Source organism: Oryx dammah, unplaced genomic scaffold (genome assembly GCF_014754425.2).
Source record: "Oryx dammah isolate SB20612 unplaced genomic scaffold, SCBI_Odam_1.1 HiC_scaffold_5, whole genome shotgun sequence".
Taxonomy (NCBI): Eukaryota; Metazoa; Chordata; class Mammalia; order Artiodactyla; family Bovidae; genus Oryx; species Oryx dammah.
Genome location: NW_024070189.1, coordinates 55639716 through 55928073, shown reverse-complemented (window position 1 = coordinate 55928073; position 288358 = coordinate 55639716). Strand labels below are relative to the sequence as shown.

General features: G+C 40.3%; 2 protein-coding genes and 1 non-coding gene across 14 annotated transcripts in view; 2 read left to right on the top strand and 1 right to left on the bottom strand.

Annotated features, from left to right (window-relative positions):
* ARHGAP26 (Rho GTPase activating protein 26) overlaps window positions 1–93687 on the top strand; it is a 479720-nt gene extending 386033 nt beyond the window's left edge. The window contains exons 20-24 of one of the 4 annotated variants that reach the window (XM_040239820.1): window positions 15433–15586; window positions 72403–72513; window positions 72649–72678; window positions 78553–78644; window positions 87479–93687. In XM_040239820.1, the coding sequence (XP_040095754.1) occupies window positions 15433–15586; window positions 72403–72513; window positions 72649–72678; window positions 78553–78644; window positions 87479–87567 (476 nt within the window). In that variant the 3' untranslated portion in view covers window positions 87568–93687. Of the gene's footprint in view, window positions 1–15432; window positions 15587–72402; window positions 72679–78552; window positions 78645–87478 lie in introns of all 4 variants that reach the window. The other 3 variants (XM_040239819.1, XM_040239821.1, XM_040239822.1) reach the window with 3 other exon arrangements.
* A 65762-nt stretch (window positions 93688–159449) lies between these two features.
* Window positions 159450–276650, bottom strand: NR3C1 (nuclear receptor subfamily 3 group C member 1). Of its 9 annotated transcripts, none has more exons than XM_040239809.1 (9): window positions 274648–275130; window positions 271083–272294; window positions 193769–193935; window positions 185009–185125; window positions 179510–179788; window positions 178887–179031; window positions 174943–175073; window positions 164157–164314; window positions 159450–163581 (listed from the first exon to the last, which is right to left on the bottom strand). In XM_040239809.1, exons 2-9 carry the CDS (start codon window positions 272279–272281, stop codon window positions 163429–163431), a joined length of 2349 nt encoding a protein of 782 aa, XP_040095743.1. In that variant the 5' UTR covers window positions 272282–272294; window positions 274648–275130; the 3' UTR covers window positions 159450–163428. The 9 variants fall into 9 exon arrangements, with proteins under 9 accessions (XP_040095743.1, XP_040095749.1, XP_040095744.1 ...); XM_040239815.1 differs by lacking the exon at window positions 274648–275130 and adding an exon at window positions 276596–276618 and having other exon boundaries at window positions 159665–163581; XM_040239810.1 differs by lacking the exon at window positions 274648–275130 and adding an exon at window positions 276344–276462 and having other exon boundaries at window positions 159665–163581.
* On the top strand, window positions 225742–225813 carry TRNAC-ACA. The gene has a single exon. It is a non-coding gene; the product is annotated as a tRNA-Cys (tRNA).
* Window positions 276651–288358: the final 11708 nt, after the last annotated feature.

Genomic DNA, 288358 nt, shown 5'->3' with positions numbered 1-288358 from the left:
GCAAGCCTCCTACCTTCTCTCAGCTTCAATTTACTTGTTTGTACAGTAGGGTTCAGTTCAGTCACTCATTCGTGTCCGACTCTTTGCGAACCCATGAATCACAGCACGTGAGGCTTCCCTGTCCATCACCAACTCCCGGAGTTCACTCAAACTCATTTCCATCGAGTTGGTGATGCCATCTAGCCATTTCATCCTCTGCCGTCCCCTTCTCCTCCTGCCCCCAGTCCCTCCCAGCATCGGGGTCTTTGCCGATGAGTCAACTCTCCGCATGAGGTGGCCAAAGTACTGGAGTTTCAGCTTCAGCATCATTCCTTCCAAAGAAATCCCAGGGTTGATCTCCTTCAGAATGGACTGGTTGGATCTCCTTGCAGTCCAAGGGACTCTCAAGAGTCTTCTCCAACACCACAGTTCAAAAGCATCCATTCTTCGGTGCTCAGCTGTCTTCACAGTCCAACTCTCACGTCCATACATGACCACTGGAAAAACCATAACCTTGACTAGACGGACCTTAGTTGGCAAAGTAATGTCTCTACTTTTTAATATGCTATCTAGGTTGGTCATAACTTTTCTTCCAGGGAGTAAGTGTTTTTTAATTTCATGGCTGCAATCACCATCTGCAGTGATTTTGGAGCCCCCCAAAATAAAGTCTGACACTGTTTCCACTGTTTCCCCATCTATTTCCCATGAAGTGGTGGGACCGGATGCCATGACCTAAGTTTTCTGAATGTTGAGCTTGAAGCCAACTTTTTCACTCTCCTCTTTTACTTTCTTCAAGAGGCTTTTTAGTTCCTCTTCACTTTCTGCCATAAGTGTGGTGTCATCTGCATATCTGAGGTGATTGATATTTCTCCTGGCAATCTGGATTCCAGCTTGTGCTTTTTCCAGCCCAGTGTTTCTCATGATGTACTCTGCATACAAGTTAAATAAGCAGGGTGACAATATACAGCCTTGACGTACTCCTTTTCCTATTTGGAACCAGTCTGTTGTTCCATGTCCAGTTCTAACTGTTGCTTCCTGACTTGCATATATGTTTCTCAAGAGGCAGGTCAGGTGGTCTGGTATTCCCATCTCTTTCAGAATTTTCCACAGTTTATTGTGATCCACACAGTCAAAGGCTTTGGCATAGTCAATAAAGCAGAAATAGATGTTTTTCTGGAACTCTCTTGCTTTTTCCATGATCCAGCGGATGTTGGCAATTTGATCTCTGGTTCCTCTGCCTTTTCTAAAACCAGCTTGAACATCTGGAAGTTCACAGTTCACGTATTGCTGAAGCCTGGCTTGGAGAATTTTGAACATTACTTTTCCAGCGTGTGAGATGAGTGCATTTGTGCAGTAGTTTGAGCATTCCTTGGCATTGCCTTTCTTTGGGATTGGAATGAAAACTGACCTTTCCCAGTCCTGTGGCCACTGCTGAGTCTTCCAAATTTGCTGGCATATTGAGTGCAGCACCTTCACAGCATCATCTTTCAGGATTTGAAATAGCTCAACTGGAATTCCATTACCTCCACTAGCATTGTTCGTAGTGATGCTTCCTAAGGCCCACTTGACTTCGCATCCCAGGATGTCTGGCTCTAGGTAAGTGATCACACCATCGTGATTATCTGGGTCATGAAGATCTTTTTTGTACAGTTCTTCTGTGTATTCTTGCCACCTCTTCTTAATATCTTCTGCTTCTGTTAGGTCCATAGCATTTCTGTCCTTTATCAAGCCCATTTTTACATGAAATGTTCCCTTGGTATCTCTGAAACCACTAGACTATTCAGGTATGACCTAAATCAAATCTCTTATGATTATACAGTGGAAGTGAGAAATAGATTTAAGGGACTAGATCTGATAGATAGAATGCTTGATGAACTATGGACAGAGGTTCATGACATTGTATAGGAGACAGGGATCAAGACCATCCCCATGGAAAAGAAATGCAAAAAAGCAAAATGGCTGTCTGGGGAGGCCTTACAGATAGCTGTGAAAAGAAGAGAAGTGAAAAGCAAAGGAGAAAAGGAAGGATATAAGCATCTGAATGCAGAGTTCCAAACAATAGCAAGAAGAGATAAGAAAGCCTTCATCAGCAATCAATGCAAAGAAATAGAGGCAAACAACAGAATGGGAAAGACTAGAGATCTCTTCAAGAAAATTAGAGATACCAAGGGAACATTTCATGCAAAGATGGGCTCAATAAAGGACAGAAATAGGGTTAATAGGACCTAACTCAAAGGAAAGTGATAGGGATTCAGCAGACTTATGCTGTTAAGCAGCTAGCACAGGACCTGGCAAGGGTGATCAGCTGAAAGCTGCTGCTATTATCATTAGTTACTGTTTAATCACACGCAGGAACCAAGGAGGATAAAAATGTGACCTTGCCTGTAAGGAGCTCAGGATCAAGTAACGGAAGTAGACAGGTGAATAGGTGACAGTAAGTCGGCAGATGGCTACTCTCACAGAGCAGTGTGTCTTTGGGGAGGCGGGAGAATGCAGTGGTTGAGTGTCCATGGGCACAGCGGCCTGGGTGAGAACCTGCTCGATGCTCCCTGGCTGTGCCACATGGGCCCACTCTCTGCTACTGCAGGGCCTCAGGCTCCTCTTCTGCAAGACAGGGATAATGGTTTTCTACCTCACAAGTTTGTGGTGAGGATTAAAGCACTTCAGATGGTGCTCTATAAATGCTGCAGGTATGAAAGTGCTATGATTATTATATAATTATTATATATTTTTATTTAATATATTAATATGTAGTCTGTATTATTTTTATATATTTATACAAATATGATATGTCTGTTATGTATTATGTGATAATAACCATATTATCTATGAGTTACAGTAAAATCACAAATCAGAGGAAATGATCCTCTTGGCTTTGAGGAGGGAAGACATTTCATATCCTGATTGGCATCTTTCTCTTTGTTACAGAAAATGTTTTCTATCCCTTTGCCTTCCAGAAGTAATGGCCTTCCTATCAGTATTCCTGAGAACAAATCTTCCCCACCTTGGAGGATCACAGCTTCTAAAGAGATTGCTGTATCCCATAATGTGGCCACACCTTGGTGCATCCACTTGGGTTGTTTCAGATACCTTGCTTTTATGAATAAAGCCACTATATCATCCTTGTAGCTGAATCTGTTCATATTCATGATTATTTCCTTAAGATAAATTCCTGGAAGAATCCCTGGGTCAGCAGATTGGCACAGTTTCAGGGCTTTGACCCCGTACTGCAGTTGGCTTCCCTTCGAACAGTAGCCTGTGTTCCCCTTAAGTATCTGGCTAGGGTCATTCTCACTGTGGTCTTTACCAGAGAATACTTGGAACAGGCCTGGCCTCACCCTCATCTGCCACGAACACAGCATCTGGCTGTGGAGTGAGAAGCTTCTCATGTTTCCAGGACAGCCACGGTCACCTAAGGTTTTGTGCTAAGCAGTGTACATTTGCGGCTCAGGACAGATCAGATGATATTAGTAAATTCCTCTAAGCTTGAAAAAGTGCCAAGTTGATGCTTAGATGGAAACAGAGGCAGCTATGGATCAGGTCTTAAAGCATATTCTAAGAGCATGTAAGAAAGAAGGTGGTGATTAGGAGAAAATCAATTAGATCTCTTCTCAAGATTAATTCTGTCACACGAGGTGCCGAGTGAAAGTTAAGAATGTGTGAAGGCAGACGTGCCTAAGCTGCAGATCAAGCTGTCCCTGTCTGAACACGGTGGACAGGAGGATGCGAGACGGGAAGACAGTGAAGCAGTAGATCTACCCTGGGAGCAGGAGGAAACCCTCCCTGGAAACAGGGCTGACTGCTCTTGTGTGAGGATACTTGCGGGATGCTCAGCTTTCCTCCTTGCCTTGGGAGAAACATTGTTGTTGAAAAGTATATAGGGGTGTATGTATAATATACTTTTTAGAGTTTGTTTTGGAACCCCCAGCTCCCCAGGAAATTAGAACAATACTCAGGCTGGCCTGGAAAGCACCATAGGAGAAGTGGGTGAGGAAGACTGGCCAGGAGGTGTAAGGTTCTGCCAGCACTCACTCCTCCTAGGTTGCAGTGCAGCCGCTCACCACTGTCTCATGAGCAGGTGACGGTACTATTGCCGCACACCAAACCCTCCCTTATATCTGATCTGTGGACAAAGATGGAAGACTATCAAAGCACATCACTGGGTTTACTCTTTGGGATCAAAATACTGGTGAAGACTCTGCAGGTAATCTGTGAAAAAAAAACCTTATATTTCTGTACAGTGATGTTTTTCAGTTTAAGGCCTCTATCCATGCCTAGCTTAGTACTTCCCAAACTTGCATCATTTACATAAGCCTTCATCTAGTCTTTGGGCCACAACCATATAACTTTTCCACAGTTGTTTGTTTGATACATTTCTTAAGTCAGTTTTTAAGAACCTCACTTCTTTACATTGCCTCATCCTATTCAATAAAATTTCTAAAATATCAGTTTTGTAATCTTACTGTATTACTCTCTAATATACATGAAAACATTCAGTTCAGTTCAGTCACTCAGTCGTGTCCAGCTCTTTGTGACCCCATGGACTGCAGCATGCCAGGCCTCCCTGTCCATCACCAACTCCTGGAGTTTACTCAAAACTCATGTCCATTGAGTCATTGATGCCATCCAGCCATCTCATCCTCTATCGTCCCCTTCTCCTCCCACTTTCAATCTTTCCCAGCATCAGGGTCTTTTCCAATGAGTCAGTTCTTCACATCAGGTTGGCAAAGTATTGGAGTTTCAGCTTCAGCTTCAATCCTTCTAATGAATACTCAGGACTGATTTCCTTTAGGATGGACTGGTTGGATCTCCTTGCTGTCCCAGGGACTCTCAAGAGTCTTCTCCAACACCACAATTCAAAAACATCCATTCTTCAGTGCTCGGCTTTCTTTATGGTCCAGCTCTCACATCCAACATGACTACTGGAAAAACCATAGCTTTGACTAGATGGACCTTTGTTGGCAAAGTAATGTCTCTGCTTTTTAATATGCTGTGTAGGTTGGGCATAACTTTTCTTCTAAGGAGCAAGCATCAAGTCTCTCACTGTTTCCATTGTTTCCCCATCTATTTGCCATGAAGTAATGGGACTTGATGCCTTGATCTTAGTTTTCTGAATGTTGAGTTTTAAGGCACCTTTTTCACTTTCCTCTTCCACTTTCATCAAGAGGCACTTTAGTTCTTCTTCTCTTTCTGCCATAAAGGTGGTGTCATCGGCATATCTGAGGTATTGATAATTCTCCCCGCAATCTTGATTCCAGCTTGTGCTTCATCCAGCCCAGCATTTCTCATGATGTATTCTGCAAATAAGTTAAATAAGCAGGTTGACAATATACAGCCTTGGTGTACTTTCCCTATTTGGAACCAGTCTGTTAAATACATGTATTTTAAAATATTAAAACATAAGTAACTGTTAAGCTAACGAATGTTCATCCACATCAAACCTTAGAATTGTCATATGTCCCAACTGTGGAACATGTACCACAGTTTGGAGTCCACAGATCTTGCTCTAAATTTTTGACTGAGATCCTTCCTCTTAACATACACAAACTCAAGATTCTTCTGTCCAGTCGACTGGAATCAGGTTGGTTTTTATATCATTATGGACCCTCACCAATCATCTGTCAGTTTCATGTTGAAAACTTTGGGTGCATTGTGACACCTCTCCAGGTTTGACGTGACCTTTCCTTTCTTCAGATTCTTGTAACAGGGATGACGTCTATGAGGACACACAAACATACCCAACATGGTACCTCCATGTGCCTCCCTTGTGCCTTCCAACTTCATATGATGTTGCCAGAGCTTCATTTCTCTTATGTCTGTGTGCCTGCTCTTGTTGAGTTATGTGTTCTCTCAGTCTCATTGGCACACTTGCAGTTTAATATTTCCTGTGGTTTTGGGTCAGCCTTCTCTCCAGCCCCCAGTTGACATGCTTGATGAGCCCAAAATTCACAGAGTAGGTGCATTCCATTGGCACATGTTTTCCCCTCACCTCACCGCAGTGTCCCCAGCCTGTGCAGAAGTTGGAGCCTGTTTTTTCCTCTTAGATGTGAATCTGTTCCAAACAGTCTGGTCTCAGATTGTCATGAAAGTATCTGACCTGTTGATGTTCACAGATACGTGTCTTATTTTCCAGAAGGAGTTTTTCCTTCCATGAGGGTAGACCAATTGTATGTCTGGGCACCTCTGTAAGATTCCTCTGCTTTAATCTGAGAGTAGTTACTGGAGTCTTCTCCAGGTGGCTTTTTTCTTTTCCCAGTGTTACTTCATTTGATCTTTATAATTGCTCATCCCCCCGTGAGGTAGGTTCTCATCATCCACATTTTACAAACAAGTAAACTGGGGCTCTAGGGCATCGGCAGAAGAGGAATCTGGACCCAGGCCACGTCCCTTCCCCATACCATGTTGTCTCCAGAAGGGTGCCTCTGTCACTTCTCAAGCCACACAAGTGAAAACCTTTCTAGACTGAGTTAAAGAAGCAAGAAAACCTATCTGTCCGGTGCCCAGCATTGCCATGGAGGCAGCTGGACCATTTTGAATGGGTTCCTCACTATGCACAGTGGCAGGCAGCAGCCACACCACGGCCACTCCCCTCTCCCACCCCCATCTCACGGCAACTCTGCAGCGAGCTGTGTACATTTAGCAGTCGCTTAATATGCTGGGCTGAGGCAATCACTTTGTGATCACCTCAGAGGAGATGAAAGGAGGTTTTACATCTGTGCTGCCAGATGAATGGTAGCAAAGGAGATTACTGTTTAATCTCCAAGTTTCCATGCAGTTACATCATACAGCAGAGACTAGACTGGTGTGTCTAGGTGAAAGGTACTGACACACAAGCTGTACTTTTTTCACACAACTGTAGAAGGTAGAGCCAGAGGATTAGAGGGAACCAAGCACACAGGTCTTATACTTTTTAAGATTTCTTCCAAGAGATTGCAAGGTAACATTTATCATTTTGTCCCAGCTTTTTATTACCTACAAAGACATGCCTCTTTTTATTGCACTTCACTTTACTGTGCTTCAAAGATTCTACATTTCCACAGATTAAAGTTTTGTGGCAACCCCGTGGTGTCAGATAATGATTAGCATTTTTTAGCAATAAAGTTTTTTTTTTAATTGAGGTATGTACATTGTTGTTTAAGACATAGTGTTATTATATACTTAATAGACAACAGTGTAGTATGAACGTAACTTTTATATGCACTGAGAAACCAAAATATTCATGTGACTTGCTTTGTTGCGATATTGGCTTTATTGCAGTGGTCTGAAACCACAGCCACAGTGTCTCCAAAGTATAGCTGTCCCAGGTCCTCAAATATGTTTCTTGGAAGTGTGGTTCTTCAGCTTGGGTATACATTAAGATCATGTGAGGAGCTTGTTGAAAATACAGACTCCTGGTCTCCTCCCCAGTACATTTTGAATCAGGTAATGGCTGGAGCTCAGGCCTCTGTCATTTCAAAAGTGCCCTGGTGATGCTAATGCCAGCAAGGATTAGAGAAGCACTGGCTTGAGGAAGGGAGGGATGGTCAAGATTGCCTGTCTTCTGTCATTAGCAGAGTGTCTCTTAGATTTTCTTTCAGGGTTTGGGGCAGCCTGGTGGTGATTGAAAGCAGGGGCTCTGCAGTTGCCACACTTTTCTTCAATGCCATCTCTACCTGCTACCAGCTCTGCAACCTGGAGCTCATTACTTTTCATTTATGAACCTCCATTTGCTCATCTGTAAAATCGATCACTAATAATAACTTCCTTGGAGGGAAATTGCCATGCTTAAGTGAGCCAGTGCATGTAAGATACTTGACAGCAAGCCTAGTACATAGTAAGCACCTAATAAATGTTAGCTCCGATTATGATGATTACCATCAGGAGTCCTACTTTATGTCTGACTAAGAAAATAGCCCCTCTCTGGAGCCTGCAGATTCTGAAGGAGAGGCCCATACGTGAGAGTAATGCAGAGTCGCCCTGGCCCAGAGAGAGCCCGTTATGCTAGAGTGCCAGTGCATCAGCAGCCAGGGGTGGGTTGTGCAGCCTTGGTTGGTCTGGGAATGGATTCTTGGGCTTTGTTTTACGTGGATCTTATTAAATAGCTGCTGAGATGATAGCTTTGATTAATTCTCTTAGTTGTTAATTCATCCTGGACCCTCTCCCAGACAGGCCCAGGGAGAGGTTGAGAGTTCAGCTCATGTGCTTCGGACGTGTGTCTCCCTTGCTGAAAAATAACTGGGACTCTGTACCATTCTGAGGTTTACGTAATGCCTCTCTTGGAGCTGTCGAACCTGCGGCATGTGTCTTTTCTCAGGTAGCCTCTGCAGATCCTGGGCGCTCTGGACATACCTGTTTGTTTTGGCAGACAGCATGTTTATCCACAGGAATTCCTGTTGTCACGCAGACTGTAAAGTGTAATGTGGCTCTTGTCTTAACTGTGTGTGGTTACCATGTGTGACTGAGACCTGCATAGTTGATGTGGCCCTTAGAAAGTGATGCTGTGGAAAGCTAATGGCAGGAAAAAAATTAAAAAAGAACATATTCCAGGCTGCCATCTCTGGCATTATCACTATATGAGCAAAAAAGGTATCATAGCATTAGGCATTATGTTATCCTACTTTGTTAAAAGAAAAAAAAAATTTATATAAGTACCTATTTCTGTGTATAGAAAAACAACTGGACTTTTATGCACCAGAATATATCTGGAGTATTTGTATGCCATTCTGTACTTTTAAACTAAAGAGAAATGCATATTTATTATGTATTAACTAATTTTTAAGTTGTTAAAAACACTCTAATCATACATTTCATTTTACTCTCTCAGCCCATTTTGCAATGAGTTATAGTATAAAAATAAGTAACTGTATCAGTTTCTTCTTTTCCCATAAGTAGTGGGAAAGAAGAAACTGTATTGTCAGCAATACATCAGCAGTCTGTGTGTTGGCTTTCTCAGTTATCGGGGAACCATAGATTAGAGGGAGTGTCCCTCCTCAAAAGTAAGTTCTCAGGGAGGAAAGAAGGCTATGTTGTGAGTAGCAAAGTGTCTCTTTAACTCTGACCATTCAAGTCCCTGTTCAGCCATTAATTAGAGGCGCATTCCTAAAGGGTGGCTTTTGAAATGTTGTTTCAGGAGCAGGCTTCCCTGTTGTACCACGGCATGTCAGTCCTGTGAATCTCTTCGATCTGGGACCAGCCACAATGACTTCCCCATTCTCTCATGAAACCCATTTTCACTGGCATTCTTTCCCTTTGGAAAGCAGAGGGTTATTATGGCACCATGGGGAGAGTATGTCAGCCAGTCTATAGGGAACCAAGATCGGTGGTGCTTTTGCTGAAGACAACTTGTCAGAAGTTGTAATCACATGTCCTGTGTCTGTGGTCCAAGCAACATTGACATTTTTCACTTGTCACCTCCCTGTTTAATACAACATTGCCCAAACTATGTTTTAAGATTATTTTTTCAAACATTGTCCAAATTGTTTTCATGTGCTCAAACATGTTGCCCAAACTGTTTCCTAAGATTATTTTTATCATAGGGATATCACTGGGTCAGCAAACTTGTAATCAAACCAGCTCAGATTTTAGTGGGGCTTGGCATGCCACCCTTATCAGGAGCAAAAGCTACAGGGGAGAAAAACTGCTTCAGAAAGTCTTGATTCCAAGCTTTCTGTGTATTTGGGTGTTTCTCAGAGATGGCAGACTCCAAAATTGCTGTGCACTCATCATTTTTTATTGCAAAATTCATTAAGCTGCCTTGCTATTATCATCCTATCTTGTCAAGATGATACATTACAGGCTTCATTGCAAAACTTTAACAAGTGGGAGAAAGTACACCTCTCGCTCCAACACAGCCCAGGAAAGCCTCTGGGCGTTTGCTTCTGCCTTAGTATTTTTGGTGTAACGCCCTGGGTCTTTGCAGAGCCTCCATCTGGTGACTCCCTTTTTTCCCTGTTTGATCATGTGCAGAGACAGTTCTCTCCTTTGGGCTCTGTGAGGCATCGTGAGCTGCTGTTACAGATCAGTTGTCTTAGCTCTTCTTTTTGACAGCTAGTCCAAGACCTCATGGAAAGCTAAAATACCAGCCTGTATGATGACATACTGTTGTGCATGGTGGAAAGCTCCCTCAAAGTGTTATCAGAGGTCTGTGTTTCCTGTTTACCCTTCAGCTCTGAGTATTCAGTGGGCCAGACATGTTCAGGCCTGCCAAGCCAGGCGAATTTGGCTGGGCTCTGCGTGTGCGTTCCTTGTCTCACCTCTGGGTTCTGTGATCAAAAGAGACCCTGCCTCTTGTATGTGGTGCGCTTGTCATCAGAGCAAGCGGGAGTCACTTGATAAATATGGAAAGTGAAGGAGCTTAGCTCCAAAATTTCCATGGCAACCCCCAAAAGAAGTACAATATCACCAAAATTATTCTGTGGCTTGCTTTTTTTAGTTGCAGTGATTTGCTTGCATACTCATGTTTTTCCACTCCTGATTTGTACAGAAAACAGAGACTCTGCCCACTGTAACCAGTACTTTGGTTTCAAGGACAATAGTGGTCCCTGCCTGAAGCACCTGGAAAATTAAGTCACACAAAGCTGCCTCCTTGTGTGCTAGCAGAACACGTCCTGGTAGTTAGGGTTGCCTTATTTATGTTTATTATTTATGTCATGACCGTTGTAGAGCCTTAGTCTCTACTGTACGGGGCCTGGGCACCAGGAGTGTGTGAACTGACCTTGACCTCACTTGCCGTTGTCATGGCTGCTTGATGTAGTCTTTGTGGACAGACCTGGCCCTGCCCTTGAGCAGCGTGCATTTTAAGGCACAGACCCACACCCAGTTTGTCACTTCTTAGGGAGCACGTGTTAATGAAAGCATCCAACACGTTACCTGTGCACATTTGCAATTGTTTGAGCTTTTATTTTACCATTTCTTTGTCTCTGGGCTCTTCCTTCTTTCCTGTGAGTAATAAGAAAAGAGATTCTTGTTGACAAATAAGCAAGCGTTCTCACTGCCTTTAACCAGGTCAGGAAAATTCCTGCGTTGTGGGGATTCTTTCTGTTTTGGTCATTTGATCTTGTTGATTTGACTCATAACTGGTTGCTGTTTTCCTTTTTTCAGCCCCCTAGCCTGTAATTTTTTTTTTCCAGCAATATAATTGCCATCAGTCCTTCTTATACCTTCTGATGTAGATGCCAGAGCTCGTTTGACTCATAAGTGACTCAAAGAAGTCCAGCTCTGGTACTTGAATGATTTTGTTAATTTTTTTATTTTTAATCGTTTAGGCTGCTTGTTCTCATGTTTTTCTGTCAGAAGCAAGTGTCCATTTGCTGACTTGACAGAAGTCCTCCTGTTTTGAGGGATATTACTGAATCATTTGCTCTTTTTCTTCTTAATTCATTGAAGCTGCAAATTAGAATTTGCTGTGGTATAGTTTTCCTTAACCGCTAAACATTTGATTTGCTGTCGATTTTACTCCTCACTCAGTCTCTGCAATAATCACCTTCCTACTCATCCTCAGAATGGATTGTCAGCATTTCAGCTTAGACGTCTGTTCTCTTAGAAGCTCTCAGGCTTATTATGTGAGGTCTCCTGTCAGAGAAAATTGTAGTGTTCCTGTAGTCAGAGAGTGCCAGGTTCTCCAGGTCTCCATATCTTGTGACCCATGGGGGATGTCAGTAAAGAGTCTGCCTCTTGGGATGCATATTTGTCTATCTTGGCTGCAAACCTGTGAAATATTATGATTAAGGTTTTGGCATTTTCTTCTTGGACAAAGAATCCCTTTCCCTGATTTTTTGCTTTTGTTGTTGTTTTATTATAAGTCCACCACATGTGACAGGTCCTAGATACCTAAATATAAGTCAAAATATAATCTCAAAAAGAATTTATTATTTTAAGAAAGAATTTATGTCCTCCAGTAAATGAATCCCTCCTCAGGCTTAGTTAGGATAGAGCCACCTGTTTTATTCTATTAACTGCTAGTCCGAGGAAGGTTGAGTCCTCGTTATGTATCCATACCCTCGTTCTCTTATGGGTTTATGGGAGTTTGGGATTAACACACAGTGCCATACATAAAATAGATCAACAAAGACCTACTGTATAGTACAGGGAACTCTACTCAGTACTCTGTAATAACCTATATGGGAAAAGAATCTGAAAAAAAGAATAGATATATGTATAACTGAATCACTTTGTCATACACCTGAAACTAACAATGTTGTAAATCAGCTATACCCCAAAATAAAATTTTTAAAAAATAAAAAATCTTTCAAAACCCAAAGTCATCATTGTTCCACATGCTGCAGTCTTCCTCGTTAGCTCATGGGAAAGACCCAGTCTATAATACTGTAGTGGGAGCTAGGTTCTTAAAACTTTTACCTAAATCCATTTTTTAGAAACAAAGCTTTTTTATGAGCATTAGGATTCTGATAAAATACTTTATAAAGCAAAGCATCTTTCTGTGACTTTTTTCAGTTGTGATTTCAAAATGTTGTCTGTCCCATGCCCAATCTTAGGTTGCTTGTAGTCTACTTGAAAGGCAGACATATGAATCAGTCAGTACTCTAATATTCATCTGATTAAACTACCAATGAATTAGTGTCAGAGTCTGCTGTCTGGGGGCTGGGTTAGGTACTCAGGAGGAACTCTAAATATTTATTGAATAAGTGAAAATTAAAAAATGTTTCATTTCAGGTACTCTGTTTTCTGATGAATGGTAAATGTCCTCATAATATTTTAGAAAAGCTAATATTCTTTTAGCAAGGCATTATTTTAATTCATAGAATTATACCCCTCTCATGGACAAGTCGGAGAAGGCAGTGGCACGCCACTCCAGTACTCTTGCCTGGAAAATCCCATGGGCGGAGGAGCCTGGTAGGCTGTAGTCCATGGGTTTGCGAAGAGTTGGACATGACTGAGCAACTTCACTTTCACTTCTCACTTTCATGCATTGAAGAAGGAAATGGCAACTCACTCCAGTGTTCTTGCCTGGAGAATCCCAGGGATGGAGGAGCCTAGTGGGCTGCCGTCTATGGGGTCGCACAGAGTCGGACACGACTGAAGTGACTTAGCAGCAGCAGTAGCAGCATGGACAAGTAAATATAATCACAAAGAAATATGAGCTATAGTTATTCTCTTCTATTTCCTATGAATTCAGATAATTATATCCTACATACTTAGCCTCAAATCAGAGTTAATAAAACTCTTCATCTCTCCTCTCATGAAGCAGAACATATATCCTTTGAGCCCCAGTGAAGTGTCATCCTTACTCCCTGTGGAGTGGAGGTAGTCTTGGGCTCCTCATACTGTTTCAGGAGTCTTGATGCGAGGATTTTTTTGCAAAGGAAAATTTTACTTACTTATGAACTGATTCATACTGATAAATGGCATATCCATTCTCTCAATGATCCCCTAATTATGTAATTTTGGAGTTGTTTTTCTTCCTGGTAGCAAATTCCCATTTGCAGGCCCTATTAGTCCTCCCACATCTTGGCTCAGTGTAACTGTTGATTTCTCTTTCTTTGTTGTTTCTCTTTGGAACTCAAGCTTTTGAAATATGACTCGTTCTAAACCTCAGGAATCAACTTAATAATCTATTTTTTTTTTTCAAAATTTAATTAGAGTTCAAGGATATCCCATAAGCTTCATGGGTTTTTTTGATTCAGAATTCTGAGAGGCTTCAATATGGCCTTGAGAATTTGCCAAGATGCTAGGTATTATTGGTGTGTATGTGTGTGTTTGTATGTTTATGTATTTGTGTAACTAATGTGACTATTACTCTAACATCATTTCATAAGCTTATTTTTATATACATGAATAGTGCAAAGGAAGAGCATTTTTTATCATAACACCCCACCCCCCATTTTGCCTAAAGAGACCTGAGTTCAAATGTTGACCTCTAAACTACCATGTAAGTGAGCCTAGTCTTTCTTCTTAGGGATATGGTATACCTCTGGCTCATTTCAGAAAGATCCAATGAGGATTAACCCAGATATGATATTTCTTGATACATGAATTGATTGCCCAAAACATAAGTTGATTCCAATATGGTGTATCTGTAAGGAATGTGGAACAAGAAAGACATTCCATGTCTCTGATGTTTTGCTCCTACAGTAGCGCCCATGCCATTTGTCTAAATCATCCAAAGTGTTTTCTTCAGCACATGGTTCCAAGTTTTTAAAGATGGGAAGAAACAGAAAGTTCTTTTCTTTGAGCAATGTTCTGAAGTTTACAAAACACATTCTTGCAGATGATCCCACTTGATCCTCATGACAGCTCCCCAAGCTGTGCAAGGCATTTTTCATGCTCCCCATTGTACAGCTGCATTAACCAAGAAACAGAGCCAAATATTGCCTGACTCTACATACCCAGTCAGGAGTGTGGTCTTGAAGGGAACTCAAGGTTTCTCCCCTCTGACTTGGTAATATTCTCCAAGCACTAATGTGACTGCTTGGAACATAGACTCAGATTTGTATATGTAGACTACTCTGTAGTCCTTACAGATCTATTAGTCAAAAAACTAACTGGAAGCTCAGCATCAAATAGTTGGAGCTAGAGGCAACCCAGAAGGATCTGGCTGGGGAGTGATCAGGGGGTTAGATTGCAGAGCCATAAGGAAGTGGATGGCTAAAGAGTAAATATCTTACAGTGTGGTACCATAGGGTCAGAGGTAGGACATGGCTTAGGCAAGTAAGGCAGTGTTAGGGGCAGGAGTTTTAGAATAAAGGGTGAATGTCACAGAAGCCAAAAGGACGTGATTGACTGCAAGGGGGCTTTGAAGGTTCTCTCTCTTCTGACCATCTGCCAGTCCAAGGAAGATACAACTTGTGGTGTGGTGGTTGAGACACTCTTAGGAAAAGGTTTGTCATGTGAAAGAGAAGATATGGCCTGTCAAGCGGAGGAGTGAGTTTTGCTCTAAAGTTTCACATCACCTGTTACTCTCAGGTTCTTCCTTTCCCACTTGTAATTAGTATTTTTTAAATTCATTTATTTATTTATTTTTGGCCGTGCTGGGTCTTTGTTGCTGTTTGTGGCCTTTTTCTGGTTGCAGCGACCCAGGGCTGCTCTCTAGTTGTGGTGTGTAGGCTTCTCATCATGGTGGCTTCTCTTGTTGCAAAACACGGGCTCTAGACACACTGGCTTCAGTGGTTGCAGCATGTGGGCTCAGTAGTTGCAGCTCACAGGCTTTAGAGCACAGGCCCAGCTGCCCCTCAGCATGTAGACTTGTCCTCGTCTAGGGATCTAGACTACACAACCCACGTCCCCTACATTGGCAGGCAGTTTCCCAACCACAGGATCCACGGGGAAGTCCTCCCACTTGTGATTCTTATTTGTCCTGTAATTCTTCCCTATGTCCTTTTCCTAGTTTCATTAGCACCAGAGAGCCCCATGTAACCTCATTATTTATAAACTTTTGGATAGGTAGGAACAGACTATCCCAATGGAATCGAATGGAATAATATTAATATGGGGTTTGTGGGTTTTTGTTCCCCACAGAGGAACAAAGAAACAGCCTCATCAACTCCAGTTTGGAATCTGTCGTCTCTTCAAATGCAAACAGCATCCTCAATTCCAGCAGCAGCTTACAGCCCAACATAAACTCCAGTGACCCAGACCTGGATGTGCTCAAACCCACCCGGCCCAACTCGCTGTAAGTACGACGTCCAGCTGCCGGCCACAGGGGGCCCTTGTCAGCCATTCTACCCAGAATGTGCTCTCTGGCCCCACCTGACTTTGAGTATTGTCCCATGAACCTAATGTAAACCTTCTCCCTCAACTTGGAAGCTTGGCTAAGTTTATTTCACATGTTTTAAGCACCATCATCTCAAAGGGGAATCATGACTCTTAACATACTGCTTCTTGGCCTTGGTGATGTTTGATCTACCATCCTGCTGAGATGGCTTTGGTGATGGCTCCTTGCCTGTGCTGGCTGCTGGGGCATGAAAAACTACTTTTAGTTTTACAAACATCCGGGCACTGTAGTAGCTCAGTAGATCAGCAGCGACATTTGTTTCACTCATTTGTGTTGTCACAGTTTCCCTTCTCCCCAACTTTTGTTGAGTATGTTCAGTGCTATCTGTCTCCACTGCCAGAGAGAATAGCTCCAGGAGCCCTTTGGGTCTTTAGCTCCTCAAAGCTCAGCATGACCATGATCACAGAGCAGATGCTCTAAAGAGAAGAACCTCTGTTGCTTCATTCTTTGGTTTTGAGCACCTACAGCTGAGACTGTCTTGAGGCTGGTTGTCCAATCCTCCACAGAAACTAGATCTACTCTGCTTGAGCCAGAAAGTTCTCTTTTGTGGTTGCATCCCACATTACTTAGCTTGCTTCTTCAGACCACCGCATAAATCTTGTCCACTAGAGCCTTTGCAGAAAGAATGTGAGGCCATGACCAGAACAGCTGGACCCTCTGGCCACAGTTGTGTGAAACTCAGGAAGAGCAGAGTTGACTTTGCCTTTCTCTGATGAAAATAGTTCGAGGTTCAGCCACAAATTGCCTTCAGGGCAGTCGTTTCTCTTGGTGAGACACCAGCATGTCAGAACCATTTCCTACCCTTCTCCTCGCTGTGGCTGCATGATTGCACCCCACCATTCTATCTTGCTAACGTATTTACAGACCCGCAAAATGGGTCTAACATTTCTTTTTTTCCTTAGAAGAGACTAAGGGATACTAAGGGTTGGAATGAAAAATGACTCTAAAATGGGTAAGAGGTGCTTAGAAAATGCAGCCACAGTGTAAGATGAAACTGTACATTGAGAAAATCAGGTCTCTTTTTAATTGTTGACAGCTTTAAATCCTACTTTGATATTCAAGAAGTTTAATTACTTACCTATTATGACGTAGATGATGTGTTTGTATACCAGGAAGTATCCTCAAATGTTCAAACTAATGTGACTTGTTCAGCTTGTGGACAGTGAGTCCTTTCTGGTTCTCCATGGCCAATGGAGCCTTCCTCCCGTAATGGATGGCTCCCTCAGGGACTCCTAATGCTGCTTTCCTAGACTTTAAGGAGATTCTGGTTCCTTCTCTTCCATTCTGTTTAAGCCTCTGTACCTTGCAGTTGCTGAGGTTATTTGTTGCTCAGCATGAGCATGGTTTCATGCAGCCATGAAATTAAAAGACGCTTACTCCTTGGAAGAAAAGTTATGACCAACCTAGATAGCATATTGAAAAGCAGAGACATTACTTTGCCAACAAAGGTCCTTCTAGTCAAGGCTATGGTTTTTCCAGTGGTCATGTATGGATGTGAGAGTTGGACTGTGAAGAAAGCTGAGTGCCGAAGAATTGATGCTTTTGAACTGTGGTGTTGGAGAAGACTCTTGAGAGTCCCTTGGACTGCAAGGAGATCCAACCAGTCCATTCTGAAGGAGATCAACCCTGGGATTTCTTTGGAAGGGATGATGCTAAAGCTGAAACTCCAGTACTTTGGGCAACTCATGAGAAGAGTTGACTCACTGGAAAAGACTCTGATGCTGGGAGGGATTGGGGGCAAGAGGAGAAGGGGACGACAGAGGATGAGATGGCTGGATGGCATCACTGACTCGATGGACGTGAGTCTGAGTGAACTCCGGGAATTGGTGATGGACAGGGAGGCCTGGTGTGCTGCGATTTATGGGGTCTCAAAGAGTCAGACACGACTGAGCAATTGAACTGAACTGATGAGCATGGTTGCTCAACACTCTCTGATTTTCACCAGCAGCACCAACTAGTGGTCTTTAAGCTCTGTTTTCAGCAGCTGGTGTCTGGGAGCCCCTAAGGCTTTGTGGAGTACAGTGTGTCCAAAGAGGCTGCTTCAGCAGTTACATGGAAATGGGGGGTTATGTCTTTTAAACAGGTCATGGATGAGAGGGCTTGTGATTTTTTTATTTTTTGATGTCTAGATGTGATTTTTTTTGAGAACCCAATTATTTGTCATATGCTATGAAATGTACAAAAGTCATACTTTAAGTAAGCTAGATTTGTTTTATGTAAAACACTGGCTATCACTTTACCTGCTTCATGCCATCCATGGGACACATGCCTACCTGCTATAGGTTTGGGGGCTTTCCCAGGGAAGGGAGTATGAGGTCTGAAACAGTCTCCTTGTTTGGTGGAGGATGGGAGGCTAGAATGTGGGTATGTTTCTTGCTGGGCTATTGACTTCCATTCAAGGGAATAGCGAAGTGATGCCTGGGAATCCTGAGCTCTGGGAAGGCTTCTCTTGAGGTAGAAGCAGTGCTGAAAAGGAGTTTGCTCAGCCCTGATGAGGGCCGTGTCAGTGGCTCCACACTGCAACTGGTTCACCACCCATTTCTAACCCCAGGGCTGGGAGAGCTTGTCACCCAGTTTGTGCCTGCCTGGTTTTTTCTGCCTGGGATTGGCCTGGATGGACCACACACAGACAGACTGGAGGTCACCCCGGCAAATGCAAGCTACAGCGTTTCCCTGAGGCTGTGAATTCTGAGAGGTCTGAAGCACCTTCCGCTGTGGTGCTTGGGCTCTGTCACAACCAGTCCAGACCACTTGGGTCTCAGCCCTGGACCCTTTCATTCTTTCCATCCTTGCTAACTTTGAGATGCACCAAACCCCTTGAATGGGAAACACTTAATGATGCAGATGAGGACACAAGACCAAATCAAGGGGTGGGGGATTACCACTCTGTTGAGTATAAATTAGGCATGAGGTGGGGAATCAGTCACCAGAAAACTGTCTGTTTTTTTTTTTTAATTTCATTCGTTTTTCATTGTTTTCATAATGACTGGGATGATCCTTCTGACCACATAACAATCATAATGAAAGAAACATTTGTGACTCGGCATTTTTGGTGCTTCAGAGGTCATATTTTGCTGTCTTATTGGTAAATCTTTCCTAATTCTCCAAGGGGATGAGTGCCCTCTTGTTTGTGTGGACATAATGCTAAAGCTGGCATCAGAATCAGAGATGCTACCATTTCAGCCTTGCTAGGGCAAGACTTCGGGGATCCTGTCTTTGGGAGGTCCTCAGCCATCTCTCCTAAAGATCAAAGAGCACTTTAGATTGTCTAAAATGGTCGGTGGAGATCACTGACCAAATTTGTGCTCAGACCTCTGCTGAGCTTCCTGTGGTAAAGGAGAAGGAGAGAATTCCTGGGCCTCCCCAGAAGTTTATACTCTGGTCGAGGAGGAAAAACCAGTGGTAAACGACAGTGCTAAATGGAACTTAGAGCTCAGAAGTGTATATAGAGTTCAACAACTCTTTACTGGGTATTTTTTAGGTACACAAGCCAGTCTAGTGTTGGGAAAGGTGGAGTAGATGAAATGTGAGGTGGGCACTAGGAAAGATGATACAAATGGATGGAAGAGCATTTCAGATAAGGGGATGAGGGAGGCAGAGGTGATCCAGGGTGGAGAAAAGCATTCTACGGAAATGTGTATTGGAGAAAGAGGAACTTAGTTGTCATCTCAGCATGACCACCAAAAAAAAAAAAAAAAATTGCACCAACCTTTTAAGATCAGGTCACTTCACAACAAAATCCAGATTTCATGCTGGCTGGAACCACTAGACATACACACACACACACACAAATGAATTTAGACATAGACCTTACAACTTTCACAAAAATTAACTCAAAATGGATCATAGACCTAAGTGTAAAATGCAAAACTATAAAATTCTAGAACACAACAAAGGAGAAAAACTAGGTGTCTTTGGGTTTGGCAGTGACTGTTTAAATATTGCACCAAAAGCATAATCCATGAAAGAAAAACTTGGTAAGTTGGACTTCATTTAGGCTAAAAGCTTCTGCTCTGCAAAAGACATTATTAAGAAAATGAAAAGCCAAGCCACAGACTAGGAGAAAACATTTGCAAAATGCATATCTGATAAAGGACCAGTATGCTCAATATTAAAGCAAGGGTATATCATTCCACACCTATTAGAATGGCTAGCCTCCAAATCACTGACATCAAATGCTGATGAGGATAAGGAGCAACAGAAGTCTCGTGCATTGCTGGTGGGAATGCAAACTGAGAAAGCCACTTTAAAAGGCAAGCTGATTGCTTCTTATAAAACTAAACGTAGACTTATCACACAACACAATCAAGCGACCACACTCCTTGGTGTTTACTCAAATAAGTTGAAAACTTATATTCACAACAAAATCCTGCGCACAAATATAAATAGCAGCTTTATTCATAATTGCCAAGTTGGAAGCAACCAAGTCATTCTTCAGTGGGTAAATGGATAACCAAACTATGATACATCCAAACAATGGAATATTATTTGATGTTGAGAGGAAATGAGCTATCAAGTCATGAAAAGACATGGATTAAACCATACATGTGTAAAGCCACTCTGAAAAGACTATAGTATAGTATGATACCAACTACATGACATTTTGGAAAACAGAAAACTACAAAATCAGTAAAAAGATTAGAGGGCAGGAAGGACACAGGGTTTTTTTAGGACAGTAGTAGACATAAGACATAAGCCTTTTCAGAACTCATAAAACTCATAGAACAGAAAGAGTGGATCCTAATGTGAACTGTGGACTTTAGTTGATAGTTAATAACAATGGTAATAATAATGTATCAAAATTGGTTCATCAGTAGCTATAAATATACCACAGTAATGAAAGGTGTTAATAATAGAGGAAACTTCGGGAAAGGGGAGAGTTACGTAAAAATTCTAAGTTATTTTGAGCAGTTTTTTATAAGCTTAAAACTGCTCTAAAAAACAGGCTATTAATAGATTTTTTAAAATCTAGATTCCCAGCTTCTTCTGAAAAGTTAAAAGATTTGGCCACTTTAAATCCATATGTTTTCTGGTAACAGATGAAATTCTGTAGTCCCTAGCTTCTTATGGTCCCAGTTCATTCCCTTCTGTCTTGGAGGCCCATGATAAATATGGCCCAAGAGTCTTTGAAGCTCCTCCCCTTAAGAGGTGGAGCTCTTGAACTTAGGCTGGCCTTTACCCTCTGACTTGATTTGACCATCATATGACTTCCACGCCAGGCCACAAGGCCCTGCAGCTTCCTGTCTCATCCTCTTGGATGCAGTCACCATGTAAAAAAGCCCAGTCCAACCTCCTTGAAGATGAAGGGCTATTGGAAAGCGAAGGCCTACTCTCCCATCTAAGCCCAGAGCCCAGGCCACCAGTCAGCCAGTGCAGGCACAAGAGTGAGTCCAGGAAAGAGCAACAGAAATGCTGCCCAATTAACTCACAGATGCATGAGGAGTAATACCTTGTGGTTGTTTTAAGCTACTGAATTTGGACCAGTTTTTTCAGCAAAGGTTAACTGACAGAAGTCAGAGTCATGAGCAATGGCCTTGGAATGGAGCCGGGCTGCCTAGGTCAGTAGGAGGGGATGGAAGGTTCTCACCCTGCCACAGTGGCATATGAAGATGAGCTTCCCATTTCCAGAATCTTATTTGAAAGAAAATAACTCATAAATGAGATTCTAAGAAGTTAAGAAACAAAACAAAACCCATATCTGATGGCAGAGGCAAAAAGAAAGATAGTTCTGTTACTGATATGGAAAGCAGGAAGACCTAGGTTTTAATCCTGGCGCCAACATCAACTGGCCAATGCCTGTCCTTGGCCCCGAATGTGTCCCTGAATGCACCCATCCCCCTTCTCCCAATGGTGGACATAGTGGGGTGAACTGTCTTAAGAACAGAGGTCATTCGCTGGGTGCTTACAAAGGACAGCAGAAATTCATCTCTTTCCTTCCTAGTGACCAACAGAACTGGCCTCATGCCTCCGCTTTTTTGGAGGATAGTGATTTTTAAGGAGGAAGTAAACAAATGCTAAGAAAGAAGTCAGGGGACATCCCACTAGGGACTGAAGATACTGCAGTAATTCCCCCAAATTAAACTGACCAAGGAAATGCTTTTTTTCAGACCACTGGGGTAGGGATAGAGAGAAGGACAGGGGATGATTCCAGTAATGGAACAACCTAACCTGAGAGTTCTCCCTGCCTAAGTGGTCCCCACCCATGAAAACTAACTCACTGCCCAGTAGCCCCATAAATAAAACTGATTTTTCTTGTCCTTTCCGCTTAACACACACACACATGCATGTCCAAGTTATTTCTGGTGACCTAAAAGATGTGTGCATGCCAAATGCCTTCAATTTCTGCCAGAGTCAACCTCTCCAGTTTTAGTGGCCAGTGAGAGGCAAGAGAACAGTGCCTGGAATTCAGAGGATAAACACGGCCTGCTTCCAGGCCGAGTTGTTTCTCTGAAGCACTGTTGGCTCCTACTGAATTTGCTTCAGCTGCTCTCACATGAAACCTGGGAAAAGCTCACCAAGAGAGATATCTCTAAAAGTTTACTTCTGTTTTACTTATTCAGTCAACAGTCACTCAATAAATATTGTTTGAACACTGACTGTGGGCCAGGTGTTGTTCTGAATCCTAAAGATAGGGTGATAAGAAATTGCATTGTTTCTGCTGTCATGGATTTTATATTCTAGAAAGGTAATATCAGAATCTCAGCAAATGTTGAAAAGTTCTGTGGAGAAAATTAACATAGAGAAAAGCAGGTGTGGATTTGGAGGGGAAGGAGGCAAGTTGCTTTAGTACTTTCTGCCTCAGTTTCTTCATCTGTAAAATAGGGTGATCATACCCTCCATGAAAAGGTTTTGTGATGTTTAAACGAGATCATCTTTTGTGTCATTTACGTGTTCGGCACTATGAATGGCAATTATCAGCAACTCGTCAGGGGTCCTCTTCTCCTCTGTCCTTCCTGTCCCTTTATTCCTCATCTCTGGTGTGTGTTATTCAGGTGCAGAGAGATGTCCCAGGCTGTTCTGCCCATTCTCCACACTGGCCTCCTGTCTAGATGGCCTGGAGCTGTCAGGTCAGTCTTTGAGTTACTAGTGGGAGAAGGAGCTTCTACTGTAGAGGCAGGTACTGCCCCACCTTAAACCTAGACCCACTGGGGTAGACAGGCCTGTTCCTAAAACATAGGAAACCTCCACACCTCACCAGGATAAAGCTGCATGCCTCACTGTTATTTATTGGGTCCAGATAAATCACTAAATGAATAAGAGGCATTAGACAAGTGATAACTAATGGCATATTTTTTAAAGTAATTTTACCATCTAAATGCTATTTTATGCCAAAAGAGTTACACCCAAACAGGCAGCTATGGGTTTGCTCCAGTGATCTTTATTTGTCATTCTTTGGAATGCAGGGATTTGAAAGAGGAAGTTCTCCTCTGTGGTTAAATCAGCTTTCTGTGGGAAGAGGATCTTTCCTGTTAGATTGAGGATATTTTTTCTCACCTGCCTCCAAGCATAAAAGATCTCTTCAGACAGTTTTGCCTGAAAATTTGGCGGTGTTCCCCACCTTGCAAAATAGCTTAAAAGCAAAATGATTTTCACAAGGAATCCTTTTCCTTTTCTTGTTACTCCTCACCGCCCCCATGGTAGTTCCCGCCTGCTCAATCGTGGTCATCTCTTGGACAAGCCCTGAACCATCCCTCTTACATCTCAGGCTCCTGCGGCCACCACGGCCACAGCTTTTCCAAGGCTAGGTTGGATACCTAGCCAGGTTCGGTTTGGTACCAGACTAGGTTCCCTTGGCATTTTCAGAGATTGTCACTGATGTCACCCACATTCTTGTTTTCTGAGAGGCTTCCTGTCAGCTTTTCCCATGGCCCAGCCAAGATCTCACTTGGTCGAGGGTGGTGATCCTGCCTGGTGATCCATCCGGTTTTTATTGGATAAATGCATTTGGTTATTAGCGGTTCTTTTTTTTTCCACAGAAAACAATTGCTCAAGGCAGGCCTCACTCTTCATGACCTGCAGGATTTCTTTCCCAAGCACCAGGGCTGTCTGTGGGCTTGGATATCTCCAGCCGGTCGGCAGAGGGGGTATGGGAGGAGATGGGGACCAAACACCGTTCAGTGCTTAGCTGGCGTCCCTGCCAGAGTGGAAATCAGAAAGGGAACAATGTTTTCCTTCACACGGATTGTTTTCTTCCCCCCTTTACAAGCTAAAATCATGGAAAGGGTCTGCATTTTCTTCTATAAACTAATTAATCTTACTATATAGTCTTAAATAATGCCCCCCATTTGCCATGACATGGTAGATGCTGAAACCTTGGAGTTTAATTAAATATATGAATGAACAAGTTTCATTCTGGAGTTAGCTGTATTTTGTCTATGTAAGTAGGTGTTAAGCATTTTAAATCTCCACTTTTTGGTAGTGCCTTTAGGGAAGGAAGTAAGCTTAAGATTTTGCATGGCTTTCAGCACTATTATGCCTGTAAGTGGACTTGGAAGGAACACTAAGTGGCTGTTTTTCTCGATTTGGATTAGAACTGGGATTGTCTCTCTCCTCCCTATGTATATAATTTGGAGGAATCTTACTGGGAGATCCAGATCCTAAATTAAGTAAATTAAAAGCATGTTGGAGTTCAGGAACTACTTTTAAGTCTTTTCAGTCAGTCTGGAAAGCAGATGCTTACTTAGCTAGGAACACATTTCTGGTTGGAAACAGCCTTGAGGTCTTATTTTTAATGTCTCTCTGAGTTAGGAATCTAGAAAACCTTGTACTGTAGGCTGCTTTGGTCTCTGCATGCTGCTCTTTCTGGGCAGGGTCTTAGCTCAGTATAGTGGTTCCCAGAATGTGGTTCTGGGGCCACCATCATTGGTAGCACCTGGGAGCTTGTTAGAAATACATGTTCTCAGGCCCCACCCAGACTTAGAGGATAGGCAACTCTGGAGGAAGGGCCCAGCAATCGTGGTTTAACAAGCCTGGCAGGTTGTTTTGACAAACATGGTCCTGAAGTCGGAGAACCATAGTCACAGTGCCTTAGACTGATGGACTTCCACAAGAATAAAATCTGGATATACATCAATGTAAAGCTGTCAGGGCCAAGCCTATGTCATCACTGGCACTTTGATTGTCCCTGCAGTGATGACAGTAGTGGAGCTTGAGAGCACCCAGCCCTTGGCCCTCAGGGGAATCCAATTAGCTCACCAGTGCTTTCCTTTAAAGCTCCTCAAGGAAGCCAGCCAGCTGCTTTGCAAATGCTTGCCTTTTGGTCATAAATCGAGACAGGATGGGTTCATCAATTAATCAAGCCAATAGATATTCTTACTGTGCATCTACTGTGTATGTAACCCAAGAAAATCAAGACCCTTGCACTGGGTCTTGACAGAAAAAGAGATCTCAGGGTATGTGATACTGAGTGTTGGGTCAGCATCAGCATATATGAAAGATGTGAGACTTGTAGATCACCATTCACCAGACTGATGCAGGAATGGGAGACAAGTGCAAAGAGGGGAATGGGGCGAAGTTCAACAGATTCTTAACAAGAGGACTTCTGTGCCTTTAATATGTCCATTGTGAATCTCCCAAGGGGCATGTCCTAGGCTGCATTTCCTAAATGTATGTGACCACAGTACTTCTTTTCAGCCTCTTAAAACAGGATTCCATAGTTTAAGGAAATGCTGTTCTGAAACACTATTTTTGAGTGGGGGAAATATGTTTCTCATAATGGATGGTATCATTATGACAGAGATTCTGCAAACGAATAGTGATTTCATTTATATATAGACTGAAATGGGCTCGATCATAACATAAGTGGCTCTGTCATGCACAAAGCATCAGTGAGCCTTGGGATCTGCGTTAAGGAAAAGCCAATGTGGCCTGGGCAGTGAAACCTTAGCTCTGGTATATCCTAGCTGTTACTTGCCCTCTCTGAGTTAGACTTCTTCCTTGAAATGGTAAGTAATAATAGTGAAAGTGACAGTTGCTCAGTTGTGTCCGACTCTTTGCGACCCCATAGACTGTAGTCCATGGAATTCTTCAGGCCAGATACTAGAGTGGATAGCCTTTCCCTTCTCCAGGGGATCTTCCCAACCCAGGGATCAAACCCAGGTCTCCCACACTGCAGGCAGATTCTTTACCAGTTGAGCCACAAGGGAAGCCCAAGAATACTGAATGGGTAGCCTATCCCTTCTCCAGTGGATTTTTCTGACCCAGGGATCAAACGGAGGTCTCCCGCATTGCAGGTGGATTCTTTACCAACTGAGCTATCAGGGAAGCCCCAATTATGAATAATACCTGCATTCAAGATTTGTTGTGAGAGTCAGATGAGATATCACTGTATAATATTTAGTAAACGGCCAGGTTTGTAATAAGTGGTCAATGTAAATCAGTTACTTCTGTAATTTTTAAAATTACCTTATCTTTATTGGCTGTTAAACTGTCTCCCCACCACCAGTGAACAAACCCCTAGTGTTGACTCCTTTCAGGTTTAGCAGCAATGTTTATTTTTGTTTATTTGTTTGATCCTTGTGTAACACAGGGCAGCCCAATTAAAAATACTGAGATAATAATTTTAACATAAAAGAACTAAAGCTAAATGAACTACAAATAATAAAATACATAGAAATCAGCAGAAGCACTCCCTTTACAAGTCAAGCTACAAGTGTTTGCTCACAGTCATCAGGCTTACTCGTTTGCTCTTGAGAGCCTTGTCGGGCATCTGCCCTATTGTTTCTCCCTTGGGTGGGGCCAGTTGGAGCAACACTAATTAGACTGCAACCCAGTTGCAATTCTGAGTTTTCACTGAGTGATAATTTTAGCCTCAGGGATTCCTTTCCAGCCTGTAACTTTTTGTCAATTTGACTGTCATATGGCAAAAAAAAAAAAAAAGATGTTTCTGAAAAGAAAGCATCCTGAAATTCTACATCTTAGTCATCCACTGCCCTTGTTCTTCTGTTTTTCTTCAGTGTCTGTCAGCTTCCTTCCCAAGAAAGCAGTGAGGTTCTCCCTAAGCCATTGCTTCAGAATACTTCCAATACTCCTTGCACATTGAAGAGGTAATGGGGCTGTTCCCTGGCTGTTGTCAAAAATGTTCAGAAAAAGGGATGAAATGGCTGCCTTAAGGTAACCTTATTACCTCTTGTTGCCCTTTGTGAAGAAGCCAGTGCTCTCAGAAGGGACCGGGACAGCATTGTCCACAAAGAAATAAAGGCATAGATGCCATCCAGGGTTGACCTTTTGGAATCCTAAGAAGAAACATCAGTCTGCAATGAAAATAGCATTATTCAAGGAGAATTTATTTATAAAGGGGTGGGAATAGGAGAATCACAAGAGTTATTAGTACAGTAAACCAGAGCTAATAGCAGCCAACTAATTACCATCCTTAGGCCAAAGGGATTTGAGTAGAAAGTGGTTATCAGAACCCAGAAGGAGAGAGACTTCTATCAAGTCAGCACTTTGAAAGGACCTTTGGTCAAGGGATTCGGCCAGGTGGAAGTGACCTCTCAGGGAGACTAGGGAATAATACCTTGGCTCTCTCCTTCCTCTTGCTGATCTCCTGCTGGAGCTCCCCATTGGTGAACCCAACAAGAAATCCATGCTGGTTAGCGCCCAGAGAGGAGGGCAGATGCTCCTCCCAGAGAGGAGTGGATGCTCTCCAGCACGGGGTATAGTGTGGTGCCATTTATAAAAGCCAAACTGTGGGACCAGAAGGAATAACTGTCAGTAAAGGGCTGCTGAAATAAATCATAATGTAAACTGCTACCTACAGCAGAGGAATGAGATTGTTCTGTATGTGCAGGTATGGAGCATGCTAAGAGCAAGGTGTAGGGTGGTGTGCAGCGCTCAGCCCAGCCACACTTTAGCACCTGAGGAAACGAAAATGAAAAATTCCAGCACATAAGCCCCTTCCCTGGAACCTCAGAGTTCATTGATCTGGGTGGGATCTGAATTTTGGTTTGTTTCTTAAACTTCCTTGGTGATTTGATATGCAGCTACTTTTGAAAACCATTAGTATACATACTTATCTATATGAATCCAGGAGTATATACTCAGACAGATATGTGTATGTGTTTGTAGTATTTCTGGAAAGATACAGGAAAATGAATTAGGGTGGTTTCCTATAATGAAGGCAGACCGGACAGTGGCTTGTGCTGGAAGGGACATTGATGTTTCAACACTGCCCTTTTTATCAGTTTAGAATTTTTTTTACAAGCACATGTTTGTATTTTTCTGTTTTGAAAACTCAATTTAAAATAGATATTTACTCAGTTTTGCAATTGTCATTCTTTTATTTATTTGCTTCTTTAAGTTATGCTATACGTCTTTGTGAGGAAGAATTCTCTTTTTTTAAACGTCAGTTATATCCTCAGTAACTAATAATCTGAGTGAGATACCTGCCATTTGATTAAAGAATAAGGGCGGTATAGGAAGGTGTTGCTTTTGGTTTGTTTTAAATGAAATTAGTGGTATTTAAATCATTCATGCAGTGACCAAATGACTTCTCCCAAGGTTGGTCTCTCCATGACTCCAGGTCAGTTTAGTAAATGATAACTCTTTTAGGACAGCAGAGGAAATTTGTCTCAGGCAGCTAAGTAGAGTGGATCCAGTTAGACTTCTAGGTCTGGACTGATTTCAGATTTCTTAATAAATTAGGAAGCCCTAACTTAGGAAACCAGAAAGTCAGCTGGCTATTCATGAATTCCTCTCCCATCCTATCAACCAACACTGAAATTTCAGCAGTTCCATTTTCTTGAGCTGTATTTAGTTCTTTCACCTGATCTTCATCTTTCTCCATCTACCCAATTTCCTTTAAAAGCCCCATTTTAAAACAGAATATATAATGGAAAAACCTTAACTTCTGACCTCTATCGACATACGTTAGAGTTACTCCATCATAATCAGCAGTTGCCCTGGAAACTCAGTCACACAGCATAAGGCACCTGTGTTCCTCACTACCCATCTCTGCCTTCTGGATAGTAAGATCACATGCTTCCTGTAACGAAAAGGAATAATTTAGTACTTTTATCATTCTTTCCAGCTTCTCTTGTAAAAGATAGAAGTGACACTGTTTGTGATTAGACATACTGAAAATAAGTGTTTTATGTAGTTTCTGGTGACTGTAGCAGTGACATAGAGAGAAATCATCTTGGGTTTTGAGAAAACTGGAAAGCCCTGTTCAGTTTATTTTGCTTACCACTGTACTCAAAACCTTTGACGATTTAAGCAGGTGAAACATGCAGGATAGAATTTGAGGACAGTGGCACCCGAAAGATAGAATGGGAGAAGGAGGTTGGCAAGGCTGTTGTCATGGCACATCAGACATCACTGACAGAAATGATTATAGCCCACAGACTTCAGCGTTTAGGCTTGAAGAGTACTGCTTGACGGGTGGGAAATCCAAAGCTGAAGTATGAGAGAGATTTCTGATCTTCGAGTGTGTTGGCTTCAACCTTGTCTTGGAGGAAATCTATACCCTCTCCTCCCCTCCCTTCCACACACTGTGCCTTATAGCATAGACCTCATGATAGGAGTGTCATGCAGCTCTCTGCCTGCTCTGGGGGAGAAGCAGCCTCCGCCTCTCACACACACACCTCCTCTTTACCATTCTTCTCTTGACCCTTTGTGTAAAAGTGGAATTAGGGGTCTTATTCCCTGAGCCATCTGTGGCGGTACTTGTGATGTGCGGTTGTCACAGTGAAAATAAACTGGCAGAAGATCAAGAAGTAGAGTCATAGGCATTCCAAACACAGTAAACCAGTCCACATATTAGTGACCAACACAGACAAGGTCATCATTTCAGACAGCCGTTAGACCCAGCACTATCCCAGCTGAAGACTGCAATTTAAATAATTGTTAGCAGAGGAATACCACTGAAAGCTCTTATTTGAGCTTCTACCCTTTCTTAAATCTCAGTGTAACAGAGACTTTGCTCCAGCTTATGTGTCCATATGGTTCTATGGCACCACCAGTTGAGCATTTGCCGGCGTAGCCTACCTGCACAGTATGAGCCGCCAGAACCACCAGATCTGAGGGACAGTCTCTTCCCCATCAGCCCACAGACACATAATAAATACCTTCTGTTCAGTCAATAGGAAAGAGACTTATCAATACTCTCTGCTCAAATCTCTCAGAGTCCACATGGGGGAAAATCAGAGCTTTGGATATAAGGGGAACATTACTACCAATGAGAGACAGATTCTAAGCAGTAAATAAGTAAGTGATCTGGTCATTCATTTAGGAATATCTGTGGTTGAATGAAGTGCCTTTGCAATTTATGTTGTATGGACAAGGTTTCCAATAATCTCCCTTCTTCATCTTCTAGATCTGCTTTAGATTTGTAATTTCCTTGTCTGCCTTGGTCCAGTTTACTGAGAGTGGAGTAAGGAGGAGTTCTGGTTTAATGATCCAACATTTTTATCCTGTTAACCAGGAGACTTTCTGCTTCTCAGACTCTGCCAATATTCAAGCATTGGGTTTATAAAAGAAAAGATGGTACAGTTCCTAATTCTTTTTTTTACAAAGGTCAATGGATCTAACATCTTAGATGACCTAAAATTAAAAATTTACACCATAAGAGTGATGTATAGAGAAAAAATATTGAAAGAAATGAAAAGTTGGAATTTGATCATTTGAATATGTTGCGGTTAAAATTTTTTTCCCATCCCTAACAAGAGACTTTCTCATTGAAGTGAAGTGAAGTTACTCAGTTGTGCCTGACTCTTTGCAACCCCATGGACTGTAGCCTGCCAGGCTCCTCTGTCCATGGGATTTTCCAGGCAAGAATACTGGAGTGGGTAGCCATTTCCGTCTCCAGGGGATATTCCCAACCCAGGGATCGAACCCAGTTCTCCCGTATTGTAGGCAGATGCTTTTACCGACTTTTTCATTAGGATTATTGTACTTTTTTTCTTGCCAAAAAACTAGGAGTTCAGTAATACTTGTTGCAAAAATCGGTAACAATTTCTTGTGTAAAGTCCTACACCAAATGTCCTATTAAGTTGAAAATTAATTCATACTTTGAAGGTTTATTTTGTGACCTTACATGGAAAAGGAAAGTTCCTGAGAATTAGTAGTACTTTAATCTCTGAATTAGAGTAGCCAGGAAAAATAAGTAAGAAGACCTTGCTGTGGGTCAAGAGAAGTTTTGCTAGTAAAATTTCATGCAACATCCAAATCTCTTTGTAGGGGTGAGGGCTAATTTTTCTGTGTCTATGTCTATTAGGAAATTCTAAGTTAAATTTCCTCTGCTTCACAAGCCAATTATTAATTATGCCTTTAATTTCAGTATGAGTCAATTAGGTAACATGACCAAAAGTAAATACCCAGCTTCATCAATGCAAAGAAGGAAACTCTTCTTAGAGTATTTTTCTTTGCAAACTCAGATGGTTTTTCCAGGCTCATCTGCTACTTCAAGAAATGTCAGCACCTGGAGTTATCCTTTTCAAGGTACAATTTAGTAACCAATTCCAGTGGCAATACAAAGGGAAGCTTAATAGAACTTTAGCTGATATTTTGATATTTTGAGCTGATATTGATATTTTGAATAGGGCTTGCTCAGAATCAGGCCATAGAGAGCTCTGTTAACCATGATCTGAATGCTCCTGGCTGAAACACAGTCCAAGCCAGCTTCCTGCCTTACACTTCACTCTTGGTGTGCCTCATACAAGCAGTTTACCAAGTAACCCACTGAATTTGGCATGGCTCAGGAAGCATTGGACTTCTGTATTAAAAATATTCAGCGGAAACCTAAGACACTCCTCTAGAAAATGAATATGTAATCAGTATGTTCAGTTCAGTCAGTCAGTTGTGTCTGACTCTTTGTAACCCCATGGACTGTAGCACACCAGGCTTTCCTGTCCGTCATCAACTCCTGGAGCCTACTCAAACTCATGTCCATTGCGTCAGTGATGCCATCCAACCATCTCATCCTTTCCCAGCATCAGGGTCTTTTCAGATCAGTCAGTTCTTCACATCAGGTGGCCAAAGTATTGGAGTTTCAGCTTTAGCATTAGTCCTCCCAGTGAATATTTAGGACTGATTTCCTTTAGGATGGACTGATTGGATCTCCTTTCAGTCCAAGGGACTCTCAAGAGTCTTCTCCAACACCACAGTTCAAAAGCATCAATTCTTCGGCACTCATTTTTCTTTATGGTCCAACTCTCACATCCATACATGACCACTGGAAAAACCATAGCCTTGACTAGACGAACCTTATTGGCAAAGTAATGTCTCTGCTTTTTAATATGCTGTCTAGGTTGGTCATAGCTTTTCTTTCAAGGAGCAAGCGTCTTTTAATTTCATGGCTACAGTCACTATCTGCAGTGATTTTTGGAGCCCAAGAAATCAGTATGTCGGGCCCCCCCCACCCCACAAAATAGAAGAGTGGTGTGATTTCCAGCAGAACCTTAGATGTGTGTTGCTATAGCCTCATGCTTAGCTTTACTCCAGGTTCATTGAGAAATAGAAGAATCTATAGTAAAGAAGAGAAAGAACATGTGATCTCTACTTAGGTAAGCTGACCTGTATTTCACCACCTCTCAAGATGTTCCCTTTTCTATGGAGAGCATGTGATTCTTTGAGAACTCCTTCCCGTGCATCACTGTGGGCCTGCCTGTGCTCCACGTGGAAGCTGAGAGACTAGAGTGCACGTTTGCGCACAGCTGGAGGTGGAGTCTGGACTCCTGAGGGCCAGGCTTTGATTTTGTTGAATGGGGCATCTGGATGCAGAGTTCTAGAGGCTGGGGAGAGACAAGAGAGGAGAGATGCGGGTGTTGTCAGTTGGGTGGGGCACTTTGGGGGAGCAGAACTATCTCAAGGGAAATGTTAGGAGTCTCTCATAAGTGGTGTGTGATATGAATCCTCTTCATGTCACTTCACAAAGTCCACAGTACATGTCAGGTTTTCATTATTCAGGCTGTCACAGTGTTAAGAGTGTAGGCTCTCGAATAGATTTATTTGAGTTCATGTCCCAACTTTACTGCTTATCAGCTGTGTTGCCATGAAGTTACTAGACATCTGTAAAAGTTGTCTGTTTAATAGAAATAATACTACTCTCTACCTCCTAAGGTTGTGAGGATTAAATGAATTAGTTCATGTAAAGCACTTAGTATGGCTCTTATCATGTAATAAGTGCTCAGCAGAAGTTACCTGCCCTGCTGAGTGGTGTAGTTGTTACTTTAAACATAACTGAGGACACAGAATGTCTCGGTTGGTTGTACTGAGGTCCTGAGCCCTGCTTCCTGGTAGGCATGGGGTGAAGAGGGATCCCGCTTGTCTGAGTTAGAGAGCAGCACAGCCCCTCCCCCAGACCAGTCGCAGGGCGCATGTGGCAGTGAGCCCCAGAGCGCTCTGAGTAATCCGGAGAGCCCATACCATCACCTGGTTTCTAACCTGGTTGGACACCCTCAGGTCACTTGAGGGGAGTGAAGGAATATGATGGGGAGAAACACAAGCCAGGAACCAAGGCAAGGTTGGAAAGAGCTGGGGCTACAGAGAGCTGAAGCCACCCAGAGGATGGCCAGGACCAAAAGGAAGCTGAGTAGGGTGTTTTACTCCACGGCACCACCTGCAGCTGCCCTCATTGTGTCCAACTGTTTCTGCTTGATGCTCATACCTGGCTTACTCTTCTTGTCATTTTGTGAGAGGTGTCTACTGGTTATAATAAAACATGGGTGCTTAAATAATTAAATTTGATATTTTTATAGAGTTACTTGGTGGGAAATCTTGACATATGACCAAACCAGACTCACCCTAATATTTTTTTTTTGAACTGTCACTTAAAACTTAAAAAATTTTCAGTTAGAGTCTGATTTGCCCACCCCCTCCCCCCCAGAATGGTGAGCAGCATGTTTCCTGCACAAGGAGAAAGTCCAGTTGCTGTCACTCCAATGTGCAGAGAGAAACAGAAGATAGTTGGGCAGCACTACAGAGGTGGCTTCTTGTACCCTTTTCATTCCTCTAGTTCAGCTGTTTCAATCTTCTGCAGCCAAAATATTCCTTAGTCATCCAGCAGTGTTTACTGAATGTCCTCAATATATAAGCACATTACATTAAAGATGAGTTAGTTGGAGATAGTGCCCTTAAAACAAGAGTCTGCAGAACTATAAAATATGTTAATATATATATACATATACATATTTAAAAATGGGTGAAGGTGGTCAACAGGTGCAAACTTATTAAGTCCCAGGGATATAAAGTACAGTATGGTGACTTCTGTAAGAAGAAAATATAAAATATATAAGAAAATATAGTCCTTCTATATAATCATACATATTATTAATATACAAAATATGTGGTACTGTAAACCAAGACCAAAAAGTCTGGATCCTACAGGATGAAGTGCTGCTGAATTCCCCAACAGGATGATCAAGGAAGGGTTTGTGATCAAATTGACATTGAACCTGGGTCTTGAGAGATCGGTCAGGTTTAGGCAGAAAGGACTAGGGTGTTCTGTGCAAGAGGGACAGTAGGGAAAGGCTCAGAGGCAGAAATGTACCAGGCACATGTGGGGAGCAGCTCATAATTGACTCTGTCTGAACATATGCTTTTCATCTACAGTATTACAGTTGTTTTGCTTCTTATGTCAATATGATTTTTTACTTCTTTAGGCGCTAAAGCTGGGAAAGCCTAGTAAATGTTGTCTTCCCATTCCAGAATTCTATGCTAGCTGGATCCCAGTGGAACATCATCTACCGATTAATCTTGTGTAATTGACTTGCCTGAGACGTTCCCTACTTTCATCACAGTTTTGCTTCACAGTCAAATAGACCTCACTATCTGGAAGTCGTCTTTTTTTTAAGGCCAAATTCTCTTTTACAGAGGGCCTATTTTCATTTCTAAGTGTCACATAAAGCCCTACAACGTTCTGCTGCTCCTTCTTTGCTTTGAGTTTTCTGTTGTAAAAAGTAAGCAAAACGGTCTGAAAGTAAGTTATATTCTTCTTGTCTGTGCTATAATCCAGCACCAAACACATCAGACAAACTCTGATACCTTTAGCTTTCAGTGGGGGCTGCTTACCTTGGAGTTAGGCTATAGTTGAAAAAGACAAGTTCTGAGCTCAGAATGGGGAAAGCAGCCTGGAGACAATCGGGACAGGCTAAACTCTTAGTGGGCTTAATAAGGAGAGAGTATAAATAGGGATCACATAGCCTTACAGAAAATTCCTGCTTATTTTTACTCCTTAGGCAGAGCTGCTATGTTTAGCCTTCAGTTACTGTGCTAAACTCACTAAAGTAAGCCTGGTATTTATTTTAATTCCAATCAGTAACATCCATTCTCTTTCTCAAATCCTAAGTGAATGATGGAAACTGCATCCCAGCTGTTCACCTCTAGCTGACACATTGTAACAAGGCACCACCCACTGTAGAAGTTACTGTGCAGCCTTTGCTTTTGGAATCTTTGCTCTTCCATCAATCCAAGGTCTTTCTGAGTCCTCCTTAAGAGGTGACTGTTCCTGTCCTCACATGTTTCTGATACTTGAGCACCAAGATAAACTTCCCTAATTTGACATCTTTTCAGTGAACAGGCATTCATTATATTGAAGACCCTATGTGTCAACTTAGGCAAATCCACCAATCAGAATTCTTGATTCAAGTAAAGAAAACTCGGCCCACCTTCCATAGGCTGACATGGAACTTACTGGTTCACCTACATAATTGATAAGCAAGGAACCTCTGCTTCACACATGCGTGGATCCAGGCACTCAGATGTGGCTGTTGGGACCCAGCTCCTGCCATCTCTCAGCTCAGTTTCCCTCTGTGTTGACTCTTCATAGATAAGCACTTTCTTTTTTATTGTAAGATGGTTGCCACCAGCTGGACTGACTTCCTTAAAAGCCCAACTTCAGGAAAAAAGAGAGAACCTCCCTTCCTTAAAAGTTTGAATGAGGCATTTGAATCAGACATTGAATGGTGCCTGATTTCTCGTGGTCCACACTGCATCGCCTGTCCAATCCCTTATGCAGTATCTGTGACCCGAGTGTGGGATACTCTGCGGGGCTGGGCCTGTGTCTCCTGCTCCTCCTTGCCTGGCTGAAAGGAGAAAGATTGATACTCCAAGCACAAGGACTGTGAGTATTGGGGGTGGGGTGGGGTGCTGTCCCCAGAGGAGAGTTGACCCAGACCATAAGTGTCTACTCTGTAGGCCTTTCTGATATGGATTTGGTGAAGGATTTGGTGTCTTTAGATGCCAGGAGGCAAATCTATACTGCTTTTTGTTGTTGTCCCCAATAGTTCCTCACATGTCCTCTGAAAATGTCACTTTTTGAGTCCAAATGGTTGTTGTAGAATGTCTTATTTTAGTCTTAGTTAACTAGCTCCTTCCAGAAGAACATAGTTTATAGTTTTAAAAAATGAAGAAAATATCGTCTTTTTACTTAGCTGTGGACAAAATTGATTCACTTAAAAAACAAATTTCTGGGAAAAGGTTTCATTATCAGAGCCCATTACAGATCATTAGCAGACATGAAGCAAACACCGGTGTGCCTGGGCCCAGTATCCATTAGTTTTAATGACAGTGTTGGGAGGAGTGCATCTGAGCATGTGAGTAATTGGAGGGAAAAGCACCTCAAAGCACTGGCCCCTTCTCTTCTGTGAGAGCCTTGAACACACGGGGACAGTGTATCCTCGGCTCAGTGGCTCTGGGAGCTCCTCAGGCCAGGCCCCTGGGTGGTGGCATCTTCTGGTGGCTTGCCGGAAATGGCCGGGCAGTCAGCAGCCAACTCACTGAGCTATGCACCAGTCTCCAACGTGTGGTGACGTTGTCCAAAGCCTACAAATGTGGATAAGAACTGAATCTTCTGCCAGGATCACACTGAGCTGCTGGAAAATTCCACCTTAGTTTGATCATCCAGGGCCTGATTCATATTCCTGAGAACAAATTTCGCTCTCAAGAATTGAAAATATAATGATGGGAAGTGAAGTCTCCATAAAATTTAGGATGACGGTGGTGGTGAGGATTGTAGATAACAGTGAACATGGCTGTGCCAGGTTCTTGACGTATATTTACTTATAACATTGTAATACATGAGGGATTGTTATCACCCCGATTTTACATGTAAGGAAAGAGCACAGAGAGATCGCCTAACTTACCTGAGGGTAGAGGTGGAATTCGAACCCAGGCAGTCAGATTCTAGTACCCCCCACCCTCAGTCTCTATGCTTAAAACGCTCCTCCGGAGGTGATTGGGTGAGAACAGGCTTCCAAGGTTGGGCACACAAAGCAGCCCCACCACGCTCTCCCTCTCTCACCTCCATTCCCTGTATGACTGAAGTTCAAGGGCTGGCAAGTTTGCAAGGTTAAGAAGGACGTAAAAGAATAAGTAGCAGTGAGTGAGTGCCTGATAAAAGAGCTCAGGCCAAAGTTTAGGAGAAGGAGGGAGAGAGAGGGGAGAACAGGAAGGAGATGGAGTAAACTGTAACAAAGGACAGAGAATATAAAAGACGAAAATGGGGGATTCCAGGGAGTTCGGAGAATGGGGTAGATGTTTAGTGGCCATCTGCTACTGCCAGGCACTAGTCTTGAGATTTTACATGACGGGGCTTCCCTGGTAGCTCAGAGGTTAAAGCGTCTGCCTGCAATGTGGGAGACCTGGGTTCCATCCCTGGGTTGGGAAGATCCCCTGGAGAAGGAAATGGCAACCCACTCCAGTATTCTTGCCTGGAGAATCCTGGTGGGCTACAGTCCATGGGGTCACAAAGAGTCAGACACGAGTGAGTGACTTCCCTTTCACTTTCGCTTTCAACCTTCCTTTTAACCTAGTGAAGTAAACAACCACTTTTTACAGATGGGGAAACTGAGTTTCAGGTGGATGAAGTGATATCCACAAGGTCATAGAGCTGGCAGGAAGCAGAACCAGGATGTTAAAAAGAGGCCTGTGTGAGCCTCAGGCCAGAAGGTTTTCCGTTGTCTTGAGGATCAGTCAGGGGCACAGGAGAGACACTAATCTTTTTCTGGCGGTGGTTTGTAGCCTGGATGTGAGCCACAGTTTGGATCTGGAGCTCTGACAGATACTGGGAGATAACACTGATACAGCCCATCCTTTGCTGGAAGGCACTGGCTGTTTTCTCCCATTTGCAAGGACGGGAGAGGAAGGGAATGCAATTTCAGAGCACGCCTCCGTTCTCCCAAAGTTTCTAACTTTCTAGGGCGAACTCTTTAGACCGCAAGAATGCCGGCAGAAGTGCTCGTCTCTCCTTAAGCACTCCAGAAACCTCTCATCTCAGGTGAGCAGTGAGGTTTCACAGTCATGAGATTTCCTTACATTTGCTCGTTTCTGCCCTTTAAAGACGACAATAAAAGCTTTCCTTCAGAAGCTGACCATCTGTTGTCATTTACACTTTCTTCCAATTGAAGAGGAGGCAGCAGGGTGTTTGCAGTTCAGTCCATCTCTGGTGTCGACACCATCCTGGAACCTACTGATCTCAGTTCCATTGTGCTCTTAAGTTTGTGATTCAGGGATTGAATTTCCTCTCCAGTTTTTTCCCTTCCCTCCCATTTCTTGCTTGGAAGGTATAACTATGCCCCTAAAGAATGGAGAGATTTCGGTACACTTATCAAAGGAGGGCTTTACGACTTGGGCATCATATCCATTTCAGAAATCTTTGTAGCAACCGTTACATAAGTTGGCTCCTGTTGCCAGCTGAAACCAGCCTTCCGCGACTCGTAAGCCTTCACTAAGTGCAGGCATTGTTTTTTATTTCGGGGCTTTGTGTGCCAACAAGTTCTGTATGGTGTTTGTGCAGTTAGAGCGCAGTCGCGTGACAGTGCAGGCAAGTGTGTTCCATGTGTCAGGTATTTGGCGACACGCATCCTCCAAGCATTGGTGATAAACGAAACAGGAGGCTTATGACTCCTTCTCAAAATACATGCATAGTAGAGTAAACTTAGATTGAAGAACAGCGGCTTAACAAAGGCTGAATGAAGAAGGGGGTTATTCACCATCCGAGTACCCTCCGTTATCTAGCAGCCATGATGAGGAAGGGAAAAATATGACAGAACGTATAATTCAGCTTTCTCTTCAAAGAAAGCATACGTATTCATTGAGTTGCAACTTTTGATATTAATTTGTCATATGAATCTCTGCATTAATGATTTTGAATAGGACGGTAGACTACATCTTCGCTAGCAGTTTTATCCAACGTATAAGTCATGCAGCTGTTTCTCTCACTGGTTCTGACCGACTGTAGAGTAAAAGCTAAGCTGAAGTACTGAAAGGCCCTTTGTATTTTGGTGTTGAGAGGAGAACAGCCTTGACAAAGCATGTGGTTTTTTGGTTGCAGAGATCATGGGAAGGCAGGAGCTCTCTTAGAAGAAGGCTCTCCTGTGTCGCCTCAGCCCTGTTTTGACAGGTGACTCTAAATTAAAGTTTTTAAGAACATAAACACCTGTAGTGCAGATAACCTGTGTTGATGAAAAGAACATACCAGAGGCACAGATTATGTTTTACTGAGGAAATGAAGCAGGCTGATAGAAATCCTTGTCACCATGGGGTTTGTTTGAATTCAGCAAGCCAAGTAGCTATGGTGTGCTAATACTGTGCTGGGTGCCTGGAATTTAGGATCCCATTCCTAAGAAGACCTGCTCCCAGGTCCTTTCCAGGTGGCCTGGCAGTGCTGTGAGGGAGGTAGGCTCAGGACGCCGTGGGATCCAGAGGAATCCTGGGTTCCTGTGGGCTGCATCTTGGGAAGTGAAGTTACCCATGTGAAGACAGGAGACCTTGTAGGCCATCGAAAATGCTCAAACACATAAAAGGAGGCAAAGATACTGAATGTTCAAGAAATGGCAAGCCATTCTGCAGTTTGTACAAGAAACATGGGGCCTGGGAGAAAGAGGAGTCAGAAGACTGCAGCATCACCCCAGGGCCAAAACTCACAGCAGATGTGTTTTTAAGATGGGGCCAAGATGTTTCTCAAAAAAAAGGAAGTGGCTTTGGATTGGTTTGTTAATAGAAATTACCATTTTCTTGATTTTTTATTAACTTAAGGCACTTTGCTTAGTAGTTTACCTATGTGTTATTTTACTTAGTCCTCACAATCAGCCTCTGAGGTAGGTATTGTTTTCCCATTTTATAGAGAGGAAACTGAGCTGTGGAAAAGTTAAATAATTGGCACAGAGTCCAGGCATTTCAGCTCCAGAAACTTCTCACCAACTTGTTGTTTGGGAGTTTGGGGATATATTTTTTTTCTTGTCTAAGGCTTGTATAAGTCCAAAATTAGAGCCCCCATGGAATGAGATTCCTGCAAGACACTGTGTGGAAGGGAGGGAAGACCTTGACCTAGATTCTGCACTGGGCTCCCTAAACTAAGAGGTTTTACCTTACAGAGAATGTTTGTTTGGTGGAGGCGGCTTGGATGCCGAGTCTGTTCTGCCCAACAGGATGAATTGGGTTCTGGCAAAGCTAAATACCTCCTCCTCCCAGGATTCAGCTTCTGCTCAAGGGCAACACCAAAACTTCCTCAGCTTTGGAAACCAGCCGTTAGCTCAAGAAGAGAGGAGAGGGTTCATCTTCCTGTGTGTAGCACCAGGGAGGCTGTCATCCATTTCTTCTGAACATTCTCTCCGTGTTGTTTAGGCATCATTGTGTTTTAAAAGAAACACTGGCAGTAAGTAGGACAAAATGCCAGGATATAAGCAGTGCCTTTCCTGTCCTCTCCCAGCTCTGAGATTCTGTCCCATTAGAAGGCGAAAGATGGGAAACAACCTGTGTGTTCTTTGGTAAATGTGTAGCTGGGTAAGATCCATGTCTGCAGTGAAATATGATAGGGCCACTGAAAAGAAGAAAGGGGCAAGGCTTTAGGGACTGTTGGAGCTAGCAGTCTGCAGGATATATTAAAGAAAACAAGCAGTGTTCAGGACAGTGTAAAAACTTGCTACTGTTTGTTTTTTAAGAGAAGGGGGAGTCGCACACACAGGTGCCCATGCAGGCACATCCACACACACAAGCTTGTATATTCATGTTCATATCTCCAGAAGGAAATACAAGCAACTCATAATGATGGTTGCTTCCGAAGAGGGGGTCAGTGGGAAGACAGACTTACTATTCTCTATTTGTGTTTTAATATTGATACCCTTTTATAAGGTTCAGAAATTTTATCAACTGAGGTAATATCCATTCAGAGCAATAAATCAATATAAAAATTAAAGGGAGAAACCTCCCCATTCTCCAGACAAGTTTTAGGATATTCATATGTTTTATTTATAGATACAGAGGTAGACCTCTAGCCCCTGGCTATGAATTATCCATCATGAGAGTGTTTTAAATCTGTAGTTTATAACCAGGCAACCTTGGAGCAATATAGGATTACCTAGGATCACAGGTAATTGGAGCCTTTATCTAAATACTGGCTGATACACTACATCTGAGTTTCTACACAAGTGAGCAATGAAGTACTATATTGAACTCATAAGCCTCATACCTGTCAGGGAGTGATAAGTGCCCCTGGGCGGGTTCTTTGATATGTGTCCAAGTCCATTATCAGAGATAAGCAAGCTTAAGTGTAAACCTGTGATTTAACTACATTTCACATTTGATACAGAGCTACAGGAAGAATGCCAGAGAACCCATGTGCTCAGAATACATCTGTTGCTCCAACTCTTTAAAAAGATTTTCATTTCCTATGTAAAAGGAGCCCCAGAGTCTCTCTCCTGTTTATGGCTGTTTAGGTGACATAAGAGCTAGCTCTTACTTTCTAGTGCTTCACAAGTGACCTCAGTGGTTGTATTATTTTAACCAGGAAAAGTTCAGGCCTCTAGGGTCGTGCTTACAGCTGGCAGAATTTATAAACAGAGGGATTGATAAACACCATGAGAGGCAACCCAGGGGACGCATTAAGCAAGATGCTTAGGGACTGTGGTGCTCTGGTGACACTAAGGGAAAACCTGTTTGCTGTCATCTTGTCATGAAGAAAGGGTGTCTGCCATACTGTAGCTTTGCACGATAGTTTTCCTTTGAAAATATGTGTTTTCAGAAATGTTTTAGGAGAACAGCTTTTTTTTTTTCCCTTTTACCAATTTTTTAGTGTTTATTAGAAGAGGCTGAAAAAATTATACACTTCCTCTTATGAAGGATTATGGATACCAAAATGTAGAGGATTCCTAGTACATACCTGGTCCTGAAATTCTATATACTTTCTAGTATACTTGATATACTTTGTTTTTTTTGCAAAAACAGGCTTAGGTTTTTTTCTGATTCTTAGGTTTGGGAGAGAACTGGCATAAGGAATTTTTTTTTTTTAACCAACTTTGACTTTTTTTCCCTCTCTTTTTAAATTTCTCATCTGAAATTTGACCTGTAAAAGAAGACAGAATCATCTTTATGAGATATGTGTCATCTCTAAGCCAAAGATTGGCTATGCATTTGTCCCTTAAGAAAGATGAAAAGTCATAGTGAGATGTCTGCTGCTTAGTCAGTTTCAGATAATCTGATTATCAACATATCAGGCCATCAAGTCTACTGGTGTATTTATAAACATAAGCATACTTCTTAAATGGTGGGCTTTCATCCTATGGGACTTTTCCTTTAAAGTGAATTTCACCTGGGAAATTACTTCTGATGGCAAGGGAGCTCTTTAGGCAAGAGAGTGACTTCCAAACCCTGTAACCTGTGGACGTCTCCAACATATGTTTAGTCCTTCCCCCAGTTCGTCTTTCTGGGAATGTCACCTCTATGCTTACATACATTAAAGTAGAAGCCCTTTCACCATTGGATATACAGAGAGTGAGTCTAAAACTGAGAAATTAAATTGAATTAGCCCTAGGGTAACTTGGAGAAGGATTTTAAATGCTAATATTAAAAAGCACTTAGAAAGACTGTTCATTTTGGAGCCTGAGGAGGCTCCAAAGAGCATTTAACATAAAGCTAAATGGCAGGCCATTAGGCGGAAACATAGAAATGGCATGGAAACTTAAAATACCATAATGTAGATTTCTGCCGTTTAAAAAAAAAGGCATCTAAGTATTTTATCATCCTTATGCAATTTTTAGCTCATAATCCTGAAATCCACAAATGCCTTTATGGTCCAATAAGCAAAAGATATAGTATAATACAAGGAAGCATGAAAGGGGGTAACTAGTTCCCTGGAGAGCAAAAATATCAGTTACGTTGAGTCAGGCTACAGTATCAATTTGCTTTGGTTCTGACATTTATCTGCCATTACTTTGAGCAAAAATTGGACCTCTGTATTCTGTCTAAGGACCATATAGCTCAATTCGCGTTCATAGCCCAGGTATAAATTTAGTAGTTTCACCCCTCTTTCATGGTCCTGGTGTAAGTGACAGATGATACTATCACTCTAGTTGGATACAGCATAGCATTAATCATAACACCTCTTCACATTATCACCCAATGTCTTTCTCACTAAAGTGATTGCCTTTGGACCAGGAACCCTCTTACTTGTCTTTGTACCTTCAGCCTATCAGAGCACTGCTTGGCTGACATTTTGCCACAAAGTGGGTGTTGAATGAAAGAATCGGCATATCAGACGGCATCACAAGCCTGCAGGGTTTGGGTCCATGAAATGTATGTGAAATCACCAACCATAATGTTACCCAATGTGGGCAGGCCTTATCAAATGCCAAGGTGCTCTGTTACAGTTGATGACCAGGCTGAGAGCCTGCCCGTGACAGCGTGTAGAGAGTCGACATATACATGTATTTTATGTGCATGTGGACCCATAGCTATCATGAAAACAAGGTGCCATCAGCAGACTACAAGTTTAGAAAACTTCCTAGGAGGTTTAGAATCTGGCTAGTGCTATTAGAGTAGTACTACAAAATATACTGATAGGGTTTCCCGCTTTTCAGAACCTGTTTTATTGATGTTTGCATTGACTCCAATCACAGCACTTCGCACACTGTATTCTACTTGCCCACTTACTCCTCTGACTCTTGCACTAAACTGTACCATACCTCACACCCGTGCCCGTTTCTGGTGGCTGTGTCCCTGGCACTTGGCAGTGCTGTTAGTAGGTATTTGATAAAAAAGGACTGGCTGGCTGAGGAATGAGGGCAGCTAGCACCTACATTTTGTGAATGAGAGGAACTGAGGCTGAGAGGGCTGAGTGGCCTATTCACATGGGTGTGGCAGTCTTCAGCTGGAAGGCTACCCTCCAAGCTTGGACCTTCTGATTCCAAGTTTTGTGCCCTTCCTGTGGAATCAGCACCAGAAAAAAAAAAAAAAAAAACAGCGTCATGCTTATCGTGTGGAGTTAACAACTCTGTGAGTGACGTGGGAAGGCAGGAGGTTGCCGTCCCCCTGCCTGGTGTCCCACCCCACCGACCCCCGCTTGCTGATGTCTGCTGGCCCTCACTGGGTCCACTGTGAGCTCACTGGAGAGCCTTCCCTGACCCCTCTGCCCTCGACTACACAGATTTCCCAAGCTGTCAAAGTAGCCAGGGCCAATGTCTGTCACTAGATTTCTGTCACTGACACAAGAACAGCTGCCACCATCCTTCCAGGGCTCCAGTGGTGCCAGTGAGCTGAGTGAGATGTTCACATTTTCTCACTCTCAGCCCCCTTGCGTCCCTAGTGGCTCAGCAGTAGAGAATCTGCCTGCAGCGCAGGATACTTGGATGTGATCTCTGGGTCGGGAAGATCCCCTGGCGAAGGGAACGGCAGCCCACTCCAGTATTCTGGCCTGGGAAGTCCCATGGACAGAAGAGCCTGGCAGGCTATGGGGTCACAAAAGAGTTGGACCCAATGAGTAAACAAGCCAGGAGGCAGCCTGCTATGCCCTCATTTTTCATATGGGGGAACTGAGGCTCAGAAAGGTTATCTCCCTGCACTAGGTCACACAGTGTGCACAGAGCAGACCAAGAAATGCATCCCATGGCTCCAGGATGCTGAGCCCACCACACCCCGCTTAACTAACTGCAGAATAATTTTCTGTTTAGATGTGAAGTTTCCATACTGGGCTGGACCTTACTGCTTTTCAGCATTCAATCTTTCCCAGCATCATGGAGGTGTTTAGTAAATAGTTGTTGGGTAGATAAGCAGGTGAGGCAGCAAGGAGAGAGCTGTGTGACCCCAAGTGTAAACAGTAGTCATGTCAGCTTCTCGGACCAGACCATGACCACGTGTGATGCTTTTCGTGACCGTGGCTTTCTCATCTTCTGGCGATGCTCCCTCCCCTGCACGCTGCCCTTGCAACTCAGAACAGACAGTGAGCGGTGGTTGGAGTCAGGCTTCCTGGCATCACCTCCCCTCTACCTGGGGCAAAGCTCACAGAAGGGAGGCAGGGTCCTTACCTCCAGGCTGTAAGGTGGCCACTTCAAAAGGATTCAGAGGGAGACATCTTGGGGTTTCTTCAGCTTTTCTTGGGGGCAGATAGCCCTTTTATGTCCCTTTTTTTAAAAAATCTGGAGTTACTTCCAGTGTTTGGAAAATTCACATTTGATTTGTTAATGTGGGGAAAGTTCTGTGCTGAATTTTTTTCATCCCTATTCTTGAGACTAAATATAGGCATCTCTCCTGTTTCCACTTCCTCCCCCGACTCCACCCTCCCCTCTCAGCCTGGGCTTTGTCCCCAGCTACCCTGCTGACACTGCTTCTCACCAGGTCACCAGCATCTGCCCTGTCAAACCTCGAGGATCCTTCTCAGCCCCCGCCTTGCTTCATTGCTGGCAGTATGGGGCATGGCCAGTGGACCCTCTGTTCAAAGTCCTCTCTTGGCTTGGCTTGGGTGGCACCACACTCTCTTGATTTTCTTGCTCGCTCTCTGCCTGTCTCTTCTGAGGATTCCTTTTCTCTTAAAAATTATTTCTTCTTAACTCTTCAGTGAATCACATCATTTTCTGTGGTTCCAGTTGCCAGCAACATGCTGAAGACTCTCTGTATCCTGATCTTCTGCCTGTTCCCATGTGTCTGCCTTAGACCCATGTGTCCAATTGTCTGCTAAGCCCCAGCACCAGCCAACTTCATGCACGAATGCTTCCTCTCATAACCCTGCGTTTCCTGTTTCCATGTATTTTACCACTCTCTATCGGGTGCCTGGAAACCTGGCCAGCTTCCTTTACTTCTTTTACTGACTTCTCATCAATCATCTGTTCTGTGCTTAGTCACTCAGTTGTGTCTGACTCTTTGCGACCCCATGGACTGTAGCCTACCAGGCTCTTCTGTCCATGGGGATTCTTTAGGCAAGAATACTGGAGTGGGCTGCCATGCCCTCCTCCAGGGGTTCTTCCCGACCCAGGGATCAAACCCAGGTCTCGTGTTGCAGGCAGATTCTTTACCGACAGCCATCAAGGAGGCATCAATTATCTAGACCTGTCATTTCTGGCTCTCTCATACCAGCCCGTTTGTCTCTGTCCCTCCTGCTTCCACCCTAGCCCTAGACCTTCTGGTGTTCTTTACCCTTGACTAGTCCCTCCAGCTCATGCTCTATACTGCAACCCATGGGATGTGCACACCTGAACTCCCCTGCTTCTTTACAATCTTGATACCCCTCCCCCACCATTGATACCATAAACTCCAGAATCCTTATTAACGGAGAGGCCCTGGGTGAATACACCCTGCTTGACCCTGTTTAAACCCTGCACTTGGGCCAACTGAACTTGTTTTACTTCCTCATCCTTGCCCTGTGCCTTTTTACCTCTGGAGAATGTTGTGTTATTCTCCTTCAGGGGTCACTTCCTTCGGAAAACCTTCCATGATTCTCCCTGCTCGCCCCTGTTCTCTCTCCTAGACTGTGTAGAGAATCCCTGCGTATTAGGGAAGCACTTACCCAGCTCCACATAGGGTGTAATCACAGTGTGTTGTTATTGCCTGGTTATTTGTCTCATACTCTGTGGGCCAATGATGTTTTCTCCATCATATTTCCTCAGCACCCAGCACGGTGCCTAGAACTTAGTAATACAGATTTGTTTTTTATAGGAATGAGTAAGCACATAAAATACATTGAAAAAGATTTCTGAACAATCAGTTTTGCAGAAAGTAGAACTTGTGCCCCACCCCCGCCCTTCCCTCTACTTGGGAAATGGCACTCACCTTTGCGATTTTTCAGTGGTTTTTTTTTTTTTTTTTAATTCTATAAGCACATCAAATGTTTAGCAATGCTTCAGATTCAGGAAATTGTTTAGAACTCTCCAGTGCCTTCTAGTTGAACACAGAATACAGTCTCAACTGTCTATCCTGGCCTGTGTGACCTGGCTCTGACTGGTTACCTTATCTGACCTCTTCTGCCTCACTTCATATGACCATCTCCCTTGCTTGCCATGCTCCTATGCTTACTCTGTTCCTCATACAAAACACACTTCATTCTTGCCTCAGGACCTTAGCAACACCTGTTCCTGCTGCCTTAGAAGGATCTTCCCTAATCCTCACACACCCTGGCCTGCCCTGACCCTTCCAAACCCCACCCATCACTGTCTACCATCACTGTCTCCTTGTTTTATTTTCTTTATATCACTTTTCCTCTGCAATCTTATCTTGCCTCCTAACTGACTGACTTGTTGTCCATCTCTCCTCAAGACACTCTAAACCCCATGAGAGTAAGCATCTTACTGTATTATATATCACATAGTATCCCCAGCAGTCCTGGCTCACAGTACATGCTTCATAAGTATTTGTTGAATGAAACCATTTTAGTTTTGGGGGGGGGGGGGGAAACAAACTTGTTTGTTCATGAGTTAAGAATTCCTTTATCCAGAGGTGGTCATTAACACAGAAGATGTACAAGATAATTTCTCACCTGCCTGAAGTACTTGACCAAATTATCCACATAGCAACTGAGTTTTTGTAGACTCATCACCAGTTGTATCAGGCCAGAATGTCCTGAAGTTTCCTAGAAATAGAGACAAATTCTTTGCTCTCTGGATGGTGGCCTGGCCATGTCAGTTCTTAAGTAAATAGTCACTCTATCTTTAGCCACTCCATTCTCAAATTCAGATCCTTTGTAAGTAGTTGTTTCTGTAAATCATGTCAAAGAAACTATTTTTGCAAGGTATGGCCCTCAGTTAATCATAGTGCACCCGATCCTTTATAACACAGGTCCTTTGGAAAGTTGATGCTACCACTTGCTGAAAGCATGTTCCTCTAGTTTTGACTCCAGCTAAACACAACATATTGGCAACAGGAAGGCTAGTTTAGAGTTATTCTCCTTACGCCCTGTGCAGTTTAAAAGCGGCGCATGAGCCTGTTTCTTTTCCTGGATATGGCCTATCAGGGAATTTGGGCTATTCCTTGTGGCAACATAACCTCTCAAGTAAACGCCGCACTTAGCCCTGTACTTCTGGAGATGAGGGCAGGAGGTGAGTTGGGGGTAGGCCCAGAGTGAAAAACGTCCTGGAAGATTTTCTGTGATTTTCCAGAACACCAAATTTGTGTATCTGTGCTCCTTATCTGCCGGTGGTTTCTGGTGGGGAATTGAGCTAATGAGTGCAGAGCTGTCTGTGACCTGCCTTGTAATGAGCCCTAAAAAAACATTAACTATTCCTACTTTTCACTCATCTCAGCTGCTATTCTGGAAGGACATATGACCCTAGGCTTTGGGGCGAAACCACCAGGAGTTTGCCCCCCACCCTGAGCAATTGCAAAACACACAATCAGTCTGTCATCTTCTGAGGAGCAGCTTGCAGAATGAGTTGGCTCTAGGCAACTCATTTCTTGAGCTCTTCTCTGCCCACACGTACCACATTTTACCCAGAGAGCAACAGCTATACCCCAGTGGAAATTCCCCCAGGGCGCTCACTGCCTCTGGTAATGGGCAGAGCACACCAGGGGAATGGCTTCCCTCTCCTGCTCCCAGTGTCCAACACAGGCACCCAGATACCAGCGGAAGCCCTGAGGCTCCACAGCAATAACCCTGCCCCTCGCAGACACCAAAACAAGCCTTTCTTTGTGGTCTCTATACGCAGGCAGAGAATTCTGATTGGGGAGATGGTAGAAGGCAGTTGGGGAAAGACTCCATTTTCTTAGTTTCAATAGAATTTTGGATAACTTGTAGTTCTTGAAAACTGTTTGTTCTGTCTCTTTTCCCAAGGGAGCTACATCATTTGAAGTTACCTTTGCCCCTGGTCCAGTAAGGGGATAAGGCATTCAGATTCTGAAAGTTTCACGGAGGGAAAGGGGTTAAGGGAAAACAGCATATGTGTGTACACACTGATGGCCTGAATATTACATTATCTATTTCAACAAATAAACTTTAGACCAGATCAGTCTATCAAATACAGAGACAACATTGATCTTTCACGAGCAATTTGCCAACTCCAAAATGCCAGCTGTCCCTTCTCGCCCGTTGGGAGTAGGAGAATGCTTCTTTTTCACTAGCTGAAATACTCATTATGAATATTTGAGCCTCCAACCCAGATTATCTTTTTTTTAATCACATATCCTTTTATCTCCCCTTTAAAAAAAGAACACAAGGAACATTCCCTCTTAAGGTCATCGTACCTGCCGGAGTATCTCCGGTGTCAGTCGCAGCTGAGGTGTGATGGGGGTGACTGGGCTTGTTTGCTCTCAGTGTGTGTGTCCCTACTATGTATAAGCTCATTCATTCCCTTGCTGTAATTGAGTGTTCGGACTCAGCTTGCTGACTGATGGACTGGAGAAAGCCAGTAATTCTCAATTCAGGCGAAGAGGCTAAGGCAGAACAAACCTCCCCTCCCTTCTCTCACCACCCCCTTATTCTGAAACGGTGCAGTGGTTCAGGGCAGGCTCCTCTTAGAGCTCTCATTTACTTTGGAATAACGATTCGAACCTAGATGCGATCTACCCCGTTTTTGTCTCAGTGGTTTGATGGGCTTGTTTGACAGAAGCAACAAAATTCATATACCCAAGAGAGGAAGAAGGGAAGGGCTGTGTGTGAGGTCAGAATGGCCCTCTGTGGGTGGGATTCTGAAGCAGCATGACCTTTGCTGGGAATAGTATGGAAATAGATGTCAGAAGTCTCCAGATGGACTAGCCTTTTGACTCAGTCATTACACTCCTAGTATTTATCATAAGGAGATAATCACAGGTATTTGCAAAGGTGGAGGAACTTTCATTGCAGTATTACTTATCATAACAAAATAATTTAAATGTCCAACAATGGTGATGATTGGGTAACTATCACACAGCCATGGCCTACAGTGCAGCTATTAAAAATCTTGCTGCTGATAAACTTTATTGGCATGAGAATATTTTTATAATAAACCACTTTGTTAAAAAGAAAGCAGAATAAAAAAGTATGTGGGTTATAGTACTTTTTAATGGGCAAAACAAATACATATGAATGCATATATGTACCTGCAAAGGTTCTGAACCAGTCAACGATATGTGGTACCTCTTGTCAGGTTGGTTTTCTTTCTTTCTTTTTTGGTTGTTTTTTAATCAAAGGATAATTGCCTTAGAGTATTGTGTTGGTTTCTGCCAAACATCAACATGAATCAGCCATAGATATACACATGTGCCCTCCCTCTTGAGTCTTCTTCCTACCTCCCTCCCCATCCCTCCCCTCTAGGTTGTTACAGAGCCTTGGTTTGAGTTCCCCGAGTCATACAGCAGATTCCCCTTGGCTATCTGTTTTACAGTGGTAATGTGAGTTTCCGTATTACTCTCTCCTTACATCCCAGCCTCTCCTCCCTCCTCTCCCTCCATGCCCATGAGTCTCTTCTCTATGTCTTTCTCCACCGCTGTCCTGCAGATAATTTCATCAGTGCCACCTTTCTAGATTCCATATATATACATTATTATGCACTATTTGTTTTTCTTTTTCTGACTTACTTCACTTTGTATAATAGGCTCTAGGTTCATCCACCTCATTATAACTGACTCAGATGTGTTCCTTTTTAGGCTGAGTAGTATTCTATTGTATATATGTACCACAACTTCTTTATCCATTCATCTGTGAATAGACATCTAGGTTGCTTCCATATCCTAGCTATAGTAAATAGTGCTGCAATGAACATTGGGGTACATGTGTCTTTTTCAATTTTGGTTTCCTCAGGGTATATGCCTAGTGGTGGGATTGCTGGATCATATGGTGGTTTTATTCCTAATTTTTTTTAAGGAATCTCCATACTGTCTTCCATAGTGGCTGTATCAATTTACATTTCCACCAACAGTGCAAGAGGGTTCCTTTTTCTCCACACCCTCTCCAACATTTATTGTTTATAGACTTTTTGATGATGGCCATTCTGACTGATGTGAGGTGATACCTCATTGTAGTTCTGATTTGCATTTCTCTAATAATGAGCAAAAATTGTTGAGCATACTTGCTTGTGTTTATTAGTCATCTGTATGTCTTTGGAGAAATGTCTTTTTAGGTTTTTCGCCAGAGAAGGCAATGGCACCCCACTCCAGTACTCTTGCCTGGAAAATCCCATGGATGGAGGAGCCTGGTAGGCTGCAGTCCATGGGGTCGCTGAGGGTTGGACACGACTGAACAACTTCAATTTCACTTTTCACTTTTCACTTTCATGCATTGGAGAAGGAAATGGCAACCCACTCCAGTGTTCTTGCTTGGAGTATTCCAGGGACAGGGGAGCCTGATGGGCTGCCGTCTCTGAGGTCACACTGAGTCAGACACGACTGAAGCGACTTAGCAGCAGCAGCAGCAGCAGCCTCATTTTGATTGGGTTCTTATTTTTCTGGTATTGACTTGTATGACCTGCTTGTATATTTTGGAAATTAATCCTTTGTCAGTTGTTTCATTTGCTAAGTTTTTTGTTTTATTGAAGTATAATTGACTTGTAACATTGTATTGATTTCAAGTGTAAAATATAATGATTTTATATTAATATTGATTGCAAAATAACCACCATAATAAGTCTAGTTAACATATATAGTTACAAATTTTTTTCTTGTGATGAGAATTTTTAGGCTCTATTCTCTTAGTAATTTTCAAATATGCAATAAATTATTTTTAACTGTAGTTTCCATACTGTATATTGTACCCCATGACTTATTTATTTTATAGCTGGCAGTCTGTGCGTTTGGCTGCTCTCACGGCCATTTCCCTCCCCACTTTGCCTCCAACAACCGCCAGTCTGTTCTCTTGGTTTATGAGCTCAGTGGGTTTGTTGTTGTTTTCAGTTTAGATTCTTAGATATAAATGAGATGATGTGGTATTTGTCTTTCTCTGACTTATTTTACTTAGGATAATGCCCTCAAGATCCATCCATGTTGTCACAAATGGCACCACTTCTTTCTTTTTCGTGGCTACATAACGTTTGTGTGTGTGTGTGTGTTTATGTATCACAACTTCATTATTTGTTCATTGGTTGATGGACAGTTGTTTCCATATCTTGGCTGTTATAAATAAGGGTGCAATAGACACAGGGGTCCAGCTATCTTTTCAAGTTAGTGTTTTCATTCTCTTCAGAGTGGAATTCCTGGATCATTTGGGAGTTTTATTTTTAATTTGGGGAGGTTTTGTGTAGTTTGAAGTTTTGCCTATTTATTGTTTCTTTCATTTCTACATTGAGTACAAATTGCTTTTATAGCTAGAAACAGAAATGATGGTTTTCTTTTTATATTTTAAAAATAAATATTTATGTGTTAAAAATATACATTTGGTCCCCGCTTTTTTAAAAACCAAAACAAGAGGGTGGGGAGAAGGAGAGAAAGTGAGCTGGCTTTGGATATTTGAATTAAGCAAAGCCCTGGCATCCTTCTTCCTGGTCCTGGTTAGTTTTAGTTTGGAAAAGGCAGATATAACTGCCCAGAACCTTAGGTCATCTACTCCTCCTTTACTTAATTCTGCTGTTTTGTTAAGCTCAGAAAGTATTAATACTTGCTGTTGTGTCAAGGGCACTTTCCAGGTGCCAGAGATGGCGCCTGGCCCTTTATAGACATAGAGTCATACAGTCCTTACTGAGACCCTTTGCGATAACAAAAGGGTCTGATACTCAAATGAGAGTGATTTTCAAATGGTTTTCAAATGAGAGTAAGGTGGAGTGGTAGGGATTCCCACCCTCACACCACCTGCCCCCACAGCCCTTACTCTTCCCTCTCAGCCTTGCATTTCCTGTGGGAAGTTTCTTGATGATTCTTCCCTAGACCGTTCTTAAAAGACCTTCCCTGTTTAAAGACCCAGCGTTTAGTCGTTGGCAGAGATGAGGACAGGGAGAGGGGAAGTTAGACATTGAGAAGCCCACGGTTTAGAAGGAAAAGATGAAAAGGAAGCTGCTGCAGTGGCCCGCATGCCACCGCCAAGAAACTAAGCCTTTCATTGAGTCCTAACGTCGAGGGTCTGGCTCAGCCTACCTTGGCCACTTAATGGTGGTGACCCTGGCTGCCCAACTTGAAGAAAGATTATAAGAATGAGCAGCACCATCTCCGGGAGCTTTTGTGTGGTGCTGCTCTTTAGAGCTTGTAGTCATCCTTGGGAGAAGGCCTACCCCAAGAAAGAAGTACTGCCCACGACTCTGTCCCTCCACCTGCCCTCTCCATGTTGGGCTCCTCAGGAAGCTGTCAGCTGTGCACGCAGAAACTCAGATTCTCTCCCTGGACACCCCGAGAATGAGTGTAGATAGGTGGACAGTGCTTGTCCTCCTCTCTTCCCCAGGCCCAGTCTCCTCAGCACCATCAGGTCTTCTGTGAGAGTCAGTGGAAAAATAGACACCTCCTGCCACTCTGCCCTGAAAAAGAGCCTGGGGCTTAATTAAGGTTCATGGATGTGCCAGAGCTCGGCATTGACACCTCTTCTTGAACATGAGCTTCTGGGCTTTACGCGTTGGTTATTTGATCCCTGTGGACCGATCTGTCCCTGGTAACACAACCTGAGTGCCTGTGAACTTGTCTCTGTGTGTTTTCCACCGGGGGCTTTGCTGTGCAGACACACGTGACGGGGCTATGCTAAGAGGACAAACGATCCTGGGGTGAAGCCCTAGAACTGGAGGCAGATGACTTCTCGCCTTTTGGTTCAGAACTGGTGCAGTTTGCTCTTCATTTTCCCTTCTGTTTGGATCAATGCCTTCAGATTTATAGGTGGTACAGTGCTGAGTCCTGAAGTCTACTTTTCACTTTGAAATAGAGGAACCACTTTTTCAGGAGAAGTCAAGCATATCCTAATCATCATAATTGTTGTTGCTCAGTCACTAAATCATGTTCGACTCTTTGCAACCCCATGAGCTATAACCCACCAGGCTTCCCTGTACTTCACTATCTCCCGGAGTTTACTCAAACTCATTTCCATTGAGTTGGTGATGCCATCCAACCATCTCATCCTCTGTCTCCTCCTTCTTCTCTGGTCCTCAGTATTTCCCAGCACCAGGGTCTTTTCCAGTGAGTCGGCTCTTCAACATCAGGTGGCCAAAGTATTGGAGCTTCAGCATCAGTCCTTCCAATGAATATTCAGAGTTGATTTTCTTTATGATTGACTGGTTTGCTCGTAGTTACCATTTAGTGTATGTTTACTGTGTACCAAGCTTCAGTATGCTAAGTGTATTAAATGTATAATCCCCTTTAATTCTCACCAATCCTCTCAGATAGAGTTATTAATTATCCACATTTTAAGCAAGAGAGGAAAGTGAGGAGCACAGAGGTTCAATTGCCCACGGTCACACTGTGAATTAAGTGGCAGAACCAGGATTCAAAGCTTATTGGAGCTCTGACTCCAGGCTCTTGCACTTAATGGTTAATTCACCATTCTTAAGAATAGTGTTTTTATTTAGAAGTCCGTTTATCAAACAAAAAACATAAGGAAATATTGAGAAGCTTCCAAACCGTTTTTCTTTTTCTGTGTAATGTTATTTGTAAGATCTTGGAACTGGGATTTACCTGCTTCAACAGGTTCTAGGGCGCCCAGGCAAATTCCCTGTAATTCAGCTCACTGTGTTTGCATCAGCCATCTACCAGGCCTTCTGTGCACCAGGCCCATGTGGGAAGTGTGCTGGGGACTCTGTGAGGAGCTGGGGGATGTTGGAGGAGAGCAGTAGCGGGGGGAGCAGCAGGCACAGGCATTCAGAAGAGGCTGTTCTAGAGCCAGGCTGTCTCACTTCAGTCCCAGCACCACCATTCTCTGGCTCTTAGAAAATAACTCAACCTCTCCAACCTTCCCCGTACCTCTCTGCAAAGTCAGGGCAGCAACCCAGTCTCTTCGGTTATTGGGACAGTCAGGGACCAAAAGTGTTCAGCCTGGAGTCTGGCGGGTTGTAAGCAGTCTACACCAGCGGGAGTTGTTACTTTAGAAGCAAGGCTGTGTATGCTGTTGCTGCATCTTGTTTTAGCAGAGAGTGACAAAGGGGCTTTTTTCGCCCTTGACACTGATTCTCCTTTTCCAGCTTCAAGGCTGACCACATAGCCCCCCTAATTTGAAACCCTGAAATGAAAAATGGAAACACTCCAACTCAAGGGAAACTTTCCCAAACTCGTCCAGCTTAAACTGATCCCTCTCTTTCCAGAACCCTTTTAGTTCTTTTGACCAGATCACAGATTAGCACTGACGTTTTATTAATACCCTGTTTAAGAAGTTTATACTTAACTATACGTGACATGTCAGGAAGCAACAGTTAGAACTGGACATGGAACAACAGACTGGTTCCAAATAGGAAAAGGAGTACGTCAAGGCTGTATATTGTCACCCTGCTTATTTAACTTATATCCAGAGTACATCATGAGAAATGCTGGGCTGGAAGAAGCACAAGCTGGAATCCAGATTGCCGGGAGAAATATCAATAACCTCAGATATGCAGATGACACCACCCTTATGGCAGAAAGTGAAGAGGAACTAAAAAGCCTCTTGATGAAAGTAAAAGAGGAAAGTGAAAAAGTTGGCTTCAAGCTCAACATTCAGAAAACGAAGATCATGGCATCTGGTCCCATCACTTCATGGGAAATAGATGGGGAAACAGTGGAAACAGTGTCAGACTTTATTTTTGGGGGCTCCAAAATCACTGCAGATGGTGATTGCAGCCATGAAATTAAAAGACACTTAACTCCTTGAAAGGAAAGTTATGACTAACCTAGACAGCGTATTGAAAAGCAGAGACATTAGTTTGCCAACAAAGGTCCATCTAGTCAAGGCTATGGTTTTTCCAGTGGCCATGTATGGATGTGAGAGTTGGACTGTGAAGAAAGCTGAGCACCGAAGAATGGATGCTTTTGAACTGTGGTGTTGGAGAAGACTCTTGAGAGTCCCTTGGACTGCAGATCCAACCAGTCCATTCTAAAGGAGACCAGTCCTGGGTGTTCATTGGAAGGACTGATGCTGACGCTGAAACTCCAATACTTTGGCCACCTCATGTAAAGAGTTGACTCATTGGCAAAGACTCTGATGCTGGAAGGGGTTGGGGGCAGAAGGAGAAGGGGACGACAGAAGATGAGATGGCTGGATGGCATCACCGACTCAATGGACATGAGTTTGGGTGAACTCCGGGAGTTGGTGTTGGACAGGGAGGCCTGACGTGCTGTGATTCATGGGGTCGCAAAGAGTTGGACATGACTGAGCAACTGAACTGAACTGAATACATGACATATTTGCCATGTCAAAAATAATAATAAATTCCGTGAGAATAAATCAAAAATTTTATAGGAACAAACTAATTCCTGGGAGGATGAGAAAAAGGATAAGTCTATGCAGAATACCATTTTGTCCCTATAAGCCTTGGTTAACAATAAGGAGGGGAGCTGGCAGAGGTATAATGTGGGCCTTGGGGGATGATGTTATAGAGAGCTTACCAAGAATACCTTTGTAGGTGAATTAACATGAATATAGTGACAAAAAAGTGAGTAGAACTTCAGAGGTGTTATACCTCTCTTTCAGGTAGTGAAAGAGAGATCCAGAAAATGGAGGTATAATAACTAGGGTGTCTAGCTTTGTGCTTGGTCCTGTAGAGGTCTGGGAGATATGGCAGTTCCCACCAGAGAAGACACATCTCCAGGCTGATTGTTGGTTGGTTTGGGATTTATGTCTTCTGAAAAGGAACGAGCAACATACTTTCTTTAAGGTACATAGAGATTTCATTGAAAAGGCACACTTTTTCCCCCAACAGAATGACTTTTTAGCTTTACCAGGAAATAATTTCTTGCAGAAAAACTATGTCTTGCTGTTATTAGTAACTACTGGGAATTCTGTTACTAGCCACTACTGGGCTTCCCTTGTGGTTTGGCTGGTAAAGAATCCACTTGCAATGTGGGAGACCTGGGTTTGATCCCTGGGTTGGGAAGATCCCCTGGAGAAGAGAAAGGCTACCCACTCCAATATTCTGGCCTGGAGAATTCCATGGACTGTATAGTCCATGGGGTCACAAAGAGTCGGACACACCTGAGCAACTTGCACTTTCACTGGGATTTCTGCTACAGCCAAGCCATTAGATTTACTTCTAATCTTCTTTCAGTAGTTCTTCCCTTCAGAATGGGACCCTTCCCATTAAGTTCACACGGTGTTCCAGGGAAAGGCTCTCTGATTAAGCAAAGAGACTGTGAGCGTGCTTAGGAGGGATTGGAATTTGGTTTTTTAAAATCCCAAATGGTTAAAATAAAAAGATGCCCTGATCTTTAAGAGAAGGAGCCTTGAACATTCTCCTGTGTGGATGTCTCAGCGGAGATGTTACTCCTGAAAGAAGCAGCCCCATCCTTGAAATCTGGATCACCCCACCTACTCTTTCCCACTTGGCACTCGTCGTCACACTGTTTGTTATTGTCTTCATAGCTCTTGAAGAAATGATGTGCTGTTTACTTGTTTGTCTGTTAACACACACACACACACACGAGAATTGTGTTCCAAAACAATTTTAATCACTTAAGTGATCAAAATATTGTCATTAAAAAAAATATTTGGGGTAAGTACCTCCAGTATGTATTTGTTGGTTTTATTTATTTATAAAGTATTTACCTATCTTACTAATTGTTTTACACACATCAGAAAGCATATATAAAATAAAAATCTTATAAGGATCAGATGAAGAATGCAAGTGGAAATTTTGATATTTTCCTCCACCTAGCCTGTGCTCTCATAACCTGCCTTGACCTTCTCTGTGAGTGAACATCAGGTGTCTGAGAGCAGAAACCTTTTCCCCCTGTTTTCTGCTGTGTTCCCAGTGCCTGCAAAAGTACCTGCCATGTAGTAAGTGTGGAGGAAGTATTTGTTTAGTAAATATTTATCATTGGATAACAAATAAGATTAAGTCATAATTTACTCTGCCAGGCTTTGAATAGCTGTGGTTTTACTGCATCTGTGCAGGGCAAGGTGGTAAAAACCCTGGGTTTTAGAGTCAGAATGCCCTCCTGATACAATATGTGCTGAATAAGGGATTTACTGTAATGATTCAAATCCTTCACCAAAGAGGTAATTACAACTTCCTTGATAAGAGCAGAGCTCAGGCAGGCAGACAGGTGGTTTCGAGTTTCCCTTATAACAGATGGCACAAATGGACCAGCTTGAGGCTTTTTGAGGAAATTTGCTCATAAACAGCCTTAAATATATATATATTTTTGTGTGTGTTTTCCAACACATGCTTTCTAAATAAAGTGAAAAGGCTGCAGAAGATTGAGGACAAGAGCACCTATTATGAAGGATGCTGTGAGGAACAGGCCTCTTTTGGTTTGCCTGAGTGGCAGGAGCAGGGAGCCTGGCATGCAAGACAGGGACTCTGTGCCCCATGGAGGCTCACTGTGCTGAGAAGGTGCCAGAGTGCCCACTGTGGTGAGCCTCCCCATCCAGGCACCCTTTGTTTGTTTTTTTCCTCTAGCGCCGTGAACTGTATTATTTCCTTCTCCTGTAAGTTGAAATATCTTTTTTTTTCTTTTTAAGGAAAATCTCTGTTGGTTCATCTCAAGATTTTTTTTTTTCTTAAACACCAGGCAGATGGCATAGTGGCCAAGATTTAGGGCTAGTTTCAAATCCCAGCTCATCTACTAATTAGTTAGTTGACTTTAGGCAAAGATCCTTCAGTTTTATGAACTTCTGTTTCATCATCTGAAAAAGCAGAATAATAGTACCTGTCCCTGTGATTGTTTGGAAAAATTAAATAAGGTCATGCCTCCCAAGGCTTGGCAGAATTACTGGTATATACTAAGTATTCAATTAAAGTTCGTATTTGTTACCATCTTCTTTCACCTTCCTTTTGGCTCACTATAAACATCTGCAGGTGAAATAATCCAGACACAAAAGATCACACATTGTAGGACTCAGTTTTTTATATAATGTTGGAAAAGGCAAATGTCTAGCGATTGAAAGTAGATCAGGTTGCCTATGGCTGGTTACAGGAGCAGGGCTTTGCTGCAAATGTCAGGAGGGACCATTGGGGGCTGATAGAAACATTATAAAACCAAATTATGGGTGATTATTACACAACTCTCTCCATGTTGTACATTTACAATGGATAAATTTCATAGTATGTGAATAATCCCTCAATAAAACTACCTTTAAAAATCCTGCTCTCCCAGGAATGCAAAACAGTAAGTAAATGTTGACTTGATGGTGACGATAGTATAGACAAGTAATAATCAAAATTAAGAGAAGAAAAATATTAAATGACCATCACCACCTTGCCTGAAATAGACATACACATTTTGTATTAGCTGATTTTGCTCTTTGGGGTTATTAAGTAGGTCTTGGGAAAATATATGCTGCATTTCTGCAAAAGCAAATGAAAAGATTGGTAACTGAGAACAGAAATGTTCAAAATGTGAGCCTTGTGGCACTGAGGTGCTTGAAAGTTTTAAATGGTGCCTGGACATCTTTTTCGTCTTCATTTTAACAGTGATGAGGCTTAATTATTTAAAGTGGATTGACATAGTTGTTCATGTGTTATTAAAAAGAACAATGTAGAGAAAAATGTTAAAATATTTCATATTTATATTATATTTTGTTCAGTCATTATGTTGTATCTGACTCTTTGCAACCATATGGACTGCAGCATGCCAGGGAAGTCTATGTCCTGGAAAACTATCTCCTGGAGTTTGCTCAAACTCATGTCCATTGAATCAACAGTGCCATCCAGTCGTCTCATCCTCTGTCATCCCCTTCTCCTCATGCCCTCAGTCTTTCCCATATATAATGTATAATATTATGTATGCTACATTATATATTAAAACACATACTATGGTGAAAAGATAGGAGGCTGGGTCACAGATGACTGAGTTTAGGCAGCACTACACAGTAGTCAGAAGGAAAAACACCACAAGTGAGCAACCAGAATTACAGACTGAGACACAGGAATCCTTCAAGTCTAGACCAACATGCCTGTCTCCCTCCCCTCCAGGAACAAAATGTCTGAAATACCCCTTATGTGGTACTTGTTGGGCATAACCACCCTAGACGAGCAAACAAGCAGCTGTACATAGAGCTGTCACGACAACACTGAAGTGAGAGCTGTTCTTTTTTGTGATATTCCGATGTCTGGCTTCCTTGGCTACCAAAAGTCTTACCCTGCACTTCTGGTGGATCCACAAACCTTTACTAGTTGCTTTGATCCTGTGGAGTTTTTTGGGGGTTTTTGTTGCTGTTTTCAGCCTTTTAGATATTATCAATTCCAAAGAAACTGACTAAGCACTCACGGTATACAAGAGCTACCAGAAGAGTAGCATAACTACAGTGCAAAGTGGGGTCAAGACTAAAGAGAAATAGTCCTTAAGGATTCAAAAGAGAAAGACCTTCCTTTGCTATGATAACAGAGAAGCCTCAGGTGGTAGTTCAGACTTATATGGGCTTTGAATGGTAGATGGCAGTAGTTAGTGGCAAGGGAGGAGACCTTCCAGGGGAGAAAAACATCATCAGCAAGAGCATGGCAATAGAAAGCTCACAGCATGCCCACGGCACAAGTAAACCAGTTAGACTGGAACAGGGGTTGGAGAACGATGGCCCGTGGTCCAAATCCAACCAGTTACCTTGTTTTTCTTTGTTTGTTCTTATTTTTACTTTATGGCTCATGAAGTAAGAATGGTTTTTACATTGTCAAACTGCTACATTTAGAACGTTTATGTAACTATGTAATAACCATAATTTTGCCTCTTGTTCCACAAAGTCTAAAAAATATTTACTATATGACCCTTAAGAAAGTTTGCTGACTTGGAGCAAGTAATGACTCCAAAGAAGAGCACTGAGTCTTGTGAAAGACATTCAAATGACAGGAACCCAAGTAGCCTAGGGAAAAAGTGGAAATCATAAGCTTACAAGTTTGGAAAATCTCAGAGTGAATCTAACTTCGAGCACAATTGAATCCAGGAGCCCAAATTATTATTTTAGTTGGCTCCTTTTCCCTCTTGTAAAAAAACAAAACAAAAAACTTCATTTGCAGAAAGATGTTTGCCATGTAATAGAAAAAAAGGGCTCTCTGGTCATCCTTAAGCCAATACATTTAGGTTTTGCATTCATGAAGAAGAGCATTCATATATTAGACCCCATGAATGAACCGTAATCAGTTACCTGTCCATTCTTCACTCACTGTAGCCAGAAGGAAGGGGGTCCTCTGATTGACTAGCCTAAATCACATGCCTGCCCCTGCAGTAGCATTGGTAGGACCCTGAACCCTCCTGTATTGCTTGGGGTCTAGAAGAACTTCTCCAAATGAACCAGAAGAAAAGGAGATGGAAAACTGGTGGACACAAGTCAGTTGTAATTACACATTCCACTCTAGTAGGGCAAGCAGTGTATTCTACATGCAGTAGGTATTGGAGAGTTAATGAGTGGGAAACAATGTTCATTGAACAACATTCAACGAGTTGTTATTAAGCTATGTGTTTAGGAGGTTTGTGTGGTTAGGATAGATTAGATAGGGTAGATTGAAATGGTAAAAGATAAATAAACCAGGCTAGGGATTTTATAATAGTCAAGGTGGGAAGGCTTTGACCCTAGAAGCAGTGGGGAATCATTGAGTGTTTTATGTAAAGAAATGATATGATCAAACTTGCATTTTGAAATGATCACTAGAAATGGTTCTTTTGGATTAAACATCTATATTGAAAATCTTGTTGACATTGTTAGTTGGCTTAGTCACTCATAAACTGTTCAGGGTAAATTTGGATCTACCTCAGATCTGAAAAAATAGAAATTTCAATTTTGTGAGATTAGAACTAATGGTATTTTGCTGTGTCTGTTCTCATTGACTTCTCAGTGGGTGTTTGGTTTTGGAGTATAAGAACTAGAGAATATAAAAATCATTTTCCCTCAGTTTGTTTTTGTTCACAGATGTTAAACCTCTTTTTTACCACTGGAAAGGGTGACTTTGCTGGAAAATCATTTAAAGTTTTTTCCAGTCAAGTCAATAAGCTCCCCAGAAGCAAACGAACAAGGGGTGAAAATCACCGTGAACCTGGTGAGATTGCATTTCTTCATTGCAGCCCGAGCCAGCCATTGTGGAAAGTGAGCGTGGTCAAAGGGAGAAAGTGGGTTTTGTGCATGGTCACATCTGTGAAGCAGGGCCAGGGCTGGAAAATACAAATGGAGTAGGAAGACATTTGAGGAGGTTAAAGTCAGCTCAGAGACAATTTTCCACATGTTTAGACTAAAGAATAAACACTAGAATTTTAGGGAAGCCAGCTATTTGCTTGGGGGGGACAAGTAATGTCCAGTGGCCTTCACATTAAAGTCCACGCCTCCTTATCTCTCTGTTTCATGCGCCTTTCACGGTGTCCGGACCAAGCATTGTACTGTGTAGTGTAATTTAATTGTCCTGGATATTATCTTCAACAGAAGTGCTTTTTCTATTGCTGAGAATTGTGAACATAGCAAAATATTTTAGACTCCTTTTTCAAGGAATCCTCTTTCCCCAGGGTTACTGTTAAGCTGAAGTACCTTGGGCCACCTCTGCTAATTTTAGATATTCCTTTGTTTTCATCGGTGGACATTTAGATTCTTATTAAGTCCTTTTACCTCCTTTTCCTCTCCCTAGTCCAAACAGGAAATATTCCCTGAAAGCAGACTGCATAGAAAGGGATGCCAGATGGCCAATGACTTGAGGCAGTGTTGTTAACTTGCTGTCCAGCCAACTCAGAATGCGACACTGGAGATGTCCCCCTCCTGGAGGGAAGGAACACACCGTTGATTTACTGTAATAACTTTACCTTTTAAAAAAAAAAGGTCTCTAGAGCAGTCAACACAATTTTTCAGTGAGGACAGAGGATGGAAAATTTAGTCCTTGCATATGGAGGGGTACTCAGTAAATATTTGTTGCTTGTATTTGACCGAAAAAGAAGAGAAACAGTAAAAACAGTTGGGAACTGCCAACTGTATTATGCAACCTAAACCACGGATTGGTGTAACAAAGACAAAATTGTCATTTTGCCCTTTTTAAGCATCCCTCCTCTAAAGAATAAAAGTAGCCATTTGTATGATTAGGGAGAGCGTTTCTTCTATTAACATGTATTAACTTTTTGGTTTTAAATGTAACATATTGTAGAAAATATAGAAAACATTTTAAAAGCACAAAGAATAAAAATCACCCAGAGAATGCTATTAATATGCTTACTGTCAGTAGGTATGTCTTAAGATAGACGTGTACATATTTTTTATTACATAGAAGAGTGCATGAGACATACACAACTTCACAAATTGATCTTTAGCAGCTGCCCCCCAGGTAAGAAGTACAGTGTTGCTGGGACTCCACAACTCTCACTTTCTCCTTCCCTCTAACAATCCTTTCCCTCTCTGTGGATAACTACTAGTCTGATGTTTATTGTAATCAATTCCTTGTTTTTTATTTATATTTTAGCTCTTCAATACAAATTCTGGGGGGGCTTCCCTGTTGGCTCAGACAGTAAAGAATCCACTTACAATGCAGGAGACTCAGGTTTGATCCCTGGGTCAGGAAGATCCCCTGGAGAAGCGAATGACAATTTTTATTTGCAATAGTAAGGTCCCATGAAGTCACTGCAAACACTGGATTACCAAATATCTAACTATTGCTCCTATAGGAAATACAGGATTAGGTTCCTACAGCCTCTGTTTACAATGGTTTTGTCAATTTATTAATCCATAACCTTGTTTTACATGGATTTCTATTTAAAGACACTTTGTTTAATATTGCTATTGATTCATTAACATGCAGCTCAGGACCAGCAGGGCTGTATGTTAAGCCTGAATAAAGCTTATTAAGCACGTGTATTCTTTGTGAGGCATATCCCAGCCTTCTTGTACATAGAGACATTGCAGAGCTGGAACAGAAGGCAGAACATCCCTTTATTCAGCCTCAGCTGAGAAGGTGCATGTTGGGTGACTGAAGGTTTTCATCACTCCATGTGTGTCCACAAATGACTATGAAAGCACTTTGAGTATTGATTCTGGACTTAACAAATAAATTTTAGCAAATAGGTGAATTCACGACTGCAGATGGACAAATGACTAACTTATTTATTCACGACTGCAGATGGACAAATGACTAACTTATTTAGCGCATCCCTAAAATGCAACATTTTGTTTTATTACTTTGAGTCTGGCTTCTTTTGCTCAATAGTTTTAAAAGTCATTCCTGTGTAATAGCTGTAGTTTATTCATTTATTTTCACTATAGTAGAATGAACAATTGTATTAATATACTAAAACTATTTCTGCATTCTACTTTTGCTCAACTTTTAGTTTGTTTTGGGGCTTCCCCAGTGAGTGGCTCAGCAGTAAAGTATCGGCCTGTAATGTCGGAGATGTGAGTTTAATCCCTGGGTTGGGAAGATCCCCTGGAGGAGGGCATGGCAACCCACTCCAGTATTCTTGCTGGGAAAATCTCATGGACAGAGGAGCCTCGGGGGTGGGGGGTAGGGAGCAGGGACCACAGTCCATGAGGTTATAGAGTTGGACACGACTGAAGCAGCTGAGCATGTTAGCTTGTTTCCAGTTTTTGTTTTTTACAGATAAACTGCTCAACACATTCTCATGCATGTCTTTTGGTACACACATACACACTGTGCTCTAGGGTACACATCTGGGAATGAACTGCTGAGTCACAGAGAGTGGTAAATTATTCATTTTTGTACCAACCTGTTGTCCAAAGTGAGTAGAGCAGTTTATAGCCATCCTCCAACAATGTATAAGAGTTCCAGTTATTCCACTTCTTGTAAACACTTGGTATTTTCAGCATTTTGATGTTAGCTGTCTTAGTTGTTCTGGTAGGTGAGCAAGATCATCCTCCTGTGGTTTTAATCTATGCTTCCTGCATTACAGAAAGTGTGAGCACCTTTCTTTTGCAATTTCTTTTCTGAAATCCCTGCCCAAATGTCTTGCCCATTTTCGACTTGGTTGTCTGCTTTTTCTTACTGATCATGATCACTAGGAGTTCTCTGTATAGTCTTGTATGTGCTCTTTTTTTATTGTATTTATATGTTGTAGACCATCTTTTGCTGTCTTTTAACTTTGTCTTTTGATACGTAAAAGTTCTTATTTTAATATAGTCACATATATCGATACTTTGCTTTTATACCCTATTGGATAAGTGTCAATCCCAAGTTCCCAGAATTAGTCCCTGTTTTATTGTTTGCCTTTGGCATTTAGACCTATAATCCGCTAGGAAACCATCTGTTAGGTGTGATATGTGGAATTGGTCGTGTCATTTTTTTCTGTATAGATATTTGATTATTCTAGCGCCTAGTGGAAGAGTGCTTTCCATTAATATTATAAAGTAATGTAGGCTCATGATTTAAAAGCTCAAAACAGTATAGACAAGTGTAAACGTTTAAAAAGTGAATGTCCAGTCCATGCCTGTGGACTCAGTCCCCATTCTTAATCCCCTGAGGCAGTTACAGTTTCTTGCCTGTAAATTTTAAGAATAGTTTAAAGAACCCTAGCATTAGAATGGTGGCTTTAAAGCAAACTTAAGTTGTGCCTCAGGACAGAAGATCGAATCTCGTGTCACTATCACTTTTCTGTTTGTTACAGTGAATGCACTTGCCTTTGCAGTATCTTCATAGAGAATGACAGTTGTATTGCACTCAGTTTAAGATAGTAAGGAGATACTTGGATTTCTGTGCAACCACTTCAGTCTTATGAAATAGCAAATGTTACCTTATAGATCCTTTGAAGTGCTCCCAAAATGTTTCTGAGTTTGATTAAAAATAGCTTCATAAATTATGAGGTTATTTAGTTGAAGTAAATACCTTTTAAGAACCAATTCTGATGTAGCTAAAATGCAATTTTGAAAAAGATTGAGGGGCTCTAACAGCAAAGAATACTCCCCTTGGTAAGTTCTGTGCAGTATAGAGCACACTCTTCCGTCTCCCCTGCTGGTCCTTTTCCTCTCGAGGGTGTTCCCCTGCATGGAGGAACTGAACTGAGATCATTGTCTTTTTACTTACATTTTACCATTGCATCTTTACTTACAAATCCAGAGTTTTGTCTTCTACCTCGTATTTCTTTATTATTCTATGTGAGAAGGTTCAAATGATTGGCTTCAGAGAACCTTGAGGATAACAGATTCCCTATTCGAAGATTTTGGATTTTATTTAATCACAAAATTATATGTCTTTCCCTAAATACTCTGTCTGAATTTGACACTTGTTTGGAACTATTTTAAAAGCAAATTATTTAAAAACCATTTTAAAAGCAATTGCATATAATTGCTAAGGCCTTAAGGGGATTTCACCAGCCAGTCTCATTAAAATAAGAATTAGGACTCTGTTACTGTCTGAATAAAAATATGTATTAAATTATATTAGATGAAGGAAAAAAAACCTGTAAATACTGTGTATACTTGTAAGAGTCAGAAAAGAATACAGAACAATGGATCTTGGGGGCTTGTGGTTTTCCTCTTGTAAAGTTGTTTAGCACATACTGAACATTCAGGACGTAGACAAGATACACGTAAAAAATATGTTCCAATTTCCAACAAATAGAAATTGGTTTTTGTGTCATCTGGGGCTTCCCAGCTGGTGGCTCAGTGGTAGAGAATCCGTCTACGGGAGGAGGCGATGCAGTGCAGGAGACACAGGAAACACAGGCTCGATCTCTGGGTTGGAAAGACCCCCTGGAGGAGGAAATGGCAACCCACTCCAGTATTCTTGCCTGGAGAATCCCATGGACACGGGAGCCTGGCAGGCTACAGTCCATGGGGTTGCAAAGAGTTGGGCACGACCGAGCGTCTGAGCACTTACATCATTTACTCTGATTCACCACTATCCAGTTTACGGGTATTCCTTTTGACCCTGTTTTCCAACTGAAGTTTGATTTTCCTTCTGTTTTTATGGCACTTTAACTGAGGACATAAAGAGATATTTTCCAAGGAAGAAAAATTCCCTAATTTGGGATTAGATTAGATGGGACTTTACAAGTTTTCATGGGATTTTCTCTTGTCTCTCATTATAGGAGGAAAGAGAAAGAAGTGCAGGCCTCCTGCTTTGAGTTTAATAGCACCATCTGCTCCAAGCCTAATGGGAAAGGGGGACTGAGGGAGCAGTCAGTCCAGGCCTGAGATCCATGACCCAGAACCTGGCCTGTAGGTCACAGACCACTGCCTGGCAGAGAGATGTCAATGTCGATTTTGTGACCTCTCCCTAGCACGCTGCCAACAAGACACTCTTTGGCTCCCCAGTGTACCTCATCCCTCCACGTTAGTCTGGTCTTTGAGGATCCTACACTAAACCAACCACCCACCACTCCCCGTCTCTCTTGGGTGAGCCACACCACGTGGCCAGAGGTCCAGCACCCCCCAGGCTGCGGTAGTCTGGCTCTATCCACCTGCTTGTCTCCTTTCCCACTCGTCCTTGGCAGAATGCCCTTTAGAAAATTAAACTTTGCTTCCAGATAGAAACAACACAGGAGAGGAATTGTATTCATTTTTCTGGAAATGCTAGGAAAGAGAAGAGGCCAAGGTAACTTTGTGGACTGGATGGGAGTGGTGGGGAAATCCATCTGATTTTTCAAATTGGTAAGTCTCTGTGCTGGTGGGGCCATGGTGAGAGGGAAGGGGCAACCCCCATACGCTATTGAGGGGAATGCAATTCAGTCTAAACTTTCTGCAAAGCTGTTTGCTAGGATGTATCAGGACTCTTAGAAAAGGCTTCTAGCCTTTGACCCATTAATTTAACTTCCAGGAATTTATACTTAGGAAACAACTGGAGACAAGCAGCGGTCTGCTACAAGAATGTGAATTGCAGCACTATTTCTTATGGCTGAGGGGGGATAATAGTTCGAATGTACACAATAAGAGAAGAGTTACATAAATCAGGCCCTACCATACAGTAGACTCCCCTGTAGGTCTGAGAATACTCTGGGGGGTTGTAGAAAGGCCATCAGGGGGTCATCTGCTAAGACTGTGGTTTTGAAATTATTTTTCTATCCTAACATCAGTAGCTTTTTAGCCTCATTAATGAGGAAAGAGTTATATGATTTTTGGAATATATCAAAGGTTACTTAATGACAACAGAAAATGCTTACATGAAAAAAGCATGCTACTATGTATGTAGTATTATCCACAACCCTCCCCCCCGCCAAGAAAAGTGAACAAATTTGCCAAGTGATTATCAGTGGAATAAATTATGTATGATTTTACTGCTTTTCTTCTGATACTTTTTCATTTCTTCATCATCTATAATTTTGCATATCAGAATTAAAGAAGATCAGTTTTCTTATTAATGGTCAGCTGGCTGCTTATCTTGTACCAGCTCAGGATTTTCCACTCCTGTGCTTTGGAGCCATGAGAGGGTCTGCCACATCTGTGATCAAACTGGGAGCCTGCTGGGGCAGCCCTGTCCACAGCCCAGTAAGCATGCCCTGGCTGGTATATCAGATGCCCCATCCGTCAAGTGAGTCACCACAGAAGGGTGTCAAGCTGATGATATTGCCACACAACTGTACTTGAACTCTCAGCCACATCCCAGCATGATGCCAGGCCTTTGAGCCTTATCTTCCTAAACCATTATTTCTTCCCTGTCCAGTGAATGTCACAGAGACTGGCTGGGCTATGTGACTCCTTTTGAGGACACTGTGGATCAGCAAACTAAAGCTGATGCAAGTCTCCAGTTGAATCAAAACCAGACCAGCAAATGTTCCTTAAAGTTTAAGCTGTTGTTGCTGTACTTGGGCCTTGATGTGGGGGGCTGGCAGAACCCCAAGAATATTTAGGGAGAAATATGTGCTAGGGTATTCAGCTGGACTCTGAGGCCTTCATGGATCAAGTGCTAAGAGTGTAGTTATAAAATTATTTTCTTCTAACCTAACATCAATTATTTGTTATCTTTGGCCTCATTAATGGGAATAAAGTTTGAGGATTCAATATTGGAGATTTCAGAGCCAGTAATACCAAAGCTGGCCAGTTTTAGTTTGTTTTGTCTTAGATTTTTTACCATTGCTGTTGTCACTTTAAGTAACCTATAGCCAGACACTTCTGTGGTCAGAGGTTAAGATTATACAAATAGTCTTTGGCCATTATCGTCATCCCTGTGCATCTTATTTTCCACCTATATGTTCTCTGGGTTGCATCAAAACTGATATATAATGTGCTCTATATTTTTTGGAGGAACGTTTATATGTTTACGTCATTCTGTTGCTACAAGCATCAATCATTGTGGTATATAAGAGTGTTCAGTAGTATTGTTGACATTTGGTTTTGTTAATGTGACTCTGGAGCACAAGCAAAGTGTAATTTCAGTTTAAAAATCATAGAAGTACTGTGGAGTGTACATTTTATTGTTGTGCTAAAATGTAGTGGTAATAAGTTCTAAATTGGAGTTATTTTATAGAAAATAAATGTTATTGCTATAACTAAAATGCAAGCCAACAGATGAAAATCTGCTAGTTGTTAAAAAGCACAGTTAATAATACTATGGCAGTAGACATGGAGATTGAAGAGTAACTTCTTATGATCATTGTGAATGTCCTGAATTGCAACCATTGTGGTTGTTGTTCAGTCACCCAGTCATGTCCGACTCTTTGTGACCCCATGGGCTACAGCACTCCAAGCCTCCCTGTCTGTCACCATGTCCTAGAGTTTGCCCAAGTTCATATTCATTGCATCGGTGATGCCATCCAGCAATCTCATTTTCTGATGCTGTCTTCTCCTTCTGCCCTCAATCTTTCCTAGTTTCAGGGACTTTTCTGTTCACATCAGATGACCAAAATACTGGAGCTTCACCATCAGTCCTTCCAGTGAATATTCAAGGTTGATCTCGCTTAAGATCAACCATAACCCCAGATAATTTCAGCCATGTACTAGGTCACCAAGAACCACTTAGATATCCAGGGTTGTGTTCATAGACTATGTTCCCAGCTATGCCTTTAACCAAAGGAATGATTCTTGGTACAGTTGAGGTAGGAAGCTGGAGGGATTTCCTGCGCTGAATCATGTCCGACTCTTTGGTGACCCCCATGGACTGTAGCCTGCCAGGCTCCTCTATCCATGGAATTTCCCAGGCAAGCATACAGGAGTGTGTTGCCATTTCCTCCTCCAGGGGATCTTCCCAACCCAGGGATCGAACCTGCATCTCCTGCACTGGCAAGTGGATTCTTTACCACTGGGCCACCAGGGAAGCCGTTCCTACTTACAGAAGCCAGTCAAAAAAAAAAAAAAAAGTCTTAAGAACTTTTAAATTATCCTCTGCTGCCTACTAACCAAAAGAACAGATTAGTTCAGGCCTCTGGGCCTGGGTTGCTCTCATAAACCTCCAGACTGTCCCTGGTTGGAACCTGAGTTCCCAGGCTAGGCTGCAGTTGGAATAGCCAGGCCTTGCTCACTGGGTCATTACCTTGTAGGAGGGTGAATGGTTGTGGGAGGAGGACTAGGGAATGCAGGGCCTCTCTTACCAACTGCTCTATGGATTAACTAAGGACTGACTACCCAGTGGAAATAAGGCAGCACTCCCTCCCAGGATCCAAGACAGAATCAAGTGTGGGAATAGGTATTAAACTAATCATAGAGTAACTGATCTCTTAACTAATGAAGTTTACTTACTATCTTATAGTTGTTTTTTAATTTGTCTCATCTCGTGAAATACACTGTATGCTCTGCAAGTCAGAGACCTTGGTAAATGCTGAATTGTATTCCATTTATTGTCTTGATCACACTGTGTGTCCAATAAGTTAGTCATTGCTGGAATAATTGAGAAGAAAAGAGCCATACTCTTCAATTGTAATCTCTTCTATTATATGAATTCCATCTGCTGTATGAATCTACCAGACAGAAGACTGGAGGCAGGATTGAGTATTTTGTTGGGATTTACAATGTGTTGAGTCTCTTTGGGTCTGTCTGTTGCTGCATTCCCATTTTCCCTTGCAAATGTGATAGGCATCTGAAGGAAACTCATAAATCAGTGGTTACGAAGGTTTCTAGTGGATCTATAAAGAAGCTTGGCATAGTCTACAGGACCAAAGCACGTCCTGCCACCCAGCAGCAAGGCACTATGGTAGCAAGAGCCCTGTGCTTGGAGCCAGCAGATTGGGGTCAGAACCTCAGTCCTGACACTTATAGCCTGAGTATCTTCAGATAAGCCTCAAATTGGCCCAAGTTCCCATACCTATGAAATGGGAATTATAATAATGCCTCTTAGATAGTTGGGTTAAAGGAGATTCATTAATTTAGTGAATAATTATTTATTGAAAACCTCTTAGGCACTATTTTAGAAGTTAGATGTACTGCAGTAAAGAAAACGAACAAAACTCCCTGCTCATAGAATTTATATTCTAGAAGTAAGTACCCATAGTGGCATTTACTAAATGTTTCATTCAGTTAGTCTGAGGATATTCAGTGAGCTCACGCAATGGGATTTTACTGTACACTTCTGTGGGAATTTATGTTACAACTGTAGAGAATTAAGGCCATTATTGAGTCTCTCATCTGAGTTGAAGATATCTCATTAAGTAGGACATTTATGTGTTCTTGCTAAATCCTGGAATGTTTAGACAGTGTGTTCCCTGGAATTGGATTCATACAGTGCTTGGGTCAGAAAGGCCAGCTGCTGTCCAGGGCTGCAGGTGGTGTGGCTGGGTGGTTTCTGTGTTGTTTTGGTGTTTGTGCTATTTATGACTTAATGCAGTTTTACAGAGTTGCTAGATGTTTGTTTGTATAATTTGTGAAATAAGTCAAAGGGCTAGCATGACTACTTAAAAGCCACCAACCATGTTTTAGTGAGTGATTTCAACCTTTCCTGTCCAGTTTTTTGATCAGCCACCCAGCAAAGAACAAATTGACAGATTTAAGCTTTCAGTTCATTTTTACATTGCCTTCCATCGGGGACTTTTTCTTCGAGCATAAAAATGCCCAAAATCATTGAAAAGAGAAAGAATAAGCCTGGAAAGCAAACCTCCGAGGGGCCACAGGGTGCTGCACGCAGTCGTGTGCCCTCTCCTGGGAGGTGTGTGCGCAGACCCATCCTCCACCTGCGATCACTGTCCTAATGCAGCCCTTCTCTGGGTCTCCAATGGCACACAGCCCATTTAGTTAAAAATGTAAACAGGAAATCGTTTTCTGCTGGCCTGGCCTGTGTGGCTCCCCCCCCGCCCCGCCCCCGCCAAAAAAAAGGTCATTTTTGCTGAGACACAACTTTCGAAACCCATAGTGGTGGAAGCTGGAGGCTGGTTATAAGCTAGCCCTGCCCCAGATGGAGGTCAGTGATAGGATGTGTGTGTGGGAACCCATGGATGTGGGTTCAGGGCATTTTTCACTGATGGCCAAAGGCACAACAGACACAACTGTGGAAGCTCCTATCACCTAGAAAGCAGTTGTTCTGCGGGGCGAAGAGACATGTTGATACTCCGAGGAATTCCAGAGCAGGCATTACTTGGAAGACACGGGGGTCTGGTCTGGAGAAATGTGCCTTGGTGCTGAAGACGCAGTCTGGGTTCAATGCCCCTCCCGTCTCTCCAACTCCCTGTCGCTCAGCCTCCCCTGACCCTCCTGTGCTCCCGCTGTGGTTTCCCTGTGTGCTGACGAGTTTTTTGGTGGTTATGTCTTGCAGCCCCCCGAATCCAAGCCCAACTTCACCCCTCTCGCCATCTTGGCCCATGTTCTCGGCGCCATCCAGCCCTATGCCCACTTCATCCACGTCCAGCGACTCATCCCCCATCAGGTCTGTTGCAGGGTTTGTTTGCTTTTTTGTTGCTGCCGTTGTTCTCTCATCGGCTTGGTCCTCTCTTCATGCAGTGTTCAGCCTCCTCGTCAACTTTGTTCCCTGCCATCCAAACCTGCACTTGCTTTTTGACAGGCCAGAAGAAGCAGTTCGCGAAGACTCCAGGTAAAATCACGGATGATGATCACTCTGTTCCTGCTTATCCAAAGCTGGTCAGGGATTCCAGCCTCAGAGACCAAAGCTGGGAGGGACCATTTGCATGAACGAGCATGGCATTTTTCATGCCCCTCTGAACCCTTCCTCCAGTTCCTGAATTTATCTGTGGTGCCTAGAGTTTGGGGAGAGAGTGCTTCTTGAAAGGGCTCCTGTTTAGATTGCTCTCTGAATCAGGAGGCTCTCTGTGCTTTAGCACAAGATAATTTCAAGGGGAACAGTGCTGAGACACGTGCCAGCCTTTTCTTCCCTCATTTTTATCAGGTAGCATCAGGCAACATTTATTTGTGGAGTTGGGTTGTTGGCCATGGATATTGATACCTAGATGATGAGACCCAGACCAGTTAGGAGAGAGACAAATATAATACAGAATAAATTGTTCCTTACCTTCTATGCAGTCCCAGGAACCCTCGTGCTCCCAGCCTGCATCTGTCTCCAGGTGTCATGAACCCTTAGCTCTTATGGGAACAGGTAACACCTCTTTCTGAGGGTTGACCTAATTCCTCCCTCCAAGGCCCAGGCTGTAGTTTTTCCCTGCTTTGATGACATGCAGACTTAATTCTTTGCATCTGAGTTCTTTGGAAAAAACAAGCTGTTTAAATGCTACAAAAAAATTCATGAGGATGCTGCAGAGTCCCTCTGCTGTGTATGTCCCCAGCATGTGTGTATCTTGCACTGAAAGGCTCTGCCTTCAGACAGCCCAAACACAGAGCCTAATTATAAGCGTCATCAGTACCTCAGGCCATGGCAGTGTTTTCTCATCCATCTTTTACTCATAGCTGGTTTTCTCCAAGGGGTAGGCCCAGCAGAGAGGCTTAAATAATCAATAAAGCTTTGTCTCACTTAAAAAAAAAAGAAACACCATGCTATTTATACATATGTACATACACACATGGGTGCTCCCCCGGTGGCACAGTGGTAAAAGTCTGCCTGCCAGTGTGAGAGATGGGGCTTCAATCCCTGGGTCAGGAAGATCCCCTGTGGTAGGAAATGGCAACCCACTCCAATATCCTTGCTTGGAAAATTCCATGGACAGAGGAGTCTGGCGGTCTACAGTCCATGGGGTGGCAAAGAGTTGGATACAACTGAGCGCCTGCACACACACATGCACACACATTACTTTATTCTCCAGGCACTTCCATACCTATCATTTCACTGTATCTTCACGTGAGAATGAGAGAAGAAATGGCCTGAGCCCTATTACAGAGAAGGAAAACTAAGGCACAGAGAAGTGGCTCACAGTCACATGACTCATGAGGTCCAATCCAAAACTCAGGACTTCTTGCCCTCAACCAGCACTCTTTCCTCCAAATACATGGGCAGCCCCAGATTTGAGTTTTCATGCTTCCCAGCCCGAAAGCCTGGCCTGCTTCTCTAGGTTTTATGTCTAGCTTTTTCCTTTAAAATGGGAAAGAGAGAGCTTTTCACTATATCCTTTTATCCTCACCCTGGGAAAAAGGTAAAACTTCAGATTATACTTTTCTTGACACTCAGATTATCTCCTACTTATTTCTTAGGCACATTCTGGGAGATGTTAACTTTCTAGGACACCAGATATATGGCTTGAATTGTTCTGGTTAGATCATTGATTGCCCCCATGAAGACCTGAACCAGAGCCAAAATGTGGCTCCTTCATTTTGATCAAAAGAAAGTAAAATCTTCAGAACATTGGCCCTTGAATAGAATGGGTTGGGGGGACTCAGGACAGTAGAATCATTCAGCTAAAAAAAACTGAAATGTGCTCTTCTTTGACAGTTTTCATTTTTCTATATCTCTAAGTTTTGGGGCCCTATTGCCTGTCCAGTATCTCTACCTCTCCACTCCTGTCACCCAGGAGTTTCCAGGTTTTACTCTTTTAGCTTTTCCTTTTCCAAAGTATTTCCAGATTGGCAGAGGACAGTGGCAGCAGAATCTGCACACCCCACGTGTCTGGGTTCATGGTTACTCAGGCCCATTCACTCTGGCCATTGTTGTAATGGCACCATTTGGATGATGCTGTTGCACAGCCCTGTAGGACACTGCCATTTTGAAATAGGCAAGACAGAGTAGGATTTAGAATTGGCTATCACTGAGCTGACCATGTGTGCCAAAATTAGCATGGATGGGGACACAGCTGGGGAGCCAGTGAACAGAGGGCAAAAATCCCGTAATTGCTGTTGCAATATGCAGCCAAGAGGTGGGGGCATATACCCATTATTCAGGTCCAATGAACCATTCCCCCAAATCCACTTCCAGAACATGAAGTTTCAGACTTCCTTCCCTAGATAGAGCTTTTAAAAATAAAAACGTAATTAGACCTAATTAATGGGCCCATGAACTTCTATATAAACTTCTCTGGAAGAGGTTTGGTCCCCCCTCTTCAAAGCATTGCTTTGCTTGTTTGTTCAAGCTCAGGAATGGAGATGCTTTTCACAGCACAGCAGAGAAAGGGGACTGGAGGAGTGTTCCCTTTACTTTCACTTGTACCCCTAGAAAAGCTCCCCACCCCAAATTCCTAACTTGGAATCACACAAGGGCTCCTAGAAATTAGGCCAAAATGATCAGACTGTTGCATCTCGCCAGTCTAGCTGAGCCTGCCTCCCTGGACAGTGCAGATAGTGGGCTGTCATTTTGCAGAGCTTGCAAGGGCAGTTGAGGGAAACTCCTCTGAGTGCTTTCCTGGCCCTGTGCCATGCTCAGAGGCGAAAATTAAAAATGAACTGGCAGAAGGTTCCAAGCTTGTTTGTGCCCTTGAAGGCCCCACTGAGGTCTGAAGGGCACCATCACTGAAGAGTCACAGGCACCCCAGGCTCTCTGTGTCCAGGGTAGAGGTGCTCTACAGAGAGTAGGAAGCAGAAGAACCAAAGTGGAGATCTTTTATTTCTTTAATCAGAGCCAGAGCCTACAAATAAAACCTGTGTGCCAACAGGATCTGTTTTGCTAGAAACCCTACCTAATGCAAACTGCTCGGGGCTTTTGATACGGAGAGAGTGTGACATGGGACTCTTTGGGACTCAGTGGGACTCAGTCTAGCAAACTCTTACAAAGAGAAAACTTTCCCCTGCGTAGGCTGCCAGATTTAGCAAATAAAATGAAGATTCAGAATATCCAGTTATATTTGAATTGTAAACCACAAATGTTTTTTTAAGTGTATCCTGTGCAATATTTGGGACATACACTAAAATAGTATCCCTCGTTGATCTGAACTTCAGATTTAACTAGCTGCCTTGTGTCTTATTTGTGAGCCCTCGTCCTGGAGAGCAGGAGTAGTTCCTTTTAGAAGCAGCCCTTGTATCATTTCTCCCATTCTTGGCGCACGTGCCATGGAGGTAAGAGGAAGCCCTCTTGTAGACTGTTAGTCACCTCTTAATTTGAAACAAAAGCAAGATTCTCTCCTGAACTTTGTTCTTATGTTTAATATGCTGCTTTATTGAATGTTATCGTTATTAAATCCCCCAAACCAGATATTAGTGGAAAATTTACTCCCCTTGAAAGACAGTCTTGGGCATCTGAGGTATCCCCCTCTTTCCTTCCTGCCAGATACCCCAGTTGATTTCCCTGGCTGGTCCCCGTTTTGTCCCATTCCTTGTATTTGAGGAGGTTAATAAGTAACCTCTATGAAAACCCAGCCAGAGAAGCCTTGCCTCAGATGATTTTTGCCTCACCTTTTATCTCCCCGTCCCTGGGCCCTGGCCTCTCCCCCCACCTGCTCTGCCCCGTCCTCCAGGGACAGTGACCCTGGCTCATGGCCACTGCATTCTCCTTCCATGTTCATGTCATTGCAGGCTTCACTTGCCTGTCTGTACAGAATTTTGGTTGTTTTAACGCTCTTCACAAGCAGATAGTCTCTGCTCCCCATTCCATCAAAAGCAAAAAAAAAAAAAAAACCAGCAAAATAAAACAATAAAACTTTAATCCCACATTGGCTGTTTGGCCGTTGGTAGTCAACACATAGACTTGGTTTTGTTAGATTCACAGACTCTGCCCCTTGTCCTGAACTTAAACCTAACACTAATGATAATTATGTAGGAGGAGCTGGTTTCCAGCTGGAGCTGATACATTCTAAAGGCTCTTCCTCCTTCCACTCCCAGCAAACCCACTTCATGTTCTCCCACTTGCCCAGTTTTCTCCCACCTGGTTATTATTTCCTGGCTACTAGAAGACCAGAGAAAACACCAGTAAACTGCACCTCAGCAACAAATTCTGAATAGCCATTTATCCGCACAACAGACCTGTTACATCACCTTTCCTTCAATTTTCATGGAACCAAGACTAAAAGTTTTAAATGCCTGGCCATGGTATAGGTTTCCAAACATTGATGATGCCTCTTTCCCAGAGGGAAGCTGGACTTGGTGACTCCAAGAGTAACAGTTCTGTAGTGATTGAAAATGCCCTGCTCCTTCTGATCATGTCAGATTTACCTGAGACCATTCCTCTACTAAATCTCACTCAGCGACTCGAAATGGAGGTTTAGCCTCCCTGGTCCTTGAGGCCCTTCATTAGCCAAATAAAGGTAAAGCAAATAATAAATATCTCTTGAATAATCGTCTAACCCAGAGGACTACTTGCTCTTCGGCTACTCTACCCTGGAGCCCCTAAATATGCTTCCTCAGATAGCTTAGAAGAGAGAGGTTGCTTTCAGCAAATGAAGAGCCAGCCTTTGACTGCTAAACATCCATTTTCTTATGACCTTTGAGAAGTCATAGATCCGTTGGAACTGGTTGGATATCAAAACAAAAATTGATTTAGCAGTGCTTGCAACTTGTACTCTAGAACATGGGCTCACAATCTGTAGCCACTGGGTCAGATCCAGCCTGCCCCCTGTGTTTGATAAGCATAAAGTTTTGCTGGAACACAGCCACACTCTTTCATGTACATCTTGTCTGCGGCTGCTTTCATCCTACAGTGCAGAGTTGAGTAAAAGCAGCAGAGACCGTATGGCCCACGAAGCCTAAAATGTTTACTGTCTAGCCATTTACAGAAGGAGTTGGCCAACCCCTGCTGTAGAAGAATGGTTCTTAGCCCTTGTTGCTCATAAGAGTCACTCGGCGAGCTTTATAAAAATACTGATGCTGGTATCTGCACGTCAGGGTGGAACCCAGACATCTGCATTTTTTGAAGTGATTCTGATTCATGAGTGTCAGCACTCCTTGAATGAGAAAGGCACAAAAAACTGCCACAGTGTCCCTTCTCCCTTCTTCATCCCCACACACGTGTACACATGTATGCTCGTACACACACGCACGCATGTGCTCATGCTCACACCTTGTCTGCTCCCCGCCCTGCCCTGCCCTGCCCTGGGGGTCTGGGAGTTCCAACTCTGGAATCCTGCTCCACCAGCCCAATGAAAAAGAAGTAACATCTGCAAGAGCTAACGTCAGCCCTGGGCCTGGAGCCCAGACCCATCTTTGCTTGAATTTCTCCTTTTCAACTCCTTGAGCATTGCAGCTTTTAGCAGGGTCTGCTGGGAGTGTCCTCAAGAGCAACTTGGAAGCTCTTTTCCTGCCTTCACTTCCCTACTCCCCAGCTAGTCCTACTCCCCATATGGGGCCCAGCCTGCCCTCCCAACTGTTCAGCTCTTGTGACTCCCGGGTCAAGTTTTGACTTGGCACGAGATGACCCCACAAGAAGAGTGGTTTTCCTAGGCTCATGATTCTTCTCTGCCTATTTCTCGTTTTTACTCTGGTGACCTTTGTGACTTTCCTACCTCATGTTTTGCCATCTGGCTGCCTTGTCAGGCTCTTCCCACAAGAGAGGGCTAGGCCGCTTGCAGGGAAGGGGAGGAAAAGAGATGAAATATCTTGCAGGAGGTTTTTAAAAAACGCTCATTAAACTGTTTTCCCCCAGCACACCATTCCGGAAGGCAAAAGCCTTGTATGCCTGCAAAGCAGAACATGACTCCGAGCTCTCATTCACAGCAGGGACGGTCTTCGATAATGGTGAGTTTTTCAAATAAATAACTGGAGTTGTCAAAGTTGCTTTCTTCCTAAGGAAAATTTCCGTAGAACAGGTAAGACTGAAAAGGACTGTGTGTGTGGGTGGTGGGGAGGTCTTTTCCCACAGTGGGAGAGCAACGGCAGAACTCAAGGAGTCACTGTCAAGAGAGGAGAGTGGAGTGGCCTCCTCACAGTGACAGGGTGGTATCATGGAGACGTCATGGGCATTGAATGTGATGGTCCATGCACAGGCTTTGAGCATCAGGGGGCTGGACAGGGCGGGGAGACAAAGCAGTGGAGAACAGGAATCCTGCAAGGGGCAGAAGCTCTGGGTGGGGGGGCTGCGGCCGCAGGGTCTGTGCCTGCCTTCTGGGGTTCCAGGGGATTCACTGTCCATGGCAGGTGAGGCCGGTTTCTGAGATGGTCTGGTAGGCTTGGGGCATCGGGTGAGCTCAGGGCAAAAAAGCTGTGCTGCGTCCCTTCTCGTCCTTCTCGTGTTGCCGGGAGCGGGAAGTTGACCCCAGAGTCAAACCACCCCTGCCAAGCGCCAGCTGTCCTGCACAGGCATTCCTGCAGGAAAATGGATTCAGGCCCCTGCCCCAAGGGCCTCGGGCTTGCTTGATACAACATTTCCTTGTTGCATTTGTTTGTATTTCTCCCTCAAAAAAAAAAGGGAATATTTTTTAAAATGAAAATTGATGAAGTTGATGTCCCAATGTGTCATAACTTATTATTGGCCTTGAGAGAAAAATCAGGATTCTGGGGAAAGGCCCGAGTTTCTGTTGCAGCTGAGATTTCCCCAGATGCAGTTCTCCTTGGGGGTTAATCCCTCTAGATGCCTGGGTGAAAGGGTCTGTTTGTTTTGCTCAAAGGAGGAAGCAAAAACCAGCTGCCTGGTTTCAGGAACTGGACATGCTCTGGGCCTCCCTCCTTGACCTCAGGTGGGGCGTGGGCAGAGTTCCCCAGCAGGGGTGAGTGAACACTGCCCCGTGTTCCTTCCCAGTCCTGACCACACAGTCCTGCCTAGAGCTGGACCACACCTCCTACCACCTGCCAGAGACCTGGAAACGTGGGACTGCCAGGGCTCCCGTGTAGCACTGGACAGCCTGAACTTGAGATTCAGGCCACTGTAGCGCAATCCCTGGCTTGACCACTTGATTCTGTGTGGCCTCAAGGAGTGACTTAAGCTCTCTGTTCCTAAGTCCTCTCTGTCATAGAAAGAGAACAGATGGATGTGAGAGAAGATTGAGATAGTGTGCATGACATGTTTACACTAGTACTCAACACACACTAAGCTCTCAGTGTCTTGCTGTTGTTATGACCATCGTCATTTCACTACGTCTCTTTTAGAAAAAGACCCTGACGCTCTTATCATTCACAATGACAGTTTTTCTTCTTAGCTGCTAATACAGCCCAGCTCTGGCTTGCTCCGCTGGGCTGTAGGTACTGCACCTCAACACCCTGGATCCTGGCTCTCTGTAAGGGCCTTGAGGTCCCAGCCAGAGCAGAGATGGGCTCCTGGGGACCAGCCTTGAGCGCATCCATATGCAAGGGGGCTTCCCCACTGTGTGGCCAGCCCCTGCCTTCAGCACGGCAGACATAATAATCAGGCTTGAGTAGATAAAATGGGAAACAAGTCACAGAGCACCTCGGGAATTCCCAGGTCACATTTGGTGGCCCTTGATCTGAGCCAGCAGGGCTGGGGGTGAGCCCACAGCACCTCATGTATGGTTCTCAAAGTCCCCAGAGCACTGCCCTTAAACCTTTGCTCTATTAACTTTCATTTGGGTTCTTTAAAAATCAAGGTGTACATACAGCAAGCCAAGCCACCTCTCCTGTCAGCATCTGGAGCTTTTAGATCCTGGCACACCTGAAGATGAAGTGAGTCCACTGAAGGTTGTCTAAAGCCATGTCCTTGGCGAGTGTCCCTTGTGAATAGGCCCATGTGCGGGGGCATCACAGCCCAGCCATAACATGACACAGTTTTCATGGCAGACAAATCAGTGGGCTGCATGCACGGGCTCTGGTGCTATGCTGTTAGCAGGGAAGGGGCTTCTGTACATACATGAGCAAGATTTGAGAGGTCCCCACATCTGGCAGTAAAGCCAGAGCTTAAAGGTCTGCCTTCTAAACCACAGTTCACTACAGTACCCCGATGGACAAGGGGCTGCTGTGTTTCTATCAGCTATTCACTCTGACAACACAGAGGACCCCTGACCCCAGGGCAGAGTGGGTTTAAGCTCACAAAAGGTCTGTGTAAGCGTGTGTGTCTTGTTTGGGATTCCTCTTTCTGAGTTCAGCCTTCTTCCATTTTTTTTTAGACAACTTTATTGGGGTAGTCTAGTCAAGGCTATGTTTTTCCAGTGGTCATGTATGGTTGTGAGAGTTGGACTGTGAAGAAAGCTGAGCACCAAAGAATTGATGCTTTTGAACTGTGGTGTTGGAGAAGACTCTTGAGAGTCCCTTGGACTGCAAGGAGATCCAACCAATCCATTCTGAAGGAGATCAGCCCTGGGATTTCTTTGGAAGGACTGATGCTAAAGCTGAAACTCCAATACTTTGGCCACCTCATGCAAAGAGTTGACTCATTGGAAAAGACTGTGATGCTAGGAGGTATTGAGGGCAGGAGGAGAAGGGGACGACAGAGGATGAGATGGCCGGATGGCATCACCGACTTGATGGACATGAGTCTGAGTGAACTCCGGGAGTTGGTGATGGACAGGGAGGCCTGGCATGCTGTGATTCATAGGGTCACAAAGAGTCGGACATGACTGAGCGACTGAACTGATTGAGGTAGCCATATACCATGTAATTTACCTATTTAAAATGTGCATTTCAGTGGGTTTTAGTATATTTAGAGTTGTGCAACCATCACCATTATCTCATTCCACAATATCTTCATCACCCCCAAAGAAACCCTGCTCCCTTTGGCAGTCATGCCCCATTTATCCCAAGCCTGCTCCATCCCACCTAGATATCTGCTCCTCTGCTTTCTGGCACTATAAATTTGCCTGCTCTGGGTATTTCATGTAAATGGAATTATACAATACAGGGTCTTTGTAACTGACTTCTTTCACTTTGCATTATGGTTTCAACACCATCCATGTTGTAGTATGCCTCAGAACTGCATTCCTTTTTATGGATATATACCACGTTTTGTTTATCCATTTATCCATTGATTGAAATTTTGAATTTTTGGCTCGTTTTATGAGTAATGCTACTATAAACATCTTCATACAAGCTTTTGTGGGGACATAGATTTTCCACTCTCTTTGGTGATATACCACGGCATAGGGCCTCCTGGGTCACATGGTAACTCTACGTTTAACTGTTGAAGGAACTGCCCAACTGATTCCCAGCAGGGTTATACATTTGGCATTCCCCCCTTCTTTAGTTTTTAAGTCTCCTTTTTGAAGTAGTTTAGCTAGCCAACTGAAAAAAGAAATGATACTTGATTTTTAACTACCAAGTCCTTCCCTTCCCAGAAGGTTCTGTGACTGCTCCCGCCCCTCAACTCAGTAATCGTCTTAACCTCACAAGGGCCAGTGATAGCAGGAGAGAGGCAGAGTACTTACCGGGCCTTCCTGTGGTCTCTGGGGATTACAACAGCGTTAATGACACTCGTTTCTTTTTAATCAGCAATGCCAGTGACCTTTCCAATCCCCTGAAAGGCAGAAGGCCACATTAAGCCCTAAAGACAACACCTCTCAGTGTTTACTGAGCTGCAGTGAAAGAAGGATCTAACAAAATGTTGATCTAGTTTTTAATCTAGTTGGTTGGTAATGTTTTATGACTTCTAATTTTTAGAAAATGGTATTTAGACCCTACTTGCTCCATCCCTTTGTCTTGTTAGGAAAAAAGTGGACGTTAAAGAAAAGAACTCTTCACATGTCAGAGAGATTTTTCCTTGTTCTCTCACTTAGCAGTTTGTTGCTGAAGATCCTAGGTAAGGCCTTAGCAGTGTGAGTTGTATGCTCTGTCACTGTCAGATTAAATCATCAGATCAATCAGAAGGAAGTTTTCTAATGACAGAGTTAGAGTGAGTGAGTGTGTGTATGTGAGTATGAGTATGTGTGTCTTGTCTTTCTCAGGATCAAGAAGAAGAAAAGAGGAGGGAGAGGGAGGGGCTCCTTGAGGGGGAAGTCAGTTGTTCCTAATGATTAATCTCCAAGCTTCTGGATTCCAGGGGCCCCCTGTGAATCTGGAGAGGATGCTCAGTCAGCTCTTGGACTTTGTGCAGTGGGTAATGGCTGTGCAATACTCAGAAATAACTCTGGTGTCCGCCCTGGCCAATCTGCTAGGAAACTGTGCTTTCACCAAGAGCACCTCAGACTAACTGGAAAGAGAAATAACTGGTGTTCCCAGGAACATTAGTCATCTAGAAGCAGTGTGATTAGTGATACCTGGAAAATTCATATGGCATTCACTAAAATTGGGTTCTTGGGATGCTTTTATCCAAATGTGAGATGGGCCAGATCCTTCCTTCCCGGGGTACAGGGTGCAGTGGTGAGTGCAGGCAGGGCTGCCCCAGATTTCCTCTACTGATAAAGGGCATCTCAGGCAGGGGGGTTCCCAGAGAATTTCTTGTGGAGTCTTCTAGCCTCCCCAGCCTCTCCATATCTCCCTCGGGCGTTTCTACCAGCTGCCCAACTGGTCTTACTGCATCTACTCCTGCCCCACAACCCAGGCGCTACATAGCAGCCAGATGATCGTTTAAAAATGGAAGTCGCATCATGTTGTTCTCCTGCTTCTGGTAGCCTCGTGCTGTTCTTAGAATTATTGACGAGGTCCTCCAGGTCCCACCCCTGCCCTCTGGCCCCCTCTTCCCCTCCCTTGATACATAGCAGCCTCTGAGTCCTTCTTTATGTTCTTAAATAGGGTCGGCAACTATAACTTGCCAGTGAAATCCAGCCCACTGACTGTTTTTGTAAATAAGTCTTCCCTGGAACACAGCCACCCACGCCTTGTGTTTATATATTATCTATGGCACAACAGTGACAGATTTGAGTAGTTACACACTGATGATCTGGCTTTTTAAGAAAAACTTACACAGCACTGTTCTGAAATCACAACAAGCTTCTCCCCATTTTGGGGCCTCTCACTTGCATTACCCACTGCATGGCCATCCACTTTGGTTTATTTAGGTTTTAACTCTTCAAACTCTTGGCCACCCGCTCATATCCCTATCTTAGCCTCATTCTCCCCTCATCAGTTTACCTAAAATTACATGCTTGCTTACTATAGATGGCCCCTCCCCTAGAGCAGTCTCCCTTCTTCTTCTGTGTGCAGAATGGGGCACGTAGTAGGTGCTGAAGTAACATTTGTTAAATGAGTCCACTCATTCAGCCACACGGGGGCCTGCACTCCTCCAGCTAGTGCTGCTTCCCCTTGGGGCAGCCTGCTCTCAGGATCTTAGGTACACAGTTGCTCCTGGTCCATCGTGAGTGAAGGAGCCGGGAGAGCGTGCCTTGCTGGAGTAGGGGTGTATGATGCGAATATGGACTGAGCTGAGAGAGAGTAGTTGGCAGTAAGCACACCCACGTCAGTAGCAGCTTTTATTTGTTATAATGCCTGCTGGGCTGGAGAGCTGCCCAGGCAGCTCACTGCAACACCTTGTGTGTTTACAGAGCTTAGGGGACACTGGTACAGTTCAGAAGGTTGGATGTTGGTGTGATTCAACCCAGCAAGTACTTACAAGCATCTTCAGTGTCCGGGGAGTATTAGGCTAGGCCAAAGTGGTAGTACTTAAGGCCTCAGAGCCTGGGGTCAGATGTCCTGAATTCAGATCCATCTCCATCATCTGCCAGCTTTGTAATTGGAACTAGAAGTTTAACTTCTCTGAGTCTTTGTTTCTCATTAGTAACATGAGGCTAACAGCAGGAACAACTCTGTAGTCATAGTGAAGATGAAAAGAGGTCCTGCAGGGGAAGCACTTAACAAAGGGCCCACCAGTTAGTCTCCATGGGCACCATCATTCTTCCTCTCAAGGATCACCTCCTCTGGTTGGATAGGGATATGATATAGTGGGAAAGGGCTTGGTTTCTGGGATCAGACAAATTGGGTTCAAATCCTGGTTCTAACATGGTGCCCCTGCATGAATCAGTTTACCTCTCTGAGCCTTAATTTTTCCTCAGCTATAAAATAGGGGTAATAGTAGTACAAGGTCGGATCCTTAAGATTAAATGAGTCTGTCTCTGAGTCCATGGCTATTTCCCAGTCACCATTTGTAGGTGTTAGCTTCTTTCATTGTAGTTCACTGGAGGAGAGTGAAGTATGTTGCAGACTAAAATGCACTGAAAAACTAGGTAGGGAAAACAAGCTTAACACATTTGAACAGCATTAATAAGACCTATGAATAATATGCGGTATGTACGATGAGCATTCCAGGAGCCTGGGGAAGGGAGGGAGCAGGTAGATGGCGTTCCATGACGGTATTTATGGAGGAGGTGGGGCTTCAACTGAGCCTTGAAGTGTGAGGAAGGGAAACAAAAGATGACAGAAAGCTGGGGGTTCTGGGGCTGCCTCTTTCCTTTGTCAGTTCTACCACTTCGTTGCAGGGGCATTTTCACACAGAGAAGTCATAACTTTCTGTGAATGAGTTAAAATGCAGATCCCTGGGCCCCCTCCTCGAGATTCTGCTATAACCCATATGCCATGAGGCCTAGGAATCTGCAGTTTTAATAACTGTGCAGGTGCTTCTGTTGCACCTGGTCTGGTACCATGCCTTAGTGAAGCCTAACTTGCTGACTCCACTGTGTCAGCAGTCTGACCCAAAGGCTGCGGCATCCTCTGCCATCCCCCATGGCATTTCTCTCGTTCTTTAGTTTGGAGGGCCTCCTTTGTCCACTGATTCTTCCCTTATTCTGCAAATTCCATTTCTAATGTTTGCACACATTACCATCTCTGCACCTGAGCTGTGTTTGAACACAGGAACAGAGAAAGTCTGAAAGAGATGGACTCAGTGCATCCAGCAGAACAGCAACTCAGCGAGGAGCTTTGCTATTAAATAGGAGGTGTCTTCTTCAGGTTTTTAATTTGTGTGTTGATTTATTCTTTCTAGGTCTTTAGCTTATGGGAATGAGTTTGATTTGTTTGGTTTGGGTTCTGAACATTTGAGATTTCCCCCAGCTTAGGTGATTGTTGAGACCAGGTTGTTGAGACTCAAGTTTGACCAGGAAAGTCCTGCTGACCAGTCTAAATTACTGGTCAAATGATGCAGGCTCCCCTGCTGAGCATTTACTGTGAGCATTTACTGTGCTTTCTCCATGTTGGCTCCTGAACCTCCAAAAGAGTCCACTGAGGGAAAGAGAGTTTTGTTTTTGTGTGTGTTTTTTTTAAATCACCACTTGATAGGTTGAAGAAACTGAAGTAATCTTGACAATATCAGCTGGATAGATGGGCAGGAAGCTGGGGTGTTTGGGTGCTAGCGTTTCAGTGGTGGGCTGAGAGAGCTTGGTCGCTGGAGAGACTGCATTGCTTTTAAGCTATGTTGTATTCTTCCATGGAACTTCTTTCCCAGACTCCTCCTTGTGTGGTATCATGAATCCAAAGTACCCTTGCTACTTGGATCTATTCCTAGAGAAACAAAAGCATGCAAACATGTTGGAGGCCAGCTTATAGGTGTTTGACCTTGTCCTTTCCTACAGAAGCCTTCAGAATCTAGCCAGGGTTGACACTGATCTTCTGTAAGCCTCAGTGGCGATCCTTCTGCTGCTTCTCCATTTAGTGTCATTGGTCTCTGTTCTTTCCCTGCAGACCGAAACTAGAGTTGTATTGTAGTGTTGAGGGTGGAAATGGTTTTCTAAAATGAACTCAGGAAGTCATTCAATTAGCCTAAGAAGGGAATGGGGGGAATTCATTCTCTCCAAACAATCTTGGAAAAATTGTTGTTTTCCTAAAATGTTAGGAGCAAATGTCCTGCCTCACCCAAGAGTGATTTGTATATTCCCAGTTCACAAACATGAACAGCCCCCTCTCCCAAGTCCATGATCCCTTCTTTCTCCCTTCCTGCTGTTGACTGCTTTGCGGACTCAGCTAGATTGTGTGTAATTTTTACAGTGTCACAGTGGTTTCCATGGAGATGGATTGTCATATCACAGAACATTGGGTATGTGGTCTTTGGATATGGAAAAATCAAAGGGGTAGAAATTTTCTAAATTGCAGCAGAGAGGGAGAGGACAGCTCTCAGACTTGTATATAGGAAAGAGGAAAACTGTAGAGAACGGGAAAGAAAACTAAGGAAGGGTATGGTTGGAAACGAGAGAGGGCCATTCAAAGACTATAAGATACTTTTCAAAAATGCAGAGGTAGTTTGCAAGGAAATTGGAAGCAGAGGGTCAGGATTTGAAGGGAAATAAAATGATTAGGAGCTAGGTATCTTTAAGGACTAGTTCTCGGGAGTTCTCCATGGATACTTTGGTACATAGTCAGCACTGGGTGGGTAGATGAGCACATAGATGGATGGATACCTGGGTAAAAATAGAGAGGGAATATCATGACTGTGATCTCTAAAAATCTAGCCTCTATCCTAAAAAATCGAAATGTTACTTCTTTATAGTTAAAATCAGGAACTTTGCAAAGTCCATGAAACTCCTAAAATTGTGAGTAGAATTTAAGTGTCTGTGTCTTTTCTCCTTTTAATTATGGAGAAAGTGCAGAATGACCTTCACCAGGTTCCCCAATGGTGAAAAACCTCTGGTTTAAACAAGTACCAGAATTAGGTTCCTTAACAAGCAACGGCACTCACCTGTAAGCTTCCTCCACACAAGTGCAGCCCATATCCCCCACCTTGTCCTGCGTGTAACGTCATCTTCTCTCTCTCCTCACTTCCTACACAGTGCATCCGTCCCAGGAACCTGGCTGGTTGGAGGGGACTCTGAATGGAAAGACGGGCCTCATACCTGAGAACTACGTGGAGTACCTCTAACCAGGAGCCCTGGCAGAACTGCTGAGCTTTCCACTGTATCCATGACAACTGCTGATTCCAGTGTTGTGGACCATTGCTCTTTGCCGCTGAGAAATACAGGGTGACTGACTCTGCTGCTACCTGTCAGCACGAACGTTTTCCTAAACTCTGGTGTCACACATCCCCGTGATCATCTCAGCTGACATGCGGTAATGCTGCAAGAAACAGAAGGAAATCGGCAGAGGAGGCCATGTGATTTTGATTACCTTGAGAAAGGCTTACAGAGCCATGTCTCTCATTTAGCACCCTATATGGGGTGTGCTCATTTTGTTTTCACAGTCATCCAAACCCCAACCCTCTGAAAAAGGAAGTGAGTGAGATACAAGTAGTCCCTAAGAGCATGCAGTGTGGCCAGCTCTGACAGGGCTGGGCAGTGGCCTGAGATCCAGGCTGGGTCCACTGCTTTTGTTTACAGTAGACACTCACTCTATCCCACCTCTGAATACTTGAGCCCCGCAGCGCTCAGGGCTGCTGGGTCTGTTTGTTTGCATGAAGGATGGAGAGGGGTCACAGCACTGGTTACACAAGATCCAATCTCACCATCTCTAAAGCAGCCATTGGCCCCGCATCAGCAGAATTCTGTCCAGTCCTCTCATGCAAGAGAACACACACAGTTCAGGGCCCCCCTTCCAAGCTGGGAACTTCTCTGCCACTGAGGGCTGCCATCACCTCATAACCATGGCGACCCAGCCTGCTCTAAACCAAACCAAAAAGTAACTCAAAATCTTTGCATGACATTTTTTTTTTTTTTGCCTCCTCCCCCTTTCAGTCATTTTTTGAATGGTTTTCCAACAACCTGGTCAAGTTCTATGCTTCCCTGATGGTTCAGCTGGTAAAGAATCCGCCTGCAGTGCAGGAGACCTGGGTTTGATCCCTGCGTTGAGAAGATCCCCTGGAGAAGGGAAAGGCTACCCACTCCAGTATTCTGGCCTGGAGAATTCCGTGGACTGTATAGTCCATGGGGTTGCAGAGAGTCGGACACGACTAACTGACTTTTAATTAACAAGGTCTACTTGGGGGCAGATGGAATAGCAGCTGAGAACTGTTCCCTTTTTGATAAATTTTAGCAGCACCAAGATATATTTGGAACAAACTCTAGTAACCTCTTGAGATTAAATTACATACAGGCTTAATATTTCTGTTCTTGCATGCAACTTGTGTGTGTTTTCTAGAGGGCAACATGCTGCCTCCTAAAGAGGGACACCCTCTATCTCTCTCATTCCTTCCTGTTCACCTGTCCCTCCCCCTGCCCTTGCCTGGCTCTAGCCTACCACCGACCAGCTCCCCTGGCCATGCCCTGGGTTGCTCAGCACTGGTGCCTGGAGGTTTTCAGGCATGACTCCTGAGCTAATAACCCCATGGCCTCCAGTTTAAAAGGACATACATGTTCACTGCCACTCAGAAAAAGGGAATTGTTTCTCAGGCTTTTGGGGTGTGAGACTAATATCATAAGCCATTGTGATTTAGGAGGACGCCACAAGGTTGGGGCATGGAAGGTGGGATGGGTACCTTCTGAGAAAGGATTTCCTGGACCAGAAGGGGCTGGGTCTTGTGGAAGACCACCTTGGATGGGGAAGTTTGGCCTGGACGTTTCAACTCCACTTGGCTTCCAAAGAAGAGAGTCCAAGTATTTTCCACACTTGAATGTCCCTGCAAGAGTGATTCTGGGCAGACCAACTCCAAAGTGAGGGACTGTCAAGCTCCCTGGGAGCCCTTCAGGAATGGCAGCCTTGTTCCAGAGTGTGTCCTGCTTCCGGAATTCCTCTTGAGGGAACTTTAAAGAAGAAAAGAAAAACTTGAATTGTGTTGAATTACTGTATCTTTTACATTTTTTTAAAAGATAAATTTGTAAATAGAGTGATTTGAAATACTATATGGCAAAGTTTTATATTTGATATTCTTTAAGCTAGTTGCTTCACACATTTAAGCTTTGATTGCTGAACAAGTGTGTATATGAGGCAGAGAGGGGGACACATGGTCAGAGAGAGCCAAGGTCAGCCCCTCTCTTGCCTTGAGGAAGAAGATATTTCCACATATTCTTGCTGGTTCTTGGTGGTAGACGTGGCACATTAATGGTGTTCAGTCTTCTTTATCCAGATGTGTTTTTTTAAGCATTTCTTGGGCTTTGGATTTGGAGATGGAAAGAGCATCTTCAGGCAATTAACTTTTCCAAGAACTCCTACCCAGTAGTAAGATGAAGCTCAGGATTTAAACAGGTGAGGCCAAGGGTTAGATTTTTTTTTTTTCCATTTTTCTTCTCAGGTGTATTTCTTGGTACCCCAAAGTACCAGGACAGAAGATGGGATAGTTGTGTGCTCCTTGTATCTTATTCTTCCGGCACATCTTATAAGGCTTTATAACCAAGTCCAAGCTAAAATTTGCAAATGTTTTATGTGTCTAGGTTCTAAGAAAAACTGGCTTAGGATATTTAGTTCTTGATATGCTGCTTCTTCCTTTTTCCCTAAACATGTTTATTCATCTCAGATTTCCTCTGGCTCCAAAATAAGAAAAAAACTCCAAAGAGGGATGGAGATTGTGCTATTATAGCTTTATAGATGACTTTGAAGTTAATAGGAGTTTGTTGTGATTCATTCCATCAGCTCAGGGATGACACAGCTATTACCCAACCCAGAGCAAGCAAGACACTACCAATGGATGAGGGAGTAAGAGTTAAGATTGGAGAAGACTAAGATAGGACCCAGGGGAGCTATTATTGAAAACCCAAGAAGAAAAGGCACACAGGGGCAGCATACATGTACTCCTTGCAGACTCTGAACAGCTTGGGGACCTGTTCACAGGGGCCAGAGGGGACCGGCACACTCTGTACCACTGTGCTTTCTAACTAGAGTGCAACATAACGCTTTGAATACATTTGACGTTTTAGATCACCTGCCCCATCAGAACCTTAACTGGAGCTACTGTGGGGGCAGCCAGAAGGTCCAGACCCTGACTTTCAGAGTTCCTTACCGAAGCATACCTGTAAACATTTGGCCCCACCTTGACCACTTGGGAAGCATGTCCCTCCCTCCTAGGTTGGCCCTGATTTGAAGCTGAGGGAAATTGGACTGGTGCAAATGGAAATTTTAGGTAGAGCCTTTCCTGGCTTCTCTGGACAATGCTGGGCCCTGACAGATGGCTACTCTGCTTCCTTTTCCCTGGCCAGGCTCCCCTCCTCCCCATCAGCTACAGAACTGGAGACACTGTTCAGAATATGAGCCAACAAAAAAGAAGGAACTTAAAGACTGAAAAATGGGTTTTGCCCTCCATTACCTTTGCTCCCCACTTCTGACTCTTGTCTTTTGGAAGAAGGAATGTTAGGGCAGTTAGGGGAGTGAACTGGGTATCAGAGTGGAATACTATGAACCAAAATCTCTGAGCTTTCCCAGGAGTCTCATGTTGCTTTTGGAAGGCCCTGGGATCAGGTTGGCAGACATAGTCTGAGTCTTCTGCAGACATCAAGATCAGTCTCTCCTCCTCCAGGTACTCCCAGAATTTACAGAATACCATATCTTAAAAAGACAATTAGTTTCAAATTCTTCCCCCAACTCCCCAGGCAAGTAAAGTCCTGACTTGCTCAAGACTGATGATATTCTCTTCTCTTTTCAAATCTGAATATAGAGGCACGGATCCTGCATAGCACTGCCAGCCATGGTGTCCCAGGACTGGAGCCAGTTTTTAGCTTGGTTTTTTAGTATTTCTACAGACAGTATGTATTTCCTTATGCCAGACCAAACTGGGTTTTGTTTTGTTTTGTTTTCCCCCAGCATAATTCCAGTTCATGTCCTCTTGCTGAGTCCTTTTTGGATAGAGAGGCAGAGAGAAAGAGAGAAAATGGAACAATCAGGTATTGGCCAGCTGGTATTAGCAACACAAAATCATGCTAGCGACAGTGTCATTTCAGGTGTGCCAAGACTCTGCAGTTACGTGTGCCATGCCTATAGCTCAGATGGAGGTCCTTCTGCCATGAGAGTTTGTGTCTCTTGAAAGCAGCAACCCCCGTGACACCAAAAACTATTTTGACTGTATAGATTCTAAAAACATCCATGACTGAGGAGTAGTGAGACTGAAATAATAGACTGAAGTAACGTGATCAACTACTCATGACTGTCTATTGGCACATTTCATCTTCTGGCTCCTGTTTCCAAAAGAAGCAAATCTGGACCACTCAGCTTTATAGACAGAGAGCTCCTGGGTACAACAGTGGCTGTTAGGGCACTCACAGTTCCCCTAGCACTGAATGTTTTATGAGCAATCATGTTACCCAAGTAGGTAGCCAGTGGGGAGGAAACTCAACAGCCTCTTGACTACCTGACTTTGAAAGGAATGGCCTGGGTGTTCTTCTAGGGAGTTATCTGTCATATCTGGCAAACTTGACAGTAATTATTTACCTAGACAACCCTGCCCCACTCTTTTAAGTTAGCTGGGTGTCCTCTCACACACCCTGTGTCAGCATTTAAAAAATGTATCTTGTCGTGCTTCAAATGTGTTTGACAGTCAGGCTGGTGTGCTGGCTGCAGAATCACTTTTCTGTAAGTGTAGCCTGCCAGTGACAACAGCTGTGGAATAATGGACCTTGCAGAAACCTGAGCATACCTGAGACCAGACTCCACCAAGTCACAATTAGCTTTTTCCTTTTACTGCCTACAGTACCTATCGAACTACGGAACTTCCTAGAGCAGAGGGAGAGGCTGTGTAGAGAATCCACACATCATCCAGAGCCAGCCCTGGCTAAAATGTGGCCTCCTAATGGAAGGACTTGTATTCTTAGAAGAAAAAGGATTGGGTGTAAAGTAATGCTAGTAGCAGAAAGGGACAAACCATGCTGAAGAACTGTGGATTTTTTAAAGAAAGATAAATGTAATTCTTAATAGGGGGGAAAATCTATCACATGAAAAGGTCACAACTAATATTTTACACAAGTTTTACAGGCCACTACAAGATGGAAACATCTTTCAAGGCAGAATGCCTTAGCAAGCAAGGCTAAGGACCTTAGCACAGTCCTGGACCCATGTAAGTATAGCAATTACTATTACATCAGAATTCTACTGAGTGTAGTCAGTGAGAACCAAGAGTAGTGATAAAGTGTCAGAATTACCTGGGCAGTCCTGGAGGGGCCAAGACATTCAGCACCTTTCCACATCAACCATTTCTATAGAACTGTCCAAACAGACCCTGCATGCAGCTTCTTTGGGTATCCAGATGCCAGGGTCAACCTTGTACCTGTGAAAAGAGATTCATCTGGTGATTCTTAAGTGTATATGTATTAGTATGTGTTTGTGTTTGTGTGTGTGTATGTGTGTGTGTGTACAGCTCATATTTACATATATAACGAAACAGACTCTCTTCTAGAAACCCACATAAGCTGGCAGTTGCTGAGCCTTGACAGCCTTTAAGATTTAAAGGTTGAGAATTACAGAAACGAGAGAGGCTGTTGATAGACGATCAAAGATGTAAATTAAGTGCCATTTTAAAATTTTGTTCATATTTATCAGATGGTTACTATCTACAGCTATATTCCTTATTAACTTATTAAGAGTCATGTTGGAATAAAAAAGATCAAACTCATAAACAGTAAGTCATCATACTAGGATAGTGTTCACAAGCACTCTAAAAGACATTTTGTCCATTACTTTGAAGAAAATATTTGCATGTTTAGTTCATAATTTAGGCTACCTTTGAGTATATTATAAAGTGCTGTGTGATATAATATCAATAAAGTACTTAAAAATGGCACTTTAATGTTTTTTTAAAAACCATAAATGCACTGTTTTAAACTTCAATTCAGTATTGAATATTGACTGGTGTGTAGAATCCTATTTCTTAATTAAAAAGTAACTTGTGACTAGAATAGAACTTTTCCCCTGTTATTCATAAAACAATTTTACCATGTTCGGGCTTTAGAACAACAACAAAAAAAAACTGTGCTTTCGCGTCACTAAGCATATCTATAAAGAAAATATAGTTTCTGTTGAGTGGCCTCTGAAACTTGGCTTTCTTACATTTGGTTGGTTTATGTGACAATCTCTGTGAAATGAGTGGAAGTATGATTTTTGAATTAAATGACTTTTCCATTTGGTGGTATGATTGTCTCTTGAATTTCTGACAAAGTTTTGTTTTGACGTGATGCATATTTTTATATTTGTTTCAAATAAGCGAAAACCATGATCAGAAGTTACAAGTGTAGTCTCCTGTGGTCCCTGGCAACAACCGCTGTGCTGATTTCTGATGTGCTCTGGGTAGCTCTGGTTTCCTTTAGGGAGGGGTCCACTGCTCATGAACTACAATTAAGCTGCAAAAAGTCACATTCCAATGACTGTTTCTGAATTTATCTCCTGGGAAACATATTTTATTCTTCCTAAATTCAATTGTCAAATCAACCATTTTCTGGAACTTCCATTAACAGTCTGGAATAACCAAAGAGCCAGAGTGCAGACAGTCCTGTCACAAAGCTGGGTGTGTCTCCCAGGGTTGTATTAATAAATCAGTTACTTGTGACATGTTGTCCCAGGCCAGCTCATGTTATTGAGTTGTTGCATTCATCACATCCCCTCCAGGTACATCCTGAGTTGCAGCCTGGGAGCCAGGTTTACAGTGCACTCCCAGCTTCTGCTATGAGAGCAGAGGAGCCAGAAGGAGAGGGCAAGGGAGCCAGGACTTTGGGGATGGAGGGCAAGGCTTTTCATTCCGGAAGCTTGCCCTGGGCAAGCAGAAGGTGAGTGAGTAGGTGCTGGGTTCTGAGGGATGCCTATTTGAATATGTGGGTCACGTGTGAACTGTTTATCCTGTCCTTGTTTGCCACTTGGTAAGGGCTGGTTTGCCACAGGAACAACACAGATTCACTGCACCTTCTTCCTTCACTGAGCTCAGTCTCTGCCCTGGAAAATTGGCATCTGAAGCATCATACATGGGTGGGGTCACAGGGTACCTGGGTGAGACCTTCGGAGTGGCACATGTAAACAACTGTTGCCAACATGGACAATGAAATGAATGTACAGATTTGTATCTTATATCTGTATCCTTGGTTTTTCCACCAGACTCTCTTCACTTCCACTTTCACATCTCTTTAATGGGAAAGATGTTTTTCATTTTCTTGTTGCTTTTAACTGCCCACTCAGGACAGAGCTCAAATTGTGTCATGTCTTGTGGTTGGTTTGGTGTTTTCACTTACTATTTCCAGCCATATGATTGGTCCTAAGAGCACCTTGATTAGACATGGACTTGATTGACACTTGAAACCATGTAAATGAAAGATTTTCTTAGATCTCAAGCACATTTGCACTTTGGGGAATTAAATCAGGGTTTCCATTCCTTCTTTTCTCGATTCTGTCTCAACCTCCACTCATACCGTGTGTCTCTCTTACCCAAATGTGTCAGTGTCTTTGGCTCGCCCTGCTTTTAATAGCACTACGCTAAGCTACAGCTCATTAACTGTGCCAGGCAAGTCAGGATTGCCTGAGTTCAGCCTGCACAGCAGCCAAGGGAGCCTCTAACCAACACAGTTCCTGCTCAGGGTGGGTCAGGCTCGTCGCCTGGGAGAGTGAGCAGCCATGCCCAGCCAGGCTGCATCTTTCAGAAAGTCACCCTGTGTTACCTGGCCATTGTCAGCCGGTGGGGACCAAAGCAGGATGGTTTTTGGTTGAAATGATCAAACTTGATTCACTATATCCCACAGAACTTGGCAACTCCTGTCACACTGGGTATTGTAAAGTGTCGTGTGTCATTGACTCCAGGAGGCCTTCCCCAGCCTCTGTTCTCTAAAACCTAGATAGCCAATAGGCCTTCCTGAGACCAACCAGCAAATCAGTCAAGACTTGAATTCATAGGTCCTTTCTCTAAGCACCAAATCACATTTGATGACTTCTTGTTCTTCTATGCATCCTAAAACTAAAAGTTGGTTGTGTTTTTTTTTTTTAAAACACTATAGCCGTATGTTCTTTTGCATTTGGGGGAGTAGATTATTGAAAATACTTTATTATTAGCTTTATTCTGTGTTTTCTGAAACTTTATCTGTTAAAAAATGTGGTAAAGTAATGCCTTCCTTGCCAGTGTTAGGTGAAGGGATGACAGTGAAGGGGAACCCGCCTTCTCTTCTACTTTTTCTCCTAATCACACCATTTTGCCCTTTCAAAGTACTTTCTACCTAAAGTTAACTCATTATTTGTCATCAGATGTTTGGCATTGTATATCACCCTCTTAATACCTCCACCAGGACAGGACCTGGCACCTGGCATGTGGCAGATGCTGGATGGCCCTTGGGGGGGGGCTGGCCTAGTAACAGGAGGCAGGAGAGCACTGCTGTGGACTCTGATCCCTCCTTCATGTCTTCTCTACACTTCTAGTTGAAAGAAAGAAGTTGGATCATTAGACATGGGTGTTTGAACACACGGTAATGTTGCAGTCTTTGGCAAGCTACTCGACTCACTTGTCTTCCAGCATTCAGGCTTGTGGGAGAGACTTCTCAGTCTCCTTTCAGACACACGCAGCCACATTCTTTCCCAGCCTCCTTGCTAGTGCTTAACACAGGAAACCATCTGGATGACCAGCTGACCGAGAGCCAAGACCCTTCTCAGTCATCTGAACTACTTATGGGTGGTATTATGAACTTCAGATCAGACTGGAGACCTGTCTTCAAGCAATCGCACATCAGAATCACCCCTAAAATAAGAAGTCTTCCTTTTTGAAGACCCTTAGAGGAAATTCCACACAGTCCCATGGGAACTGGGCCTGGTATCTAACACTCTCACCAAGGGAATTCTGTGTCCAGCTGAAGTTTCCCAGGATGCAGCTTCAGTCCATTTCCTTTCTGTATTTCCTTAGAGAGGAGCCATCATCTTTTTAGAGCAGTCACCCTCAATTTTCATGCTCCCATTCAACAAACACTGGACAGTGACCTCTTATGTTCCAGGAGCTATTTAGACCAGGAAGTATTAATCATGATCTCTGTCCCCAGGGAACTCAACAGTTGGCCTTGTTGATGACTAGTGTACAAGAAACAGAGTTTACCGTGTGCTGTTGCTACACTTGCTGTGTGTGGCAGGTAGTCTTGGGCCCCAGGGAAGATCGATTCTTTCTCTTTGAGAAACAGGTACCAGAAAAATCTTCACAAAGAAGTGACATTGGAGATGATCTTGAAAGATGGATAGAAGTTTGCTACTTAGGCAACTGGAAAAGTGTCCCAAGCACAAGGACAGCAAGGACTAAGGCATGAAAGGGAGAGAAAGAAAGACAAAGCAACAGAGAGGTGAGATCACTATGATTGTAGCGAGGAGATAAGGGCTTTCTGAGAATAGTACTCCTTCTCCCTTAACCATTAGGCTTCTGTCTTCTCTATAAGTGACAATATCGGCTGACATTTACCACTGTCTTACTAGGTACCAAACACTACTATACATGTATTAACTCACTGAATCCTCAAAATATGTGAATGAAATACTATACGTACTAGGAGTACATCAAGGCTGTATATTGTCACCCTGCTTATTTAACTTATATGAAGAGTACATCATGAGAAACATTGGTTTAGATGAAGCACAACCTGGAATCAAGATTGCTGAGAGAAATATCAGTCACCTCAGATATGCAGATGATACCACCCTTATGGCAGAAAGCAAGAATTAATGAGCCTCTTGATGAAAGTGAAAGAGGAGAGTGAAAAAGTTGGCTTAAAGCTCAACATTCAGAAAACTAAGATCATGGCATCTGGTCCCCACTTAATGCAAATAGATGGGGAAACAGTGAGAGATTTTATTTTGTGGGGCTCCAAAATCACTGCAGATGGTGACTGCAGCCATGAAATTAAGAGACGCTTACTCCTTGGAAGGAAAGTTATGACCAACCTAGACAGCATATTAAAGAGCAGAGACATTACTTTGTCAACAAAGGTCTGCCTAGTCAAGGCTATGGTTTTTCCAGTGGTCATGTATGGATGTGAGAGTTGGACTATAAAGAAAGCTGAGCACCAAAGAATTGATGCTTTTGAACTGTAGTGTTGGAGAAGACTTGAGAGTCCCTTGGACTGCAAGGAGATCCAACCAGTCCATCCTAAAGGAAATCAGTCCTGAATATTCATTGGAAGGACTGATGTTGAAGCTGAAACTCCAATACTTTTGCCACCTGATGCAAAGAACTGACTCATTTGAAAAGACCCTGATGCTGGGAGGGATTGGGGGCAGGGGGAGAAGGGGACGACAGAGGACAAGATGGCTGGAAGGCATCACTGACTCAACAGACATGAGTTTGAGTGGACTCTGGGAGTTGGTGATAGACAGGGAGGCCTGGCATGCTGCAGTCCATGGGGTCGCAAAGAGTCAGACACAACTGAGCGACTGAACTGAACTGAAATACTATAATTTTACAGATGAGGAAACTGAGCATCAGGGAGATCACACAAGCTAGGGAGTGGTGAAACAAATTTCAACATGGGTCTGCTTTTGGAGCCCATATGCTCTTAATTTTTAAAAATTTCTCTATAGATACATGTGATTTTACATAAATATATATACTTTTTTAATGGGGTGGAAGATTTTCCTTCCACTTTTGACTTGGTTCTTCAATTCTCATATCAGCCCCCTCCCTCCTTAGAACTATGTCAACCACCTCTTTATGCCCTTTGCAATAGTGAGCCCTTCAGAAAGTACAGCTTGGTTTTTCAGTGGCTGGAGTAAGAACAGGATGTTTTGGTGTTAAAACCTTTCCTCCAAGGAGCCCTTTGCTCACTCATCTTAGGTGAACTGCTCCCCTCCCCACTTGTGGAGCCTTGTGCAGACACTACCGGTTCTCTGAGCAGCCCCGGGGACTCCAGCTGCAGTCTTTGGCTGGTCCCATCATCCTTGAGGACACAGCAAGGAAACAGTCCCTGCAGAGGGCTCAGCCATATTTTTCTGGCTAAGAATAAATAATGTGCATTAAAAAAAAAATTTAACAATTTGAAAACGATCCCTTTTCCCACCCTGATCCAGCTGCTAACGACAGACCTTCAGGCTCTTCTGAAACTGCCAGGGAAATCCCAGGAGCGTGTGTCTTCTTGTGGGAGAACCAGTGTTTCTAGCCTGCTCTATTAATGCACCAAAATAGAGAGTTTTGGGGCATTTTAACCCCCTCTTAAGCTTCACAAGATTTAAAAAATTCAGAGAGAGGAAAGAGCATGAGAACTAAAAGCAGATGATGGGTGAGTGCTTTTAGGAGATGGAAAATACCTGAATTGCACTAAATGGAAAATACCTGAATTGCTCTAAAATCTGCTTATTGAGTAAGACTCTCACCCAAGTCTCCTCTAGGGAGTGGGGCTGACCTGTTACATGTCAAGATGACTCAGTTTCACTTAGGGAGCACTTCCATTATACTAATTGTTGTACATGCATAATCTCATTTAATCCTCAAATCAATCCTATCAAATAGGTACTGTTGGTACCCTCTCCTGCAGAAGAGGTAGCCAAATATTAGATTGGGTAACCTGTTCAAAGTCACTGAGTTAATGAGTAACAGAGCAGAGATTCAACCTCAAAAGGCAGACACCTACACTACCCCAACCCTGGGGAAGGTTTCAGGAGCTTCAGCCCTCAAATGTACTTCAGTCTTCTCACCCTGAGGGCTTTCTTGTTGTTTTTGCCTCCTTGGCAGCCAGTACCCCTTCTAATGCTAACAGCAGCTTAGTTTTTCTTTGGGGAGTCACCCACTCAGGTTCCATGGGTTTGGGTGGGCTGGCATCCATCCTTGATCCAGTGGTGAACCTGTGGCCCTTGTTGGGCCTGTGAGATCATCACATCCACCCAGCCAGGTGGCTGGTTGGTTCAGGAACAAGTCCAGGACCTAGTGAGATCCACAATCCCAGGACTTTGTCCTGGGACAAGGCCTCCAGGTCATAGCAGGTGAATTCATTGTATCAGGGAAGCTCAGTAAATGTCCCCTCCCCTGCCCCATCCTCAAATGACTCCTTCCGTGAGCTCTGTCTGCCACTTCTCTTTATTTGAAAGCCCTCATACTTTTGTTGAGTATTTATAAAGATTTTAATAGTGCACCTCTTAGAAAAGTTGCTTCAGAAGACAAGCAGAAGATTTTAAATATTCATAGCAATATAAAATGAACAGGACTACTCTAGTGTGATCACTCCTGGAATAAGTTCACCAAAAGAGAAACCTTGATGCCTGAGCTCTGCAAGTATATCTTTTTTGTTTTTTTTTTTTTTCAATTCTGACATTTGTTCTCCGTTTTGGACCAGAAGCAGCCACGGCTCCACGTAAGAATAGGAAGAAGTTGTGTCGTTCAGAGCCCTCTGTCCATACTCTTCCATCCCCAGCTGATTCAAGCCATCACTTGATGATTTGACTCATCCTGGGGATGCCTCAGTGTTGAGACATTTCACCCTGAAATTCTCATCGAGGACCCCCCAGTCAGGTGTAACAATGAATGCCCATAAATCATGCCTAATCATGATACAGAATTGCATTCCATCAAGTGCTCCTTGGTTAAGAAAGATGTTCACACACCCAACGGGCCGCACCCAGACCTGTTCAACCATCCCACAGATGTGAGTCTGAGAAACTCCAGTGTCTTGGAGTTCAGACCTTCACCTTCATATGGGTGGGGCTACATACTTCGAGGCCCTGAAAGGGGGAGGATAGCCTGCTGTTACTCTTCCCAGTGACATGTTCATGGTTTTCTTTTCTCAAGGACTTTCAGATCAAGCAAAAACCTTCACAGGCAAGGAGAGCACTCCTGGCCCACAAAAAAAATAAATAATGCTCTCACTTAGTATAGCACTTTAAAATTTTCCAGGTTTTTTTCCTTCAAATTTTGACCATGGCACACCCCTGATCAAAAAACCTTCAAAAACTCTCATGGCCTGATAAAAACAGCATGGCACTTCAAAGGGTGCTTCCCAGTATGGATCTAGCATCTTTTCTTCAACGTTCCTTTATGTATCCTATGCTCCAGAGGGTCCCCATCTTCATAACTCTATGACAGTCTGAACCAACATTCATTCACTTCTTTGTCAGTATTTATTGGGCACCTTCTCTGTCCACATTCAAGTGTGGGGTGCTGACTCCCATTTGTGCTCCCCACCCCCCGAGGTTCACTCAGGCTCAAATGCTCTTTGCCTTTTCTACCCCAAGGGAGATAGCTGTTTGGCAGCCATTACCCATTATTCTGGTAACAGCACCGCAGTTTTTCTTTAGAGACCCAGCCCTCCCCTAATCTCAGGTCCCAGGATTTGGGGTAGACAGACACCAACCCTGCATCCAGTAATGAACCTGTGACCCTAGACAGACCTATGAGATCATGCAAGCTACCAAGCCAAAGTGATGAGTTGACCCAGGAATGGGCCCAGGACTCAGTGAAGTCTGAGAACCAGTTTCTGTATTGGACTGTTGTGATGAGAGATTTTCTTTTCTTTCTGGATTTGAAACCATGAGAACTGCTAGCGGCCCTCTTGTGTCTTTGTCAGGGAAGTCTGCCAAAGAAATGGGAAGCCTCGAAGTGATACCAAGACAGATGATACCAATGTTCCCTGTTCACAGTAGTCAAAAGAAATGGAAACAACCTAAATATCCATTGACAGAGGAACAGATACAGAAGATGTGGCAGATGTATAGAGTGGAATACTAGCCACCCATAAAAAGGAATGAAATAATGTGATCTGTAGCAATATCAACTCAACTGGAGATTTTCATACTAAGTAAGGAAGTCAGAAAGAAAATACCATATGATATCACTTACACATGGAATCTAAAATATGACACAGACGAACCTATCTTATGAAACAGACTCATAACGTAGAGAACAGACTTGTGATTGCCAAGGGGACAAGGATGAGGGGAGGAATTGGGCGTTTGGGATTAGCAGATGCAAGCTGTTATATACAGAATGGGCAGCCAACAAGGTCCTACTGTAAGGCATAAGGAAGTATATTCAATATCCTGTGGTATTATATTATTTTCCATTATGTTCCATTAATACAAACCATAGTGGGAGTGAATATTAAAAAAAGAAAGAATGTGTATATATGTATAACTGGATCACCTTGCTGTATAGCAGAAATTAACACAAAAAATTGTGAATCAACTCTACTTCAATAAATAAAAATTTAAAAGAATACTAGTGGTCCATGTCATGAGTCCAGATGCACCTGAAATCTGTTACATAAGCCAATAAACTTATTTTGTTTCAAACAGTTCTTTTTTTAAAATTCTTTCACTGAAAACTTAAGTCCTGAGTTCTAGATAAACCTTCATAGTGTTTCTGTCCTTTCTCCCCCCCTCCTTTATTGTCTGATCCTTTCCCAGGAGGAAAGAGCACAGGATTTGTAGTCAGAAAATCTGACACGAAGTCTGGTTCTGCCATTGCCTGGAACTTGAGGTAACTACTTATTTTTTCTGCATATCCATGTTTTCATCTGTAAGATGGACCTAAGAATGCTTCTAATGCTGTTTCAATGAAATTACATGATCCTTATTCATGTACTTTATAAAATTTGCCATCCTCAGAAATCAACAATATAGTATTACACTATGGATTTCTTCAACACCTTGCAAAAAGCTGGCAGTTTCTAGGTGTCTGTTACATTGTTTCGTATTCATTAGTGTGTCCAGTCTACCAGTCTTGGGAGGCCCTAGGGCTATGTGGGCTCTGCCCATTGCCCCTGTAAAGGACAACCCTTCATATCATGTGTTTCTCCCCACTTGCTTCTCTAGTCATAGCCAAAAGGAACAGACACCAAAGCTAAAGATTGTCAGAATGCAGTGTCCTGTGACACATGCCTTGGCTTAAACACATGATGTAGGTCAGTTAGTTTTTCAGTCCTATAAATTTGATTTCCAAGGGAAGTCACCCTTAGAATTGAGAACACGAGATGAGAACTCCTGATGTTGAACAATGACTGGTGACCACGTCGTGCTGGGTACAAGTTTAAAGACACAAGGAAGTCTGTCTTCAGAGGAGGAGAATGGAGCAAATAGCAATCTCTTTGGAAGCAGAGGAAAGAAAACTGCCTTAATCCTGGCAGCAGTGTATTTTTCTTGAGCTCCTGCATGTACCTGATGCCTTGCTCTAGAATCATAAATGAGCCTACATTCTTACAACACATTGTTATACTTGGTCCAGTTTGAGTAGCTTCTGTTCCTTGCAACCAGAAGAGCCCTCCTTAAAACCATGATGGGTCCCAACTGGCAATGGGGAAACCAGAACCCCAGGTCATATAGAGATGCAGAGTAAACAGCCACTGGGCTTTTTACTTAGTCTAGAACTCTTGGACTAGGGAAGTCATTCTGGGGTTTCTTCACACCAGGAGAGAGGGTGGTGTGTGCATCTTGTACCCACCTCCCTTTCTAGCCAGTTAGGAAGGATGGGTTTAGAAACTGACATGAGTTGGGCTCATTCATTCCACTTGATCTCTTTTTACTGTTAACTTTATGCATTGGTCTTAAAACACACATTCAGTGGTATTGTTGCAGGGAGATCCAAACAGAAACAGCTACTTTCTACTTCCTCTGGCCATTGGCGGTAGGCAGAAGTATTGGTATTACTTACCTCTTTCCATTGGTACAACCCAGGTTGGTTTTCCATTAAAGGCCAAGCTGAGTGCCCTGAAGTCTGTGAAAAATCCCAGGCCTTCTGCCACATTGCTGTTCTCAGATGCTAGGAATAAAGGTAGAAATCTTGAGAGCAGACGGATTTCCTCTCCTCTGAGACCACTGCTGACCATCCATTACTGCCCAGTTCATCCTCTTTACTACGGAGAACAGTGTGCTCCTCCATCGCCCCTCCCTGCACAAGCCCCAGTTTAAGCCTATGAATCTCTTAGTCTTAGGATTGTTGTGTCCTGGGTCCAGCTTGCAAGAGCCACGTGTTAAATATACAGAAATCTTGTGAGCTGGTTGTTAAAGTGCTGATAGCTTAAAATTGGCTATGATGGGAGTATTTACAGCGACGAAGTAACCAAATGCTACCAACCAGCCCCTCCCACAAACAGCTGGTTGTTAAGCCTTGACCAGCACACCACTGTGTGTTTGACATGACAGGTGATGTCTGCACTTGGCTCCATTTACAGCCTGGACTGGTTTCAGCCTGATAGAGGGGGGACGGGTGTAGAGGTGGGGTTAGGTAGAGCTGAGAGAAGCTACAAGTACCCCACTTGGAGTTGTCAGTTACTTTCCAGTGATCTTGGTTTGGGGATAAAGTAACCTTTCCTAAGTGTAGGCAGACCTCTGCTTTGTGGATCAACAACTGGTTTTTATTTATTTACACTGGTTTTAACCAGAGCCTAGAAAAGGTGTTTGGCTCCCCACCGCATTCAAAATTGCTTTTCAGAACTTTGCTAGGGGCTGCCAAGAACAGTGTACAGATTCTGTACATCAGAATACTTGGGGGATGATGCATTCCTTTTGGTGCCCAGTTCCTGCAGGAGGGAGGAGATGGGAGCCCACCCTAGGCTCATTCCCCAAGGGCAGTGAAACTGATGCATTCCCTTTCCCTTGATGACTTCTGTGGGCAAGAGGTCAAGTAGCAAAGGCTGACTTTGCTGGTAGAAAGCCAGCATCATTGTGAGCCCAAAGGAATCAGGCTGGGTCAGAGGCCCTAGCATCCATTTCCTCTTTAGTGAGGGGTCTCTGGGAAGTTTGTGAAAATGGAAGGATTTTGATTCAGTAGATCTGGACAAAGCCCCAGACTCTGTTTCTTTTGTTGTTGTTTTTTTAAGTTTTACTAGCATATAGTTGATTTACAGTGTTGTGTTAGTTTCAGGTGTATGGCAAAGTGATTCAGTTATACATGAACATACACTCATTCTTTTTCAGATTCTTTTCCCATATAGGTTATTACAGAATACTGGGTATAGTTCCCTGTACTACATATGAGTGATATCATGCAATATTTGTCTTTCTCTGTCTGATTTACTTCACCTTATATGATAGTCTATAGGTCTATCCATGTTGTTGCAAATGGCATTATTGAATTCTTTGTTGGCCAAGTAATATTGTATATTTGTGCTAATACCACATCTTCTTTATCTATTCCTCTGTCAATGGATATTTAGGTTGCTTCCATGTCTTGACTGTTGTAAATAGTGCTAGGATGCATGTATCTTCTCAAATTATCATTTTCTCAAAATATATGCCTGGGAGTAGATTGGATCATATGGTAGTTCCATTTTTAGTATTTTAAGGAACTTCCATAGTGTTCTCCATAGTGATTGTACAAATTTACATTCCCATTAATAGTGTAGGAAGGTTCCCTTTTCTCTGCACCCTCTCCAGCATTTATTTGTAGACTTTTTGATAAGGCCATTCCGTCTGGTGTGAGGTGATGCTTCAATGTGGTCTTGATTTGCATTTCTCTGATAGTGCTGTTGAACATTGTTTCATGTGCTTTTTGGCCATTTGTATGTCTTCTTTGGAGAAATGTCTATTTAGATCTTCTGTCCATTTTTTTATTGGGTGGTTTGGGTTTTTTTCACATAGAGCTGCATGAGCTATTTATATTTTGGAGATTAATCCCTTTTGGTTGCTTTGTTTGAGTATATTTCCTCTCATTCTGTAGGTTGTCTTTTCATTTTGTTTATGGTTTCTTTTGCAATGCAAAAGCTTTTAAGTTTAATTAAGTCCCATTTGAAAATGGAGCTGGAAGAATCAGGCTCCCTGATTTCAGAATATACTAAAAAAGCTAGTAGTCAAAATAATATGGTACTAGCACAAAAATAGAAATACAGACCAATGGAACAGGATAGAATGCCCAGAAGTAAAACCACATGACTATGGTCAATTAATCTATGACAAAGAAGGCAAGAATATGCAGTGAAGAAAAGAGAGTCTCTTCAATAAGTGGTGCTGGGAAAACTAGACGGCTACGTGTAAAAGAATTAGTGCATTGTCTAACACCATACACAGAAATAAACTCAAAAGGATCAAAGACCTAAATGTAAGGCTGACCACTATAAAATTCTTAGAGGAGAACAAAGAACACTCTTTGACATAACTCACAGTAATATCTTTTTCAGTCCAACTTCTAGAGTAACAGACTCTGTTTGTAATGGGCATCTGGGGTGACTATAAGTCTGATGGTCCTCAAACATCATTTTAAGGTCACCTGGGATCAAAGCTAGACATAACTGGTGCTTTAATACATACACTTCCTTTTCAATTAAATATCAGAAATGTCTGGGTTCTCTTTATTTAGCTATTAGCAACTCTTGTTGGCCCACAGGTTCATGACTGAGAAGCTTCTTCACTGTGCTGTGATTAACACAAACATAGTAATGGAAAAATCCATAGACAGTAAATTTGAGGGTGACTATGTGGTGAAAGACCTCACCAGAGTCTTCCTAAAAACCTGGAATGAACCCATTCATCTTGAGAGATTAAATATTTTAGTAACTGAATTGCCATGATCTTTCAAGAACACCAAGGATTCCGGCAAGATCTAAATCACCACAACTTCCCCTGACTTTGGTGCTGATTAAAATAGGGATAGCTTTTAACCAAAGCAAAAACAGTTACAAAAACGGGCTGTCAGTTTGAAAAAAACAAACAAAAACAGCCACAGTTTCAACTCCTCTGTCCTGAATAGGATTAGATAAAACTAGATGCTTAAGGATCTCATCTACAAAAGGGAAACAGCTTAAAGGAGCAACGTGGTCTGCTGAAAAACAACATGGGATTTCAAATAGGCTTCCAAATTCTCATCACAGCTTCTGTGACTGGTCACTTAACCTCTCTGAGCCTATTTTCCCATCTTAAAAAGGGAGGGGGGGGAATAATTCCTATATGGCAGACACATAGGCAGAATTGGGAGGGAAATTTACAGACATGTGTATGTACATATATATCAAGCATTTGGCATCAGAAGATTGGAAACTCCACCAATTAAACATGATGAAAGTTGATCTCTGAGTTTCAGCTTTTGTCTGCAAAATAAGGATAATCATAATCCACACCACATAAAGTTGTTTTGAGAATTATATGAAATATTTTACGTGAAGTACCTGGCAAACATCTGGGGCAGTTTGAGTGTCAAAATAAAAGATAGTAAAGGATTATAACAAACTGATTAAAGTAATAATTCATGAACCCATCCATTAGAAATAAATATGGCATGTAAGAAAAACTCCTGCTTACAGTTGAAAGCCAACTCATAATGGTGGAAGAGAGACTTGATTTAGAATGCTGCCATTTGGCAACCAAAATATTTGAGTCAATTGAGAATCACCTATGGATGTCTCATCATAGGATATTTCCATAATCTCAAGTATCGCTTCACAAGAGACCCATTGATCACAAAGGATAAAATAGTGACTTTGCATTAGTGAAAACCAGTGGACACTGCCTTTTACTGGGACTAATTGACAGCACGTCTTTTCTATGAGGCACTGATAGGAACTCATATCTTCTGTGGAATTCCTAAAATATAAGTGCATCAGCTGAGTTTCATCATGAGAAAGACAAATCAAACGTTTCAAAAATGTCAATGTCATGAAATAGGACGACTCAGGAATTGTTCCAGATATCAAGACATGACAAGTGAATGCAACGCCTAACAGGGAGTTGGGCTAAAAAGAACATTACAGGGACATTTGGTGAAATCTGAGTAAGATTTATTGATTAGGTAACTAATGTAGTGCATTAATGTTAATACAATGTAGATAATTGCATTGTGGTTTTGAGAGGCAGGATTTGTAGGCAGACTTTTAGGAAATAAGTCTTAAGGGTTAAAGGGCATCAGATCTATAGCATCTCAAATGATAAAAAGAAAAAATGATTGATAGAGCAAATATAGTAAATACTAACATCTGTGGTATGAAGGAAAAGGTGGCAACATTTTGTAAGTCTGAAATTTCAGGTTTTCTTTTTAAGTATCCCATATGAAGTAACTGACAGCTGTTTGTCTTGTTAATCAATTAACAACAATAATGAAACTCTCAGTGTGGTCTAAAGAGTTTAGAAGCCAGGAAGAAAACGAGTACCAAGCCAGCATGAGGATTTCCTGAAGGTCAGTTTTTGGATTGGCAGTACAAAACGTGGCTCCCCATCCGCCTTCTGTGATTCCTGTTGTTTCAGTTCCTCTTGGCAGCTTGGTTGAAGGATTGGGGTCCCTGCATGGTCTTATAGGAAATGCAGGTTCTATGAAGTGCACCCTGCCTAAGGTAGAGGCCAGTAGGGTTGACTGATGCTGTGACTCAGGCTCTTATGGATGGAAGGGACAGCAGTGTACCAGATCCTGGGTCTACCCTCCATCCCCCAGAGAACTCTGTAGAAAGCCATTTCAGGTTAAAGGTTTAGTCTTGGTCCTGTTGCTGTCAATTTGGAGGCTTAAATATGTGGCAGTGCTTTTAACAGCACAGAGTGCCATAAAATACATCAATCACACACACATGCTGGGGAGACTGTGGCTTTGTGGTTAAGAGGGCAGCCTCTGGAGTCAGACAGACTGCTTCCAGACCTCAGATACACCACTTTTCAGACAGACAATTTGGGGAAGGTCATTAAACCTCCATGCCCCCAATTTTCCTCATCCACAAAATGGGGTTAATAACTTTAATACAGAGCTCAACTCACAGGAATAGTTTTAGTAAGTGAGATAATGCAAATGACAGAGCTTTTATGCCCATACATCCTAGCCCATCTTTAGGTATAAAATAATGTTATTATGATATTATCCTGAAATTATCTAGAATCAGAGCCAATCCATTAAAATATGCTGGGACTTCTTTCCTTCTTTGTTGCCTGCCCTGGCCAGCCCATCTTCTGATAACACCAGACATCAACTGCTTTTCATGTTGATTTTCTCCTGATGCTTACTGGGCACCCAGGGATGGGACATGCCTCCTCCCTCTGCTTCTCCCTTCTCAAGATTCCAATTTGCTCACTGAGCCCTGGGGTTCTGGAGACTTCTATGATTCCGCAGGAATTTATCCTACATGACAAGCTCAACCAGAAAATGTGTGACTGAAAATGGAACTTCAGTGCTAGGCCCCCAGAACGGTGGAATATGTTTTCACTTCTACTCTCTGCCAGGCGCATGACAATCCTATGAAAATTCTGGTCCCCATACAGAGGTAGAGGAAGAAAGCTGTGTCACTGTTAGGGCTGGGAGACTACACCCAGGATCGCAGAACAGCACACCCCCTACAAATCTGTCCACAATGGCCTTAGCCAAACCCCAGGAATGGAAGCTTAATAGGAATGTGTCATAAGAAAGATATTCCACCAGAGTCCTCTCTCCAGAGCTCCACACCCATATTTCTGCCTGCTTGCTGGACATCACCAGATGACCCACAGGCACCTCAGACCTGGCACATCCAAAGTGACACCTCGCCCCACTTCCTCCTATGCCCTCTCTTTTGGGTGATGTCACAAACAAGTCAGAAATCTCAAAATCATCCTTCCCGGAAACCCTTCCTTTAGGAGGTCTAGTGGTGGTGGTTTAGTCGCTAAGTCATGTCCAGCTCTTGCAACCCTATGGACTGTAGCCCGGCAGGCTTCTCTGTCCATGGGATTTTTCCAGACAAGAACATTGGAGTGGATTGCCATTTCCTTCTCTAGGGGATCTTCCTGACCCAGGAATTGAACCCAGGTCTCCTGTATTGCAGGCAGATTCTTTACCAACTGAGCTGGTCTATCCCAAATCCTAAACAGCCCAGACCTGATTCTCCATCTTCACGTCACAGGTTGACATTCAGCCGTTATGATCTCTCCTTCCCTCCCCTGGACTATGTCAGTAACCTCCTACCTAGCTTCCCTTCTACAAGCTCACCCCAATGTGGTCCAGTCTTCACATTAAGAGCAAAGTTCCCTTCCAAAGCAGGAATGTGATAACTCCCACAGTGGTGAAGCCTGTGCTAGCTCCCCCAGCAACTCAAGGAGGAAGTGTTGATTCTCAAGTGGGCATGCAAAGCTTAGCCTATCTAGCCAGCTTCATCTTGCCCTGAAGCCCACCCTCTGGCATACCAGACTGGTTACTGGTTCTCAGACTGCTCCTTATCCACTAGTGAATTAGCCTTTGAATGAGGTCTTCCTTCTGTCTGGACTCTCTTTTCTCCTCCTTTTTTAACCCAGAAAATACTTACCCTTCATACTCAGTCCAAAAGTCACCTTCTCTGGAAAGGAAGTCTTCCTCTTCTCTGCTCCCAGAGCATGCTTTTGGTGCCTTTGTTAGTCTAACCCTCAAGTCTGCCTTGCGATGGGTTGGTTCTGCATTTACACTGCACACTCTTCACGATCAAGGGTTCTGCATTATTGGCCTCCGTACTCTCAGAGCTGGACTTGCCTGGCTTGGGGAAAGGATGTTTATAACACGTCTATAGTCAGAGCACCACTGTGTCACCGTTTGGGGGTAGCTTTATACTGTTGCCTACGTGCTAGAATGTTGGTTCTGTGAAAGGTGTGGTTCAAGGATCTCAGCCTTCTTTCCAGTGAACTTATACCTGTCTTCCTGATCTCCTGCCTTCTCAGTATATCTCTGAGGGGATGTCTCTGGCCTTAAAAAAAATGTATTCTGGATTTGCTGGCTGGGGAAATTTACTTCCTATGGGATCAGAGAAAGAGCTGAACTTGTTAGAAAGGCTTTAGCCATTATTCCTCACAGATAGAATAATGTGTAAACAGTACAAAATGCTGACACCTGAGGTGTCAACTTGGACACGTGGTTATGTTTTCCTGTGATATTTAGAGCAGGGTTAGACTGACCCTGACATTCACTTAACAGCCTTCTTTCTGATTTCTTCCACATTGAGTTTTGTTCCAAGTATCCGGGCATTTCTGCTTGGGCGGTGGCCAAGGTCCAGGGAGTACCTATGAGCATGCCAAGTCTCTGTGCCCCTCTGCTCCCAGGGCTTGGGCTACCTCTTGGAATGTGTGCATTCTGGCAGATGCAGTACATGCAGGGGGCAGACCCCACCGTCTGAGGAGGGGGGCACCTCCTGCACGGGATCTCATTTTTCTCCATCTGCACAACCATTTGGGGCCTCGGGCTTCGTGACTCACACAGTGACTATCCATCTGCCCATTTACTCCGAAAAGGAAGGATTTCTTCACACACAGTTGGCCCAGATTCAGGCATGAGCTGAGTCATCCTATCACATGTTCCACAGCCACCTGTCCTGACCCATACACTGTAGTAGATCTCATAATAATAAGGCTTCCCATTACATGAAGATGAATATGACTTGCATGCTACACTCCAAACCAGCTGAAATTCCCAGCCTGGACCGATAATGGGACAGGTCAGGGCTGGCAATCCCCGCTGCACCTGGCAGAGATGCTAACGTACTGTGGAACTCCCCTCCTCTGACCCCAGTGGGGGCCTGGACATCATTGTCAGTACAGCACTCCCAGAAACGACCCCTCATGGAGGTCAGACTTGGCACCAGAGGGTAAAGCATATTGATACCTGAAGGTTAGATTGGCAAGACTTGGTGATTTTCTTGGTGATGAATGTAGTCTCCTGAAGGCTACTTTCATTCACTTGTATATATAATGACTTTATTGGTGGACAGGGGGAGTTTGGAGGAAGTTCGAAGGTGAAAATTTTCTCTTCCACCTGTTTCCCTCCCTAGAGGCAACCCATATCATTGGACTTTTTGTGTGTATATTTGTACACACAAACACAGACTGTATACATTTACCAAGGCTGATGCAGGTTAGAGGTCTGAAATCAAGGTGTCAGAAGGGCAGATTTCTTCAGAAGGCTATGAGGGAGGGTATGTTTCATGCCTTGTTCGTAACTTCTGATGTCTTGCTAGAAATCTTTGATGTTCCTTGGCTTACAGCAATTTCTGCTTTGTGTTCACATGGTGTTCTTATTCTGTGCATGTCTGTGTCTACATTTCCCCTTTTTATAGGGATACCAGCCATATTTAATTAGGGTCCAATCTCATGACCTTATTTTAATTCATTACCTTGTCTTCCCTGTAAGGTCACATTTAGAGGTACTGGGGGTTAGGACTTCAGTGTAAGAATTTGGGGATGACATAATTCAGCACATGTAGCAGGCACTTAACATATTCTAATTTTAAAGTAAATGATCTCGTGCTTAATTGCTAAGTTGTTCTGACTCTTTGCAACCCTATGAACTGTACCCCACAAGGCTCCTTGTCCATGGGATTCTCCAGGCATGAAGACTGGAGGGGCTTGCCATTTCCTACTCCAAGGGATCTTCCTGACCCAGGGATCGAACCCACGTCTCCTGCAGGTGGATTCTTTACCACTGAACTACTAGGGAACCTTGCTCTAAACACTCTTTTGCATCCTGCTTTCTTTAATATTCTTGGGAATTTTTCTATATCAATACAGCAACCTTTGTTTTTCTTTAAATGTATATGGCAGCTTTAACCTTAACTGGCTAAATTGGAAGTAACCAAGATGGGCTTTTTAAAATTTATTTTTAATTGGAGGATAATTGCTTTACAATGTTTTGTTCATTTCTGCCATACAACAATATGGATCAGCCATAAGTATACATATATCCTCTTCCTCTTGAACCTCCATTCTACCCCTCTAGCTCATCACAGAGCGCTGACTGAGCTCCATCGGTTTTACACATGACAGTATATATGTTTCAATGCTCTCTCCCAATTCATCCTATCTTCTCCTTCCCTGCTGTGTCCACAAGTTCATTCTCCACATCTGTGTGTCTGTTCCAGACTGGATTCTCCCTCTTCATGTCACATGTTGGCATTCAGGATTTATGATCTGTCTATCCCTTGAACTGTTTCCTGTATTCCTGCCCCAAAAGGTTCATCAGTATCATTTTTCTAGATTGCATATATATGTGTTAACATATTTGTTTTTCTCTTTCTTACTTCACTCTGTATAACAAGTTCTAGGTTCACCCACCTCAGTTCAACGGACTCACACTCATCCCTTTTTATGGCTGAGTAATATTCCATTGTACACATGAACCATAGCTCCTTTATGCATTCATCTGTTGATGGACATCTAGGTTACTTCCATGTCCTGCCTGTTGTAAATAGTGCTGCAATGAACATTGAGGTATATGTATCTTTTTCAATTAGGTTTTCTTAGGGTATATGCCCAGTCATGGGATTGCTGGGTCATATGGTAGTTTTATTCCTAGTTTTTTAAAGGAATCTCCATACTGTTCTCCATAGCAGCTGTATCAATTTGCATTTCCACCAACAGTGCAAGAGGGTTCCCTTTTGTCCACATCCTCTCCAACATTTATTGTTTGTAGATTTTTTGATGATGGCCATTCTGACCATCTTGTGGTGATACCTCGTTGTAGTTTTGATGTACATTTCTCTAATAATGAATGATGTTGAACATCTTTTCATGTGTTTATTGGCCATCTGTATGTCTTCTTTGGAGAAACGTCTGTTTAGGTCTTCTGCCCATTTGTTAATTGGATTGATTGTTTTTCTGATACTGAGCTTCATGAGCTGCTTGTATATTTGGGGGATTAATCCTTTGTTAGTACTTCATTTATAATTATTTTCTCCCATTCTGAGGGTTGTCTTTTCATCTTGTTTATAGTTTCCTTTGCTATGCAAAAGCTTCTAAGCTTATTTAGGTCCTATTTATTTTTGTTTTTATTTCCATTACTCTGGGAGGTAGGTGGTGGGTCAAAGTGCAATTTATGCCAAAGAGTGTTTTGCCAATGTTTTCCTCTAAGAGTTTTATGGTTTCTGGCCTTACGTTTAGGTATTTAATCCATTTTGAGTTTATTTTTGTGTATGGTGTTAGGGAGTATTCTAATTTCATTCTTTCACATGTAGTTGTCCAGTTTCCCCTGTACCACTTATTGAAGAGGCTGTCTTTTCTCCATTGTATACTCTTGGCTCCTTTGTCAAAGATAAGGTACCTATAGGTGCTTGGGTTTATCTCAGGGCTTTATATCTTGTTTCATTGATCTATATTTCTGTTTTTTGCCAGTATTGTACTGTCTTGATGACTGTAGCTTTGTAGTATAGTCTGAAGTCAGGATGGTTGATTCCTCCAGAGACCTTTCTTTTTAATGGGTACATAGGGCTGCATCAACATGTAGAAGTAGTTATTTACTTATTTAACATCTTTTGGTGATGCTCCTTTCAATCTTTTGTTGTTACAACAAGTTTTCACTAACTGTTCTTGAAGTTGTCCTTTCATACTTTAAACACAAGTGTAGCTATAATCGAGATTCTTACACAGTTCAAAGGGTCAGTGCATTTTGACTTCAGTATGGGTGTAAACTGCTCTGAATTGCATGACAAAGGACAGAGGAGAGGGTTTTATTTGATTAGCTAATGGCCACAGTGGATCTCTTGTGGGTTAAAATACAGGACTAGAAAGAGCCCACAGGGGGGAGGAGGACCTTTCTAAACCTGGCACTTGTGAGCCACCAGTTGGAAATGACACCCTTAGTCTGTGCCATGAACAGACACTTCTCTGAGTCTGCAGTAAGACTGTCTCCTCCTTCTGAGCCGAGAGACTGGGGCTGGGTCCAGGGACTCCTGCCTGCCTGAGCTTTCAGCCCAGGGCTCTGGGGGGAGGGGCAAGGAGCATGGGGACTGGAGAGCAGAGGGTAGAGCCCCAAACACAAAAGAAGATCCTTCAGCTGAAAAGCAGGCTCAGTGTGTCCAATCGCTATTGTTCTTTCTCCCTGGTACCATTTCTGTTCAACTGCTGTGGAATGCTAGACCTCCAGTTGCATTTCGGCCAGGAATTTCCATTCCTGTGAGGGCTCTAACCTTGCTGAGGGTGTGAGGGCGTCTGCAGTCAGTCATCCGACAACATCATGGCACAGCATTTGAACAGAACTGCCAGCTGGAAACTTGGAAACCCTCCCTTGGCTTTTGCTTATATGTGGGAGCCTGACTCATGGAGGTGAACTTGCCCGGCTCTTTGTAGCCCTCTCCTCACAGACTCACAGGGTTTAGTATTGTAAGGAAATCCAGAAGCTTGTCCTTTGTTACCAGAGAATTGCTGAAGCCCAAAGAAATGATGTATGTGAGACACACTCAACACCCACCTACAGGTGTTGATTTAGCGTGATGCTAAACCCTGGAATTCCAGGTATAACTAAGACAGATCCAACCCCTGCTCTCCTCACAGTCCTGTAGAGAAGACAAGCTGTGAACAAATGAATTACATTAGACAAATGTGCACTGATAAAGAAGTGAACAAAAATGAAAGCTGTGAGAGTTGTGAAGAAGACATTCATGGTGCCAGAAGGGTGTGTGGGGTCAGGGACGACTCCAAGGAGGAGTCACCTTTTAAGCTATGACTCAAAGAAAACTCCACCTGTGAAGAACAGGGTGGCTGAAAGGGCCTCGTCCCATGGTCGTCCTGTTGGGACCAGCAAAATAAGACAGAAACCATTCCCTCCGCAGCCGCTCCAGACTTCAGCCATAAATGAGAAAAATTCCCTTGGAAGACAGTTCACTGCTCTGGCTACAGAAGCCTTCTATAGGGAATTTACTGGCCCGGGAAGAGTTTGGAAGATTCTTCCAGGATGAATAAAGGACTGTTTACTGCAGGATGGAGCTCTTCCAGGTGGGAAAAGACTTAGAAAACCTGGCCTCTGCTTCATTATTAGAAAAGAAAGCAATTAAGTTTGCGTGAAGCTAGGGGGCCACAGCCAGGCAGAACAGCTGTTAACTCTGCAGACCTAGCTTATGCGTCTCCCCCCTTAACCCCTGGCTGCTGAGGGCCTGCTGGCCTCTGCCCCAGCCAGAGCAGGAGTGGCACTGGAGAGGAGTTTTTCTGTGTGCTTCAGCCTGACCTTCCTCAGGCCCTGTTTTGTGCCAGCCATAATTATTTAATTTATGTATTTCTGGTAAATGTGAGTGTAGCTCGGAGCCATTAAAGACATTAGTACAGCTCTGGGACCCAGGATGTCTGGAGTTCAGCCCAAGTGGTACCACCAATCAAGTCAGTGACCCAGTGAGTGCCCTTGGGCCGTGTTGCTGGGTTGTGTGAGTGTGGAGATGTGGGAAAGGAACTTGGCAGGCAGTAATGTGACCTGATAACTGTTGTTCCATGAACACTAAAGAGAGAACTGGTCTGCCTTTCACTTTAGCACCCTGTGGAACTGGTATGATGGGCTCCATTTTACAGATGAGCAGACTGAGGCACAGAATGATCTGTCCAAGCTCACAAAGCCTGGGACTGACAGAGCTGGCTTTCGAACCCAGACACCTTCAGACACCGGATCTCGCTCATAAATAGTCATCTAGGGACAAATGCCACCCAACAGAAAGTAAATCTAATAACACAGTAATTTTGTCTTTCTCTACCCCATTCTTCATATCCAAGGTTCTTGTTTCAGCAATTCAGTGCCCAGCAAGACCAAATGAAGGGTGTGTGCAGAAATGGAGAGAGCAGCTTTTCTGTTGTTTGTAACTAACCCAGGATAAGAGTGACTAAGGGGATGGAGAGAGCGATGGGTAATGCAGTGGGAATTTTATTGTTTCCAAAACAGTCATCTAACTTTGATCAGGGAGGGTCAGGTCTAGAATCTAAACCTTGTCCCTTGTGAACAAATGCAAAACTATAACTGCTGGTGGACCCATAATCCAGAGGTATCTGTAAACTATTTTAGGGAGTTTCTTAGCTTTTCAACCACAGAAGCTCTTCTGAAAACTCCTGATCTTAAGACGACATAAGCCAGTGTGAGCAGGTACAAGGCATTTAGTGAGGTCTCTGCTTCTCCAACCCAGCTATTCAACTGTGTTTGAAACGAGAACCTGGTCCAAGTGCCAGTATCTCTGCCTGGATAAAAATAGACTAGTCCTTTGAGCCGATGGATGTGGCTGAATCATTGAGCATGAAAGCAGTGGGCTAGAGAAATCTCCGCACCCATACCCACACCCAGTGGATAGCAGAGAACACTGGCTCAGAAATGCCCTAGGCCCATGAAGGATTTTTATTTCTTGTAGGTCATCTTTTAAGGGTTACTCAGGCACTCTGCTGCTCCTTTTGTTTCTCTGAACCAATGTAAGTCAGACCTTGTCCAACTTTATTTGCTCTCCAAGTTTTAGTTCCTCACTGATAAATGGAATGACTGAATTAGAGTCTCTCTGCAATCGTTGTTGTTCAGTTGCTCAGTCGTGTCTGACTCTTTGCAACCCCTACAGCACATAACACACCAGGCTTCTCTGTCCTTCACCATCTCCTGGAGCTTGCTCCATTGAGTCGGTGATACCATCCAACCATCTCATCCTCTGTTGTCCCCTTCTCCTCCCTGCTTTCATTCTTCCCAGCATCAGGGTCTTTTTCAATGACTCAGCTTTTCCTATCAGGTGGCCAAAGTATTGGAGCTTCAGCTTCAGCATCAGTCCTTCCAATGAATATTCAGGACTGATTTCCTTTAGGATTGACTGGTTTGATCTCCTTGCAGTCCAAGGGACTCTCAAGAGTCTTCTCCAACATCACAGTTGAAAAGCATCAATCAGAGTTCAGCCTTCATTATGGTCCAACTCTCACATCCCTACATGACTACTGGAAAAGCCATAGCTTTGACAAGATGGACCTTTGTTGGCAAACTAATGTCTCTGCTTTCTAATATGCTATCTAGGTTTGTCATTGTTTTCCTTCCAAGGAGCAAATGTCTTTTAATTTCATGGCTGCAGTCACTATCTACAGTGATTTTGGAGCCTGATAAAAAGTCGGTCACTGTTTCTATTGTTTCCCTATCTATTTGCCATGAAGTGATGGGACTGGATACCATGATTTTAGTTTTTTGATGTTAGTTTTTCTGCAGTCATATGCAGTTCAGAATCTGTGCTTCCTCTTCATCAACTGTATCAGACCAAGACAGAGATGGGGATGGGGCATGGGGTGGGAGGGGACAGTGGTGGCAGCGTGTGCTGGGGCCAGCAATACAGAGGTGCCTTGTCTACAGAGAATTCAAACAGTGATATGGTCAGCTGACAAATGGGTGATAAAATGTACCCATTTCAAGTGAACAGTTTGAGTTTTGAAAAATATGTTCATTATTTTAACTACCACCAGCACCCAGTCAAGATACTGACCATTTCCATCACCCCCTCAAAATTCCCTTCTGCCTCAACTCTGTCTCCACCTGTTCCTTACACCTGGCCCCAGGAAACCAATGATCTGCTTTCTGTTAGTATAAATTAGTTTGCCTTTTATAGAATTTTAAATAAATGAAATCATACAATAAGTGCTCTTTTGTGTCTGGCTTCTTTCACTCAACATGGTTTTGAGATTCATCCATGTTGTTGCATGTTTCAATGTTTATTCCCTTTTATTTCCTGTAGTATTTCATTTTATCAATTTGCTTATCCATTCACTGTTAATGAGTACTAGTTCTTTACTGTTTTGTTTTCTTTTTTTGGTTTCAATTTTTGACTACCATGAACATTCATGTACAAGCCTTTGTGAGTGCATATATATTCTTTATTTTTTTAAACACATTTTTATTTATATTTGGCTGCACTGGGTCTTTGTTGCTGCACAGGGGCTTTTGGCAAGCAGGGACTACTCTTTGTTCGGTGTGCAGGCTTCTCATTGTGGTGGCTTGTTTTGTTGAGGAACATGGGCTCTAGGCATATGGGCTTCAGTAGTTTCAGCACACCAGGGTCACTAGTTGTGGCACGCTGGCTCTAGAGTTCTGCGGATGAAGTAGTTGTGGCCCAAGGGCTTAGTTGCCCCATGGCATATGGAATCTTCCCAGACCAGGGGTTAAACCCATGTCTCCTGCATTGGCAGGCAGATTCGTAACCACTGGACCACCAAGGAAGTACCAGGGCATAGGTTTTTAATTTCTCTTGGGTAAATATATAGATTTTAAACAGAGAAACATAGTAGTGACATGCCTTCTTCAGGGCAGGGCATCCAGAATGGCAGTATCACAAAATAGGACCAGGTATATCTTACATGAGAGCAGCCTGCCTACTCTGAGTCCTTCCAGTTAATAAGATGACTATTTTAATGCTTTATGAGACAGAGAACAGGTGCCTTTCCTCTCCTAGTTCTGAGTAATTTACATTGAAATTAAAGCTGATTTGGGATGAATTTATTATGAATGGCAATTATGGCTAGCATCTATTAACCACTGAGTATACTGACCATTTCACCTATGTTTTATTATTGAATTCTCACAAAAACATTGTGAGGTAGGAAATATGATTTCTCTCTTCAGCAGATAAGGAAACAGAGGTCCAGTGGTTAAGCAAGTTGTCCAAGATTACAAGCCTAATAAAAGGATTTGAACCCAGGCCTTTATCACTCCAATCCTATGCTCTCAAACCCAAGTTACACTCCAAGTAATGCCTGACTTGTATTACTTGCAATGGCACCCCACTCCAGTACTCTTGCCTGGAAAATCCTATGGACGGAGGATCCTAGTGGGCTGTAGTCCATGGCGTCGCTGAGGGTCGGACACGACTGAGCGACTTCACTTTCACTTTTCACTTTCATGCATTAGAGAAGGAAATGGCAACCCACTCCAGTGTTCTTGCCTGGAGAATCCCAGGGTTGGGGGAGCCTTTTGGGCTGCCGTCTATGGGGTCGCACAGAGTCGGACACGACTGAAGTGACTTAGCAGCAGCAGTATTAATGGTGGTCTACGCTTAATTGCTGATAGCTTTCCAATGAAATCAATTCTGGGTATACTCACATGTGTCTAATTATGTGGAACTCAAACTGAAAGCTGTACCCCCACAACCTTCCCCAGAGGGGCGGAAATCCTTCAAAAGGAGCACAAATTCCATTATATTTGTAGATTCAGCCATTCATTACTCCATCTGTTTCTTCATCAAATAGTCATTTACTGAGTGCCTTGTAATGGATACTTGGAATTGACTCTCAAACGTCTCTTCCACTCATAGAGTAGGCTTTCAGTCAATCATGATTAGTCGGCTCTCTCTTGTTACTGATTGGTTGACAGGTGGGCAGGCCCAAGCCAGTTTGGGCCAATGATGAGTGAGTACAAACGTCAGTCTTGTACTAATATAAAGTCTTTGGGAGGAAGCCCCACCTCTCCACCGCAGGTGAATTGATAGGCGCCATGTTGCAGCCCGAGGGAGAGCCCATCTTGGCAGAAGGCATACGTTTGCAGAGGAGAGTTGAGGGAAGAAGCTGGTTTCGAGTTTCAACATCTTCCTCTGTGAGGTACAGTTTTTCTTTTAGTATTGCTTAAGCTGGTTTGAGTCGCGTTTCTAGCGCTTGCGGTCGAGTTGTTGAAGTACTTGCCTAGGTGTGTGGTATCCGTCTGGCACAGGTGAGGCAGGAATTGAGCGGCTGGGCCTGCCCAGTTAGAACTCTGTACAGCCACTCAGGCTGCCCAGCTCCTGATCGTGGCTGTAGGTTCCCTGAGGACAGGGACACCTTTTTTTTTTTTTTTGGCATCCTGAATTCATGTGCTGATAAACTTCTGTGGAAAAGCTTTGTGGAGTATCCATGTGTTTGCCTCTGATAGCAGTGGCCACTTCAGGGAGGCGATTTACGTTTTTGAGTAGTTGTTGTCTTGTGCCAGGTGTTTTACATATATGTAAGTTAATTTCTTCCTTGCAGTCATCCCAGAAGCCAACCGCAACGATGACTCCATCTTTAACCTAAGAAGAGCCCAAAGCCTAGAGGAGTTTTTACACAACCTGTAGCCATTGCCTGTTGACGCTACACGGTTAGAACATGGTACTGTAGTGCTGACGAATAGAGCCTTCATTATTGGAAAGTGGGTGGTTGGCCCCAAGCCAGAGGAATCCCTTTTCACCACAGGTGTAATCTGTTAACGAAACAATTAGGATTCATCCTTTTGGTGTTTATACTGGAGTTCCATTGTAAACGTCTATGACCAGCTTGTCAGTAGAACCTGAGAACAAATGACTTCATCTTAACCTTATGGGATCATTGGAGAATAATCAGTCTCTTCCTGTGGGTAGCCTGGCAAATAAAGTGTTTAATTTATCCCAGCCCAGCCTTTGCCGCAGATGCAAAAATGATAGTCAGTTTTTTGTTTTGTATTTCTTTGTACTTTCTTAATTTGCTCTTGAAAGACTGAGTGTAGTCAGTATATGCTTTAAAAGGGAGCTTGAAAAACCACGCTGAAAGTTCTCCTCCTGTGTTTATAAGTAGATATATAAGGTGGACAGAGGCTTAAAGTCATTATTTTAGATTGGATTTCATGAAAAATTAGTTTAAGAAATATTGCTAATAAAATGCTAATCACTGTGCTAAGCCCGGGCTTCCCTGGTGGCTCAGCAGTAAAGAATCTGCCTCCAGTGCCAGAGAAGCAGGTTTGATCCCTGAGTCCGGAAGATCCCCTGGAGGAGGGTGTGGCAACTCCAGTATTCTTGGCTGGAAAATCCCATTAACTGAGAAGCCTGACACAACTGAAGTGACCCAGCTGCTTGTGCTAAGCCCTGGAGGTAGGTGATCAACACAAACATAGGCCTCTGTTCTGAGGCAAATGTAATATACAGTACTACAAGCTTGATTTGAGTGTCTTATGTTGACTTTAAGAGCCCTTGCTAACTTCTTACAATTTTGGATTTTGAGTGTGAATACTAAAGGCATAATACTTTTTCTTTAAAAATGGAGTGCTAAAAGCTCTTATCAGTGAAAATTAATATTCTGGTTAACTGACCCTTTGTTGACCCTCTGAAGTCAACAGCTCTTTTCTAGATTATTGAATACCATTGGTGATATTAATTATTATGCTTGGAACAAATTTCTTCCCATATACCCATAACTGGTAGGGAAAGTGAGTCTTTTTAGGATATTTATTACAGTACCTTATTCTCATGTTATAGACATAGAGAACACCATTTCTTACAAGACACTTTACTCAGTAATGTAGTATATTCTGGAAACAATCGTATTCAAGGTCAAATTAATGCTGAGATGTTCTTCCTGTGGTACTAATTACCAAAAATGGATGTGGCTAGAACAAGGAGCACTTGGGAAAAACATTTTTTCAGCTCTGTATTTAACTGTATTTTTTGATGAATTCTTGGGGCACAACAACGAAAAAAGAAGTTTCAGCAGATCAATCTTTGAGCTGACTGTCTGGCAGCTTTGTATACGAAAGGTGGTGTCATACCAGCTTTCTGATTCTTGTTTGTGATTTGACAGCGTCTGTCTTTGATTCTTGGCTACAAGAAGGTGTGTAATTTGTGATATATCTAAGTAGGAAACAGCTAACTGTTCATGGTCCCCAGGTCACAAAGTTTATGCCTTGTTTAATCAGATGGATCACCCTACTGTGATGCACTATATTTTTAAAAACTGAGATAGATTCACTCTTTCAAAGTGTACAATTCAGTGATTTTTATTATATTCACAAAGTTCTGCATCTAATTAGGACTGTCTTAATTCCAGAACATTTTCATCAGCTGAAAAAGAATCTTTGCTGCCCATTAGCAATTATTCCTTCTCTCCCTCCATCCTTTGCCCTTGACAACCACTAATCTACTTTCTTTCTGTAAGGATTTGCCTATTCTGGACGTCTCTTATAAATGGAACCGTACAGGATATGTTCTCATGTAGTTGGTTTCTTTCAGTTGAGGTGTTTTCAAAGTTCGTCCATTTTGTATGTAACAGTACTTCATTCCTTTTTATGGCTGAATACTACATTGTGTGTGTATAGATGTGTGTGTATATATGTATACATATATATATATATAATTTTATTTATCCTTCATCAGTTAATGGACGTTTGGGTTGGGTTTTTTACATCTTTTGGTTATTGTGAATAATGCTGCTCTGAACATTCCTGTATAAGTTTTTGTGTGAGAATATTTTTTTCAGTTCTCTTGAATATATGCCTAGGAGTGGAATATCTGGGACATATGATAATTGTTTTACACAGTGGGTGCACCATTTTATTAATATATTCTCAAACCACTGTATAGGAGTACCAGTTTCTCCACATCCTTGCCAACACTCTTTATTGTCTGTCTTTTTAATTATAACAATCCTAGAGAATGCTGACACACTTTTGTCTATGGTAGAAAGTATATTTTCACATTTTAGAATTAGAGGTCTTTTCACTACAAAATCAGAATTTTTATCTAAATCTTTTATTTTTGACCTCCTGAATGCTGCAGTTTAAATAATCCTACTGTTGTGTACTTTCATAAATAGGAAAAGGAGTACTTCAGGCTGTATATTGTCACCCTGCTTATTTAACTTATATTTAGAGTACATCATGAGAAACACTGGGCTGGAAGAAGCACAAGTTAGAATTAAGATTGCCGGGAGAAATCTCAATAACCTCAGATATGCAGATGACACCACCCTTATGGCAGAAAGTGAAGAAGGACTAAAAAGCCTCTTGATGAAAGTGAAAGACGAGAGTGAAAAAGTTGGCTTAAAGCTCAACATTCAGAAAACGAAGATCATGGCATCTGGTCCCAACACTTCATGGGAAATAGATGGGGAAACAGTGGAAACAGTGTCAGACTTAATTTTTGGGGCTCCAAAATCACTGCAGATGGTGACTGCAGCCATGAAATTAAAAGGCGCTTACTCCTTGGAAGAAAAGTTATGACCAACTTAGATAGCATATTGAAAAGCAGAGACATTACTTTGCCAACAAAGGTCCGTCTAGTCAAGGCTATGGATTTTCCAATGGTCATGTATGGATGTGAGAATTGGACTGTGAAAAAGGCTGAGCACCGAAGAATTGATGCTTTTGAACTGTAGTGTTGGAGAAGACTCTTGAGAGTCCCTTGGACTGCAAGGAGATCCAAGCAGTCCATTCTGAAGGAGATCAGCCCTGGGATTTCTTTGGAAGGAATGATGCTAAAGCTGAAACTCCAGTACTTTGGCCACCTCATGTGAAGAGTTGACTCATTGGAAAAGACCCTGATGCTGATTGGGGGCAGGAGGAGAAGGGGACGACAGAGGATGAGATGACTGGATGGCATTACCGATTCGATGGACGTGAGTCTGAGTGAACTCCAGGAGTTGGTGACAGACAGGAAGGCCTGGCATGCTGCGATTCATGGGGTCGCAAAGAGTCGGACACAACTGAGCAACTGAACTGAACTGATAGGTTAATCTTTGAAAATTCTTCATTATGGCTTGAGATTTCCTTTCTCTCATTTGGGTTTTATTGACAGTTCTAGCTATAATTGGAAAAGCCCGTGATTTAGATAAAAACTAAAAGTTATTTTTAGTCTTTTGAATACATTCCCCTGCCCTAGATGGTTTCTAATGCCCCAGTCTTTTTTTTTTTTTTTTTAATGCTCCCAGACTGTGTTCAATGCTCCATATTCATTGAGTGGCAAAGCTTCTTTGCTTTATCAATCACTCTGGCTGTTGACTTTGAAGGTATTTCCAAACTATTTATTAACATTATAACCTCTTATCTTAAAGGAAGGTTCTGTGAGCCAAAAAAAAAAAAAGTAATTTCTTTTCCACCTTAACAAAATTTTAAGTGTATGATATAGTATAATTAACTATACACAGTGTTGTTCAGTAGATCATCAGGATTAATTGCATAACTGAAATTTTATGCCTGTTGGTTAGCAACTTCCTATCCGTAACCCCCTCCCCACCAGCCCCTGGCAGCCACCATTCACCTCTGTGATTCTATGAGTTTGCTTATTTTAGATACTCCACTTAAGTGCTGTCTTGCAGTATTTGTCATTCTATGATTGGCTTATTCCCTCAGCATAATGTCTTCTGGATTCACCTATATTGTTGCATATTTCTGAATTCTCTTCTTTTTAAAGCCCAAATAACATTTCATTGTGTACGTATACCTGATCGTCTTTATCTGCTCAGCCTCTGATGGACTTTTAGGTTGTTTTCACATCGTAGCTGCTGTGAAGAGTGACTGCTGCGAACAGTGACTGCTGCGAACTTGGGGGGTATAATAACAGATATCTCTTCAAGATCCTAATGCCCATTCTTTCAGATACATATCTAGAAGTGAGATGCAGGATCATATAGTACTGCAATTTTTAACCTTTTGAGGAACCTCTATGCTGTTTTCCATAGCAATAGTACAATTTTACATTCCTGTCTACATCATACAAGTGTTCCAGTTTACCCATATCCTCACCAATATGTTGTCTTTGGACTTTTTGATAATAGCCATCCTAACATGTACAAGGTTTGTGGTTTTAATTTGTCTTTCCCTGATACTTAGTGAAGCTGAGCCATCTGTTCATATTCTTGTTAACCATTTGTGTATCTTTGGAGAAGTGCCTATTTAACTCTTTAGCTCATTTTTATTCAGGTTATTAGTGTTTTTGCTATTGAGTAGTAGGAGCCACTTACATATTATGGAAATTATCCTCTTATTGGGTGTATGGTTTGCAAATATTTTCTCCCATTTTGTAGGTTACCTTCTCACCTTTAATATGCAGAGGCTTTTTAGTTTGATGTAATCCCACTTACCTATTTTTCCTTTTAGTTGCCTGTGCTTCTGCTGTCATATCCACGAAGTCATTGCCAAGGCCAATTTCATGACGATGTCCCTCTGTATTTTCTTCTAGGAGTTTTGCAATTTCAGATCTATGTTTACGTCTTTAATCCACTTTGACTTGATTTTTGTATATTGTGTGAAATAAGGGTTCATTTTCATTCGCACGTGGGTATCCATTTTTTAAAATACCATTTGGCAAAAAAAAAAAAAAAAAAACTATCCTTTATCCAATATGTTTTCTTGGCACTCTTGTTGAAGATCATCTGACCTTATATGCAGAGATTTATTTCTGGGCTCTCTGTTCTGTTCCATTGGTCTATATGCTGTGCTATACTGTTTTAATTACTGTAACATTGTAAGAGTTTTGAAATCATTAAGTGTTTTTGAAATCTTGTGCTTTCATAAGATCGTTTTGGCTATTCAGGTTTCTTATGGTTTCCTCTGAGCTGCAGGATTGTTTTTTTCCATTTCTGTCAAAAAAAAAATATATATATATATATATATAGCCCATTATAATTTTGGCAGAGATTGAATTGAATCTGTAACTCTCTTTGAGTAGTATAGGCATTTAAACAATACTGAGTCTTCTGATCCATGGACAGGGGCTGTCTTTCCATTTGTTTATGTATTTAATTTTTTTCATCAATGTGTTATACTTTTCAGTGTGCAGATCTTTCATTTTCTTAGTTAAGTTTATTCCTAAATATTTTATTCTTTTTGACACTATTGTAAATGGGATTGTTAGCCTAATTTCCTTTTCAGATAGTTTGTTGTTAGTGTGTAGAAATAGAACTGATTTTTGCATGTTGATTTTGTGTACAGCAATTTTACAAGATTGTTTATCCTAACTTTTTTTTTTTGGTGGAGTTTTCTACAAGATCATGTCATTTGCAAATAGACTTTCCTTTTTAATTTGGATGCCTTTTGTTTCTTTTTCTTGCTTAAATACTCTGGCTAGGACTTCTTGTACCAGGTTGACTAGAAATTGCTGGAGTGAGCAGCCTTGCTTTGTTTCTGATCTTAGAGAAAAAGCTTTCAGCTTTTCATCATTAAGTATGATGTTAGCTGTGCCCTTTACATTTATGGCCTTTATTATGTTGAGGTAATTTTCTGTATGCTTTGGTTTTGGTAGACTGTGTGTTTCTATGAGTTTATCCATTTCTCCAAGTTATCCAGTTTGTAGGTGTATGATTGTTCATAGTAGACTATTATTTTTTCCTTAAAAATAGTCTTGGGACTTCCCTGGCAGTCCGTGGTTAAGTGCTTCCAGTGCAGGAAATGTGGGTTTGAACCTTGGTCAGGGAACTGAGATCTCACATATCTTGCAACATGGCCAAAAAAATAAAAATGTTAAAAAGCAGAATCTTTTAAATTTCTGTAGCATCAACTGTAATGACTCCTCTTTTATTTTTGATTTTACTTTGAGTGTTCTCTCTTTTTTTCTTAGTCTAGCTAGAGGTTTATCAAGTTTGTTTATCTTTTCAAAAAAGCTAGTGTCTGGATTTCTCATGAGCAATTTTGTGAACTGTTGAATTAATGTGTTTGTGGGATGAGAACAGGGTTTTCTATTCAGCCATCTTGGTGACTTCTGGAAGATAACATTTCTTTTTTCTCCTTATTATTGCTACAGTTTATGTTCTAAATTAACAAAAGCCCTTTCACAATGTGTTATCTCATTGTGGTGGTTTACATTACCCCATCGTTAATATTCACGTTGTATGTATCAAGAAAGTATATACAGAAAGATTAACAATTTCCCCAAATCACACAGCTGGTAAGTAGCTCATGTGAGCTTTCTGATTTCATTTCTTGACATTTTTTTCCCCTCTCACAGCATTCTCATCTAAATATAGAATGATGTTTTTAAAAAAATTATTTATTTTTTAATTGAAGGGTAATTGGTTTAGAGAATTTTGTTGTTTTCTGGCAAACCTCAACATGAATCAGCCTAGAATGCTGTTTTAACAACTAAAAAATGGTATTTGTAAGTTCTCAGCAGTTGCTTTTTCCACACTGCTTTAGTGATATGAAAAAAATATATCCTTTTTCTTGAAAGGATTTTCTTGAATAAGAAATTCTCATTAACAACTGCCTTTACAAGTGTCTGGCCCATCAAAGCACCCATTCAGTTAGAATATTGCTAGGCCCTAGAGAATCAGAGCTAAGTTAAGACATGGTGCCTGTCCTTGAGGAGATCTTATTTTAGGGAGTTCAAACAAGTCAACATATTGTAACTGTGTGCTGAACACCATAAAAGTGTGTACTGTGGAACACAGAGGGGGAAGACCTGGAAAAGCCTCCTCCAAGGTGACATTTGTGTAGGAGAACCTGAAGAGAAAGGCAGTTGAGGTAGAGGGAGTATTATAAGCTAGATGGTACAGAGGCCCAGAGGGGTATGTGGAAACTTCAAGTAGACTGCATAATGTGATCTTAATATGTACTTGGATATATTGAGTTAAAAGTTTGTATTCAGGAAGGCAGAACTGAAAGTTAGCCTGAAGAGGTTACGTTAAGACTAGGTTGGGAAGGGTCTTCTGACCTTTGGGTTTTTAAAATTTATTGTATGGGAAAGCATCAGAGACTTTTGAATGGGAGACCTGTGTGGTCAGATTTGGTTTAGAAAGAATGTGTGGAAAACAGTATGAAGGATGTGTTCAGGGAGGTCAGTTAGAAAATTTTTGCTGCAATTCAGGTGGGCCATAATAAGGGCCTGCATAGCAGGGCCAGTGGAACTTCAAAAAAGGACTTTAAACCAGGTTTTCTAGTTGGAAAATTGAATTTTCATGTTAGTGATAATCACAGTTTCTAATCTGAGAGCTTTTATTTGAACTCCTTTCAAGTGCCTAAAGTTCTTTAAGAAATAAGGACATTTAAATCCCTGTCTTATTTTTCTAAGAGCAATTATATTTGATTCTGTAAGTTGAAGTTTTTTTCATTTTAAACTTCAAGTTTATCAAAGTATAATTTACATACAGTAAAACTAAGTGTGCAGTTCAGAGTTTTGACAGACTAACATACAGTAATGTAAACACGTAACCATCACCACATTCAGGGTTCAGTTCAGTTGCTCAGTCGTGTCTGACTCTGCGACCCCATGGACTGCAGCATGCCAGGCTTCTCTGTCCATCACCAATTCCCAGAGCTTGCTCAAACTCACGTCCATTGAGTAGGTGATGCCATCCAACCATCTCATCCTCTGTCGTCCCCTTCTCCTCCCTGCTTTTATTCTTTCCCAATATCCAGATCTTTTCCAATGATTCAGCTTTTCCCATCAGGTGGCCAAAGTATTGGAGCTTCAGCATCAGTCCTTCTAGTGAATATTCAGGACTGATTTCCTTTAGGATGGATTGGCTTGATCTCCTTGCACTCCAGGGGACTCTCTAGAGTCTTCTCCAACACCACAATTCAAAAGCGTCCATTCTTTGGCACTCAACTTTTTTTATAATCCAACTCTCACATCCATACATGACTACAAGAAAAATCATAGCTTTGACTGGACAGGGCTTTGTCGGCAAAGTAATGTCTGCTTTTTAACATGCTGTCTAGATTGGTCTTAGCTTTTCTGTCAAGGAGCAAGTGGCTTTTAATTTCTTGGCTGCAGTCACCATCTGCAGTGATTTTGGAGCCCAAAAATATAAAGTCTGTCACTGTTTCCATTGTTTCCTCATTTATTTGTCATGAAGTGATGGGACCAGATGCCATGATCTTAGTTTTTTGAATGTTGAGTTTTAAGCCAGCTTTTTCACTCTCCTCTTTCACTTTCATCAAGAGGCTCTTCAGTTCCTCTTTTCTTTCTACTATAAGCGTAGTGTCATTTGCATATCTGAAGTTATTGATATTTCTCCCAGCAATCTTGATTTCAGCTTGTGCTTCATCTAGCCCAGCATTTCACATGATGTACTCTGCATATAAGTTAAATAAGCAGGGGACAACATACAGCCTTGACTACTCCTTTTCCAATTTGGAACCAGTCTGTTGTTGCATGTCCAGTTCTAATTGTTGCTTCTTGACCTGCATATAGATTTCTCAGGAGGCATGTCAGGTGGTCTGGTATTCGCATCTCTTTCAGAATTTTCCACAGTTTACTGTGATCCACACAGTCAAAGGCTTTGGCATAGTCAACAAAGCAGAAGTAAATGTTTTCCTGGAACTCTCTTGTTTTTTCGATGATCCAATAGATGTTGGCAATTTGATCTCTGGTTCCTCTGCCTTTTCTAAATCCAGCTTGAACATCTGGAAGTTCACAGTTCATGTAGTATTGAAGCCTCACTTGGAGAATTTTGAGCATTACTTTGCTAACATGTGAGATGAGTGCAATTGTGTGGTAGTTTGAACATTCTTTGGCATTGCCTTTCTTTGGGGATGGAATGAAAACTGACCTTTTCCAGTCCTGTGATTCTTTACCAGTTCAGATGGTAAAGAATCTGCTTGTATTGTGAGATAGCCAGGTTTGATCTCTGGGTTAGGAAGCTCCCATGGAGAAGGAAATGGCAACCCACTGCAGAATTCTTGCCTGGAGAATTCCATGGACAGAGGAACCTGCTGGGCTACAGTCCATGGGGTCACAAAGAGCTGGACATGACTGAGTGGCTAACACACGCACACACACACGCACGTGCACACACACACACACACACACACACACCCCTCCCCCACCCACCCCTCCACACCTCCTCTTATCCCCAGCCCCTGGCAACCATTGATTTGATTTTTTTTTCCTATGCATTTGCCTTTACAAAATGACCCATGTAGTAAATAGAACCAAACAGAATGAAGCCTCTTGTATGTCTTATTTCATTTAGCGCATTGCTTCTGAGATTTATCCATGTTCATGCACGTATCTGTTCATTTTTATTTAACGTACTCATAGATGTGTAATGTTACCTTATTATGGTTTTATTTTGTATTTCCCTAATAACTAATAATGGTCGTTTTTTAATGTATCTATTTTCCATCTGTATTTATTCCTTGGTGAAGCATGTATTCAGATATTTTGCCCTTCCTTTTTTTTTATATTGCAGTTTTATTCCCTAAGCTTCCTCTTCTCATTGTAAAATGTATTTGAAAGATATACAGACATATAAATGCTCAGGAAAAATACATTAAAAATATATCACAGTGGTGATAAATAGTGGTAATTAATGAAAAGATTATGACTGATTTTCTACTCCCCCCCCCTAAATTTTACAGTTTGTGCAGTTCTTTTGTTTTGAATATTCTGTTTTCTTTTAAAAAAATTTTATTGGATATAGTTGCAAAAACGATGTTGTGTTATTTCCTGCTATGTGACAAAGTGAATCAGCCATACATACACATAATATCCCCTCCTTTTTGGACTTCCTTCCCATTTAGGTCACCACAGAGCATTAAGTAGAGTTCCCTGTGTATACAGTAGGTTCTCATTAGTTACTGTTTTATACATAGTAGTGTATATATGTCAGTCACAATCTCCTAATTCATCCCACTTCCCCTTTTTCCCCCTTGGTGTCCATGCATTTGTTTTCTCTGTCTGTATCCTTATTTCTGCTTTGCAAATGGATTCATCTGTAACATATTTAAAGATTCCACAAATATGTGTTAATATATGATATTTATTTTTCTGACTTTACTCAGTATGATAGCCTCTAGGTCCATCCACATCTCTGAAAATGGCACAATTTCATTCCTTTTTATGGCTGAGTAATATTCCTTTGTATATATGTGCCACATCTTCTTTATCCATTCCTTTGTTGATGGACATTCAGATTGCTTCCATGTCCTGGCTATTACAAATAATGGTGCAGTGAACATGGAGGGGCATATATCTTTTGGAATTAAAGTTTGTTCGTATATACCCAGGGATTGCTGGGTCATGGTAGCCCTATTTTTAGTCTTTTAAGGAATCTCCACCCTGTTCACTGTGGTTGCACCAATCCACATTCCCGCCAACAACTGTAAGAGAGCTCTCTTTTCTCTATACCCTCTCAGGCATTTGTTTGTAGAGTTTTTTTAAAGATTTATTTATTTACAGCTACACTGGGTCTTCATTGCTTTGTGTGGGCTTTCTCTAGTTGCGGTGAGCCAAAGCTGCTCTCTGGTTGTGACAGGCGGACTTGTTGTTTCAGTGTTTTCTCTTGTTGCATGACATGGACTCTGGGCATGCAGGCTTAGTTGTGGCTCATGGGCTCTAGAGCATTGGCTCAGTAGTTGTGGTGCAAGGGCTTAGTTGCTCTGTGGCATGTGGGATCTTCCCAGACCAGGGATTGAACTTGGGTCCCCTGCATTGGCGGGCAGATTCTTTACCACTGAACCACCAGGGAAGCCCTAATTGTAGATTTCTTTGGTGGTTGCCATTCTGATTGGTGTGAACTACTCATTGTAGTTTTGATTTATATTTCTCTAATGATTAATGAGGGGCTTCCCAGGTGACTCAGTGGTAAAGAATCGGCCTGCCACACAGGAGACTCGAGTTCCATCCCTGGGTTGGGAAGATCCCCTGGAGAAGGAAATGGCAACCCACTCCAATATTCTTGCCTGGGAAATCCCATGGACAGAGGAGCCTGGCAGACTGCAGTCCAAGGGGCCTCAAAGAGTTGGACATGACTTAGTGACAAACAGCACAGCACAATAATTAATTATGCTGAGCATCTCTTCATGTGCTTCTTGCCATCTGAATGTCTTCCCTCAAGAAATGTCTAGGTCTTCTGCCCATTTTTTGAATTGGTTGGTTGTTTTCCTGACATTGAGCATCATGAGCTGTTTGTATATTTTGGAGAGTAATCCCTTATTAGCCGCTTTGTTTACAAATGTTTTCTTCCATTCTGGGAGTTGTCTTTTCAATTTGTTTATGATTTCCTTTGCTGTGCAAAAGGTTTTAAGTTTAATTAAATCTCATTTGTTTTTATTTTCATTACTCTAGGAGAAGGCAATGGCAACCCACTCCAGTATTCTTGCCTGGAAAATCCCATGGACGGAGGAGCCTGGTAGGCTGCAGTCCATGGGGTCGCTAAGAGTCGGACACGACTGAGCGACTTCACTTTCACTTTTCACTTTCATGCATTAGAGAAGGAAATGGCAACCCACTCCAGTGTTCTTCCCTGGAGAATCACAGGGACGGGGGAGCCTGGTGGGCTGCCATCTATGGGGTCTCACAGAGTTGGACACGACTGAAGCGACTTAGCAGCAGCAGCAGCAGGAGTGGGTCAAAAAAGATTGTGCTGCAATTTATGTCAAAGAGTGTTTTGCTTATGTTTTCCTCTTAAGATTTTTATAGTGTCTGGCCTTATATTTAGGCCTTTAATCCATTTTGAGCTTATTTTTGTGTATGGTGTTAAAGAGCAATCTGATTTCATTCTTTTACATTTAGCTGTTCAGTATGCCCAGCACCACTTACTGAAGAGACTGTCGTTATTCTGTTGTATATTCTTGACTCCTTTGTTATAATTTAGGTGACCATAGGTGCATGTGTTTATCTCTGGGCTTTCTATCGTGATCCATTGATCTGTATTTCTGCTTTTGTGCCAGTATCATACTGTCTTGATTACTGTGACTTTGTAGTATAGTCTGAAGTCAGGAAACCTGATTCCTCCAGTGCCATTCTTTTTTCTCAAGATTGCTTTGGCTTTTCAGGGTCTTTTGTGTTTCTATACAAATTGTAAAATTCTTTGTTCTAATCCTGTGAAAAATGCCATTGATAATTTGATAGGGATTGCATTAAATCTGTAGATTGCTTTGAGTAGTATAACCATTTCCCCAATATTTATTCTTCCAATCCAGGAACATGGTATATCTCTCCATCTGTTTGTGTCACCTTGATTTCATTCATCAGTATTTTATAGTTTTCTGAGTATTCCTAGATATTTTATTCTTTGTGTTACAATGGTAAATGGGATTGTTTCTGTAATTTCTCTTTCTCATCTTTAGATTATAGGAGTGCAAGAGATTTTTGTTAATTAATTTTGTATTCTGTGACTTTACCAAATTCATTGATTTAATACCAGTAATTTTCTGGTGACCTCTTTAGGATTTTTAATGTAAAGTATCCTGTCATTTGTAGACAGTGACAGTTTTACTTCTTATTTCCCAATTTGGATTCCTTTTATTTCTCTTTCTTCTCTGATTGCCTTGTCTAGGAGTTCCAAAACTATGTTGAATAATAGTGGCAAGAGTGGATATCCTTGAGACCCATGCAGCTAAAGGAGGCTTTATCAGGAGTGACAGGTGGACCACTGGAACCCTTGTGTCTGGAAGAGGCGGCCTTGGTGGGGTGGGGCTCAGGCCCAGGATCTACATGATCCTTGGAGGCTTTTTGCAGGAATGGGGCTTAGGCCTGGGACCTGGACAGCCAGAAGGGACTCTGGCAGGAGTGGGTCTCAAGCCGTGGGACCCCAACAGGCTTGCCAGGACCTGAGCAGACATGGGGCCTGTATAGGTGTGTGCCCCTATCACTGCACAAGGAGGCCAGGGTGGCAGGCAGGAAGGAGTGCCACAGTGGTGGCCCCATGCTTTGTATATCACTGTACAATGGTGCCTCACCTCCGTGGTGTCCTGGAGCTCCTCCGCCAACCTCTCTGGTGGTGAAGGCCCTCCTCTACCATCAACAGTTGTCCTGTCTCTGGGTCCACTCCCCAAACCCCTCTTCTCCTCACCAGGAGACACACAACTGAGGCTGAAGTGCCCAGGGCTGTGACATGTACCATGCACACAGGTTCCACTCCATCCTGCCCTCCATAGACTGGCCACTGCATTCCCCTCTAATCTCCTAATCCCCCAGAGGTCCCTCCCTGTGCCTGCTGATTCCCCTAGCTGTGAGTGGAGTTCCTTGAGTGTGGGAGCCTCTCCTCTCCCCAGCTTCCTACTGTGGGCACTGATTGCCTACTGTCTTCAGTCTTCACTCCTCATCTACCCTTCTTTCCTTCTCATGCCCTACTTGGTTGCACAGAGCCTCCTCCCATCCCTCGAGGCATGGGAAGCCCTCTATCAGTGCCCATCAGTCATGTCACAAGAACTGCTCCAACTGCACACTCAAGATGTACCTCTCCCCTCCTCCCTTCTTTTTTCTGTTGAGCTTTGAGAGTTCTTTACGTATTCTGGACACCAGTTCTTTATCATGTTTGTGTTTGCAAATATTTTTCTCTCAATTTTTGCATTGTATTTTCATTTTCTTGAAAGTATGTTTGAAGAGTAGATGTTTTAAATTTTGGTAAAATCCATTTTATCAATTTTTAAATTAATAGATAGTGCTTCCGGTGCACATGTAAGAAATCTTTGACTAAGCCAAGGGCACAAAGATTTTCTCCTGCATTTATTCTGCAAATTTTGCAGTTTTAGATTATTCATATATGTCTGTGTCCATTTTGAGTTAGTTTTTGTGTATGGTTCAAGGTATGGATCCAGGTTGTTTTTTAAACACGCATACCCAATTATTCTAGTACATTTGTTGAAAAGGCGCCTTCTCTGTTGTGTTGCCTTTGCAACTTTGTTAAAGAAACAAAATAAAGCCAGTGTCTATATGAATGTGTTTCTATCTGGACTCTCTAGTCTGTTACATTGATCTGTTTGTTTATATGCTGATACCATGATTTTTGTTTTTTTGTTTTCTTAGATTTACAAGTTTATTACTCTATAGGCCTCGCTTGTGGGTGGGTCCCTATTATGGAATCCAAAATATAGCTTATTACAGAAATATAAACAATCATAAGAGAATACTACAAACAGTTCAATATCTGCAAATCATTCAACATGATACACCACATTAACAAAATAAAGCTACAAATCACAGAATTATCCCAATAGATGCAGAAAAAGCACTTGACAAAATTCTGTATCCATTCATGATAAAAACTCTCACCAAAGTGACCATAGAGGAAACATATCTCAACATAGCAAAGGCCATTTATTTTTAAATTAATTTTTATTTAAGTTGCTTTACAATGTTGTGTTAGGTTTTGCTGTACAACAGAGTGAATCAGTTACACACATACCGATAACTCCTTTTAAGATTACCTTACCATTAGGACACCACAGATCATTCAGTAGGGTTCCCTGTGCTGATAAACGGTTTCTCATTAGTTATCTGTTTTATACATGGTAGTGTATATATGTTGATTGCAGTCTCCCAATTCATCCCATCCCTTCTTTCCTTTCTCCCCGGTAACCGTAATTTTGTTCTCTACATCTGTGACTCTGTTTCTGCTTTGCCAGGAAGTTAATCTGTACCATTTTTCTAGATTCCACGTATAAACGTTACATGATATTTTTCTAATTTACTTCACTCTGTATGACAGTCTCTGGGTTGTCATACACTGGAGACATGTTTCTGCAAATGACACTATTTCATTCCTTTTTATGACTTACCAGTATTTCGTTAAATATATATAACACATGTTCTTTTTCCATGCCTCTGTTGTTAGGTTGCTCTAATGTCCTTCAGTTCAGTCGCTCAGTCATGTCCGACTCCTTGCGACCCCATGAACCGCAGCACGCTAGGCCTCCCTATCCATCACCATCTGCCAGAGTCTACCCAAACCCATGTCCATTGAGTTGGTGATGCCATCCAACCATCTCATCCTCTGTCATCCCCTTCTCCTCCAGCTCTCAATCTTTCCCAGCATCAAGGTCTTTCCAAATGAGTCAGCTCTTTGCATCAGGTGGCCAAAATATTGGAGTTTCAGCTTCAGCATCAGTCCTTCCAGTGAACACCCAGGACTGATCTCCTTTAGGATGGACTGGTTGGATTTCCTTGCAGTTCAAGGGACTCTCAAGAGTCTTCTCCAACACCCCAGTTCAAAAGCATCAGTTCTTCAGTGCTCAGCTTTCTTCACAGTCCAGTTCTCACATCCATACATGACTACTGGAAAAACCATAGCCTTGACTAGATGGACCTTTGTTGGCAAAGTAATGTCTCTGCTTTTAATTTTTTAATTTTTTTTGATTTGAGAGCATTGTTATTTTTTTAACGTTAAATTTTTTTTCCTTTTTTATTTTACTTTACAATACTGTATTGGTTTTGCCATACATCAACATGAATCCACCACAGGTGTATACGTGTTCCCCATCCTGAACCCCCCTCCCACATCCCTCCCCATACCATCTCTCTGGGTCATACCAGTGCACCAGCCCCAAGCATCCTGTATCCTGCATCGAACCTAGACTGGCGATTCGTTTCTTATATGATATTATATATGTTTCAATGCCATTCTCCCAAATCATCCCACCCTCTCCCCCTCCCACAGAGTCCTAAAGACTCTTCTATACATCTGTGTCTCTTTTGCTGTCTCGCATACAGGGTTATCATTACCATCTTTCTAAATTCCATATATATGTGTTAGTATACTGTATTGGTGTTTTTTTTTTTTTTTCCTGGCTTACTTCACTCTGTATAATCGGCTCTAGTTTCATCTACCTCATTAGAACGGATTCAAATGTATTCTTTTTAATGGCTGAGTAATACTCCATTGTGTATATGTACCACAGCTTTCTTATCCATTCATCTGCTGATGGCCATCTAGGTTGCTTCCATGTCCTGGCTATTATAAACAGTGCTGTGATGAACATTGGGGTGCGCGTGTCTCTTTCAATTCTGGTTTCCTCAGTGTGTATGCCCAGCAGTGGGATTGCTGGGTCATAAGGCAGTTCTATTTCCAGTTTTTTAAGGAATCCACACTGTTCTCCATAGTGGCTGTACTAGTTTGCATTCCCACCAACAGTGTAAGAGGGTTCCCTTTTCTCCGCACCCTCTCCAACGTTTATTGCTTGTAGACTTTTGGATTGCAGCCATTCTGACTGGCGTGAAATGGTACCTCATTGTGGTTTTGATTTGCATTTCTCTGATAATGAGTGATGTTGAGCATCTTTTCATGTGTTTGTTAGCCATCTATATGTCTTCTTTGGAGAAATGTCTGTTTAGTTCTTTGGCCCATTTTTTGATTGGGTCATTTATTTTCCTGGAATTGAGCTGCAGGAGTTGCTTGTATATTTTTGAGATTAATTCTTTGTCAGTTGCTTCATTTGCTATTATTTTCTCCCATTCTGAAGGCTGTCTTTTCACCTTGCTTATAGTTTCCTTTGTTGTGCAGAAGCTTTTAATTTTAATTAGGTCCCATTTGTTTATTTTTGCTTTTATTTCCAATATTCTGGGAGGTGGGTCATAGAGGATCCTGCTGTGATTTATGTCAGAGAGTGTTTTGCCAATGTTCTCCTCTAGGAGTTTTTATAGTTTCTGGTCTTACATTTAGATCTTTAATCCACTTTGAGTTTATTTTTGTGTATGGTGTTAGAAAGTGTTCTAGTTTCATTCTTTTACAAGTGGTTGACCAGTTTTCCCGGCACCACTTGTTAAAGAGATTGTCTTTAATTCATTGTATATTCTTGCCTCCTTTGTAGAAGATAAGGTGTCCATAGGTGTGTGGATTTATCTCTGGGCTTTCTATTTTGTTCCATTGATCTATATTTCTGTCTCTGTGCCAGTACCATACTGTCTTGATGACTGTGGCTTTGTAGTAGAGCCTGAAGTCAGGCAGGTTGATTCCTCTAGTTCCATTCTTCTTTCTCAAGATTGCTTTGGCTATTTTTTGTATTTCCATACAAATTGTGAAATTATTTGTTCTAGCTCTGTGAAAAATACCACTGGTAGCTTGATAGGGATTGCATTGAATCTGTAGATTGCTTTGGGTAATATACTCATTTTCACTATATTTATTCTTCCAATCCATGAACATGGTATATTTCTCCATCTATTAGTGTCCTCTTTGATTTCTTTCACCAGTGTTTTATAGTTTTCTATGTATAGGTCTTTAGTTTCTTTAGGTAGATATATTCCTAAGTATTTTATTGTTTATGTTGCAATGGTGAATGGGATCGTTTCCTTAATTTCTTATTCTACTTTCTCATTATTAGTGTATAGGAATACAAGGGATTTCTGTGTGTTGATTTTATATCCTGCAATTTTACTATATTCATTGATTAGCTCTAGTAATTTTCTGGTGGAGTCTTTAGGGTTTTCTATGCAGAGGATCATGTCATCTGCAAACAGTGAGAGTTTTACCTCTTTTCCAATTTGGATTCCTTTTATTTCTTTTTCTGCTCTGATTGCTCTGGCCCAAACTTCCAGAACTATGTTGAATAGTAGCGGTGAAAGTGTGCACCATTGTCTTGTTCCTGACTTTAGGGGAAATGCTTTCAATGTTTCACCATTGAGGATAATGTTTGCTGTGGGTTTGTCATATATCGCTTTTATTATGTTGAGGTATGTTCCTTCTATTCCTGCTTTCTGGAGAGTTTTTATCATAAATGGATGTTGAATTTTGTCAAAGGCTTTCTCTGCATCTATTGAGATAATCATATGGCTTTTATTTTTCAATTTGTTAATGTGGTGAATTACACTGATTGATTTGCAGATATTGAAGAATCCTTGCATCCCTGGGATAAAACCCACTTGGTCATGGTGTATGATCTTTTTAATGTGTTGCTGGATTCTGATTGCTAGAATTTTATTAAGGAGTTTTGCATCTATGTTCATCAGTGATATTGGCCTGTAGTTTTCTTTCTTTGTGGCATCTTTGTCAGGTTTTGGTATTAGGGTGATGGTGGCCTCATAGAATGAGTTGGGAAGTTTACCTTCCTCTGCAACTTTCTGGAAGAGTTTGAGTAGGATAGGTATTAGCTCTTCTCTAAATTTTTGGTAGAATTCAGCTGTGAAGCCGTCTGGACTTGGGCTTTGGTTTGCTGGCAGATTTCTGATTACAGTTTCAATTTCCGTGCTTGTGATGGGTCTGTTAAGATTTTCTATTTCTTCCTGGTTCAGTTTTGGAAAGTTGTACTTTTCTAAGAATTTGTCCATTTCTTCCATGTTGTCCATTTTACTGGCATATAATTGCTGATAGTAGTCTCTTATGATCCTTTGTATTTCTGTGTTGTCTGTTATCTCTCTATTTTCATTTCTAAATTTATTGATTTGATTTTTTTCCCTTTGTTTCTTGATGAGTCTGGCTAATGGTTTGTCAATTTTATTTATCCTTTCAAAGAACCAGCTTTTTGCTTTGTTGATTTTTGCTATGGTCTCTTTTGCTTCTTTTGCATTTATTTCTGGCCTAATTTTAAAGATTTCTTTCCTTCTACTAACCATGGGGTTCTCCATTTCTTCCTTTTCTAGTTGCTTTAGGTGTAGTTAGGTTATTTATTTGACTTTTTTCTTGTTTCTTGAGGTACGCCTTTGTTGCTATGAACTTTCCCCCTAGCACTGCTTTTATAGTATCCCACAGGTTTTGGGTTGTGTTTTCATTTTCACTCGTTTCTGTGCATACTTTGATTTCTTTTTTGATTTCTTCTGTGATTTGATGTCTCTGAGTTTTAATATGCTGTCTAGGTTGGTCATAACTTTCCTTCCAAGAAGTAAGTGTCTTTTAATTTCTTGACTGCAGTCACCATCTGCAGTGATTTTGGAGCCCCCCAAAATAAAGTCAGCCACTGTTTCCACTGTTTCTCCATCTATGTGCCATGAAGTGGTAGGACTGGATGCCATGATCTTAGTTTTCTGAACGTTGAGCTTTAAGCCAACTTTTTCACTCTCCTTTTTCATTTTCATCAAGAGGCTTTTGAGTTCCTCTTCACTTTTCTGCCATAAGGGTGGTGTCATCTGCATATCTAAGGTTATTGATATTTTTCCTGGCAGTCTTGATACCAGCTTGTGCTTCCTCCAGCCCAGCGTTTCTCATGATGTACTCTGCATATAAGTTAAATAAGCAGGGTGATGATATATGGCCTTGATGTGTCCTCTTTTTCCTATTTGGAACCAGTCTGTTGTTCCATGTCCAGTTCTAACTGTTGTTTCCTGACCTGCATACAGATTTCTCAAGAGGCAGGTCAGGTGGTCTGGTATTCCCATCTTAAGAATTTTCCACAGTTTATTGTGATCCACACAGTCAAAGGCTTTACCGTAGTCAATAAAGCAGAAATAGATGTTTTTCTGGAACTCTCTTGCTTTTTTCGATGATCCAGCGGATGTTGGCAATTTGATCTCTGGTTCCTCTGCCTTTCGTAAAACCAGATTGAACATCTGGAAGTTCACGGTTCATGTATTGCTAAAGCCTGGCTTGGAGAATTTTGAGCATTACTTTCCTAGCGTGTGAGATGAGTACAATTGTGCGGTAGTTTGAGCATTCTTTGGCATTGCCTTTCTTTGAGATTGGAATGAAAACTGATCTTTTCCAGTCCTGTGGCCACTGCTGAGTTTTCCAAATTTGCTGGCATATTGAGTGCAGCACTTTCACAGCATCATCTTTCAGGATTTGGAATAGATCAACTAGAATTCCATCACCTCCACTAGCTTTGTTCATAGTGATGCTTCCTAAGTCCCATTTGACTTCACATTCCAGGATGTCTGGCTCTAGGTGAGTGTAAGTGATCACACCATCGTGATTATCCGGGTCGTGAAGATCTTTTTTGTGCAGTTCTTCTGTGTATTCTTGCCACTTCTTCTTAATATCTTCTGCTTCTGTTAGGTCCATACCATTTCTGTCCTTTATTGAGCCCATCTTTGAATGAAATGTTCCCTTGGTATCTCTAATTTTCTTGAAGATATCTCTAATCTTTCCCATTCTATTGTTTTCCTCTATTTCTTTGCATTGATTGCTGAGGAAGGCTTTCTTATCTCTTCTTGCTATTCTTTGGAACTCTGCATTCAGATGCTTATATCTTTTGTTTTCTCCTTTGCTTTTCACTTCTCTTCTTTTCACAGCTGTTTGTAAGGCCTCCTCAGACAGCCATTTTTCTTTTTTGCATTTCTTTTTCTTGGGGATGGTCTTGATTCCTGTCTCCTGTACAGTGTCACGAACCTCTGTCCATAGTTTATCAGGCACTCTGTTTATCGATCTAGTCTCTTGAATCTATTTCTCACTTTCACTGTATAATCATAAGGGATTTGATTTAGGTCATACCTGAATGGTATACTGGTTTTCCCCAGTTTCTTCAATTTAATTCTGAATTTGGCAATAAGGAGTTCATGATCTGAGCCACAGTCAGCTCCCAGTCTTCTTTTTGCTGACTGTATAAAGCTTCTCCATCTTCGTCTACAAAGAATATAATCAATCTGATTTTGGAATTAACCCTTTGGTGATGTCCATGTGTAGAGTCTTCTCTTGTGTTGTTGAAAGAGGGTGTTTGCTATTGCCAGTGCATTCTCTTGGAAAAACTCTATTAGCCTTTGCCCTGCTTCATTTTGTACTCCAAGGCCAAGCTTGCATTTTGTAGCTTTCAGTTTACAGGTTTGTCACATATTTTGGTCAGGTTTACTTCTATTTCATATTGTTTGGAGGTATTGCAAATGGTATTTTTAAAAATTCAACTAATTTTTGTTACTGGTGCATAGAAATACAATTAATTGTTATATATTGCTCTGGTATCCTGGGCATCAGCAAGTTTTTGTTGTTAAGGGCCAGATAGTAAATATTGTACACATTGTAGGCCATATATTCCTTTTACAACTGCTTAACTCTGCCTTTACAGTATGAAAGCAGCATACATAGGACTTAAATGCATGTCTGTGTGTCAGAAACTTTTTTTTTTAAACAGAAATAGGAAATGGGCTGTTTGGCTATAAATCATATTTTGCTGACCCCTGTTGTATCCTGCAACCTTGCTAACCTGTATCATTTACTGTAGCTTTTTAAAAAGTAGTAATTTATTGACATGAATTAATAAATCATAAAGTTTACCACTTAAGTAATTCAGTGGCATTTAGTATATTCTCAGTGTGTGAAACCACCATCCATGTCTAGTTTAAAAATATTTCTGTAAACCCACAGTAAAACCCTTACTCATTAGTGATTTCTCACCATTATTCCCTTCCCCCAGACCCTCTCAACCAACCCTCTTCCTTCTGTATCTGTAGATTTTTCTGTCGTAGATATTTCATGTGAATGAAATTACGTAAAATATCACATTTTGTGCCTGGCTTTTTTCACTTAACGTTTTGGAGGTTCATCCACATTGTAGCATGAATTCATACTTCATTTCTTTTTATGGCCAAATACTGTTTTGTTGTTTATATATACTACCATTGATTCATCCACACACTCATTGATGAACACGTGGAGTATTTTCATTTTTTTGGCTGTGGTAGGTTGTGCTATTATGAACATGTGTAAATGTATTTACTTGAGTACCCCTTTTCAGTTCTTTTGGTTTTCTACTTAGAAGTGGAATTGCAGGATCATGTGGTATTCAGTTTAACTTTTTGAAGTCTAGTAGGTTTTCTATAGATTCCATGGAATTTCTGATATTTCTCATAGATATTGTCTATGAGTTAAAACAGTTTTACTCATTCCATCTAATATAATTACATTTTATTTCCTTCATGCCTGATTGCATTGGTTAGGGCCTGCAATATAGTATTAATGGAAGTGGTAAGAGGGTACATTCCTGAAATTAGGAGGAAAGTGTTCAGTGTTTTCCCATTAAGTATGATGCCACAAGAAGGTCAGTTGGTTCAGTTCAGTTCAGTTGCTCAGTTGTGTCCGACTCTTTGCGACCCTATGAATCGCAGCACGCCAGGCCTCCCTGTCCATCACCAACTCCCAGAGTTTACTCAGATTCACCTTCATCGAGTCAGTGATGCCATCCAGCCATCTCATCCTTGGTTGTCCCCTTCTCCTCCTGCCCCCAATCCCTCCCAGCATCAGGGTCTTTTCCAGTGAGTCAACTCTTCGCATGAGGTGGCCAAAGTACTAGAGTTTCAGCTTTAGCATCATTCCTTCCAAAGAAATCCCAGGGCTGATCTTCAGAATGGACTGGTTGGATCTCCTTGCAGTCCAAGGGACTCTCAAGAGTCTTCTCCAACACCACAGTTCAAAAGCATCGATTCTTCAGCGCTCAGCCTTTTTCACAGTCCAACTCTCACATCCATACATGACTACTGGAAAAACCGTAGCCTTGACTAGACGGACCTTAGTCGGCAAAGTAATGTCTCTGCTTTTGAATACACTATCTAGGTTGGTCATAACTTTTCTTCCAAGGAGTAAGCGTCTTTTAATTTCATGGCTGCAGTCACCATCTGCAAGAAGGTGGTGTTTTGTAAATACCTTTTATAAAGCTGAGGAAATTCCCTTCTATTCCTAGTTTGCTAAGAGGTTGTTTATTTTAAATTAGAACTGTATGTTGGGTTTTGTCAAATGCTTTGTATCTGTTTGGGTAATCACATGGAGTTTTCATTTTTTCACTGTTGTGAATTGCATTGATTGATTTTGAAATGTGGATCCAACCCTTGTTCTCGAGGTAACCCTTTGGTCATGATGTGTCATCCTTGTAATAAATTGTTAAATATTGTTTGCCAAAGTTATGTGTAGAGTTTTTCCATTATGTTCATTAGGGATATTAGTCTGTAGTTTTCTTGTAGTTTTTGTCTAATTTTGGTATCTAGACCAGCATAATGCTGGTCTCTTAGAATGGATTGAGTAATATTCCCTCCTGTGCAGTTTTGTGTTTGGAATAGTTTCTGTAGAATTGGTATTATTTCTCTCTGAAGTGTTTGGGTGAAATCACCAGTGAAAGCATCTGAGGCCTGAAGTTTTCTTTATGGAAAGGTTTTTTTTTTTCTTTTTTCTTTTTTCCACTTTTTTTTTTTTTATTTTACAATTCTGTATTGGTTTTGCCATACATTGACATGAATCCACCATGGGTGTACATGCATTCCCAAACATGAACCCCCCTCCTATCCCCCCTCCCCACAACATCTCTCTGGGTCAACCCCGTGTACCAGCCCCAAGCGTGCTGTATCCTGCATCGGATATAGACTGGCAATTCGATTCTTACATGATATTATACATGTTTCAATGCCATTCTCCCAAATCATCTCACCCTCTCCCTCTCCCTCTGAGTCCAAAAGTCCACTATACACATCTGTGTCTTTTTTGCTGTCCTGCATACAGGGTCATCATTGCCATCTTCCTAAATTCCATATATATGTGTTAGTATACTGTATTGGTGTTTTTCTTTCTGGCTTACTTCACTCTGTATAATCGGCTCTAGTTTCATCCATCTCATCAGAACTGATTTAAATGTATTCTTTTTAATGGCTGAGTAATACTCCATTGTGTATATGTACCACAGCTTTCTTATCCATTCATCTGCTGATGGACATCTAGGTTGTTTCCATGTCCTGGCTAGTATATACAGTGCTGCGATGAACATTGGGGTACATGTGTCTCTTTCAATTCTGGTTTCCTCAGTGTGTATGCCCAGCAGTCGGAGGCAAGAATATACAATGGAGTAAAAACAATCTCTTTAACAAGTGGTGCTGGGAAGACTGGTCAACCACTTGGAAAAGAATGAAACTAGATCACTTTCTAACACCGCACACAAAGATAAACTCTAAATGGATTAAAGATCTAAATGTAAGACCAGAAACTATAAAACTCCTAGAGGAGAACATAGGCAAAACACTCTCCGACATAAACCACAGCAGGATCCTCTATGATCCACCTCCCAGAATTCTGGAAATAAAAGCAAAAATAAACAAATGGGACCTAATTAAAATTAAAAGCTTCTGCACAACAAAGGAAACTATAAGCAAGGTGAAAAGACAGCCTTCAGAATGGGAGAAAATAATAGCAAATGAAGCTACTGACAAACAACTAATCTCAAAAATATACAAGCAACTCCTGCAGCTCAATTCCAGAAAAATAAATGACACAATCAAAAAATGGGCCAAAGAACTAAATAGACATTTCTCCAAAGAAGACATACGGATGGCTAACAAACACATGAAAAGATGCTCAACATCACTCATTATTAGAGAAATGCAAATCAAAACCACAATGAGGTAACACTTCACACCAGTCAGAATGTCTGCGATCCAAAAATCTGCAAGCAATAAATGTTGGAGAGGGTGTGGAGAGAAGGGAACCCTCTTACACTGTTGGTGGGAATGCAAACTAGTACAGCCACTATGGAGAACAGTGTGGAGATTCCTTAAAAAATTGCAAATAGAACTGCCTTATGGAAAGGTTTTCAATTACAAATTCAACTTAACTTTTCTTCCAAGGAGTAAGTGTCTTTTAATTTCATGGCTGCAGTCACCATCTGCAGTGATTTTGGAGCCCCCCAAAATGAAGTCTGACACTGTTTCCACTGTTTCCCCATCTATTTCCCATGAAGTGATGGGACCGGATGCCATGATGGACAGGGAGGCCTGGCGTGCTGTGATTCATGGGGTCACAAAGAGTTGGACACAACTGAGCAACTGAACTTGTCAACTTAACTAATAGATAGAGGGCTAATTTGGGGCTTCCCAGGTGGCTCAGTGGTAAGAATCAACCTGCCAAGGCAGGAGACATGGGTTTGATCCCTGGGTCAGGAAGACCCCTTGGAGAAGGAAGTGGCAACACACTCCAGTATTCTTGCCTTGGAAATCCCATTGACAGAAGAGCCTGGCGGGCTACCATCCATGAAGTTGCAAAAGAGTTGAACAATGACTTAGCAACTGAACAACAACAACAATAGGACTAATAAGGTTATTTGTTTCTTTCCTGTTTTTTTTTTTTTAAAGTTACTTTTTATTTTTTTTTTAAATTTATTTATTTATTTTTAAAGCATCTTTTTTTGAGCTGTAATTTGAATAGCAAAAAATGTACCCATTTAAAATGTATAATTCAGGCACCTTTTGTATACTCGCAGTTGTACAATCATGAAGATAGTTTTATTTTAGAACATTTTTGTTACCTTTTAAAAGAATCTTGGTACCCACTAACGGTTTCTGAGATGGTGCTAGTGGGTAAAGAACCCATCTGCCAATAAATGTAGGAGACATAAGAGATATGAGTTCAATCTCTCATTGGGACGATCCCCTGGAGAAGGAATGTCAACCCACTCCAGTATTATTTTTACTTATTATTCTTAAATGAAGCAAAGATAATATTTTTAATGATAAAAGGTACAATTCACAAAGAAGATAGACATCATAAATGGTTAGACACCTAACAACAAAGAAACAAAGGTATGTGAAGCAAAAAGCAGAAATACAAGGGAAAAGAAAAAATATATAATAATAATGATGCAGATTAGCATTTCTCTGAGAATATTTTATAAAGAGCAGAAAAAATAAGAATAGGAGCTTCTTGAGTGATTTGGTAAATTAACTATAGTAGATTTATATTTATATTAATCTCATTCTACATAAATATATTTCAGATTTTTATCTCATACATTGTTATTAGACGTACATAGGACATTTAGAAAAACTGGTAAAAAGATAAACATTACTAAATTTCAAAAAGTAGAATTTTTTTTTTGTGTGTGATTTTACCGTCTAGGGAAGCCCAAGAATACTGGAGTAGGTAGCCGTTCCCTTCTCCAGGAGATCTTCCCAACCCAGGGAAGGTTGGTTGTAGGTTCTTGAACCGGGGTCTCTTGCATTGCAGATGGATTCTTTATCAGGTGAGCTACCAGGGAAGCCTGATTCTATTATACATGTACACATATATTATTTTTGAAATCATTTTCCATTGTATGTTTTTACGAGGTATTGACTATAGTTCCCTGTGCTATACAGTAAACCTTTGTTGCTTGTATCATACGTGTTTTTTTAGATTAGAAATCTAGCATTCTATTCATACTAAAGTCAAATAAGTGGAATCAAAATGTAAATCTTTTAGGCAAAAATTCATAGTTTTTCTAAAATATATAATACAGAGTATTTATATTAGTATACAAGAGCTTTTGTATTATGTTGGATAAAGGCTTGAGAAAGAACATCAGGAAAAAAAATATGGAGAAATTGGAAAATATAAACTACATGAAACGGGAGCACTGAATATGAAACAGAAAAAGTGAAACAAAGTAGAAACTTTAAACTGAACTATGGTTTTAAACATGGCTATTCATTAGAAACATATCTGGAGCTCTGGCAAGACAAAGCAATATGTTGGCATTTGTAGTTTTCAAAAAATTACAAGATAATTCTCATATGTATCTTGATTTTAAAAAGTGATTACAAGTTTTTCTATTAAATGGTAGTTTTGATGAGAATGGAATTATATTATTTTTCTGTTGACCAAACATGATATATTGGTATTAAGTAAGTACTAGTTACATAATCACAATAGTGAAAGATGTTTATCAGTTTTCACAATCAATAGCCAGATAAAAAATAAAAGATAATTCCAGTTGCAAGCTGTAATGGGACCATGGTGAACCTAACAATATAAAATAACTACATGCAAATTGTGGGGTCAAGCAGAGTGATGTGGAAAGTGGAAGTGCGTGCATACACGTGTTTTCATCTCCTCAGGTAGTGTATGTCTTTTAGTTGGTGCATTTAATCCAGTTACATTTAAAGTAATTATTGATATGTATGATCCTATTACTGTTTTCTTAATTGTTTAGGGTTCATTTTCTGTAGGTAGGTCTTTTCCTTCTCTTTGTTTCCTGCTTAGAGAAGTTCCTTTAGCATTTGTGTAAAGCTGGTTTGATGGTGCTGAATTCTCTTAACTTTTGCTTGTCTGGAAAGCTTTTGATTTCTCCATGAAATCTGAAGGAGAGTCTGGCTGGGTAGAGTATTGTTGGTGGTAGGTTCTTCCTTTTCATCATTCTAAATATATCATGCCATTCCCTTCTGGCTTGTAGAGTTTCTGTTGAGAAATCAGCTGATAGCCTGATGGGAGTTCCCTTGTATGTTATTTGTTGTTTTTCCCTTGTTCTTTTTAAATATTTTATCTCTATATTTAATTTTTGTCAGTTGGATTGCTATGTGTCTCAGTGTGTTCCTCCTTGGGTCTATCCTGCCTGAGACTCTGTGCTTCCTGGACGTGGTTAACTATTTCCTTTCCTATGTTAGGGAAGTTATAGCTATTGTCTCTTCAAATATTTTCTCAGGCCCTTTCTCTCTTCTCCTTCTGGGACTCCTGTAATGCTGATGATGTGGTGTGTTTAATGCTGTCTCAGAGCTCTCTTAGGCTGTCTTCATTTCTTTTCATTCTTTTTTCTATATTCTGTTCTGCAGCAGTGATTTCCATCATTCTGTCCTCCAGGTCATTTATCCATGCTTCTGCCTCAGTTATTCCACTGTTGATTCCTTCTAGTATATTATTTTTCTCTATTTGTTCTTTAGTTCTTCTAGGTCTCTGGTAAACATTTCTTGCATCTTTTTAATCTTTGCCTCCATTCTTTTTTCAGGATCCTGAATCATTTTCATTATTATTATTCTGAATTCTTTTTTTTTTTTGGAAGACTGTTTATCTCCATTTAGTTGTTTTTCTGGGGTTTTATCTTGTCCCTTCATCTGGGGTACAACTTTGTGCTTTTTCATGCTGATTAACTTTCTGTAATGCAGTTTTTGTTTTAGTTGCTCTGGGACTGTGGTTCTTCTTGCTTCTTCTGTCTGCCCTCTGATGGAGAAGGCTAAAAGGCTTGTGTAAGCTTCCTGATGGGAGAGACTGGAGGTGGGAAAAACTAGGTCTTGCTCTAGCAGGCAGGGTCTTGCTCAGGAAAGCTTTAATCCAGTTTTCTGCTGTTGGGCTTCACTCTCCTTTATATTATGGGCTCCCCTGATAGCTCAGTTGGTAAAGAATCTGCCTGCAATGCAGGGGATCCTGGTTCAATTCCTGAGTCGGGAAGATCCACTGGAGAAGGGATAGGCTACCCACTCCAGTATTCTTGGATTTCCCTTGTAGTTCAGCTGGTAGAGAATCCACCTGCAGTGTGGGAGACCTGTGTTTAATCCCTGGGTTGGGAAGATCCCCTGGAGAAGAGAAAGGCTACCCACTTCAATATTCTGGCCTAGAGAATTCCATGGATTGTATAGCCCATGGGGTCGCAGAGAGTCGGACATGACTGAGCAACTTTCACTTCACTTTAGTTCTGCTGATTTGGTAGTATTTTGGCCTGAGGCAATCCTCCAAGAGGGTTTACAGCAAGGGGGACCTTCCCAGGCTGCTGCAACCAGTGCCTCTGTCCCTGTGGTGAGCCCTTGCCAACCCACACCTCCACAGGAGACCTTCCAACACTAGCAGGTAGATTTGGTTCAGTCTCCTGTGGGGTCACTGCTTACCTCTGAGTCTTGGTGTATGCAAGGTTTTGTTTGTGCCCTCCAGGACTGGAGTCTGTTCCCCCAGGCTTGTGGAAGTCTTGTAATCAAGTCCCACTGGCCTTCAAGGTCAGATTCCCCAGGGGTTCCCAGTCCCTTTGTCATATCCTCAAGCTGGGAAGCCTGACATGGGCTTTGTAACCTTCACAACAGTGGGAGAACTTCCTGGTATTATTGTTCTCCAGTTTGTGGGGCACTCACCTGGAAGGTATGGGATGTGATTTTATCATGATTGTGCCCCTCCTGTTGTCTTGCTGTGGCTTCTTCTTTGACTTTGGATGTGGGGTATCTCATTTTAGTAGGTTCCAGCGCCCTCCTGTCGATGGTTGTTCAACAGCCAGTTGTGAATATGGTACTCTCACAGGAGATGTGCACGTGTCCTTTACTCTGCCGTCGTGACCCAGAAGCCCCCTCCAGTGTTCTTGTGTGGAGAATCCCAAGGCCAGAGGAGCCTGGTGGGCTACAGTCCACAAGGTTGTAAACAGTCAGACCCAACTGAAGTGACCTAGCACACACGCAGCGCCCAGTAAGCGGTCACTTTGCAATATCCCCTCCTCCTCCTGCAGCCCCGGGACATCTCAAATCTACTTTTTGTCTCTATAGATTTGTTTATTCTGGACATTTAATGTAAGTGGATTTATAAAATGTGATCTTTTATGACTGACTTCTTTTACTTAGCATCGTATTTGTGAAGTTCACCCAAAAAGCATATGTATCAGTATTTCACTTCTTTTCATTGCCAAAATAATATTTCATTGTACAAATATACTGCATGTTATTTATTCATTCATCAGTTGATGGAAATTTAGATTGTTTCCACTTTTGGGGGCATTATGAACAATAGTCCTGTGAATATTTGTGTATAAATTTTTGTGTGGACATGTTTTCATCTCTGTTGACTATATAAAAGTTTACAATTTTGATTTTTAGCTCAAATTGTCCTCCTGCTCATTAATGACATTTAATGAAATTTAATTCATATTTATATTCATCATTACAGTGATAGCCCTGGGAAAGTGTCCAGGTGAGGTAAACAGGCTGGTCCTCTTTTTCAAACTTCTTATTGACCAGGAAAAAAATCTGCACAGAAAACTTAGATAAGACCTATAACTTCCCACTTCTCATTTGATCTTACTGCATTGGCACTGTTCTTCTCATGCTTTGAGATACTGATTGGAAATTGAAGGCTTTTTCTGTAAGAATGTTGAGTGCCTCTGAGTGACCCTTGCCAAGGTCTGATAGTTGGGAATATACAGGAAAATGAAAATGCAGGCCAGTGATAGAACAGCTTGACTTTTTAAAATTAGAATATGTGAGGTTGGAAATTTATATGCAGTTCTTGTGTTCATCACATCACTCTTCATTTGATTCACCTTGACTTTTTCTGTATGTTTTTGGGGGATAGCATTAAAAATAAAATTCCCCTTTTCTCTTGGATTTTCTTAGATATTCCTCAGACTTCTTAGATTTTCCTCTTAGATTTCCTTTGTATCTAACACTTCTTGAGTACTTGGTGTATGGTTGGAACTGGGTTAAAGCAGCTTAAATATGTTGTATCTCATTTAATTCTCTTAATCCCTTAAGATGCTGGTGTTCTTTCCATTTTTCAGATATAGAAACAGGTTTAAAGTGGCTATAGAACTTTTCCCAAGACTTCACAAAGTTAGTGAAGGACAAAAGTAAGACTTAAACCCAGATTTGCCTCATTATGAAGTTGTAACTACTAAGATCTCAACAGTTATGAACACTTCAGTATTTGTGCCGCGCATTCTTTTATATATATATTTAAAATGAGCACCTTTTCACCACCTGTCATGTTGGTAGTCAGTTTATGCATGGTTGCTACCTCAGGGTGAGTCCCACATGGAACTAATTAAATATTGGGGGAGAAATCTGTTAATATTAAATGAGTCAACCCATGTCTGTGCTGAACTTCAGCTCTTCCTTTAGCACCCAACACAAGGAAAAACTCCTTTTTGAAAAATCTTTTTTCTTTTTAATTGAAGGATAATTGCTTTATAGTATTGTGTTGGTTTCTGCCAAACATCAACATGAATCAGCCATAGGTATACATATGTCCCCTCCCTCTTGAACCTCCCTTCCCATTCCACCCCTCTAGGTTTTTACAGAACCCTGGTTTGAGTTCCCTGAGTCATATAGCAAATTCCTATTGGCTATCTTTGTTTTGTTTTTTAAATTAGTTTATTTTACTTGGAGGATAATTACTTTACAGTATTGTGATGGTTTTGCCATACATCAGCATGAATTGGCCACAGGTATACATGTGTTTCCCCACCACACTCTTGACCCCTGCCATCCTGAACCCCCCCTCCTACCTCCTGACCCACTCTATCCCTCTAGGTTTTCCTAGAGCACCACCTTTGGGTGCCCTGCTTCATGCCTCAAACTCCCACTGATCATCTGTTTTACATACAGTAATGTACAATGTTTCAGTGCTATTCTCTCAAATCCTTCACCTTCTCCCACGGAGTCCAAAACTCTGTTCTTTACATATGTGTTTCCTTTGCTGCCCTGCATGTAGGATCATCAGTACCATCTTTCTAAATTCCATATGTATGCATTAATATACAATATTTGTCTTTCTCTCTCTGACTTACTTCACTCTGTATGTTAGGCTCCGACTCAGATGTGTTCCTTTCTATAGCTAATATTCTGTTGTGTATGTGTACCACACCTTCATTTTCCATTCATCTGCTGATGGACATCTAGGTTGCTTCCATGTCCTAGCTATTGTAAATAGCGCTGTAGTGAACATAGTGGTACATGTGTCTCTTTCAGTTCTGTTTTCCTCAGGGTATATACCCAGCATTGAGATTGCTGGGTCATATGGCAGTTCTATTCCCAGTTTTTTTAAGGAATCTCCACACTGTTCTCCATAGCAGCTATACCAGTTTGCATTTTGACCAACAGTGTAAAAGGATTATTTCTCCACACCCTCTCCAGCATTTATTGTTTCTAGACTTTTTTATGATGGCCATTCTTACCAGTGTGAGATGGTACCTCTTTGTGGTTTTTATTTGTATTTCTCTAATAATGAGTGACATTGAGCATCTTTTTATATGTTTATTAGCCATCTGTATGTCTTCTTTGGAGAAATGTCTGTTTAGATCTTTTTCCCATTTTTTAATTGGGTTTGTTTTTCTGGTGTATGAACTGCTTGTATATTTTGGAGACTAATTCTTTGATAGTTGTTTGATTTGCTACTATTTTCTCCCATTCTGAGGGCTGTCTTTTCACCTTGTTTATAGTTTCATTCATTGTTCAAAAGCCTTTATGTTTAATTAGGTCCCATTTGTTTATTTTTTGTTTTTATTTCCTTTACTCTGGGAGGTGGGTCTTCAAGGATCTTGCTGTGATTTATGTTAAAGAGTGTTCTGCCTATGTTTTCCTCTAAGAGTTTTATAGCTTCTGGCCTCACATTTAGGTCTTTAATCCATTTTGAGCTTGTTTTTGTTTATGGTGTTAGAAAGTGTTCTAGTTTTCATTCTTTTACACGTGGTTCACAAGTTTTCCCAGCATCACTTATTGAAAAGACCGTCTTTTCTCCATTGTATATTTTTGCCTCCTTTGTCAAACATAATGTGTCCATAGGTGCATGGATTTATCTCTGAACTTTCTATTTTGTTCCATTGATCTATATTTTTGTCTTTGTGACAGTGCCATACTGTCTTGATGACTATGGCTTTGTAGTGTAGTCTGAAGTCAATAAGGCTTATTCTTCGAATTCCATTCTTCTTAAGATTTCTTTGGCTTTTCAGGGTCTTTTGTGTTTCCATACAAATTGTGAAATTATTAGTGCAAGGTCTGTGAAAAATACCTTTGGTAGCTTGATAGGGATTGCATTGAATCTGTAGATTGCTTTGGGTAGTATACTCATTTTCACTCTATTGATTCTTCCAATCCAAGAACATAGTATATTTCTCCATCTATTTGTATCACCTTTAATTTCCTTCATCAGTGTTTTATAATTTTCTGTATACAGATCTTTTGTTTCTTTAGGTAAATTTATTCCTAAGTATTTTATTCTTTTCTTTGCAATGGTGAATGGGATTGTTTCCTTAATTTCTCCTTCTGATTTTTCATTGTTAGTGTGTAGTAATGCAGTGTACATATGTGCATTAATTTTATATCCTGTGACTTTACTGATTAGCTCCAGTATTCATTGATTAGCTTTAGTAATTTTCTGGTGGCATCTTTAGGGTTTTCTATATATAGAGAGGATCATGTCATCTGCAGACAGAGTTTTACTACTACTTTTCCAATCTATATTCCTTTTATTTCTTTTTCTTCTCTGATTGCTGTGGCTGCTGCAGCTGCTAAGTCACTTCAGTTGTGTCCGACTGTGTGCAACCCCATAGACGGCAGCTCACCAGGCTCCCCCACCCCTGGGATTCTCCAGGGAAGAACACTGGAGTGGGTTGGCATTTCCTTCTCCAATGCATGAAAGTGAAAAGTGAAAGTGAAGTTGCTCAGTCTTGTCTGACTCTTAGCGACCCCATGGACTGCAGACTACCAGGCTCCTCCATCCATGGGATTTTCCAGGCAAGAGTACTGGAGTGGGTTGCCATTGTCTTCTCTGTTGCTGTGGCTAGGACTTCCAAAACTTTTGAATAGTAGTGGTGAGAGTGGGCACTCTTGTCTTATTCCTGATTTCACAGAAAATGCTTTCAGTATTTGCCACTGAGAATAATGTTTGCTGTGGGTTTGTTGTATATGGCTTTTATTATGTTGAGGTATGTTCCTTCTGTGCCTACTTTCTGGAGAGTTTTTATCATAAATGGGTGTTGAATTTTGTTAAAGACTTTCTCTGCATCTGTTGAAATAATCATATGGCTTTTATCTTTCATTTTGTTAATATGGTTTATCACATTGGTTTTATGACTGTTGAAGAATCCTTTCATTGCTGGAATATAGCCCACTTGATGTATGATCTTTTTAATATGTTGTTGGATTCTGTTTCCTTGAATTTTGTTGAGGATTTTTGCAACTATGTTGATCCGTAATATTGGCCTGTAATTTTCTTTTTTTGTGGTATCTGGTTTTGGTATCAGGGTGATAGTGGCTTTTATAGAATAAGTTTGGGAGTTTTTGTTCCTCCGCAATTTTCTGGAGGAGTTTGAGTAGGATATGTGTTGGCTGTTCTCAGATTTTTGGTAGAATTCATCATCTGATCCGGGGCTTTTGTTTATTGTAAAATTTTTGATTATAGTTTCGATTTCTATGCTTGTCAATTGATCTGTTCAAATTTTCTCTTGTTTCAGTTTTGAAAAGTTATAGTTTTCTAAGAATTTGTCCACTTCTTCCAAGTTTTCCATTATATTGGCATATAGTTGCTCATAGTAATCTCTTATGACCATTTGAATATCTGTGTTGCCTTTTGTAATTTCTGCATTTTCACTTCTAATTTTATTGATTTGTGTCGTCTCCCTTTTTTTCTTGATGAGTCTGGCTAACAATTTGTGTGAGGTGATATCTCATTATAGTTTTGATTTGCATTTCTCTAATATCAGTGATGTTGAGCATCTTTTCATGTGTTTATCAGCCATCCATATGTCTTCTTTGGAAAAATGTCCGTTTAGGTATTTTTCCCACTTTTTTTTAATATAAATTTTTTATTTTAATTGGAGGCTAATTACTTTACAGTACTGTATTGGTTTTGCCATATATCAACATGAATCTGCCATGGGTGTACGTGTTCCCCATCCTGAACCCCCCTCCCACCTCCTTCCCCATACCATCCCTCTGGGTCATCCCAGTGCACCAGCCCCAAGCATCCTGTATCATGCATCGAACCTGGACTGGCGATTCATTTCTTGTATGATATTATACATGTTTCAATGCCATTCTCCCAAATCATCCCACCCTCTCCCTCTCCCACAGAGTCCAAAAGACTCTTCTATACATCTGTGTCTCTTTTGCTGTTTCACATACAGGGTTATCATTACCATCTTTCTAAATTCCATATATATGCATTAGTATATTGTATTGGTGTTTTTTTTTTTTCTGGCTTACTTCACTCTGTATAATAGGCTGCAGTTTCATCCACCTTATTAGAACTGATTCAAATGTATTCTTTTTAATGGCTGAGTAATACTCCATTGTGTATGTATACCATAGCTTTCTTATCCATCAGCTTTCCGTCTGCTGATGGCCATCTAGGTTGCTTCCATGTCCTGGCTATTACAAACAGTGCTACAATGTTTTTCCCACTTTTTTGATTGGCTTGTTTTTCTGGTATTGATTTGGATGAGTTGCTGGTAATATTTTGGAAATTAATCCTTTGTCATTGTTTCATTTGCTATAATTTTCTCCCATTCTGAGGGTTATTTTTTCACCTTGTTTATAGTTTGCTGTGCAAAAGCTTTTAAGTTTAATTAGGTCCCACTTGTTTATTTTTATTTCCATTACTCTAGGAAGTGGGTCATAGAGGATCTTGCTGTTTATTTATGTCAGAGTGTGTTCTGCTTGTGTGTTCTGCTTATGTTTTCCTCTAATAATTTTACAGCTTCTGGTCTTACATTTTGGTTTTTAATCCACTTTGAGTTTATCTTTGTGTATGGTGTTAGGAAGTGTTCTAATTCCATTCCTTTACAGGTAACTGTCCAATTTTCCCTGAGGCTGTCTTTGCTCCATTGCATATTCTTGCCTCCTTTGTAAAAAATAAGGTACCATAGGCACGTGGATTTATCTCTGGGCTTTCTGTCTTGTTCCATATTTCTGTTTTTGTGCTAGTACCATACTGTCTTGATGATTGTAGCTTTGTAGTATAGCCTGAAGTCAGGAAAGTTGATTCCTCCAGCTCTGTTCTTCTTAAGATTGCTTTGGGTAATCAGGGTCTTTTGTTACTCCATATGAATTGTGAAATTTTTTGTTCTAGTTTTGTTGAAAAATGCCGTTGGTAATTTGATAGGGATCACACTAAATCTGTAGATTGCATTTGGTCATATAGTTATTTTCATAATATTGATTCTTCCAACCTAGGAACATGCAATATCTGTCCATCTGTTTGTCAGCTTTGAATTCTTTCATCAGTGTCTTACAGTTTTCTGTATACAGCTCTTTTGTCATCTTAGGTAGATTTATTCCTAGATATTTTATTCTTTTTTGTTGCAATGGTGACTGGGATTGATACCTTCTTTTTGATTTTTCATTGTTTATAGGAATACAGGTGATTTCTGTGTGTTGATTTTGTGTTGTGTGACTTTGCTAAATTCACTGATTAGCTCTAGTAATTTTCTAATAGTATCTTTAGGGTTGTCTGTGTATAGTATCATGAAAGGAAGACACCTTCTTATAGGCTTTCCTGAAAATCAGCTGCACCTGCCTTTTGTATTCAAAGTACTTTGTACCAGGTGCTAATACAGTGAACAAAAGTTACACATTTGCTTACATCCACTCTTAGATGTTGTGTGTGTGTGTGTATAAATATATATAAGCTACATACCATAAAACTTTAAGTATAAATGTTAGTGATTTTCATTAAAATTGCTGAGTTGTGTAGCCATCATTATAATCCAATTTTAAAACATTTCCATCTTCCCATAAATTTCCCTCATACTATTTTCACTTGAGCCCTGATGCCGCCCCCAGTCATAGGAAACCATTGACCTGCCTTTTGACTATAGCTTTGCCTTTTCTGGACATCTTATATACATGAAATCAAGTAATATGTGGTCTCTTTGTGTGAATTCTTTAGCTTGAGGTTCATTCATATTATAGCATGCATCAGTCTTTTATTGTGTAGTATTCTACTCTGCTTCGCTTACAATTCTTTTCTGTTGTATGGCTGTACATAAGAACTGAAATATAGCTATGCCACATTTTTTTTATGTGTTGATTCATTTGTTGATGTTTTGTTATGTATTTATGTTGTTGGACATTTGAGTTCTTTTTGTTTTTTGTCTATTATGAAAAATGGTGCTGTGAGTGTCTGCATGCAAGTCATTATATGCCCATGTTTTTATTCCTTTTGAATAGATACCTGGCAGTTCAATTGTTGAACCGCGTGTCTCATCTTTGATTCCTTGAAGGCAGGAACATCATGTTGAAGTTTTTAGTATTGGCTTAGTGGTTGGTCTTTGAATTGGCTCCTAGCATGCCTGCCACACAGTGGGTTGGGCAACTGATCAACAGGTATTTATGACATAATTTCATGTTCTGTGATCCCTTGTTTGGTTTTTATGCACACTATATCTCCTGTTACACCCACTTGGAAAGAGTTACTTTTATCTCTATACTTTGCAATGCTAGCAAACAATCCTAATGTTTTTGGATGATCTAGAGTTTTATTTCCAGCATAACTCCATGTATACTCAAAGACAGTATTTTCTAAGACAATGCCACATTAATACTAGTAAAAAGTATGGCTTATTTACAGTGTATACATATTATTCTATTGATTTATGGAGAGGGTATAAAGATGAATAATGTAAACTGTCTTTTATTCAAGTGGATTGGTTAGAATGAGGAAAGTTTTTTGGGTGTCTGATGTATTCTGTATGAACTGTTTTGTTCTGATGTTAGCTTGTCTGTGACCAAATAAAGTTAGTATGTCTGTGACCAAATAAAGTAAAAAATGTTTCCCTACCAAAGTATGGTTTCATTTTAACTGGGTAATAGAAACCTGACATAAGAAAAGAAGACTGGATTCTCTGCACTAAAGCAAATGTTATAAAGTTACTAATGCTGTTAAGAACCATGTACTGCCAGTTAATAGAAATTAGCTGAAGGTCTAAGAAAAAATGCACTCAAAATTCAGGCTCTTACTTTTACTTGCCAAACTACTCATAAATTTTGACTTACATCAATCAGTTTTCATTTATAAATGACTCTCTTCCTCTGTTTGAGTGTAGCCTATATTCTCTACATAGCTTGAAGAAATGTGTTAATTTTCCTGTGGGTGTTAAGTGAGACAGGTTCCTTGTACAGTATATTTGACAAAACAAACGGTATTGGACATATGGTAGAACACGTTTTTAAGAGAAGAACTTATCATTGTTAAATATGTAAGTCAAAATAGATATGGTTAAATTAAAATGATTAGGTTAAATGAGATTAGGTCAAAGGCTTGACATAGAATGGTCAACATTGGCTCATTTAATCTAGTTAGCTTCATATTAATAATTTCTCAGTAATGTTTAAGAACATGGACTCTGGAGCCAGATCCCCAGTATTTAAAAACAAACAAAAAACAGACCTAAAAAGTCCTGCTTAACCACTTGCAAGCTTTGTAACCTAGCTAAGTTAGTTGTTTAAGCCACAGTTGTCTTATATAAATACAGTGAGCTTATATAAGGTTTATAGTAGCACTTGATAGAGTTTCTAAGTTTAAATGAAGTAATATATTGAAACATGATGCCTGGCTTAAAGTAAGTGTTCAGTAAAACACATATTTAAAAACAGAAAAGCAACCCCAGTTCCCTGGGAATTTGTAGAGCCATATTCTCTGACGTGTTAAATAGCCTCATTACAAAGATTTTTCATTCAGATTTCAATAAAATGGGTTAGCAGCTATGAATCAGGTGTTTAAACTCTGAGCTTGTTCCCTTTTTATGAAATGGAGTTATGTTCCTTAGCATTTGTTTTTATTTCATTTGCTTACTGGGTAGGTGAAGATTAACTGCTATATGTGAAAGTGTTCTACAAATGTAAGGCTAATACTTGAATAGTAAAGCAATAACATGTATACATACTAGTAAGACACTGGGAAGGGAGGCTTCTTACATACTTTTGCAAATGACTGAAGGTAGGAATAGTAATTTTCTGGTTCATATTTGGACTTCAATATTGATCATATAGTGGGTACACAGCAAATACTTAGTACACATACGATAGGTAAGATAGACTTGGTTTTAAAATTGTAATGCCTTTTCCTTAGGGATGGAGGTTACATGTGGAGAGAAGAGTATTTATAGGGAAGTTTGTTAGATCATCCAGTTTATGGATATGATTGGGCACATGCTTTTGGAAATACTATGTAAATTAATTGTATAGAATAACTGGTTTACCATTTTACCCCTTTTGCCTTTATTGTCTATAATATGCAATATTGCTGTATTTACTGAATGTTTATGTCCTTTTTTGGAGAAAGAATTGATGTTAAGTAAGGTAAGAATCTTGATGAGCTAATCAGTTTACATAAAATAGCATTTTCATTGGAAAAGGCTTGAATGAGTTCTTCCTTCCCTTAGTACCCTTTGCAGTAGTTGGCACATGACCATTTGAGGCACAGATGGGACAGTTTTTGGGTCTTTGGTGCCAGGGTTAAGCTCATTTTGAATTTATGCCGTATTAGCATGTAAACCTGCCACACTGACATTTAAATGTCCTCTTTAGCAGTGTAAGCTCCCTGAGGTAACTCTACGTTCAATAGAAGAGGGAAGAAAAGCAGCAGGAAAAGTGAAATTGCATGAGTTCTACAAAAGCATGTTGGAGTCATATAATGAAAAAGCAGATTTTTTTTTTTATTATGATGTTTCTCCATATTTGGCATTGCCATAAATGGCTAACTAACATTTACTGCCAATTCAGTACAAATGTGTGGTTTGGTAATACCAGAACAGCAAATTTAAATGAAAAAATAAAAGTTAAACATTTCCACACAAGATTTTACAGTCTGACATTTCACTGCGTAGGTAAAAAGACACTTTTTTTTTTAACTACATATTATTATTCAGCATGAATAGAAAACTACAACTTTTATTTTTTAAACAGGAGTCACTGGTTTTAATTTTTACACATTTTAAAATTACTGTGATAAAAAATAATGAAAAAGCTTCTTAATAATGCCATACACAGTATAATATAGATTTGTCCCCATTATATAGCATTTGTTTAATATACAAAATAGAATATTGACACACTTGAATCTATATGTAGTTAAGCAAGTTATTTGAGGAGGGTATTTTCATACAGCCTTTCATCAGAAAATAAAATCCTTCTTTCAGGCATTTGCTAGAGAGAAGCTAATCCTTTCCCCAAAACCTGGTCACTAATCCCTTGGTGGACCAGGCTGACTGACCATAGTCTGGAAAGTGATAAACTTCCATTCCAAGTGGTTAACATGTCCTCCTTACACTCTTAGTTTCCCTTCTAATTCTCACGCCAGGCACAGAAAAACACATTCATACACAGCTGCAGTCCTTTCAGTGATCTACCAAGATCGGAATCTTACTGAGGGCTGTCACAGTTCTTAACTTTTGAAAGATCAAAGTATAATAAGTACAATAATAATGTCCATTCCATGGTGATGTAGTTTTAGGATATTTAACAGAGAACTAAAATGATAAGACAGTGATAATTGGTTTTATAGGTAGATATGTAAAGTTGGAGTTGCTCATTCTCCCATTCCTCAGTTCTGTGAGCCTGGCTTTCCTTTATATGTGTATCAGAGCTCATCCTATGCTAAACCCTAAGTTCTGCACAGACACTAGTCACGTGTGCTTTCCTTTTGCTGTGTCGTTTTCTTTCCAGGAAAAGGCAGGTGCATGTTTAGGTTCCCCTCACATAGTTTTCGACAGTTGGGTGTATATCCCCCCCGACACTTGTATCCTATAGCAAGGCCTGAAAACACAGAGAGGGTCCCTTTTTCCACCAGTAATTAAAAATACTTTTCAGGATTTGTTGTGACTCATCTACGCATGTCACCTGTCACTAAAATTACTATACACTTTTATAGTTTGGGATGGCAACATACCAAATATATAGAAAATGAAGCTCCTTTCAGACAGCACCATAGTTTTCTTCACTTAAGCCCATAATTACACTCACACACAATTAAGGTAAATTTCTTCTTTCCTACATTTTCTAAAAGGTCACGGCTTCTTTTTCCATTTAATGTACAGCTTCCTATAGTTTCATGAATGTCAGTCCATTTTCTTTTAACAACAAAGTGCACTTGTCTTTATTCACTGAGCTCGAGTTTTTAGGAGCCAAGGTTGTTGGGGCTAAAATTAAGATTAATGTGTGGTACACCTTCTGATTTTAACCAGATAATTCTCTATAAATGATTAATAATTTATCTTTCAGAAGTTCTTTTTTGAAAATACTATCACTGATAATATTCAAGCAATATTTCTTAGGCACCAAAAATTTCACATCCAGCTGGGATACAAATCATTTTAAAATACTCTTGAGATCAATGTAAAGAATTACAAAAGGAGTATTCCCTTTTTAGAGAGCATTCAAAAAGCAAATGATTACATTTTTATTAAATAATTTCTCCAAAATACTGAAAAATAACAACATTCAAAAAGCATTCAAAGAAAACATAAACATGTCCTCATTTTATTAGGAAATGAACTCTTATAGGATAGAAAGGAATTAGTGTATTATTGGCAGCCTATGAGATTCTGCACTATTTACATATTGCTGGTACCTCAATGCGTATTATTGCCAAACTGTTAAACTGTTGGGGAGGCTGTATGTGATGGTGCCTGTAAGCACCACCTTTCTGTCCTGTTAACACGCTTTAGCACAAGGGGAGATTTAGTGAACTAAACCTGTGCAGACAGACGCACTGTTGGAATGAGAAGGGTGGTCATTCTGGGAGGCAGAGGATTACTTCCTCTCTGATCTGAATGGGACAGAGCCTCAATAACCTTCATGGTGCACAGGGCCAGTCTCCATTTCCCTCTTCCTCTAGAGCAAACCTGTTTGGTTTCTGAGACCATTGCTGTCTGTATGAATGCTTGCACACATTATAAATCATATAGGTAATCCATCAACATTTCTTTGACCCCTACAAAAAATATATAACGTCATGATAAAACAATCTCATCTAAAAATCATTCTTATTTTACACTATACAAGCTATTTTACAATCATTTTAATAAATTGCATGTAAAGCTGCAGTAGCCCTTCCCTTCCCAGATTAGTGAATACCAATATGATATATATCTGAAACTATAACTAAATATAAAAATATATTAGAAGTTTCATATTTTTAATATTAGATTTTCCATTTTCTATTACACAAATAATTTGGCCACCTTGAATAGAAATCAGGTTTCTTGTGGCTTAGTAAATGTAAGTTTTGAGTTTACAGAAAGTTGGTAAGGTATACACAGAAAGGGCTACTACAGCTTCTATCTTGTTTAAAATGATAATTCTCAACAATGAGAAGGAGAAATTCACATGACTTTGATTAAACTCTATGGCACACATAAGGCTGTGAGGGATGTATAGTTTTATGAACATGGAAGTCTGACATACAGTTCTAAATCAGAAAAATCAGTAGCTGAGCTTTCCTGTATCCCCAGGAAAGAAAGACCAATTGGTGACAAATGGGAATGTGAAAATGGGTGTCTAGCCACTTTTGCCGTATTAGAGATTTTTGGGAGTGGGTAAAGTTTAGTGGGAGGAATTACTTGGACTGGTTAAAAACACTCAACTGTGTTTCAGCTGGTTATCTGGAATTATAACTTTTAGGAAGTTTTACAAACTACAGCAAAAGGTCCTGAAAGACAGTTTACCAACTTTCTTCCCATCTAACCACTGCAGAGATAGGTAGGGTGTTAGGTACAAACAGGGCCTCTTGGTAGTTTTCTTTTTTTAATTAGTCTTTCGCAATCCACGGTTTACCCAGCAGGTTACTGGACTAGGTGCTCTACACCAGTTAGGACGGTTAATTTGCACAATCTATATAATTCTCCACTGAAGCAAATATATACAAAATATGAGCTTTTTTGACAAGAAAACTGGAGATTTGAGTCAATTTTTGTGGTCTTCTGATAGCTAACTGCCATCAGGTTAGAAGCACCGACCCATTTTCACACAGAAGATTAATGTTTAGAGTTTGATTAGGAAAGCTATGAACTAGCTGCCCATCTTAAACAGCTGTACAATAACTTGAATACAAAAATTATGTAAGAAAAAATGAGCAAGCGTAGTTCACTGAATATAAAGGAAATTGTTAAAACCAGACAGTAATAGCTATAAAAGGCACAACTTCCCTTTTCTGATATACACTTGTAAACTTTGTTTCAGGTTTCCATGCATAAATCAAAAAAATGCTATCCTAACTATACAGGGGAAAATATACCAACAAAAAGTCTAAAAAATTTTGTCCAGCCAACTGTGAAAAGTATGAGCAGAAATTTTATCACACAGACTTCGGGCACTGGTGGTTTAGGTGCCATCCTTCTCTGAAAGTGGAGCTTATACACCCACATTATTGGCTCTAATTTCTGGGATCCACCAACTCTCACTTTCTACTTTGCCCGTCACTGAAAAGTGATAGCTCAACTGCTTCTGTTGCCAAGTCTTGGCCCTCTTTAAACCACATGTAGTGCATATTCAAAACAAAAACAAAATCCAGACAAAAACAAAAAAATAAAAACTGCTACAGGACAGATTGATAGTTTGTACAATAAAAGCTATAAATTCAACTTTCTTTAAGGCAACCTTTCTTATTAAGGCAGTCACTTTTGATGAAACAGAAGTTTTTTGATATTTCCACTTGAATATTTTGGTATCTGATTGGTGATGATTTCAGCTAACATCTCTGGGAATTCAATACTCATAGTCTTATCCAAAAATGTTTGGAAGCAATAGTTAAGAAGATTTTCAACCACCTGCAAGAGAAGATATAGTGATGATCAGTCTTAAGAACTCAGCAGTAGAGACATCTCATGGTTGTTTTGGCCTCCCCCTACTTTTTTTTTTTTTTTTTTTTAATTTCTGACCTGGAATATACCAATCTGCTGGAATTGCCTGGGTAAGAAAGAAGTTTACTTAAAATGAGCACTCAGTTACCAAATACATTTGAATTTCTTAAACTGTATACAGAATTATATGGAATTAAGTGTTTCATGATGAATTGTGATACCATAGTATATGAAGGACACATTCAAACTTACTAGATAAATTCATACAGAAATAGGGAATTCTGCCTTTTAAAAAAAAGTGCCATTACATTCTGTACTAGTATCTTGATGTTAGATGCATATGACTAGAAATGGTATTTCATAATTGACTTTAGGAGAATTGTGTGCCAAACTGAACTTCACAGCCTGAAATCAAACCATGATCAAAATCAATGAATGGGGGGACCCTAAAACTATTGGTATGTAATTATATACACTAATCAGGACATACTTTATGTCTCAGGAAATTCTTTTGATACTTGGATTTTTTGTTTGACACTTACATCATGCATGGAGTCCAAGAGTTTTGTCAGTTGATAAAACCGCTGCCAGTTCTGACTGGAGTTTCCTTCCCTCTTGACAATGGCTTTTCCTAGCTCTTTGATGTAGGTCATTCTAATTTCATCAAATAGTTCTTGACTCTTCAAGCCTTCCTTAGGAACTAAAAGGTTAATTGTAATCAATTAAAGAATTTTCTTGTGATAACTTTTCATATATACAAGTAGGACATTTATCAGTAATAGATCATTTCATATTTTACACTGTATTTAATGCACTCTTAAAATATAAGCATTTTGAAGGATTATGAAACTATAGCCACATGAGAATATGGGATAATAGAAAATTGGAGGATGTTAACTTTGGGTTTATCATGTTGTTTCTCATCTGTAAATGGATCTAGTAAACACCTTCCTCCTTAGTTCACAAAGCTAGTTTGAAGACCAATGCACTGATTGTCATTCTGCCCTTGAGTTTAATTCTAGTAAAGACATAGATGGCTTCAACAGTAGTGTTTATTCTACCAATTACATCTTGGAATATCTGTGATAAAACCAATTAGGACCTTAAAATCAGCATGCAGTATATAACAATAGTGTTTATTCTACCAATTACATCTTGGAATATCTGTGATAAAACCAATTACGACCTTAAAACCAGCATGCAGTATATTTTATTAATGTGTTAACATACTGAGTTGATATGATTCTAATCTAAAAGCAAACTTGATTTTTTATGTGGTTTCTATGTATGCTTTTCTGGGGAGCAAATTTCTGCCTTTCCTTATGTATAGAAATATAGAAAATACCTCATGGATCATAAAATTAGTATAAAATCAATTTTTCAGAGTACTCTTCAGCAAACAATAAGAAGGACTGTGAACAGAGGATTAAGATTAATCAGTTTCACTTGGTCTTGCAGAGATTATGACTTGTGGATACTACATTTTTTAAAGTGCGCTCCAGGGTGGGAGGGGGGTTCGTGTTTGGGAACGCATGTACACCCGTGGTGGATTCATGTCAATGTATGGCAAAACCAATACAGAATTGTAAAGTAAAATTTAAAAAAATAAATAAATAAAGTGCGCTTCAAGGCACTCTGGTTCTGTGTAAATAATGATTGGGGGAAAAGGATTTGATGATCAGAATTTAGCAAAAGTAGATGTTTCAATACCAAGTTAGGCAGATTTTTGGATTTCAGGACTTCTTAGAGCTGTAATTATGCACTCTCCAGGGATCCCATGGACTGGGGCCTGTCAGGTTCCTCTGTCCATGGAATTCTCCAGGCAAGAGTATTGGAGTGGGTTGCCATTCCCTTCTTCAGGGGATCTTCCCCACCCAGGGACTGAACCTGGGTCTCCCATACTGCAGGCAGATTCTTTACTGTGTGAGCTACCAAGGAAGCCCACTCTCCAGGGAGGGGGAACAAATCCTTTTCCAAACATAAACTTCATTTCTACTGACATCTTAGAAAATGCTAGAACAGAGGAAAAGCAATGTGTTTAGGATAAGTCTTTTTAATTCTTACTTGCCAGGTGGACTTCAGTATAACCTCCCTGAGCCCGTTTCCTACTCCTTTCTTTCTCAGTGAATTTAAAATATATATATTTTTAAATTTAGATATAATTAGTGTGTAACTTTGTATTAGTTTCAAGTGTACAACATGATTCAGTATTTGTATATACTGGAGAATGATCACCACAGCAAGTCTAGGTAACATCCATCACTATAAATTGTTAAAAAAATTAATTTCTTGTGATCAAAATTTTAAAATTTACTGTTAGCAGTTTTCAGATATACAATATCATATTATTAACTACAGACACCATTACATCTCCATGACTGGAAGTTTGTACTCTCTAAACCCTTCACTCATTTCTCTCATCCCCCAACACCCCCCACCCCCAAACACACACACCTCTGGTACTTGTTCATTTGTACTCTGTATCCATGGGCTTTTGTTTTTAGATTACAAGTAAGATGTATGTGGTATTTGTCTTCTTTGACTGATTTCACTTAGCACAATGTCTTCAAGGTCCATCCATGTTGTTGCAAATGGTGAAGTTTCATTTTTTTCTTTTGGTTGAATAATATCTCATGGAATCATCCATCAGCAGACATTTAGGTTGTTTTCATATCTTCGCTGTTATAGATTATTTTGCAGTGAACGTGAGGGTGCACATACCTTTTCCAGTTAATTTCTTTGTTTTCTACAGTTAAATCCCCTGAAGTGAAACTGCTGGGTCATATAGTAATTCTATTTTTAATTTGCTGAAGAACCTCCATACTGTTTTCTGTAGTGGCTGCACCAATTTAAATTCCCTGAAGAGTGCACAAAGGTCTCCTTTTTCTCCACACCTTTGCCAATACTTTTTGTCTCTGGATGTTTTTATAACAGTCATCCTGATTGATGTTAAGGTGGTATTTCATTGTACTTTTGATTTGCATGCATTTCCCCGATGACGTAAAGCACCTTCTTATATACATTATTATTTGTATGTCTTTGTGAGATATCTGTTCAGGTTCTAAGCCCATTCAAAAAATCTGGATATTAGTTCTTTTGCTGTTAGGTTGTATGAATTCTTTTATTTGTAGATATTAACCCCTTATCAGATACATGATTTGCAAATACTTCCTCTCATTTGGCAGACTACCTCTTCATTTTGTTTATGGTTCCCTTTGCTGTGCAGCTATCTAGTTTGATGTAGTCTCATTTGTTTACTTTTGTTGCCTTTGCTTTTGATGTCTGAGCCAAAAAATCAACCTCAAGACTGACATCAAGGAGCTTACTGCCTATATTTTCTTCTGGGACTTTTATGATTTCAGAACATATGTTCAAGTCCATATGATCCATTTTGAGTTAACTTTTGTGTATGGTGTGAGATGGTAATCCAGTTTCATTCTCTTGGATATAGTTTTCCCAACATCTTTATAGAAAAGACTGCCCTTTTCCCATTGTATATTGTTAGCTTCTTTGTCGTTAATTCATTGATAATACATATATTGTGGGTTTACTTCCTGGCTCTCAGTTGTGTTCCATTAATCTATGTGAATGGTCTTGTGCCAGTACAATACTGTTTGGATGACTACAGCTTTGTAATATAGTTTGAAACCGAGGCGTTAAGTTCAGCTTTGTTCTTTCTCAAGTTTGCTTTGGCTGTTCTGGATTTTCTATGCTTCCATACAAATTTTAGGATTATTTGTTCTATTTCTGTGACACATGCCATAGGAATTTTATAGAGATTGCACTGTATCTGTTGATTACTTTGAATAGTAAGGACATTTTGACACTATTAATTCTTCTAATCCATAGGCATGAACTGTCCATTTATTTTTTGTTTTCTTCAGTTTTGTTCATCAGTGTCTTAACAGTTTTCATTGTGCAAGTCTTTTGCCTCTGTGGTTAAATTTATTCCTTGTTTTTTTTATTCTTTTTGATGCAGTTGTGAACAGAACTGTTTCCTTAATTTCCCTTTTCCCTTACTGCTAGTTTGTTTTGAATGTATTGAAACTCAACAGATTTTTGTAAATTGAATTTGTATCCTGAAACTTTACTGAATTTACTAGTTTGAATAGTATTTTTTGATGTCACCTTTAGGGTTTCTCTATATAAAATCAGATCATTTGCAAATAGAGTTTTACTTCTTAAAAATGTTTTTTTCCTAATGGTTTTACTTCCAGTTAAACAGGAAGTAATAATTAGAACACTCAGGATGTGCTGACCCCAGTTGGAATTTTTACTTCTTCCTTTTTGATTTGGAAGCCTTTTCTTTCTTTTTCTTACTTAATTGGCCTGGCTAGAATTTCCAGAACTAGGTTGTCTAGAAGTGGCTAGAGTGGGTATCTTTGCCTCATTCCTTATTTCAGAGGAAAAGCTTTCAGCTTTTCACCATTGGGTAATGACGTTAGCTGTGGGCTTGTCATATATGGCCTTTATTATGGTCAGGTACTATACCTGGTTTATTGATATTTTCTATCATAAATGGATGTTGAATTTTGTCAAATGCTTTTTCTGCACTTAGATTTTTATCCTTCATTTCGTTTGTGTAGTATATCACTCTTATTGGATTTTGATTAGGATTAGACCAAAAACTACATGTGAAAATATTTTGATTTCATAAAGCAAACTTGACACTTCTAGGATATCAGTATTAGTGTGCAAATGAAGGCCGCTTAATCAGGAGTGTTAAGACCCTTGTTCAGAGTGGGTTAATTTTTACACGTGATTGTATTACAGGTAATCTAGTTATTGCTGATTTTCAAAATAATGATTTCTTATTTATAACTTTTTTTTCTGTGCTGGTTTTCCTCATTGTAAAAATCAGGTGAGAAACCTATTCAGTATTTATATTTAGAAGACTTTCATCCATCCCAAGTTACCACAAATATTCCTTGGGATTTTTGCTTTATGTCGTTTGGGCCATATATTCAGAATTATTTTTCTGGTGAGTAGAATGCTTTATGTAGTGAAATCTTTAAATATAGAACTGTTTTGGGGAGCCTTAGTGTTTATTTTTATAGTAATAAAGCTGCTTCAGATTGCTTTTGGGTAAAACAGTGGTCAGCAATGGCCCCTTCCTATCTGTAGCCTGTTTTTGTAAATAAAGTATCATTGGAACACAGCCACGCCTGTACTCTTTAAGCATTGTTAATGACCATGTTCATGTCACAAGGGGCAGAACTGAGTACCTCTGACAGAGATTGTATGCAAAGCTGAAATTATTTACCATCTGGCCTTTTACAGAAAGTATGCCACGAATGCCCTATACTACATAGCATGTAGTATGCCATATACTACACTATGTGTAGTGTATCTTTTTACTTCAGCTACTCAACATCTTTAGTTAGATATATAGCTTATGTAAATAGCAGAATTGGATTGTTTTCTTAAACTAGTCTTGCACTTTCTGCATATTTTTATCTTGGAGCATTTAGTGCATCTACATTTAATGAAATTGCTGATATATTTGAACCTATTGGTACAATCAGTGTATTTGTTACTTCCTCGTATCATGCCTTTGTTTATGCTTCCCCTCCGCCCTCAACTTCCTCTCATTTCTTTTATTCTTTTGGATTGTTTTTTCTTACCATGTTCTCCCCTGAAGCCCTCATGGTTTGATAATGTATTTTGTATACTCTTTAAGAAATATAAACACTCATCTTTAACTTTTCAAAGGCTCCTTTTTTCTTCTTTGCCTATATGTAACTATTGTGTACTTTAGTTCTATTTTATAACTTCCCAAAGACATTATTACTGTTACTTTACAGTTAGTTTAAATGTATCTAAATATTTACCACTTTATTCTGTTTTCCATCTTCAAGATACTACTTTCCCTTAGCCTAAGTATATCCTTTAATATTACTTTACTGAGGATCTGTAGTGGCAAATTCTCTTTTGACCTTCATTAAAAAAAAAAAAAAGACTGTGTATATTAGGCCTTTCAAATTTAAAGTGATTGTTTGAGATATCTACATTAATCTCTACCATGTTTGTAACTTATCTATTCATTTTTCTCATTTCCTTTTTCTGCCTTTTCTAGTCTTTACTGCGTATTCATGTGATTCTGTTTCCTCTTGGTGTATCAATTATGACTTCCTTTAAAAGTTGTTTTTAGTGGCTGCCCTAGAATTTGAAATATACATTTACAACTAATCTACATCTTCTTTCAAATAACACTGTACTATTTTTATAGGTACTGTAGGTACATTAAATCATCATCATCAGTGGATGTTGAATCTATCATGGGTGATCTTTTTCTTTTAACGGTAAATAGTTCACTCTACTACCTTCCTGCTTGCATGATTTCTAATGAGAATTCTAATGTAATTTATATCCTTCCTTTATAAGGAATGGTAAGCTGTTTTCCCCTTTGGCCTTTTCCTTTATTGTCTTTAGTTTTATGTAGTTTGAGTACAGTATGCCCAGGTGCAGCTTTTTTGGTATTTATCATCTTTCTGGATATTTTCTGAGCTTCCTGGATGTGTTTTGGTGTCTGTCATTAATTTTGGAAATTTATCAGCCTTTATTGCTTCAAATATTTCTTATCTTCCTTTTACTATCTCTCTTACCTGAGATAGGAAGGTAAAGGGGACTGGAATTATCTGTTTACCCTTTCCCCTAGGATAGAAAGGGGATCTTCTCTGATCTTCATCATTAGAATTTGGTGGGGTTTCTCATGGTAAGCCCCAGAGAACTGTGGGGGGAAACCCCTGAAGACTGGGTCTCCAGAGTTCTTACATAGTGAAGTGAAAGTCGCTCAGTCATGTCCGACTCTTTGTGACCCCATGGGCTATACAGTCCAAGAAATTCTCCAGGCCAGAATACTGGAGTGGGTAGCTGTTCCTTTTTCCAGGGGATCTTCCCAACCCAGGGACTGAATCCAGGCCTCCTGCATTGTGGGTGGATTTTTTTCCGGTTGAGCCACAAGAGAAGCCCAAGAAAACTGGAGTGGGTAGCCTATCTCTTCTCTAGCAGATCTTCTTGACCCAGGAATCGAACCAGGGTCTTCCGCATTGCAGGTGGATTCTTTACCAGCTGAACTATCAGAGAAGCCCTGATATCAGGTTTCTTAACACTCCAGCTATTCCTTACTTGGTTTTCAGAAATTCATCAAAGATACCGTAAGTGTTTCTGCGTTACTGGGTCCAGTAGCTTCTGTTTCCAGGAAATTGATCTTGGGTGTGGTCCTCTGTATTTGCCTGTTTCTCCAGATTTTGATGTTAGTGGTTTGTCCTGTGACCTTACTTCTCAGATGGATCTTTAAAAAAGTTATTGTCAGTTTGCCTAGCTTTTTCTTATTTGTGAGGATGGGAGCAATAGCTGCCAAGTTGTTAATTGTGAGAGTTTAAATTGGAAATCCACTCTCTTTTTTCAGTTTTTCTCCCCCCTTAGCTTTTTGAAAAAAATTATTTCACTTTCTTCAATTGCTGCTGTTCTGGAAAGTTTCCAGCCATTATCTCTTTGTATAGTATCTTTTCAGCTTTCATCTTGGATCTTTGATTATAAGAAGACCATATGAATGAATGGGTTACTAATGTGTTGTTAATGATCTGCTATGCTGGTCAGCAGGAAGCTTTATTTATTTACATCATTGTGCTATGAATGAATGCTATTTTTTATGTTATTATGACGTGAAAAGAGTTGTGAAGTACTGTTTTAGACCTTCTCTCTCAATCATGCCTCTTATCTTTGTTCATACATATACACAAATGCACATTAAAAATGTACTCTGGCTAACTTCTTTAGATGTATATTTCAGTTTAAATGTCTCTACAGATATGTCTAATCTGCCTTTAGACCCATCTTTTTTTCCCCCAATTGTACTTGTCTTTAAATTTACTGAATGTACTAATTTACCAGTCTTGGCAGCTACCCTCTGAGAGAAAGCTAGCTTCAAGCGCAGCTCATCTCTTTAGGTACCTGCCTGCATGTAGTGTTAAACTTGAGTCCAGCATATCTTAATGGAGGGTTAGGACCCTTCTAGTGTTCTGTCAGGGTAGCAGTCTAATTATATCTTAAGATACATATTTTCATCCTTCTAAGTCTTTTTTTTTTTTTTTAACAAAAGGTTAGTATCTTGGCATTGACCTGTACCTGGATATTATCAACCCAGATGATTCATTATCAGAACTTTAACTGTTTACTTCAACAGTATCAAGCTCACTGCTTTAACAAGGGTACTGCTACAGGTAACCTTAAAAAATTAGCTTTTTAAAAATGGGTTGTGGAAAATTTTCTTACTTTGGAATATCACTAATATTCCTTAAGTCCCATGACATTAAACAACAAAAATAGTATGAAAGCATTAAGGTTGATGTGTGCTTTGGAAACACTTAAATAGATATAGTCGTGTAGTCATGTAAGGGGCTTCCCCGGTGGGTCAGACAGCAAAGAATCTGCCTGTAATGTGGGAGACCTGGGTTTGATCCCCAGGTTGGGAAGATCCCCTGGAGGAGGGCATGGCAACTCACTCCAGTATTCTTGCCTGGAGAATCCCCATGGACAGAGGAGCCTGGCAGGTTACAGTCCAAGGGGTCAGCAAAGAGTTGGACACAACTGAGTGATAAAGCACAGTAGTGTACACCATCCATAGATTATTTAGCCACTTTGAAACCACAGTTACTAATGGAATGAAGGCTTTAAAAAATTGGAACGCTATTTATATGAAAGAGGTATTCAGCTATCAACTCTGCATCTTATAAAGTTTATAATGCCTACTGGTTCACAGGCCTTCTTTCATTAGTTGTTGAAAATGCCACATTTTTACTAATACAGACAAGAGACGTTGTATTTTCCAGAAGTTTTCTAGTTTGCCTTTGCTTGCCAAAAGTAGTCTCACTGAAGTTCATATACCAATATAGTTTATGTAAACTTTCAAGATAGTGTTGTTCCTTTCTAGATAAAATACCTCTGTCCAACAGTCCAGCTCCAATGCTGCATTAACCAATTCTTTAATAGTATTCAAGCTCACTTTTTGTAGGTCATCCTTTTCTTTCATAATTTCTTTTTAAGTAATTTTTATTGGGAGTATAGTTGACTCACAATATTCAGTTTCTGCTGTATAGCAAGTTTCTGCTGTATACCATCCCCCTTGGTAACCATAGTTTTTCCCCCTACAACTATGACTATTTCTGTTTTGTAAATAACTTCATTTGTATGTAAGCAATGTTATTGTTGTTCAGTTGCCCAATTGTTTCTCACTCTTTTTGACACCATGGATTGCAGCACGCCAGGCTTCCCTGTCCCTCACCATCTCCCGGAGTTTGCCCAAGTTCATGTACATTACATCAGTACATGTAATGTACCATCCAGCCATCTCATCTTCTGTTGCCCCCTTCTCCTTTTGCCTTCAGTCTTTCCCACTATCAGGGTCTTTTCCAGTGAACTGGCTCTTCACATCAGGTGGCCAAAGTATTAGTGCTTCAGCATCAGTCCTTCCAATGCATATTTAGGGTTGACTTCCGTTAAGATTGACTGGTTTGATCTCCTTGCTGTCCAAGGGACTCTCGAGTGTTCTGTTCACAGATTGAAAGCATCAATTCTCTGGCACTCTGCCTTCTTTAAAGTCCAACTCTTACAGTCGTACCATGACTACTGGACAGACCATAGCCTTGACTATATGGACCTTTGTCAGCAAAGTGATGTCTTTGCTTTTTAACACACTGTCTAGGTTTGTCTAGCTTTCCTGCCAAGGAGCAGTTGTCTTATGATTTCATGGCTGCAGTCACCATCCACAGTGATAGAAGCAATATCATGTGATATTTGTCTTTCTCTGACTTACTGTGTATGACAGACTCTGGGTCCATCCATGTTGCTATAGATGGCATTATTTTGTTCGTTACTTCTTTTTTATGGCTGAGTAATACTTCATTGTATATACGTACCACATCTTATTTATCCATTTCTCTGTGGATGGACATTTAAGTTGCTTCTAGGTTGCTGGGTATTATAAACAGTGCTGCAGTGGACACTGGAGTGCTGCATGTATCTTTTGGAATTGTGGTTTTCTTTGGTTATTTGCCCAGGAGTGGAATTACTAGATCATATGGTAGTTCTATTTTTAGTTTTGAAAGAACCTGTATACTGGGGCTTCCCAGGTGGTGCTAGTGGTAAAGAACCTGCTTGTCAAGGCAGGAGATGTAAGAGATGCAGGTTCAATCCCTGCCTTGGGAAGATCCCTTGGAAGAGGGCATGGCAACCTACTCCAGTATTCTTGCCTGGAGAATCCCATGGACAGAGGAGTCTGGAGAGCTACAGTCTATAGGGTTGCAGAGTTGGACATGACTGAAGGAACTCAGCATGCACAACACATACTGTTCTCCATAGTGGTAGTACCAATTGATACTCCTACCAACAGTGTAAAAGGGTTTCCTTTTCTCCACACCCTCTCCAGCATTTATTATTTCTAAATTTTGATGGCCATTCTGACTGATGTGATACCTCATTTTACTTTTGATTTGCATTTCTTTAATAATCAGTGATGTTGAGCATCTTTTCATGTGCTGTTTAGCCATTTATATGTCTTCTTTGGAGAAATGTCTGTTTCAGTTCAGTTCAGTCTTCCAATGTATGTTTAGAGCTGCCTATTTTTTGATTTAGTTGTTTGGTTTTTGATACTGAGCTGCATGAATGGTTTGTGTGCTTTGGAGATTAATCCCTTGTTTACTTCGTTTGCAAATTTTTTCTCTCATTCTGTGGGTTGTCTTTTTGTTTTGTTTATGGTTTTCTTTGCTGTGCAACAGCTTTTAAATTTAGGTCCCATCCATAATTTCTTATTGTCATTGGATTACTAATGTATTATTAGTCATTGTATAACTAAAATTTTTGACTGAGTTTGAGCAAGCTCCGGGAGTTGGTGATGGACAGGGAAGCCCAGTGTACTGCAGTCCATGGGTCACAAAGAGTTGGACACAACTGAGTGAGTGAAGTGAACAGTGTTGTAGGGAAAAATCATTCAAGCTGGCATGCTTTCTCTGTTTTTTCTGTAGTGGAAGTGTAAAAAGTTGTAGGAAGGAAGAAGGCTATAGATATTCCAGATCAGCAGTGACTTCCTCCTTCCTGCCATGTGGTTCGACTACCTCTCCATTTCTCCATGATACTTATCTATCTTATTAATCTTAGCCTTTCTAAAATTTTACATTTATGAAAATCTAAAGTACCAGGAAATAGTAGAGGTATAATTATTTAGTGCTTTGTATACAAATAAACCTTTATTTCTAGACTTCTACGTTTTATGTTTTTGACATATTTTATTAGAAGTCAATTTTAGAAGAGAATAGGTGTTCTACCAACCTGAAGAGAGGAGCAGTAAGGTTTTCATACAGAGATACTCTTCGTAAGATACCTGAAGCCTGTTTAACTCAGAGGAAACATATAGCATATGTTTACATTGGTCATACATGCAGGGTAAAGCCATTCTCTGCCTGTGAAAGACAAATATCAAGTGTTTGAGTTAAAGAGAAGTAATTCTTGGTCCGCAAAAAAGTACTTTTCTGTTTGATTTTGCAAAGCGTTCTATTAACTCATCTACCTATTGCAATTAATGCAAATTCCCTCTGATCTGAATTTTGGAAAGCTTTCCTTAAGTATTTAGAATTTATTCCTATAGAATCTATTATTAGTCGTTCATTTAAATCAAGCTTTTATGGTAGTATTTGAATATGAGCAGTTAGACAACACAGTTTTAAATCCTACCCAGTTGAAAATCAAGTTATTTTTTTCCATAGCACTGCATTCTAAAGACAACTGTGTGTGATAATAGCACTGCATTCTAAAGACAACTGTGTGTGATAATATTTATAGTTACATAGAGGGTCAGAAATAAAACTTGACTCTAGGGTTTCTGATACCCCAAATCTGCCTCTGACCAATGTTATGTGATTGAATATTCTTCCAACTAAAGGTACTACAAAATGAATTTTCAGTTAGGGTTCTCAACAGTTACAATCACATCTAAAATTTTCAAGTAGATCTCTCAAGTTTCCTAACTTTTTACATGACACAAAGAGCCTGAAACTGTGTCTCTTCATGGTTTAAAATAAGATCTGTTTTTTAATTTTTTGACAAAAAGTGACCTTGGACTTAAGAAAAAATAAAAGGTTATTATCCCAATGGCATAAGGAGGCAAGAATGGGAAATAGAATGCCCACTTAAAAACTATTGTTCCTGTAAGCCATCCATCCTCAAATAAAGTCAAACACTGAGAAAAAATCTCTGTAACTCCTACTTTATGTAAGAAATACCAGGTTATACTATGATGGTTTAAATCTAAATTTGACTACCCTCCCAAATAAATACTGAGTCAGATTAATTTTATAAAAGAAGATATGTTGGTGTTTCATATCATAACTCTATTCACACTTTTATTCCCAATTAATGACTTCAACTTTCTTTTTAGACAGTGACTATAGACACTGTCAACATGTTTTTAACTTTTAAAGTAAGCATGGTCAGATTCTGAAATGGGCAGCAAGTACTTAAGATATTTCAAAGGTGATTAAGCTTACATATAAGCTATATATTTTTAATTAGTTAAATTTAATCAAAAAACTTAAATCTTGTTAAGCCATGGCACTGTGGATTGAACAGTCCTTTTTTGGCAATAGATGGTCAAGGTGATGTCTTTGAAGCAGACACCTGAAAGGATGTGTGGAGATCTGGCCTGGTCAAGCACATGGCAGTGCCTATTAGCTGAAAATCAACAGAACAGAATGCAGAGAGTTTGATTACAGTACATATTTCACATGCCTCTTGTCACGTTTCTTCTAACCATGAAGCCTGGTCTTTTCTCCTTCACGTCTCACTCAGTTACACCTCCTCCAAGAAGCCACTAGTGACTCATCTGAAAAAGACCTCTGTCTAGTAAAAACTCAAAAATTATTTTATTTGATGGTTATCTTTGTCTCCCCAACTAGAATGTAAGCAATAAAGGTAGGGAACCTTGTTTGTCTTGTTCTCTGCTAATACTGTAGCAGGCACATACTAGGAGTGTGGTAAGTATTTGATGAACCCCTGTAATCTGTCTTCCTCTGTTTGAAACCGCCCCTCTCTCCTCCCAGCGCTGGCTTCTTCAAACTCCTAAAACAAACTCTATCTCAGGCTTTTAAGATGCTGCTTGACTTGGTCCCTGTCCACTTCTCTAAACTTGGAAAAAGTCTTTATTGCCTTTCTCTCAGTTCCTCACATATGCCAAGGTTGTTTTTCAGCCTCTGTAGTCATCTCTTCTGCCTGAAATGCCCTACCTTTCCTATAAGCTTATTCTTTTGTACTATTCAGTGCTCAGATATTTAGAGGGGTCTTCTATAGTACCCCACACTATGATGTCATGGCTCTCTGAAATAAATTTGGTCATTTATTTGGTTTTCCTCATTGGTATGTTAGCAGAGCCTTATGTATTATAGCTCAAGCTCTTAAAAACAGTGTCTGACACTTGGTAAGTACTCAAATATGATTAAATGAATACTGTGCTGGAAAGTATGTATCACTGATAGAGATACACCACCAAGTTTTAACTCACCAGTTAAGCCTCTTAAAATATCTAGAGCTAGTATCATCCAGTCTCTACTAAAACAGATACAATTTGACCTTTATTGTGTCATAAGGCAAGCCCTGCTGTTTAACACTCGCTCAAATAGATGCTTTTTTATACCTTCTCCCCGTTATTTTTGTGCTTGGTACACCCAACAGTGGAAACAGCATGTTTGCTTGTTCTTCACAGGATATCTTTTTAGGCTGTCCTCATCATTCCTTTTCTCCTTTACACATCTTCTGTTCATCAATTGATGTTAATTTCTAAACTTCTTGCCAGTCTGGACATTTTTTTTTTTAATATGGCATCCAGTTCTGAACAGAAACTACTAATGATGGATTAACTCACATGGAGTATAGTGAGACTGTTATCACATGGTTGAAGATTTCATTAATTTTTTTTTGGACCCCCATAGTCAACAGCCGGAGAAGGCAATGGCACCCCACTCCAGCACTCTTGCCTGGAAAATCCTATGGACGGAGGAGCCTGGTGGGCTGCAGTCCATAGGGTCGCTAAGAGTTGGACACGACTGAGCAACTTCACTTTCACTTTTCACTTTCATGCATTGGAGAAGGAAATGGCAACCCACTCCAGTGTTCTTGCCTGGAGAATCCCAGGGACGGGGGAGCCTGGTGGGCTGCTGTCTATGGGGTCGCACAGAGTTGGACACGACTGAAGCGACTTAGCAGCAGCATAGTCAACAGCACCCAGAGCTCACAATTTTAAAATCTTTTTTTCACATGAATACAGATCTCCTTCTGCTGAGATCAGTGGGTATGCATATGTGACTGTGTGTGACTTCCCTGTTTGCTATCTAATAAAGGAGATAAGCTGTGAGTACAAAAGTAGTAATAAAAGGTAGAACATGATAAACGCTAGGGATATACAGCAGAGAGGTTTTTACCTGGTGGTATGACTATCATGAGCTAGGGGTATGTTTGAAGAATAGATCATCTGAGGGGAAAAAGAATATGTGAAGGAGAATAACAAGAGAGAAAATGAGGCCAGATTCTGGAAAGCCAGAAACCATGCTGAGTATGCAGAGTGCTCAGTGAAGACACCTGTGTGTCAAGAAGAAAAACTTAGCATGAAAGAGGATACACGGGCAGCAGAAAGCTGGTTAGAAAACAAGTGCAATGGGTAAGGGGAATGGGTATCTGAAATGTTTCACGGGCATAGACCTAGAAGACTAGAGAAAGCTGATTTATCAAATCTTAGTGTGGTTGGTTCTCTCCCAAATTAAAAAAATCTTGTTCCCATTTTCTTTACAACTCAGACACTGAGTGAGCCTTGCCATGCAAAGAGACGCTTCTTGTCTTTGGGTCCATATGTGTCATCCCTTCATCCTAGTTGTCCTCATCTGTTCATTGTCCCTGCTGAAAGTAAGATCAACATGAATTGTATTATGCTGTTTCCTTTCTGAAATACGATTATATAATTAAAACAATGCCACAGTAAGATTCCGTTTCCCTTGCTATAGACTTTACTGACCCCGAGAGATGCTATTTAAAAAATATCCTTCAGCAGGTCCTGGTACGTAATAGTGCCACATGCAGTTTGCTGTGTAGTACATTCTGGCCTGCCTTAAGCATTGATAAATTCTGCTTCAAGATACCTGGTAGGTTGCCCAGTTCCAAGATAACCTGGTAGGATTGATTCAGTCCTGAAGGAATATGAATACAGGGAAAATGACTAACAGATGACTTACTCATTAATAATCAGATCAGGAGCAAAACACAGCATATTTGCAGTTGATTGTCTGTATGATCTCCACCCCAGGGCGAACGCCATGAGGAACATCCATGAATATTGCAGTAGAGTCATTTGGTCATCCAGATGTAAGTTCCTGAATCCTGAATTAAGAGGAATAAGAGGTGTGAGGAAACACACTAGTTGCCAAAGAGAAGATCCTCTCTCTGGGAACTGTCAAAGACAGTTTTGGAAGATGCTAATAGAAGAAATGAAGTGTAATGGACAACAGTTCTTTGTCATTTGACATGTAAGACCAAAGCTCTCAGTAATTTTTTTAATAGTATTCAGTGTTAGAAAAAAGACTAGCCAGTTTTTGTCACCTTTTGCTTATTTGAGTAATTATGGACTAAATACTAAAATGCTATATTAAAAAGTAAAACAGAAAGCCAAGAATCCTGGCAGACATTATTCATTCAGTGGATTTAAGTTAAAAAAATGCTCCTGATAGGTATACCTCTTTACCCCTTGATTAAGTAGGGATGACAGGAAGCCATGGGACCAAGGTGATACACAGCCAGAATGTTTTATGTAAAAAATTCTAAGGTTTACACCTTAGTGGTGTTATCTTTTGCATCTTACCTGGTATTGCCTTTGCCCATTTCACTGCTGCAATCACCTGCCGCCCACCTAACATGTTAAGTGCAGTCATGATCCGCCAGGTTGAATCTGGAATAGAGCTGTCATATCCTGCATATAACACCTCAGGTTCAATGACTTCCAGCAGTGACACCAGTGTGGGCGTGAGTTGTGGTAATGTTGCAGGAACTATCGTTTTGTTAGCAGGATTTTCAGAAGTTTCTTGCGAGACTCCTGTAGTGGCCTGCTGAATTCCTTTTATCTTTTTCTTTGTTTTTCGAGCTGTGGGTATATTAAAAAAAATACACAGAAATCAGCTGTAATGGGAAAGTCTGGGTAGCATAGTTTATTCAAGAGGTATTTCAGTTGCTGAAATTAATTTGAAAAAGAAATATTTTATGTAGCAGTTATGATAAAGTGACATGAAAGAAGAGAAAAACACTTTTTCCTGAAATCAAAGAATCAAGAGGAACCCATTCATTTAATTTCCTCTACAAATAAGATAGTTACTTCTTCATTATAGTTAAAATTAAATGTCTTATGATGTTAAAACAATATAAACATATTACTTACATATTCTTCCATTAAAGTAATTTCTGTCTCAATTTCACTCCAAAGTAAAAATTTTCATTAGTTATACAAGGCAAATTACTATCAACTGAAAGAAAGAATTTAAGTTTGTAATACCAGTAACTGTGGTGGCTTAGGGTTAATCTAAATTATGGGTATAATGAAGAGAGTGATACTGTTTATTGTCTTGCACAAAGTCCCCTTCTTATCAAGATGGTAAGAAGATCTTGCACAGGAGACCATGCATGCAGAAAGATCCCCATTTCACCTTTATATTATGTATACTATATGGGATTTAAAATTTTTGTGGACATTCAGAGAAAACCATTTCTTTATATAAATTACCACTGGGTATAATTTCTTTTATAAGAGATTTTAACTGATGACTCTATAAGCCTAAAGTATCTATTTTCATATCATGTATAAAGTAACTTTTATTTTTGACTTAGTTTGGAAAAGTATAATTGAATTAAAACATGGATTCTGTAGATTTTTTTAGCAGAGATATTCATATTCTTGAATTTACTTTTTCCGGTGACAAATGAAAATATTATTCTTTTCTGGTTATATGTGGGGCCAAAGCAAGCAAATTACGGTATTCTTAAAGAGAAATTACTCAGAGCTCCAAGGAGGGACAAGGAATGTAGGTTGTATGAAAGCAGAAGTGTGCCTGTCTCAGTTATCAGGTATGCAGACCATTGTGCCAAGGAAAAGTAAATGATAGTCATATTTAAAAATTATGATTATATCTTTTGTCCCTAAAATGACAAAGTACATAGTTTGCGGAGGACAGATGTGTGGACAAGAACTATGTATATCCATATGCAGTGTTAGGGGGAAAAAAAAACCAAACCCTGTTGTTTAGTTGGATAGAATGGTCCCATTTCTTACTGTGCTCTGTGCTCAAACATTTAAGAATTTTTAGTTAACACTTCAAAACAGAGAAATACGATCATGACTGACACGTTCTATTTTACCATGCTCTATTGAAGACACAGTATGGTGCAGTAGAGAGCATAAATATGAAACCAACATGTTGGGATATAATCCTGGCTCTGCCACTGAGTTGCTGGGTATCTGTGCCCTATTCCCTGGGCCTTTGTTTCCTCTTCTATAAAATGAGGATAATGTCAGTACTACCTCACAGGGTTTGTTGATAATTAAATCAGAATATATAAAAATGCATAAAACAGTTCTTGGCACATGTTAAGTGCTATGTAAGAACGATCACTGTCTCAACTGGTAGTAAAATACAGTTGGAAAATATTCTGAATTCACGTAGTCCAAGTTTATAGAGGAGTGACACAGTTAAAAATGGAAGAGCTCCTATACATTAAGGAAATTCTTTCAACAACCAAAGTTACCATATCTTACTGACACCCAGACCTCAAAATCATGAAGTATATTTTGTTGACAAATGAGAACATGCATGTCCCAAATAAATACACTGAAACAGTACTTTAAAAACTATGGCAAAACCAATACAGTATTGTAAAGTAAAATAAAGTAAAAAAAAATATATATATATATAAACTACTATTAACCATAACTTTAAATTTGTCTAGAATACGTGTTCTTACACTCTACATTAAAGCAGAAGAAAGAATAATGACAAACTGGAGGATTTTAAAGTCTTCTCACTTTATCATCATAAAACTCTTATAAGAGAACACAAGCAAAAGATTTTCTGACAATCATACTCATGTTTTCTTAGGTAAGTCTCACAAGGCAATAGAAATAAAAAGACAATCTACAGACAGGAAGAAAATACTTGCAAATGATTCAACAGGGCTTAATTTTCAAAATATACAAACAGCTCATACAACTTGACAACAAAAATCAAACAACCCCCCAAAAAAGGGCAGAAGACCTAGAGAGACGTTTCTCCAAAGTACACAGATGGCCAATAGGCATGTGAAAAGATGATTAACATTGCTTAGAGCTCCAAATGAAAGTTAAACCTGGTGTGTATTCGGGAAAGCATCTAAAGATGTTACTGGGTAAGCAGCCACACTGTATTAGGGATAGGACCAAATGTTGAGTTTGTTCTCTGAATGAACTTATATCTGAGATGAATACTTGGGGAATTAAAGGAAAGCAGTAAAACTGGGACTGGAGGACAAAATATATAAACCAGTCACTAAAACCTGGCATGCATTAACACATATTCATTTAAATGGTCAGAGAAAAGGAACATGAAACTAAAATATGCACAGAGATGTAAGAAATGAAGAATCAATATCTGGTTTTGGTAATGAATTATCCTTGTGGCACTGAACGTCTACGTGAATTTGTAGTCAATCTGTAGCTTTTGTAACACCTGCAGGAAGATGGGCATTTATCATTTTCTTTAAATCAATGTTTAACATATTGGCACTCTGTAGTAAAGTTTAAGAACGTAGGCATACTTGGAAAAAACTGGGCTAAGTGATTGATGTGTTGTGAATGTTTGTAAATATGGTGAAGAAGACTAATCTTTTTTGCTATCAAAGTAATAAGAACTGAGAATGTTCTTGTGTGGATTGGGGAAGTAGACTGTAGTTACACCCATAAATCTACTTTACGTTTTAAAACATGTATGCAGTGTGTACTGGACAGCACCAACAGTTAGTCTCTTTTCTGTCAGAAGAACCACATGGATTTCATCCTTCCTCTAAAAGCACCTCTAACAGCACCGTTCAGTTCAGTTCAGTCACTCAGTCATGTCCAACTCTTTGGGACCCCATAGACTGCAGTACGCCAGGCTTCCCTGTCCATCACCAACTCCCAAAGCTTGCTCAAACTCATGTCCCTAGAGTCGGTGATGCCACCCAACCATCTCATCCTCTGTCATCCCCTTCTCCTCCTGCCTTGAATCTTTCCCAGCATCAGTCCTTCCAGTGACTATTCAGGACTGATCTCCTTCAGAATGGACTGGTTGGATCTCCTTGCAGTCTAAGGGACTCTCAAGAGTCTTCTCTAACACCACAGTTCAAAAGCATCAATTCTTTGGTGCTCAGCTTTCTTTATGGTCCAACTCTCACATCCATACATGATCACTGGAAAAACCATAGCTTTGACTAGACGGACCTTTGTTGGCAAAGTAATGTCTCTGCTTTTGAATATGCTGTCTAGGTTGATCATAACTTTTCTTCCAAGGAACAAGCGTCTTTTAATTTCATGGCTGCAGTCACTATCTGCAGTGATTTTGGAGCCCCCTCAAAAGAAAATCTCTCACAGTTTCCACTGTTTCCCCATCTATTTGCCATGAAGTGATGGGACCGGATGCCATGATATTAGTTTTCTGAATGTTGAGCTTTAAGCCAACTTTTTCACTCTCCTCTTTCACGTTCATCAAGAGGCTCTTTAGTTCTTCTTCACTTTCTGCCATAGGGGTGGTGTCATCTGCATATCTGAGGTTATTGCTGTTTCTCCCGGCAACCTTGATTCCAGCCTGTGCTTCATTCAGCTGGCATTTCCCATGATGTACTCTGCATAGAAGTTAAATAAGCAGGGTGACAATATACAGCCTTGACGTATTCCTTGACCTATTTGGAACCAGTCTGTTGGTCCATGTCCAGTTCTAAGTGTTGCTTCTTGACCTGCGGTCTGGTATTCTCATCTTCTTTAAGAATGTTCCAGTTTGTTGTGATCCACACAAAGGCTTAGGCATAGTCAATAAAGCAGAAGTAGATGTTATTCTGGAACTCTCTTGCTTTTTTGATGATCCAGCGTCTGTTGGCAATTTGATCTCTGGTTCCTCTGCCTTTTCTAAATCCAGCTTGAACATCTGGAAGTTCACGGTTCACGTATTGCTGAAGCCTGGCTTGGAGGATTTTGAGCATTACTTTTCTAGTGTGTGAGCTGAGTGCCACTGTGCGGTAGTTTGAGCATTCTTTGGCACTGCCTTTCTTTGGGCATTGCCTTTCTTTGGGATTGGAATGAAAACTGACCTTTTCCAGTCCTGTGGCCACTGCTGTGTTTTCCAAATTTGCTGGCATATTGAGTGCAGCACTTTCACAGCATCATCTTTTAGGATTTGAAAGAGCTCAGTTGGAATTCTATCACCTCCACTAGCTTTGTTCATACATTAACCTTTCCAAAATTCAAGTCTGATCCTGTCACTGCCCCGATTTCCCATCTAACTCCTACCTCAACTTCTCTAGATTTAAAATTCAGTGTTGCTGGTTTTTTTTTTTTTTTTTTTGCCTTTTAGGACAGAATCAGGTGGCCATCCTCTTGCTCCTGTTTATCTTATAGTGTGTTGTACCATTTTGTGTTGACTCTGCAACGTAATTAGACAGTAAAGTGCTTGAGTACAGGCACTATTTTATTGATTTTGAATACAGACACTGTTTTGTTCATTTTATGTCTAATGCCTGCTTTGGTGAAAACTTGCTGAATTGAAGTGCACCACTACCACCTTAAATTAAAGCAAAATTCCAAACTTTTTTCCCCAGGGAAAAGATTTCAAATAATGAGATCAATGTTAATTATACCTGTTTTATACACAGGAATATAAACTCATTCATAACTAGTTTCTGATTTCTTCTTTGCTTGAAAAAACCCATTGAAGGCTTTCTTCACTTTTTCCCCCACTCTAGATTTGAAATAAAAGATTGATATATACATGTATATGCAAAGTAAAAGGTAAATAACAGGATAATTCTGATTTGTTTCTATAATAACCCTAGCAATAAAAAGAAATAGAGACCAAAATAATGTTTCTTCAAGTCTTACAAGTTTCATTATTACATAATTTTCTTTCTTTGTGTATAGTTTGGCTATAATGACGTCAGTCTATCAAAGAGTTGATAACCTTAAGAAGAAGATGAAATACTCATTTGAAAAATCCTACTTTTAATTATTGCATCTGCTTATGTATTTTTTCAAAAGTAAAGTGGTAAATTTTTATATGGTACAAAGACAATTCATTTTCAATATTTACATTACCTTCCAGGTTCATTCCAGCTTGAAGACATTTTCTATAGCGGCATGCTGGGCAGTTTTTTCTTCGAATTTTATCAATGATACAATCATTTCTTCCAGCACAAAGATAATTGTGCTGTCCTACATGGAAAATAAAGGCACTGTTAAAATTTCCCAGGCCTTAAATGAATATTTTTATGGGTAGGCTCTTTTTTGTTTTCGGTGGAACATAGCCAAGGACCAAAGGCACTGATTAAGGCAGGCATACTGTACATCCAATACACAGTGAGAGGTCAACTTAAAAAGTAAAGTCTTTCATATTGTTTAACAAGCATAGTTCATTTTAAAAAGTTACTGCAGTATACATACAGAAAAGTACACACAGATCATAAATTTATCACCTAATAAACTTTTTAAGAAGCAGAAAGTACCCCACAAACCCTCTTTTTGCCCCTTTCCATTCACTACCTCTTCCTCGATAAACTGTTCTTTAAATTGCACTTTAAACAGTTTCTTAAACTGTTATAGAAGACCTCTGTAATCACTATTTTATTATGACTTCTAATCTAATGCTTAGCAGGATTAAAGAAAGAGGAAACGGGTTTAAAAATATGGTGAGAGTACCAAAGGGAAAATTAATTCAGCATTGTACCACCACCTACAAATAAAGTATGCTTCCCTTCCAAATTTTAAATGAAGTCATTGCTGCTAAGTCACTTCAGTTGTGTCTGACTCTGTGCGACCCCATAGACGGTGACCCACCAGGCTCCCCCATCCCTAGGATTCTCCAGGCAAGAACACTGGAGTGGGTTGCCATTTCCTTCTCCAATGCATGAAAGTGAAAGTGAAGTCGCTCAGTTGTGTCTGACTCTACACAACCCCATGGACTGCAGCCCACCAGGTTCCTCCATCCATGGGATTTTCCAGGCAAGAGTACTGGAGTGGGGTGCCACTGCCTTCTCCAAATAAAGTCATTAGTAAAGGCTTAATCTTAAATTGTGTTAAGGTGGCCAGCAACTAGGTGAATCACAGACTTGGCAAACTAAACTACTGTATATGTAACTTAGGGAGATTTTAAAATTATTTCACATGTTTTTAGACAGCAGATATTAATGATTCTTACTGTCTAACATCTTCTGGGACCCAGTATTAAATGTGTTAAGAGGTAGAAATGCAGTTTTTACCTGTCAAAATTTTTCAAGGGAAATTTAAAAGGGAAAGATAAAAAGTCTTCCTACCCTCCCTCTACCCACAGTGTACCCTCTTTTGTTGAAGAAAGCTATCTGAGGGTTTGCTAGCCTGGCAAAACCTGAAAAGATCCTCCTACACAAGACCAGCATATCTAAATAGATACACTGGATAGTTAAGAGTCCATGTCCTTATACTAGAGGGGGTGGTATTCAGAAGATTGCAGGACATTTGTCTTCTCAAAAATAAATCATATTCAAAGAAAAGAGAAAAAATAATAATCATCAATTCGTAGGCTGAATATACCTTATTTCTGATATTAGGAAAAGATCCTTTATGTATAGAATAATCTACTTGATTTGGATAAAACAAACTATATTCACTTCTTCCTAACATGTTAAATCACAGGGCTTGTTAAGCATTAGTTTGGGGTAGATGGTTAACTACATCAGTTTCAGTTCTTTGTGAGGAACAGGCCACAGAATTTGACTACTGGTCTACAATTCAGCTTTGTTCCAGAGTTGTTCTCCAGTGCCAAGTGTCTGTACCAGTCGTTTCTATTCCTTTCTGTATTGTGTAAGTTTCCTAGCTTCTTGTCTTGGACATGAAATAGAAGCTCTAACCCAATGATTTTATTATACAGAATTAAAGAAGGAACAACAGATAAAAGCATAGTTGAAGCAGTTATAATAATGAAAGCGTTTTAACCCATAAGACTATCCCTGAACCACTGTTCTTCAATAAACTAGAAGGGACAATTAAAAAAATTATTGGTAAACACAGATAAAGTTTCAATGCTTTATATCTAACCAAAAGCTCAGAATGTGCATGTTAAGCTAATATTTATTTATTTCTGGCTGTGCTGGGCGTCCCTTGCTGTGTGGGCTTTTCTCTAGTTGTGGCAGCAGGGGCTGCTCTCTAGCTGCAGTACTTGGCCTTCAACAGTCGTGGTGCACGGGCTAAGTTGCTCTGTAGCATATGGGATCTTTCCAGATCAGTGATTGAGTCTGTGTCTCCTGCATTAACAGGTGGATTCTTGACCACTGAGCCACCAAGGAAGCCCTAATAATGTTTTCTTTATCCCAGGTATATCTTCACCACAATTAAGAATCTGAGCTACAGAATCAGGGGGCATTGTACCTTCCTAAGTTCAAATGCTCTATCTGGTTATTAGCATGAAGTTGGACAAGTCTATGGGTATCTTATCTATAAAAAGAGGAGTTTCAACTACTGGTCACTATTTACAAGGCATGGATATGTACTCCCTGTCAATACATTTGATAAGACAATAAGACATTTCAGTTTGGAGTTTCTGTGTCTTCTACCACTTGGTAAATTTGTTTTCTAACTAGAGAGAGGGCAGATGTCAGGAGAAAAGCCTTCAGGCCAGCTGGGATTTCTCAATACCGTTTTGTTTGTATTGTCCTTATTTTTATAGTAAAAATCAGTTTTTTGCACCCATTTATGATAAAAACTCTCCAGAAAGCAGGCACAGAAGGAACCTCAACATAATAAAAGCCATATATGATAACCCACAGCAAACATTATCCTCAATGGTGAAAAATTGAAAGAATTTCCCCTCAAACCAGGAATAAGACAAGGATTCCCTCTGTCACCACTACTATTCAACATAGTTTTAGAAGTTTTGGTCAGAGCAGAAAAAGAAAGAAAAGGAATCCAGATTGGAAAAGAAGTAAAGCTCTCACTGTTTGTAGATGACATGATTCTCCACATAGAAAACCCTAAAGGCACCACCAGAAAATTATTAGAGCTAATCAATGAATATAGTAAAGTTACAGGATATAAAATTAATACACAGAAATCCCTTGCATTCCATACACTAACAATGAGAAAACAGAACGAGAAATTAAGGAAACAATCCCATTCACCAAGAATAAAATATTAAGACTAAATCTACCTAAAGAAACAAAGGACCTATATATAGAAAACTATAAAAAACTGATGAAAGAAATCAGAGATGACACAGATAGATGGAGAAATATACCATGTTCATGGATTGGAAGAATCAATATAGTGAAAATGAATATACTACCCAAAGCAATCTACAGATTGGATGCAATCCCTATCAAACTACCAACGGTATTTTTCACAGAACTAGAACAAATAATTTCACAATTTGTATGGAAATATATAAAAAATCTCAAATAGCCAATAGCCAAAGCAAACTTGAGAAAAAAGAATGGAACTGGAGGAATCAACCTGCCTGACTTCAGATTATACTACAAAGTTACAGTCATCAAGAGAGTATGGTACTGGCACAAAGACAGAAATATAAATCAATGGAACAAAATAGCCCAGAAATAAATCCACACACCTACGGAAATCTTATCTTTGACAAATGAGGCAAAAATATACAATGGAGAAAAGACAATCTCTTTAACAAGTGGTGCTGGGAAAGCTGGTCAACTACCACTAGCAGGATGAAACTAGAACACTTTTTAACACCATACACAAAAAAACTCAAAATGGATTAAAGATTTAAATATAAGACCAGGAACTATAAAAACTCTTAAAGGAAAACATAGGCAAAACACTCTGACATAAATCACAGCAAGATCCTCTATGATCCACCTCACAGAGTAATGGAAATAAAAGCAAAAATAAACAAATGGGACCTAATTAAGCTAAAAGCTTTTGTACAATGAAAGAAGCTATAAGCAAGGTGAAAAGACAGCCTTCAGAATGGGAGAAAATAATGGCATAACGAAGCAACTGACAAAGAATTAATCTCAAAAATATACAAGCAGCTCATGCAGCTCAATACCAGAAAAATAAATGACCCAATCAAAAAATGGGCCAAAGAACTAAATGGATAGTTCTCCAAAGCATACAGATGGCTAACTAACATGAAAGATGCTCAACATCAGTCATTATCAGAGAAATGCAAATCAAAACCACAGTGAGGTACCTACCATCTCACGTTGGTCAAAATGGCTGCTATCAAAAAGTCTACAAACAATAAATGCTGGAGAGGGTGTGGAGAAAAGGGAACCCTCTTACACTGTTAGTGGGAATGCAAACTAGTACAGCTATGATGGAGAACAGTGTGGAGATTCCTTAAAAAACTGGAAATAGAACTGCCATATGACCCAGCAATCCCACTGCTGGGCATACACACTGAGGAAACCAGAATTGAAAGAGACACATGTACTCCAGTGTCGACTGCAGCACTGTTTACAATAGCCAGGACATGGAAGCAACCTATATATCCACCAGCAGATGAATGGATAGGAAAGTTTTGGTACATATACACAATGGAATATTACTCAGCTATTAAAAAGAAAGCATTTGAGTCAGTTCTAATGAGGTGGATGAAACTGGAGCCTATTACACAGAGTGAAGTAAGTCAAGAAAGAAAAACACCAATATAGCATATTAACGCATATATACAGGATTGAGAAAGATGGTAATGACAACCATATACGTGAGACAGCAAAAGAGACACAGATATAAAGAAGAGACTTTCGTACTCTGTGGGAGAAGGTGAGGGTGGGATGATTTGAGAGAACAGCATTGAAACATGTATAAAGAAGCTGAAAGCTTCAGCTTCTTTACTGCTCTCAAAAACAGTGTTGTACAGTGCAAAGTGCACTTGGCAAGGTTGCTAGGAAGCCCTTGGTCTGAATTGCAGCTCTGCTGCCTAGCTGTGTGATCTCAGTAATGTTTATTAACCTTTCTGAGCTCCCAGTTTCTCCATCTGTAAAGCTGGAAAATTAGCATTTACCTCGCTGTGCTTCTGCAAGGGTTAAAGGCAGTTGTGCAGAATGTTCTTAAAATAGTGCCTCACACATTATAACACATTTATATGCAGAGTACGTCTAGAGAAAAGCTGGGCTGGAGGAAGCACAAGCTGGAATCAAGATTGCTGGGAGAAATCTCAATAACCTCAGATATGCAGATGACATCACCCTTATGGCAAAAAGTGAAGAAGAACTAAAGAGCCTCTTGATGAAAGTGAAAGAGGAGAGTGAACAAGTTGGCTTAAAACTCAACATTCAGAAAACTGAGATCATGGCATCTAGTCCCATCAGTTCATGGGAAATAGATGGGGAAACCATGTCAACAGTGACAGACTTTATTTTTCCGGGCTCCAAAATTACTGCAGATGGTGATTGTAGCCATAAAATTAAAAGACGCTTACTCCTTAGAAGGAAAGCTATGACCAACGTAGACAGCATATTCAAAAGCAGAGACATTACTTTACCAACAAAGGTCCGTCTAATCAAGGCTATGGTTTTTCCAGTGGTCATGTATGGATGTGAGAGTTGGACTATAAAGAAAGCTGAGCGCCAAAGAACTGATGCTTTTGAACTGTGGTGTTGGAGAAGACTCTTGAGAGTCCCTTGGACTGCAAGGAGATCCAGCCAGTGCATTCTAAAGGAGATCAGTCCTGGGTGTTCATTGGAAGGACTGATGCTGAGGCTGAAACTCCAGTTCTTTGGCCACCTGATGCAGAGTTGACTCATTTGAAAAGACCCTGATGCTCAGAGGGATTGGGGGCAGGAGGAGAAGGACGACAGAGGATGAGATGGTTGGATGGCATCACTGACTCGACGGACATGGGTTTGGGTGAACTCCGGGAGTTGGTGATGGACAGGGAGGCCTGGGGTGCTGTGGTTCATGGTGTCACAAAGAGTCAGACACGACTGAGCGACTGAACTGAACACACTGTAAGCACTCAATAAACACTATAAATAATTCCCTTGTTAAATAATTCCCTTGTTATTCCTTTCATCTCAGTACCTAACTAGATTATAAACTGTCAGGAGATGAGATTTTTATCCTTTCAGGAAGTCAGTGTAGCACTGAGGTTAAGAGCCTGTTTGCAGACAGCTATGCTTGAATCCTAAGTCTGCTGCTTAAGCTGTGAGCATTAGTTCCCTAGTGTATCAAATATGAATCATAAGAGCATTTAAGACCTCACAGAGCTGCTAATTAAGTAGTATGACATATATAAAACATAGTACTTGGGTATGCTAGTCACTCAGTTGTGTTTCTTTGCTACCCCATGGACTGTCGCCTGCCAGGCTCCTCTATGAGATTTCCCAGACAAGAATACTGGAGTGGGTTGCCATTCCCTTCTCCAGGGGATCTTCCTGACCCAGGGTAGTATGACATACGTAAAACAGAGTACTTGGTAAATTATTATAAAAGTAGCATGTGTCTGTCTCCATTATGACCCACCACAAAGATTATATGCAGTTTGTGCAAAGGGAGCATAAGAAGAAGGGACTCAGTGAAAAAAGACCACTGAACTAGTATACATCTAAAGAAATGAAGCTACCCAAATTCTTTTCTGTACCCAGAAAGTAACTCCCAGAATAATGAATAAAATTCAAAATCTCAGTCCTTGATATGGCTTGTATGGATAAGTAAAACTTGTACAAATTTCCTAAAAATATTTAACTTTTGGGTCTTTATGATACTATATCTGTTTGATGGATAACCTATAATTTCTGGCAAGTATTAAAAATGGAATGAATGTAGTGTAATGAAAATCACACAAGCTTCATCTTTGTAACTGTTCAAGAAAGTGCTCTAAAATCTGTATATGGGCTTAAAAGAGATTCCCATCATGTCTAGAAAGGGAAAAGTAGATCTGCTGTGAGTTAGGTTAGCAAGTGATTACAGAATTTTAGAGCTGGAAGGGACTCTGGAGAAAATTTAAATCCAAATAAAGGATTTACCTGGGGCTTCCCTGGTGGCTCAGATGGGAAAAATATCTACCTGCAATTCAGGAGACCCATGTTCAACCCCTTGGTTGGGAAGATCTGCTACAAATTAGGTTAGCAAATGATTACAGAATTTTAGAGCTGGAGGGACCATGGAGAAAATTTAAATCCAAGTAAAGAATTTACTTAACACAGTTTACATTTTAACCTTTTCTTATTTATCATGTAATCTAGCTATCTCATATTTAATTGAAATACATATATGTATTTTGCAAGAACATAGCTAATATTCACATATTCATAGCAAAAAACATGTGTAAGAATTTAATTCTAAAGCAGAGAATTTAATCCTAAAGCCTAGGGGGCATATGGTCTGCAGTGATGTCTTATTTGTAATATATTTAGCTTTTCTATTCTTTTTAAATTGCCTTTGGACGCTTTCAGGTAAGACATGCTTGTACCCTCTAGTATCAGTGACTGCCCTTCTTCACTCATTTGGTATTGTATTTGGCCAGAACAAAACATACTCAATCCCTGTAGGCACTGGAACTGGAATTTATAGCCACGTTTTAAAGAAATAATTTTAGTTAAAATGAGGGAGAAAAAAAATTTTTTTTTAATTCCTGTATTTCTTTTAAGGCTCTATTGTCTCACTCTGAATTTCACTTTCAGAATTAAATGTCAATATTACTTATTATATACAGGAATACTGTAACACTGTTATCACATTTACACCATGGACAGAACTAATCAGTGAAGAAAGTGCTAAATAAAGTAAAGTGAGGACAAGAAGAAGCTTCCATCTGGGGCAAATAACATCTACTTTGTCAGTAGCATTGCATTATTTAGGGATGTACTTTACTTAATGACTCTACTCAGTTGTTGGGTGATAACCAAACTGGTTAAAGCCTGAATTCCTGTGCTCTCTATGGAATAACATAAGTAATTTTATAGTTGCTAATGTATTAAAAGCAATCCAAACAAAAGAAAATGACTCATCTAACGCTTAAGCATATGCAAACACAACTGAAGCCAAACAGTAATACTTCATGTACTGTGAATAAATATATTAATTTTTAAAAAATATAATTATCTAATCAGAGCTTTAGGTAATCCGTCCAGGCCACACTGCCTTCTAACTGCTTTACAAATAACTAAATTACACAACAGTTTTTCCCAAGAGGATTTACTGGTAATATTAGAAAATTTTAGTGTGACTTCCAGTAATTTGATTATGGAATGAATTTAACCTGTAAGGAGGTGATGGGCAGACTGAGTCTGTAACAAGGGTAAATATTACATGAATATAATATTTGTCAAGTGAAATCACTTTCTTTTAAACACCATTCCTGACCTCCCCAGGCAGTGTGTCACTTGCTCCTCTGTATTATAATCTCTGTACCTTGTAACTATCTCATCTTTCAGTTCCAAGTAGACTGTGACCTCCTAGAGGACAGTGGGAGGTCCTTACATCACATTTATATCACATAGCACAGCCCTGGCTTATTAGAAAACAAAATACTTTTCCCCTCATTATCACTCATTTTTGCCACACTAGAATAGTTGGTGGCTCTAAAACTAGCTAACTGATGGGAATTAAAGTCAGTAATACTAATACAATGAGCACTAGTTACTGCCAAAACCTAAAACCATCATTTCACATGCATAGCGCTTTCTTACGGTTATTTTCCGTTCTCTGATCATACTCCCTCCCTTCAATTTTTACTTGTCTATTTTATCCTAGTTTGCTTTTAAAAGTGTCTTTTTCCCACTGGAAGAGTTAGGAGCCACCCTCCTCTCCCTGATTTTAATGACTTCTAGCGTTAACAGGCTTTGCATACAGAATCCAGTCTGAGAAAAAGGAACCAAATAGAAGAAAAATAAAACTCTTCAAAACACACACTACCTTCCACTGCTCTTTTGAAGAATACTTTACAGCTTCCACAAGTCAAGACCCCATAATGACATCCCGAAGCTTCATCAGAGCAGACTAGGCAGAGTTTGGGAGGTGGTCCCGTAGCTGCTGAGGAACTGGATGGAGGAGAGCTTACGTCTGGTCTCATTCCAGGGCTAGAGAAGGAAGAAAGTAGTGTTAGGATTTAATTATCATGACTGTCAGGGAAGTATCAAAATACAGTTCTCTTACCTTTTCACTCTACAGTAAACATGTTCACACTGAATGTATGTATTTCAAATACTGGCAAGCATTAAAAAATTCCTACCTAGACGTAGTCAAATAATGTTTTATTTTTCTACACTCAGAGTGAGGTCATTTATTTTTAAGTATCCCTTAAAAGCTCCCTGGAGGTCTAGTGGTTAGGATTCAGCATTTTCATTTCCACAATCCCAGGTTCAATCCCTGGTCAAAACTGAAATCCCACAAATCATGCAGCATGGCAAAACAAAAAACAAAAAACAAAACAAAAAAAATCCTTTAAGAAGAATGGTGAGATTGTGCTTTGCTTAGATATAATTTTTAGTTGCTTAGCATCTGTTTACAATCATCTTTAAAGGAAAATTGTGTAATTACCACCATGATCAAGAGATATAGTATTACCCATCTTCCCCCCAAAGATTCCACCTATATAAGAAATTTCTCTCTGCAGTATTCTTAATCTGCCTATTCTCTAAAAGAGATAATATATAGGAATAAACTTTGATTGGGTGTTAGTTGTCTCTTATTAATACAACTAATAACATGATTAAATCTTAATTATAAATATGCTTAAACTAATTCACAGAACAAACTAACTTAAGAAATTGGGTTGTCAACATGGTTAGAAATTATATTTATTAAGTAACATCTTTTTGTTCTCTTTTAGGAATAAAAGTTAAAAAAGTTAATCAAAAAATAATAATTTGTTACTTTAAGCAACTAGGCTGATAAACTCCAAGTTCAGTCGCTCAGTCATGTCCGACTCTTTGTGACACCATGAATCGCAGCACGCCAGGCCTCCTTGTCCATCACCAACTCCTGGAGTTCACTCAAACTCATTTCCATTGAGTCGATGATGCCATCCAGCCATCTCATCCTCTGTTGTCCCCTTCTCCTCCTGCCCTCAATTCCTCCCGGCCTCAGAGTCTTTTCCAATGAGTCAATTCTTCGCATGAGGTGGCCAAAGTATTGGAGTTTCAGCTTTAGCATCAGTCCTTCCAAAGAACATCCAGGACTGATCTCCTTTTGAATGGACTGGTTGGATCTCCTTGCAGTCCAAGGGACTCTCAAGAGTCTTCTCCAACACCACAGTTCAAAAGCATCAATTCTTTGGTGCTCAGCTTTCCTCACAGTCCAACTCTCACATCCATACATGACCACTGGAAAAATCATAGCCTTGACCAGACAGAGCTTTGTTGGCAAAGTAATGTTTCTGCTTTTTAATATGTTGTCTAGGTTGGTCATGATTTTCCTTCTAAGGAGTAAGCGTCTTTTAAATTTCATGGCTGCAGTCACCATCTGCAGTGATTTTGGAGCCCCAAAAAATAGCCTGCCACTGTTTTCACTGTTTCCCCATCTATTTCCCATGAAGTGATGGGACTAGATGCCAAGGTATTAGTTTTCTGAATGTTGAGCTTGAAGCCAACTTTTTCACTCTCCTCTTTCATTTTCATCAAGAGGCTTTTTAGTTCCTCTTCACTTTCTGCCATAAGGGTGGTATCATCTGCATATCTGAGGTTATTGATATTTCTCCCGGAAATCTAGATGCCAGCTTGGGCTTCTTCCAGCCCACTGTTTCTCATGAGTACTCTGCATAGAAGTTAAATAAGCAGGGTGACAATATACAGCCTTGACATACTCCTTTTCCTATTTGGAACCAGTCTGTTGTTCCATGTCCAGTTCTAACTGTTGCTTCCTGACCTGCATAGAGCTTTCTGAAGAGGCAGGTCAGGTGGTCTAGTATTCCCATCTCTTTCAGAATTTTCCACAGTTTATTGTGATCCACACAGTCAAAGGTTTTGGAATAGTCAATAAAGCAGAAATAAATGCTTTTTCTGGAACTCTCTTGCTTTTTCCATGATCCAGCAGATGTTGGCAATTTGATCTCTGGTTCCTCTGCTTTTCTAAAACCAGCTTGAACATCAGGGAGTTCATGGTTCACGTATTGCTGAAGCCTGGCTTGGAGAATTTTGAGCATTACTTTACTAGTGTGTGAGATGAGTGCAATTGTGTGGTAGTTTGAGCATTCTTTGGCATTGCCTTTCTTTGGGATTGGAATGAAAACGGACCTTTTCCAGTCCTGCGGCCACTGCTGAGTTTTCCAAATTTGCTAGCATATTGAGTGCAGCACTTTCACAGCATCATCTTTCAAGATTTGAAATAGCTCAACTGGAATTCCATCACCTCCACTAGCTTTGTTCGTAGTGATGCTTCCTAAGGCCCACTCGACTTCACATTCCAGGATGTCTGGCTCTAGGTGAGTGATCACACCATCGTGATTATCTAGGTCGTGAAGATCTTTTTTGTACAGTTCTGTGTATTCTTGCCACATCTTCTTAATATCTTCTGCTTCTGTTAGGTCCATACCATTTTGGTCCTTTACTGAGCCCATCTTTACATGAAATGTTCCCTTGGTATCTCTAATTTTCTTAAAGAGATCTCTAGTCTTTCCCATTATGTTGTTTTCCTCTATTTCTCTGCACTGATCGCTGAGGAAGGCTTTCTTATCTCTCCTTGCTATTCTTTGGAACTCTGCATTCAGATGCTTATATCTTGCCTTTTCTCCTTTGCTTTTTGCTTCTCTTCTTTTCACAGCTATTTGTAAGGCCTCCCCAGATAGCCATTTTTCTTTTTTGCATTTCTTTTCCATGGGGATGGTCTTGATCCCTGTCTCCTGTACAGTGTTGCAAACCTCCGTCCATAGTTCATCAGGCACTCTATCTATCAGATCTAGTCCCTTAAATCTATTTCTCACTTCCACTGTATAATCATAAGGGATTTGATGTAGGTCATACCTGAATGGTCTAGTGGGTTTTCCCTACTTTCTTCAATTTAAGTCTGAATTTGGCAATAAGAAGTTCATGATCTGAGCCACAGTCAGCTCCCGGTCTTCTTTTTGCTGTCTGTATAGAGCTTCTCCATCTTTGGCTGCAAAGAATATAATCAGATTTCGGTGCTGACCAACTCCAAAGGTCCTCCTCAATTCTGTCCTCAAATAAAGCATACTGGACTTAGCCAACCCTATGTTTATCTAGAGGCTTAGTGAATAGGAAAGCATTCCTACCAGCCCAGCTCTGGGAATAGGCCCCAGGGTTTCATATTTTTCTCTTAGCAGTGTTAAGGAGAATTTCTGGATGCTTCTGTATCACAAGGTATTGATCCCAGCTAGATTTGGGAGAATGGACTGAGTGCAGATTGAAAGTCTATATGGAAGAGAATAACCTGAAATGACTCTGCTGTAGGTGTGGCACAGAATTAATGGAAACTTGTGACTAAGGTAGCGGAGCTGCTGTGGGCCAGAGTTTTTCCGAGAAGTAGGAAGGTCTTGGAGTGAGTGAGCAGAGCAAAGTGTTAGGGAAGCAAAAACTTGTCTGGGTTTTGTTCTGAAGATGCTCCTACTCCAGTTCAGCCAATCTCTGTCACCTGACATCTATTTTTAGGGACCAAACAGTTGTTTGTATATTTAGTTTATGGAAAATAAGTGCAATATTTATTGATCTCAAATGTTAATTCTGTACTGTTTCCTCAGCCAGTTATATATACATATATATAGTGTGTATACATATATGTACATGATATATATGCACACACTGTTGCTGCTGCTAAGTCGCTTCAATCGTGTCCGACTCTGTGCGACCCCATAGACGGCAGCCCACCAGGCTCCCCCGTCCCTGGGATTCTCCAGGCAAGAACACTGGAGTGGGTTGCCATTTCCTTCTCCAATGCATCAAAGTGAAAAGTCAAACTGAAGTTGCTCAGTCATGTCCGATCTTAGCGACCCCATGGACTGCAGCCTACCAGGCTCCTCCATCCATGGGATTTTCCAGGCAAGAATACTGGAGTGGGGTACCATTGCTTTCTCCCATGCACACACTAGTATATACTAAAAATGTTTTCACAGTACTTAGGTGTAGTATTTAATAGTTTTGAAACACTTTCATGAATACAGTCTCATCCGTCCTCTCAACGACCCTGTGAAAAGGATGTCATCAGCTTTAGATGAGGTCACTCAGCTGTCAGAGGTTGATGATGGAGCCTGTTTGTGGTCAAACTGACATGTTTCAGATCTCAGTTCTACCATTTCAGAGCTTGTGTGACCTTGGATAGGTATCTACTACTATGAGCCTCTCTTTTCTCATGAGTACAGTGAAAGGATATCATCCGTGTCTGTGTGTTATGAAAATGAGAGAACACACTCAAAGTCTAGTGTACAATTCCTCCATCTAGCAGGCACTCGATAAATGTTCATTCTTTTTCAGGAAAACTGGAGATTTTATGAGAAAGCTTGGTGTAAGTATTATGTAAGTAGTATTGAGCCTAAAATCTAGGACAGTATTCCCAAATTATCAGTTATAATTAGAGCATATGCAAAATACATTCAGGCCAGTCAACTGTGAGCTAGAGACGACAAAAAAGGAAAGTTAAAACTCAATGAACAAATGGATTGATCGAACTGCAACTAAGAATCTGCAACTTAAGTCAGGCTTTTGGCATCCCTTCAGGCAGTTATTCTAGGCTACATCAGGTAAGAACTGAGTGCATGGAAAGTTGCCAAGCATACCACAAACATCAGTGGAGAAAAACCAGTTTTTGTCACACAAATATGAGCACCAAGATGGCCTATAGTGACCACCACTGGGAGAAATGGATGAATGCAAAATGGTCTTCAATTGTAAACATGACCCTATGATACTGCTTGAAAAGACTAGGGTTCAAGAAAATGGTTAGAACTCAAAACCATATGAAATCACCATATTTTAATAAGGATACATGACAGAAATAAAAAGCACAACATAATAACAGTGTATATCACACTCATTCTGAATAGGAAAGCTAAAATGTCTTAGTCCTTGCTTAGTGTGTGTTTACAACTGTGTCAAACATTCTGAAGATGCCAAGAGATTCCATTATGAACTGACTGTATCCAGACTGCTTTAAGTGAGGAGCCAAGATAACAAAACCTGCTGTTTTTAATGAATATTTGAATGCTCTCTCCCACTCAGAATGGAGAGTATACTGGACATTACTGTTCTTGAGGTCACTGAGTTTACATTTGATAGACACAAAGTAAGTATAAAGCAGGTTTTTCTATTGTCTTGCAGAAAAAAGCAGTTAACGAGAGGAGGACCATGGATGGATTATCAAAGTTCCTCACACACCTTGAAGAACAGGTAAAATGTGCAGGCAGATTACACCCTTTTATTCAGCAGATGATTCCTGACGTCTTATCATATATGGAAGTCGTCTCATACATGAAAATGTGTTACTGAAATGATAGTGGACTTAGAAACTTTGATCTAGGTAGGAGGAGCAGAATTACTTTGGGTGCTTTGGTGTCGAAGTAGTACTTCTGCAAGAGATAGAACTAGGATATACAGACAAATAGCACTTGTAACAGCTGTGTGACAGTGGCTAGTTGACTTAACCCCTGACTCTGTTCCCTTATTAGTACCATTTCAGGAATTTGTAGGTAGATTATGTATTTGAACTATATTGGTCCACACTTGATGATAATCAAACAGTATGTTTTTCCTTAGCACTTAGGCATTAAGTCTTTTTTCCTCCTTCCCTCAACTCCTCTTTCCCTTTCGGAGGATCCCAAGGAATGAGAAGTGCTTTGAAGAATGTTGCCTGTGAGCCAGGGGAGGGTTAAATTCTCCAGAAACTTCTCAATTGGGAGCAATTTTACTTTCCAAGAGACACTTGGTTAGTCTGGGGACATTTTTGGTTGTCACAGCTTGGGATGTGCTACTGGCATTGTGAGAAGAGGCTAGGGTGCTGCTAAACCTCCCATACTGCACAGCAGACAGTCTTCCACGACAAAGAATTATCCAGCTTCAATGGCAGTAGTGCTGAGGATTAAGAAATCTTTGCTATGAATCTTTAAGCAACATATAAAGTGGAGAAAAAGAAAGTTCAACAAGGACCACAAACTTACTGTAAAACCTTCTAAACTATGTTTTAAAGTAGAGCAACTGCCCTACCAAGGCAGCTGCAAATATTCTTTGATTCAAGACAAGTCCAAAACGAGATTCAAAACAGACCTGAAGCCAGGGGACTATACAGGTCTAGGGATTAGCTAGAGTGAGTAATTTTATTTTTCCCTTTAGCTCTAAAACTAAGAGGTAGTTTTTACACATTAATGTTGCCTGCACTTTTCATATCTTTGTTGATTAGGTAAAATGTAAATACTCAGCTGCACACACCAAGTGATATTTTCTGACTGCCCATTTATACCTGCATTACCTAAAGGATTACTGAGTTGTTTGATAATAAGCTATGGGATAGTTTTCAAATCAAATAGAAAAATACGCTGGGGGAAGGCTTTCATAGTATTTCTGTTAAATGGTTTTAGCAGAGTGCATTTTATCTTATTTAGCAAGCCAAAGAAAGACTGATTAATCTGCTTTTGCACTTGTTGACAGAAGTTTCTATTGGTTTTAACTTCAGGTGCATATTAAGACAGTTTCCTCCACCTTTGCATCATTTGTACTTAACTCATCTTATGGAGGCGATTAGAGAACAAAGTCTGTACTGTAAACCTGTACTGTAATGTTCAGGAGCATTTTCAGTAAAGGATGTGTGATGGAGGCGATGTCTTTTTTCAGATCTGAGACACCAATGGTGTGTCATTTAAGATCTCTGCACTCGGTTTCCTTGTCTGTAAAAATAAAGGTGCTGAATCAAAAAACTCCGAAGAAGTTGTCCATATATCCTGAGATAGGGGTAGGAAGTAGGGGAGAATACCCTTGGGTCTGTGAAAGGCTTCTTTCGACCTGTGTATTTATTTATATGAAGAGAGAATATGTCACCTTATCTATGCTTCTTTCTTAAAACTCGTAACATGTTTTCTTGTGTTTTTCTTTTTCTTCAGAAGGATCAGTCTGCGGTTGAGTGATTGTGCTGCACAACTTAGTTCCTAACAGAAGAAATACTGTTTCATGTTTTCAGTTCTGTTTCCTTAGGCTTGCACTGAGGGCCGTGCGTTCCAAGGAGGAGTAATGATGTTCTAGTAACAGAACATTAAGACCAAGAGTAAGTAGTAAGAACTGCGAGGAAAAACTTTCTTCATTACATGGTTATTTGTCGAATGAAGACCTGATTTTGTTCTGAGGCTTTCTCACTTCTTAAGAGCACACAAGGATAATAACTATGATTTGGTACATGCAGAATTATAAATGTGACGTCTTCAACTAAGGCACTAAAAGGTTTGAGACAATGTTACACTCACTGCTTTCTTCATATGTGTGTGTGTATCTAGGGCTGAAAGCAGTGGCTGTGGAGTGCTTTTGAGCTTGGATCTTACTTTAATTTTTTAAAATGTCCTTTCAAGACTTATTTTTTCCTCATAAACCAATATATTTATAGTTTTACTTGGTTTTATTTTTAGGGAGTAGAGTGGTAATACCTTATCTTCCTACAGTGCTATTCAGTAGGTAACTTCAGAGTCAAGTCTTCCTGCTGGATGCTGCTGTTACTGTAATTATTGGTAATTCCACTGGAAGCTTGAATTCTACTGTAGGCTTGTACCTACATCTTGTATTTTGTATCTTCACTTATTAGATTTTGGGAGTCCTCCTTGGTTTTAGTCATCTATGTCTACTTTGTAGATTTCATCAACTGTGGTCTATTTTAGGTTTGTACTTTGATTTAGAATGGCATTGATTGTATTTTATTTCATTTACATTAGTTTGAAGTACATTATTTAATTTTTGGATTCTGAAATTCTGATTATTTCCTGAAATTTTTAATACAGAGCTGTGAAATACTTGACAGAAACAAAAACACTGTTCATTTCCACATCAACTACAACAACAGTATTTCTAAATACCTTACTACCTTCTCAGAGTTGAATTCTTCTCACTATACTTAGTAACAGTACTTTGTCCCCAATTCCAGTCCCTTTAACACATCCTGTTCATTATTCTCTATTACACTGTATCATGTACGTTTCCCTCTCTATCCACTCTGCCTCCGTCTTCATACATGTCTTCCCTCACCCCTTGCCTTAACCACTGCAATAATTTACACTAAGTAGTCCTCCTGGCTCTGGCTGCTTTTCCTTCCTCTCTCCCACGATGCTAGAACTCAGTCTTTGCATCGTGGTTAAGTCTCCGAGGCTCTTCCATGTAAGCAGTACAAGCCCAACGTGCTCTTCAGTCTGGTTCCTCTTTCTTTCCCCATTATATGTCTTCCCATTCCTCTACACACACCGTTCCTCTACACTGCCATGTAGCACTTTACACATGATACATTCTGATGTATTAATATTTTTCTGTCAACAATTCCTTTTAGTTAGGGTCCATGTCTAGGTCTCTTATATCATCAGCATCTTGTACTGTGTCCAGTATGTTATTATATTTAGCTTATATATTATATCTTTATATGTTCTGCAGAAGAACTTGAGGCAACTCACATGTCAGATGTTTATGAGATTGCACCCAGAATACAGGTATCACCTCACTACTACTAGAAGCTGCTGTGCAAGCCCTTTCTTTAACCCCTTTAATCTTCTCCATAAACCTACAAAGTGGGTACTGTTTTCATGTTTTACTGTAGGCAAGTCAGCTTCTCTGCATCTGTTTCCTTATCTGTGACACAGTAACATAGACAGGATTCAAATGCCTGTCTCTCTGATACCAAAATCAGCATTCTTAACCACTATTCCACCTCATGACTACCTGAGAATCTGAGGTAGAGCTAGGTTTTCAAATTGAGGAATAAACTGCCTTCTGCTTTTAAGGGCTAAGGTGTGATGTCTCAGTGATGTACAGCAAAAGGACGCAAATGTCCTGTGCCTTCTTCCACACGTGATCTGCAAGAGATTTTTGCCCAAATAAGCCTTGCCAGAGCAGGTCAACAGGTAAAAACAACTGCCTTAGAACTGTATGACAGTCTATGGATCATTTGAAAATTTAGTCAAACTAATGTTTATCTCATACTCTACAGTTTTAGCACAGTAACTCCTAAGATGTTTGTAAATGCAAACAAAAGGCAAAACAGCTGAGTCTATGAAGGAAGGGAAAAAACCTTTAACACCAACTTGAACTTGGTCTAAAGCCACATACTCCCTTGCTTTCTTCAATCCCTGGTGGCTCAGCTGGTAAAAATCCACCTGCAATGCAGGACACCTGGGTTCAATCCCTGGGTTGGGAAGATCCCTTGGAGATGGGAATGGCTACCCACTCCAGTATTCTGGCCTGGAGAATTCAGTCCATGGGGTCACAAAGAGTTGGACATGCCTGAAGGACTTTCACTTTCCTTAGTCAAAAAGCCAAGACTTGATTCTTCAACTGTTAGATTCTTGAATTAGTATGAGAACTTCCTTACTTCTATGTATTTTCCTCAGGTTTTGGTAATGATGCCCTCACTTCACACGCTAGTTCTTAGATGCACATAGAAACAATCTAAAGGAATAATTAAAGTATTTAATATATGGCACGTACATCGCTAAACATCCCTTTCTTCATCTTCTAGGGACAAGTTTACTGATGTTCTTACCATATAGTAAATACTTTAATTATTCCTTTAAACTATTAGAGATAAGAAAGTAGTCTCTGCAATGATGTAAAGATTACTTATTCCTTTCTTCCTTCCTCTTCTAAGGATGTTTGCAATGCACGCAGTTAGATGAAAAATTTAAGACTGGGAAGGTTTTCTGATAGGTGGAACAAAACACTTCCTTCATAGTCTTAATACAATTTGACACCCACTGATTTCTTAGTTCTACAAGCCAAGATCAACGGCTAGGTACTTTAATAAATGGATTATATCAACTAATCCTTACTTCTAGTCCATTTTACAAACGAGAATATAGGAATTAAGCCATGTGCCTGCCCAAAGTTACATTAGCACAGTCTGGAATTGAATTTGAATTCAGCACCATCTGATTCCAAAATCCATGTTCCTTACCCTCATCACTGTGTTAAAAAGAGTGTGGGAGTCATTAGATATCAGAGTCTTGATAAAGGTAAATATAAAAATAATTTGTTTTTCCCTCTTCTGATTATGCTTGGTATCACACTGAAGTAGAAATTATCTATAATTAAAAGATATGAAACTATTCTGGTCACTTCTGTTTTTCCTTTAGATTCTTATTATACTGACTGAAATCTTAATAGTATAGAAGTTAATATGCTAATTTAAGACAATGTCACACTAGCCATTAAATACTGAGTTAATAACATGGAGACCTTGTATCAAAAATACAAAAATAGAAATTACTATTTTGCATACTCAAAATATCATTTTTGCCCTTAGAGGAGCTTTGTAGCAATTATGTGACTACCATATTAGACCGTAGAATTTTTTGAAATGCATTTAATTTTTCTAAAATATACTGCTCCACCAAAGTTTTCAGTTGGGAATATATAGTGATGTGACTAATTTCTGTATTCTTCTGAAAAATGCATAACACTTTAGCCTTAGTTAGAAAGGAGCTGTCTAGTCACACTAACAATTTTACAGATCGGAGATTTATGTCTGCTGACTACACAGGTCAACTGTTAGAGCCAAAAAACTGCAGTTATTTACTTTTAAAGTGCTGAGGTAGCAGAATTTTATATTCAACTGGATTATGTAACACTTGAAATACTCTATAATCCTCATCAATATCTGAAAGTAGATGTCACCAATCCCACCGTGTAGAGACAGAAAGTTAAAAACTCAGAAACTAAAACAGAGCTACTTAGAGAACTACAGGACCCTTTTATACAAAATACACAGGAATCTGCATTTCTATACACTAACAATAAAAGATCAGAACAAATTAAACAAAAAATAAAATTCCTAGGAATAAAACTACCTCAGGAAGCAAAAGACCTATACTCTGAAAATCGTAAGATGCTGATAAAAGGCATCAGATGACACAAATGGAAAGATACACTGTGGTCTTAGACTGGAAGACTCAATACTGTCAAAAACAACTGTACCACCCGAGGCGATCTGCAGATTCAGGGCAACCTCTATCAAATTACCAATGGCATTTTTCACAGAACTAGAACCAAAAAAATCTTAAAATCTGTATGGAGACACAAAAGACCCTGAGTAGCCAAAGCAATCTTGAGAAAGAAAAACAGAGCTGGAGGAATAGATGGTACAAAGGTACAATCACCAAAACAGTATTGGCACAAAAAGAAATACAGATCATGGTACAGGATAGAAAACCCACAGATCTGTGGTCAGTTGATCTATTATGACCAGAGAGGCAAGACTATACAATGGAGAAAGACAGTCTCTTCACTAAGTAGTGTTTGGGCAACGGGACAGCTACATTAAAAAACAAACAAACAAACACAAAACTAGAACATTCTTTAACAACATACAAAAAAATAAACTCAAAATGGGTTAAAGACCTAAATGTAAGATTGGGTACTATAAAGACTCTTAGAGGAAAACACAGGCAGAACAGTCTTCAACATAAATCACAGTGATATCTTTTTTGATCATCTCCTAGAGTAATGGAAATAAAAACAAAAATAAATCAGACCTAATTAAACTGAAAAGCTTTTGCATAGCCGTAAACAAAATGAAAAGACCACCCAGAGGATGAAAGACAGTATTTGCAAACAATGTGACTGACAAGGGATTAATCTCCAAAATTTAATAGCTCATGGAGCTTAATATTAAAAAAAAAAGTGGGTAGAAGACCTAAATAGGTATTTCCCAGAAGAAGACATACACATGGCCAACAGGCACATGAAAAAGATACTCAACATTACTATTGAATGGGAAATGCAAATCAAAACTTCACACTGTCAGAATGGCCATCAAAAAGTCTGCCAACAGTAAGTGCTGGAGAGGGAATGGAGAAAAGGGAACCCTCCTACACTGCTGGTGAAAATGTAAATTGGCACAGCCACTATGAAAAATAGTGTGGGATTTCCTTAGGAAGCTAACACTAGAACTACCATAGGCTGCAGCAGTCCCATCCTGGGCGTATATCTGGAGAAGAAAAGGGCTCAAAAGGATACATGTAGCTCAAGGTTCACTGCAGAGCTGCTTGCAATAGCTAAGGCACAAAAGCCACCCAGTTGTCCACTGATGGATGAATAGATAAAGACGACGCGGAACACACATCAACGCGGAACACACATCAAATGGAATACTACTCAGTCATTAAAAGAATGAATAATGTCATGTTCAGCAACTTGGATAGACCCAGAGATAATCATACTAAGTCAAGTCAGAGAAAGACAAACATCCTATGGTATTGCTTATAGTTGGAATCTTTTTAAGATACAAATATGCTTATTTACAAACAGAAACAGACTCATGTACCTAGAGAAGAAACTATGGTTACAAGGAGTGGGGGAGAAGGGATAGATTGGGAGTTTGGGATTGACATGTACATACTGTTATATTTAAAATATATAACCAACAAGGGCCTACTGTACAGCACAGGGGAACTCTGCTCAATACTATGTAATAACCTAAATGTGAAAAGAATTTGAAATAGATACATATATAATAACTGAATCACTTTGGTGTACACATGAAATACGTTGTTCATCAACTATACTTCAATATAAAATAAAAAGTACTACTTCTGAGAGGCAAAGTAAAACTTGAATCTAAATTCTAATATAAAAAATTATTGATTTGGGAACGCATGTACACCTGTGGTGGATTCATGTCAATCTATGCCAAAACCAATACAGAATTGTAAAGTAAAAATTATAAATAAATAAATAAATTAAAAAAAATTATTGGATTTCAATGTGTTTTCATTTATTTTAAAAGTCTACTGCTTTTTAGATTTTTTTAGCACATACAGTATAGATTAAATTTGTACATTATAGTAATAATAGGATGTTATGAAACTAAGGTCAAGTGATGCCCAAAGTAATAGTTACCATCAATCTAGAATTATTAACTCCTACCCATACTCATTTATTATCTATTTGCCATGCATTCTCCAGACACAGATTAAAAAGTCTGACTCTATTTTGAGAACATATGTGAGTTGTTTTAAAATTCAGTACTTTCCTTAACTTTAGTAACATCCTTTGGTAAATTACTGGAGAAGGGAAAGGCTACCCACTCCAGTATTCTGGCCTGGAGAATTCCATGGACTCTATAGTCCATGGAGTCACAGAGTTGGGCACAACTGAGCGACTTCCACTTTGCCTTCACTTTGGTAAATTATAAAATTAAACATAATCAAAACATACTGAAAATATAATCTACTGTGGCACTGTATATAATGCATATGTACTATGACTTCAGTGTTTGTCTATATACAGATTTTTTTCAGTAGAATTTTATAAATAACAGTGATAAGCAACATTAGCTATCATGTAGTTTCACTTTGCTGAATTTAGCAATAAAGAACAAGCAAGCTTTGATTTGTTTTCTGTAGATTATTGCAGTTCAGTTTAGACTGTTATAGAAGTAACTTCTGTTTCTTCTAAAATGGTATCTGCTAACATTTCAGAGACCTTATGGGAATGGAAAAGAAACTTTGAAAGCAAGTGATGACATGATTTTTGCCTTATGTTTTGGGGATAATCCTAGGAGTATAAAAATTTTAAGGGCATGAGAGCACTTTTTTGAGAAAAAATAAATGGTAGCTACTGTTGTAGGAATCTTGCAGTATGCAAGCTCTGAATTTGAGATGTAATTATGATTCAATAATTAATTTTTTGTAAAATAAATCTGCAGAAGATTTAAAAACACAACACCGTATTCTCACAGAATTCTTAAACATTTTAACAAAACTTTGATCTTCACAGAAGTATTACAAAAACTGTTCTTTTAACTAACCCTTCCTTAAGAGAATATGAATAGTCAGCCATCAGAGAGTGTTTTAAAATTGAGTTCTTATTTATGTAAGCAGCTAGTTCTGTATCCAGGAATCAGAATACCAGTGCAGATCTGACAACTTTGTTTGAAATTTTAATTTTTCTCACAGTGTCCAAAAAGAGTAATATGAAGGAAAGAATTTTATTTCTGAAATGTAGTAGAACCCTGAAAAAAATGATAAGTTATAGGATAAAGGATATGAAAGGCTCACACTTGGTTGCCACTGCAGTGGGTAGCTAAAAAATGACTGGCTGACTTCAAGTCTACTTGTGGACTTGAAGCTCTCATTTCAAATAGGAAAAAAAAAAAATTGGTTCTCTACCTGCTAGCATCAACAAATAAACATCATGTGCAGTAGAGTGTTACATGCTAAGGCAGTTCTAGGTGTGGACTTGCCCCATTTTTCATTCATGTGGGAAAGGAAAACTGAATAAACTCAATGTAACTATGATCCCCACACCAGAAAAACTTGTTACGGTGTCCATTCATAAAAAGCCAGACTATTTTTGCCTAGTTGCTTTCTTTATATCTAATCTATAATCTACCCCAAGGTTATTGCTTTACATTCATTTAGAAATGTATAATAAATAAACATTAACTTGCCAACTAAAGCTAAACTGGAAGATACTTTTTAAAACTGTAAAAATGATATTCAGTTAACAAATTTGGAAAACACCAGAAAGTTTAAATTAGAAAAAAGCCATCTTAAATTTTTGTTAGAGAAAACCCAGCAAATACTTCCATACAAATCCTTATTTATTTTGGGGATAACATTATAAATGGCTCAGCTTTTTATATGTGAGGCATGGTTCATTTGTTGCTAATTATTTAACATTTTTGAGGAAACATCCGCATATTTCATTACATGGTTCTTTGACAGTTGCGAAGTTTAACTTAGCCATTCCCTCATTGTAATAGTGAAAAAAGAAAGAATGACCAATAAACACCACTGCCTAAACCTTTGCAAACATCTTTGATTATATACTTAATTTAAGTACTTCGAAGGGCAAGGAAAGACTGGATAATTGTAGGGCTTTACACACGTGTTAAACTGCCTACCCTCCCTCGTTCCAGGAAAGCAGGCACAGGCATGTCCCCACATCCACTCCTAATAGAAAACAAATCCGGTTCACTGTCAAGTAACCATCCCTGCCGATTCCTCTACTAGGGTGTTTGTCTTCTCTTGATTTATAAGAGTGTCATTAAGTATTTAACACTTAGTCCAATGAGGATATATCTATAAAGCCCCAATTTTAAAACTGTTCAAGTCTGATAGTAAAGTCTATGATGATCAGATCCCATAATGTTGCTCACTTGATACTTCTTTTAGCCATATTATTATTTGAAGTGTCTGTGAGCTTGAAAATAAGATGATCAGCCAGATATAGTTCTGATTTAAAGACAGTATTTTTAACACAAGCTTTTATTTCAGCTCCCTCTGGAGCCCAGTAAAATGAAAATAATATTTGTTTTAAAAGGCATAAACCTCTAAGAATAAAGACAAAAGAAATAATATTTTGTTATATCTAGGTTGGTGAAAAAGCAATTGCAGTTTCAGACCCTGAATTTTAAATCATTAAAAGTAGACTCAAACACATTTTTATTAATCAAAATAGAAGCCATTACAATCAATACATTTTTGTCTAAGAGAAATAAACTTGTTTATTCCTGTAGCATAAAAATCCATGCTTCAGGATTCAACGAACTCTTTGGACAGCATTTTCTGCCTCCTGCTGGTTGTAGAAGTGTTCTCCCTGCAAAAGGCTGTTGAGTTGTTGAGATGCTTGAAAAAGTGAGGTTGGCAAGAGGTCAGGAATATGGCACATGAGGCAAAACCTCCGTAGCCCAATTCATTCAATTTTTGAAGCACTGGTTGTGCAATGTGTAGTTGGGTGTTGCTGTGGAGAAGAAATGAGCCCGTTCTGTTGACCAGTGCTGGCTGCAGGCGTTGTAGTGTTCAGTGCATCTTATCGATTTGCTGAGCATACTTCTCAGATGTAATGGTTTCACTGGGATTCAAAAAGCTGTAGTGGATCAGAGAGGGAGCAGACCATCTAATAGTGAGTGACCATGACCCTTTTTTGGTGTAATTTTGGTTGTGTTAAATGCTTTGGAGCTTTTTCTTGGTCCAGCCACTGAGGCGGTCATCACTAGTTGTATAAAATCCACTTTTCGTTGCGCATCACTAATCTGATCAATAAATGGTTCGCTGATGTTGCATAGAATGAAAAGACACTTCAAAACTATTAGTTTTTTTCATTTGTGATCAGTTCATGAGACACCAGCTTACTGAGTTTTTTCACCTTTCCAATTTGCTTCAAATGCCAAACAAGCATAGAATGGTTGACATTGAGTTCTTCGGCAACTTCTTGCATAGTTGTTAAGGGGATCAGCTTTGACGTTCTTCTCAGTTAGTCACTGTCAACTTCTGATGGCTGGCCACTATGCTCATCTGCAAGGCTCTCATCTCCTTTGCAAAACTGCTTGAACCACCAACTGCACTGTGTGTTAGTTAGCAGTCCCTGGGCCAAATATGGTGTTGATGTTGCAAGTTGTCTCTGCTGCTTTACGACCCATTTTGAACTTGAATTAAAAAATTGCTCAAATTTGCTTTTTGTCTAACATTATTTCCCTAGTCTAAAATAAATATAAACAGCAAGTAGTAAGTCATTAGCAAAAATGCATAAAGCGAGAAATGTGAATTAAAATAATGTATAAATAACATAACCATGTTTACTTAAGAATGTATTCCAGTATCAAATGGCAAAGTTCAACAATGCCAAACCACCATTACTTTTGTATCAACCTACTATCACAGAAACACGGAAGGGAAAAGAGAAGAGATAATACCAGCAACATTTTAGATTGGATTTGGGTGTCTGGGGTCTGTTAAGTTACCAGTGGGGAAAGCTAAGAAGCTACCTGATTAATATGACAGAAATCCCAAAAGGCTCAGAAACTTGGGATAAAGGTAGGGTCAAAATCAGGAAGATTGGTGCAAAGTCAGTTGAAGAACACATACAGGTTTCTTTTTATAGAAATGGCAGGCCAGGTTATGGGGCCAACTTGCCTGACAAAAACAAACTGCTGGATAAAAAACATTTTTGAAAAATCATCTTAACAGCACGAATGAGGTGACAAAGTAATACAGGACTTAGGCTAAAATCTAAGGAAAAACACCAGATCCACTTGTACTCTGAGAATATTTACAAATTTAGGCAAATTTGAGTTTCAAATAAAAGGAGAGAAAACCTGCTAGAAAAAAAATGGGCAAAAATGTATACAGATACTTTATAAAATAGGAATTCCAACATTTTATCAGCTGTTGTTAGTAATCAGGGAGATAGAAAGTAGAATCATTATGAAATACCATCACATACCTACCAGATTGGTAAATGTTAAATGATAAGAAACTGTGTTCAACTGGTCCATCACTTTTAAAGACAGTTTGGCATTACTCAGTAAGGATGAAGACAAGAATATCCTAAGACCCAACAACTGCACTTCTTGACATATACCAAGAAATTAACGTGTATATACAGTAAAATGTATAACAATGCTGACAACAGCATTTTTTGGTAGTAAAGCAAGACTAGAAACTACTCAAATGTTCATAAAAATGGAACAGATGTATAAACAGTGGTACAATTCTAAACACCAATGGACTACAAGCTAAATATAACAACATGGATGAATTATACAATGTAGATAGAGTGAAAGAAACAATACAAAATAATACATGTAATGTTATTCTATTCATTAAAGTTAAAAAACACGCAAACTAAGTTATATTGTTTAACAGAGTGTGTGTGTCATATATACATAATATATATATATATGAGGAGATGGCAAGCCACTCCAGTGTTCTTGCCTGGAGAATCCCGTGGACAAAGGGGCCTGGTGGGCTGTAGTCCATGGGGTTGATAAGAGTCAGATACGACTGAGCGACTTCACTTTCACTTTTCACTTTCATGCATTGGAGAAGGAAATGGCAACCCACTCCAGTGTTCTTGCCTGGAGAATCCCAGCGACGGGGGAGCCTGGTGGGCTGCCGTCTATGGGGTCGCACAGAGTCGGACACGATTGAAGTGACTTAGCAGCAGCAGTAAGGAAGCAAGAATGTAATTATCATTAAGTGTGTGGAGACTGGTTACCTCTGGGGGCAGGGAGTAACATGGGACTGTAATCTTGGATGGTCATTCATGCTGCAGGTTTCCAAGGTGTTGGCAGTGTTCTGCTTCTTTCCTTGGCTAGCATTTATACAAGTGCTAGCTTTATAATTATTCATTAAATTGCATTCATTTATGTTTTGTTTATTCTTATGTATGCTTTGTAGCAACTTTCTTAAAAATACTAAATAAAATAAGCAAATAAGGAAATACTCAAGTTAATTCCTATAATACATCTATTTCAATCATTGATGATTTCTTCTGTTGTCTACATTTTTTGTTTCTGGAACTCCTTGGTCTTTGCATTTTATTTATTTTCCATCTCTTTATCTCATTTCTAGATTAATCTCCCAGTCCTTCTACTGAGCTTTGCATCCGTCTATGCTGTCACCTTTTTAATTCCCAAGAGTTAGGTTTTATTCTCTGAATCTTCTCCCCCCACCGTTTTTTAAAATACCCCTTACTCCTATTTGATAAATGCAGTATTTTCCTTATCTCTGAGGATCTAAATGATAGCTTTTTAGAAAGTTCCTTCTATCTGCATGTTTTCTATTTCCTCCAAGGTAGATTTTCCAATGTTTTGATCTCTGATTTTGAAATTAGAAGTTACCATCCTTTCTTTCACTCTATCCATCCCCTCCTTCTAGACAGAAGGCCTTTCACTGTTAAGAGCAAAATAAATAGGGCTCTGGAATGAAAGACTGCACACAGAGCTGAGGGCAGAGGTACCCTACAAAAACAGGAGGATTAAGTGAACTGTTACATACCCAGTATCCATGGAACTTTCATACTGTCTGAAGAACAGAGATGTAAAAAAGACTTGCTGAAAAATTAACTACTTAAAGGACCTGAGAGATGATACCGCAGGACCTAACGTAAATGAAGTCCTGGAAGGAGAAGACAGTGAGAGTGAAGCAGATATTCAAAGAAATAACTGGCTAAAAAGAAATGGGAATAAATTTAGTATGGTGATTAAACATCAACCCTCATTTTATATACGGCAAAAACAATTCAAAAATGGAATTTAAAATTAATGTCACTTATAATTGTGTGCATGCATACTCAGTCACTCAGTTGTGTCTGACACTTTGCAACACCATAGACTGCAGAACGTGGTTGTCCTTTCCTTCTCCAGGGGATCTTCTGGACCCAGGGATCACACCCACGCCTCCTGTGTCTCCTGCCTTGGCAGGCACGTTCTTTACCACTGGGCTACCTGGGAAGGCCTGTCACTTATAATTAGAGCGAAACAAATACATATACACAGAAAACAAGAACCGATTGGAAAAAAGGTAAGAACTCTTAAGGGAAAGCTAGAAAACACTGCTGAAGGAAACTAAAGAAGATGTAATTAGATGGAAGGATATAAAATGTCCTTTACGTCTGTTCTTGCCATATTGATTTATAAATTGAATGCAGTCATAATCTCAGCTGGGTTGTTTTTGTGTGTGTGCTGATTCTCAAATTTATATGGAAATGTGCAATTCAGAAGATCCAAACCTTGGTTCTGCCTTCTGAGAAAGGGTTAATATTAAAAAGATCATATCATTCATTTATCAAATATTTTTAGTGACATGATTTTTCAGTGTGTGAATGTACACAAAACTTTTCTTTCAGATATTTTATATGCTCTTATATAGTTTCAAAATATTAACCTGTGTCACTTGGTTTAGTCAAAAGCCTAAAATATATTAAGTCACTGCTCCAAAGGAAAAAAATCGGCAAAAAAATGATAGCAGGAATGTTAAAGGAAAGCAAATCAACTTAAGAGGAAAGTTCCTTTTGCCAAAAGCTTGGATGGATGTGTTAACTCAGAATTATTGTTCTTTAATTTATGAGGTTCTCATTTGAGTACCGGAGAAGGCGATGGCACCCTACTCCAGTACTCTTGCCTGGAAAATCCCATGGATGGAGGAGCCTGGTGGGCTATAGTCCATGGGGTCATAAAGAGTTGGACACGACTGAGCTACTTCACTTTCACTTTCATGCACTGGAGAAGGAAATGGCAACCCACTCCAGTGTTCTTGCCTGGAGAATCCCAGGGATGGGGTCGCACAGAGTCGGACACGACTGAAGCGACTTAGCAGCAGCAGCATTTGAGCACATGGGCTTCCCTTGTAGCTCAGTTGGTAAAGAATCTGCATGCAGTACAGGAGACCGGGGTTCGATCCCTGGGTTGGGAAGATCTCCTGGAGAAGGGAATGGCAACCTACTCCAATATTCTTTACTGGGAAATCCCATGGACAGAGGAGCCTGGCAGGTTATAGCCTGGGGTCAGAAGAGTCAAACATGACTTAATTGAGTACTTTAAAAAATTGAAGGTAAGTTCTCTGATGGCTTATAGTAAAAGGAAGTCCTCTACTTAAGCAAAGTCATTAGAACAACAGTGAGTTTGAACAGAAGAGTTAAAAACAGAAGTGAATCACTCAACAACCAGAATGCCAATCAACAATGATAGAACGATGAAGAACTATGTCCATGATTGGTCTTTGAGGAACATCTGTATACATTGTTCACAGCCGCTCTCAGGAACATGCCTTTCCAATACCAGAAGACAAGTCTTCTGCCTCAACTCTTTTAATATAACATGCTTCATATCCTTTAGTATTAATATAGTTATTTTGTCTCACAACAAAGCGAAAGGACATTAAATACTTAATATAAACTTGTCCTTAAATATTCTTAGAGAATTCTTTCATAATCCTTGGGAAAGAAAAGATCTATTTGAAATAAATTATGACTGAATATATAATTATTTAATTTACAACAAATAATATACACAGATGCCCTCAATTTTTATTATGAATTGAGCTGAACTGTTGTTACTATGGAAAATTTGGGCTTAACATGACTAGAGTTTTGTGGCAAAGAAAGCAGAGATGGAAGAAAAAAATGAATGTCTTTCATCACATCAAGCCCTGGCCCATACCCATCTGATGCTTGTCAGGGATGACATGATTGATGAATCATAAGCTCTGCTACTGACGCCACGTTCAAAAATGACTAATTGGTCTCTCAGACCTTCAGCAGGAATCCAGGACAGCTACAGTCAGAACAGTATGAATAACAAAGAGGTACCTTGCAGGTGTTTCACAGAAAAGCTCTGAAACATGTTTTAACAGATTTTCTTTCCTTCTGGTACTATCTCATTTAATCTGTTAATTTACTAATTTTAATCTACAATTATTCTTAATTTTCACTTAATATGTGTTAAGCATTGTGCCAAATGCAGTATAGGAATTACCATGATTATTTTTATCTTGGTGACATCTTTCATAATGGGTTCTACTAATATCCTCACTTTGAAAATAAGCAAACAGGCCCAGAGGGTCAACTGTCAAGTATCACATCATCCAGGTGGTAGCTCTCTGAGAACTAGAACGATTCTCAGATCTATGGCTGAGGAGTCTCTTTACTGAGTTCTGTTGCTTCTCTCTACTTTGATGACATATCAATAATATTTATTACACATTTGAAGAATCAGTTTTTAGGAGAAGTTGAAAAAGTCATCAAAAGGAAGTAAGAGAAAAATGTTACCAAAACCAAGAGAAGGAGGTACCCCAATATGTTTTGAGATGGAATCAAAGTCCCGAGCAAAGGAAGGAAGGATGACTGAATTCTTACCCAGGAGCTCGGAGCTAGGAAATGTGCTCTTGCACTCAGGATTACAATGAGAAGTTAGACACAAGTTCTGTTTTCATGAAGCTTCATGAACGCCCATTATAGGAGACATGCAAGGAGGTGGGCAGTTACAGTACTCTGCAAGTCATGCTGCCATTCGAGAGTACGGAAGGACTTTCAGGTAGAGACCGGTGTCTGGAAGTGTTCCCGGAGGAGACAACATCAGCGCTAAGATCCAGAAAGGTAAGGAGGAGAGAGAAAGGGGATTGGGGGAGAAAGACAGCATGTGCAGAAGTCTTTTGATATGAGCATGGCTCTTTTGGGAAATGGAAAGACAACAGGACTAGGAAAAATACTAAAAAGCATTAGAACATACTACTGTCCAAGCCAAGGTCCAAAGAGATCTGGAAGTCATGAAGTGCAAATGTTAGATAGCATCTAGGGAAAGGTACTAAGAAGCAATTTTGGTAACACAGTGGTCAGAGTACATTATCATACTGAGAACGGCACAGCATTTTAGCGCAAAGCAGAGCAACCAGAGAGATTACAGATGTCCTGTCACCAACTCACTGGGTGACATCAGCAAGCTAGTTTCCCTGGAATTTGAAGCTCTCTCTTCAGTGACAGATAAAGCCACTTCTCTTGCAGGTGGCAGGAGCTGAACCTGATACTTTTCTCAGGATTCTTTCAGTTCTAACATCCATGATTCTCTAACTAAGACACATAATGGCAGACAACCAGAGATGAACACCACCACCACCACCATCTTAATGAGAGCCAGTAATAGTAGGTGTGTGTTAAGGGCCAAACAATGTGAGTGAACTCAGTATTCCTTACCTTAAATCAGACCATATGAAGTAGGTACTATTAAGGTTGGTACTATTACTATCCCCACACAGACAAAGAACATGCAAACTCAGACGTTACCTGTCCAAGATCTTACAGCCAGCTGCTAGTGGAGCCCGATTCCTCCTCCAGGCATCCTGGCTACAGAGGCCACGCCCCTAACCAGCAGCACGAGCTTGGCGCTGCCTCTCTCCACGAACTGTTAGAGCAGCAGCCCCACTACCGTCACTCTGTGTACCTTGATTATACTGAAACTTTCAAAGTCTGCTCACAATAGCAATGCTAAAGAGTAGTATTATCCCTATTTAGAGATGAGGCAACTGAAGCTCTGCAAGGCCCTGAGGGATTTAGTGATGGCACTCAGACTAAGATTCAGGTTTTATAACCTTTATCTCTGTGCTCTTTCAAATACAGCAAATTATATAAATTTAAAAAGCCAACATCATAGAAAGATAAGTTGCATATGTTCTCACTCAACTGGGGTTAATTAATTTATAAAAGGATGATTTATAAAAAGATTTTACTTTTATAAATCAGTAACTTTAGGCAAGCATTTTTTTTCTGAATTACACTTCCATTAATTATGTTCCTATAAGGTATAAATAACATGGAACAATCTTTAAGTTACTTTACTGTGCTATAGTGCTTAGCATTTAAATACTATATATTGCTATGTCTAGTTTGGGGAATCCAGACTTTAAAAGGACTGAGATAAATTAGCCATGAAAGAGAAAAACAGACTCCTTACAGTCTTCCATAACTTATCATCATTGTACAACAGTCTGCCTTTCTCTAACACAAAGTCAGTTCTTAAATTTTATTTCAGTGTATGTTGTTAGCACACAAGTCAACCAAATAGAACCAAATCAAAATGATAGCAATGACAACAGTAAATACTGAGTAATTACTATGTACTAAACACTGGTATAAGTATTTCATAAATATCAGCTCTTTCTAATCCTTACAAAAACCTTACCTTATTCAGTCCTCACTACAATCATAGGAGGCAGATATTATTATTACCCCAAAGCAGACAAGGAAAATGCTTCAGAGAAGTTTACCTGCTCAAGGTGTTGTAACTAGCAATTAGTGTAGCCAAATTTCTTATTTCATGCCTACATTATTACTATTAGCCCCATTTTATGGATGAAGAAATTAGACCCAGGTCAGGTAATTTTCCCAAAGAAAGATACAACCAGAAAATAGCTGTATCTGGATCCCAAATGAGGTCACTCCAGATGCTGCTGGTAACCACTATGCTAAACATATAATGATACAATATTATACCTTTCATAAAGAGCTGGTATTTAGGAAGCATACATTGCATGGTATCAGAATTCTAAATCTAGGTTATCAAAAGTAAGTTACTGGAAAGCTAGAGATAACTGACAAGAGATTGAGCTGATAGCCACTTGGGTAAACAGCAGCTGTGGTCAGCAGGGCTAGGTGAGGGTCACTGCCCCACTCTTTTCCTTTCTTCCCCCTTCCTCACAACAAACTGATTTCCAGTACATTTTCCATTTTAAGTATGGAAATCTGCTAATTTGCTCCCACCTAGGTCCTACAGGGGCCTCCCAGGCATAAAGAATCTGCCTGCCTGGGAAGTCCCATGGACAGAGGAGCCTGGTGGGCTATAGTTCATGTGCTCACAAAGACTCAGACACAATTCAGCAATGAAACAAGAGTGAAGTCCTACAGTCTCTCAAAGAAAAGGTGAGACAAGATGGAAGAGGAAAATAGGTCTCTATTAAACTACTTAAAAAGTCAACATCAGTTTGATTTCCTTATCTACTATGCCATCAATATCTTAATTTGATAAAAGGCCTATGGCCTTGAACAATATATAGGAAACTGGATTTTTGTATTTTTATAGTAACATTATAAATCTAGAAAGTTAAAATTTTCTAAATTTGGATACTCTTTTGATTATAAAGATTGCCACCAAAATAACTTTCAGATCCCAGGAATGGTTAAAGTGAAACATTCTTAAAAGATATTAATAAAGTATAGCAGCAACACTGAAATGACGAGATGCTTCAAAACTTTATAATCCTTTTTTTGAACGAAAAGTGTAGCAAATAGTTCTTAAATTTAGGGAGAAAAAATTAGTATCAGAAAATCAAATAAGATTCTTCTGTAATTAAAGACTGCTTAGCAGAAACACAGTAAATGTTAAAGAGTTACTGAAAATTGGTTTCTAAGGTTACCAAAGCAGCAATAAGAGGGTGACCTTCTATGTGCACAGTGTTCATGATTTACAGTACAGGCTTCATTCAGTAAGCAGCACTGTAAAGGACATCCCTTTTCAGAGGAGAAGCTCTTAATGGGAAGTCTCTCACCCACCCTGGACTCTTCCTGATCCCTACATGTAACAGTATATAAAATGTATATATGATAAAGAAAATACCAAATATCCTCATACCCATAAATATAAAAATCTCTTGCAAACTATGTTTAATTGCAATATATTCTAATTGTCTTTTATTATAAAGTGCTAAGAAAGTAGAGACTAAAATTCAAGATACTCTCATCTGGTACAAAAGAGAACATTTTTATAAACTGCAGTCATTACCATTTGTAAAAAATGAAACTGGAACTAGTACTGGCATTTTCTCCCTATTTCTACTTAAAACACAAAGAGAAGAAAAAAAAAAAAAAACTTGCCCATGAAAACTTACTACTTAAGCCAGTGTCACTACTTGTAGGCCCCAAATCTTATGAGAGTTATTTTTACAGGGTTATCAAATTGTTAAAAAATTAAAGGTCTTCTTCTTCACTTTTAAGTCCCACTTAAATTACATGACATTTCCATCTGTTATAGACATCAGAGGCTATACACAAAGACTTTCTGGGAAAACTATTTTACTATGCATAGAAGTGGAGACTGCCAAAAGCTTAATTAGGCAGGATCTTTTGGTACCCAAGGATTTCAGCCTAAAAAGGCCACTTCCTCTCCCAAGGCAAGAATGTGCAATCACATTCCCACTGTAGAAACTTAAACCAAACTGTACATGGAGGAATATCATCTGGTGAAATGACACTTGATACTTTCAGGCAGGTAAAAGCTGTATCAAATATATGCTACTAAAATGCAGCTTTTATGCAACCCCTTAAAAACCAACAGCTTTGTTTTGTAGAAGATGAAGTCCAAATCTCTTCTGTCAGCAAATACAGCTTTCCACAGACTGTGCCCAGTCTGCCTTTCCAGGCTGAGCTCTGACTCCTTTCAGTACACACTCCAGTGTTAGCTTCCTAACTCTCCTCCAGCCAGGTTATCTGAACTCCTGTCCATTAGTGTCTTTTTTAGTCTGAGGCCTAGACCCTCAAAATTCAAGTAGTCTGATAGAGTTACTCTGCACACAATTCTTCAGTATTCATCTAAAATCTTAGAGTCTCCATGGAAATTTAAAAATTTTCCAGCCCACAGTTATGATGATAGATTATCTGTTGCTTTTGTCTCACATCATCAACTCACCTTTCTTACAGCATATTTTGGGACTTCAGTTATAAGATTTGAAATGGGATTTCTGATAAAACTACTGAAAATGCCCACTGAAACTATAAACTACAACATTAAGTAACTAAGAACCAGGGCAAGTTATAAGGTACTATACTACTACTTTAAAAACTGATTTAATTATCAGATAAACTGGTAGGGGTGATTCTCATTATTTGCAGTTTCCATACTTGCAAGTTCACCTACTTCCTAAAATTTATTTTTAACTCCAAAGTCAGTGCTCACAGTGCTTTCCTGGCCTTTTGTGGATAAGCAGAGAATAGTGAAAATTTTGAGCTGCTTAATGAATAAGTTCCCAGCTGGTGTCAAACAAAATGGCACTATGAAACACTCTTTGTTTCAGCTCTCATACTGCAAACAGGTGTCCTTTTTGTGGTATATTTAATGCCATGTTTTTGCATTTTTGTGCTTTTTGTTGGTGACTTTGCTGTTTAAAATGAAGTGGTTAGTATTCTTAAGCATAAGGTGGTTGCACGTTAGGGAGGAAGGATATGTATCAGGAAAGCTTTGATCAGGCCTGATGTACAGTGCTACTGGCCATGAGTTCAATGTAAATGCATCAGTGATATTTATTAAACACTGCTGCTGCTGCTAAGGCGCTTCAGTCGTGTCCAACTCTGTGCGACCCCACAGACGGCAGCCCACCAGGCTCCCCCGTCCCTGGGATTCTCCAGGCAAGACCACTGGAGTGGGTTGCCATTTCCTTCTCCAGTGCATGAAGGTGAAAAGAGAAAGTGAAGTCGCTCAGTCATGTCTGACTCTTCGAGACCCCATGGACTATAGCCTACCAGGCTCCTCCATCCATGGGGTTTTCCAGGCAAGAGTACTGGAGTGGGGTGCCATTGCCTTCTCCGATTTATTAAATAAGGTATCTTTAAATAGGAACACACACAAAACAGGGTTACACATTGATACGTTGGTTACAGTATTGTGAATAAAAGCTCATAGAAAGCTAATCCTGTATTTCTCCTAGTAGCAAATGCCTCTCAATATTTGCTAATTCACATTGATACTACTGTGGAATCTAAGTAGAGGGAATAATGAGAACAGACATCCCTAGGATGAGTATTACACACCCACTGAAAAGGATGACTAGATGAGGGGTCAGCTATTTGTTTCTGTAAAGGGCTAGACAGTAAAGATTTTAGGCTCCGTGGGCCATGTGTCACACACTCTTTGTTTTTACCATCCTTTAAATCTGTAAAAACCATTCTTGGCTCATGGCTTTAGAAGGGCCAGATTTGGGTTGTGGGCTGTAGGCTTGCCAACCTCTTATGTAGATCTGGATGCAGTATCCACATCCATCTATTCAACCGTTATGTATATCGCTCCATCTATCCGTTTATATACGTTGGATCACTCCTTCAGTCAACAGATTATTATGAGTATACTTTTTTCAATATATTGCTTTTCCTTTTTAAAAATAATCTAAGGGCTCAATTTAAAGTTTCTATATGAATATAAACAGAGAATGGGTTTTAGTATGTTTACTATATTTGTAAATATTCTTCCAGAAATGGATTATTGGCAGAGGAAAGCATCTAAATAATTACTTTTCTCTCCATGCATGCCATCTGAGTGAAAAACTGAAAACTGAAGTAAGGGATGGGGGTGGGTAGAAGCCTCTTAGAATCCAAAGGATTTTTCTCTTCTTAGCCCTCCTAAGCCTCTGAGAAAGAATGGAGAGAGTCAAAGATGATCATATTGTCTTTTTGTAAATGTGGTGGTTAAAAATGGTAACACAGTCTTCCTTAGCTACATTGCTTTACAAAAACCCATGCTTCCCCATTGACACCATGTTCCTTACAATACTGTCTGATGATGGCTGCTGCTTCTGTTTCCATTTCAGATTAAAGGCCAAGAAGAGCTAGAAACCTCTTCTTTCACTCCATCATTGCTGTTACTCACTACCATGACTCAATCTGCCGTTATGTGTGAGAGCTGTATGCACATGTAGTAGCCTTATCTTTCCCTCCCCTAATCCTTTTCTAGGTAGATTTATCATTTTACTCCTTCTCTACATTACAATCCCAAAGAAAGGCAATGCCAAAGAATGCTCAATGGCACTCATCTCACATGCTAGCAAAGTAAGCCTCAAAATTATCCAAGCCAGGATTCAACTGCACGTGAGCCATGAACTTCCAGATACTCAAGCTGGATTTAGAAAAGGCAGAGGAACCAAAGATCAAATTGCCAACATCAGCTGGATCATCAACAAAGCGAGAGAGTTCCAGAAGAACATCTACTTCTGCTTTACTGACTGCCAAAGCCTTTGACTGTGTGGATCACAACAAACTGGAAAATTCTGAAAGAGATGGGAATACCAGACCACCTGACCTGCCTCTTGAGAAACCTATATGCAGGTCAAGAAGTAACAGTTAGAACTGGACATGGAACAACAGACTGGTTCCAAATCGGGAAATGAGTACGTCAAGGCTGTATATTGTCACTCTGCTTATTTAACTTATATGCAGACTACATCGTGCAAAGTGCCAGGCTAGTTGAAGCACAGGCTGGAATCAAGATTGTCGGGAGAAATATCAATAACCTCAAATATGCAGATGACACCCTTATGGCAGAAAGTGAAGAAGAACTAAAAAGCCTCTTGATGAAGGTGAAAGAGGAGAGTGAAAAAGTTGGCTTCAAACTCAACATTCAGGAAACTAAGATCATGGTATCTGATTCCATTCACTTCATGGCAAATAGATGGGAAACAATGGCAACAGTGAGAGACTTTATTTTTTAGGGCTCCAAAATCACGGCAGATGGTGACTGCAGCCATGAAATTCAAAGATGCTTACTCCTTGGAAAGAAAGTTATGACCAACCTGCTGCTGCTGCTAAGTCGCTTCAGTCGTGTCCAACTCTGTGCAACCCCAGAGACGGCAGCCCACTAGGCTCCTCTGTCCCTGGGATTCTCCAGGCAAGAATACTGGAGTAGGCTGCCATTTCCTTCTCCGATGCATGAAAGTGAAAAGTGAAAGTGAAATCGCTCAGTCGTGCTCAACTGTTAGCGAACCCATGGACTGCAGCCTACCAGTCTCCTCTGTCCATGGGATTTTCCAGGCAAGAGTACTGGAGTGGGGTGCCGTTGCCTTCTCCATGACCAACCTAGACAGCATATTAAAAAGCAGAGCCATTACTTTGCCAACAAAGGGCCATATAGTCAAAGCTATCTTTTTTCCAGGAGTCATGTGTGGATGTGAGAGTTGGACTATAAAGGAAGCTGAGCGCTGAAGAATGCTTTTGAACTGTGGTGTTGGAGAAGACTCCTGAGAGTCCCTTGGACTGCAAGGAGATCCAACCAGTCCATCTCAAGGAAATCAATCTTGAATGTTCATTGGAAGGACTGATGCTGAAGCTGAAACTCCAATACTTTGGCCACCTGATATGAAGAACTGACTCATTGGAAAAGCCCCTGATGCTAGGAAAGATTGAAGGCGGGAGGAGAAGGGGACGACAGAGGATGAGATGGTTGGATGGCATCACTGGCTCAACGGACATGAGTTTGAGTAACCTCTGGGAGTTGGTAATGGACAGGGAGGCCTGGCGTGCTGCAGTCCATGGGGTTGCAAAGAGCTGGACATGACTGAGCGACTCAACTGAAACTGAAGATCTACTTGGGAGCTTGGCTCTTTCTCCCCATCCTGTCACCTACTGCTATCCATTGTTTGATGATTCTGCCCACACCCAGGCCTCAGTTTCTGCTTCATTTATAGTGGTCTAAACAGTATTTCCTAAAACAAATCCAACTATTCTTCCACCTCTTATCTTGCTCCTTTCTACATCTTTCACAGTCTTGTTTTCTTCTAACTTACTCTTACTGTTGAATTTTTCATTTTTTTTTATTTATTTTTTGCATATTTTAATATTTACTTAATATTAATTTTATTAAATATTTACTGAGCACCCATCATGCAGGCACTAGGTATATCACAGTGAAGAAGACAGAAATAGTCCTTTCCTCTCACAGAACTTTTAGACTAATGGCAGATAGAGACAAGTAAACAGGTAATTGTAATACAGTGAGATAAACACTAGGATAGAGAAAACGCCGGATACTGAGGAGGGGCATCTAACCCATCACAGGGGATCAGGAATTGGCTTGCTTGAGGATGTGAATTTTAGCTGGGTTTTGGCTACTGAGGAGAAAGAGGTGGCTAGCCAGGTGGAAACGATATGTGGTTAGAGGTGGGGTGAAGTGTATGAAATAGCATAATGCAAAGGCCCAGAGGCAAGAAAGAGGGAAATAATATCAGTTTGGAAAGTTACACAATAAAAAGGTTATTGCTAGATCATAAGAGTTCTTGAAGCCATCGTAAACCGTGAGAGTGTCCTGAAGCAGTGGGGACCCTAAACAATTATAAACAGGGGAATTATCTGATCATTATCTGCATGTATGAATGCTGCAGCTACAGGATGGAGTATGGATCAAAGAAGGAAGCAAAAGGAAGTGTGGCCTGGAATAAGTTGATTTGTCATTTTGGACACATTGAGTCTGAGATGACTATAACTCATCGAAGAAAAGATACTCAGCAGGTAGCTGGAAATGAGGGTCAGGAGGTTGAGAGAACGTGTTTGAGCTGGAGATACAGAAAATACAGGTGTCCACTGCATATGGACAGGTGGTAGCTGAAGCAGTGAGAAAAAGGCCTTGGATGGAGCTCTGAGAAACACCAAGGAGGGGGAACTTGGAAAAGAGGAGGCCAGAGAAGCGGAAGGAGGGAAACCTAGAAAGAGTATTACATTACGAAAACGCATGGACAGAAGCCTTTACAAGCGGGACCCTGGTATCTAGCATACGGCTGGTACACTGTAGGTCGCTGGAATGTGTCCACTGGATTTGACAGAAGCGGCTAATTGTAACTTTGGAAAGATGTCCGTAGTGTGGACAGAAACCAAGGTCGATCCTACGCCCAGGTGAGTCTCACGTCCGTCAGCGTGTGTCCTCCACTGCCACCACTCCAGTTCCTGCTTTTACTACCACTTCCCTGATCTTTATCAGTGGGTCGTGTGTCTACGTTTCTCTTTAGTCTCTCTTCCACAACTCTCCCTTCCTCAGAACAAAGCAATATATAATTTATCTTACATATGACTGCTAGAGTCATTTCTTTCTTAGGTACAGCTTAGCGCAAATCAATCCTGGGTCAAAACACAATGATTCTCCACTACCTTCGGATAAAATCCAAACTGCTTACTCATCATGATGTTCAGACACTTCCAGGATTTTGTACCAATCTGTGTCCAGTCATTTTGCCCACATTCCACACACCTGACTTTTAAAAAATTACCCTAAAAATTATAAAACTTTAAAAAGTCAAAATTTTAACTATAAGCATGTTGGTGAGAGTAATTTTTCTTTTATGGGAAAAAAAAAAGGATTGGGGGTAGATGGGTCCAGGGCTCTATTTATCCCACCCAGAGAACAAACAGTACCTGATGCAACAGTCTCCTAACTCAAACATTCCCTGCTGTGCTACGGCATGAGACATGAGGCTTAAAGAAGGGGGAATGTGTTCTTTTAACAATTAATAATGCATTTTATAAACTGCTTTTTAGAAAACATTTCCACACTATTATCAGTTCATTCTACTACCTTCTCAGCTAAGTAAAATGACAAGAAAAAGAAATAATAGCTTTCTTTTCAAAGGTTTTTCCCTTACCAGTCTCGGAGAAGCTGTCCAGCAGTTTCCAACTGGAAGACAGTAGTTTGTAGACACTGCCCTAGACCAGCAAGTGTCATACTTTCCAGTTATACAACAGACTTCCCTGGTGGCTCAGATGGTAAAGCGTCTGCCTACAATGCAGGAGACCCGGGTTCAATCCCTGGGTTGGGAAGATCTCCTGGAGAAGGAAATGGCAACCCCCTCCAGTATTCCTGCCTGGAAAATCCCATGAATGGAAGAGCCTAGTAGGCTACAGTCCACGGGGTCGCAAAGAGTCCGGACACGACTGATCGAATCATATCATATATGCATCAGATTTTAATTTTAATCCAAACAGATCAGTGAGGCCTGTGACACAGCAAAGGGAAATATTAAAGATTACCTAAAAGACCAAGTGGGTTTTGTTATGTAATCCCAGGCATAGCTGAATCCCTGACAACATTCCCATTCTCTTAATTTTGCTTTTCTTTGTAACTTTTGAAGATTCTGCACAATCACATACATGGGTAAAACACTTAATGCAGTGCAGTGATGATAAAATGCTTAGCAAAATGCTGCCCTTTGATAATTGATGCTGCTTGCATTGGTACTAGATTACATGGTGAATTAAATAAATGATAAATATAAATGCATGTATATGTTCACATATATAAAGATACATAAATGAAATGACCCTCAGATCAATCAGTAGATTATGTGCACTTTATCTTATATTCCCAAATAATATTTATGAAAATCTTCTTCTGAGATTGGTACAGTAAGAATTCATTATTGTGAACTTAAAATTTCACTTAATGGCATGAACTGATTATCCTGGACATAGCTTCTTGGTTTTATAGAGGAAGTATAAAGTGTGCCATGCAGTATGTTCCCCTACTTACTGTAACTATAATTTAGCACGTTCTGAATCAGAGAAAAAACATTTCCATTCATATTGCTGAACATCTCAACATATTCTATAACATGTCTTTTTTACATGCTGGTTTTATCTTTCAGCCAGGAAATATTATTATTAATAATATCTAAGATGATATTATACTCCTACAATGGCCACCGCTATTACACTGCCAGTAGTTCTCAGAAGAAATACCTGAAGCATTTGGAGGGCTTTTGCAATACATAAATAACCAATCCTGAGCCCATTTTAATTTATTAAATCTGGTATGTAGCCTGAGAATTTCCCAGGGGATTCTGATTTGATGATTAGCTATTTTTTACTCATCACAGTCTTTGCACCAGTTAGAGCTGACAGAACATGTAATTTATATTTTACATACTTGGGGCACACAATCCGTTTGGTGCCTCTGTTATTGCTAATTGTTTAGCTTAATTCATATTAAAATAAATGTCAACAATTTTTTTTTTTGTAAACTGCCATGAATACTTTTAGAGCTAATGGTCAATTTCTTAGTATTATTTATAGCATCAACTATCTTAATTTTTAGCCTAATGCTTAAGTTCAAAATAAGTAAAGCATTATTGGATGAAATGACAAATGCCAATCCTAGTTTTGACTTGCATTTTTTAGTTTTCAAGAGGAAAAAAGTTTCACATTATTTGAGTTCCTTAAACATTGTTAACAATAGAGACTTCAAACCTAGCCTTGTAGATTGTATTTTCTGCAATGTTGACAGACCCATAGGGCTTACTTACTGACTTGAGTTTCATGAATGAGCTTGAGTTAGTTCTAAGAATTTCCTCATTGATAAAATGATAAAACATTGTATGTATGTGTGTTTCATTTTTCTTTGGGAGAAGGTCAGTTGTTCTCAAAGGGGGTTATGGCCCAAGAAAAGTTAAAAATAATGGTTCAGGGAGAACTGAAAGTACACCGTACACTTAAAAAAAAAAAAAAAAAATTTTCCCCCCTATTTTAACAGTGAAAGAAAGGCAGGCTCTAAAATCAAAAGTCTTTAAAAGGCATTAAAAGGACAGACAAGGATTTCTATGAAATTTCTTAGAAAGGGAAACATATGCCAACTCAGTGTCTTTTCACCCAAAGAAAACTTTTATAATGCAGTTAATTTTTATTGTCCAAAACATTAATTTTTTTTAGATCTTAATGCTTTAATTTTTAAAATAAATTTCAATTTAGACAAAACTGCTTTCATCCAATTTACAAGTAAACAAAAATCTGTTAAAAACCTCCAAATTAGTAATTTGATTCCACAAAACAGCTCTAATCTTAATTAAAAAAAAAAAACTAACCACAACCATCTTTTGCACTGTGGATAAATATAATAGAATATTCAAGAAGACCATTAGGCCTTGGCTAGTTTATCAGTAAAAAATTGTACAGAATTCAGGAGCCTCCACTTTTCATATAGGGATGACATTCAGTTGGCTCAGGTCGCTGAATGATTCACCAGCTCCAAACAATTGATTTGGGCATAATATACCTTTAGAGGAAAGGTATCTTTGGGTTTATCTTATCTTAAAAAAAAAAAAAAAAAAACCTCAGTTTTTTAAATCATATTTTTTCCCCAAAATAAATTGGCCAGTAAATTGAATTTTTTGAAACTAGGTCAGAGAAATTCCCAAATATAACCCCAAATACACCAGGTGAGGACAAACCAATTTAAAAAATTCCTTTTAATGATTAAAACTGCCTTTTAAAACGTATCATTGTTATTTATGTGGGACGTATTCAGATCCTGTGAAATAGTACTAATAACTTCCGAGGAATTCCTAAAAGATCTTGTAAGCCTTAGAAGATCTTATGAGGTACTTAATGAATCAGTACAGTTGTTCCTTTTTCCCCTGTTTAAAAGAAGCGGAAATGAATAAGTTAAAAGGCATTTTCCTAACCCTGACTGCAAATCACAAGTTTGATGCTGCATGAAGCCAGCTGGCATGGTGCCCATTTACAGTAAGTTGTTTACTCCTTGTCCACCAATCACACCACACAGAATGAATGCCTACAGACAGAGTCAGACTGTCGTTTCCAGACAGAGCAACAGAGAAAGAGAGGTTTATAAGCTTTATTAAATTCTTAGAGGTATTACTTTTAATACTGCTTGAAATATTCTAATCCAGTTTCCATAACCTCAGCATTTTAAAGTCAAATAATTGACTGACCAGCTAACACTGTTGGGCTTCCCTGGTGGCTCAGACGGTAAAGAATCTGCCTGCAATGCAGGACACCTGGGTTCAGTCCCTGGGTCTGCAAGATCCCTGGAGAAGGGAATGGCCTCCCACTCCAGTATTGCTGCCTGGAGAATTCCATGGACAGAGCAACCTGGTGGACTACAGTCCATGGGGTAGAAAAGAGCTGGACACAACTGAGTGACTAATACACACGCCAAAGCTTAACCGTGCATCAGTGGCATGAGTGGTGTCCTCTAACAAGTCTAAGTACCTTTTAAACATTGGAGAAGGAAATGGCAACCCACTCCAGGACACTTGCCCGGAGAGTCCCATGGGCAGAGGAGCCTGGCTAGCTACAGTCCATGGGGTCGCAAGAGTCAGACACGATTTAGTGACTAAACCACATTTTAAATATAACTTTTAAAGACTACAATCTTAAAATGGATTTGAACTTAACTAGACTGAAACCTTTAAATATGCAGTGCTTAACATGAAAACCGAGAATCGTAAGAGAAACAGAATGTCCAGAGGAGGAGTGAAAAATAGAAAAAGTGAACTCTTATTATCAAGTGAGAAGTGGGTTAGAATAAGACAATGGTTCAAACAGTGATTCCTGGTCTGCCCTGAGGAAACATGTTTGCTACCTGGCACTTAGAGAGCCTCTCCCCACCCACACTGGCTAGTTTAGAGAAAACCAGCAGTACCAAACCTTTTCTTCTGGATCAAACTTGTCTACTATCACTTTTGTCTAAATGTCTCCCCATGGTTATCTGCCATCACTTGGATCAATGGCCACTGAAAGTTCAGAACATATCTTTCACGCAGTGTGTTCAATGAATGTTAAAATGAGTGATAAGACATAAAAAGGGAATGACTCATCACATAATCCTAGAATCAAGTCACCAAGCATTTTGAATAAACCCTAGCTCAAAGGGCCCTAGGAGCCAAAGGTACTTTTAAAAATCATGTTATCTGGAGAAAAAAGATGACCAACCACAGAAATGACAGATACTTTCAACAGCCTCTGTGGAAAGAGAAAGGAGCTGGTAAGACTTCAGAAACATCCAAGGCTAGCTACTATAAAACAGCACAGTTCTGTAGGAGTTTGCTTCTCTGGCTTCTTCCTTATATGCTTCTTGGGCCAACTTTTCCATAGGTTCTAAAAACATATCTTTTACTATTAGAGTACCCTAAGCAAATAATTTCATGACAACCATTTTCTATTTATCTTGGCAATTTTCCCTAATTCCCAAGCCCAAAGGGCAGAGTGAATAATTTTATTAAATGTAGGATTATTGAGGCCCTCAGAACTAGTATGGGTTGTTTTTTGTTCTAAGTCCATTATGCCCAATAAATTTGGGGTGTTAGTTCCTGCAACCTTTTGTCCTACAGTAATAATTCTTCTGCCATGTCTTTAGTTTTTTCTATTTCTCATAACTTCCATTTCTTAAAAAAAAAATCATGTGTAAATTCTGTCAAATAACTTAATAAATTATCCTGTACTACTTTCTAAAAAAAGCTTTGACGGGGTACTGAGTGCTAATGACCATCATACTTGTTAAATTTCTCGTTTAGGAGCTCACATAAGAAAGAATACACAGAGTGCTGGGACTAGGTATGGCTCAGAGCACATGTTATTTCTCATTTTTCACTAGGGGGTGAGGTTTAAATTAGACCTTAATCAGCAGGTAAATAAAACCAAATTCTATCTTTGTTACAGTAGTTAATACCTGGAAAGGTGCCAGACTCATGGCCTTGGAAATTATATGGTTTATAAACAAGATTTCAAAATAATGCTGAGGCAAGAGTGGCACTTCCTTAGTTACTTCTAAACCCAAAGGACTAATGATCATCAGCTATTCATTAAACAGGTTGAAAGTTTTATTTTATATGGGTACTGTATTTCCTGGTACATTTGCTGCTGTTGCTGCTGCTAAGTCACCTCAGTCGTGTCCGACTGTGTGCGACCCCATAGACGGCAGCCCACCAGGCTCCCCCATCCCTGGGATTCTCCAGGCAAGAACACTTGCTATAGGACAGCAAGATGGTTTGTCGATGACAAATATCTTGGAAAGAAGAATATGCATAGTATTGACAAAATTCAAATTTAATAGGTTGATAATATAATTTTTCTATAATTTCATTTCTCAGATAAATTTCTAACCTCAATTTCCCTTTCAATTTTAACCAATGGGGGAAAATTTTTTTTAATTACTCTTTTGTTAACAACTCCAACCTGTACAGAACTGAGCATCAAACCATGAGAAAGCTAAAATTGAAGAAGATCAAAAGATGCACAATTTACCTATGGAGTGAGAAATAGTTCCACAATTAAAAAATTTAAAATGAATTCTGTAATCTTCACTTTAGAGTTGAACTGAAAAAGGGTGATTTGGGCACTACAAATAGGGTCCTGGGCTTTTTTCCTTCCTTTTCTTCACCTCCCCCACTATTTTTATATATGTTTTTCAGACTAGTACCTTCAAGATAGCAGTTTTAACACTATGAAAGAAAATTCTGTGATATTATATTAGTCATCCTCACTGAAAAGTACATACCATCATAATTGTAGTTTAATTGTCTCATCTATTCCTAAATATCTTTCATCTTCCCTCAAGCCTCACTTTTCCTTACATTGTTGTTAGACATGAGAACTAAAATGAGGTCTGAAATTCTGGTTAATAGCTAACAAAAAATCCTGAAGTAAATAAGAAAAAACTTAGGCAGATACTTTCTGGAACAAGTATCTTTTCAAGCCAAATGAACAGTTCTTTCATCTAAAAACAGCCCAGTTAACATGCCTTGATCTTTAGGTTATTATGTGTTACTGAACTGGAAATTTGTTTTCAGTGAAGTATGTTAGGATCTGGCTGAATGGGGTTGGGCTACAAGGAAATTAAGGCAGATATCTCTCCTCTTCACATCCTCTTTTACCAGCAGCTCTTCCCACACCCCACTCCAATAAACAAAACATTTGTAGAACTGTTAAGTTTTGTTTTTTTCACTTCTTTATTCATCCATTTTCCAGAAGACATTATTATGTATCATTCAGTGTGGCTTAGATGGAAAAGAATCTGCCAGCAATGCAGAGACCCTGGTTCGATCCCTGGATCGGGAAGATCCTCTGGAGAAGGGAATGGCTATCCACTTCAGTATTCTTGCCTGCAGAATCCCATGGACACAGGAGCCTGGCGGGCTACAGTCCATGGAGTCGCGAAGAGTCAGACATGACTGAGCAACAAACACACAGTGTATCGGGAACGCCCCACCAGAAGTTCTGCAGTGGACAGGTCACAAGAGGACAAGAAAGGAAGAAAGGCTCTGGGACACCTGCATTAACAACAAGCATTCCAAACAAACAAATGATATAATTTTGAAGAGAGATAGCCTTAATGTCATTTCAGTCATGAGTCATGAATATTGTAGCATCCTTTGAACACTTCAGCCATTACAGCCATCTAATATCTGATATCATTAAATATTTATGAAAAGAACTCTACTGTGTAACATTACCAAAGAAACCTGAACACAAGAACCTCAAAACTATTCTTTGTTTGTAGTTTTAACCTGATCTACTTCATTTTCCTAAAAAAGGAATTTTCAAGCCCTTAGCAGCAAAATCTTGTTTTAAAACATTAAACTTTATGCAGAACATTCAATACATAAAACAGGTAAAAGTGATATTATGCTGACAAAGCATATTTTATACATTTGGAATCATAATATTAATCTATATAGGAAGCAATCAAATCAGTGAAGCTGTTTGCTAAAACCAGTAAAACTGAAACTGGAATGCCAGGCTTACCAGCAAACTCTGTCTTTATGTTTAAAAAGTTTGGAAACCACTGCCCTAAAACCTCACATTGTTTCCATTATCAGCCCCAAGCCACATTTCCACAGCTCTATCAAACTGCCTTTTTGTTATAAAAATAAAGCCCGAGCAAGAACAAGGCCCACCAAAATCTGTGGGCCAACTCCTTTTTTTCTATTTTAATTGGAGCTATTTACTTTAAAATATAGTGGTGGTTTCTGCCATACGTTGACATGCATCAGCCACAGGTGTACATGTCCCCCATCCTGAACCCCCCTCCCACCTCTCTCCCCGTCCCATCCCTCAGGTCATCCCACTGCACCAGTCCTGAGTGCCCTGTCTCATGCATCGAACCTGGACTGGTGATCTATTTCACATATGGTAATATACATTGTCTTGTCTAACTCAAAGAAACTAAGCCATGCCCTGTGGGGCCACCCAAGATGGGCCGGTCATGGTGGAGAGGTCTGACAGAATGTGGTCCACTGGAGAAGGGAATGGCAAACCACTTCAGTATTCTTGCCTTGAGAACCCCATGAACAATAGGAAAAGGCAAAATGATAGGATACAAGAGGAACTCCCCAGGTCAGTAGGTGCCCAATATGCTACTGGAGATCAGTGGAGAAATAACTCCAGAAAGAATGAAGGGATGGAGCCAAAGCAAAAACAATACCCAGCTGTGGATGTGACTGATGATAGAAGCAAGGTCCAATGCTGTAAAGAGCAATATTGTATAGGAACCTGGAATGTCAGGTCCATGAATCAAGGCAAATTGGAAGTGGTCAAACAGGAGATGGCAAGAGTGAATGTCGACATTCTAGGAATCAGAGAACTAAGATGGACTGGAATGGGTGAATTTAACTCAGATGAGCATTATATCTACTACTGGGGGCAGGAATCCCTTAGAAGAAATGGAGTAGCCATCATGGTCAACAAGAGAGTCTGAAATGTAGTACTTGGATGCAATCTCAAAAACGACAGAATGATCTCTGTTCATTTCCAAGGCAAACCATTCAATATCACAGTAATCCAAGTCTATGCCCCAACCAGTAACGCTGAAGCTGAAGTTGAAGGGTTCTATGAAGACCTACAAGACATTTTAGAACTAACACCCAAAAAAGATGTCCTTTTCATTATAGGGGACTGGAATGCAAACACCTGGGGTAACAGGCAAATTTGGCCTTATAATACGGAATGAAGCAGGGCAAAGGCTAATAGAGTTTTGCCAAGAGAACACACTGGTCATGGCAAACACTCTCTTCCAACAACGCAAGAGAAGACTCTATACATGGACATCACCAGATAGTCAACACTGAAATCAGATTGATTATATTCTTTGCAGCCAAAGATGGAGAAGCTCTATACAGTCAGCAAAAACAAGACCAGGAACTGACTGGCTCAGATCATGAACTCCTTATTGCCAAATTCAGACTTAAATTGAAGAAAGTAGGGAAAACCGCTAGACAATTCAAGTATGACCTAAATCAAATCCCTTATGATTATACAGTGGAAGTGAGAAATAGATTTAAGGGACTAGATCTGATAGATAGAGTGCCTGATGAACTATGGACAGAGGTTTGTGACATTGTATAGGAGACAGGGATCAAGACCATCCCCATGGAAAAGAAATGCAAAAAAGAAAAATGGCTGTCTGGGGGAGGCCTTACAAATAGCTGTGAAAAGAACAGAAGCGAAAAGCAAAGGAGAAAAGGAAAGATATAAGCATCTGAATGCAGAGTTCCAAAGAATAGCAAGAAGAGATAAGAAAGCCTTCCTCAGCGATCAATGCAAAGAAAGAGAGGAAAACAGAATGAGAAAGACTAGAGATCTCTTCAAGAAAATTAAGAGATATCAAGGGAACATTTCATGCAAAGATGGGCTCAATAAAGGACAGAAATGGTACGGACCTAACAGAAGCAGAAGATATTAAGAAGAGGTGGCAAGAATACACAGAAGAACTGCACAAAAAAGATCTTCATGACCCAGATAATCACGATGGTGTGATCACTCACCTAGAGCCAGACATCCTGGAATGTGAAGTCAAGTGGGCCTTAGAAAGCATCACTACAAACAAAGTTAGTGGAGGTGATGGAATTCCAGTTGAGCTATTTCAAATCCTGGAAGAAGATGCTGTGAAAGTGCTGCACTCAATATGCCAGCAAATTTGGAAAACTCAGCAGTGGCCACAGGATTGGAAAAGGTCAGTTTTCATTCCAATCCCAAAGAAAGGCAATGCCAAAGAATGCTCAAACTACCACACAATTGCACTCATCTCACACACTAGTAAAGTAATGCTCAAAATTCTCCAAGCCAGGCTTCAGCAATACATGAACTGTGAACTTTCAGATGTTCGAGCTTGTTTTAGAAAAGGCAGAGGAACCAGAGATCAAATTGCCAACATCTGCTGGATCATGGAAAAAGCAAGAGAGTTCCAGAAAAAGATCTATTTCTGCTTTATTGACTATGCCAAAGCCTTTGACTGTGTGGATCATAAGAAACTGTGGAAAATTCTGAAAGAGATGGGAATACTAGACCACCTGACCTGCCTCTTCAGAAAGCTCTATGCAGGTCAGGAAGCAACAGTTAGAACTGGACATGGAACAACAGACTGGTTCCAAATAGGAAAAGGGGTACGTCAAGGTTGTATATTGTCACCCTGCCTATTTAACTTATATGCAGAGTACATCATGAGAAACACTGGGCTGGAAGAAGCCCAAGCTGGAATCAAGATTTCCAGGAGAGATATCAATAACCTCAGATTGACATGCAGATGACACCACCCTTATGGCAGAAAGTGAAGAGGAACTCAAAAGCCTCTTGATGAAAGTGAAAGAGGAGACTGAAAAAGTTGGCTTAAAGCTCAACATTCAGAAAACTAAGATAATGGCATCTAGTCCCATCACTTCATGGGAAATAGATGGGGAAACAGTGGAAACAGTGGCAGACTTTATATTTTGGGCTCCAAAATTATTGTAGATGGTGATTGCAGCCATGAAATTAAAAGACGCTTACTCCTTGGAAGGAAAATCATGACCTACCTAGATAGCATATTTAAAAGAAGAGACATTACTTTGCCGACTAAGGTCCGTCTACTCCGGGCTATGGTTTTTCCTGTGGTCATGTACGGAAGTGAGAGTTGGACTATGAAGAAGGCTGAGCGCTGAAGAATTGATGCGTTTGAACTGTGGTGTTGGAGAAGACTCTTGAGAGTCCCTTGGACTGCAAGGAGATCCAAGCAGTCCATTCTGAAGGAGATCAGCCCTGGGATTTCTTTGGAAGGAATGATGCTAAAGCTGAAACTCCAATACTCTGGCCACCTCATGTGAAGAGTAGCCTTACTGGAAAAGACTCTGATGCTGGGAGGGATTGGGGGCAGGAGGAGAAGGGGACGACACAGGATGAGATGGCTGGATGGCATCATCGACTCGATGGACATGAGTTTGGGGGAACTCCGGGAGTTGGTGATGGACAGGGAGCCCTGGCGTGCTGTAATTCATGGGGTCACAAAGAATCGGACACGACTGAGCGACTGAACTGAACTGACTGAAATAAACAGGCAGAACTGTTGAATTACAGAAGACAAAATAGGCAGCAGCAATACGGGAATTGATGTCACTGAATTAAAACTTTATTCTTGATTATGGAATAATCAAAAATACTAAATTTTAGAAGAATTAGAAAAGGAATTGAAAGGTACGTTAGTTGTTAAAAAGTTTTCTATGGGTCACAATGGAGAGTCTTATTCCTTATTTCTGTACACATGCCTTTTAAAAACATATGTGACAAGTGAAAAGACATATTTTACATGGGGTTGTGGGGATGAGGTGGGTAATGTTCTATTGCAAGAAAGCTAAATAAAGTATACTACACAAAATTCTTATTTGTATTTCATTCTAAAGACAGTGTATTCAGTGATATATTCCCATACTTTACACATGTTCTCTGATTTTTCTCCCTATATTACTGAACAAAATGTACATCTGATTAAGTGTAAAGACCAAGCAGATGAAGCCATGGATCGACTATTTGGTGCATATTCAAAATTTCTAAAACTGTCCTGATTTTATTAAATACAGAAACCCAACATTTTTATCCCTGTATCAGCAATGTAATTTTTCTATTTTCAGTTAACTTCACTAAATTCACATAAAAATATAATATGCCAAATGGCATTTGAAATAAAATTTAAAACCCTGGAATTCTTTCTTCAAAGAAAAGCGTCACTGGAAATGAGGTATGTAATAAAAGCTGGGTAGGTTTCTCTGTGCTAAACCCCAGCTTCTGGAGTTATCAGTATGGTTCCTGACAGTTCCTCAGAGTAGTTTGAAAAATATTACTACAACAGTCAACTGCTCAGATACCACAATACAGGTAAAGACTGCATTACTGCCACAACCGCTGGACGGCAGAAGCACCACCACAGACCACAGACCGGCCTGAAATGTCCGCCAGCTGCCGTAAGACAGTTCGGTGGAGAAGGCATAAGTATGTACTTTTCAAACAACTGCAACCTCTTTACAAAAAACCTCAAAACTCATTTGTTCCAAAGTTGAACTTGTGATGGTTCAGGACCACTTATAGAGTAATATACAAGACAACAGATTGTAAAGTTAAGACCAACAATAAAACAGTTTGCAAGAGCTCCAATGTTCGCTTTTGGCGAATGTGAATTCATTTTCCCAACCACAGTAGTATTTTCCATTATTCAGAACTGGGAGAGACTTCAGAAAAAAAATAAAAAATTTGGGTTTCACAAAAAGTGCTTTTAATATAGAAGTGGAATTAGCACTCTGTAATTACCAATATGGGAAAAGAACCTAAAAAGGAGTGGAAACATGTATAACTGATTCACTTTGCTGTACAGCAGAGACTAACAACACCGTAAATCAACTATATTTCAATTAAAAAAAATTTTTTTTAAAGAAAGAAATTAGAAAAATGGTGGAGTAAGGAACTCCAGAACCCACCCCCACATAAGAACAAAGAAAAAAGGCATAAACTGTCAGAATCCACTTTTCTTTGGAACCCTCAAAAGCTTGCAGCAACCCAGATGATGCTTATTCCAACACCCTTCCCCACCCACCCCCACCCACAGACTGATTCTTTGTAAGAACAGCAAACTTTGCAGGGTTTTTAACTTACCCAGTCCCACCACCTACTCTCCAGTTTACTAGTAGTCTTGAAAATAACAGCCCTCATTCCAAGCACCAGAGATAGCAAAATAGACTTCAAAACTTCATTTGCAAAGAATTCTAAGTATTTGTTCTGACCATTCTGGTGGCTCCCTGGAAGACTACCTCAAAAAGATTGTCCTTATTTTGCCTAACTTGACCTAGCTTAGTGCTAAAGTGCTACTACACTCTAGACATTGGGGGCAAGTTTGTTGGCAATGTTCATGCTGATGTCTTAGGTTGCTGTTGTTTGAGGTGATGAATAACAACTGGGGGCACACAATGAACTAACCAGAAAGCTTAGAAGGAAAGTCTAGAGCTTTGAAAAGGTCTGACGTAATTCTGCAAATCTAGAAGACCACAAGCATGGCCTCAGGAAGGCCCTTAGAATTTCATCTCTTATTCACCCTGAAGTTCTATGGAAGCTGGAGGTAAAGGCTAATGCAGAGCTGTAAGCTCTAGGAGTGAGAGTTAAAGGCTCATCCTGACACACACCCTGAGCCCCTGGGCAAAAACTGGAAGATGGTTTTGTTTGCAGATATTTAATAAAATCACTGTTCAACCATTAGCTGACACCAAGCTAAGGGAACAGAGACTTCAGGGTCCACAATGGACAAAGAATGCATCCTTTACAGAATTAGTTCAAAGAGTCAGACAGGAAGCTGCCTGAGGAAGCCCAGATGTTGATCTTTCTAGACAAGGCTATTTTAACTGTGTTCCATGACAAAAGGTAAAATGTGTCTAAAGAACTAAAGGAAAGTAAAAACAAGAATGTGTCACTAAACTGAGTAGATTAATAAACAGATATTATAAAACTTAACCAAAATTTGGGAGCAGAAAAGTATAATAACTGAAATGAAAAATTCATTATTGGGGCTCAAGAGCAGATGTGAGCAGGCAGAACAATCAGTAGACTTGAAATGGAAAAAAATTTAAAAAATCCAAAAAACCCAACAGACTACATAAGAATAGACTTAAAAATATCCACACACAGACACATCATAAACTATCAAAAGTTAAATACATCAAACAGCAAGAGAGAAGCAACTCATTATGTTCAAGTGATTCCTAACGAGACTACGAGAGTGATTTCTCAACAGAAACTATGCCGGGTCAGGCTGGAAAACAGCACGATGACATGTTCAAAGCGCTCTAAAGAATCAGAATTAACCAAGAGGTCCATATCTGGCAGCACAGTTCTTCAAAAATGAAGCAGAAACTGCATTTTCAAATATTAAAGACTGAAGCAGCTCATCATTAGCAAACATGCCCTCTGACAACTGCTAATGGGAGTTCTTCAGGCTGAAACGAAAAAACAGTAGACAGTAAATCAAATACACGTGAAGAAATAAAGTACGCCAGGAAAGGTAACTGCATAACCTCTGTCCGTGGCTGCCATTTCCTTCTCCAGGGGGTGCTCTTTCTGATCCAGAAATCAGAACTGGGTCTCCTGTACTGCAGATTTTTTACCAACTGAGCTAGGAGGGAATGCCATGTAAATGCACAAAACAGGGTAAATATATCTTTTGTTTGTAAATCCTTTTCCCTTTCTTATTGAAAAGACAACAGTATCAACAATAATTATAAATCTAGGTGGACAGGCACACAATATATAAAGAGGAAATCTATAACAATAACAGACAATCTGATATAGAGACATACAGAGACAATAAGTAATCTCCAGGGCAACCAGTAAGAAAATAACCTAAAAAGTATAGTGAAAGAAATGACAAGGGAGTTAAAATTACCACACTACAAAACTATTTAATACAAAAGAAGGTCATAATGGAGGAACTGAAGAACAAGAGTCCTCCTTATCAGTAATTCCACTAAATATCAATAGATTAAATTCTCAAAAGGCAGAGGTTGGCAGAATGAAATTTAAAACATGATCCAACTATATGCTGTCTACAGAGACTCACCTTACACACACAGATAAACTGAAAATAAAAGGGTGGAAAAAGATATTCCATGTAAACAGCACATACAAGAGAGCTAGAGTGGCTACTTGTACCAGACAAAGTAAGACAACACAAAAATTGTCCCCAGAGACAAAGATGACTGTATAATGATAAAAGTGAATAACAAATATATATATATATATATATATACACACACACACATGTAACAACAGAGTCCCAAAATATATGAAGCAAAAGTAGTTGAAAATTTTAATACTCTCACTTTCTGTCTATAACAGAACTAAACAGAAAATTAGCATGGATATGAAGACTTGCGGAGAAGGCAATGGCACCCCACTCCAGTACTCTTGCCTGGAAAATCCCATGGATGGAAGAGCCTGGTAGGCTGCAGTCCATGGGGTTGCTAAGAGTCAGATACGACTGAGTGACTTCACTTTCAGTTTTCACTTTCATGCATTGGAGAAGGAAATGGCAACCCACTCCAGTGTTCTTGCCTGGAGAATCCCAGGGACGGGGGAGCCTGGTGGGCTGCCGTCTGTGGGGTTGCACAGAGTCAGACACGACTGAAGTGACTTAGCTGCTTAGCAGCAGCATGGAGACTTAAATACCACCCTACAACAATTAAATCTAAAAGACAACTGTCAAACACTTCAAATTACAAAGAATATTAATTCTTGTCAAGTACACATGGACCATCCTCTAGGACAGATGATACATTAGGCCATAAAACAAAATTTAGAAGGCTGAAATCATACAAATTATATTCTCTGACCACAAGAGAATAAAGTCAGAAATTAACAGAAGTAAGCTTGGAAAAATCACACACACACATATATAAATCAAATAAACATTCCAAATAACCAGTGCAAGAAAGAAAAAAAGTCACATAAAAAAATCACATGTGAAATAAGAAAACACCTTAAGGTAAATGAAAATAAAAATAAATTTCAGGGGATGCAGCAAAAGCAGTGTGAAGAGGGAAATTTATAGCTGTGTTTATCTTATAAAGAATAAAGTGCTGAAATCAATAGCTTTACCTCTCACACTAAGAAATCAGAAGAAGAAAAGCGTAAATAAAAGAATAATAAAGACTAGAGTGGAGAAAAGGAAATAGTGACTAGAAAAACCATAGAAAAGATCAAGAAAACCCAAAGTTGCTGCAATGAAAAAATCAGTGAAATTGGCTACCTACACTGACCAATCGTGGGGGTGGAGGGAAGAGAAGAATTAAATGACCAAAATCAGAAATTAAAGTGTGAATAGTTACTGCTGACCTTAGAGAAAATAAAAGGATTATAAAGGAATAAATGAACAATTGTATACCAACTAATTAGATAAACCATATGAAATGTACACATTTCTAGAAACAAACTACCAAAACTGTCTTTAAAAGTAACAGAAAATATGAATAGACCTATAACAAAGAGATTAATTCAGTAATCAAAAAAATTCCAACAAAACCCAGATGGTTCAGCTGGTGAATTCAACCAAATGTTTAAAGAAGAATTAAAAACAGGAGAGGAGGGAACACTTCCTAACTTGGTCTGAGGCCAGTATCATGGTATCAAAGCCAGAAAAATACACTACAATGAGACTATAGAACACTATCCCTTCTAAAGACAAGTACAAAATTCTCAGCAAAATACTGGCAAACTGAATCTAGATGCATACAAAAACGGTTATAAACCATAATCAAGTTAAGAGTAATCCCAAGAATACAAGGTTGGTTCAATGTGTGAAATCCATTAGTGTAATAAACTATACAAGAGACTGAGAGCAAAACCACATAATCATTTCAACAGATGCAAAAAGAGTATCTGACAAAATCCAACGCCCTTTCATAATAAAAAACATTCATCAAACTAGGAAAAGACGGAATATATTTTTAATCTGATATAGTATATCTATGAAAAACCCACAGCTAATAACATACTTAAAACTGAAAAATTTACTCTTGAATTCAGGACCAATATAAGCACGCCCACTTTCACCACTGCTACTTAGCATTACACTGGAGGTTCTAGCTAGGGCAGTGAGCCAGAAACAGAGGTAAAAAGAATCCAGACTGGAAAGAAAGAAAAATATTCCTCCTTGCAAATTACAGGATCTTACTAATAGCAAATCTTAAAACTAGAATCAATAAATTCAGCAGTTGCAGGATACAAAATAACACAAAATATCAGTTGCTTTATTATACTGCAGCTATGAATAATCTGAAAATGAAACTAAAAAAACATTTACAATAGCTTCAAAAAGTATAAAATACTTAGGGATAAACTTAACCAAAGAAGCAAAAAGAGTTGTATATTGAAACCTACAAAACACTGTAAAGATATTAAAGATCTACAGAAATGGAAAAGATATCCTGTGTTCACAAACTGGAAGACTTTAATGTTGTTAACATGGCAAGATACCCCAAAGTGATCTACAAGTTCAATGCAATTTTGTTATCAAAATTCCAACTTCATTTTTCAGAAATGGACAAGCTGATCCTAAAATTCATGCAGACTGGTAAGAAACCCAGAGTAGCCAAATAATTTTGAAAAAAAAAAAAAAAAAAGAGGGTTCATATTTCCCAATTTCAAAACTTAGTATGAAAAAATAGCAATCAAGCAGTATAGTACTGACATACAATTGGGCATGTAGACTGATGGAATGGAATTGATTGTCCAGAAATAAAACCATACATTTATGATCAGTTGATTTCAACCAGGGCACTGAACTCATTCAGTGGAGAAATTAGTCTTTTCAACAAATAGTGGTGGGACAACTGGGTATCAACATGTAAAAGAAAAAAGTTTGGTCCCTGCCTCATACAAAAATTAACTTAAAATGGATCAAAGAGTTAAATTTAAGAGCTGAAACTATAAAAATTCTTAGAAGGAAACATAGGTGAAAAACACAAGGAAAGAAAAAAATTGGACTTCATTAAAATTAAAAACGTCTGTGATTCAAATAACACTATGAGGAAAATGAATAGAACCCTCAGAATGGGAGAAAATGTCTGCATATCATGTATCTGGTAAGGGTCTAGTATTCATAATAAACAAACAACTCTTACAAAGAACAATAAAAAGACAAGCCAATTAAACAGGCAAAGGATTTGAACAGATAGTTCTCAAAAGGTATACAAATGGCCAAGAAGCACTTGAAAAAATGCTCAACTTCATTAGTCATTAGGGAAATGCAAATCAAAGCCACAATGAAATAGACACACCCACTTGGACAGCCATTATGAAAGAGACAGACAGTAATGAGTATGGGCAAGGATACAGAGAAGTTGGAATTCTAATACGTTGTCCGTGGAAATGGAAAATGGTATAGTCACTGTGGAAAAGTTTGGCAGTTCCTCAAAAGGTTAAACATAGGTATCTATTAATACCCCTAACTGGGTACCTATGAAAGAGAAATAAAAACCATAAAAATGTGTTATAGGAATATTATTTAGTCATAAAAAGGAATGTAATACTGTTAAATGAACACAACACAATTGAACCTTGAAAACATTCTAAGTACAAGAAGGCAGATACAAAAGGCCACTTACTGCATACCATTTATATGAAATTTCCTAAATAGGCAAATCCACAGAGACAAAAAAAGTAAGGTTAAATAAGGTTGCTGGGAGAAATATCAATAACCTCAGATATGCAGATGACACCACCCTGATGGCAGAAAGTGAAGAGGAACTAAAAAGCCTTTTGTTGAAAGTGAAAGAGGAGAGTGAAAAAGTTGGCTTAAAGCTCAACAATCAGAAAACTAAGATCATGGAACCCAGTCCCATCACTTCATGGGCAATAGATGAGGAAACAGTGGAAACAGTGGCAGACTTCATTTTTTTGGGCTCCAAAATCACTGCAGATGGTGATTGCAGCCATGAAGTTAAAAGGCACTTACTCCTTGGAAGGAAAGTTATGACCAACCTAGACAGCATATTAAAAAGCAGAGACGTTACTTTGCCAAAAAAGGTCCGTCTAGTCAAGGCTATGGTTTTTCCAGTGGTCATATATGGATATGAGAGTTGGACTGTGAAGAAAGCTGAGTGCCGAAGAATTGATGCTTTTGAACTGTGGTGTTGAAGACTCTTGAGAGTCCCTTGGACTGCAAGGAGATCCAACCAGTCCATCCTAAAGGAGATCAGTCCTGGGTGTTCATTGGAAGGACTGATGCTAAAGCTGAAACTCCAATATTTTGGCCACCTCATGCAAAGAGTTGACTCATTGGAAAAGACCCTGATGCTGGGAGGGATTGGGGGCAGGAGGAGAAGGGGACAACAGAGGATGAGATGGCTGGATGCCATCACCGACTTGATGGATGTGAGTTTGAGTAACCTCTGGGAGTTGGTGATAGACAGGGAGGCCTGGCGTTATGCAGTCCACGGGGTCACAAAGAGTTGGACACGATTGAGCAACTGAACTGAACCAAACTCTGAACTTAGTAGAGCTGTAATTCCTTATTCATTTTGACAATATCAAATTAGACTGTGAAGGAGTGTTCAAGTATCAGTTTCAAGTTTAGAGTGTACCTTAAAGGTCACCTATTTTAAGACATCTTTAAGATTTTGCAATTCAAATTTCTTTTTCTGAGAAGAGTTCAACCATATTGTATATAAGAATTCTGGGAAATCTGAAAGCCATCACAGTATTTTTAGAACTTGTTTTAAGGATGTTTCGTTTATAGAAATCTTCCTATTGAACATTTACCCTCCACTTACTAAAGACGACGAGATGACTGGTTTGAGGCTGGGATCCAGGACTTCACAGCCAGCTTGGTGACCAGGTCAGGTAAGCATCTTGTTGTAGAGGCACTACACAATTGCGTGTGTTACCTGTAAGAAAGCCGTGAGCACACTAGTACCCACGCGCCTTTTCTAATGTTTTCCCTGGAACTGGAATCTGACCAATCACTAGTCATTTTTCCTTCTTTGAAAGATGAGATAAAAAATGTTCATGAAAATTTTCAAAGGGAGCTCTTCATCGTTGAGTGTTTGAAAACCAGGAACATGGGCAGAAACGGCTTAGTTCACCAAATGAATGCACTTCTGAATGAAAAATATGAGAAGTAAATTATCATGCTTATAATTCTGTGAAGTAGAAAGCACTGAACTATAGTGAGAAAAGGCACCGATTCAGAAGTAATGACCTAGTTTCAAATCCTGGCACTGGTGAATCAACATTCAAGTCACTTAATCTCTCTGAACCTATTTTCTTATTCAAAAAATAGGGATAATTTTATATTTGCTCTAAGTACTTCATCAGATTATGAGGATCAAACAATAATATAATTTATAAAAGGTGTTATAATAATCACTTGCCTAATAATGTATTTCAATGGAGAGGTTTGGTTTCTTTTTTAAATGAGCAAAGTTAAAAATTTATGGAAAAGGATATTAAGATGGAATATGGCTCTTTGGTTTAAGATATTATTACAATACTAAAGCAGTTCAATGGGATCTTTGTAACAGTAGTCTCCCCAAACCCTCTTCCCCCAACTCTCAAAAGAGATGGTGCTGATATTTACTCAAAAATGATAGCTCAAAAACACATTACAGATGCTATCAACTGATTACGTTCACTCTCTTTAGCTGACTTCATGTCATCTTGGGCTGGCAGCCAGGAGCCAATGGCAAATGGTACACCCGCACAGTCTTCAGGCAGAGGAAACCTACTGACTTTTTGTTTTTAAAAGACCTACAAAATGGTACCTCTGAGGTAAAATATGCATTACTGTCATCCTTATAAAAAGTCACTAATTATAAATATGCCATTATTATTTAGCTGACTTGGCTTAAAATGGGAGAGTAAGTTAATTTTCAGATTCTTCTGGGGAAAAATGATAATGACCTGTGTATTTATGAAAGGGAGTTTTGAGACATGAAGCCCGCATATTAAGGACTCTGGCTACAGATCTGTACATTACAAGACACTGGTCTTCCCAGGCTTTAGCAATGGTTGTACTGACTTCAGACTATTACTAGTTGTACGCCTACTCAAAAACCTGCCTCCCTGAGCAGCTTTAAGACAGATGCAGAAGCCCCAGAGTTATCACTTAGAAGTTTGTACTGACTCCGGAATTTCATAAAATAGCAACTGAAGAAAATAAAGCTCAAGTTTAAAAAAATGAAATTAGGTGTGTGTGTGTATATATATATATATATAAAAGCACATTATCAACTATATATGTTGATAGTTGTATCAACTATAATTAGTTGGAAGCTTAGTATCTGAGATCATGAATGCCAAGTCTGACACTAAAGATGTATCAATTCATCTTTAGAAAACCTGTTAAAACTCATTCTTTAAGTTTTCATGAATTTTTAGACCACAGCTAAACGAAAAGTCAAATGCATATGGAGGGCTAAAGTACAGAAACATAAGAAAATATTTTCTATGAGTCTTACTCATAACTAAATATGGCAACTGACCAAAGGCCAAAAAAGGGGAAAAACAATATTTTAGATTTCGGTAGTGCTCTTTAAAAAAAAATTTTTTTTTTCATTATGTGTACAGCCCTGTTATACTGGGTAGCTACCTGAAGTTACCAGACAAATAAGTATTACCTTAAATAACAGAATGAAAAGTATTTTACTTAAAAGTCAATTTGAATTTTGAAAATAACTAACTTTCAATTCTCACTTTTTTATTCCACTCTAGAAAGTGCCCTTGATTTTGAGTTATAACTAAAGCAGAATTTTACTGCACAATCTAGCACTCAATCAAAAACTACTTTGATCTCTTCTTGTTTCATATCACTCTTTTTCATCATTCCACAATTCTAAGTTCCTGAGTAGGAATTTGTTTTTTTCTTTTTGGTCCTTTTCAGTACATCCGCGTGCTCAGAAGGCAGAGGAGCAGTGCTTGCTGGCAGAGAGCACCCACAGCAGAACCTGCAGCTCAGCTGTCAAGAAAGCATGAAGCAGAAGAGCAGTGAGCTTGTGAAGAAGAGCCCTGAGGACACCCCTCCTCTCTGTCGCTTGGCAGATGGGTGTCAATTTGTTTCACCTCTCTTATCTTTTGTCTCTTTTATCAGTAAGAGTGGTAAAGAGCACTTCCTTCTAGCATTATCACTAAATGAGATAAAAATGGGAATGTTTTGTATACTATAAGAGTTCTTTGTTACTATACCTCACCATTTTCTCTGCTACTGTTGCTACGGTAAAACACTAATCACATTTTTTTTTCCTTTCTCAAATAATTGCTTTGCCTACCCTTAAACTGCCTACCTGATCCTCTCCAACCTTTTCCCTTCCTCTTTCTCAGCCTTCATCTAACACTTTATAGTAAATTTCAAAATTTCCTGAAGTAGTCTCCTGTGTTTTCACACATCAAATCACCACCATTCTCATCTAATAAAAGTCTTTAGAGCTTGTGGGAACTTTTAGCAAATAAAAGTTGGGAAGACTGAAACAGACCCACAGCAAGAGACCTTAGAACAGTCACTCAGAATAGCTTACTGTCACTCTGTTCAACAAGCACAATTATTGCTCTGACTTTTAAACCATACATGCATAATACTAGTTTTATTCAGTGAGGCAGAGGAGCTTCCAGAATACCAAAAAGATTTCCTTTTTAGGCACTTTTGTAATCTCAACTTCTGCATTAAAAGAAAACAAAACAAACAAAAATCCTTCCTTGATTTCTTTGTATTAAAAAAAAAAACTACTTATATGGTAAAATGAAAAATTAAAATGTAAATATTTTGCATACACAAAACTGGCACAAAAGACCAGCACTAACACATGTTGGTGAGCATGTGAAGCAAAAAGACCCCTTATAACACTGCTCAGAAACAATCTGGCATTCTCCAGAGGTTGTCAGTGTGTATATCTTCTGAGCAAGTTATTCCACTTCTAGATTGAATTCCCTAAGAGAACACTCTTACACTATATACACCAAGAAACATTTTCACAGAAATACTGTTCAAAAAGCAGAAAACTGGAGACAAAACCAAATGTCCATTAACAGTAGAACAGATAAATATACTATATTCATTCAAACATGTAACATATATCTGTATTAATATAGCTAAGATTACATGGATGATCTTTACCATGTTGAATTTAAAAAATGTTGTAAAGACTACATTCAATGTGAGTCTATTATATGAAGTTAAAAAATATCTAAAACTAAATAATATATCATTTGGGGATATATAATTAGGTAATAAAATCATAAAACAAAGCAAAAGAAGGCAAAAACACAAAATTCAGTATTATAGTTACCAGAGGTTGGGCAGGAGGGTGAAATGCCTGGGAAGAGGCATGCAGTGAGCTTAAGAAAGAACAGTAGTGATCTCTTATATTGGGGGTGAGTGTAAAGAAGTATTTGCTTTATTTTTCTGTAAATCATACATATAACTTACATACTTTTTCCAGTGTGTATGAAATAATTCACTTAAAAAGGTACCTATGGTAAAACAGAAAAATGTGTTTTTGAGATATCATATAAATTCTTTTTTTTTTCTTTCCTGTCTTTCACCTTCTACAACTTTTTAATGTAAGCCACTCTATTAATATATAAAAATGCCGCTGCCTTTATTGTCTTTTCCTGATGTTTGTTCACCATTCAAGATTTATACTGCTTAACTTTCCCACATTCTAAATCATTAATAACTTGCCTAGGTCTCATACCTGCCTGGGGAATGTTTTATAGAGCAGTAGGATTAAAAACTTACAGTGAATCAAAAAGAAAGAGAGAAGGGACTTGAATTCTCAGGTCATGTTCTTAGTATCTAGATCATGCTGCTTTTCTTAAGCTCCTTGGGCCTTTACATCCTACCTGTTTTCAAAGGCCCATCTTATAACTTGGGATGGCTATCATGGAGTGATGAAAACCACACATCTCAGTAATGGGATGCTGGCATGTGGGCGGATGCTGGATTCAACAGAGCACCTTGTCAGGCTCCAGGCTGACATCAGGTCAGCCCCGATATTTGAACTTTTCCCAAATCCTTCTCAGGTCCTTACTCTTGGAGCTAAGAAAATCTAGTCATTTCACCTGTTCTTAACCTGAAGACTTCAGGAATTTCATGCAGAACATATTAGTGAAAGCTAATCATATAGAGGACACAATTTTTAAAGAAAAATACAAGAAAGCTGTTTAATGTTTCTGATGTTACTTAAGGCAGTTTTAGAACTTTTCCTTTGTTAAGACTCAAACCTACAGAAACACTCGAAAGAATGAGAGTGAAAATGTGTGCATACATACATACAAACACAGAGGCACACTCCAACTGTGAAACAGCAACAAATACGTTAACCTAAATTCTCTTCAATGGAGGCCTAGTACATACAGTATATCCATTTAGCAGCAGACCTACCATATGATCCAGCAATCTTACTCCTGGGCACGCATCCAGAGAAATTCATAATTTGGAAACACACATGAACCCCAGTGTTCACTGCAGCGCTATTTACAATAGCCAAGACATGGGAGCAACGTAAATATTCATCAACAGGAATGGATAAAGAAGATGTGGTACGTATATAAATGGAATATTGCTCAGCCATAAAAATGAAGTAATGCCATTTGCAGCCACATGGATGGATCTAGAGATTATCATACTGACTGGTCAGACAGAGACACACAAATATCATATGGTATTATTTGCAAAATTTAAAAATAAAAAAAGAGTACAAATGAACTTACCTACCAAATAGCAACAGAGTTACAGATGTACAAAACAAACATGGTACCAAGGGGTAAGCAGGAGATAAACTGGAAGATTGGGATTGACATACACATACTACTATGTATACAATAATTAACAGATAAATGACAAGGTCCTACTGTACAGCACAGGAAACTCTACTCAATACTCTGTAACAGTCCATGTGGGAAAAGACTATTAGAAAGAGTAAGTAGATATCTATGCATAACAGATTCACTTTGCTGTAGACTTGAAACTAACATTGTGAATCAACTATAATAAAAATAATTTCTAAAAAGTAGATCTGACATAGAAAGATATGTTATACATTTTCAAGAGACAATTTATATATATATTTATATATATATACACACAAGCACACATGTATTTTACAAAGTAGAATGTTATTCAAATTTTAAAATATTTTAAAGAATTGAAGATTATGTAATTTTATTTACAAGTAAATCATCAACTTCTGGAAAGCACAAAAACCAAAAGTAATCAAAAGATCTGCGTCCATCGTAACAGCAACACACAATCACTTAACAATTTCTGTCAATCTACTTCTCAGAGAACTGACTGTTTCACTTTCTATCATTTGCCCAATTGATTAATGAAAGAGGAACAGAAGAGTTAAAACGTAAAGTGCTTTTTCAAAAAACTAAAAAAAAAAAAAAAACCCTAAAAAAGTCATGTTAATTTCTTCATAGTCTCTGGATGAGTATTTGAGAGATGCGAAGCACAGGGCAGGGCTTGGGCCTTGCACCTTCTCGCTGCTCCTCCCTCTTTAAAGGAGTCACACGCTCTACTACAGTTTCAGAAACCCTCAGTGCTATTTATCTAGCTTCCAAGCGAGTCTTCCTGAAATTAGGTCTGTGCCGCTTAGAATTTTCCTAAGGCAAAAGAGCAAAAATCGTTGCCCATTAGAAAGTTGAAAGGTGTACAGAAAGAAGAGTAAACTTGGATGATGAGAGGAAGCTGAGAAAGTTCTCGTGCTTCACACACAAGGGCAGTGAGAGGGAGAGACTTAAAAGCTTAAGGAGGCTAGAAAGCCGCCTCTCTCGGCCTCCCAAATGCAGTGACAGTCTGACTGCTACGAGGAACCTTAGGTAAGTTCTCGGATAAGGACTTGCAGGCCCTACAGACCTCAGACACGAGGGAGCCCCTCTACAGGATTCGTCCCATCACACCTTCCCCATCTGGCCATGGAGCACGCGTCAGGACCTGCTAACAGTTCACTGTTCCTTAATTATTTTGTGGAGGGACATACATCATGTCTCCCCCACTAGATGGAGGCGCCTTTGAGGTCAACAAGAATACGATTCCACCACTTCTCTGGAGCACAATGTGCAAGAGTGAACGAGTGGGAAGGTCCTCAGTAATACATAATTGACCCACATGATCAGCAGGCAGTAGAGGGAGAAAAACTCTTCTGCTGCTGTCTCTTTATGACCATCCACTTCTGAGCACTGAACTTTACTTGCCTGACAACATTTCTTCTTTCCATGTTACTGTTCTTCCAAACTAAGGTTCTTTCCTTAGCACAGTCTATTTTTGTTGGTTTGGCAAACATGTACTGACATGAAATTAGCATTAATATTTTGGGAAAATATCCCTGGATCCTAAATATATTTGGGGAAGCTGGTTTCCCCTGGTTTATGGTTTAAAATGGTCTCAGTAAAGAATGAAATTGGGAAGTGATTAAAAAAAAAAAAAAAGATTGAAATCCACAATCCAGTAGTTTAGCCTTAAAAAACAAGGGCTTCTAAACACTATTGTCCATAGTAAAATATTTTATTATCATTAATCAAATGAGTACAGCTGACCCTTGAATAACAGGGTGCCACCCCACACGCAGTGAAAAGCTGACTGTAACTTTACAGTTGGCCCTGCATATCCCCGGGACCCTTGGTTCTGTACTTGGTGGACTGTGTAATATGGTAGTACACAGATTTTTTTCAAGGACATAAATGGACCCCTGAGGTTCAAACCTGTATTGTTCAAGGGTCAACTGTATACTCAAACGTTCTTTTCTTAGAATAATGTGTAATTATTAAGCATGAAATGTGGCTAAAGTGAAAGTCGCTCAGTCGTGTCCGACCCTTTGCGATCCCATGGACTATGCAGTCCGTGGAATTCTGGCCAGAACACTGGAGTGGGTAGCTTTTTCCTTTTCCAGGGGATCTTCCCAACCCAGGGATCGAACCCAGTTCTCCTGCATTGCAGGTGGATTCTTTACCAGCTGAGCTACCAGGGAAGCCCAAGAATACTGGAGTGGGGAGCCTGGCCCTTTTCCAGGGGATCTTCCCCACCCAGGAATCAAACTGAGGTCTCCTGCACTGTAGGCGGATTCTTTAACAGCTGAGCCAGCAGGGAAGCCCAAGAATACTGGAGTGGGTAGCCTATCCCTTCTCCAGGGATCGTCACAACCCAGGAATCAAACTGGCGTCTCCTGCACTGTAGGCAGATTCTTTACCAGCTGAGCCACCAGGGAAGCCCATGAAAGGTGGCTAAAGTGAAAGTGAAGCCGCTTAGTCGTGTCCGACTCTTTGCGACCCCTTGGACTGTAGCCCACCAGGCTCCTCCGTCCATGGGATTTTCCAAGCAAGAATATTGGAATGGGGTGCCATTTCCTTCTTCAGGATATCTTCCCAACTCAGGGATTGAACCCGGGTCTCCCACACTGTAGGCAGACGCTGTACCATCTGAGCCACCAGCCACCTCTAAGGTACAGACAAATCACCTGACTTGCTTGTGTTCACACCCTTAGCTAAAACCAGAGGTGGTTCAGCCTCAGTTTTCAGATCTTTGAGGACATGAACCTGGTCCTTCTCCTAGAAGAAGTTAACATTTCTGAATATTTGGATTCTGAAATACCTGGCTCTTTGTTTGAGCTGAGCTAATTTAATTTTCCTTTTAGCATATATGTATGTGTGTGCATGTATATGTATGTGAGTGTGAGAGAGAGACCTTTTCTATTCCCCACTAGTAGGATGGAGATTTGTATCAGTTAATTAATTTGACAACAGTTTTCAGCACGATGAAAAGAAATTCATGTTTTTTTTTTTATTTCTATGTGGCACCTTTAATTTTTTAAAAGCAGCCAACTTAAAACTGGCAATGTGGGATGGTACTGTTCTTTTCCTTATCACATGTAGTACCTGATTCAGGTGTGACAGTTCCCAAATCTAATGTTACGGCACCTAGTGTGTCCAAGAGAGGCCAGAATTCTTTTTTTAAAAACGTAGATTCGGATTGTGTCTAATGTTACAACTCTCACCCCATGAATCAGTGAATTCTCCCCAAAGAGACCTATGGATTTTCCTCTCTTAACTATGGGTCTCAGCCATTCTTTTCTTATAGGGAAATTCCCCAGTTGGGAAATTCTCACTTCATTTTGAGGTCACAGTTAGTCACGTATTCTTCCTTCCTTCCCTAACACACTTTCCCTTCCCTTTTATTCCAAAGAAATAACTGAATCTGGCACTTTGATTGGACCATGGGAGCCCGGAATAAAAGCAATTTTGGCTTCCATGAATAAAAGCAATTATCTAAGTACTTAGTAGATGTCCAACCTAACCCTTTCTTTATAATAAATTACACATAAAGAATCAAGTGAATCAACCATTACAGCGTGCCTATTTGGAAGGTTAAGTAAATTGTGCAGGGCTGTAGAAATAAGCGATAGATCTGGAGTTTGAACCACAGTCGGTCTCTAAATTCCAGGCTTTTATCTTTTTGATTGCGGTGACTCTGCCTCTCCACCATGGGCAAGCTACATAAGCGGTTAGAATATCAGCAACTGAAGGATCACAATTTCAAACGCACCCATTTCCCATAACTACTGGCATACAGTGCAAAAGAGAACCCACCCCCCCACACACAAAGTCATGCCCTCTGCAGTGTAACTTCACAGCTCCTCCACCTCCTGCCTGCATCTTGACCAAGCATTCTAACTTGCTTTGATCAATAGAACCTTTGACAACAGGGAGAAGTAAGTCCAGGCCTTAAGAAGCTTTGCATGCTTCTGCTGGTACACTCAACAAGCTCTGGAGAGCCTGTTGGATGAGACACAACTGTCAGTCTTCATGGCCACAGTCAACCAGCCGGCTGCCACAGACACACTGAGTGAGCCTGGCTGAGATCAGTTAAGCCTGGCCAGATTAGCAGAACTCCCCAGTTGACCTGAAGACTCAGGAGGAACAAAAAAATGGTTATTATTTTAAAGGTACTGAATTTGGGGACAGTTTGTTATAGAGCAAGTACTACCTGATACAACTATCAAACAAAGTAACTTTGAGCAAGCAGAAGTGAAACAAAAAAATCTTGCTTCCAGAAGATGGTTCCAACATGGAAAAGGTCATTGATCTATAATAAATTTAGACATCAAAATAAACAATTAGGTATTTTAAAGTCTACATCTGGAAAATAAAAGTCCTTTTAATTGTGATAGTTAATTCACTTTGAGTCATTAAAAAAATATTTTCCTAAAGTCTATCTTTGAAGAGATAGAAACTTTATATTGTAAGATGATTTTTAGAGGGTTAATATTCTCTTTAATAAGGAGCTAAAGATATATAGAGATCAGATGACTGAAGCAATGAACTTATTTATAAAACCACAAGAATTTGTCAAGACATGAGAGGGCTGCTCTTCTTCAGTTACCTTGATTTAGTTTAAATGAGTTCCAAGAGGTTCAATTGTGGAAGAGTGACTTGGAGTAGAGAAGCGTGGGGGCAGGGAGGACAGATTGGAGAGAGCACCTGAAAGGGAGCACTCAGCACTCATTTGAACACAACACCCATTGTATATACATTTTTCAGTTCTTCTTCAAACTTAAAGGCGAAAATCATAATGGTACCAGGGGTTAAAGTCTCCTTTATATAACCATAATTATTTAGTTTGAAAGTTAAGATCATAACGAAGCTAGTTGAAGAATTATCTTAATTGAAAATGGCTTATGACTAGCATGGTATGGCACAACAGACAGGGTTCTCAAGCAGGAACCTTTGGCATTTAAAGAGCTGACTAATCTCAGCCACATCACTAAAAATAACACCTAACAGTTCATGAACACTCTACAACTGCCAGACACTGTGTTATGAGGCTCATACCCATCATCTCATTGTGCCCATTTCAAAGGTGAGGGAACTGAGGGCTTACAGAGCTTCACACTTGCTCAGGGTCACACAGCTGTTCAGCAGATTCGTATCCAGGGAACCTGCCTGCAGAGTCCGAATGCTTACCCAGAGGACTGTGCTGACTGTACTCAGCCTTAGTTTCCTCAATGAAAAGTAAGGACTAGACAGCAAGACTGGCTTCCACTGGACGGAATGTCAGGAGCAACTCTCAAATGGTTTGTACTTTGGAGCAGTCATGGGGATTAGCACCTTTCCTGAGCAAGGAATGCCCTGGAGCGCACACTAACATTCGTTGTTCGGTCTATTCCTTTGCCTCGCATACACCGATGGGGAAGCGGCAGCGCTGGTTTGGGAACAGGTCTGCGGCCAGCAGCAGTCACCCTGGTTGGTTTGCCACCTTCCAGCAAAGGTCTCGGAGATGGTGATGGCACCCCACTACAGTACTCTTGCCTGGAAAATTGCACGGACAGAGGAGCCTGGTAGGCTGCAGTCCATGGGGTCGCTAAGAGTCAGACACAACTGAGCGACTTCACTTTCACCTTTCACTTTCCTGCATTGGAGAAGGAAATGGCAACCCACTCCAGTGTTCTTGCCTGGAGAGTCCCAGGGACGGGGGAGCCTGGTAGGCTGCCGTCTATGGGGTCACACACAGTTGGACACGACTGAAGCGACTCAGCAGCAGCAAAGGTCTGGCTGCCTCGGGCTTTCTCCTCAGTGCCTGGCAGAGTCGTGCGTGTGCGCTCAGCCACATCCACCTCTTTGTGACCCTGTGGTCTGTAACCCTCGAGGCTCCTCTGTCCGTGGGATTTTTCAGGCAATAATATGGAGTGGGTTGCCATTTCCTGGTCCAGGGGATCTTCCCCACCCAGGGATCGAACCCGCATCTCCAGTATTGGCAGGTGGATTCCTTGCCACCCCGCCACCTGGTAGAGCTGGCACTAAGTACATGTTGAATGAATAAATATTCCACAGCCTCTGCTGGAAAAAGCCTGAAACTGGACACCACTGTTTCCATGTTGCCTACAAATCTTTTAAGTATAACTTCTGTAAGACCATAAGTTTCGCAAGGACAGAAGCAACATCAGCCTTGCTCACGGTTGCATCCTTTGCGATCTGACTTATGCCTCACATACTGTAACTGCTGAACACAAGTGTTCTTACTGTTACTGCTGGCACTGGAGTCTTACAGTTCCAATTTGCCCTGGGTAAAATATATGATTAAAGGTAGAGTCATGCTATTTGCTGTTTTTCTCTGTGGTTCCTTGTTTAAATAGTCAACCTAAATTGAGTATCTTAAGTGCTAAGTGCTATAGTGAAAACATTCCTTGTGTTCATGAAGAACGAATCTAGCTGAAGAGGTAAGAAATATATAAAGAAAACAGCATTAGTCCAATAAATACTTATTGGGCAGCTACTGAGCTACATACAAAAATCCTGCATGCTCAGCAGCTGCCATCGCACACCATCAAACAAGGAACATGGTTGCTATGGGTGGGCTCATGAAGGAAAGTAAACAGAGTGAGTGGGCAACAGACTGACCTAGAAGGTGACGCAGTGCTGAAAGCAGAAAGGATGAGCCCGAATCCCAGACAACAGCGGTCCTCAGCTCTATCACACAGCACTCGGCCATGCTGTGCTCAGTTTCAGAAGCTGTGGCAAGGAATTTATTAAGAATGACCTATGTATTTTCATTATAGACACTGCCAGGTTATACTGACCTGCTATAATTCTTGTGGAAAGTAATCTGGAAATACCTGTTGAAAAATGTATATACCCTTGACTCAGGGTATACACCCTACTTGAAGGAATCTATGTTTAGAAGCAAAGTTGCTATGTGTAAGAATACGCAGAAAAGGATGTCTGTTGGAACCTTGTTTGTAGTGGCAAAAATCTTGAAACAACCTGAATGAAATACTGTACAAGTGATTTTTAAAAATCGGTTCTACATCTGTTGATCTGGAAGGATGTTCAGACTGTACTGTTAGAAAACCAAGCCACAGAGAAACTGGTGCTATTGTAATTTAAAACAAACATTCCAGGATGCCTTATATGTATGTATGCTTACATGATTATGCAGAAATGTGGAAGATGAGCAGAGACAGGAAAGGAAAGGAAGAAAGAGGAAATGAAGAAAAAGTTTATTAAATGTTCTTGGTATAATTTTGCTGAAGGGAATGACACATTATTTTTGTAAATTTTGAAAAGGCTTTAGTGGAAATAATAAAAACAATGAAAAACAAGCCAATTCACAGACCATCCTACCATCTCATCCTACACTCAGATATGCTTTCTTGGATATGACAGATCAGGACAGAGCTGCAAGAGCCGTGTGTAACCCACATTCTCCGAGGGTTCCGGAGTGTCCACACGGCTGCTGTGTGGATACAGGCTGTGGTGGGAAGAGGATGGAGAGCCACGACACTATGAGCAACAGAACCACAGACACGTTTTGATTAGAGGAATAACAGTGAAAGCAGCCTTGCACTAGGGTATGGCTAGTTTTCGTTTTGTGTTTTTCTTTCTGTTGTGATGGCTTCTCCAGAAACAGAAACCTAATTCCCTCCTGGTTTCCAGCCTTTTGTCTCTTACTCTTAACTCAGTGTCAGGGTCCCAGTGGTGTCACAAGTGTGTCTCTCATTATCCACTTTAATATTTTCACCTAAACTTGAAAGACTGATCAGGCTCTAACTTAGGGATAATCAAATTAAATCTAGTTATATTGTTGTTCCATTTAGGATTTCAGTGATTTCTCTGGCTTTGACTTTTGAGAATGTTTATATATTTTACATATTGGCTTCAACAGCAGCCTCTCATTTTTATGATAATCTATTCTCTCTTCTTCCCTAGTTGACTTGACAGTATATGCTACGTTCTCCCACCTCAGCTTAAAATTGCTGGTCTAATTCTCCAGCTATTCATTATCTTTTGTGGCTGCTTTCTCTGGATGCCTTCCAGAGCCCTGTCCTTGGTCCTCCCCTCTTTCTTCCTGAATGCTAAAGCAGTTCATTCTTAAATGACCTCATCTGATTTTCTTGCTTTAGTCAATACTTACTTATCTTACATTTTCTCTTTTCTATGACTGCCTTCACCATATTAAGTTGAACTCTGTTACCATTCTTAGTAGAAGAGATATCTTACTAGCTTTGAATTGCTGCTATGTACTATAGATGATGGAGAAGGCAATGGCACCCCACTCCAGTACTCTTGCCTGGAAAATCCCATGGGTGGAGGAGCCTGGTAGGCTGCAGTCCATGGGGTCGCGAAGAATCGGACACAACTGAGAGACTTCCCCTTCAGTTTTCACTTTCATGCATTGGAGAAGGAAATGGCAACCCACTCCAGCGTTCTTGCCTGGAGAATCCCAGAGACAGGGGAACCTGGTGGGCTGCCGTCTATGGGGTCGCACAGAGTTGGACACGACTGAAGCAACTTAGCAGCAGTAGCAGCAGCAACTATAGATGAAGTCAAAACTAAAAACAGAGTAAGTAAGTCAAATCTAAATAAGCTAAATAAGCTTAAGAATGATAACTGGGAAATTCAGACAAAAATAAGATACCTTCTCTTGGGAGTATTCAGTCATTATACACACACTTATCTGAAAAATGGGCAAATTGGTTTCTTGCCTGACTTGTTCTAGATAAATCAACACAAATGTATACATTACATGTCTGCAAGCGTAATCTCAATTCTTAAACAAATGAGAAATAAGATGAAAGCTATGAAAGGTACTATCTCAAGCAAGATAAATGTCAAACAGCCAGACCTCAAACTCTTATTTTCAAAGCTTTGGCTACCTTAATTTGCCCAATGGGTAAACGTACCAGACTCAGTGGAAGGTGTACCAGACTCAAAGGACATGAATTTGAACAAACTCTGGGAGGTACTGAAGGACAGGGAAGCCCGATGTGCTGCAGGCCATGGGGTCGCAGAGTCAGACGTGCCTGAGGACTGAACACCAGTGGCAAATGCGGCAGCACTGCCCTCAGACACTGAGGGAAAGCAAGCCATTCAGAGTCCAGAGCAAGTCAGAAGCTGACAGCAGCTGAAGACACAGTTTCTTCACGTCCATGTTGTCTGCATAAGCACGAATCCATCTTAAAACCTACTTCCTATCTGGAGAACATAACTTGGGCTGTCATCTCTCAGTGATACTAACTGCTAACATTTCTTTTCTCTGGAAAGATGGAGATGCAGTCCATCCCTATACATCTTAGTTTGTATGTCAGGTTTGTTTATTCATATATCCAATGTGCATTTATTGAGGTCTTACTATGTGTTAGACACTCTGTGACTTGCTGGGATAAGAGAATAAGCAAAGTCAACAGCATCACTGCTCTTAAGCAACTTAGATTTCGGAAGGTGAATAAATAAGACATAAACAATTAGATATATAATGTTGAGAAGAGATGCTACTATTTCAGATAAAGCAGTCAGAGAAGGTCTCTCTTAGGAGCTGACATTTAGGTGGAGACCTAAATAAAGTGAGAGAGAGAGCCATGTAGATATGTGGGGAGGAGAACATTTCCAGGCATAAAACGTATCAGGGGACCTGAAAAGAGGGTTATGCTTCTTGTAGAGAATAAGGAGATATTCTCAAAGGACTGAGAGAAAAGAAAAAAGTCTTAACATCAAGGGTGCAAGTCATGTTTCCTCCTTCTTCTTCTTTTTTATTTTACTTTATTTTACTTTACAATACTGTATTGGTTTTGCCATACATCAACATGAATCCGCCATGGGTGTACACGTGTCCCTATCCTGAACCTCCCCCCACCTCCTTCTTATATCACATAACATATAAGATGCTGCTGCTGCTAAGCCGCTTCAGTCGTGTCCAACTCTGTGTGACCCCATAGATGGCAGCCCACCAGGCTCCCCCATCCCTGGGATTCTCCAGGCAAGAACACTGGAGTGGGTTGCCATTGCCTTCTCCAGTGCATGAAAGTGAAAAGTGAAAGTGAAGTTGCTCAGTCATGTCCGACTCTTCGCGACCCCACGGACTGCTGTCTACCAGGCTCCTCCGTCCATGGGAGTTTCCAGGCGAGAGTGCTGGAGTGGGGTGCCGTCGCCTCCTCCGAACGCAGAAGATGACAGTACTGCATGTAGTGGGCTTCCCTGGTGGCTCCGTGGTGAAGAACCCACATGCCAATGCAGGAGACGTGGGTTCCATCCCTGGGTCAGGAAAATCCCCTGGAGAAGGAAATGGCAACCTGCTCTAGTATTCTCTCTGGGAAATCCCATGGACAGAGGAGCCTGGAGGGATGCAGCCCATGAGGTCACAGAGAGCTGGACGTGACTGAGCGACTGTGCGCATTAGTTTCCTGCACAGGCGAGTGAGTCTCCCGCTGGCTCATTCCCAGCTACTCACTGCTCATCTGATTAGCTCATTCTTTCCGCCTCACTCAGACTCTTTGTTGCCACCTTTTTATTCCAAATAGCTGAATCAACACCTACTTCCCATTCATCCACACACTCCACTCCATGAAGTTTCAGTTATGCCTTCTGGGGAAAGTGGACATTTCAAAAAGCAAACTGGGTGTGGAAAGTGATGGGGGAAGCTGCAGTCGAGGGCAGAGTGGAAGAGGTATGAAGATCTGGTATGAAGAGCTCTAGACCTGTGAGGTTCGAGGTTGGAGATATTTATCTTCACCTCCAGATGCCCAGTGCCAGCTCGTTAAGTGTGTGCTTCGGCCAGTGCAGTTGGGAGGCACTTTGAGATGTAGTTAACCTCCACTCCACCCATCTCAAGAATTCCTTTCCTAAGACATGCCTTTGTAGCTCTTCCACCTATTACCACAATGTAACTGGAAGCTTATGTATTTCCCAGTGTTCATACAGAAACACTTAGGCATAGAAAAATCAGACCCTGGAACTGGCATTTAGAACTTCCATTTTCTTCTTTCATTGGTTTCTTCTAACTTTTCCTTCTGGGTTCACTTATTTACTCTACTTTCCCTTTTAAATATGTCTGTGGTACCCCCAAAGTACTGTACAGCCTTGTTAAATGATTATTATCAATTAAAGGGTTAGAGATTATTTCACCCACTTTTCCTACCTTTCTTCTGAAATTATTTCTTATATTGAAAGCCTAGTGTCCACAGACTGCACCTACACCAGCCCACTGCATGTTTAGTGATGAGAAGCATTTTCTCCCGAATAGAAACATCAACCAGGCTCCTAGCTGAGAGAACAAGCTAGAATATTCCAGGCTAATAAACGAGTAAAGAAATAAAAGTGAATTTACTAGTAGAGCACACTGGCCACACGATAATGGCTCTTTATTTCCTTTCTTTAGCCATCGAAAACTTACAGATCATTTTGTGGCAGAGAAAGAATAACTATTTGAGAAAACAGGTTGTTTTCAATACAGACACAGGAAACGTACTAAAGTTATTAAGCAGAATCATCTCAAAAAGAAAATGGTTACAAAAGGTATATCCTCTTTTTAATGCCACTGACTGTATCTTCATGATTTCAAAGGCTGGGATCCATTCCAATTCTAGCATTTTATGAATAATAAACATGGCTAAAAAAAAAAAAAAAGAGTAGTGACAACCAAAATTTACTTAATTTTTTTCAGTAGGAGCAGAAAATTTCTTTTCAGCTCATAAGGAATAAAAGTAGAAAATACATGTAACTGTAACTCTCTGTTAATTTTACCAATATAAATAATTTTAGTGTACTTGGGTTATTCTTCCTATATATGCTAAGTTGTTTCAGTCATGTTCGACTCTGCAACCCCATGGACTGTGGACTGTAGCCCGCCAGGGATTATCCAGGAGAGAGTATTAGTGGGTTCCCATGACCTGCTCCAGGGGATCTTCCTGGCTCAGGGATCAAACCCACATCTCTCATGTCTCCTGCACTGGCAGGCGGGTTCTTTACCACTAGCACCACCTGGGAAGCCCTTGTTCTTCCTATAATTACCCTCAAATAGTTAATTCTCTGATACACTGATTGGAATGGGAAATGAATTGTTTGGGATTGGGAAATAAGATTGGATTTGGATTTTGGAAAAGGAAACGTATTGCTGTAGGAATTTACATTTACTGTACCTCTGCTAACATGAGATTCCCTTCAAGTTCAGGGCAAAGACAGGCCCACTTTACTTGAATATAAAATATATATTAATATCTATGAAAAAAATCAGGCTAAGAAGTGAATAAATCTGTTTTTTTCTACACTATGTCAAGAAAAGGGAGTATATAAGTTGTTAGCATAAAGCTCCTTGATAGCTTAAAGAAAGCAATCCAAACTTAGCAATCGAGCCACATTCATTTCAAATTAATTATGTTGGGAGGAGCTCAGTGGTGTCAGACTCTTTTGTGACCCCATGGACTGTATAGCCCACCATACTCAGTCCATGGGATTCTCCAGGGAAGAATACCAGAGTGCGTTGCCATTTCCTTCCCCAGGGGATGTTCCTGACATGGGGATCGAACCCTCCTGCATTGGCAGGAGGATTCTTTACCACTGAGCTACCAGGGAAGCCCTATCTTGGGAGGCTAGGCACTTATTCCAGGGGTATTCCACAAACCTTAAAATTTAAGTCTTCTACAGAAATACCTACATGAGTTCTTTTAGATAATCTCAATGAAAACAAATGTTATAATTTGGGAGAGGATTAAATTTCTACATTATTGGAAATACTCAAATCATTTGGAATCACATAAGTAAGGTAAATGATCAAGCTAAGGAATAAACACATTTTCTGAGTAAGCAAGAACATTTAGGTGCTACTATAGTGTAGTAAGTCTTATAAAGTGGTTTTGAAGGCAATTTCAAGAGAGGAATATACATAGACTCCTAAGGTAGAGGCTTAAAAAGACAACATTCATTCTGTGTTTTCTGTTTTTAAAAAAATCAGTCTAGATATTTAATAGCCACACTTTGTCCTTAGTAAACTCAGCTGTATTCCAGTTGACAAATTTCACATTTAGTTCTAATTAAAAGTTTTAGTTTCCCTATAAGAAAGCTGCCTACAAACCGAGTTATTTTTTATATTACCAATTTAAATAAGCATATTACCAGTTTAAATTATCAGTTTTATATTATCAATTTAAACAGCTTACCTGTTTAAACTGTCACTTGTTTCTGAACTTGACTCTTTGTTATTCAAAGAGATTAGTTTCATCCACTAAATTTGTTTTTCTGAAGTTTTTTCCAACCACTTTATCAAAAATAAAAATGTTAGTAAATAAAGTCAAGTCAACTATACAATTCTCCCAGATTTATGCCCTTAGGATACATTTTGGTATTCATTATAGTCAGAAGTTCTTTTGCACACAGATTTTCAGATTAAAGTTTCTTAATGACAATCTTTGCATACTTGATTTTAGAAGAATACCAGACAATCAAACAGAAAGAGGGATATTCTAGCATTTATTTAGAAGGACAACAATGTGGTTGAAGTTATTAACATGGCTATTAAATTTACATCACACTGAAAAGGTAACAAAAAACCCAAACTGAAAAAAAAATGCAATAAAAAGTGATTTGGCCCTTGAAAGCTTTAAATATATTTAGTCCTTATAAAACTGGGATCCATGACCCTTCAGGGATTATACATAATGGCACTGAAAATGTCTTAATGCTTCATAAATAGGAAACACCTACACAGGCACAGATGTCCCAGTGTACTTAAGCCACGGAGGGTCATGTTGGTTTGAGCTCAGGAGACTTGGCAGGGCTTTAAGAATTCCACACTGAATTTTTATAGGACTTTTTAATTTTCAAAGTAAACAACCATGCACAGATCCCTCAAGCAAGAGTGCTGAGCGTTCTCACTATTTTACAGAAGCTGAAACTGGGACAGAGAGCAGAAAGTGACTACACAAATACACGCAAGAGGGATAGTGGATTGGTCCCATTTCTCCTTTATAGATTGCTTAAAACTTCACACAAGACAGATAGTGGCTTGGTCCCATTTCTCCTTTATATATTGCTTAAAAATTCACTTATGACAAATAAAAAGTATCGGTTGGTAAAGAACCCACCTGCAATGCAGGAGACCCCAGTTTGATTCCCGGGTCAGGAAGAACCCCTGGAAAAAGGATAGGCTACCCACTCCACTTTTCTTGGAATTCCCTGGTGCCTCAGCTGGTAAAGAATCCACGTGCAATGGAGGAGGCCTGGGTTCAGTCCCTGGGTTGGGAAGAGCCCCTGGAGAAGGGAAAGGCTACCCACTCCAGTATTCTGGCCCAGAGAATTCAATGGACTGTATAGTCCATGGGGTCGCAAAGAGTCGGACACGACACAGAGACTTTCACTTCACTTCAGGAGGGATTTCTAACAATATTAAATATTTCCCCTTCAGATCACAATTAAATATTCCTATTATGTTCTCTTTCTCTATAAATGTCTCAAATATCCCCACCTGTAAAATTAAGGTAAATAACAGCTATCTTCGATACTACAAAGTTATTGACAGAGTCAGTAACAATACAGAAACTAGAATTAAAAACCTTCATAGGGTTGTTAAGGGGTTTAAATAAGATGAATGCATACGAAGTTTTGAGCACACTGGTGACAGAAAATTACAGAAAAAATTATTAGGAAAAAAAAGTTCAAAATATACAGGACAGAATATGGATAATATACATTAAAAAAAATCTGAAGTAGTTAACTTCATCCTAACTTTTACAAAATATCTGCCTAATCTGTATTTTGTTTCAGATCTCTAGAGACCAGATGTTAAGACAGGCCTGCTGGGGAGCTTAGACTACTGAGAATTAGGTATCTTTGTGTAATTGTTGCTAGTGTTTAGTTGCTAAATCGTTTCTGGTAATACCACTAACTAATCCTGGGCTGTTTCTCTAAACACTTTCTATAGGTCTCATTTCCTCTTCTTAAAAAATAAGTGTGGGCTGTAAATGAGCTCTCAAGCCCCTTTAATGTCTAATCTAAAATCACTGTACCTGACACAGGAAGCAAGCTTTGAGACCTTGAGCCCCAACTCTTAGGCTCTACCAACAACAGTGTTTACATATTATTTTCTATGTACCACCAACGACATTACTTTAAATAACTATTTTGTAAAAATACTGAACCTGGTTTCGTTCTTGTCTTATACCTGACAGTGTACAAAGAATCAATTTTAGTTTTTCATTCCCTTCCCCAGGCGCCTCATTCACTAAAATAAGTTAAGAGGATTGTAGGATTTTAGAGACAGAAGTACACACGTTTTGAAAATAATTCATGTATAATTGTAAAGAAAATATTTTTACTCTAAAACACCTGATTATTCAAGGTCACAGATCAGTTCAGCTCAGCATTAGTATGCAAGTTTCCTAATTTTTAGTCTATTTCTTTTTACTACTTCTACTATTAAGTAACGAAATTGTTTGGAAGGGATTTGAAGTTTTTTTTTTTTTTTCCACTAAATTTGCAGTTTATGTCATCTTAAAATTAAGAAAACCCTTCAATAATTACAAAACAAAAACACAAAACATTAAAACAATAATAAACTAAAAAAGTGTCCACAGCAAACCGGGAGAGCTTTAATGTTCAATGTGACAATCATAAGGTCATAAGTCACACATTGCCCCAACCAGCATGAAATAATAAATCATGTACTAAATTAAATGTCATTTCACAACAGCTTTAAAAAACTGGCTATCAAATATACTTTCATAATAGCCACAGCTAAATATTAAGGACAATTATGAAATCAACCAGAATAAAGGTTAATTTTATTATAAAAGAAAAATTAACATTTATTGCCACAAACTGTATGTTTTAAATACTACATACTTAAGTTGAACTTAAGTTTAAAAAATAAAAATTCAATGTAAGATAATGTGCTAATATTTATAGCTAATCATATTATTAAACCTTTCTCCCCTGAAATATACGTATTTGGAGCTCTACAATGCAAATGAAAAAAAAAATTCTAAAATAAAGAGACATTTTCACTAAATTTGTTGTATTATAGACATTATTAATCTTGTTGAAACTTGCTTAAAAGAAAAAAATTTTAAAGCACTCAAAATTAATATGTTACTCTGAAAAAGTATATTTAAGAATGCAGCTCTATTAAGATAAGTCATTAATATTTAAGCTGGGCCAGAGATAAAATTAGGTGATAACACACTTCTATTCAAAATAATTGGCTTTAAGGACTATACTCCAATATAAATAGTTTAAATGACCATCTAGCAACTGGAGAATTCCATAGTTTATTATGTGCTTCCTCAATGGTTCAAGCGGTAAAAACTATCCCTGCAATGCAAGAGACAAAGGACACTCAGGTTCAGTCCCTGGGTTGGGAGGCTCCCCTGGAGGAGGAAATAGCGCAACCAACTCCAGTATTCTTGCCTGAAGAATCCCATGAACGGAGTAGCCTGGCAGGATATAGTCCATAAGGCTGCAAAGAGTGGGACATGGCTGAGCATGCACACACATAGGTAAGATTAAATAAGAATCCATGTCCTTACTTTTCAGTAGAAAAATACACAACCCATGGAAATACGTTACTACCACAGAAGAGGGTTCTACTCCCGGAGCGTATGACACGGTCAGTTGACAGTGTATGTCAAAGTGCACTAGGAAACATAAAGTGCTTCTACCAACATAATGTATCATCACTGTTTCAGCTACATGCCAATAATTAGACTTTTTTGAGTAAACAGCAGTCTAAATAAAAATGGGAAAAATATAAACTTGGTCTTAGCTGTAATAATCTAAAAGGAACTAAAATTTCCATTCCATCCTTTTTTTTTTTTTGTAATAAAGGATAGCAAAAGACAACAAGAATACCTATAAACATCAGGGCTATATTGCCACAATTAGCTTTAGATTTTTACATCAAATAAAAGCAACTAAACTGTAATTCTGGTTAATGCACTGCTTTATGTGCAAAGACTTGATGTGCAAACACAGCCCCAAATTTCTCTTTTTTCATGGCAGCTGATCCAAACTGTTGGCTTTTGGAACGTTCTTGATGATTCTCAATTTATCTTCCACCTTTTCACATCTCTACTGCTTCGCCCTCTCATATCCCTTCCTTCAACACCTGTAATCCACAAACTCCACTGAAGCCTGTATTCAAGGGATATATGTGACAGTGGTAGTCAGGAATAAAAAGGCAATCTATCAAAATCTGGTGTTTCAGGGTTGAAACCACTCTCTCCAACTAATTTTGAACTACTGTATTTTCTAAAATACACCTTCCTGGGTAAAAATCAATACAAAAATTTACCATTAAAACTCACACTCTAATCCAGTTTAGCATAAAAATGATCATGTACAATTCAAAGAGAGAGGAACACTTAACAGATCCCTTTTTCCCCCTAAATGGAAGTTCTCCATAAGGATATTTTTATTTACTTGAACAATACAAAACGTAAGTAGAACAAGCCAGAAGAAAATGAGGACAACTGACTCTCTGAAATCATAGAAATAAGGAGTTCTTCTATAAAGGTCAATAAGTAATTGATTTTTTTTCAGTTATAGCTAAATTCAACAAAATATTTCTTGAAAATTCTTTTGCAACACAATTTACCGATATACATTTTTCATGACTTGGAAATATGGAAGCAAGTGCCCATTAATTTGGCAAACACCTATAAATATTGCATTACACAATTATCAGAATGTCCTCAGAAGGGTATATGCTATCAGGCACAAACCTATTTTGTGTATTTAATTTACTCACATAAACAGCAGTACATAATGAAAACTTTTTGCTCACTACAATTAGGTATGATGTTAAAAGTAAGAAAAAATATGCCTTAAGAAATATGCCCCAGGCTAATTTTAAGCCCGATGTAAATTAAGCGTTCCTAACAACTAGGCTATTTCAAATCACCTGCAGCCCAGAGTGGATTAAAACTTATATAGCCAACCAAATAATACAGATATTCTTTTATGTTAGTCACTCATACTAAACACTTTTGATCCAACCTCTCCACTAAAATCTCAAAAAGCCACTAATGTGATCTCTATACACATATGAATTTTACTGCTGTTACAATATACATTTAACCTATATATATGCAATGTATGTTTCAGAATAAGTCTCTTATAGTTTGTAAAATTTATAAACAGTCTATATAATAGTGAAAGTAGCCAGATTAACTAAAATATCTGTAACATCAATAAAGCCAAAACAGCATTGTAATACAAATTATTTTTATCAACTATAAAAATATAATGGAATAGCCAAAGAAACATCACAAGAAGTAATTTCAATAAAATCTGACCACGTTAATCACACATCTCTGTACTGTAGTGATTTCAAACTAAACTCACACACCTGAATACACAATGTGTTTATCTTGTGTTTTTTTTTTTTCTTTTACTAATAATAAAGCCATAACAAAGTACAGGGTTTTAAAAAATGAAGACAAACAGCCAAAAGCTAGCCTCCTTTAACATTCAGAAATCATTTTATGAGTGAATATCAGAAATATTAAGCTTAAAAAGACACTGACTGAAACACTCACTGCTAGAACCTTTGGAAGGAGAGAAAACAGGTACAAATAAAGTGTCCATTAAAAAAGGAAAGAATCAGTAAAAATCTCTTCCTCAGGCCTCCTCTCTCTCTGAGAAAACAATCAACACAATGTTAATAAGAAAAATGTAAAGGGGACACAATTTGCTTCATTCATCCTATGTTTGTATAGGTCTTCATTCCCATTATTTTAATAAGTGAAGCACAGATACAAATAATAATGAGATGTTAAAATCTACATAACTTTTCATAGCTTCATAAAATGCCAATCAACAGAGCCTTAAACTTCACCTATGACTTAGGTTACAAATTCACCTTGCATCATTCTTTCTCTTCAATAGTCATAACCCTTCAGAAAGGGATCAACTGTTTCATACTAATGTTTCAACACAGTTCCAATAAAAGCTCTTAATTCCACCATAAACCATTTACATCTATGCCTCCTTTCAGCAGTTGCACCATTAATACTCAAGTGAAACAACGTTGAAAATCAAATTATACAGAAATGTGCGTTCATCAATGTTACAAGTTTATGCTAAATTTTTTGAATTTCAGTATTTAAAAAGTATATTAAGGTAGAACGGCTACTGCATTTTACGAATAAGGTTCCTCTCATTTTACTATCAATTAACTTAAATCTTCAAATAGTCTACTATGGCCCATCGTGATATTCATAATTTTACAACAATGTAATAACTGGATGTTGTACTATGCTGATACATTAGAAGGAATTGCCTTCCCTCACAAAAGAGAGTGAAAAGTGTTTTTAAGTGTTTTAAGAAAAAGCAATTTTAGGTGACATCTTAAAAAAGTCAAATTACAATTTATGCTTTAAAAGAATTTAAACAGAATGCAAGTGAAGTTATTAGTGGATTTAATATTTCTGTATCTAAAGTCAGATACAGATACTATTTAACATAGTCGTGGTCTTAATGTGTTAAATTATCTGCTGATTACTCAAGGTCACTGGTCATAAAGTTTGGCTATAACCATGTAACATATAGAGAAGAGAAAGCAACCAATTTTAGTTATATCAGGGTTACTGTTTGAAAACAATAGGCTAATTCAATGATGGTAAAAAGAAACACTGTTTCGATTTACTTGGAAGAAGCTTTGTTCTGGGTAATCACATTTTCCAATGTTAAGATAATGCCACTAAGCACAAAATTTTCAAACCTTCTCAAACTATCCTGTAAAGATATTACATCTTTTCATAGGACACAAACTACTGATTATAATTCCAAACTACACATCAGCATAAGAAAATCATTTCACTAAATATTAAAGAATCTTGAAAGAGCCACATCGTTTTGCCTACCATCCTATGGCTGTTGAGGCTGACATACCTTAAATGTTATCAACGACTAGAAAAAGTATTAAAATTATCTTTAATCATTTAAGAATAACTATATTCATTTAAGACTTATTCTCCCAATCGGGCTTAATGAAAGTTAACCGTGAATAGAAAATGAGAAGTTCTTGTTCCACGCCTTTTTTACAGTAAGGAAAATGAAAATAATACCATGCTGAGTATCAGAACAAAAAGCATTAATTATCACCAAGCGATTCCTAAGATATATTATTTTTCTTTGTACAATTAAATGTTTAATAAATCAAAGTAGCAGTTTCCTACAAACACCTTAGTCAAATCAAATGTACTTATTCTTTTAAAATAAATAAGCACAACCATGAATTCCATTACCAAAAACATTGAGATTAAAAAATTTAAATCACAGCATGTCTTTTAAGATTGAAGCACAACAGGCTAATGTAGTTAACATCTCAAATCTTCTTACTGAAAACATTTTAAACCTTCAGTTCAGAATGACAGCAATAAAAAGTTGAAATGTTCTAAGTAAAAGATAATTATTATTTAAGTAACAGATTAGTAGGTAGTTTACCTTAAAACACACAAGAACCAAGGATTTTTTTTTTCTTTTATAAGAAACGTCTAGGCCTTTTAAAAGGAATAGAATATAACCTAAATCTAAGTCTAAAATTTTTCCCCAACGAGCAAAGCTTCCTACTTTAAAAGAGGAAAGAAAAGAGTCACCTCAGTATTAGGGTATATCATTAATAGAGAAAGTATTTTTAAAAGTTTTAAACAAAAATTTCAATGACTAGTTAGTGGGAAATGACTACCATTAACATTTTAGAACTTGAAGTACTTACGTAGAAAGAAATCATGGTGTCTACTATGCCCTCCTCCTGGCTCAAAGAGTCTCACTGATTAATCAATCTTGTGTCTCTACAATTAATTTTTATTTTTTCCTTCACACCTAAAATGTGATACATATTTATCTGAATTGGCAATGGGTGTGCAGGACAGAGCATTTAACTCCTACCAACAGATTCACTTACACTGAGAACTTTTTCTTGGTAATTACATTTTTACAGACCTTTTTGAGTCAAACAGAAATGTCAGTATACTTATAAATGATGGAGAATAAAGAAGATAGAAACAAATTAAACATAGCTGAGACTGAAGCTTAACAATGTTGGCCATTAGTTATGTATGGGAGAACTTGCAGGAACATTTGAAAGTAAACTCAGCACCAATTTCTTTCTTAAAGAAACCAATCAGCAGACATAACTTATCTGCCCTGGGTCAGGAACTCTGTCCCACATCTAATACTCAGGTCAGGTAAACTGTTCACTGCATTGCTTTAGTAATCTCAGAACTCAGTTTCTTCAACAGGAAGGTTCACAGTTTGAAGAAAAGGGTTCATTGTTAGTACTTCTAATTTTCCCCAGGCTAACACTTCACAGATATACAAATACAGCACAAGGTTTGATTATGTAAGTATTAAAGATGTTTTTCATTGTAATGTAAGAGCATATTTTAGGACAACTTAAAAATATGCACAATAAATATGTTTCCACACATTATCCCCCTCTGAACTTACATTACTTTTACTAAAGTTATCTGTTAATAAGCAATATTATACTAAGTTTTTACATAAAATTTCCAATCACTGCCCAATGGGATACACCAAATACCACTATTTCGGAAAAAAGCAAACACAAAACTTGAAAGGGTTTTGTGCAGATACATCACGTAGTTTGTCTACCAAGCCTACTTTCAAAAGACCACTTAAACTTTTTCACATGAAAAAGCACTTGACTTGCGGTCAAATACATTCAAATAAACGTTTAAATCTATCAGTGGATCTTAAACATACCATTTTCAAGAAACAGAAAGCGTTAATCTTACCTTGAATAGCCGTTAGAAAAAACAGATCGACCAGAGAAGTTCAAAGTCCCCAAGGAAGTCAAGCTGTCATCTCCAGACCCCTGGCATCTATTCCAATTTTCTGAACCAACAGGAATTGGTGGAATGACATTAAAAATAGGTTTCTGATCCTGCTGTTGAGAAAGGGATGCTGTGTTCATGTCGTAGTGGTACATCTGTCCCCCAGAGGTACTCACACCATGAACAGAAATGGCAGACATTTTATTGCCAATTATGTTGGCCCCAGAAAAGCTGGCCTGACAATAAACTGGGCCCAGTTTCTCCTGCTTAATTACCCCAGGGGTGCAGAGTTCGATAAAATCTTCTTTTTCTGTTTTCACTTGGGGCAGTGGCACACTGTTAGGACTTGGTAAGATCAAATCTCCATTATCTTTAATTTTAGGCTTAGCGTCCGGTAAAACAAGAGGCTTACAGTCCTCATTCGAGCTTCCTTCCAGAGGGAATGGATCATCCTCTCCTGCGAAAGGAGAAAGCAAACAGTTTTCATCTATCAAGAGGTCTGAGCTCCAAGGACTCTCACTTGTCTCTTTACTTGGGGACCCAGAAGAAAACTCCAAATCCTGGAGCTTTTTCCTCCAAATGTCAAAGGTGCTTTGGTCTGTGGTACGCAACTTCATACTACCCCCGTTACTGCCCTTCTGGCCTTTCAAATTCTGCTGTTCTGAAGACACATCAGAGTGAGTTTTTGGGAACTCCTTCTCTGTGGGGGCAGCAGAGACAGCAGCGGATGCAGAAATCTTGGGCTTTTCTGGAACACTGGTTGACCTACTGAGGTTTGCGATGCTTTCTTCCAGAAGCCGAAAGTCTGTTTCCCCAGAGGAAAGGCTGATTTGGCCCTGCTGTGGGAATCCCAGGTCATTTCCCATCACTTTTGTCTCTGTCTCTCCCATGTACAGTCCCATTGACAGTGAAACTGCCTTGGACAGATCTGGCTGCTGCGCATTGCTTCCTGAGCCTTTTGGAAAATCAACCAGAAGTCTTTGCTGCTTGGAGTCTGACTGAGAAGCAGCAGCCAGTGAGGGGGAAGATGCAGAAACCTTCACAGTAGCTCCTCCCCTTAGGGTTTTATAGAAGTCCATCACATTTCCCCTCTCTCGACCAAGCACACTGCTGGGGATTTCTTCTCTACTGGGGGTGCTTAACGACTCCTTGGGGTCCATCAGTGAGTATCAGCTACAAGAAAAAAGGGGACATAATAAGCTACAAAATCACATTATCTCTGTGATCCGATTAGTAAGAGCCTGTTAAATGAACCTTTTAGTTAACACCAGATCTAATTCCTTGTCATCAAAAGAGTAGATAGATTTTGTCTTCCAGAATACAAAAGCAGAGGCTCCTGCTCCCATTCAGTGCACCACATTTAAAAGTACAATGCAGTCCATTTGCACAGCTCTGAACAAAACTGTATCAAACTAAGCCTGGGTATTCATCCTGCCACTCACAAACTGTTAATCAGAGACATTATAATTCATGACATCTACTTATTCTAAAGTTCCAGCTGATGTCAAAGTATTTAATTTTAAAAAGAAGTATGATCATTTCTTTTCAACTCATCAAGGTTATCGGCTTTTCTGAGAACCAATAAACGTAAAATTTGATAAACACTATGCTAGAATTCTCTGTTTCTAATTACTCCCCAATTCCCCTCCTACTGGCTGGTCACACATCCAAACGTTTTAGTACAACCTACTGGTGAACCATGTATTTTATTTGAAAAATAAACAATGATGGTCTGCTCATTTTCCAACAGAGTAGGAAAAGGCTCTTATTTTAACCCATATTTCCTACTGAATGTGCCTAATAGTGCCTGCCTTCAAATTTTGGACGTATGAAATGAAAGGCACTGGCTAATCAAAACTTAGATTTAAAAAAGTAGAATAGAACGTGTAGTAGCTTCACACTACAATTTTAGCTTATTTAAATACTGTACAAGAACTATAGCTCTCTCAAATCCTTACAACACAATAGAATCTAGATGAAACTACATGTTTTTAAACTGCTTAAGACCTCAGTATGAAATACTATTATAATCTCGAAATTATAAGTATTAAAAAAACAAAGAAATAAAAGAAACACCTCAGACCTGTAAAATCACATTTATATAAATCGAAGTAAAATGCTCAGAACAATTTGCTCCGCATTCTAAAGCTTCACCTCTTCTAATTCTGAGCCTTCTTTCAAGAGCGTTAGGTTGATAGGTTATTGACAAGATGTTTTAAGAGGCAGGCAGAGTCTTTGATAAGCATTATTTGCGACATTATAGTCAAATCTCGTTCAAAGAAAGAAAACTTTTCCTGTACGGAGACTTTGAGATGCTCAAATTTCACTGGTCCTCTCTAAAAGTGGAATGTGATGAAGGTAGACAGTGGTGGGTACCCGCCTCTACAAACCTTAAGGGTAAACTGCTTTTCTCCCCGCCCCTCTGCTGTATTTATCTGATAACGATCTCTAAACATAAGGTATCACACGGAGCCTAATGAATTTCCAAGCCGCTTTGACAGCTGCCTTCAAACTCGAAACCAAAACAAAACTTCATAAAACGGAAAGATACCTCAAACGACTTTATCCCCCCGTTTAAGTTGCAAATAACCCTGTCACAGTAATCGGCGTTAACGAACCATGCCAAGGGGTCTTAAGCGGCATTACCTGGCTGCAACTGTCAAGTCTGCAATCTCAAAACGTCAGACTAGCGCTTGTCAAAAATTGCACCACAAAACTATAATGATTAGGGAGGGTCTTTTTTCTAAAAGGGGCTACTTCAAACCTTCAGGCGCGAAGTGATGTCAAGCGCTAAAGAACAAACCCGGGGCCGAGGGAGGGGAGAGGGGGGAAAAGTGCGAGGTTAAGAAAGAAATGTGTCCAGACCTGTTGAGTTCTTTCTCCGACACGCCCACTTCCACCAGATAACGCCAGCCCCGGCCGAAGTCTCCAAGTCGCAGTCAGCCCCCTGCGTGTGTGTGTGTGCGCGCGCGCGCACACACACACACACACACACACACACACACTGCGTGCCCGCCAGAAAGAAGACGCACTGGAGCCTCGACACAAACCCTGCTCGCGCTCGGGCGCACTAGGGTGGAGTGGAAAGATTCAGGCGAGGAGAATTCAGACGCCACTCAACGTTCACCAGAAAAACGGGTGTCAGGGAGGCCCCCCTGGGAGGGAAAAGAAAAGGGACAAGGGAAGGAAAAAAAAAAAAAAAAAAGCCAGGATTCCTTGCCAGGGAGCGAGAGCGAGAGCCTGGAAACCTGGGGCGGCTCGACGAGGCTCCACTCGCAGGGAGCTCGGGTTCCTCCCCCTCGGCCCCGGGGGACGGCGGCCCAGGGAGAGGAAGAGGCCAGCCCTGTCACCCGCGCGCTGCCCTTTCGTCACCGCCACCCGGCCCTCGCCAGCCCCCACCCCCACTCCCCGAGGCTAATAAAAGTTTGCGAGCTACCGCGGCGCCCCCGAGCCAGCCTCTAGGCCCCGGCCCGCACCTCGGGGAGCCAGCGCCCACGCGGGCCCCAGCCCCCGGCCCTCCCCTTACCTCTGCCGGCTGCGCCGCTCACCCGCCACCGTCCGCGGCTCCCACCGCAGCCGAGATAAACAACTTAGCGTGTGAAAGCAGGAGCAGCAGGAGGGAGAGATTTTTTTTTTCTCTAAAATAAAGGAAGTAAACAGCCGCCCCCTTCTCCATGAGGGGGAGGGGAGAGCCCCTATATGAGAAAGTCTCCCATTTCCCGGCTGACAAGCCAGACCCCCGCCCCGCGCACGTCTTCGCGGGCCGGGGCTCTTGGGCGCGCGTCCTCCGTGCCGGCGCTCCGCCGCTCCGGCTGCGGCGTCTCTTTCCACCCACTAGAATCCGTCCCCGACGGGCGGGCGGTGACTCGGGCTCCCGTCACAGACTCGAGCTCGCAAAATGGAGGAGGAGGAGGAGGAGGGGAGGCAGCGCGGACACGCGAAAGGGCCGCCCGGCCGCGGCGAGCGAGCGGGACCGAGGGGGGCGGGCGGAGGCGGCGCCACGGCGCGCACACACACACACACGCGCACACACACACACGCGCGCGCGCGCGCTCCCCCACTCCACCCCCGGCCGCTCCCCGCCCGAGGGGCCGCGCGGCAGCGCGGGGAACGGTGCAACCTGTTGGCGACGCTCGGCAACTGCAGGAGCGGCCGCGGCCCCCGCCCCCACGCCCTCCGCGCGGGCCCCGCCACCCCGGCTGCGACGGCGCCTGCCCGCCCGCGGCCCCCCGGCGCGGCTCCCGCCCAGGCCGCCTCCTCGCCCCCCACCTCTCCACCCCGCAGGCAAAAGGAGAGGAGGCGCCGGCGGGGCCGACCTGGCCTTTCTGGGGCGGGCTTCGGAGGGAAGCCGAGTTTTCTCTATAGTTTCTCTTCTTGCCGCTCCTTCCCGCCCCCGCCCAACTCCGCGACTCCAGATCCACTCCGGAGCTCGCTCAGTCCTTCGGCGGTAAACGCCGTCAGCGCCCCTGCGGACAACAGCGGGCTGGCTGGGGGAGCCGGGGCGCGGCCGCAGCAGAGCCGCGGGGCCGGTCCGCGCCTCCGCCCCGGGCCGAGTTGAGCGAAGTGTGTCACTTCGAACGGGGCTACGGGGTTGCACGGAAACGGTGCCGCAGCGTCTCGGCCGCTCGCCGGACCGGACAGCCAGACACGCCCTCTGGGGAGGCTTCAGGGAGTGGCGGGCAGGGAAGAGGGTCGGCTCATACGTACTCTTGGCCCACGGGGAGTCGCGTGCCGGCCGGTCCCCCACCCCCGCATCGTCTGGGCGGCAGAGTCTACACCCGCCGAGCGCGCTCGCACCCAGAGTGAAGTTGCAAAGCAGAACCCACCCTCCCCGCGCCGCGACCGTCCCCCACCCTCTTCTCCGAGTCTGCGAGGCGGCGACGGCGGCAGAAGGAGGCGCCGCCTGCCAAGTTCAACCCCCATCCCTCCCTCCGTCCTAGCGCGCTCACACTTGAAGGAAGTTGCACGCCAAATGCAAAACCTCCGGCGAACTAGATTTCTTTGCACTTTTTATTATTTTTAAGGAAAGCAGGAGGTGGCAGGCCTAAAAGCAAGTTGCAATCGAAATAGTAAGTTGCTTGCAATGTACGCCCTCCTCCCCCGCCACCCCCAATTCCTGACCTGTCCTTCCACCCACCTCCGGGGCCCACGTCCAAGTTTCCCGCGGAGGCCCTTCCCCAGAATTTTGACACTTGCTGCACTCGCCTCAATGCGTTGCTCACCATTTCGTGTTCATGGGACCCCAGTCCCTCCAAATAAAATTGAACACACGCAGCTTTAAAACGTCAGCGTGAAACTCCTTCCAGCTGCTCCCGTTACGCACCTCCCCCTCCATCCGAGGGAAACACGTGGCTTGTCCCCAAAGAGAGGAGCGTGGGGCGAGGGGAGTCGGCGCGGGAGGCCCCCGCCCCAGCCCCCTTCCCAAGCTCGCCGCCTCGGGAGGGCTAGGGCGACGCCGGGATCGCGCCTCCTACCTTGGGCGGCACATACTACCATTTGTGTGACTCGGGGAAAGGTTGTGTTTGTGTTGCTTTAGGATTTAGGGAGGTAACTTTTGCGCCCCTACAGGTGACATCGCTTGCCTGCTGCCGCCGGGGGCGGAGGCTGCGGCAGCTCCACCTAGCCCTGCCCCTGGCGCTCAGCTGCAGCTTCTCTTTCCCCCAGCTGCACCCAGACTGGCAGCGGCTGCTCTGCCCTGACATTTGCAGAGGATTGGGTAAGCGCGTGCCGGAAACCGCCCGCCGCCATCTTGGTAAAGGCAGCTGACGCCGCCTGGCTGCGCGTCCACCATCTTGGCGGAGGTTCTCATTACCCGGTAGCCGAAGTCGCTCGTCCTTGGTTCTGAGGTGGCGGACGCTGCCCCGTGTGTTGTCCAAGGATGACAGGGGAGAACTAGGCTATTAGCAAGCCACCTGTACGGAGGCGATCTGCACTGGCCGCCTCCAGATGATGCCAGGGCCACCATCTTGGCAAAGGAAAAGACACTCACCGCCGGAGGAAAGAAGGGACCCAAGACCTTTGCCAGCGTAGAACCCTCAGCCAGGAGAATTTTTATGAAGAGTACTGAGCAACCCAGTTGCTAACAAAACCCCATCTGTTAGCAACACCTCTTCTGATCCAGAAGAAATGACTTCTCTTTTCTTTTCCTTGGCAGTAGTCAACTGGAGGGAAGCCCTAGTCTTGGGTGCTCACGGCGGCCTCTAAATGAGAATTGACTCCGAGAATGCTACTTTGCCTACTTCCCAAGTTTCTTACCTTACAAGTTTCAAATACTAGAATCACATGTCTTTACCCGATGGGTCCCTAAACAACCAACAGCTTCATGGAAAGAAAGTCAAAACCCAAACCTACAATTTTACCTTGCTGCTACTGCTGCTGCTAAGTCGCTTCAGTCATGTCCAACTCCCTGCGACTCCATAGACGGCAGCCCACCAGGCTCCCCGATCCCTGGGATTCTCCAGACAAGAACACTGGAGTGGGTTGCCATTTCCTTCTCCAATGCATGAAAGTGAAAACTTGCACTGAAATGAATATCCTTGTACATCTGCTTAGACGTCATATTAGGAATTATTTGAGTATTCAACTATTAATAAAGGGGGAAAGGCAGACTTCCCTGGTGGCTCTGCCTGCCAATGGTAGAGTGGTAGAGTCTGCCTGCCAATGGTAGAGTGGTAGAGTCCGCCTGCCAATGTGGAAGATGCGGGTTCACTTCCTGGGTGGGGAAGACCCCCTGGATAAGGGAATGGCTACCCACTCCGGTATTCTTGCCTTGGAAACCCCATGGACAGGTGAGCCTGGTGGGCTACAGTCCATGGGGTTGCAAGAGAGTCCCAAACGACTTAGCAACTAAACAACAAAACATGTAAAGGGACCTTATCATATCTAATCAAGTCTCTCCTCCCATACCCTAATCCTGTTTCATAGTTGAATCCCTGCTTTTAAAAAACAAACCATTTCATCCCTCTTACCTGTTCATATTGCAGGTTGCTGGCACCCTGCATTTATATAACATCTGCTTTTACAAGAGTTCCCAGTTCTCCCCTCTCATTTTTTTCTTGCAGGTCCAGTGGATCACTTTACAATAGGAGAGGACTCATTGTTTCAGATTAACAATCACCATTGAAAGCACTTTCAGTGGAGCAAAAGTGTTAAAATTTCCTGATTCATTTCTTTTCAGTGGTCGGAGTATGCCTGTTAACTTTTTAATTTGATGGGAAACCTCTCATTCTTTAGTCTTTCATGTTTATTTGAAAGCATGCATAAACTTTAGATTAGCCCAGTATCTGCTTTTCAGAGTATTAAAATTGTTATGCTTTGTGGCTAACATTTATTGATTCCCCCAACATACACACACACCTCACACACAGAGTCTGCTGCCCACTTCTGCTGACAACAGCTGAATAGATTATATATGGTTTTAACATGAGAACCCGAGGCTTACAGAGCTTGAGGTTTATCCAAGATCACATAGCTAAGCATGGAGGGTAGAAATAGACCAATATTAAAGAGATTTTTCTTCACTGATCTTGTAATTTCCACAAAAGAGTTTGCAAATCATGTGATACACCTGCAATAAATGTGTATGGAATTTAATTCAAGAAATGAAATCCTCTGTACCAGAAAGGATATGAGATTAAGCAATGTAATAATAACAGCAATTCTAACAGGAGTTAACATTTACTGAACTTCTATCTACCAGACACCACTGAAAGTGTTTTATATATATGATTTTATCTTTAAACATGAAAAATTACTAGTAGATAGAAAATTATTAATCTGTAACCCTGGGAAGTTATAATTACCAAAAAAGAAGAAATAGGATGAATCCCTATCTGAGGGGGAATATATTTGATTGTCTCAGAAGTAAAGGTGGGAATGAGGTGATATATCCAAACTGCAACAAGGCAAGGACCTTTACTGTCTTGTTCATCGATATATGTTCCACTCCTAGAAGAGAGTCCAGTACACAGTTATAATAAAACATTGGGTTAACTAGACATAATATCACTTTTGCTGCATTGTTGCATTGTTGTGGAGGCCAAATGAGTTAATGAAATGTGTCCAAATATTACTCAAGATCTTCATTTTAATTGACTTATGTTTAAACACCTGAGTACTCCTTCCTAAAAAAATTTAACAACAAAAAAAGACCCATTACTGTTTGATCCTATAGTGTCCTGTACTTTACCTTGGTAGCACATTACAGTGATAGTTTGCTACTTTTGGATTCGTTTGTTAAATTTCTGTCTCTCCCTCTAGAATATAAACTGCTCTGGGATTTCCCTGCTAGTCCAGTGGCTAGGACTGTAGGCTCCCAGTGCAAAGGGGCCTGGGTTCAATCCCTGGTCAAGAAACCAAATCCCACATGCTGCAGCTAAGACCCAGCACAGCTAAATAAATAAATATTAAAATTTTTTTAAAAAGCACTTTGATGGCAGAGCCTGTGTCTGTCTTTTTCAACACTGTATCACTGTTGCTGCTGCTGCTGCTAAGTCGCTTCAGTTATGTCCGACTCTGTGCGACCCCATACGACCCCATAGATGGCAGCCCACCAGGCTCCTTTGTCCCTGGGATTCTCCAGGCAAGAATACTGGAGTGGGTTGCTATTTCTTCCTCCAATGCATGAAAGTGAAATGTGAGAGCAAAGTCGCTCAGTCTTGCCCAACTCTTCGCGACCCCATGGACTGTAGCCTACCAGGCTCCTCCATCCATGGGATTTTCCAGGCAAGAATACTGGAGTGGGGTGCCATTTCCTTCTCCAACTGTATGACTAGTACATAGTAGGTACCCAGTGGTTAAATGAATAAGTAAATAAAGGAAGGAAGGAAGAAATGGAATGGGTCTGAGACTATATCCTAAGGTGAATAAAACCTTAAACCTGAACAGTAAGTAAACCACTTTTTTACATTTATACAGCAATTGATAGATTATCAGAGTGAATTCTCCAATTCTGTTCATCTGTTGTATCATTTTAGATAGTTAGTTGGAACCTGCTATATATATATATAAAGCACAGGAAGCTCAGCTTGGTGCTCTGTGATGACCTGGATGCACAGTGGGCTGGGGGATGGAGATGGGAAGGAGATCTAAGCGGAAGGGATATATGTACACATTTAGCCTAGGCTTCCCTGGTGGCTCAGAGGTTAAAGCATCTGCCTACGATGAGAGACCTGGGTTCGATCCCTGGGTCAGGAAGATCCCCTGGAGAAGGAAATGGCAACCCACTCCAGTACTCTTGCCTGGAGAATCCCATGGACGGAGGAGCCTGGTGGGCTACAGTCCATGGGGTCGCAAAGAGTCGGACACGACTGAGCAACTTCACTTCATAGCAGAAATTAACAACGTTGTAAAGCAATTATATACCAATTAAAAAAAAAAAGAAAAAATCCAGGCCTCACTGCCAGAATGCTCCTCCAAATCATCAATTAAGTCCTGCCACACTCCTGCTTAAACATCTACAATAAATCCCTATTCCAGTGTATACAGACCTCAACTCTCATTCTGGTTAGTATTTAAGACTACAACTGTCACCTTTGTAGAAGGCAAAACTTTGTCACCGATGTGATTGGACTGGTATTAAAAGAAAGTCAGTTAAAGCAAGGGAATCATAGAAAATTATAGTTGTAAATTTGAAGCTTTAAAACCTAGAATTTATGACTGAGTATTTAGTTGTTAATCCTTTGATGAGGGTCTAAAGCTTTCGAGAGTCCAGTGACTGGCATTTTTTGTTTTCATTCATGTATAAACTACACCTGCATTGCATCAGCATAGCTGTTAAAAGTCAGAATGGCTGGCTGGCCTCCACCTCTATGAAGAATGTAACCTTGGGCAACCTAACTCTCTGTGCCTCAGTTTCTACTGTCTGTAAAATGGGGATGATATTGGATTGGCCAAAAAATTCACTTGGGTTTTTCCGTAAGATATTAGGATAATAGTATTAACTCAAATTATTATAAAGATTAAGCAAATAACTAATTCTTAGGGTATATTAGATGTTCAGTCATCATTAGCAGTTATTAATATGCAGTATTACTATTTTTCTAGTTTTCTTTAAAGTAGAGCAAGAAATTAAAAATACTTAAAAATAATGAGTATGGATTTCTAAATTTTTATGATTCATCCTCTGTCCTCACCTCGATCTTTTAAAGTAGTCTTATATTCACCTAGTTTGACAGCAATTATTTGTAGGGTGTTTTTCCATTTGGATTTTATAAACCAAAAAGTTTCATTGCTCATGTTTCATCATTTTACTTAATATTTAATTAAATCAAGTCATTACTAGAACAGTGCAAATGGAATAAACATAATTTCGGGGGAAACACTGCCAGGAACTGTTGGAGAGCATAAATGGTAGAAACAGCAATGTGTGCAGCATAGGAAGTAACCGTGGCCCAGTGTTCAGCCTGTCCTGCACGAACCAGTATGTTTCCAGGGAGAAAGAGAACCTGGCTTAGTTGAGATGAGTGCCTTTAGTAGCTTTAGTTAAGAGAGAGCCTGATGAAGAAAAGAGCACAGTCTACATACCACATTCATTTCCACCTTTACCATTGTTTACCACATGTATTTCCTTTTACATAAAGAGACCTCCTTGTAACTTATCTTCCTACAGCCCATGATTCCTTGTCATGGCTGTACTTTCTGGTTATTCTATCCTTTTATCCCCTCACCTCACTTTAAATCTATGACATTAAATGTAAATTAGAATCAATAAATTTTTATCATTTTCATATGTATTAATTTGGAGTATGGCAGTTCATTGAAGATGTAAATTTTACAGTAAGCCAGCAAAAGCAGATTTCGTGGGTTGTTGGAACTTACTTAAAAAGATTACTTCTACAGCTACCATAGCTATCAGATGCCGCTTTAAAACAGTATCCTGTCTTTAGGAAACACTTTTGTTCTCGTTTAACTTTATAAGGTCAGAATTTCAACAGAACCCAGCTGAGTTCCAAAAGCCCTGTCTTTCTTTGCTTCAATATTTGCATTTTACACCAGACATGCTTTTTATAAACAATTCACGTTTAGAACAGCAAGTTCTTAATCATAATGAATTCCACTTTGGTACTTCTTTTTGTAATTGGAATTAACATTCCCACATGAACTGAGAAATGCTAAATTGTTAGGGACATCCCTGGTGTTTTGCTGATTCTCATGATGCTTTCAATGGTTTCATCATAAGCTACCTAAAATATCACAATTTATACTCATTTGCATGATATGCTTATGCATGTCCTATTAAGTCTATATTCTTTATGCTGCAGAACTTAGTTTAAGCAATACCTGATTCAAAGAGGAGGTAAATATCAGCAGATAAATGAGATAAATGTTGCAGTGAGCAGGAACTTAATGTTTTTTAGTGTTTGCAGACATTAGAGCAAGCACACTGAATAACTATAGCAAGTATTACGTACCTTGTTTTTCATTTGTGGCATTTGTGGCTGGCCATTATGTCATTAGCTTTCTTCCTCTTTCTGATTTAATCTCCTTTTCTATTCCATGTTCCTTTAGTAGAGATTGTTTCAATCGGTTCCATTTCTAGGTGAAAACTTTCAGCTCATTTTCAAAAACTTACATTTCCATTTTGGTGCTTACACCTTGTTTATTTATTAGGTCATGTGGGGCTTTGCTAGAAATAGTGGAGTTGAAAGATCAAAACATCCTTGGTATAGGGGTCCCTTAACAAGACATGAATGTACTTTATAACAGACTCTGAAGTGTTAAAAAGGACAATTTGTTACAACCTTTAAATCTGATGTCAGTCTTAGTCAATTAATTTTCTCTTCCCTCTTGTTTGTCTCTTGACTTTGAAATCCTGTTCTGTCCTTTACTTAACTGAATCATCTGCAGCCAGTCATTCACTTCTTCTCAGCCTTGTTTTTCTATTCATAAAAGAAGGGTGATATCTACCCCCTACCTCACAGGAATCTGTAAGTCAAACAGGATGGTGTGTACAAAAGGAGTTTTTAAACACTAAGCTTGGAAAAACAAGGAGGGGTGTGTATGATTTTTCATTGTCAGTTCACGACAACAAAAGTAATTATTAGTTTTATTGACAATCATTATTGCCTCTTTTCACTCCTTCCCCAGATAGTGCAATGGGTGGCCTGACAATTCCAGCAGAGGGGTGGCAATTCATGAGTGCTGGAGCCAATTGCACCTGCTTGGGGACCTGATTGCTAAGTTTTCAGGAATTCTGTAAGTCATTTGTTCATCATGGCCAAGATTCAAAAAAACCGTTTAGAAACTTACAATTAAACAAAATACTTAAAAAACCAAGGTAATAAATGCTCAAAACATCACTTCTTAATTGCTTTACCATTATCTATGCTTTAAAGTTGTTTCTATCCATCCTTTATAATGCATATCCCATATAATGGTGTGATACAACATCTCTTCCCAACTCTGCACTCAGAAATGTTATTTCAGTAGTCTGAAATCAGTTGTGATGGAGTATGTACACTATAGAAATTGGAAAACACTGCAAATCAGCTTGACTTATTGTGTTGATTGTCTAAACCTAAGAAAGTGATAGAAGAAAATTTAGCAATAAAGATTGAACTTCAATGTGTGTTCATTCATGAATAACCCAAAAAATTGATGAAATATTTTTCAGTACTTGAAAACTACTATCTGATCAACAGAGAAGCACTCACATCATTGCCAAAGAGTAGTCCAAAAATACATCTTTGTTGTTTTACTTTCATCTTGCTCATTAATGTAAAAAAAAAAAGTCATCAACATTCATGTTTGAACTTCAGTGGCATGAGTGACTTCTTTGCTGAACTGAATATTAACCAAATCTGATCTGCTTTTGCCAAACATAATTGAATTGCAGCTGTAGGCTGACTGTGGTACAAGAGTTTGGCAAAAATCATTGAAACCAATCTGAAAATCAATGGACTATATAGAATTTACTGTAAAAAGTGTTGTGTATTTTATTATTTTTTGGTAAACTGTATGCTATGCATTCTTTGTATCAGTAAAACTGTATAACAGATACAGAGATACTCCCTCGCAGCAGCTGTTAGACATTTATCAGCACACTGATTATGGATGTAATCTAATTTACTGTTTGAAAGCTCATTCCACCTGTCATGTGGAGCCTGTGTTGTAGGAGCTAAGGCAGGAAGCAGGGGGAACAGTGAGGAGGCAGGCACACAGGATTCAAGGAAACATACAGATTTGCTCTGGGGTGGTGCCAGTGGAGGTGAGAAGCTATGGTTGGACAGGGGAAGCATTTTAGAGGCAAAGGAAGGCAAGCCACTCATTTGGCAGCTCCATGGAAGAGACAGACTTGCAGGAACTACCCGTGCTAAAGGAAGGTTGTCTGGCAAGGACTGAGAAGGCTCAGTGGTTGGAGGAAGTGAGTGCTCCTATGAGTTGCACCTGAGAACAGATAGAGGAAGCAGCGTGTGGAAGGAGAGAAGTAAATGGTCGGCTCAAACTCATATCTTTGAAGCACATGCAGAAAGTTAGGCTTGACTGCCTTGCAGTGGGAGAAAGGACGGAAAACCCTAAATACCAGTAACATGTCCTACTGCTACTGCTAAGTCACTTCAGTCGTGTCCTACTCGAAAGTTTTCTTACTCATCTAGAAATTTTATTAAGATTTTTGCCCATATATCTGGGGAAAACCTTAACTGGAAATAATGCATGCACCCCATTGTTCACTGCAGCACTATTTACAATGGTCAAGACATGGAAGCAACCTAGAAGTCTGCTGATTTAAGAATAAGAAAATGCAGTATGTACATACAATAGAATATTGCGTGTGTGTTCAGTCACTAAGCGGTGTCTGACTCTTTGTGACCCCATGGTCTGTAGCCCACCAGGCTCCTCTGTTCATGGGATTTTCCAGGCAAGAATACTGGAGTGGGTTGCCATTTCCTCCTCCAGGGGATCTTCCTGACCCAGGGATCTAACTTGCATCTTTTGCATCTCCAGCATTGACAGGCAGATTCTTTACCACTGAGTCACCCAGGGAAGCCCACAGTGAAGTATTACTCAGCCATAAAGAAGAATGAAGTAATGTCACTTGCAGCAACATGGATGAACCTGTAGATTATCATACTAAGTCAGTCAGACAAATATCATATGATATCACTCATATTTGGAATCTAAAAAAGGGCTACAAATGAACTAATCTACAAAACAGAAATAGAATTACAGATGTAGAAACAAACTTATGGTTACCAAGGGGGAAAGGGTAGGGGGAAGAATATTGGGAGATTGGGATTTATAGATACACATTATATGTATATAAGAGATAACTAATAAAGACCTACTGTATATTACATGGAACTCTACTCAGTACTCTGTAATGACCTATATGGAAATAGGATCTAAAAAAAGAGTGGATATGTGTATATCTTTGCTGTACCGCAGAAACTGACACAACATCATAAATCAATTATACTCCAATAAAAATTAATTAAAAAAAGATTTTGCCCACATAAAGGGATTGTTATTCCAATGCCTTGATCCTATCCCAATGTACAGTAGATTTTTTTCCCCATCATTTGCCCATATTAACTGTAAAACTCATTCAACCACCCTGTGCTATAGAGATAGTGCTGCCTCTTTTTATTCTCCTCAGGACCTTGTTATTCTTTGCTTTGTCACAGAAGACCCCTACCATAAGCCACCTACTGTATTGCCTACTAGTTAGCAGCAAGATTCTGGTTACCATTGCTCTCCCTGCGTCCTCCCTTACAGCATAAAACCTATACTCCACATTGCAGGTTGCACATTTCAGTTTTAAAACATATTGCAAGAGGTTATTAAATTTTGTGGATTTTTAAACAGTCAATGTTTTGCAGGAAAAAAAAAAAAGGACCATCTCTTCCACATTCACCCAGCTTCTGAATCCTAATGATCAGAAAAAGGACAATTTCTCAACTAGACACCCACTAATGACTGACAGTTTGAGGATTCCATTTGGATATATTAATTTTGTTTACTCTGGCCTTCTGATACTAATTATTTTATTGACAATTTCAATCAATCATGGACTCTTCATTAACAGAAGGGATTTCCCCAACTATTTTCCTCTCCCATTCATTCATTTCTACAGGAAAATATAATTTCTTCAACCAAATAGCAACTCTTACATGTTAGGTTGCAGCGTAAGGTTGCAAGGACATAAAAATGATTTAAGATACAGCCCGGACTCTGGAAGAAATGGAGACAGAGTAACAAGTTGTTATCAAACAAGGAAGATGTGTAGAAATGTGGTGACAGCTGCATGGAGCACTACAGACCCATCAAATCACCTGGATGTTTAAGGACAGGGAGGTAGTTGTGGGTCTGGAGGTGGTGGTCAGGGAGAATTTCCAGGAGGTGAATAGGTCTTGTCTAAATTATGAAAGTTCTCCCCCAGGTTATTTCTCATGGAAATAACCAAAGAAAACTTACCATTAGCATTTTATCAAGATGTTTTTTATGGATTTAAAAGAAACCCAACTGTTAAAGCAAAAAGAAAGTTTACTGATTTGCTTAAAAGTCAAGAGGAAATTTAGTTTTAGGCATGGTTGGATTCAAGGGCTCAAATGATATCAAAATGACTTGAGGACTTCCCTGTTGGCCCAGTGATTAAGAATCTGCCTCCCAGTGCAGGGGACGTGGGTTCCATCCCTGGTCTAGGAAGATTCCCTCATGCCACAGGGCAACTTAGCCCAAGCACCACGATTACTGAGGCCTGTTCACTTAAAGCCCGCATACCACAACAGAGAGTAGCCCCTGCTCACTGCAACTAGAGAAAGCCCACCTGTGCAATGAAGACCCAGCAAAACCATAAATAAATAAATTTTTAAAACTTATTTTAAAAAAGGACTTGATTCCTATCTCTTAGCTTTACTTTCCTGTTTTAGCTTTATTCCTGGGAAGGTTGCCCCAACCTGGTGGCCCATAGCTCTTGGATTTAAAACTCTACCAGCTTAGTAACATCAATAGAAAGAAAGCTCTTCTTTTCCAAAAATTTTAGTGGATGTCCCTGGGAGTAGCTCCATGGATCACGCTGGGTCTAGTTGGGATTATACTCTGACTGGCAAAGCCTAGGTGAAATGCCCACCCACTGATACTTAATAGTGGGATACAAATGAGAGAGAAAGAGAGAGAAGGAAAAAAAAGAGAAGAGAGATGCTTTTTTCAATAATTAGGATTTTAAATTAAAGTAGGAGAAAAGGCCACACAGAAAACAACAGATGTCTACTGTGACAGCTATTTATCAAAATATTAACAGTGACACAAATATCATATTTTACATTTTAGGGGAATTAATCATGACCTAAAATTTTTGCGATCATGACCTAAAATTTTTGCCAGCAATGAACACTGAAAATTAAGTATAGTTGTTATAAGTCCTACTGATTCCCCTTCCCAGCCTTAGGAAAAGCAGAAAGGTTTTTGTTTTAAACATTTCAAATAGTGCACAAATGAATTGACTATTACTTTGCAGAAACAGTACCTCTACTAACCGGCCCTTTTCAGTTGATGTAGTGATATTCACGATTTGTAAGCTAGGTTTGCAGTCTTTCACAGAAGGACTTTATCTTGCTTGTCTGTGATTCCAGTGAACGTGACAGGGTATAGAAGGCTGCTGTGAGCCTCTGCCTGCTTATTTGGCTCCTTCTGTTCTGACAAGCTCACTGTCATGCAATTGTCTCCAGCCTGGGCGCTGGGCAGGCAGGAAGCCAGAACCAGTAAAAGAAGCAGGAGGCAATCCGTGAATACTTGCTGATTAATTTTAGCTCCATAGGCCTGATGGGTTTTCCATCCCTATAATTACCATCAGCAAATAGTTATTGAATGATGTCTAACATATTTTTATTCCCCTTTCCTTGGTCCTGATTTTCATTTCCTATTTTACCTCACTGTGATTTTACCAACAGAGTCTCCTTGGTCTGTTTCAACTTGCTCAATTTTATTCCACATATGAAATATCTATGTATCCATCCATCTATCCATCCCTCCATTCATTTGCCCAGCCATCTATCTAAATTTAGTTTTATTATAAACAGTTTAAGTACTCTCTGGATTAGTGAGGGGATAAATTGTGAGGGAGGGAAGAAAGAAAAGGGTATCAAATGGCTACTCTGTTAGTACATTCCACATACACCTTACAAGTCAATTTTTTTTTTGTTAGAAATAACACCTAATAAGCCAGTAAGTCCTGACTGGGTCTTTCAATAGAGCAGCAGTCCCCAGCTCACCAACTTTTTTGGCATCAGGGACTGGTT

What these genes read in the sequence shown, in the direction of transcription:
- NR3C1 (XM_040239815.1), bottom strand. Translation starts at nt 272,281, where the DNA reads ATGGACCCCAAGGAGTCGTTAAGCACCCCCAGTAGAGAAGAAATCCCC. An exon ending in CCTGATCTGATTATTAATGA is followed by an intron (nt 175,074 to 178,886) that starts GTAAGTCATCTG and finishes TGTCTTTCACAG; the next exon opens with GCAGAGAATGGCTTTACCCT. An exon ending in TCTTGGACTCCATGCATGAT is followed by an intron (nt 163,582 to 164,156) that starts GTAAGTGTCAAA and finishes CTTCTCTTGCAG; the next exon opens with GTGGTTGAAAATCTTCTTAA.